This window comes from Rhamphochromis longiceps, linkage group LG6 (genome assembly GCF_057381845.1).
Source record: "Rhamphochromis longiceps isolate RC_006_pf linkage group LG6, R_longiceps_female_GT1.1, whole genome shotgun sequence".
Taxonomy (NCBI): Eukaryota; Metazoa; Chordata; class Actinopteri; order Cichliformes; family Cichlidae; genus Rhamphochromis; species Rhamphochromis longiceps.
The window spans coordinates 29,040,265-29,293,877 of NC_140562.1; the positions used below are offsets into that span (position 1 = coordinate 29,040,265).

General features: G+C 40.5%; 11 protein-coding genes and 1 long non-coding RNA gene across 14 annotated transcripts in view; 8 read left to right on the plus strand and 4 right to left on the minus strand.

The window, feature by feature from the left end:
- Positions 1-9,724, plus strand: part of rnaseh2a (ribonuclease H2, subunit A) — a 14,219-nt gene extending 4,495 nt beyond the window's left edge. The window contains exons 4-9 of the mRNA XM_085410110.1: positions 892-1,018; positions 1,104-1,191; positions 2,490-2,627; positions 3,166-3,253; positions 8,979-9,102; positions 9,414-9,724. Of these exons, the coding sequence (XP_085266236.1) occupies positions 892-1,018; positions 1,104-1,191; positions 2,490-2,627; positions 3,166-3,253; positions 8,979-9,102; positions 9,414-9,576 (728 nt within the window). The 3' untranslated portion in view covers positions 9,577-9,724. The remainder of the gene's footprint in view (positions 1-891; positions 1,019-1,103; positions 1,192-2,489; positions 2,628-3,165; positions 3,254-8,978; positions 9,103-9,413) is intronic.
- Positions 9,725-31,791: 22,067 nt separating this feature from the next.
- On the plus strand, positions 31,792-110,155 carry mast1a (microtubule associated serine/threonine kinase 1a). The gene is made up of 27 exons (XM_085410111.1): positions 31,792-32,876; positions 49,084-49,115; positions 73,739-73,827; positions 74,467-74,542; positions 75,063-75,135; positions 79,968-80,128; positions 82,274-82,349; positions 85,238-85,447; positions 85,537-85,638; positions 88,883-89,015; positions 90,552-90,619; positions 90,722-90,798; positions 94,604-94,812; positions 95,640-95,778; positions 97,034-97,166; positions 98,129-98,294; positions 98,513-98,614; positions 99,078-99,200; positions 99,333-99,442; positions 103,900-104,063; positions 105,319-105,563; positions 105,732-105,989; positions 106,083-106,315; positions 106,724-106,846; positions 106,974-107,110; positions 107,701-107,888; positions 107,977-110,155. Exons 1-27 carry the CDS (start codon positions 32,838-32,840, stop codon positions 109,641-109,643), a joined length of 5,133 nt encoding a protein of 1,710 aa, XP_085266237.1. The 5' UTR covers positions 31,792-32,837; the 3' UTR covers positions 109,644-110,155.
- Positions 110,156-115,302: 5,147 nt separating this feature from the next.
- Positions 115,303-125,564, plus strand: atg4da (autophagy related 4D, cysteine peptidase a). The gene is made up of 11 exons (XM_085410114.1): positions 115,303-115,628; positions 118,191-118,461; positions 118,569-118,652; positions 119,002-119,175; positions 119,847-120,198; positions 120,303-120,367; positions 121,764-121,915; positions 122,004-122,082; positions 122,780-122,856; positions 123,036-123,155; positions 123,920-125,564. Exons 2-11 carry the CDS (start codon positions 118,242-118,244, stop codon positions 124,097-124,099), a joined length of 1,503 nt encoding a protein of 500 aa, XP_085266240.1. The 5' UTR covers positions 115,303-115,628; positions 118,191-118,241; the 3' UTR covers positions 124,100-125,564.
- Positions 125,565-125,764: 200 nt separating this feature from the next.
- smarca4b (SWI/SNF related BAF chromatin remodeling complex subunit ATPase 4b) lies at positions 125,765-144,167 on the plus strand. Its single transcript, XM_085410112.1, has 34 exons — positions 125,765-126,278; positions 126,717-126,973; positions 127,741-127,873; positions 128,403-128,945; positions 129,146-129,244; positions 129,476-129,734; positions 130,710-130,836; positions 131,008-131,181; positions 131,277-131,450; positions 131,545-131,718; positions 131,832-131,879; positions 132,333-132,463; positions 134,617-134,674; positions 134,785-134,894; positions 135,009-135,156; positions 136,301-136,464; positions 136,580-136,646; positions 136,726-136,836; positions 137,404-137,646; positions 137,737-137,850; positions 138,010-138,117; positions 138,330-138,416; positions 138,643-138,689; positions 138,784-138,950; positions 139,076-139,239; positions 139,496-139,723; positions 139,840-139,917; positions 140,018-140,236; positions 140,398-140,660; positions 141,087-141,195; positions 141,345-141,446; positions 141,797-141,929; positions 142,103-142,242; positions 142,461-144,167. Exons 2-34 carry the CDS (start codon positions 126,758-126,760, stop codon positions 142,494-142,496), a joined length of 4,974 nt encoding a protein of 1,657 aa, XP_085266238.1. The 5' UTR covers positions 125,765-126,278; positions 126,717-126,757; the 3' UTR covers positions 142,497-144,167.
- Positions 139,952-152,725, minus strand: LOC146668225 (uncharacterized). Its single transcript, XR_014912137.1, has 3 exons — positions 152,663-152,725; positions 141,315-141,460; positions 139,952-140,139 (listed from the first exon to the last, which is right to left on the minus strand). It is a non-coding gene; the product is annotated as an uncharacterized LOC146668225 (long non-coding RNA).
- On the plus strand, positions 147,528-163,153 carry LOC146668226 (uncharacterized). Its single transcript, XM_085410115.1, has 18 exons — positions 147,528-147,688; positions 150,299-150,424; positions 150,641-150,763; positions 151,238-151,612; positions 152,124-152,492; positions 152,682-152,804; positions 152,927-153,043; positions 153,217-153,339; positions 153,459-153,587; positions 153,699-153,870; positions 154,014-154,209; positions 155,763-155,794; positions 155,910-156,028; positions 156,134-156,273; positions 161,594-161,735; positions 161,824-161,961; positions 162,552-162,674; positions 162,812-163,153. Exons 1-18 carry the CDS (start codon positions 147,607-147,609, stop codon positions 162,943-162,945), a joined length of 2,763 nt encoding a protein of 920 aa, XP_085266241.1. The 5' UTR covers positions 147,528-147,606; the 3' UTR covers positions 162,946-163,153.
- Positions 163,154-171,251: 8,098 nt separating this feature from the next.
- LOC146668227 (low-density lipoprotein receptor-like) lies at positions 171,252-182,730 on the plus strand. The gene is made up of 18 exons (XM_085410116.1): positions 171,252-171,548; positions 175,435-175,560; positions 175,872-175,994; positions 176,309-176,677; positions 176,868-176,990; positions 177,113-177,229; positions 177,403-177,525; positions 177,645-177,773; positions 177,885-178,056; positions 178,200-178,427; positions 179,079-179,197; positions 179,303-179,442; positions 179,761-179,902; positions 179,992-180,129; positions 180,214-180,387; positions 180,825-180,902; positions 181,037-181,197; positions 181,306-182,730. The coding sequence occupies exons 1-18, from the start codon at positions 171,467-171,469 to the stop codon at positions 181,342-181,344; spliced, it is 2,583 nt and encodes an 860-aa protein (XP_085266242.1). The 5' UTR covers positions 171,252-171,466; the 3' UTR covers positions 181,345-182,730.
- A 7,458-nt stretch (positions 182,731-190,188) lies between these two features.
- On the plus strand, positions 190,189-197,596 carry ap1m2 (adaptor related protein complex 1 subunit mu 2). The gene is made up of 12 exons (XM_085410117.1): positions 190,189-190,394; positions 192,803-192,959; positions 193,094-193,161; positions 193,356-193,486; positions 193,650-193,797; positions 194,824-194,950; positions 195,065-195,207; positions 195,555-195,626; positions 196,017-196,175; positions 196,281-196,406; positions 197,291-197,366; positions 197,484-197,596. The coding sequence occupies exons 1-12, from the start codon at positions 190,353-190,355 to the stop codon at positions 197,507-197,509; spliced, it is 1,275 nt and encodes a 424-aa protein (XP_085266243.1). The 5' UTR covers positions 190,189-190,352; the 3' UTR covers positions 197,510-197,596.
- Positions 197,597-198,029: 433 nt separating this feature from the next.
- cdkn2d (cyclin-dependent kinase inhibitor 2D (p19, inhibits CDK4)) lies at positions 198,030-200,729 on the plus strand. 2 transcript variants are annotated; one of them, XM_085410118.1, is made up of 3 exons: positions 198,030-198,316; positions 198,667-198,825; positions 199,772-200,729. In XM_085410118.1, exons 2-3 carry the CDS (start codon positions 198,685-198,687, stop codon positions 200,123-200,125), a joined length of 495 nt encoding a protein of 164 aa, XP_085266244.1. In that variant the 5' UTR covers positions 198,030-198,316; positions 198,667-198,684; the 3' UTR covers positions 200,126-200,729. The 2 variants fall into 2 exon arrangements, with proteins under 2 accessions (XP_085266244.1, XP_085266245.1); XM_085410119.1 differs by lacking the exon at positions 198,030-198,316 and having other exon boundaries at positions 198,328-198,825.
- Positions 200,730-205,698: 4,969 nt separating this feature from the next.
- On the minus strand, positions 205,699-211,800 carry LOC146668230 (volume-regulated anion channel subunit LRRC8C). 2 transcript variants are annotated; one of them, XM_085410120.1, is made up of 4 exons: positions 211,660-211,800; positions 211,127-211,251; positions 210,813-210,971; positions 205,699-208,729 (listed from the first exon to the last, which is right to left on the minus strand). In XM_085410120.1, exons 3-4 carry the CDS (start codon positions 210,951-210,953, stop codon positions 206,447-206,449), a joined length of 2,424 nt encoding a protein of 807 aa, XP_085266246.1. In that variant the 5' UTR covers positions 210,954-210,971; positions 211,127-211,251; positions 211,660-211,800; the 3' UTR covers positions 205,699-206,446. The 2 variants fall into 2 exon arrangements, with proteins under 2 accessions (XP_085266246.1, XP_085266247.1); XM_085410121.1 differs by lacking the exon at positions 211,127-211,251.
- A 2,561-nt stretch (positions 211,801-214,361) lies between these two features.
- keap1b (kelch-like ECH-associated protein 1b) lies at positions 214,362-229,872 on the minus strand. Its single transcript, XM_085410122.1, has 7 exons — positions 229,762-229,872; positions 224,934-226,127; positions 223,615-223,860; positions 221,894-222,570; positions 220,553-220,758; positions 217,467-217,643; positions 214,362-216,637 (listed from the first exon to the last, which is right to left on the minus strand). The coding sequence occupies exons 2-7, from the start codon at positions 225,237-225,239 to the stop codon at positions 216,396-216,398; spliced, it is 1,854 nt and encodes a 617-aa protein (XP_085266248.1). The 5' UTR covers positions 225,240-226,127; positions 229,762-229,872; the 3' UTR covers positions 214,362-216,395.
- A 3,748-nt stretch (positions 229,873-233,620) lies between these two features.
- On the minus strand, positions 233,621-236,650 carry s1pr5b (sphingosine-1-phosphate receptor 5b). Its single transcript, XM_085410123.1, has 2 exons — positions 236,498-236,650; positions 233,621-235,202 (listed from the first exon to the last, which is right to left on the minus strand). The coding sequence occupies exon 2, from the start codon at positions 234,933-234,935 to the stop codon at positions 233,724-233,726; it is 1,212 nt and encodes a 403-aa protein (XP_085266249.1). The 5' UTR covers positions 234,936-235,202; positions 236,498-236,650; the 3' UTR covers positions 233,621-233,723.
- Between the last annotated feature and the right edge of the window lie 16,963 nt (positions 236,651-253,613).

Genomic DNA, 253,613 nt, shown 5'->3' on the forward strand with positions numbered 1-253,613 from the left:
AGCCCTAGCTAATGTTATGCTAACATAGCTGTGTCGCTAGCAGTCACATAGCACAACATTATATACCAGGTAGTCCAACTTCAGTAACCCTGCAAACGCCACTGCTGTTTAGTTTCCTGTCTTCATTTATGTTGGAAGTGGTAGCAGAGCTGTATGTTTTAATTAGTTTCAAAAATCTCTCAGTAAGAACATGGTATGTCATGTTTAGGTGGAAACTAGCGAGTTAACTTCCTGTTAACTTCTAACTCCGTTAAATTTAATAAATTCTGTTTTCATGAATGTAAAACTTAATTGTTACACCCGATAAAGCAGCAACACTGATGATTTAATTAAAGATGAAAGAATTTAGACCGTTTTTAACTCCTAGCGTTCGTTTGACTTTGGGACCTGAAGTGGACGGAGTTTTGGACCCAAATTACTCCGCAAAGCTCCTCACTACGGCAGCCGTAATGCTCTGACAATCCATCAAGCTGTGCGGCTTACCAAAGTTGTACTAAAACATTTTTAACAGATTTCTGCACGCCAAAGTCGGTTCGAGGTCAGTAAGCACAACCAGAATTTATACATAAGGCACACTCTTGATTTTTGAGAAAATTAAAGGATTTTAAGTGTGCCTTATAATGTGGAAAATACGTTATACAGAAGAAAAGAATATATCGTGATATATATCGTTACCGCACGTGCTTCAAATTATACCGCAATATGGATTTTAGGCCATATCGCCCAGCCCTAAAAAGTATGAAGCTTGCTAATCATTATTTACTTTGTTTCAGTAACTAAAAATGTCACCAGAAAATAAATGAGCATGAAAAGCCCCCCAGTGTTTTCCTTTCCACATTTGAAGATACAATTTGTCATTGTGTCTTCAGTGATTATTTGCTTTTCTTTTAGATTCAAAAACCCTGACAGAGGCAGAAAGAGAGAATCTTTTTGAAAAACTGGATGAAGCTAAGAGTTATGTTGGGTGGGCTCTGCAGATTCTGTCGCCAAACACCATCTCTACCTGCATGTTACGGAGGTAATTTGCGCATACAGCGCCATGCACTTGGAGGTTTGTTACCATCATTCATGCAGACTAACATAATGTGTATTTTTCCTTCAAGGACAAAATACAACCTCAACGCCCTTTCACACGATACAGCAATAGACCTTGTACAGTATGCTTTGGACAGTGGAGTACAGCTTAAAGAGGTAGGTAAACAGTTTACATGAAATGTTTAAATATGTGCACATTATTCTTTTAATAGGGTCCGCAATGTCCTGTATAGGTCATATTTCCTCTATGTTCCTAAAAGCTAAATCTGCTTTGAAACTGTCCTTTGAGCCTAAGGGGGCACTTTTGTGTGGGTGGGCAGTTAAAGGGCAGGGGCATTGTGGAGAGCCACACTAATAAGGTGGGTTTAACTGTGCTCAGTATTAATCTCTTTAAACTCTCTTGATGTCTGTATAAACAGTTTCTGGTAAGAGAAGATGCTACAATTAAGCAATGAAAATGTGAAATAGAGCTAGTAAAAACACCATTATTTTATCACTATTTAATCAACATTTCCAAAAATTAAAGAAGAAAAGTTACATGTTTTTGCAAAATTTCAAAGACTTTTCATTTTAAACAAAGCACTTTTGCTGTTTTGGTTATAGTTTTAATTACTTTATCTGCAGTTTTTAAGTTCTTTTTTTCTTTTTCAATGAGAGAATCTTTTTTGGGCTTGAACAAGTAAATTCAAGTTGGGTTTAATACCTGAGATGCATTATGCCTTATGGACCTTAGAGCTCTGGATGTGCTTGCCTTTCTTCTTAAAAAACAATTTTATATTTCTGCTCTCAGGTCCCAAACTCTTGCCCATGAATGAGCCACATGCAGCTGTGTGGTAGCCTCTGTCACCATTCAGACACTTTATCTTGCATCTGCTTCAAAAGTCAGACTTTTTGTTTTGTTATAATACCTGCCATTACACCTGCAATTTATTCCATTACAGCCTATCCAAGCTTGCAGTTTCCTAACTTTCACTGACCTCAAACCTTTTTGTTTTCCAACGTCGAAAAATGTGTTGCAGACTTTATAGCTATTATGGAGCCAAGGAGACAAAGTTCAATCAGAAAACAGAGTTGTCTGCTTTGTTTTTCAATGGAAACTCCATACTTCCTGCAAATTCTATCTGTCTTGTTACTGTTTGCCTTGAGATAGACACATTCCTCAATGCTTCTTTTTTCCCCCTCATGTTAGTGGGCATATTAGTGCAGAACAGTCCACCAATGACCTCCGCTACAGGTGGTCTAGAACCGTACATCCCAGGTCTGATCTACTGTATCGTCAAATAAAAACCAAAATATAATAAATCGCTGTCTTATCGCAGCTTTATTATATTTGAAGTAGTAATTATCCTTTTTGTTTAACTGTTTTAAGTTGTAGCTCCGAGTGATCCAACCTGACTTTTTCATTGTGTATTATTTGCCTCTGTCTTAACTTTTACTATCTCTGTGTTGTGCAGATTTATGTGGACACAGTTGGCCCAGCGGACAAGTATGAGCATAAACTCTCTCAGCGGTTTCCGGGTATTCAAGTGACTGTGAGGCCAAAAGCTGACTCCCTGTTTCCAGTTGTGAGTGCAGCCAGTATCTGTGCAAAGGTTAGTGATCAGTCCTCAGCTGGATTTAAGTCTTTTCTGTTTTTAAATTCCTTGGCTATTAGAGTTGGTTGGTACTTTATTATCTCTAGGGTGTAAAGCTACCTTCAGAGATTTCATTGAAGTATTGAAACAAGTAGTTTTTACAAGCTGTAGTAAATGCAAAACAGTTGTGCATTGGATTTTGCACAACTTTACTATCAGGCTAAAGAGAAGCATTTGAACAATAATACAAAATTATGTCCTTATTCATGTAAGGATTACACACTTTTTATGGTATTTTTTTAGTGATATATCTTATGCGATTATTTAGTGTAGAAAACAGAGTTTTGGTTCTTCAAATATTCAGCATTTTACATTGAGATGTTTTTTTTCTCCACTTAATGGTTTCTGGTTTACTGCAGTAGACAGCAGACCAAAAGGAGCAATTTCCCTTTTGCGATTATTGACCTACCGTTGCTGTTACTAAAGAATATTCATATTTTATATTTCATATTTTCAGCTCTTAAAGAGTTTTCTGGTGCTATTTTTTGGTTTGCAGGTTGCTAGGGATCGTGTCGTGAAAGGCTGGAACTTTACAGAGGACTTGGGAGAGGTGGATACAGACTATGGCTCAGGGTACCCTAATGGTAGGAAACCATGCACATATGTTATTATCCATCCGCAATAACATGTTTTATTTTAAACTAAAAGTTTGTTTTGCTTAAGTAAAAGTATGTAAAGTTAGTGCTGTGGAACAATAAAGTAGAGCAAACTTCTGAAATGTTGCTGTGAGTGTGGGTACAAACATTTTACACTGACCATAAATGATAAGTCATATTAACCTAGTTAACTAGTTAACTTTAAATTAAATGCACTTAATATACCTTAGTGTAGCTGTTAAAGCTGGGGTGGGCCACACAGTGAAAATTTGAACTTAAACATGGCACATAAACAGTGTAGAATTACTTTAACCTCAATGGAAAAAATATGACTTATTACATTATTACATATCACTGCCTTTGTGCCATTTAAAAAAAAACAAAAAAAACCCCAAACATTTCTTTGGAAAATGTTTTGGTTTTTTTTTTTTTGTTTGTTTTTTTTTGTTTGTTTTTTACAATTAATTTCTGCATCAGCTTTATATATTATACAATATATTTAATGCTGACACTTTTTATGAAAAGATACATGGTTGTATTCACTGTTTCACTATGGGATGCGTCTCCCCCAGAAGCTCATTCATCAGAAGTTTTTATCTCATTCCACAAATCCTGATTGGCTGGTGATTGCCACTACCACTTTGGACAGAACCACCCACCCTTAAATAAGATAAGATAACCTTTATTAGTCCCACGCGTGGGAAATTTGTTAAAGAGCTTACAGTATTATGTAACTTGTATTTAAACACCTCTTCTCGCTTTGGAGCATATCTCAACCTGCTTAGGCTAGCTGTGGCGACAAAATCTAGAGTAAAAGTGCACACCAAGTCTGCGGAGTATGTTGCTTGTTGCTACTTCTAAGTCCCACAGGCACACTCAACATGTCCCCCCGCCGTGTCCAGACTCACTGCCGAGGGCACAGTCTAGAGCAGTGGTCCCCAACCTTTTTTGCGCCACGGACTGGTCTAATGTCAGACAATATTTTCACGGACCGTATCGCGGATAAATACAGCAAAATAAAATGATACAACTAAGGCAAAAACGGTGGTATTTTGTAAATATAATAATTAACGCAAATTCACTGTGTAATTGTGTAACTTTATTAGCAGCGTCCTCCTTAAATGCGTCATCAACATTAAGAATAAAATCCTCCTCTCTGCCCCTTAATGTTCTCTGGTCGCTGTGGTGATGCGTAAATATTTCTTTCAAAATAACAAAATAAGACACTCGACTACAACACGGGAAAAAACCCAGGGAAAACGAGTTAACGGTTTTAAAAATCCTGTAAACCATAAATTCTACACCCGAGCCTCAACTCTCGCAGCCCGGTACCAAACGACTCACGGACTGGTACCAATCCGTGGCACTGGGGTTTGTCTAGAGCGCTCAAAAAGTCAATAAACAACACTATGGCACTGCTGCCTCAAGAGGGCACTGCTGCCCACCTCAGTAACCATGCTATAACCCAGGATTTCCCAACCTTTTGGAGCCACAGTACATATTTCATATTATAAAAATCACATGGCACACCACCAAACAAAAATGTCACATAAGACATATTGATCATTTTTCCCCGTGCATCAGGTATAGCGGAATGGGCTCGTTTGTCCCCAGTTTACCTTTTTTGCATGTTAGGGCCTTCATCTGGCTCTGAACAGGACCCAGGTTAAATTGACTACTTTTTCTTTTCAAATGTTTATCGATTGCTGTTACACACTGCATTGTCTCAAAGCATGACTACCGGTATTATGTAATTTTTTCGTTGTCTTCTGTTTCCCTGGCAGTTAGCAACTCATTTAATCAAAGCATGTAGTTGTACTGCCCTCTAGTGGAAGACAATGTAATTGTTCTGCCCGTTACTCATGCCGGTTGCTTAGAGTACTAATCAGGTCGAACCAGATATTCTTCCACGGCACACCTATGTGCTGCAGCACAGTGGTTGGGAAACACTGCTATAGCCGATGCTGTAAGAAGCTTGACACCCTACGCGTGCTAGTGTTATCTAGGTGTTACAACCATATTCTGCAACTAGATGTCCCCATAACACAAGTGTTTAGGACACGCAGGGTGGGCGAGACACCGCTCCTTCTCTCTCTCTGAGAGAGAGAGAGAGAGGCAGCACTCTCAACTTCATCCTGGGAGCTGAAGTTAAGTAGTAAGTAAAATGTATTTATATAGCACTTTTTTAAGACAAGAAGCTATTGCAAAGTGCTTCACATGGGAATATAAAAGCATACTGAACAAAACAATATAACAATATTAAGGAAGTATAAAAGCATATCACATAGTTAGTGCTAGAGCAGGGCGATATGGCCAAAAATATTTATCACGATATATATTTGAAAATTTGCGATAACGATATATCTGACGATATAGTTGATGCGAGACAAAATACAACTCCACAACATTACTAGCGCAAAAAGACAACCTTCCATTTATTTTCACTTAAACAAGAAGCTGGTTTTTATGTACATTAAAGCTTTATAAAAACGTAACAGTGCAAATGCAAATTCCTTGCTGAAAGTTTAACCAAAAGGCATTTCCAGTAGAAATGGGCTGACATATCCTGAGCATAACCATGTATAATATCCACTGAAGTTAAAAAGAGGTGCTTTGTAACATTAAACGTATTAAACGTATTAAACGTATTATTAAACGTAAGTACGTATTTTTCGGACCATAAGGTGCACGGGATTATAAGGCACATTAAGCGAAACAAAGCAGTCAGATAAATCAAACTTTATTAAACTCATTCTTCTTGCTTCCTCCACTTCTGTACCATTGATTCATTAATGTTGAATTCTCTGGCAGCTGCTCTATTCCCATGTTGTTGCAGTATATTAATGACTAACCTGGTATTGTGGATGGATTATCTCAGTTGTTCTCCTGACTGAAGTTTGGTCCGTTTACAGCATCCTGCCATGCGCTTGCATTTGTCTCTAACTATGAGGAACCTTCACGTTAACTTTTATAAGTGGAAAAGTGTTAGCGTTCGTCCTCCAGCTTCACTGTTTATATTATGCTAACATAGCTGTGTCGCTAGCGATCACGTAGCACATCATTATATACCAGCTAGCCCAACTACAGTAACCCTACAAACGTCACTGCTGTTTAGTTTCCTGTCTTCATTTATGTTGGAAGTGATAGCAGAGCTGTACGTTTGAATTTTTTCAGAAATCTCTCAGTCAGAACATGCTATATCATGCTTAGGTAACTAGCGAGCTAACTTCCGCTAGCTTCCTGCTAACTTCTAACTCCGTTAAATGTAATAACTTTTGTTTTCATGGATGCCTGGAAGTTAAACTTCATAGTTACACCTGGTAAAGCCGCAATGCTGATCGTTTTATTAAAGATGAAAGAATTTAGACAGTTTTTAACTCTCAGTGATGCTGCGGTGTTCGTTTGACCTGAAGCGTACGGAGTTTAGGACCCAGATTACTCCCAGATTTAAGAGCATCTTAGTCCGACAAATACGACAATAACGACGGCCGCTTGCATGTTCTGCAAAAAAAATGTGCTTTGTCGTGTATCTGACGGACAAACACCAAATAAGTTCCACATCACTGAAGTTGCACCATTTTTACAAACCAATTCTGGTTCATCTGTTTCACTCAACAATCGGCCATGTGCGTATGAAAACAAAGGTACTGCGCATGCGCGTTTTACTCATATTCTATCGCGATATTTCATTTTCCTATCGTTGCCTAACATTATACCGGTATTACCGTGAACGGTATAATATGGCCCAGCCCTAGTTAGTGCTAGTGCAAGGATTTTAACATGGGAGTGATATAGGAGAATTTATTACTGTGCTGCAGCATTTTTGAAAGTGATTTAAGGAGGCCTTAGACAGACAGGAAAAGAGTGGGTTACAATAGTCTAACCGGGAGGAGATGAAGGCATGGACAAGCATCTCCATTTCACCTTTGGAGACAATAGTCCTAAGTTTAGCAATATTTCTTAACCCTTTACAGCCGATCGGAGCGGGCACGCTCTGTTTTGCGTAACTATTTTTAAATCCCGGTAGCACTGCAACCACGTAAGCTAGCGCAAAAATTTTTTTGCATATGAAACCGGAGGAGTTGTACTTACATCTTATGCCATCAGCTTGTCCTAGGTCACGGTTTCCTTCCACATAAAGCTTTGCAAAAACTGCATAAAAAGCGCTTGCAGGAACAAAAACATAATATTCCAGAAACACGCTTTACCGATCCAATCAGCTGGTCATAACACTTCCTACGTTGGAATAGACGTCAGCGCGAACTTTTGCATTTCCGCCATTACCTGCCCGAAACCGGAAGTGACGTCATTTTCGCGGAAATGTAGTCTTTTTTACTATCAGGGCCTCAGGGCCTATACTCGTCTTTTTAAGAGTTATCTTTGACTTTATGACTTTCTGTGTCGTTTCTGGGATGCTTAGGACTCATATTGCACTGCTGGAAATAGTTTATTTTGATGCATATGCTGCTTTTTTGCAAATTTGCAGTATAATATTTATTTTCGTTTTTCCTGCAGTGTATAAAAATTGGTGTATTTCAAAAATAAAACTATGAAGACACTCAAAATAAATTTCCTGTGGTGGGAAACTATTTTGTGCAACTTTTTTGTATTTACAGTTTTGAGGGATAAGCCTCTTAAATTTCTCTAACTACAAATATATGTTAAAAAAGCAAAAACGATTTTCAATTTTTTTGTAGTTTATTGCACTTTTTTGCAATTTATGTAATTACTATGCACTTAATGAATACATATTATTAAAATCTGGGCTATAATGGTTGTATTGATGTATAGCAACTTGAAATGCTCCCAAAAATGGCTCCACAGCATGTAAAAATATGATATAAGCTCTGGCGGACTTGGTTCTATGGTAGGTCTTAAATGGTTAAATGAAAAAAAGCAGGAGCAGGTCATAGACTTGATCTGATCTCTGTCAAAAGACAGAGAGTGATCAAAAATTATCCCAAGATTCGGAGCAGTAGCTTTAATCAAGGATTAGAAAGAACCCAGACTTTGACTAATTTGGGGCTTGATACTCTCTGGGGCAAGAATTAAATGCTCAGTCTTGTCTGCGTTCAACTGCAAAAAATTGTTTGTCATCCAACCATTAATTTCCTTAGACAGCCCATTAGAGGGATAATTTGTCTAATTCCCAAGGTTTAAAGGAGATGTATCATTGGATATCGTCTGCATACAGATGGTAGGAAAAAAATTTGAAACCGCTGATTATATGGCCTAAAGGAAGAATATATAATGAAAATAACAAGGGGCTTAAAACCGATCCTTGAGGGACTCCACGTGAAAATTTAGCTATATCTGACCAGAAGTTTCCCACTGAAACTAAAAGTGCTCTATCCACAAGAAATAAGGTGAACCACTTTAGGACAGATCCAGATATCCCGACCATATGATTTAAGCGGTGGATTAAGATCTGATGATGAAGTCAGGCCCATCCCATAGTGAGACATCTCACTCATGCTATTCTGAGAACCGGGGTTACACAAGTAACCGGAAGTATATCACATTACAATTTACATCAAAGGGACACTGTTTTCATTAGCGACGGACATTGTTGGGATTAACAGTTTGAAATAACATTTCACTTGTTGAATTTAATGCTGCCTACTTAAGACTGTTATGCTAAAATAATTTTATTTGCATGTAAAAGTTTTGTAGAAAAACTAGCACTGAGTCCCACTCTTTTCTTTGTTTCCAGATCCCAAGACGAAAGCGTGGCTGCTGAAGTACCTCGACCCAGTATTTGGCTACCCTCAGTTTGTTCGATTTAGCTGGAGCACTGCCCAAACCCTAATGGACAGCAAAGCGGTTAATGTGCATTGGTAAAGAGCCTTCAAACTCTATTCTGATCAAAGTCCTACTTTGGTTATGAAATCCTCAATTAAAGGAGCATCTGTCCTTCTGTGATTCTGCTCTTATACTGTTTCTGCTATTTGTGAGCACAGATCTGGCTGATACCAATTTCTCATAGTGTATTTGCAAAATACTTTGTTTTTCAGTGTGTCTGTTAGATAAGAATACTTGCAAGATCACAGGTTACACTTAATCTCTGTGCTAATCGCTTGACCTTAGGAGACCAGTAGTTGGCACTGAGTTTAAAAAACAATCTTTGTCCTCGTAAATCTTTTCTCAGGGACGATGATGAAGAGGATGGCGAGAAGGCAGCGCAGAGGCAGAGCAACAAGTCAATGTTGTCCTACTTCAGTGTATCAGCTGGAGGTAACGACCAAAATGCAACCCACCAGGCACACCGCTTCTTCACTGAGCGGAGGCTGAAGAGCCTCAACACACTCTAAAGACACGTTAGAGGGCCTTCACATACATCCTGGAAGTCATAAATGCATTGTGGGACTTTTTTTGTAACACAGATGCAAACTTCAGTCATCTGTCTGTATTTGTCTTGTTTGTAACTGTTTTTATATATAAAGATGTTGTTTAAATATGTTTTAAAGTGTGTTCTGCATTCTGTACCATACATCAAGAACGAAGGTGGGTTCATTGCTGGATTGCGTTGCAGTCTGTAATGCCAATACTGCCCTCCATTGGTAAAATGAATGAAAAGCATCAACAGAATGCAGCAACTACTATTCGAGTTGGCAACACAAGAAGAACAAATTATTCATCGAAGTCTGACATCAGTGAAATCTTCAGCTTCATCGCAAATCTAAACAACTTATTAATTCTGTATACTTTCAGTAAAAACCGATGGAAGTGGTCCATTGCAGATTTGGAACACACTTCATACTCTGCACAGTTTTCTTCAGATTGTAGCTTTTAGTTGAGAATAAAACACAGCGCTACTTAAAACAAGCGTCTTTAATTTTAACAAAAAAGCAACATAAATATTGTCACAATAAAACAGCCTTTAATTCTGTAAATTAGTAATTTCAAAGAAAAATGTACAGTTCTAAGTATCTTAATACAATCTTTAAATACTTCACAGCAGTTGGTAGTTGTTGTCGTTGCATTTCACGTGATAATACACTGAGTGATTCTGTATCCAGCTCTTGTAGGGAGACGGTATCTTTTGATATATTATGACTAAATAAAAATGACAGTCCAGGTTTTCCTTGAGTCATCAGTCCTAACAGACAGGTTGCCAAGAACAGAAACAACATAAAACAACATGTTACAAAAACTTCTGCTAAGCATCTCAAAAATAAAATGGTACATTTTTATCACAACCGAGGGGTGGATATTTGGAACTTAATCATGTTTAGCTTCTGTTGTCTTCAGTGTTACATGCAACAGATATGAGGTAGAAGTAGGATGAGGTTTGATGGTATTACTGCATATATTTCTCTTCTTTAAAGCCCACTCTGTAATCTGTATCAATACAACAATGTGCATTTAGAGAGCACAGCTGAATTTTGAGATGACCTTCAAATGTTTATATTCCAGAAATCGCAGCCATTCTTTTTCCGGATCTGTCCCACGCTTCATCCTCTTCTAGGCCTTTTCTCCAGGACACGTTATGATGCATCACATTTTACTACAGGATGATGAAAGGCAGCTGGCTAGGAGTTCCAGCTCCCGTCATATGAATATGAAAATAGATTCTGGCTAGGTTAGCCTAGCTGTTGGCTATGGAGGGAAATCCATTTCTCCACCTTGCTAGTTGCTGTTGGGTTTGTTTCTGGACTCCTGGATCCTCTTCCCGCAGTTCATAGCTAAGCTGGAGACGGCAAATGAGGAAAGGATGATGATAGAGCTCCCCACAAAGTGAGATGAGGCTCCTCTGGGGGCTGCTCTCAGAGCTCTCCTGGGGAAAGTTTCTCTGTCAAAGGCTGTCGTGGCAGTCATTGTCTGTGCCACTGGCTCCATGGTTGTGGAAGGTAGTCAGATGTCAGAAAGCTGAATTCCAAGGCAAGTTGGCTGCTGTAGCCTCAGCTGGAGCTGTCTGAATCACTCTGTGCTGCTGATTCCTTTCTTGATCCTTCTTCTATGGTCATTTATAACTTCCCCAGACTCCTCTTAAGTCCTTTGAGGAGCTCAATGTCCTGTTGCGTCAATGGGATTAGTTAGCGGTTGGCCCATGTGTAGATATGACTAATGCAGATCTATTTCAGCTTAGGACTGCGCAATGTAATTCTATTAGATCACCCTGTCTTTGTTCCATAGTGAATAGGCAGCGTTATATATGGAATACAATCTTGCACTTTGTAAACATACAGTTATCGGCCACTTTGTTAGGTATACTTGGTAGAACTACCTTAATTCCTCATGGCACAGATTGAACAAGATGCTGAACGTATCATGGATTGTGATAGCATTACGTGATTGCTACCAATTGGTTTCTCATTCATGATGCAAATCTTTGTGTTTCACAACATGCCAGAGGTGATATCTGGTGACTGAAGTTCAGTTGAGTACAGTGAACTCATTGTGATGTTAAGGAAACCAGTTTGAGATGATGTGAGCTTTGTGACATGGAGTGTCTTCCTGCTGGAAACAGCCATGAGAAGATGGATGCACTGTGGTCATGGACATTGTCAGTAATAGTAGTCAGACAGGCTGTGGCCTTTTTGGCATTTAGGAGCCCAAAGTGTGGCAAGAAAATATCCCCCACACCATTGCACTACCACTTTGAACCTGAACCCCCAATAAGGGAGCAGAATATCAGCCCTAGCAGAATGTTTCGAAATCTTCTGTTGCCCAGTTTCATTGAGACTCTGCGAGTTGTAGTCTAAGTGTCCCGTTCTGTGCTGACGGGAGTGACAGTACGGTCTTCTGCTGCTGTAGCCCATGTATTCGAAGTTTGATGTGTTTTGCATTTAGAGATGCTCTACTGTTGATCTCAGCTGTAACAAGTGGTTATTTGAGCTTTTGTTCCCTGCCTATCAGGTTGCGGCAGTCTGGCCATTTTCTGATCTCTGACATCAGCAAGGCAGAGAACTGCCTCTCTCTTTTTCAGATTATAGCATGTAAACTGGAGATCATTGTGGGACAAAATCCCAGTAGATAAACTGTTTTTGAAATAATCATACCACCCCATTTGGCACCAAAACCAATACAGATACAGAAACATTTGATCAAATTTTTTTCTCCCATTCTGATGCTTAGTTTGAACTTAAGCAAATCATTTTGACCATGTCTGCATGCCAGTGAGTTACTGCCATGTGTTTGGCTGTTTAGATATTTTCATTTACGAGCAGTTGAACAGGTGTGCTTAACATTTTATGACAAAACAAAAAGAAACTATACCACCTTACCCTCCAAATATTTCTTTTGATTTTTAAATCCAACTTTAAATACGTTCCACATTTAATATTTAATTCAAGTCAGAGAAATAAATATGAAAAGCTAAACCTGATAAAGTAAGGCCGATATTCAAAAAGTAAAAAGAAAGAAAAGAAGACATGAGGTGAAGCAGACCAGAACCTACAAACATTTTGTGAGTCACTGAGGACCGTCAAAGAGGACTGTTGTGTTTTGTTTTTTTTCCCGACCACGTAACGTCTGCCCCCTTCGTTAAGAAAGCTGAGCTGTTGACTGAAAAGGATCAGGGGAAGATCCAGGCTGATTTGCAGGCAAGAGTACATCAGCTTAGGAAACTGAGCAGGATACGTACACACATCAACCTAAAAGTTATAATTAACATTCTGTAAATACATTTTCCAAATATTTTATATATTTTATATTAGCTATAAGTATCACTCAATGTTGATACATTTTAAATAATCTGTTCTCATTTAACCCCAGCGTGTTAATGAAATGCTCCATGTTAGAGTTTGTATTGTTGATTGTCATTTATGCTTAGAAATATTTAACCATATATGCTTAGAGGTGTATAATCAATTGTGTAGTGATAAGTTGTGTGATCTTTAACAGGCTACAGAGGCTTGGTGTGTATTCCACACTAGAATGCACACCTACATCCTGGGAGCACGGGAAGAGGTCGCATCTTGTCTTAATTGTTTTATGGTAGGATTAACGTAGCTACGTCTGTTCTAGTCTAAGTGCTTTTCTGTTTAGATGAACTGCTGGACTTCCTCACCGGGGGGGGGGTCTAGTCTACCCTCTTCCTGACCAAGGATGTTTGACCCTTTGATCAGCCACACACACACACACACACACACACACACACACACACACACACACACACACACAGGCAAGGTACTCTTTGTATGTAGACGTCGTATGTTAATGAACCTATGCATATTCATGTAACCTCAATAAAAGGACAGTGTTACGGGAGGACGGACGAAAGCTACTGGGGTCAAGCGAAGGAACGGCGTTTGTCTGGTTCTCTCCCGTGCACGAGTACCATGAAGAAGTTTGCCTACTTGCGTCTTGCTTGCAGTGTAATTATATTGTCTTAACGTTCCAGCGAATAGGTTTATGCTACAAACCTATCATTAATTGGTCCTTCGATGCCGGAGCCCTGGAATCGCATTCACCGAGGGGAGGAGAGGCACGCTGAAAGACTGACGTCAGCCAGGAAGTTCCTGTGGATTCGCTGTATGTCTTTTCTCCTCGATGAATGGCGATTGGCGGGATTCGAGGCTGATATTACACGCTAAGCAACACCGAGTAAGTTTAGAGTCCAACTCTATAACTGTACGTCTTCGCCGCTCAGTGGGGCGTTGTCCGTGGCCGCTTAGTGGGGCTAAAATTACGTCTTCGCCGCTCAGTGGGGCGTTGTCCGTGGCCGCTCAGTGGGGCTAAAATTCGCCGTCTAAGTGGGGCGATGTACAAAGCCGCTCAGTGGGGTTTTTTGTACAGAAGCATTAAGTCGCAGAGTTGCGCAGTTCGAACTTTTTTTTGGTTCGCCGTCTTAGTGGGGCGAAATACAGACCGCTGTGTGGGGTACTGTAGTGAGTTCTCCACCGCTCAGTGGGGTGTTGGGAAGTTCCGCGGGGTCCAGATTGTGCTGGACAGTAGGCCTATTTTGTGTTGTTGTCATTGTCGTCGTCGTCGTCGTCGTCGTTGTTGTTGTTGTTGTGTGTGAGTGTGTGCGGAGCAGAACATGTGGTCTGTGACACCGACTGTTGTTGTTATCATGGGTTTCTAAGCAACCAAGAGTGAGTCGGAGGGAGACAGACGTTTGTGCTGGACTTTGCTCCTGGCAGCACAAAGTATTTATGTAAAAAAGAGAGAGAGCGACGGCTCCACAGCTGCGCGGGTTCACGCGAGCGCGGTCACGCGGACCTGAGCCGTGCGGTTAATCGCAGGCTTATAAATGGAAGAGATTCAAATGTTAGAAGTTTTCAGAAGACACACCAGCCTTGGAGAGCTGTGGAGAAGGCCAGCCCACATCAGTAGCACTTAAGATATGCTCTGGTGAATGGCTTTCCCCCCACCCCTTGCTGACACAATGTTTATTCTTTAGCTTGCCCTGATCGACAGCAGCCTGTGTGCCAGACCATAGATTTAATTGAGGTGGATAGTTGTTAAAAGTAATCTACATTAAGCTTGTGGTTGCTTAAATTCAGTACAATGACATGTGAGGTGAAGTGATATAGGTAAATATTTAAACTAATGAAGTGCATAGAGGCACTTGACCTGTGTGAAAGACTGTCGTCTTGTTATGAGCCATTGTTGAGATATGGAGCACACCTGTGAAAACAACTAATATGCTCAACCCTGTATGAAACATCTAAAAATACATGATGGAGAAGCTGTGTTGAATATGTAAGTGTAAGACTTTGCCACTGTGGGCAGAGCATGCAACTACTGTGTGATGTCGCGTTGCAGTTTTGTTCTTGTTTTTTGAGCTGATGAGCAAGCTACACATTATCAGATCAAGAGCTGTCTGAGAACTACTCAAAGAGAGGGAAACAGAGAGTGTGCAGCGTTTCCATGAGCAGTTTTTCTGCACCTTGACTCGTGTGTGTGTGTAGCATCAGCATCATGTTTTTGTTTATTTGTTTTGTTGGATTAAAAATAATTAAATAAACTGGTGATCATGCTTATGGATCACCATGGCACATATCTCCAGCCATATGGTTTATTTATGCAGATGAAAAAGTGAGTGTGAATGTGTCTGACATCAGTGTTTTTGTGCACTGTGCAAAAGTGATTGCCTCTGATTGTGAGTGAGAGCGGTGATTTTGCAGACCACCAGCTATTGTGAAGAAAAAAAAAAGAGTGAAAAAGAGACAAATTACATTGTAGACGAAGAGAAGAAATCATAGGAAAAAGGTTTTGTGTTGATCAGCCGAAAAACAACTACAATGTCATTTTCTGCTTTTAAGAAAGGATTGTTCACACAAACACAGACAGAGAGAGATTACGGTAATTATGGAATAGTTTATTATGGGCTCATTTGCTGGCCACTTTTGAACCCATAATAATAATAATGTATGAGTGGAGTGACTTTGCTTAAGAGAAGTCACTGATTACATTAATGTTAACAGAGTACATGGGATAATCCATGTCTGAGGTGAATTAGGGTAATAGTTGTAGTTTACTGATTTGAGAAAACCTGCACATGACACTTGTCTTGCTGATGTTGAATGCTTCTTGTTCTTATGATACAATTGTTTACAGGTATGAAGTTTGATTTCACTTCCAGATTTTGCTTTCCAGGCCGTGATGGTGTGTATGCAGGCTCCTGGGAGAGCCAGGTGTTAAGCAAACTTAATATGCAACACACGCTAACATCTTTTATTGCAGGGTTACGGAGCTACTCCAGAGGAGATGCCCTGATGTTGCCTGGGACATGATCTAGCTAATCTTTTTCTTTAAGACAGGGATCCAGGTTTGGTGAGTTGACGCATGGGTGTGTCCATGCGTCAAGAGGAGGGGTCCAGGAATTAACATTAAACAATGTTTACTATTATTGTTGCAGTGATTTGTGTGATTAGCCGTTTATTTACAAGTATTAAACCTATGCAAGTGGTGCATCCATGTTCAGATGAGGCTTTGATGGCCTATAAGTGAAGTTCACTGAACTAAAGAATGTGGTTTGATGATTGTTGACATGCTCTCCAAATAGAAGTTTTTCTTCTTAGCAAGGAAATACAGGTGCAGCAGTAATCTCCTGAGAAATCTTCAGAGGCCCAGTGAGAAGCGTGAACCATTCCAGGCATAGCCGACAGCCAGGCAGTGGTTGAGGTCAAAGGTCAAGCTGGTTGGGGCCCATCATGAGATCAGACCTTGGAGCCACAGCAAGGACCATGAAACTGCCTGCAAAATAGAGGAGAGGATCGTCCACAAGATGGGAGGCCAGGAGAGAGGCTTCAGGAGGATCAGAGATCATCTTCAGCACAGCAGACATCACACAGAGAGCTGTGCTACTGAGTTTCCAGGAGATTTTAAATAAAATGAAAGATTCAATATTGACGCTGAGGAAGACAACTAAGGTGTACGACGTGCTCTGCCTTAAACCTTCAGCAGCGTTGGAACATGAAAACTCGTGGGATGAGGGGAGCGTGCCAAGCTCCATCGACAGCGCAGAGGGAGTTCGAGGATGACATCATGATTCTGTGGAAGCACAGGAACCGGAAGCTATGGTGGTGATGACAGCGGTTTCCTATGAACATCACCTAATGCTGTGCCACTATACTGTGCATACGATGACACTCTGAAGGCTGCTGGGATCATAACAGCAGTAAGACAACAGAACCCTGCACCCTTTCCACAGAGGTGTTTCTCTGCAGAGCGTGGACAATTAAGGAGTCATAAATATCCCCCTCACAGGACGAAGGCTTGAATGAGGTGATGGGGGTTGGTGGAGGCCATAAAACTAGAGTGCTGAGAGGTCTGCAGCTCTGGAAATAGCTGAGACCCATGTTGACAAACAACAAAACTAACTGGTATGTTTGAATGTTTATTCTACATACATTTGGACTCTGGTCCTATGGACAATGAAACAACTGGACGAGACACGTATGACGCCCTGCAGAACTCAAACCACCCTGCAGAGAGACATGTGATGTGCACACCCGGAGGAAGCACCACCAAGCTGAGATGTGTTTGAAAATGTTACTTTCTTAGTTTCACTATTAAATTAACAATTTCTTTGGTTGCTCGTAAGATGCAGTTTGCCATGAGATGAGCTCAATGAGGAATGGGATAACTGCTGATACATTTGTTAAACTGTGTACTTTTGCAATAATTTAGGGTAATTTGACATATGCTGAGTATAAAAATGTTTGCATTGAAACTGTCAGACATGAGGTATTCATAACTGGGAACTTTTCTAGCATAAAGGTCAAAAACGGGGGAATGTTAGAGTTTGTATTGTTGATTGTCATTTATGCTTAGAAATATTTAACCATATATGCTTAGAGGTGTATAATCAATTGTGTAGTGATAAGTTGTGTGATCTTTAACAGGCCACAGAGGCTTGGTGTGTATTCCACACTAGAATGCACACCTACATCCTGGGAGCACGGGAAGAGGTCGCATCTTGTCTTAATTGTTTTATGGTAGGATTAACGTAGCTACGTCTGTTCTAGTCTAAGTGCTTTTCTGTTTAGATGAACTGCTGGACTTCCTCACCGGGGGGGGGGGGGGGGGGGGGGGTCTAGTCTACCCTCTTCCTGACCAAGGATGTTTGACCCTTTGATCAGCCACACACACACACACACACACACACACACACACAGGCAAGGTACTCTTTGTATGTAGACGTCGTATGTTAATGAACCTATGCATATTCATGTAACCTCAATAAAAGGACAGTGTTACGGGAGGACGGACGAGAGCTACTGGGGTCAAGCGAAGGAACGGCGTTTGTCTGGTTCTCTCCCGTGCACGAGTACCATGAAGAAGTTTGCCTACTTGCGTCTTGCTTGCAGTGTAATTATATTGTCTTAACGTTCCAGCGAATAGGTTTATGCTACAAACCTATCACTCCACAGCCAACATAATTTTTCATCTTTCTTCGTTTTCTATATGATTTATATCGCAAATACTCTTACATTTTATTACACTCAGTGACGCTGAAAGGACTTTTGTGGATTTTGTCCTGGACTTTTGCTGAAACAAATCAGGAAAGATTTTTCTGAGGGGATTTTTAAACTATTTTTCAACATTGTATGCATTAAACAGTACACTGATAATTGGGCCCAAATGTATTATTTTACTCCCAATCATTTTTGTTTATGCCACATTACTTGTTTAGAATTCCTAACGCTATTAACATATTTAGTTTGTGATTGAACTGATATCATTGATCATGAGTGAAATATACATATATACAGCATACAGTGAACTGTACGTGTAAAAAAAGTAATTTCTGAATTCACTGAGACGTAAGAAAAAGCTTCCACCAAAGGTCAGACTGTACAGCCAGCTTTAATTTGAGCTGGCTTTTGGCACTGAGGAACATATCCTGTCTTGACCCAGGCACAAGGGGTCAGCAGGTCTCTAAATCTGTCATTACGCGTAGTCCTAGTTTCTTTAGTTCATCTCTTTAATTGTTTAATTGGATTGCACTGTTTTTTTTCCACTACTAGCACAGAAAGCTTTCATGAATTAATCTCTGGTGGTGGAGCTGTTGTAGTTGTGTGAGACAAGAAAATCACGCTGCATAATTTTGTCCAAAAATAGGAATTATTTATGTAACTAATCACAACTCAAACACTCCTCCTGCTGCTCTCTGACCCGTTAAATGTCAGACTGAACTTAACAAGGTCTGTAATAGAGATGCATGACCTAAAGTCATGTGAATAAGAGCACCCTCCTTCAGTCCTAAGGTTTTACATACTAGGGCATAATACCAGGTTCTGAAATTATTTAATGCAACCCCAGATGAACAGCAACACATGACATATTACACTGTGTCATTATTTAACGAAAGCTAAGCCAAAAGGCAGAAACAATGTGAATCACTCCATGATTCGTGATTGGCCCACACTTCTTTACAGTGTTGCTTCATTTCCTTGAGGTTTGTGCTCAGTTGTTCATGCACATTCCTATCATAGCCTTTCAGTCAGGTTGAGGTCTGGACTTTGACTGGGTTCTTGCCATTCTGTTGTATATGTGCTGGATCATTGTCCTGTTGTATGATCCAATTTGGTCCGAGCTTTAATTGACAGATGCCCTCACCCTGCCAAACAAGCCATGCATGTTCGGTGTTTTTCTAATTGTACTTTCATGAAATTTCATATTCTAACTCTTGTTTTATTGCAGTTTATCTGAGTATTGCACAGTCTGACCTTGGAGGACCTCCAGTCATGGGAAGATTTTGCTGCCAAAATTCAAATTAAATAAATAATAACACAGTGTAATATGCTTAGGTTCTGTTCATCTGAGGTTGTGTTTAAATCAGGTGATGTAAGGTGATGGGTGGATGGATGGATATGTAAAGACTTAGTATTGGGCGTACTTTCTTTTCACTGTAAGCATCCAAGCAACATTTACGTAATAAGGTTATCACTTGCAGTATCTTCAGAATGAAAGATCTGTTGCTATGGCATGAAAAACTGTGCTGTAATTAAGAGAAATGTGAAGGAGGCCGTTCACATTGTTGACATTTCCACAAAAATATCAACAATGTGAATTTCAATTTGTGATTAAAAAAGGGTTGCCCTTCAAAACAAATCTCTTTTGTGATTTCACATTTTCAATGTGATGCAAAAAGCTGCTCGATGCAATGTTGTATTTAAACAGTCAAGATAATGTTACTGATTTTGTTTTATTTAATATCAAAGACAGTCTGCACCATCTTATTAAAAAATATCAGATGGCTAAATGTTTCGTAAATACCATCATCTGTGTCAAGTGACCTTTGAGGATTTCTTCATTAAACTGCAGAAACGTCTGCCTGACATTTCATGTTTGCCTTCTTCTGCCTAAAGATTTAAAGACAATTCAGCAGATAAGACACTGCTTTATTTTTAATTTATATTCATATGGGCGTCATTTTGTATTTGCTAAAGGTCACTGGTATGTATTCCCACAGCCTTGAACGTAGTTTGATCTCAAGCTGCTTCTTCTCTGTGGGTCAGCAGTATGAACTCCTGCTGTGCTTTGCTGAACCTCCACAGACACCGCTCGTCTTAAAATTCAGATAAATTATTTTCTGTGGGGCTGTCTCAAGAGGCCTAACATTTCACTTGGCCTTTTCACCATAGGCCAGCTAGTTTTGCTTGAACTAGCCGATCCTGTCCACATGGTGTCTCTGTTGCCCCACACTGGTATCTGGACTGTAAGCTTCTGCACATCTATGAAAGAGAGATGTTTTCTGTGAAGAGAAAGAGGTTATGACCCTGACATCAACTCACCAGTTACTTTATAAGATACACCCGTGAAGTCAATACAACAGATTGGCCATGATAAAATCAAAAAGTGATCTTTTTATTTTCATGTTTATCATTTAGGCCATGCACTAAAGGGAATTAAAAGTGTTCCTAATACTTTGCTGCTATTTTGCAATTTTTAGGGCAACCCAAAATCCAGTAAACCACACTCACCCATTATGGCCTCAATAGCAAACAAGATTTTTACCTTTTTGATGATCTCAGCAACAAGTGAAAAATAAATAGTTCATTAAAGTTATAGCAGAGTTGTATTGAATTGCACTGTATTTCCCAGGTTTACCCAATACGGTAGTTTAAGTGTAATTTCAATTTGCTAAACGGTATTAGATGATTAACAAAAGGATCAACAGGATGTTTTTTCACTTGAACTCTCAGTATGAGGTCCAAAGAAATGTTGATGTAACTGAAAGAGGCCATCGTTAGGCTGAAATAAACAAAATAAATGATTCAGAGAGAGTAAAACCGACAGGAGTGTCCAAATCAGAAAAAGAATGACTTAAAATAAACACTCTGGTCAGCTCAGAAACATGAAAGCACCTCAAAGGGGATGGAAGAAAAATAAAAAGAATTATTAAATTATTATTATCATTATTTCCATAGTTAAGAAAAACGGCTTCACAACAGAATACTCTCAAGGAGGCACATCATGGTCAGAGTCTACATAAACAGAAATACAGAGGGGTTACAGCAAGGTGCAGACCAATCCACCTGGTGCATAACACAATGGTGGAGGCAATAACAATAGTAAAGAAATCTGTACTGCTATTCTTTCAGCTAAACGAGTAAAAGATGACCTGGGGCCCGTTCTTCGTACGTCGCTCACTACATCCAAGATCAAATGACACATCCAAGATCAAACCATCGCGCTAACCGTGAGCTCGCTAATCCGGTTCCCCGAACACACCTGCTGTTGACGATTAGTACAGCTGGACGCAGTAATGTGAGATCACTGGGTGTCGTAAAAGGGGCTACGCATCGATAGTAGAAACATTGATCGGCAACCCTCTGATTGGTCGGCGAAAATGTCGAAGGAGCGCGCTCGGCTCGGTATTTTTCGGCAGCAGAGCAAGAACTCCTGAGTGAGGGATTTCAGGAGTTTCAGAGTTTAATCAGAACGCAAGGGAACACTGCAAAGGCTGCAAAAGCAAGGAGAGAGGGCTGGCAGAAAGTTGCTGACAAATTAAACTCGTAAGTAATTTAATAATAATAATAATAATATATTGGATTTATATAGCGCTTTTCAAGGCACCCAAAGCGCTTTACAATGCCACTATTCATTCACTCTCACATTCACACACTGGTGGAGGCAGCTACAGTTGTAGCCACAGCTGCCCTGGGGCAGACTGACAGAAGCGAGGCTGCCATATTGCGCCATCGGCCCCTCTGGCCAACACCAGTAGGCGGTAGGGTAGATTTATTATATTACACTATATTATCCAATATTATATTACATTATATTATATTGTTATATTATATCCTCTTTCACATTAGAGCCACAACAGGACCCACTAGAACATGGGAACAAGTAAAAGTGAAATATAAGAATATTCTACAGAATGGTAATATTTATCACTTATATTGCTTTTAGTCTCTTGGAAAGAGAGCCTGAAATAATCTGTTTGTTTGTTTATAACAGCAACCAAGAAAAGGGCAGAGCAAAAAAAGACAGGTGGTGGTCCTGCACCCCCTCGTCAACAAGTTGGTTAAGTAAATAATATCCTCACGGGAAAATCGATATCTCTCAATGAGCACACTGTCGCGCTGAGCTAAAGGATCCTGTCTGTCCCGCAATATACGCTGAATTCTGAGGACTCTCCTTATCAATCTTGCACCTTCCGCAATGGGTGGCTCGCGTAAACGGACAGGACATGGCTGCGACAGACTTCCCAAATCCACCTTCGCTTTTATAGCCGTGGTCTCTCATCTTGATTACACGAAGTAATTTACAATTACTACTCTGAAATATGAATTACATCTGTAATAATCACATACATGTAATAGAATGTTAATAGTACATTTCCCTTTTTTAGGAAATGACCTGTATGTATCTGTGTGACATCAATAAAAGGATCAAGTGCTGCATTATCTTCAGTTACATTGATGTTATTTATTTATCGCTGTTGCTTTCGTATAAATGAAGCGGACATACCTGCGTGGCCGCGATCTAATCCTGTTTACATAAAGTAAACCTGCTCCCGAGCAGGTTTACGCTTACGGCTCTGTTGCTATGACAGCAAGTCCCGGATGAGCTTCGGGGAACCGACTGATCCAGGATCACGCGAAATCGTCAACAATCTAATCCAGCTAACTTACTTAGCGAGGTACGAAGAACAGGCCCCTGATTTCCAGTTACAGATGTTAAAGATGACACACTTCATTAACATTTTAAGCAGGATTACTTTTTTATGTCCGTCTTTTGCAGTTTTAAAAAAACTTTGGGAGCCCTGCGTGATCAGTGCTTAGTAGTATCTTCTTTGGAAAATGTCAGGGTAAGTGATGGCTTTTTGAAGCACCCTTCTGTTCCTGTTTAGGAGATATTTCTGCTTTGTTGCTGCTAAACTCTTCCACATGTGAGAGACTGTGTAGTTGTCCTAAAAGCGCTTCTTTTTTGGTGATGTTTATGTCTGAGGACTGTGAAGCAGATCACTAAATCTTAAGATTGTGTTTGTTGAAGTACTCTGTTACGGAGTGTGTTATGGTCTGTTTAGAATTACTTCTCTGTGGTATAAGCCACCCTCTTGTGCTCTTTAGCTTTTTTACAGACTGGGTGACGTTAGAATTTAGAGGTTTAACTAAATCAAGGTTCCCCCACCAGTGAAATGTTCTTGTTTTGGAGACCAAGCTGCTTGATTCGCTCTCTTACTTCCAGCAGGAAGAATTTTGCGTGTCACTGCTAAAAAGCTTGTTCCAAAATGATTTAGGCTTCTTTAGAAGTTGTTTTGCAAGATCTAGGTACTGAATTTTATGGTGAGGACACAGGAGACTCTTCCAGTAAGGTCACAGCTGTGAATGTGTTGTAGACGAGTACGCCAACGCTCCAGTCTGCTGAAGGTTTTCGATTTGCATTTTGTTGCATTCCTAAGGAGGGGTCCTTTTACAAGTCCTTCTTGTTGTAATCTCTCTCACGAAGTTTCATTTGTCTTCCAGGTGTCAACTTGACCTTAACCTGAGCAAACACCTCTCTGAAAACACTTTTCTATCTTCCTTTAGCCTTTGTCTGCTTTGTTGGCTTCAGTTCTTTTACTTCTTAGAGTGCTGGGAAGCTGCTTAGGCATATTAATAAAATATTAATAAGTAGTATTTAAAATGTTTTCAGATTCGCATCACCTCACCCTCCCTAGAGATGATTGTGAACACTAAAGCTCCAGTAAGGTCTTTTTATTAGTTTTATGGGCTATGCGAACGCTCGAATCTCATTGGTTGCCCAAATTATTGCATGGTGCTGCTTTCTAAAATTGTACTAAAACAAAGAATTATTGAAATAATGTTTTATTATTATTAACTTTATACCTTCTTACTTCCTATATCCTTCTGTAATGGGCTGATTTAAGTGCCAATTATTTTATAAATCTGCACATAACTTCAGTTCATCTTCTACCCACCTAGCTCAGTTTTCACAGTAATTTGGTGCACAATATTTGGCGTGGCTCTGAATATTGTTGGAATTGTTCTATTTTTTTAGAGACAGGGTCCACTTTAGGTAACCAAGATGCACACAGTATCTCTTTTCTGTTTTTCTTGAAGTCGTTCCCCCTTCTCTTTATTTTGGTAGGTTTATGTATGTATGATGAGGCACCCCCGAGACTGCAGATCGTATGGTGTTTTATTTAAAGACACTCACTTTCTAGACTAGGCTTTTAGCACAGCTGTAGTCTGTGACCCACTTATACACAGACACTGCTGGCAATGAGGAGAAGGTGGGAGCTGTACGGGCTGTAAGGAAATGAATAAGGAGGTAGATCTGTAGGATAAAAAGAATGAGTAAGTATAAAAAAAGAGAACAATGAGAGGACGTAAAGAGGACTGGGCTGTAAGATGAGTGTTGGGAGATTAAAGATTTTGAGATGTTTGCAAAGTTGATGCAGAAATTTTGTCTATATGCAGTCGTGTAAAATAACATTTACCCAGGACTCTATGAAAAACCTAAAGACACCCGTAGTGCTTCTATATGAACTAAAATTGTGGGTAGTACCGAGGTCCTATTAATGAAATGCACTCTATTAACTGATCATCAACAAGTGTGAGCACCTCTATAAAAGCAGATGTTTTGGCAGTTTGCTGGTCTGGGGCATTCAGAGGTTTGTTAACACAACCCACCAAATTCACCTCAAGGTCATTCTCCACTGCTTAGAGAAATTACAAAATGCATAGGAGCAACATTTCAGACTGTACTGGCCTCTTTTAGCATGTTAAATGTTGAAGTTCAGGACAATAGTATTAGAAAAACATTGAATGAGTATGGCTCATTTGGAAGGGTTGCCAGAACAAAGCCTCTTTGCTCTAAAAAAAATATGGCAACACGGCTAAGGTTTGTAAAGTTAAGTTGCATTTTAACCAGGGGTAGGGAACTCCAGGCCTCAAGGGCCGGTTTCCTGCAGGTTTTCAGATCAACAGACCTGAATCAAATGATTAGTTCATTACCAGGCCTCTGGAGAACTTCAAGTCTTGTTGAGGAGGAAATTTAATCATTTAAATCAGCTGTGTTGTATCAAGGACACATCTAAAATCTGCAGGACCCTGGCCCTTGAGGCCTGGAGTTCCCCCAACCCTGATTTAAACAAACCACAAGACTTCTGCAACAAGTTCGTGAGAGAGATGAGACCAAAATTGAGATCTTTGCACTTAATGCACAGCTCCAAGTTTCATGGAAACCGATCACAGCATATCAGCGCAATGATGGTGGAGGTGGAGGGGTGATGACCTTGCAGTCATTGAGTTGCCTCAGTGAAGCCATCTGTCTGATAGCCAAAGCTTGGCTGAAATTAGGTCATGCAAGAGGACAATGATCCTAAGCACAGCAGCATAATCTACAACAAAAGATGAAAGAATCAAGATGCTGCAACGTCAAGGTCGATACATCAACCTCTTTGAAATGCTGTGGTGGGACCTTAAAAGAGCAATCCATAAAGAAATGTCAGCAAACCTCTGACATGACTGAGCAAGTTACACTTGCTGCATGTAGTTTTTCACAGGACTGCAGAGAGTGCTGTAAATATTTTATGCTTCACATGACTACATGTAAGCGAAAGAACCCACAAACTATTTTTTTTGTATATTGTATGTTCTTTTTAATTAAACAATTAAATGTATCATACCAAGATAACTGCAGGTGTGATTTATAACAGTAATAATTATCACATTATATGTAAGCATTCGTGGTGTACTTGGTGGAAATCAGACTGATTATTTCATCTGTTTTACCTCATTTAGTTTCTAAACTCACATTATAATGCTTTAGCCAACGCTGTCAATGCAACGTCATGTTAGGGATAATATAGGTAATTATTTACCACAGACGGTAAGCACTGCTCATCAATACAAGCATGTATGAATACCGAATGCTACTTAGTAGCAGCCTATCGCTTTAAATAATTTGTGGCTTTTTGCACTTGTATGAACAAACAAACAAGCTCCAGCAACCTTCTTAAAGCCATCATGGCTCAATGTTTAGAGGGTTTTCTCAAAGAATTATATAAACTCTTACTAATTAATTATTTTGCTATGCACTGAGTAAATTGTTTAAGTTGAAAAAGACTAGAGACTCATTGTCGGGGCTGATTTTAAAGTAGCTGTTTTTGCAGGTCAGACCACATCCAACATACACACATTGTGCGATATCAAACAGTTGGCTGCTGAACCAGTTAGAGTTAAGAGTTTAGTGGTTTTATTCTTGCATGTGGGAGTTCTTTGGGGTTTAGTCCGACAGACACAAGCTGCACTTTGAGGAAGTCTCTTTCTGGGATTGTGATTTGTTTTCCTCTGCTTTCATTTTCTTTCTTTTGATTTAGAAAACAATTAGCTGACCAATTACAGATTTACAATGGAGTTAATTGCAGCCTGCGTGTGATAAAACAAGGTACAATATAAAACACCACAAGTTACACAAAACAATGAAAGACAATTACTCTGTTGGTTTTCTGAATGTTGTATTTATTGTGCAGCTTTTTGACTGGACTTCATTATCATTAACACATTTTTCATGTTTTTTTGGTACACTGTGGTGTAATAATGGTTGGAGAAGAAAAAGCGTATAGCTGATTAATTGGTCAAAAGGGATCTCTGATAGTTTGTAAAACATCCTACTGGGGCTCTCTAATTTACTGTATACTCCTTGTATATAAATATGATGTATGACTGCTTGTTCCCAGTAACAGCAGTATGCTACGGTTTGTCTCCACACACACACACATGCACAGAGGATTTGAATGCAGGGGGAACCACTTGCAGTCTATGAAGAGATGTGAGCTGACATGGCTCTTGTGGCAGGCTAACCACGATGGGAAATGGGATCCCAAAAGCGGCAGGCATACTCCAAAACCCAGCCCCGCCGAGCTTTTGGCTGCTGAAAGCTGACCCATTGCGACCTCCCTCAGGGCATCCTTTGAAAAAGTATGACATCATTTTGGGGAGCTTTTGCACAGAGTAACAGAAAAAAAGGTATTTGCCTGTGAAACTTCACAATTTCTGAGCTCTGCCACTGCAACCTCCTCCCCCTGTACAGACCTCGCAGCATTTAATGAACAAAAAGATGTAAAATTCATGTGCCCTCATTCATTATTGAATAATATTACGGAACAAAAAGCAGCATAAGCTGATAACTGGGTCACTACCTAAAACCTATAATTTTTCACCTTCTGACATGCTGATGACCATATTTGTCAGATATGGTTTGTAAGCGCTCCTGCTCATAAGGCCAGTGTCAACTTGATTGGATTTATGGTTAACATGTAGCACTATGTTACATCTCACAGATTTTTAAAGTTAAACCTGAACTTAAACCGTATTTATTAATGAAATCTCATTGATTAATTGAATGAAAATCATTCACTTAAAAACATTGTGGACACACAGAGCAATACTTCAGTAAAAGTGCTATTAGAAACAGAGGCTTTTAAAGGGATGAGTATCTGGGTCTGAGTTGTTGCTCATTTCAGTAAATGTCAGATGCCATTGTGAAAAAGGTTCAACAAGAATAGATTGAAAGCTGTTCTAAAATTATTTCTAAAGCACAGGGCTGCCCTGCACAGCTTAATACTGGTCAAATCCCCTTGAAGAAACATGGTTGCCGCACCCATGTTCTCATTTTTTAAGCTTAAAAACATCAGGAATTATTTTTGCTTGTGTGTACAGTTTTGTTTGTACGATTAAAACAATCAAACAAATATCTCATAGGTTGGTTTTTTTTTGTTTTCAAGTAATACGTGGTTTAAACAGCAGTGTTGTAAAAAGTAGAAGGTTTTGTTCTATATTAGAGGACAACATATTTATCAATAGCCATGGTAAAATAGATTTATTTTTTATTCAATATCCTAACCACTTATCAAACGAGGTATCAGGGATAGAGGTTGGGGCCTGTCCCAGCAGATATAGGACAAAAAGAAAGGTACACTCTGCCACACACACACACACTATACACTCATGTCCATATACTCATCTTCAATACAGAGGCACCAATCAATGTAGTATCGCCTTACACGTGAGTGACCTCTAGTTCAACACTGGGAGAAGCTGTGCTCCTTGTGCCGATCCCCAAGGAAGGGTTGCGTCATGTAACATCTGTGCCAAATCAAACATGCGTGTCCAACCACTGTGGCAACTACTCAGGAAATATGTCTTTGGACTGTGGGCCCATGCAGATTCTTTACAGAAAGCCCCCCTTTAAAGTACCAGGCTTTAGCGAGGTATAACACTGAGCGTCTACAGCCATCTCTAAAACACATAGAGGCTCTGTTATGATTTGGGTCTGCATTGCAGCCAGTGGTGTTGGTCGCACTTGTTGGAATTATGAATACAGATTTTGATCCACCATAGAGGAAATATCACAAGCATTTTCTACATGACGATGTTCCCAAACACAAAGGCAATGCACTAAAAAACATACCTAGATAGAAAAGCGTCAGACATGGATTGGCCTCCCCAGTGCCGGGAGCTCAATGTTATTGAAACAGTGAGATCATCTTGACAGAGAACAAATCAAAAGGCATCCAATGTTCAAAAAAGGGCCAGGGTCCACTGGCGGGCCTCGAAGGTACTGCAGTGGCGCCACAGTAATAACAAAAATTCAGTTTGAAATGAATCAAACATAGCTGGTATAGGCCCCGTGGCCCTAAACCTCATCTTTGGGACTTAAAGAGAACACAAGAAAGCTTCCCTAATAGAGTTCAGGCTGTGTTGAAGAATAAAGATGGACATACCAAATATTGACTTTAAAGCTTGTTAGAACTGTACAAACTCTGGTTTTGCCTTATATTCTGTATTCCCATTTTTATTTGCACAGTCATGTTTGAATAAATCCCAGTAGCCATTTCCCATTTTCCTAGCAAAGCATAAAGAAATAAGGTTGACTTTTGCACAGTACTGTACATTAGAAGAGGGCATTTTTCTCCTTATGTCTTCAAAGTAAGACTGAAGCTTTGGTGGTGGAGTATTTGGGGAGTTGACGTTGAACTCAGAATTATCTGTCAGCACTAAATCCCGCAGTGAGAGGGAGTAAAGCTTGCCAGCTCCGTCTGCTCAGAGAGACAGGGATCATTTAGGCCACAATGCTAAAAACCATTAAAGTCCCCCTCCTGTCTCCCCCTCTCCTGAAGCTGGAGCTAGACCAGCTGCCTGGCCTCCTGTGTGTTTTTCCATCTCCACATTGATCCTTCTCACAAGCCACCTTTGACCAACATTTCTGTCTTTCTTTCTTGTGACAATGTTTAACAGTATAATATCATTCAGAGACATCGTGTGAACACTGTGATGGACTTTGCCCCTAAATGTTACAGTGCAGTCAGTGATTACTACTGTGGAGTGATTTTTCTTTAGCATTGATTGGGATGTGCATTCCTTTTATTGAGTATGTATTCACATCTGTCTTCAGGCTCAGCAGGGAATAACATGGTTCACTTGATTTGGATAATATCAGAACAGACAGACACACAGTTTCCCTTAATATGCCAGCATCCCAAAAGGCCTTTGTCTTTAAAACCACAGCAGTGGAAATTTCTCATGTTCATTCATTAGCATGTGGATCAGGGATGCAAGTAACTCAAGGGTGAGGAGCTGTGAAATGTTATGTGCCAATGAATCCCATGTGTGACAGGTGTGAATGTTGAATAATGCATAATACTTGATGCCATTTTTCATAGGAATACCAATAGAAAGCATGTCAGGAGGCGGCTGGAAGACACCATTTATGAACAACAACGTTAAATCTTAAACTTGGAGGTAACTTAATAACCCTGAATGCAAACATTAAGGGAGGATTTTTTATTTTTAATTTATTTTAGGTAGGAGTTCAGGTTTCAACGAACTGTCATGTAGGGTGTGTCCATAAACATCCACAAAATAAAATCAAACAAATGTCCCTCACCCCCAGGACTGACTGATCTTCATCTTCAACTAGAGTAGAGGCGTCAAATACAAGAAGATTCAAATCTGAACCTCTAGACTCTAGACACATTGGGAAATGTGAAGGCATACATTTTAGACTTTCGAGTATTTTCATAAATGTTAAAGCTTTTCCTGCTGATTAAGACCTTTCCCCACAGTCATTCATACCACACTAAAGTAATGCATTAATCAATAAATATTCAAATGACAGGAAAAAAACTGTTTTTTCATTATCTACTATAGAAATGGGAACACGGTTAATTACACTAGTTAACTTTTTCTGTTATTTTTCCACACATTTGTTTATTACAATTTAAGCTCAAAGAGCCTTAATGATAGCTTTCTTTCACTGGCTGCAGCAGCATTTCTTTATCATGTAAAAAAAAACTGAGGTATACTGTTCAAATTAAACTTATTTTTCTTACAGTGAGATATTGTAGGGATTAAACGGCCAGTTAAACCTCTATACACTGACTGGACAGAAAGGACAGTTTCATTGGTCCAGCGCACTTGAGACCCTACCTACACAGCAAAATCTCCAGTGTTAAATTAACACTGGAGAGTGTCTATATGGGTCCACACCTCTGAGTGTTAAATGCAACACTGTTGAGTGTTAAATTAACACTTTTGACAGTGTTATATGTTTAAAAGTAACCTAGTCAGTTTTGAAGATTAACAATGGCTAACACTGAGCAGTGCTGATTTTCTAACACTGGAAAATAACTCAAAATGTTAGAAATATTCTAGTGTTATAAAATCAGCACTGCTCAGTGTTAGCCATTGTTAATCTTCAAAACTGACTAGGTTACTTTTAAACATATAACACTGTCAAAAGTGTTAATTTAACACTCAACAGTGTTGTATTTAACACTCAGAGGTGTGGACCCATATATACACTCTCTAGTGTTAATTTAACACTGGAGATTTTGCTGTGTACAAAGTGGGCTGTATGTGGCCCCTGGTGTAAAATGACTTTGACATCCTTGCTCTACAGGCCCTTAAAATTATATAGGGGGTTTAATAAGGTGCTTTATACTGTGAGGTCAAGACCCTATGCAAAGAAAACAGCGAAAACTCCCAACAATCCTATTTCCACCTGTGAGCAAACACTTCGGCAATAATGGGAAGGAAAAACTCCCTTTTAACAGGAAGAAATGACATGACCCATGAAATTATTGTAGTTATTGTAAAATAAAAGAAAACAGCTCAGGTGGAAGGTTGGGGTTTTTTTTTCAGATTTACTTTCATTTAGTGATCCTTTGCCAGTTATGGTGCTAAATAGGAGCTGGTAATTGAGATATACAAAAATAAACTCCTCTACCAAAACGACTGCATTTAGTTTAATACTTTTAATATATATGTAAGAGTTGAAATAACAGGTTGAGCACTCAATGAGTTCTTCAGTACATAAAAATATTCTACAGCTATTTATAGAACAACACCAGGGGCCAGTAAATGAAGAAACAGGTACACTATGTCCCCCAGCTTCACTCTACAAGCATCTTTAAAAGAAATCGTGTCTCCACTTTCCTCCTGCTCAGTTCCTACCTGAAACTCCTGCTATTATCAGAATAAGGAACAGAAAATCGCACATCTCAGCCGGTACAGCTAGTCTTTCTCACCGTCTCCGGTCGCTGAGGGGTTAAACGTCGCTTGGTAGTAGGAAGTGGGTGGCTGGAGCCGAGGATGGAGCAAAGACTGTGAAGCAAACACAGATCATTTCTTCACAGGAAAAGCGGTGCTACACCCAAGAAGAACAGACTAAACACATCGAATACCCGAAGACGGACAAATCCGTGTCCCAGGGGACGAAAACGAGAAGCGATCAACCTGCTTTCGATGCCGCTGTGTTTGCATGTTTCACCAGATGGACGGGTAGAGGCGCTTCTCATTCATCGTGCCTTTCCCCCCTTTTTCCTTTTTTTCTTTTTTTTAAATGCACATATTCCCTGACGTGGATGTGTGATAAGATCGAGATCTGTGGTAGTGATGTGCAGAATGCATGCAGTGAACTCTGTGTACATGCACGCAGCACATAGATGTATGTGGCTTGGCTGCTTGAGGACTTCTTTACTGGGTTTTTAAACCAACGGAGCATCATCGCGACAGAAGCATCTAAAATGGTGATCTAATTTAATTTTAGTGAAAATGTTTTTTGTCTTTGGCCGTGGATCACCGGCTGTTCGGGAGTGAAGATGTGCGCAAACTTTGTTTTATCTTCGCCTCGATAAGCCTCGGTGTGAGGGGTTCTTCTCTATCTCCCAGCTGGACTTAAGTTCATGCAGAGCAAGCTGATCCCACCGTGAAGCCTCTTGCTTATTCAGCACTTCGCAGAGGAGCCTAGTCAGTACTCTCTGTCAGTCTCAGCCAGCATGGGATGTCGGCTGCGGTCGAGCACAGGAGCGGCACTTTTTATATTTTGGTCAAACCCCGGTGTAGTTTTTTCCTTGTAGCACGTGACGGTAAACGTTTATATATGCGTATTTATATATAGGATTTGTGGTATTTCTCATACTGACCTTAACAGGGCCACCTAATCTCCGGAACATCATCTGCTTTTCTCTGAAAAGTGATGTTGACACCTACCGACACTCCGTCGGGTATTTCGGCTTATTAGCGTTCAATTATCACGTCTTGCTGGCTCGCTGAAAGCCACGCGAGAGTGGACCCTCTTCTCGCCCCGTCACCTGGAGACCAGGGGGCCACGAGACCAACCGACAGGTGTGACATCCCCTCTGACACGCGCTATGGATGATTCAGGGATCATCCGAAGACGGAGGCTGCAGGTGAGAACTTTTGGGGTGTTACGCAAACGCAGTCATTACTTGGATAAAATGCCGTCATTTCATAATAACAGAAAGTGTTTTCATGAAAGTATGGAAGATTTCTTTGGCCAGAAGCTGCTGCATGGTGGTGATTTGTAGATGTAAGATAGATTCGTGTAACACGCATTCCTCTAAATTCGATGCAGTTTAAGTAGTTTTTGTAGATATCATTGGATGTACAAATTACAGTTATAAGATCAGCATCTTACATTAAATGATTAACAAGAAGATTACCCAGCATACAACCAGTCTTACAGTCATTTAACGTGACAGAAAGATGATTAAGATACAGATCGAATAGAACAGGAGACAATATTCCCTCTTGTCTTACTCCATTATACAGAAAAAGATTCAGATAACTCCATATTCCACTTAACTTGCATAGTTCTATGTGAGTACCAACACTGTAAAATCCTAATTAGATATGCAGGGACCCCTCTGCATTGCAATTTAACAAACTACTTGTGATGTCAAATGTTTTGGAAGCATCTAAAGAGCACATAAAAACTATTGTGTTCTGCCTCTAAAATACAGTTCCTTAAATGTCGGTGTCCTTTTCTTAACCAGCTTACATGTATCACAACTGAGAATATGAATGCAATACTTGGCTAATTTGGCACACAGACACCTGACAAATCATAATGTTGTCATAGTTATTAAAATAGATCATTAATTTCTAGTAGTGGTTACATAAAGTGATAATAAACAGATAAGAATCGCAGACAGTATGAAGCTTTCTTTATATGTTGGACATCCATAGTAATCAGTCGTGTTGGAGACTGAGTAAGTTAAATGGGTTGTACTGTTACATTTGCATTATGTAGGTTAGTCACTTTTATTGTGACTGACATGTCAAGGCGCCGGTAAAAGCTTGCTCTGACGCTCGTGTGGTGGGCGTGTGAAACTAATCAAGTGAGACAGGCAAAGCTCACCATTAGTGCCACTGTTTGCTAGTCTGTCTGAGCTGCCTTTTAAATTAATTTACAGTAAGATTAGTTTGCTGAAAACTCTACCAAAAATATCCTTCTGTAGAAGAGTTCCCATCACTTATAAATAGTAATAATAATAGAAAAAAATAATAGATGTAAACAATTTCCTGCAATGCTATTCCCTAGATTGTAGTTTGCCTGTGTCCCCACTGTAAGGTCAGGAGGAAAACAAGGCAGTCTGTGGGTATCACAGCCATCCCTGCCATTGTTGAGCTGCACTTCTTGAACTCTGTGTTGACATTAAGACCAGGCATTTGATAAAAGTGCAGGAAGCAGTAATGTTTGTGTACTTCCCGAAATGCATTTGTGCGTGATTAACAGGTTGTTATTTACCAGAGTGTCGCCTTTTATTAAAGCTGAACTCCCATCAGCTTTTCCTCCATCTAAATGATTTATGCTGATTACCGTCTAGTTTGACTGCTCAGTCTATAAAACAGAAGAAAATAATGAAATTACATCCAACATTAATCTCTATTGAGAGAGCTTGATTTGTTTGTTTCAGTATCAAATGACTAACCTGGACTGACCTGAAACCATAAAAGTTTGTGAGTTTTACGTCAAATTTTGATCATTAAAATAGTTGCTTCAATTTTGCATTTTGCTGCAAGTAAGTTGTTTTTACTCTGAACTTATGTGTACACTGTATTTTTAGACTGAAAGATTAGACACCATGTTAAAATATACTGAAACATGGCAATCGCAGGTTACCAGCCTTCACCGGTTACGTGTAGTATAAAAAGTAGTAAATCTTGACGGTGTCTTTCCTTATTAAACAGGTGTTATTCTTTCAGCTCTGCTCTGAATGGGCTTCTCTGATGAATCCCTATGTGTTAGAGCTGTTTCTTGCACCTTCTTAACTCTTCACACCAGGAGACTGATCTTGTACATCAAAGAAGTAAAGAGATCTGGATCAGATATGTAATATAGATATTCCTCTCCGCAAATGAGTACCAGAGCTTGTTAGAGTAGAATTTAGTTCACCTCAATGACTGCTCTATGCTATAATGATGGTTTGGCAGATTTCAGTGTGTGAATGAAACACTGAGAAGTCCTTAGTACTGAATTATTTCTTCAGAAGTTAATCATATCGGAATTTCAGCCATGGATCTCAACACTGTCAATAGAAACAGAGAGCGGGTAAACTGGCAGGGGACAAGAGGCAATCTGATGTGCACATTAATGTTATGCACATGCAAATACACAACGAGACAGAGACACACTCGCACACTCTGTAAATTGGACTGTAATGGTAATCAGGAACACATAACCACATAGAAAGACACAGGTACTTGGTTCGTGTACTTTTTAGTCATGTGGTGTTTAATGTGTAGGTGTGTTTTCTAGTTTTTACAGATTATTTTGATTTAAAAATCATGTCTCCACAAATCGTTATGGAGACTAGATTTCCTTATAGGATCATGAAGTTCCCCTAAGGTAGCATAAACCAATGAATTTTAAGGTGAAGACATGTCTTGAAGCCAACGGTTAGTTTTTGTGTGTGCGTGCATAACACACAAATTCTGTATATGTACATACAAAATCGACTCCCACCCTCTGGCCCTATACTCTCCAGTTCCATTGAGAAGTGGTCGATATCCATATCTCAGACAGAGGAGGTCTAAATGCTGAGGATGTGGTGCATTTGTCAGGCCCATTAGTAGGACTAATGGTGGCCTAACAGCCCTGTGTGCCCTGAGGGAGGAAGACCAACCACCAGCAGCAGGATGGCCTGAAAGGGCTCGAGGCTGGGAGGAGGAGGAGGAAGGGTGGCGGCAGCATAGATTAGAAGAAGGCAGCAGCTGTGGGCTGTACTAGACCCCATTTAAGTGCTTGTTACAATATCTGGATCCCTTTACTGCCTAGATCTGCTTTCATACCAGAGGGATGGAGGAGGGAGGAAAAGGACTGAGTGTATATACTGATGACATGTTTGTGTTTAGCACTGATGACTACTTCACTGGTCAACTATGAATGTGGACACTGAACTAATTTGGGGTGAAACAGGTAGCTGAAACACATAAATGTGCAATAATGTTTTAGGTCATCTAATAATGTTTCAAGTCAATATTATATATATATGTTATATAGAACATTTAGGCACAACAGACAGAGACGTGCTGCACAGCATCAAAACTATCATAGGAATAATATTAATGATTTAAGAACAATAAAGAAAAATAGAGTAAATAATAATAAAAATAATAAAATACGAATAGTAAAAAAGAGGAATTAGGAAAAATTAAGCAATAGTCTGAAGATGAGAAAGCTAATGAGAAGATGTTTGTTTTCAGTTGCCGAGGAAGATGACTTAACCTGAGAAACAAGATGATTCCAGGGAGTTTTGGAGCTTTGACTGAGAATGCCTGATCACCTGCACAACCTTATCGGGAATTTGAAATTACAAGAAGTCAACTAAGTGAGCGTCATAGAACAAAGCATTGTAAAGCTGGAAACTGGAGCAAGCCCACAAAAGCACTTACATGTGAGAAGCAACATTTTGAAATTGATCCTGTACGTCACAGGATGCCAGTGCAATGATTTAAGAATGACTGGAATATGATTCCACTTCCATGTAGCAGTCAAGAGTCTAACAGCAGCATTTTGAACCGGCTGCATTCATGATATCAGGTTTTGCTCAGTCCAACAGATGAGGAATTGCAGCATTCTAGTCTAGATGTAATAAAAGCATGAATGACTTCCTCAGGATCATTGATAGAAAGAAATAATTTCTTCTTTTTTTAAATGAAAGACTTTAACGCTTGATTTAATTTGTGAGTCAAATTTAAGAAAGGAAGCAAAGATAACAAGATTTTCTGATGTTTAAGATTTGATGCCAGGGGATTAAGATCTGAAATGTCAGGATGAATGACTAAATCTTTGGCATTCAACAGTTTATTTTCGAATCAATAAAGCATAAACAGAAGATACAAGGTAAAACATGGGACTTTAACAAAAGTACCTGGTGCCAGGTACTACGAGTCGCGCTGAGTAGGTACTAGTGGAAAAGGGCTGCTAGACCTCCTGAATGCCCCATTCCAAACACTTACACATGTCCAGCCATGAGGTCCACTGTATATCAAAACTTTCAGAGATAAGAAATACTTTATTAATCCTAAAAATAGGTAAAATACTGTGTTACAATATCCCAAACAGCTTATATCAATAAAATAAATGCAATGTTACAGACCAAAATAGGTAAGAAAGGTTAAAAAATAAAACTAAAGAAAAAGCTTGGTAAAACTGAAAATAACAGAATATACAAAAAAAGTAAAGGCTTCAAAAAATGTAAATCTTAATATGATTCAATAAGGAGCTAAATGAAAAAAATGATTGCATTGTACTATGAGGTGGAAAATATTTTCTGCTTTTCATCCTAGTACCAGCGACGCTGAAACAGAAGTTAGATGTATTATTGAAAACATGTATTAAATATACATCAATTATACATGGCCTGTCGTAATTATGGTGGTGCCAAAGGAGGAAGTGAGGTGATGTTATGACGGAGTGACAGCGAAGTCTGTAATAACAGGAGATCCAAAAACATCAGAACTCAGGACAGTTTTCCAACCAAAGATGATTTCCTTTATAAATGATCATAAATATTAGCTAACTAGTTATTTGTTAATGATTGCTTTACCTTCACAAAGTCATCATTTAAACTCAAACCCATGAAATTGTATATTTATTTCTGAAGGGCCACAAAACTGATGCTTTCATATCAATAGGTGCATCAGATTTTTTTCTTGTTCTGGAGAGCATGGGCAAATTTTATCTTTTAATTTGGAGGGCTCGTTGGACAGAAAACAAGGCAGCATTGAGAGGTGTGCCAACAGAAATCTGTGGCTGGGACATCGAGATGTATCTTTGACACTCGTGTGCTGCAATTTCAACACCAGTTTATGTGCATAATGGGTGGATATTGATGAAAATATATGCCCAGTAGATGGAGTGTGTATGCTTGACTCTTCTGTGGCTGGCACGCCAGACATATTTAGCTAATAGATTAAACATATAAGCATGTGAATTTTCATGGTCAGTAGTTTGCTGATTGGCTAAACCTGCTGTCATCTATAGTTTAGTAGTCATTTATCTCCACTGGATCCACAGTAATGTTTTATACCACTTCATCTGCGTCACGTGTTTTATCCACCTATCCTTCCTTCTGACTGTATCATTTTCATTCTGCAGTTGTCCAGCTGCCACATCATTATGATGTCACACAGAGAAATAAATCGCTGTAAAACATTGACGTTCAGTAGATGTTTTGATCTAAAGTTTTGGTTTATGTTTTTTCCCCCATATCTCCTGTTGGTCCTTTCTGTGATCTTTGGACATGCGACAACAGCTTTAGGCACGAAACACGGAATCCAAATTACCATCAGGGTGTACACCTCACCCCTGGCGTCGTTGCCCACCTCTCAATTTTGAATACACGTAGACATTGAGGGCTAGCAGGAGGGACCATGCGCTTACCTGCTGCTCTCTGGCAGGTAGCTCCATGCCCTCCTGGGTTTTAAATGCACCTTAGAACACACATGCATCAACACTACAATGAGCGGGTGGAGGGAGGTTTGGAGTCTTCTCTCACCCCCATTCTCTGCGGCCTGCTGGAGCGGGGGGGCTAGGAGGAGGAGTTGGCCGTCCGACTGTGGTCTGGAGTGTGGGGCCTCCCTGCTGCTGCGGAGTCGGGGCGGTCTGCCTCCCCCCACCGCAGGGAAAAGGGTAACACCACCTGGGTCTGGGTGCAGTTCCCCCCTCCAGGAGCAAGGGTACCTAGACCCGGTTTGTAGAGTACGCTTGGGGAGTGTGATCGTGTGTACAGCGTCTCTTTATGTCTGTCTCCACGTTGGTTGAGTGTGGAGTAAGTGCATATGAGAGCATGAGGGTGGGAATGGATGTTTGTGTCTGTGTGTGCCTGTATTTCTGTGTCTATATGTCAGGTTGGGTATCAGGCGCCACCTCTCTGGGGACATCTCAGGCCCTCCAAGGTTTGGAGGCCTATCTCCCCCCACCACCACTTCCCCTGCCAGTGGCGGACTCCCTCAGACATCGGTGCGTTGGTGGTTCTTTGTGTCCGGGGATGGGCGTCCAGGTACACACCAGCTCACTCCTTGGCGGCCGCTTATCGGGGCCTGGAGCCTGGGGCTCGCTCGGGCCACTTCGGAGGTGGGGTGCCCCCGGCCTCTCGGCCTGGGGCTTGGTCAGTCAGGCACAGCTGGCTGCTGGCGGAGCTCACGGGCGCGTCACTGCAACTCCCCCTGGCTTCTGCTCCGCAGCTGCTGAGTGAGCCCTCATCTGGGACTCTCCTCAGCTCTTTCTGGGACAGTGGCGCGGCTGCCCCTCTGTTGGTCTTCCTTGGTCTCTTGTGTTCTGGGGGCCTCTGGATGTCTGGAGTTTTGATCTCCTCCATACCTGCTTCATACCCTGGAGGACGGGGCTGTGGCCCCCCCACACCCTCTAGCAGATCATTACATGAAGGAACCTTTTAAAAAAACAAGGCAAGGCAAGGCAAGTTTATTTGTATAGCACAATTCAACAACAAGGTGATTCAAAGTGCTTTACAGAGACATTAGAAACAAGAACAAATAAAAAGCATGATTTAAAATTGATTAAAACAAGCAAATAAACTAACTAACTAATTAACAAACAAACAAACAAACAAACAAACAAACAAACAAACAAACAAACAAACAAACAAACAAACAAAACAGTATATAAAATCAAAACAGATAAAATCAGAACAGTAGATAAAATCAGTAGTTAAATGTAAGTTTTGAAATTTAAGCTTAAAGTGTGGATTTGGTGCTTTATTCAAATGCAGCTGAGAACAGGTGAGTCTTCAACCTGGATTTAAATAAACTGAGTGTTTCAGCTGATCTGAGGCTTTCTGGGAGTTTGTTCCAGATATAAGGAGCATAAAAGCTGAATGCAGCTTCTCCGTGTCTGGTTCTGACTCTGGGAACTGATAAAAGACCGGATCCAGATGACCTGAGGGATCTGGATGGTTCATACTGGGTCAGGAGGTCATTGATGTATTTTGGTCCTAAACCATTCAGAGCTTTATAGGCCAGCATCAGAACTTTAAAGTCTATCCTCTGACGGACAGGCAGCCAGTGTAAGGACCTCAGAGCTGGACTGATGTGGTCCACTTTTTTGGTCTTAGTGAGGACTCGAGCAGCAGAGTTCTGAATGAGCTGTAGTTGTCTGACTGATTTTTTAGGTAGACCTGTAAAGATGCTGTTACAGTAATCAAGCCTACTAAAGATGAATGCATGGACTAGTTTTTCCAGGTCCTGTTGAGACATCAGATCTTTTATCCTTGATATATTCTTGAGGTGATAGTAAGCTGACTTTGTTATTGTCTTAATGTGTTTTTCTAAGTTTAGGTCTGCATCCATCACTACACCCAAATTTCTCGCCTGGTTTGTGGTTTTTAGATGTATAGATTGAAGTTCTCTGGTGACCTGTAATCGTTTTTCTTTGGCGCCAAAGACTATTACCTCAGTTTTGTTTTTGTTTAGCTGGAGAAAATTGTGGCACAACCAGTCATTGATTTCCTCAATGCATTTACCAAGAGCCTGTACAGGGCCTCGGTCTCCTGGTGACATTGTGATATATATTTGTGTGTCATCTGCATAGCTGTGATAGTTTATTTTGTTGTTGTTTATAATCTGTGCCAGTGGGAGCATGTAGATGTTAAACAGAAGGGGTCCCAAGATGGAACCTTGGGGAACTCCACATGTGATACTTGTCTGCTCAGATGTGAAGTTACCTATTGATACAAAGTATTTCCTGTTTTCTACGTATGTTTTGAACCAGTTTAGTACAGTTCCTGAAAGACCTGTCCAGTTCTCCAGTCGTTTGAGTAATATGTTGTGGTCAACTGTATCAAATGCTGCACTGAGATCCAGTAAAACTAGGACTGACATTTTTCCACTGTCTGTATTCAGACATATGTCATTAAACACTTTGGTCAGAGCGGTTTCAGTGCTGTGGTTCTGTCTAAAACCTGACTGGAAGGCATCGTAGCAATTATTCTGTTTTAAGAAGTAACTGAGCTGTTGAGAAACTGCTTTTTCAATGATCTTACTTAAAAACGGGAGATTTGAGATCGGCCTGTAGTTGTTCAGGCGCGTCCATGCTCACAGGTGTACACACGGGTGATCACACCCACAAACTACACCCTTTTTGGCTCCTACCTCAAAGCACACTGTGTTCTGTTGATCTTATGTTTAGTATTTACTGTCATATTCCCATATATCATTGTGATGTTGTTTATTCTATTACTCTTGTTCTCTTCTGCTTGTTTTCTTTTTTCTTTCTTAGCAGGTGATCCAGGTGATTGATATATGCATTTTTTTTCTTCTTCTTTTTTTTTTCTTTCTTCTGCCCGTTCTGTTGGTTTTTGTCTTTTGCCCTTCCCCCCCATCCCTCTTCTCAGCTGTTTCTCTTTCCCTCTTTCTTTCTCCCCTTCTTTCCCCCAGTCAAGTCTGTCCCGTATTCAGTAAGTGAAAATAAAATAAACAATAAAAGGTGAATCAAATGGACCATTACGGCAAGGCTGGGATGGTCAATTTGGTAAAGTAAATCCGTTGGGCATCTTTCTTTGCCTTTAGACAACAATTCTGATGGCAAAAGAGCCAAATGGGACAGGCAAAAAAAAAAAAAAAAAAAAGACAACAGCTTTAGACTGACTTACACTTTTCATGTGAATTTGATATCATGTTAAATGACAATTACAGACTGTAGTGCTCCAAAGACTTTATATCAGTTACACAAAGTCATGCTGTCATGCAACAGAAGCAGTTGCCTCATTAGTAAACACACAATAATAGAAAGTAGATCACCAGCAATCATGACTAACACCCTGAGTTTAGGCACCTTTCCATCCATTTTATTCAACTGTAACCGTAGTCTCTGCTGTGGGAGAAAGTGTATCAGTCATATGAGTTGTTTTCATCTGAAGAGAAGGTTATCATATTGTCCGAGCAATTGTACATGTGTGGAGTACAATATACTTACACTTAACCCATATGGTCAAACACTCATGCACACACAAACAAACACAAATCATGCTGTGTGTCTCATCCCGCTCTCATGTAGGAGTATGGAGTAAGCCACTTACACACACACACGCATAATTTGTCCAATATTTTGTTCTGGGCAGTGTGCCCATTTCCAATATGCTAAGCACGAGGGATAAGAGTGTGATCACTGCAGAAGATCCAGCTCTGTTTGCCAAGTCCTGTCACTCATTGCCATGCCCACTTCTTTGTTCTGCCTCAACACGTCCTTCTGATGTCAGTATTATTCAGAAAAGGGTAGGTTTTGCACTGGGAGAGCAAAGTGTACATCAAAGCAACAAATCTAGGCCACAATATATTTGGGAATACTTTCAAATATTTGAACTACTTTTTGCAGAGCTAGAATTCCCATGCCAGAAACCTTTAAAGAAATAAAGTTTTTGCCAGGCTTAATTCCCGAAATACATGAAGTAAGAAAAAGATACCAGCTCTTCAGGTTTCAAAATCCGCACATTTCATCGAGATGCTACATTATTTCAGACCCTAGTGTCAAGAGCTCTGAATTGAAGGCTATTAAGAAAAAACTGAAGACTTGCAGACTGTTAAACTGAACAATACACTGTGTGACATTTGCCTTCCAATCTGCTCTGAGTTTTGGCAGTGGAAACAGAACAGAAGTCTCATGACTCTGCCCAGAGGAGCAACATATTAACATTTTTCTTTTCTATGGTTTGCACTTGGCCTTCACTTGGTCCTTGGGTAGATATTAACTGAAAAGCAAAAGCCAAAGAAAAAACATCTGACACCCTGCCTTAACGTCTTTGGCAAACTTGCATAATATTTTAATCTGGGTTGAACTGTCCTGTCTTCGCAAAGCATAGCAACCGAGGAGCATGTGATTAATGGGCTGTTACTTGGCGCACGGAAGCTGTGCATAATACATTAAATGTGCCGGGGAGGTGTTTGTTTGTATGTGCAGATTTCCATGAGTCTGGCTATGTTGAATTAAAGCTGTAAAAAATGCTTAACTAATGCTTTTGCATCTCTGTAGTGCACGCAGGTTACATCAGAACTTTTTTTAAAGTTGATGTTTTTGTTTAAATATTTGTATGGAGGCTTTCTTGTTATGTAATGTAACTGCGGTGCCATGAATGTGAACTGGAATTTGTATGTGTGTCCGAGTTCACACTTCTAAATTGTTGCAGTGTGAACATGGACACATTTTTGCATTAGTATAAGCACAAAGGCAGAAAATGGGTGCTAATAATGAAACGTCCCATAAACACATTGGTCAGTTTATTACGTACATCTTGCTAGTTCCAGGTCGGACCTCAGTTTGTCTTCAGAACTGCCTTAAATCTTCATGGCATAGATTTAACAAGGTGCTGGATTTTGGTCCATATTGGAATGATTTGGAATTCTTACATTGGCCATCTGAATATTGCAGCAGAAATTGTGACTCATCAGACCTGGCAACATTTTTCTAGTTCTTTATTGTCCAATACTGGTGAGCTTGTGTGAGCTGTAGCCTCAGTTTCCTGTTCTTAGCTGACAGAAATGACATCCAGTGTGGTCTTCTGCTGCTGTAGCTCATCTGCTCAGATATGCTGTTCTCCATACCTGAGTTATAACGAGTATTTATTCAAGTTACTTTTGGCTTTCTATCAGCTTGAAGCAGTCAAAACTGCTTTCAACTTTTGGTCCATTTTCTGTAAACATTAGAGATAACTATGTAGAAAAATCCTACAAGATCAAAAGTTTCTGAAATATTCTACACACCCTACCTAGCACCAACAATGATGCTACATTTAAAGTCACTTCAATCACCTTTTGTTCTGTTTTGATGAACTTCAGCAAGTTGTCTTGACCGTGTCTGTATGACCATATGACTGGTCACAAATGGTCATAAATCATATGACTGGTTGATTAAATATTTGTGTTAACACATGTACCTAACAAAGTGGCTTGTGAGTGTATAACCGTGAAGACCGAGAATGAGTTTTAATAATGAGCATCAGTGATGCTAGCACTGTATTGCTTATGCATCTTCTAAAGGATGATCTTTAATCATTTCATATGTGCCCAAGATGTCAGTTGTTTTAGAAAAAGAAATGCATAAAATACATGAAATGTCATAAAAAGTGATTTTATTTTGAACATGATACATTCTTAAGCATGAAAGTGACGGCGCCTGGAGGCAAATACCATAAAGGAGATGAAACAGAGGTCAGATAAACAGAAGCAAACAAGTAACTGTTTTTCTTAAATCAGCTGATCAGTTTTTTGTTTTTTTTTAATTAATGTAATAATTGTTTAGTAATGTGACCTCTTTGTGGCATTACAATCAGTTCAAAATCTCAAAATTTAACTTTTGGTACAACTTTGTATAAAATGGTTTTACATTTACTTGCACACACCTGGAATCGAGGAACATCAGCAAATTGTCAGTTTTTTTGTTGTTCTGTATTAATTCATTTACTAAAAATTAACAAAAACACTTGTTTGTACACATAGATTCAAAAATATGTATTAACTTTTCATTCAGGCTTTTAGAGACTGAAATAGCACTTTGCTACATCATGTGAAGGATGCACAGTGATTTATTTATGAGATTGAAATCCTTATTGATTAATGAAGGATTGCCCTTTTTTTGTCTTCTGGCTTAGGTCTGACGTGTGTCAGGAGATTGTGGCTACTGCTGCTATTGATTAATTTTATTGTATATTAATGTGTAGCTTAAATCTACAATTATTACATTTAATATTTATTTATACAATCTTTTTTAGTCTAAACTAGAAAACACCAGAGAAAAAGGAAAAATGTCCATCGAGGTTTGTGTCATTGTCAGAACTTCTTTTCTCTGAACTCAAAGCAAAGGAGAAACTTTCTGGAATTAAATAATCTCAAATCTCTGATGAATGGCTTTTTAATTATGAAGAGTAATGGATTTTTCAGATAATTACCAATAATCTTTTTAAAATAATGGATCAATTAATCAGTGCAACACTGCGTCAAATGTGTTTCAGATTTACATTACTATCATTTTTTTATATTAAATCATGTAAATACTGAACAGTGGAAAAATCTTGTATTAGAGCTAAAATTCAGAGAATAATAGTAATAATGGCTTGTGCCTATATCTTGCTGTGATACGCTTAGTAATAGCCAGTAACAAGAAAGCAGTACATACAGTAGCTGTCAACTGAAAAGACAGTGAGAGGGAGCAGGTGTTGGGGTTTGGTCCATTAGCCATCCCTATTGCCCCATATCCACACACACACACACACACACACACACACACACACACACACACACACACACACACACACACACACACACACACACACACACACACACAAGACTCCAGTGGGGCGCTCTCTGAGTCACCCTGGCGTAGCTCACTTCCTCTTGATGATGTACCGTATTAGCATCCCTGAAAAAAACTGACCATGATAGATGATGTCACTCCCAGATAAAAACTGTCTGCCCTCCGCTCTACCTGAAATGCTATTATTAAAGTTGCATATTTTAATATTGAATATAAGTTGTAATGAGTAGTTGTCAAGTAGCACTTTCTTGGCAAGAGTTCAGTGAAGACGTCATGTCTGTTCAGCATGTATGAAGCTTCAGTTTGGATATGATAAGTGTCTCTTATTATAAAGACTGAAAACAAGGAAGAACATTGCTCCATACCACCGACGAGAGTGGTAGATTTCCTGTAATGTAATTCTCTGCAAAAAAAGTGATTAACTTTGGTAATTTTTGGTCTTTTAATGATTTCTTTCAGAGTGGAATGATTGTACAGCATACATCTTTAATGACTTAAAAAATAATTGGATGCACAAGCTTAAATCTGTGAGACAGATAGTAAGTTGATTGGCTAAAACAAAAGTTGGGATCATTCTAAAAAAGCAAAAAATGTCTAACCAAGAAACACGAGCAGGGCAGCAGGAAGTTAAGAATAATCTGCAGGCAAATAATAATGATCATGTAATGAACTGATCATCCGATGATTCAATGAGAAAAAACAAATCCTATATGAGATTGAAACTTATAAAACAATACAGAAAACATCCAGAAAGAAAGTGGAAGCTCTTGTACAAAGTTATGGACTCATGGAAAAAAAGATGTGACAAGAACAAAATATGTAGAAAAATGGCTCATGACCCAAAGCACACCACCTCATCTATCAAACATAACGGCTGGTCTGCTATGGCTGGGCCACCTATGGCTGCCAGCTTAACTGGCACACTGCTTTTTATGTATGATTGCACTGCTGACAGAAGAATGAGGAGGTATACAGGAGCAAACTGTATGCTCAAATTCAGCCGCATGCATCAAAACACGCAGCCAAAGCAACCAGAATTATTCAACTCAGTCTGATTTTTTCTTGTTGAAAGCTGGGCTAAAGATATCGACAAGAGCTAAAGGTGGTTGCAGTGTGAGAGCATCACCAAGGCAGATAAGAAGCATCTGCCGAGGGCTGCGAGACAAAGACTTCAGGCAGACAAAAGATTTCTGTCCTTTCATCCAGTTACCTTTGACTTCAGTTTCTAAACATCTGGATCAACTGTTCTGCGTATTAAAACCTTTTATACCTTAACACATGGACCATTCTTGTCGTGCTAAATACTGAATATTGTAATGTAATTTTCTATCAACGGACTGCAAGTGTGTTCATGGCCCACGGTGTTGGAATTGGGCGGGTTTGGGTAGCCAGCTTGTTTTGAGACTGGAGACAAAAGCTCCAGCTGTCAAGTCACGTTTCATCAGTTTGACTTTGTAATGCTGGTTTACTTAAACAAAGGCAACGAGGGAGACGGAGGGACAGAACTCTCAGGATCAAATCAAAACCAGTGAAAACCAGTCGCAGTCCTTTATAATTACCTTATTTCCCTCAACTTATGTGACCCTAGCGTCTCTAGTCACTTATATTCATTTGAATTCACAGACATGGCTGTGTGTGACAAGCCGAGTGGGGGGGAAAAGATGTTATCTTTTTAGCAAAGCCATTGAGAGGTAGAAAATATCCTGATAAGCGACACAGGACAGGCTGACAAGAGAAATTGACAGTAACCTGATCTTAGCTAAACTGAATGTTTAATGGTTTTAAATTGGGACTTGATGGGTAACAAGCAGCATACAGATTCATCCCAGTAGATCGTAATCACATCAGAGTCCTTACAGTTGTGTCCCAGTGTCATAAATATAGCAGCAACAATTTTTAAATTGATTTTGTCTCCCTCCAACCTGGTGTTTCCTGAAGCCCTAAGGTCTCCAAGCACTTATGAGGGATTATTTGTCAAACTGCTTTTCACTGACAGGATACATGAACAATATAATATCACCTTAAAGCCAAGCTGTAAATTAAAACATTGCTCTTTTTTAAAATTTTCATCTAGGGTGTTTTTATTAAGATGACATATTGAACATACCCTGGATCCCTTCTCTAAACACTTAAGCCAGTGTTATACTTTATGCATTTTAAAATCAGCTCGGGGTTTGGCTGTAGTGCCGGGGTCAGCAACCTTTTCTACCAAAATAGTCATTTCAGAAATGATATGCTTATGTTGCATATACAAAATTACATTTAGTTTTGAATAAATGGAAACTAGCCTATTGCAGACCTAAGCAAGTAGTGAGCAAGTAGCATTAGTGGTGAACTCTAAGGAAGAGCAAATTCACAGATTGCGACTTTAGGAAGATTAACCATTTATATATATGTTATTGCTAAACAATTATGGTTCAGATAAATGAGGAGGTGGTACCAGGTGACAGATGTATGCTGTGATGCACATAGGATTTTTTTTTTTTTTAACTGATGGGCAAAAGAAAGAAAAATCTTTCCTTTACCTACAGTAGTTAATATTTATGTTACATGTAACTTTTGCTATCAATTGCAGGAGTAAATCTCATAAACCTTTTCTGCAATATGTGGATGTGATTAATACTTAGGGGGCACAGTCACAGTACAAGAAATACTGTATAAGGCTCATGGGATTTACATTAAATGTACTTTAATCCTAGTTTTGTGGTAATTATTTTCTACCCTTGTGTCATATTTGCATTTATCAGCCTCTTCATTACTGGATTACTGGGCTGGACCATTCAGAACTTCCTTAATTCTTCATGGCATAGATTCAAAAAGGTGCAGGAAGTATCCCTCAGAGATTTTGATGTCATCAAACAGTTTCTGCAGATTTGTTGGCTGCTCTGTTGGATTGAGAGCCATTCTTTCATACCATTTTCAAAGCCACTGACATCTTCCCTGCTCGTTCTGATATTCAATTTGATCTTCAGGAGGTCGTTTTGAGCATGTCTTCATGGCCCCAATGTAAACATAGCTGTTTAGGTATTTGTGTTAACAAGCGCTTAAACAGGTGTACCTAATGTGGCTCGTAACTCGACAAATATCTGTTAGTAACACCCATGATGAAATTTTTTTGAAAGACTTTAGGACAAAATGTGTGCTTTCATTCAGGTTCCTGTATGTTCCAGAACATTTCACATTGAAACAGGCACGTCTAATCCCCACCTGAAACAAGAGGACACAAGCAAGGACAATGACAATTTTATTTATATACCAAGCTTCATTATATGTAAAGTCAGAGTGCTTACACATAAATAAAGGTATAAAAATCTGTGTATGTTCACATTGCCTTAAGGCAGAGAAAACAGCATATTGCGAAATTTTTTTGTGTAACTCAAGATCAGTCTAAGTTTTGACCTTGATTTGAACGTGCTCGTCCTGTTTTCTGAGAAATTATGCTGTGCTTCAAACAAAACTTTAAAAACATCAGTGCAAAATGTGTGAAGGGATACAAAAGGAAAATTCATGCCACATTAAATTGATAATACGACAGAAAATTTGGTAATTGTGTGTCTTTAATAAGTAATTATATCAGTGTGGTTAGATTAATCATAAACTCCTGCTGGTAACAGTCTGTATAATGAGATATTACAAGAGATGTTATGCTAATTCACATTTCATTACCACACTAATAGATAACTAATAGTAACAGTTTTCTGCCTTTTAGAAATGAGTCCTGCAGATTGCATGATGTGTAAAACTCTAACCAGTCTCATTTGTCTGCTCCCCCTCTCCTTCCTTTTCTCCACTTTTCCTTTTCTCTCTTGCCTTCTCTTTCTCACCAGAAGGATCTACCTCTGCCCCGAAAAAGTAGTGGGTAAGTTTTCCTCTGCATTTCTCCTACATAATAATATGTTTTTTTTATTCAGTAGCATCTGTAGTGCACATGTGTGACATCATCAGAACACTTCCTGGAGAGTTTCTTTGTAATGTTGGTTGTATGGCTGTGTGTGATGTGAGTTTTTTTCTTGCCTTGTGGAATATCTGGAATTTTGTGAGATCCTGGTGTGAAAAGTACGATAATTATCTGCAAGGTATTAAGGAAAGAGCATTTAATGTGCTTTGCTACAATATACTGCTATTTTGCAATTCCTTGTATATTGTATGGGCACAGTTGTCTGACTTGAATGGGATACTGTTGAAAAATGAAGAAGGAATCATATTTTTTAAAGACTTGGAACCATTTCAGCTTTATTACAAGAAGTCATGGTCAAATGATGTTATTGTGTAGTGGGAGCCTCATCTACTGACTGCAGCATGTTTCAGCTTTGCAGGAGCTTTTTCACTCATGGAGCTTCTCTGCTGGTTCAATCTGTTGCACCACTGAGCTGTGCAATGAAAGATCAGCAGCAGGAGCACCGTGCTGTGACCTCAATGCCCCGTGTGGATGAGAGGGGTCTGAGGGTTGAGAAAAGAGAGCAGAGCAGCCTAGGACTTAAGCTGTCAAATGTTTAGTTACTTACCTTGTGGTGGGAGAACTGCTTGTTTATTGAATTACCAATATAATATCTGCTGTTGCAAACTTACAGTTGGTGTGTCACCAAAATAAAACAACCCTGCGTGACGACACCATAGCTGGTGTGGCTATCCTAAAACTGTGAGCGTTCAAGCGTAACAATCGGTGAAAACTGTGTCATCTCCTCGTCATCCAAGCATGATTAGTCACTCTGCTACACCTGTGCCCCTTATACGTTTCCCCTGCCAGGCTGTGCTACACTGCCACCCGTGGTGAACCCAGTGCAGACAAACACAAACATAGCAAGAAGCCCTTACAGTTGGTTAAGTAAGGCATCAGACAGTGAAGAGCACCCTGACATAGTTAACGAAGCTCTTAAACATGACTGAAATAAGGACTTACAAAAATCACCTTACACATACAGTAAAGATAAAGGCTGTGCTGAGATTTATTCTCAGAGAAATATTCAGAGCAACAGAATGTCTCTTACCATTTTCTCTTCATAGCCTCAGTCTGGGTGCCCCGGTTGGCTGATTCGTCTCTTAGTGAACGGAGCACAGAAAGGGAGAGAGAGCTGTCTGCAGAGGGAGAGCAAGACCTTAACTGCAAAGCAGAACGTGTCCATAGATTCTGCACAAAGTGCTTTATTGTAGGTTGGCAACAATGAGGTGAAAAGAAAAGAGTCACGTACCTAAGCTGAGGTACGCATATATCCTTTGCCAGTAATGGGTTTGACACCCATTAAACTTCAGAGCTGTCTCTAATTCTTTGTGACAAAGATTCAACAAGGTGCTGGAAACAATCCTCAGAGATTTTGGTCCATCTTGACATGATAGCATCACACATTTGCTGCACATTTGTTGGGAATCTCCCATTCCACCACATCCCAAAGGGGCTCTATTGGGCCATTTGAGTACAGAGAGCTCAAGAAACCAGTTTGAGATGATTTGAGCTTTGCAACTTGATGTGGTATCCTGCTGGAAGAAGCCATCAGAAGATGAGCAACAATTTTCTGGTAGCATCTTAAACGATGCTCAGTTGGTATTTCTGGTTGATTGTGGTTATTTGGTTTACTGTTGCCTTCTTATCAGTTCGAAGCAGTCCGGCCATTATCCCCAGACATCTGACATGAGCAAGGCATTTTCACTCAGACAACTGCCACTCACTGGATATTTTTCTTTGATCTATAAATTCCAGACATGGTCGTGTTGGAAAATCCCTTTAAATCAAATGATATACTCCAACCAGCCGGTCTGGCATCAAAAACCATGTCACGGTCAGTGTCACTTAAATAGCCTTTCTTCCCCATTCTGATGTTTGAATTTCAGCAGGTTGACTGAGTTCCTGCCATGTGATTCGCTGATTCTACATTTGCATTAACAAGCAGTTGAACAGGTGTACCTAATGAAGTGACCATGAGTGTATATTGACTTCCCAATATTAAAAATTAAATGCTTATCCAGTTAATATTTATGCACACCGCTTAATATTTCAGAATTAAATTTACGCCCACTTTTATTTTATTTTGAGGTTTTGTTTTAGTTTAAGTTCGGTTTGTCTTGACTGGCTCCTGGCTGCAGATGAAGAAAAAAAACACGAAGCAGATATTTTTAGAATCAGCATGACTCACACTTCCCTGGGTATGTCCGATGCCCATTGTGAGAGAAAAAAATACAAGAAAGAAACGGCTTATAAATAATAGAAAATAAGAGTCTCTGTATAATTTTAGGTTGCCTGACGCTCATTGTGTTTTAAGTTTAAGTAACATTCATATTGCAAACACAAAAAATGTTGGTTGAGTTGGCTGCAGTGTATGACTCATTTTATACATGACTTCATCAAGATTATAACTTGAAAACTATAAGAAAAAGACCCACTAACACTTTGCTGTAGTTGTGCCTTTGAATGAAATGATTAATGGGAATTCCTTCATAATGTCCCACGTTAAAGCTATCGAATCCAGAGTCAGCTTCACAAAAATATGACTGACTTTTCATACTGAAAGGAAACTCTGCTTAAGTTAGGTGCTTTCTGTGAAGTGTAGGAGTGAATGGGATAGAATGAAGTTTGGAGGTTTGACAGAACCAATTAAAATGGCTCGCGGTGTGGCACAAACGTGTGAAACCCCTTCACATTTGACAGCTATGTTGGTTAAAATATGAAATATATGTATGTATAAAAGAAGCTTAAACGACGTGCGAGTCTCTGTCCATGGTGCTGAAACCAAGTTCCCCACTTTTTGCTGGTTTATCATTGATTCTTTTGTCCTTGGAATGCAACATAAGAATAGAACTAAACGAGTATTTTTATTTTTAAATCTAGATTTATATACTGGAAGCCAATATAATAAAAATTTTGGTGTTCTTAAAAATCAGAAGCATTGTTTTATTCCTCCCATCCGTCTTAATTGCTCTTTACTTTTTGGCTGTGTCCTCTCTTTTGCTGCTGCTCCTGCTGTTAAAAGCCTTCCACAAAATCAGGGAGAATTTGGAAATTTGCCTTCTGCTCAACATGCAGCCGGCAAATACCTTTGAACCTGGAGGACAGTGTAATTTTCCTCTATATGCTAACTCTTTGCTGTCATTGCTTCAAGTGTTGAAATCCTTGAAAATTTTCTGAAATCGATGTAGCCATGCCTTCCTCCCTCCCCTGCTTATTTTCAGCTCGCCCACTTTTGCTGTGCATGAGTTGAATGTGAATCGCCTAGCTCGCTCACATGTCAGTTTGTCATGTAAACTGTTATTGTTGTACTGCCTGTCCTGGTCGTTTAGGGGGTTATAAATATGAAGCATGGTATTAATTCTCCCCATAGAGCTCAGTTTAAAAAAAAATTATTATTAACTTCATTTTTTTTATTGCGTGTACTTCTCTGTTTAGTATTCTGTATACATCTTACTCTGAGCAGAGGTAATGTCTGCTAGCAGTAGTCTGACACTGTTAGCTTATACATGCCAGGGGTAGTTAATGTGCGTCTGTATCCACGTTTATTGCAGTTTACTGTTAGACTCGGTTTGGCCATGCGTGTTTGTGTGCGCTCTTATGTGAATCATGTATGTGTGTCTCCAGCGGCTGTCATTGGATGTATTTTGTCCGTGACCTTTGACCTGTGTGGAAGGGTGGCAGATGTCACAGCATGACATGAAGATGATGCTGGAGAGCTGGAGGCTCACAGCTGGTGCTGCTTTTGGGTTTTCTTTACATGCGTGTCGTGTTGGGCAGTGGGTGTAATGACTGACAGTTTATGCAGAAAATAAATTGAAGGACAGGCGGGTCACCAACAAGAAAACACGGAAACACGGAAACACCCACCTTGTCTTCTATATGATATCATGCCACCCATCCCTCTCTCTGTGACCCCCACTGTGTTTCAATGATATCACCGCCCTCCTCCCACTTCCTCCCCTTCTCTCCTTCTCTTCTCTCCCATGTATATTTTATCCACCCAGACTCCCACATTAGAGACGGCATCCATTATTGAATTACTCCCCTCAGCACTACTGTGCAACTGTCACCCCACGTCAGCTTTAACATTTGGTGGATTTGTTTCAAAGGGAGGGAGGGCGTACATATATGCACACACACACAGAAATGACATCTCTCGTGGTTGGGCATTGCAGAGCAGCTCCTGTGATATCTAGGACAAAGAGACAAGTGCCAGAGCTCATCCAATCTGGCATTTCATATTTTAGAAAAAAAAACATAACTGTGTCAGTGTGTTTCTATATGCATGCATTAAAGTAAAAGGCTGGCATATAGCTGTGGTCAGAAGTTTACACGCTGTCATCATGGGCATGAATATCATGGGGATTTAGGGCTTTTAATGATTTCTTTGAGCTGTTCTTTTTACAGGGTGGAATGACTGAGCCGCATACATCTTTAATGACTTAAAAAGTAAGAACTGGGTGAACAAGCTTATTTTTGATTTTCTTATATTTGGTTAAATTTCCCTTAGCAAATTACATCTTGGTCATCTTGATTGCTTTTGGTAACCATCAAAAACTTCTACCGTTCTATGGCTGGACATTTGACTGCTTTTCTTATCAGAATTGGTAGAATTAATTTAAATTTGTTTGGTTTGCTAGGAAAGACTCAAATTTTAACCATAGTCCACAAAATTTTAACAGGGTTAGAGGAGGTCAGCGCTGTGGAAAGGCCATTCCAAAAGTTCTTTTGATCATTGTCCTGCTGGAACCCCCGAATATGTCCAGGTTTCAGCCTTTTAGATGTTGAATTTGGAGGTAGTCCTTCTTCCAATTCTTCATTATTCCATCCACTTTGTACAATGTATCACTACCACTGGCAGCAACGCTCCAGAGCATTTTGCTAGCACCACTATCCTTGACAGTTGGTACAATGTTCTTAGGTTTTAAAGCCTCACGTTTACTCCTTCAAACATACGTCTTGTTATTGTGGCCAAACAGCTCAGTCTTTGTATCATCTGACCATAAAAGTTTTCTCCAGAAGGCATTTGGCTTGTGCATGTGGGCTGCCGCAAATTTCAGTCAAGCTTGAAGGTCTTGATTTTGGAGCAGAGGCTTATTTTTTAAGTGCCAACCTCCCAGTACATGGTGATGTAAAACTCACTGTGTCACTGTGATACTGGTATTCCTGCAGTTTTCAGTTCATGGCAGGCTTGAGCCTTGCCGGTCCCTGAACATCCTAACCAATCTCCTCCCAACTGACATTTACAGTTAAGGTCCTCTTTCAGACCTCGAAAAAAACCAACTCTACTCAATCATGATCAATAACTATACATTAATAGACCCTGACCTTGATAAGTTAAAAGACCCTGTAAAACATTTAGCACAAATTACTAAAGGATTTAAGTGAGTGTATGGATATATTTGAGCCTGTATGTTTACTTTTGAACCCGTGTGGATTACAGAAAATTCTGCCCACAATGAGTGTATTTAAACTTATGATCACAACTGTTGTTTTTCAGTAATTTCTCACTTCCCCATCTGTATCTGCAGATAAGTACTAATTTCCAGCAGTAGAACAATGCATGTGGGAGTAACTAAAAATAGAAAAAAGGCAACATACCAACCAATAACTGGCTTAAAGAAATATTTTTAAGGGATGAGTTTGCATATATTTTCTGATTATCCCAATAAATCTAACAGAAGATCTAAGGATAAATTTATCCTACTGTTAAATAAGTATTGTAGTGTAGCAAAACGCCTGGTAGGTCCTCTGTGTTATAGAGCTCCCCATACCATTGCATTGCACATGAACACCAGTAATTATTTTGACTTTTTATCACCTGCCTCTGCAAAGCAAGAAAGTACTTAGTGTTTTATTAAAAACCCAGAGTATTGGTGTCAAAATTTTCTGACTAAATGCACGTGTGTATCGTAGGCAGTAAGCAATGATGGCTCCTAGAATATCTAATATTACATTACTGCAAACCTGACCTAGTTTAGTTGTAGTAACAGAGCTTCAGAGGCCATTTTTGATTGACTGAATTAATGAAGCATCACCTTTTGATGATCTATGAGCAGACTGGGAGACAACACATTTGTGGTTAGGGTCAGGCAATGAAAGCAAGTAATAACAATTAGGAAAATATTGTGATTTTAAGATTAAAAAACAAATTGCTTCATAATTTACTGTCAGCTATCTAACCAGCCTGAATGTTACTATAAAAAGCTTTCTTCTAATTCTTGTGTTAATGCAAGTAGATTTTGCACTACAAGGCTTGATAATATTATCAAAAAATAAACATGTTAGTAGTTGTTGTTTATCATGAAACCTACATACATTAATACCATCCATCCATTTGGATCCTATCCCAGCTATCATAATTGTACACATGGCACAGGTTGGCAGTCTATCACAGGGTTAACACATAGAAAACAGACAGTCATTCACTATGGCCAACTAACCTAACATGAATGTCTTTGGACTGTAAAAACTCCACACAGTCAGCCAGTGGATTCAAACCCAGGACCTTCTTGCTGTGAGGCAACAAATCTAACCACTGTGTCACTCTGCTGCCCTTGACGATAATACAATATAATGATAATATAATATTTAAAGCAAACTATACAAACACAGAGGGCAGTTAATGTTGGCATCAGTACATGGGGCAGAAAAGAGAGAAAGAAAAATATAACATCATTGTCCTTGAATGGTCTGTTTTTTAAATGATGTCATTCCCTGTCTGGTGGTGCTCATGTGTAAGCTGTAGCATACACAAAAACACACAAAATAACACATGAAAATCACATTGCAGTGTCCCTCCTCTCTTTCTTTCTCTGCCTCTCTCTGTGTCTCTCTTGTCATTCACATTAGTCTCCAGTTCACTGCCCCCCTCATCTCTCCACCTCTGATTGGCTTTCACTCTGTTATTCTTGCACTCTCACTTGCGTTCCCCCCACATGCTGTTTCTTTCTTTCTCTCATTCATACAGCATATACCCCTTCCCTTTATCTCGTTCTCCTCCTCCCTTTTCTCTCTCTCTCTCACTCTCTTTGGTGCCCCCCCCCCCTCCCCCTTTTGCTCTGTCGCTGTACACTTCCTGGCTTGGCACGATACCCTTGAAAACAGCTCCACAATCCTCTCTCCTTCCGAGAGGGATGCTCGGCAGCCTGTTCCCCCTGTCTCCTCTCTCTCCCCGTCTCTCCTTTTTTTCCAACTTAAATTCTCATTTTCTTCATCTGTAACACAGATGACATTTCCAAATCCCTCTTCTCTCCCTTGCACACACTCCTGTAGGCATGCTCACGTGTACAGACATCAAAGAGAGAATGTGTGTGTGTGTTTTTAACTGGCCAGAGGAAGCTGACATGCCAGCGTGGAGCGTAATCGCTGCTTCTTGACTGAGCGCGAGCCTGTGTGTGTGTGTGAGAGAGTTTATTTCGGTGTGTGTACGTGTGGAGGCTCAGCTGCTCTCATGTTCATCTGCCAACACAGCCTCTGCCGCTACCAACATGTTTCGACGCACAAAAAGGTAAACGCCAGCAATATGTCAACGTGCAGTCTTTGTGACCGGTGTGGTGCCCTGCTGTTGTTAGTATGTGTTGATTCATCGGAGGAGGTTGTTGTGTTTTTCCATGATGTGTCCGTTGTCCCTGCCAACTGTCATGCTGTCTCACAGTTGTCTCCCTGTCTCCATTTAGCTTCAGCAATATGGTGTGTGTACTTGTGTGTTTGTTTTTTGGCATACATATGTGTGCGTATAATGTGCTTCTGTGCACACAGCATGTTTTTATATGTGACAGGTATATGGCAGGAGGGTTTTTATAAATGCATCATTTGTTTGCTTATACACTCCTTATGTGTGCTCATCTCTATTTTACAATACAGTCCAGCATAAGACTTGTTATTTGTATTTTAGAGTTGCACATGCTTTAGATTATGGGTTGTTAGGTGGGCTCTGTCTGGCACACTCACTCTGGAAGGTATGTGTGTGCTTGTTTAGTAGCCTGCGTGTCAGAGATAGCTTTATGAAGTGAAAGCATTTCCAGTGTCCAGGGAGTGCTTGTGTAGCAGAGAGCCAGCAGTGGGCAGTACTAGAGTGCTGGCTGCCTGGCAAAGCTCGTGCCTTCCTCTTCACTTCTCTCCCTCTCCTCCACCTTCTCTCTTTCCTTTATTCTCTGTCCCCAGCATCCTCCATCTATCTTTTTTCATTGTGTCTTTTTTCCTCCCCCATTATCCCCTCCTCGCCGGTCTCCACTGTGATTAATTGTTCTCATCTCATGTCATCTCACGGGCATTAGTCGGACTCTTCACTGTCCCTCTCCATGTGCTGTATGTGAACAGGAGTAAAGCCACCCCACTTACTGTATGTGGCTTAGAGAAAATGTGTTTATTTGGGAGACTGTATATGTCTGTTTGAATTCCCTGTATGATCTGAACTCGTGTCTATATTTACACAGATGACTGTAAAATAGCAATACAGATCCACCGCAGTATGAATTTACATCAATATGAATCCAGTGATCCTGTGCTCGTTTTTGGCTTGTTTTTGTCTTGGCAATTAGTCATTCATGAAAGTTGTTATTGATTAATTTTCTGACCGTTCGAGTTTTTATGTTTGCTGGCACTGACCTGGCACTGTCTGCAGCACTAAATATGGAAAGCTGTCAAGTACTGTTGGCATCAGATGCCTGGTTAGATTCATAATCGTGTTTTCTTATTCTTTGCTAAGATGCAAACAAATAATTTGCCAGTTCTTAAGTTTAATTTCGACAGAGATCTTGCAGAAAACATGTTTATTAAACATAATTTTGCTTTAGGGTTTTTACAGTACTGTATTTTCAAATCCGATGCCAATATCCAGGTAAATGCTGAAAAGGGGAAAAAAAAACAAAAGGCATTTTTAAAAATAAGAGTTAGAACAATGATGTTCCGTGCAAATGTATTCAGCTCCAGCCCTGTTTGTCTCCTGTGCTTCTGGTGAGTTGGCAACACATTTTCATTAGTGATCACAAAGAGTTAAGGCAGACTGCCACTTTTTCTGTGTACTTGTTGGTGAACTTTTACCTGCTTCAGTCTGGGACAATCTCGTTATTGATTAGAATAAAATAATATTTTAGACTAAAATATAAAATGCTGTGTTTTGTAAAAGAAGGTTTTGGTTATGCTAATCAGTGTACGTGGATATGACATTGTCCAGAACAGTGTACTAGCCACATTTGTTTTTAAAAAATGTATTTCATTCCTTCTTTGTAATGACCTGATCTATATTTTTCACTTTGTAAGACACGTATGACTTACCCTCTATTCTAGATCGAAACAACATCAACATCTGTCCATTTACAGTTCAGTTTTTGCCACTTTTGACCAGAGACAGGACGTCTAGGTTTCAGTGATGTTTGCTGGCTGAAACCTGGTGAACAGACTGTCTATTAACCTTACAGATGGTCAGGACTGATAATATTTGCTGCCTAGCCCCAACAGTGACATTATTTTATTATTAGCCATAGCCGCTAGCCGTTAGCCGCTACCTTAACCATAACTTAGCAGACTGCTAATGTGGGTCATTGCTACTAGTTAAACACATAACGTTAGTGTGTGCAACAGCCAGGTTAATATTTATGATAACTGTTTAAATGGGAGCTTTACTGACCTCTCGCCACAGTGTTGTTCTTTAAGACGTTTGTTGTGCTGCTGTTCTGGTGTTCAGCTGCTAGTGATGGGAGGGGCTGTGTGTCTGCCTGTCTACAGTGCTGCTGTTGTGTGATTGCACTGTTGGCATCAATCCTGTTACAAAAAGGAATATATGTATGTGCTACCTGTGATATTTACATCTTAAAAAAATAAAGCTTTATCACATTTTCATAATTTTAATAACAAAGGTATCATAAGTTCTGGTGACATCCCTGTTATGCATACTGATTTTGTAAAAGTGTTGAGACTCAATTATTGTATCAGCACGAGCACTGAAAAACATTCACCCGTCCCAGGTTCTGTGTTATAAATATCATCCCTGCTTCCTCTCTTAATCTGCGTTTTTTAATTATCTTCCTTTCTCTTTCTTTTGTGTGTGTGTTTGTGTGTGGGGTTTCTTGGCCGACTGTGGCAATTAAGAGAGATAATGCTTTGTGTCCACTCCAAACAGATTGAGCTAGAGGAAGACAGTAAAAGTGTGTGAGTAAGAAAGAGAACAGGAGGCACGAGACAGCAGCAGGAAGAAGGAGAGTGGGGTGGGAGGAAAGGCAGAGCCTGAAGCAGAGTCTCAGTGTACGTTTAAGTGCAGCCCCTGACAATAGAGTCTGAGTCCTTGTCTGCTTCATTCTGTCTTACTTGATTTCACCATCTAAAGGTAAACTCTGGAGGTTTGTTGCTCTGGATTTTGAGATCCTGAAAGAAAGGCAGGGAAACGAAAGGAGAATTAAAAGATTCAAACTGGATGACAAACAAGTGAAGGAAGTCTTAATGGCTTTCTTGCCAGAGACCTTACCTCTCTCTCACATACTGTATATATATATATATATATTCATTTTGGACATCATGCAGTGTACCAATGAACCCACTCATGATCAGGTCAACTCATGACGTTTCATCCCACTCACATGCAGGTGTTAATGTTTATTTTTCATTTGCAACGCAAAGGAAAGACTGTGACTCAGAAGGAGCGATCATTAGTATTTAGTTTTCCTGTTAGCTGAATCTTCCTCTTTACTAACTGGGCACCAAACTGCAGGCTTTATTACATGTTGCTACTCTAATCTAACTTCATTAAATATTGTAAATACTAGTTCCATTGTACCAATCTGATATGTGCAGATGTTGTTGTGGTCTCTGCAACAAGAAACTCTCAGCTTCAATAGAGCATACATTATGTTGATGGACCTGATACCCAGACATAAGTAGGTTCCACAATTATCTGCTTGAGCACATACTCAGTGGTGTTATGGCTTTTAGATGCTACAAAATAATGGTCCTTTTTCAGATATTTTTGTCAGCACAGTGTTCATGTATGAGGTTAAAAACAGGAACCTGCTTATCTGCACTTTGCAGCAGCAGATGCATAAAACCTGGGTCTGTCATTTGGTGTTTGAGCAGCTTTATTGCTCTGCTGTTTTTTATTGAAATAGCTGTGCAGAGAAAGGTAGTAAAGAAAATGTTCAGCATCGAACATGGATTCTCTTCTCCGTGCTGTATGCCTGTTGTTTGTACCGTGACAGCACCATCTGTTACTGGCTGGTGTTCAGGCTAGCCTGGACCAAAACACACAGACTGTTTTTGGTTCAACTCTGATATTGCGATGACATTATAACACAACTTATCATATAGACCCCTGAGCTGGATGACAGCCTGGCAAACCTGAACTGCATGATATCAAACCTGAATCTTCTGATAAGACATTTTTAGATAAAGATACATTTTCTTAAGTTCATCTTTATTATTCAGCACAAGGAAAGCTTTGAAATTAACTGAGCAGCTAGTGTCCGTTATTTTATTCAGTATAAATTTCTTACATGCAGAGTTATTGAAAACTCTTATTAGAGTTGACCAAGAACACTGAGCTCATTTTGATCTTGCAAACAGAAAATATTTGTGTCAAATTAGTTTAACACAAAACAAGTTGATGTCTATTTATCAGCAATTTACTGAGATTTCAGACACATATTAGAGTCGCTTTCTCCATGAGGTATGTGAAATAAGGTTTAAAGTGGATGATGTTTTCAGTAAATATGAATAGATATGGCGCACTAGTGCAAAAGTCTGTCTTATTTTGTCAGAGTGATATTGTTTTTGTGTTTGTTTATCATTTACATCCATAAAACATGTTGCAATGCTTGTTACCACAGTCATATATCGTAACCTTAGTTAAATAATTAGTTAAATGTGTTAAAGGCAGTGTTGGTCAAGTTATTTGAAAAAAGTAATCAGTAACTAATTACTGATTACTTCCCCAAAAAAGTAATCCCGTTACTTTACTGATTACTTATTTTCAAAAGTAATTATTACTTAGTTACTTAGTTACTTTTTAAAAACACGATTTACAACCTGAAGAGGTGATAAAGCGATAGATCTTTCAGCCCAATTCTACTTTTTCTACATAATCCATCATACAAAATGTAATCAAATGGAAAAGTCTCTTTTTTTTAACTTGTTTTATTAGTTTTAATCTTTTAACTTTATGCAACATTCTCTGACTTGAATAAATTAGTTTAACATTTAAACCTATTTTCTGCACATTCCAGCACATAAAATAAAATATTTTTTGTGTTTACACTCACTCTTTCAAATAGATGCAAGTAAAACACAGCAGGAAATAAATAAAGTCAAAGACTCAGCGGTCCTGTTGCTCTATTTTCACCTGTAAAGCAGGACTGCGGTAGGCGGAGGTTTACCCTGGTGCAGGTGTGCCGCGGTCAGTTGAAGAATCCGCGAGTTTCTCTGTGAGTTTCCCATTATGTCATTGGGCACTCAGTGCTTGCTTGGAAGTTTAGGGGGTTTTTTCGCTGTAAAAAGAAGTTTTCTTCCCACGCACGATGGACGCTAATGTTTTTGTCACTTTTTATGGAATCAAACTTAAAATAAGGTCAGTACTTCCACGCTTTAAACGCTGCACGCTCATACTCTCTCCTGCACTCCATATATGATCCATTGTTGATCTGCACACAGCTGTTGTCACTAACAGCGCACTCGCTTACGTCACTGTCTTGAGACATTCTGGCAAAAAATCACGGTTTTAGTAACGCAGTAACGCAGCGTTACTACGGGAAAGTAACGGTAATCTAATTACCGTTTTTGCAATAGTAATCCCTTACTTTACTCGTTACTTGAAAAAGTAATCAGATTACAGTAACGCGTGCCCATCTCTGGTTAAAGGTAACATGATCAGCCTGGATTTTCATATAAAATGTTACTTCTGTAACATTTTAAGCATCTTTTGATGACTGCAGCAGTACTTCACTTACGAACTTAACATAACGCCCTCATATTGTACCGAACAGTAGGACTAAGGCGATTGCTTGATTATTCAAATTTTGTCTTAATAATCATAAGATTGTGGGTGGGTTTTATGAATGTGAGAAAGAGAAGTTGTCTCTGCTCTTGACTCGCTTGTGATTACAAAAACTAAATATGTTTGGAAAGATGTGATTGCAGTATGCATGATTTGGTGTATTTATAAAAAAAAACAAACAACAACTTAAAAGTAATAAAAATGTGAATTAATAGATTTTGACAATCAGCTTGTCACATGGCAGACATTCAATACAACATGGTTGAGACGACCTGTTGAAGTTTAAACTGAGCTTCAGAATCGGGGTGAAAGTGACTTTCAACATTGTATGATTGTTGTTGTCAGATGATCTGGTCTGAGTATTTCAGAAACTGCTGATCTACTGGGACTTTCCCACAGAAGCATCTCTAGAGTTTGCAGAAAGGGTCCAAAAAAGGAGATAATATCCAGTGACCTGCAGTTCTCGGGGTGAAAATGCCTTTTTGAGGCCAGAGGTCCATTCTGCCTTGTATTCATGCTGATGGCCACAGTATTTCTTGGTACACTGTGATGCACACTTAACTACAGACAGAGAACAGAGCACTTGATGATCTCTATATGCACAGTAATTTTGACAGTGGTTCAAACTTCGCGACTGTAGAAAGAAATGCAAACTGAGAACAGCTTTGTTTTTGTAAAGGCACATCTATACTTCCTAGCACTAAATCATCTTGTGGTAACAGCGTTGTCACATATCTGATAAGAAAATGTCAAAATGGTTTCATTTATAGTTGAGTCATTTTTCTGTCTTGGAACACTGAGTTAATCTCCCCACTGCTATCTCCAAGAGATGTTGTGCCTTTGCTTTCTTGTGAACTCACATGCATTACCCATAATCACGTGATTTCTAATGTGTGCTAGACATGAGACTCCCTACTAACGCAAACGAGTGCTGCTCACTCATGGAAGGGTTTTATTCTTTATGAGGTGGTGGCTACGGATCATTTGCTGTGAATGAGGTCACGAAGGGAACAAAGTGAAATGCCGTTGTTGCAGTGATTCAGAGCACTTCTCGGGTCTCCACATGCAGTCTCTGCAGACAGCTGACACAGCTATCAACGCAATGTGGAGAGAGTAAAGCAGACAAACAGGAAACCAGCAAATGAAAGGCCTGATAGACACATGCAGAAAGAGCCAGATAGCTCTTCGCACTACCGCAACTTCCTGCTGCATCACTCTGCCTGAGGATACACTTCCACACCTTAACAGGACATCTGACAACACCTTCATCTATAGAGGGAATGATGTGACTGAAATAGATGTCTGGATTTTTATTGTACCCAGTACTTTATTTATTTATTTGTCATATTTATGAGCTCGGCCCTGACTGAGGCACTGCTTTGAGACCAGTGAATCTTTGAATGCCATGTTGTGTCATCATACTTTTTTCATAATACACAGAAAGCTGTGCTGTGCTGCTGCTTCTGTGATAATGTGAGCTGTCTTTTTTAAGTAGTTATAAAAATTAAGTTAAGAAATCTAATCCAACTTGAGTTTTCTCTTGATAGGAAAGAACCTTTCACGAAGGTTCACAAGGTTGTAACCACAATCAATTAGCAGTGTGCGCTGCAGCCTTTAAATTAGTCTTTTATTAGCTGTGATTGGTGTGACATGTCCATGTTGATTTGATTAAACAGACACTTTGATACTTTTTAGCAAACAAACACGTGTGAACTTGGTGAGGCGTCCAGGTTTTGTTCCAAGAACCGGTGAAGATTTCGGTACAGCTTAATATACCGTCATTCCTCAACCAACCTTAATTTATGTTCTTTATGCTAAGCTAAGCTAATTACTGATCTTTGTGTATACTCAGTGCACAACAAAACAAGACTTATAGGCATCTTTCAATTAACACCTAACAATGAATTAAAGCAGTCCAGAACAACTACAGCTAAAAGGAAATTAGTTCCATCCACAGTAACTTATTTTTGGCGTGTAGCTCTCTGCTGGCAACTCTCCATCGTTCCATGGAAAGCCAAAGGCAGAGCAGCAGCAAGACCCCAGCGCAGAGAGGGCATCCATGTTAACAGAAATGACACTGATTAAGTCAGACACATAAAGATGAAGAGGTGGGGTGGAGATCAGCTGATTTGGGTTGGGATTGAGATCAGGGGATCTGTAGATATTGCAGCTGAGCTATTAATCTGAAATCTGAACAGATTTCCCAAAAGATGTTTAACTTTAAAAAAAAAATGCAACCTAGATACCAGGTTTACATGCATACCAGGTTGAATAACCCATCTGTAGAGTACTTGGCTGCTTCTAACCATGTTGTGATACGATCTCCTCTGTGACCTTTTTTGTATCACCTTTATTGCTGCAAACAGTAGGGAAATCAGTGGGATCAGGGTCAAATCTGTTTGTAATAATACAATGTATAACAGTGAAAAATTGGTAAAAATCAAAAGACCTCTGCTGTCTACATACCGTACATAGAAACATTAAACAGAATTTCACATCCAACAAGTCCAACAAGATCCTTTTACATTTCAAACCAAAATAGTGACATAGTTGCTGCAGGACAGTGATCTAACAAAAAAAAGCACAGGTGAAAGGCATGGTTTTATATAGTATACGACCATACACCAGAGTTAAGTCTCTTTTTGCAAAGAGACATGTCGCAGGGAAGTTGCACTTGTCAGCACAGACTCACTCAGATTGATTGCAGCATGTTTACAATCTGCCTGCATTTATCAATTAGACTTCAGTTATTTTCAAACCTTCACCAACTGATCTCAGAGTAATTGCAGTCAGTCTGTGCAATCGCCTTCCAATTGAAAGTGGTCATGCAAATGTTAAAGGTGCTGTACGCTCAATCTGTGGCCAGACATTCATGGGAACTACTTGCAATCATTTACAAAATGCTAAAAATTGAGTCATAAGCTTTTGTAGAGTTCACGATCCCTTCGTTATTCATTGTTAATGCACTCTGTCAGTCTCCTCTATTGGCTACCCACATGGTCAGTCACAAGTTCAACCAGTAAGTCAGTCTGAATGACAAGTTTTCAGCAGACCGGTCACCAAATTAAACAGTCAGCCTCACTGTCTGTTAGCCAACTTTCTTATACAATCAACAGCTGCATAAACAGCTAGGTTTTAAAAAAAAAACACAGCAATGTATTAAGTAATGAATTGGCAGCAACTCCTAGTAACAAGTGAGCATTGTCCCTTTTTCATAAATTTCCAAAATAGTTTTTTGACATGCTGAAATTTTTCCTGTGACCTCTTTTATTCAATCCTCTTCTTCTATTTGTCATTTTTTAAATAGCCTTTTCTTTTCTGCCTTGTACAATGGTGAAGCTATGGGTGTTACTTTTTTGTCCGGCTTTGTCACGCTTTCCCCTCGGTTAGTCTCTCATGAGGAATAACACCAAAAGCCTCTATTTATGTCTCTCTGTGCTACATGGCATAGCAACAAGAAGGCCATGTGACTAACCCCTGCAGCAACTCCTGACATCCAGACAGTCCTGTTGTTGCTCTCCTGTTTTCTTCATCATCATTTATCTTTTCTGCTTTTGTCTTTTTTTTTTTTTTTGCATCACCTGTTTTATTTCATCTGCTGCCTGTCAGAATCACTCATTCATTCTCTCAGTCTCCATCTAGATGTCCAATGCTCAAAAAATCTGCCCACATGGCTTGATTTGGACACTTTCCCAAGTTTGGGATCGATCCAGGTCTCAGTGACCGTTTCACAATGTGCCTGTAAGAACAGAGGATGCACTAACAAGGACCAGTCTCTTAAAGGGGCAACATTTAAAGGGGCAGCATTTTATAAGGTACAGCCCTTTTCCCACAGTTGTAAATATGCACTCTATTTTAAGAGGTCCTGGCAAGAGACAGAGAATGTCACCTGACAGGAAGTGAGACTGGATGGATCGATGGTGTACCCATCGAAAAGGTCTTGTGTCCTGTGTGCCCTGTGAGTCAGCACTTAGAGCAGAAGATGACACCACTGACTGATAGACAACACACACACACACGCACACACAGAGAGAGAGAGAGAGAGAGAGAGAGAGTTAATAATCAGCAAGGTAAAGCACATTAAGCATGCACAGGCGCTCGCTCACACCCATCTGATGGATGGTGAAATGGACGTAGGTAAAAACGTGTGTGTTTCCATTCCATGTGTGTGTGTGTGTGCGTGCGTGTGGGTGTTGTGTGTACGCCGGTGGACCATGACTGATTTTCTATTTGCATGCACATGTTAGCCTATGACAGGTAAACCCCTCATCACGCACTGTTAGGCTGTTCATTCAGAATCTGCTGTCCTTTAATTGATTGTATTTAATACGGAGCTGCTGGGTTTGTATCAGTGACCATTTGTTGTAATTAGTGTGCTCAGCTGTCTGACTATAATGTGGTCAGACAGCTGAAATCTTTTATGATATCAATGAGAAAAGAAACCTAAGTGTTTCATATCTCAAACTAGTACAGTGCTGTCGAAAAGTCATGAGTCACCCTTGAGTTGTTAATGTGTTGCTAGCAAAATGGGACAAAGTTGGAGCGTTTTATTGAAATGTACAAAATAACCCCAAAACAGAGTTTGTACCATTTTAATTTTATGTTCTCAGCTCCCAGTTCTTACTTTAAGGCATACTTCATTATCACATATGAAGATCTGGATTTTAATTAACCCAAATTTGCCTTCGGGGTGAAGCTTACAATATACGTCACATCTGTGCTGATTTAAAAACAGGTTGTTTATCCTTCCAGAGAGAGACTATATCAGCCCCAGCATTGCGTTAAATATCCCAGATTTAATCCCCCACATCCATGTGTTATTGTTTGCATCATTTTTATTTTCAGTTTATTGAATTTTTGGTCGGTGTTATGGGGACTGACCCTGTGTTTTTCTCCATGGTGTGTTTGTGTGTAAGATACTAATGGCCCTATGCCAGCCAGAGGCCTGTAGGGGGATAATTGCTCGTCAAAGCTTCTGCACGAGTCATTACCACAGATTTAACCTTTGACCCCCTCGTAGTGAGCTGACCAGAGCATCATAACCACTTACAGCACTGGGTTTCATCACTGGGAGATTGGGACACAGGCAGGGGTTGTTGGCTGTCTACATGTATATTTGTGGTATGTGGTATTTAACTTCTGTATAATCACATTGTTGAGTTAAGTTTCCCTTAAGTGGCTTATTACCATGTTCTTGTTAGTTAGAAGTACTTGACGGGGACGTGAATGAAGCAGAAGCTTGTCATTGCTGAGGATGTTTGATAGTTTCTGCTACAAACCTGGATGCCGTGTGCTATGTCTCCAGCGTATTGCATATAAATTGCACCTCAGGGCTCCGTTTGTTGACTGTTTAATCTGCACTCAGCATTAATCTCATGTTAAAATTGCTCTTTGTCACTGATTAATATTAACAGCAGATTTTGTAGGAAAATCAGCTAATATTACAAGATGATTGCCTGTATATAAAAGATGGAAGTAGCACAGTGACACTACACGTTATGAATTCTTGAGCTTGGCTTGCTTCCCATGTTTTGATGATGTGGCTAGCTAGCAGTGGCTCTGACTGTAATCAAAGAGTACAGCACGCTCACATTGTAGCTTCTGTAACTTCTCACTCCAGAGGGAACCACACCCTATTTCTTACTCTTTTTAACTTCTGTTTTACTCTAAAGGAAACCATCATTTACAAAACCAATGGAACTTTGTATTAACAAAGACTTCACACTTGTGATCAAGACCATAAAGTCAGTAGTAAAAGTTGGCACCGATGTTATAAACGAAGTAAGAATTGCGATCACTTCGATCGTTTCTTCTACATAGTCAAACTTATTTTTGCAAGCAGAGGAGTCACCCCCTGCTGGCCAGTGGAATCAAGAACATCTCTTATTTAGAAAGTGAATGCTCTGAGATGGTGTACCCTTCCTATGATACCCATATGATAGCTGGGATACATGCCAGCTCCCCAGCCTTAATTTGTTGAGCAGTTAAGAAAAGCCTTAACATTTAACAAGTATGTCCACCTCTTCTTCATGCTCGAGATGTTTCTTTAGACTATACCTAGAAGCAAAAAAACAACAAAAACATGTATGTGCTATGCTTTGACAGAGATGACAATGTCACGCAGACACACTTTACTTCTACCTCCCATATTAAAAGTAGCGTCACACTCGCAGCTTTCTCGTCAGCTCTGGTCGCCGTCCACAGAGGCCCACACAATGGCAGCATGCACCGCTGACCCCAGTGAATTACACGCCGCCTGATTGACACTAACCTCCCGCCTCGCCACTAGCCCTCTGTCACACACAGATTGAGTCTGCATGATGGATTACACAATGGATTATGATGGATTAAAAAACTGGCATTCACGAGAAAAACACACAAACGCTCATTGGCTCTGTTGTGTGAGCAGACTCTGGTTCTCAGTACTGAGGTTCACTGCCGGGTGAAATCTTTTTCCACATTTTTTTGTAGGTTAGAGCTGATTCAGTCTCGTACTCACCTTAATTATTTAATTTAATACAAGCTGTCTCTTTTCTTGCTGCGCGCTCTGGTTAAAACCAAACAGTTGTAGATGACGCCGTTTGCTTCTCATGAGTGTAACTCTAAATCTGTTGCTATGGTAACATTGTACATCCCCCCCCCCCCCCAGTTTCTCTTCGTCTTTCTTCTGTATGGAGAGAATTTTCTCTTGATTGGCCTAATCTGATCTGAAGTGGTTTGAATATTTTAAAAGGAAAGAGTCTTGTTTTTAGTGACGCTTCAGCCTCTTATGTTTAAAATTCATGCATCCATGAGACGGATGACTGAATGAGCCCAAATATCACCGTCAGCCTGAAAACAGAGAAGCTGGCAGATGATGTATTGCAGGACTGTTTGGCTGTAAACTGACAAACTGTAAACTGTTTGTATTTGACTACTAAACTAGAGGCAGATTTATGATCCAAAGACGGCAGTGTACAGCGTATTAACTGCGTCTACGTTTCTCCCACACATACACACAGAGACACACAAACACACACACATACTAACATCTTCTTAACCAGACTGAAAGAAGATGAGCTCAGGCTGCACGGCTATAACCGTGACGGAGTGACTTAAAGTCACATTACCACACACACCAGCTTTCCCAGTTCTCTTATCTCCTTTGCTTTCCCAGTGAAGTGTATCCACGGCGTGTTAGTCAGAAGCCCCAACAGCCGCCTATAGCGCCTATATTCCTCACTGACTGCTACTAATTATCAGGAAGGGATATAGGGTGAACATGATTGGATTTTACAGTTAATGAGCTTTCTTAAATGATCTTATTGGTACTCACTTAGAGAAGGGACAATGGTGTAAATACACAGTTTTTATAGAGTGTGCATACCCATAAAACAGAGCAACTATAGCTACATTAGTGAGCCTTTTTGTACCGATTCACTCCCCACGATGTCACACATAATAACTGGGGCTGCAGCTAATAGGAATTGATTGGTGAATTTATAATTTGACTTTAAAATATCAAGTGAACCACATGAAGTTTTATCAAAGTAACAGTCCAAGATACAAACATATTCATTCTAACACATATAGACAATAAGAGACAGAAATGTGCGCCAGATACAGCAATGAGCAAACTGTAATGTTTTTGGTTCATCGGCTAATTATCCACGAGGACTGATTTTTTTTTCTGTGTTTTGACTGTTTCAGTTTTAATACTGTTTCATGTCTTACCTCATCACATTCCCATTTCCTCTTAAAATTGTAGTTTTAGTAAAAAAGGAACCACAGATATACCTGTTCAAACACACATTAGGGCAGATAAATAATCAGCCAATCACATGGCTTTGTTGATGCCAGAGGTTAAAGGAGAATTGCCGAAATGCTTTGAGCTGATAAAAAGACAGCTCTTACTCAAATAACCAGTTGTTACAGCTAAGGCATGCAGAAGTGCATCTCTGAACACAAAACATGCAGTAAAGTAAGTGGGCCGCAGCAGCAGAAGACCACACCCACCTCTAATAATGGGACTCTGAAACCGCTATTACACATGCGCAACAAAATTGGACAATAGAAGATTAGAAAAGTGTTGCTTGATCTGATGAGTTGCAATTTGTGCTGCAACATTTAGATGAAACGGTCAGAATCTGCGGCAAAACCATCCTAGCTGGAATCAACGGCTCAGGTTGCTCTGGTGGTATAATGAACAGTGTTTAAACAATACATCAAAAATTTAAGGCCAACACATCTGCAGCATCTGAGTAGTATCGTGTCACTATGGCCCGAAATGTCCGAGGAATGTTTCCAGCACTTTCTTGAGTCTGGATCACAACAAATTATCAGTAGGGGTGCAACGATACTCGTATCGATATTGAACTGTTCAATACGGTGCTTTCGGTTCGGTATGCATATGTATCGAACAATACAAATTTTTTTATTTATTTTATCAACTTTTCTTCTGACGATGCTGTCTGTGTTGAGAGCTCAGTGGATCTGCGTTCGACTACTCCGCCTAGGCTGCACTGTCGAGCGCAGATCCACTGAGCGCAGCGCAAGCTAGCAAGACAGAAGCTAAGCTCGTTGCAACATGGCAAATTTAACAAATTAAAAAAGCATGAACATTTTTTTGTATCGAAAAAATATCGAACCGTGAGACCAAAGTATCGAACCGAACCAAACCGTGAATTTTGTGTATCGTCGCACCCCTAATTATCAGAGTCGCTGCTAAAACTGATAAAGTGGCCAGAGAGACAATATAGTAGACATCCAACAAACAGAAACAGACGTTTTGTTAAGAGAACATAAACACGTAAGCTGAGGAAAAATTTACAAATGCTGCTATACAGCTGTTGATGATCAATATATGGTGACCTCTGTGACCTCGACCTCAGGGTCGAGGTTAGAGGTCAAGTTTTCTGAAAATCTTGTGAACAAAATAAATCAAAGATTTCCCCTTTCCAATTTTCACATTTATGCCATAGATTCATCTAGCAGGAGGCTGTGCGGCAGCGCTGGTGACTGCCAGTATTTTCATTCATATGTTGTTTAAACTTAAAATACAAGCACAGGAAAGCTGGAAATCGTGTGTGCACACATAATTATACAAAACAAACAATATTTTTATGAACTGTAAACAAAAAAGGAAAATATATTATGCAATGTTATATATATATATATATATATTAGAACAATGCAATGTAATATACAATATTGCAATGCTATTTAATTTGTGTTATTTCATTTTTTGTATAGTCTTTACTGTTATGTACTCAAATTCCTAATTATGCTGCATCAAGTTTGATGCTAGAATGCGGTTCTTTATGCCGAGGAGCACTAAAGCACTTTATGAGGCTTTCTTTTGATGTGTGACTGATTTGGCCTCTGTATGTAAGTCTGTCTAACAACAGTAACCCAAACAAACCAGGTTGCAGTAGGTTGCAAGGCACTGAGCTAGGTCGATGGTTTCAGTTTTGTAAAAGCTTTTGTAAATGTGTGTTCATGCTGGTTTTGTTAAAAACAGGACTTCTTGGTAAATGTTAGAAAGGTACACTGAAAGAGATCTCAAAAAAAAAAAACAGTGGAATATACAACCACCACGGTAGGATGGTTTTACGACCCGCCCCCCCTTTCCCCCACTGTGTCTGTCATATGTGCTCCACTTAGTTTTAACAGAATTGAAGTAGCAGGGCTCTTACGGTGACCTTTACTGGTGTGACTGGCAGTTGGAGTATAGAATAAAGAGCAGAGCTCCTATTTAACCTGTGCTACAGTACAAATGCTTAGGGCAAGATACCCTTTTGAAGCATTTCATTTAAGATAATGTTGTAATGCAAAGAGGCTCTCAACTCCACAGGAAGATTAGATGGCTTTGCCTTTGTAGGGTTTTCATTCTGCTTTTAATAGTTTAGTCAACCTTGTATTGCCTTAAAGGGGAGTTAGGGGAGAGAATGACTTTTCCTGACGTCACACATTTCAATTATTCATCATTTAGAGAGTTAATTTGGGAGAAGGAGAAAGCAATATGGATCTGGGCATGAATGGAGATATCAGAATATGGTGACACCATTTGTTGTGACTGGGGATAATAGAGAATAGGAGGAAAGTCGCAAAAAGGAGGCAGGTAGAATTAATGCTCCTTCCCAGTATTATGTGGTTTGCAACATTAGGTACTAGACCTGAAAGTGAATCACTCCCATTTAACGAGTCACTGATAGAGTGTTTCTCCTGTAGATACGATGAATCATGAATCAAAAGCTGAGAACGTGTTCTGAAGTGAAGCTTGAGTGGTGTACGCTCCAGCGATTCAGCGTTTTGAGAAAGAGCAGCAGTGAGAATGTGGATTTTTCATGCCTCTAGGAAAAAAGAGGAAGGGAAATGAAAGTGAGTTTCAAACAGGTTCAAGGAAATGTGCACTCGAGTCTTCTGTGCCTTTTTTTTTTTTATTCCTTCCTCTGCTACCCTTCCCCCTTCCTCTGTTCTCGTTTTAAGAGAGTTGAAGCAAAGTATGGTGTTAAGCCACTTCTAGCCCTCTGTCCAAAGCTAATGCATTCCCCTTAAATATTTCAATGTGCTTGTCTTCTGTTCTGCAACACTGAGTACAAGCTCTCCCTCAGCTGGCACCCACAGAGGCGCACTGCCACCAATGAAATCCTGCCAGTTAGACTTCTCAGACTGCTAGAAACAAGCGCTGAAGATTTGCATTTAAAAAGAGGATAGAGATGAGGGAGGTAGGGAGGAACTCTAAGACTGGGATGTAGATTATAGATTACAGGGTTTGTGTGTTGTGTGACCATGTTTGGGTTTTTTTTTCTTTACTCCTGGGTGTAAATGCTGTGATTGTTTTTTACTTTCTGCACAGATGTAGAGCAGCATGCTAGCTGATGCAATAAGAAGCAAACTTGTGTTGTTTGTCAGATTCGGTGCTGCTTTCTAAAATCTGCTCTGACGGGCATTAATGTGACTCACACACAGAGACATTAAAGCCCTGCGAGCAATCCTTACAGGAAAAGAGCACCTGAAAATTCCTCTTCCCTCTTTATGAGCTGTTACATAAAACAATGACCCTTGTGCACTCTCCATCAAACTGCACAGCGGCACCTCTAGTGGCGGCAGCATGTGTAGTCTTTATGGTTCAATAACTTCGTTCCTTCATTATGGTCTATACCTGCCCTCCCTGTTCCTTCTTTTCCTCCCTGTCTTCGTTCCTGCCCTCCATCAATCTAGCCTTTATATTTCACAGCGGCAGCCATCATGCAGCTGGACCTTGAGGAAATTAAAATCTGTCTTGCTTTGTCGCACTCCCCTGTGGACCTGCAGATGTCAATAAAATCCTCTATTATGTTCTGGCACATGCACACACAGAATGACATAGTGTACTCAAGATAAACAGCATGCACACTTGTGCACACAAATATTTAACTGCAGGCTATAGAGTTATTTGGGCTGTCATGTAAGCGCACGGCCAAGCTCGGCGAGTGTATTCATTAACCTGGGGCTCCCTGAGTCGTTTGGGCTGTCAGCTGTTAATTGATCTAATGAAGACAAATACTGAGGTGTTCTTTGTTCTTGTTTACGTTTCTAGTTGCAGAACCAGTAACCGGAAAAGCCTCATCCTGACCAGTACCTCCCCCACCCTGCCACGACCGCACTCACCACTGCCCGGACACATAGGTCAGTATGCCCGATGTATATGTTTTATCACATTCCCAGTTTGATTCCAGCTGCCTTTCCTGAACATCATATCAGTCTGTCCCACCGCTTGTTTCTTAGCATCTCAATTATCTGCTATGAAAGCCAAAATAAATTGTTGAAAATTTGAAATAAAAAGAAAAAAAGAAAAATTATATGAGGTGCAAAGTTTGAAAATAAAACAAAATTTACATTCACTGTTTTTACACCAGCCAAAGGATTGTCATTATATTTTTTCTGTTGACTCTTTCTGCATTTGCATGCAGTCTGCAGCTTGCTTGCATTGGCTGTGTATCCTGTCAGGTTGATCAGTAGAAAGCTGTAAAATATCCCCATGGCTGTCTCATTGCATCTGCATGCAGGAGCAGAAAAACATCCAAGAACCCGCTCATGCAAACATGGACCCATATGTTTATAAGCAGAGGGATTAGAAATGAGATGCACATTTCCTAAAGCTTTTGACACAGTTATTCTGAATATTCTAGGAAGTGAACAAAACCAACTGACTTTTAATGTAAAACAGCCACAAACAGAATGTATTTTAGTTTATTACCCTGCCCGGTAACCCAGAGCGTCTGTTTTTTTTTTTTAACTGTTTTTTCTCCATATGTATCTTATTAGGAAGCAGTCCGTTGGACAGCCCGCGCAACTTCTCACCAAGCGGACCTGCCCACTTCTCCTTTGCCTCTTCTCGAAGGTTGGCATCACTTCTTTTGTGCAAAATATTGGAGCTTGACTGCTGTTAGGATTATTCTGAGACACACGCACACAAACACACAGTGAAATCCTTCAGGGAACACACCCACTCAGTCGCACACACACGTGTAAAATGGAGCTGCAGCTTTGTCCTGGGTCTGTGTGACTGAGGCGTGACAACAGGCCGACATGAATCAGGCGAAGTGCCTGGACTTTGCCCAAACGAGTCCCCCCTCATCACTCACTCAGGGGAAGTGTCAGACTCCGGGACAGCCGGAGGAGGCCTCAGGGAAGAGAGGGATGAAAGGAGTGAAAGTGTAATTGGATAGATTGAAAGGCAGTGAAGGTGGCAGAATTGCTCCGGTATAACAGCCAATTGTCCTGTTTGGAGGAACAAAAATAGAAACTGACATTTCGAATTTTGGCTGTTAAAAGTTGTAGAGAAAAACAGTTTTTGGTTCCCTTTGTGTCTAACATATGCTTTCCTGTTTTTCACTTTTGTTTTTCATTTCTTTTCTCAGGGCCGATGGTCGCAGATGGTCTTTGGCTTCTTTGCCTTCCTCAGGATATGGCACCAACACACCCAGCTCAACGGTAGGTTTCAGCAGAAGATCGAACTCTTTGATTATCATTCCTGCAGTTTAATGTGATCATTGCTGGAATTTTTTTGTCTGGTTAATGTATTTAATGCATTTCCTTTGCCGTAAAACATATGCAAGGCTGATTTCATCATATTTTCATTGTTTATTCTTTACATCCCGTCTGTTTTTCCTGACCTTGTTGGTGCGTTGCTACATTCCTTGCTACCTGAAAGGCAAATACAGATTAATGGAACAAAAAAAGGATATAGCATTTGTCCCATTTCATTTATGCTTAATCCGATTTGTCAGATTTGATCTTCAAAAACATCAGTGTTACTGACTCATTGTTGTAAAGCTTTTGTTGCTAGAAGGCTGACTCGCTAATTTACACTTTCCGTAAGGTGGAAATGAAATTGTTCCTACTTGCCGCAGCTTTTCATATCTTACTCTGGCTGTGGGTAAAGATAAGGAGACTTATCGCATTTCAAAAATCTTCCATGCGTCTCATCCGTCGAGCCCAAGGTTGTTCATTCCGGCACCACTAAATCAGAGGGTGTTTTCTTTGGTGGAAAATAACCTACAGGCCTTGAGGGCTCAAGTCAGAATCACCACTATTAGCTATCAGAGGGCGATAAATGTCTAGTCATCATTTGATTGACATATTTCTACTTGATTATTGCCTGCATGAAGATATTTACAATCACTGAGCACATGGGCATTCAGCCTGGACAGATGATCCATACTATATATAGACAAATCGATCGAGAGGTCGCTCCTGTTAATGATGCTGGGCAGGTGTCTTGCATTGCCATCTCAGCCACCATTTCTGTAAATGTGTGTCTAAATGAGTGAATGAGAGGCAAATTGTAAAGAAATGTGCTGTGCAAAGGTTGAAAATCACTATGTAAGAGCAGTTTATTTGTCCTTCATTATCAACAAAGGCTTCCACCACCATATGTGGCAGCTGGAGCTCAGATGATACAGCGAGTGGACCATTAGTTGCTGAGTAGTTGGTTAGTCCTTGAGTATAAGGACACTTATTCCTATACAAATATTAAAGAAGGAGAATAAATGAAAGCAGGTGTATGAGAGGTTACTAGCATAATTGACCATACAACAGATGTGGCTTCCTTGGCGACAACTTTCCTCCATCTGTTGTGTATCATTAACTGCACAGCCACTGCTGCTGACTAAATGTGTCCTTGTCAGACAAAACATGTCTATCAAACTATGCTGCACAGTGTAGGTGCAATGAGCTTCATATAAACCTTCTGAAGTAAATTGTTGAGCCTCTGTGATCATCGTATTTTTTAGTAGACATTCCCCCCGCGCTCCCTTTCGAAAGTGCAAAACAGAGAAGTATGACCAGATACTACGTACGTTCATTTATAGTTTTAGCAGAGAATCATGAAAAATGACAACAAGAAAATGTGAAATGTGTATTTTGTTTTGTTTTTTTTCCTTTGGCTAATTTGCTGCCTAAGTCATGAAACTGCACCAGAACTTTACTTTCGATTTTTCTTCCATTGCTAAATAGATGAGGTGCATTTTATAGCCTGTGCATGAATATGGATTTCACTCAAAGAATTCATTTGCATATATTTACATGCACAAAATCAGCTCTGGCGCTGCTGAATTCATATTCTAAAGTTGCATGTGCTACGTTTGTTCCGTTTGAAACAATTACAGGCCACAGTCGCGGCTAAATGCCATGCATACACAAACAAGCACAACTCCGCAGTCTTTGACTTTGTAATTCCTCTTGTCAGTCCCAGATGACTGTTAAGAAGCTTTTCAGTGGCAAGAACATGCATCATGTGTAAATCAGAACTAAAAATAAGTAATCAGTTGCTAAGATATGTTCGACCTGATTTATCTGAAACTGATGACTTGGCCTCTCTGGAAAAAGTGGAGCAGAGATAATTGAAATGTAACCAGTCTGTATTCATGCCTGTTCCAGTATGTATTTCTTCATCCATCATTTCTTCACAGAGACAGAGAGAGATGATAAAGAGGGACAACAGAGACAAATAAAAGAGAGTGTAGGTGGAAATGAAACTCGATTTGAAGCAAACAGAGAGCCAAAAACAATGTTCGCTTTCTTCTTGAGTGCAAGATGTTTGCGGCATAAGAGACTACCCGGAGAATTGAACACTGCCAAGGCCCATTTGGTAAAGACTCCATTTGAGAAATGGACTTTAATGTGTTTGATGCTCAGGTGGATGCGTTGACTCATAATCCACTCCCTGTACATTTCTGTGCCGTCCTGAACGCGATTGTTCCCTCAGCCTCTCTTCTGTCTTTCGCACATCATTTCTTTCATTGACTGCCTCCCGGCTTCTCCTCACAGCTGCACGTGCAGAGACACGCACACACTGTAGATAACCCATTGATCTGTTTTTACTGAGATTGAAGGTGGTTGCTCTGTGTCTCCATAATCTTCTCCACCTCCATCACTCCTCCTACCCTGCCTTCCGTCCCATCAATCAGTTTTCAGTGCTCTCCTTGTTCTCCATTACTTGCTTGATTAGATACAGCAGGGCCGCTGTATACTGAACAGAGCAGATCAGAGTACAAGGTGTATGTGTGTGTATACCTATAGGTAGAAATGACATAATATTTTAGAGAAAAGCTACAGAAACAGTTGGAAGTGTATACAGACAGTGGATATGTAACGGTTTAAGCCTTACAGATGACACAAACAATAGATTCCTCATTTCTGCTTAGATCCTGCCTCACACAGCAAAACAGCAATTTTACACCAGGGCAGGTACAGGCTTGTCATATTACTCCCAATGCTCAGATTTATTATTATTTTTTTATATTTTTATTTCTACCTTTAACTTGTTTATAGTTGATAGTGCAGTCATGAGCTGAAAAAGCACTTTGGTCTTTTAAAAATAACATGTTGAATATTTCCCTGAAAACCTTTGTAGTGGGAAGAAACTATGTTTCGCCATATGTCGGATTATACTTTACATTTCTGTCTTGGTTCTTTGTTAGAGATAGGAGTACATTGAAAGGAGTCAGTTGAATTTGTTTGGACATCTAGCTCTTAATCACCTCCGAGGTGAGGTGTTTCGGGCAGGTCCTCCAGGGAGGAAGACCCTGATGCACATGCGGGACAAACTAAAGAGTTTACATCTCTCCAGCTGGAGTTCTGGAGAAAACCACCCTTGTTTTTCTCCAGAAGAGCTGACGGAGGTGATCATTAAGAGGGGGCTTGGGCATCTTTGCTTAGACTGCTGCCCCCGCAACCCAGATGAGCTTTAGAAGATGGATGGATGGATGGATGGATGGATGGATGGATTAAAGAAAATAATTCCAATTTTTTTGTTCAAATGGTGAGACATTCTCATTTATAATTAAAAGTTTCATAGCTTATAAGTGCAGCAGTGTCAATACACAATCCAATGGTAAATGCATTCCGCTCATACAACCTGGTATTTTTGTACCATTATAAGTGCTGTGTGCATTTGGTTCTAAGCATACAACCTATATGTTGCTGAGACTATTTTGTAATTTATTATGTTCGTGCCCTAAACCAGTAGTGACTTTATAACACATTTTATCATGATTCTGAATCTTTAAGCCACACTTTTCAACTCTTTGGAAGGATCTGCTGCTATTCACTTTTTTGAGATTTTTAGTAAATGCAGTGAAAAAGAATCATTTTATATAGAGGCAATGCTTCCAGTAAATATTCCATTCTGGGACTGACTTTATATTCTCCTATAATGCTGTTAAAGCCAAGCATTTTTTATGATCTTCAAAAATTTCCTCCTCAGGCTATTCTCAGCGGCAAATCTTTCTCACTCCATTTATAAGCCCGATGCACCTGAAATGAATCTGCATATTCTTCAAAATATATTTCAGGAAAAACATGCAGAGACTAATTTCGCTTTCTGTTTAGCCTCAAAGCCATTAAAGGTCAGAAGCATTAAGGTTGAATGACCAGTGGTTCAGCTGTGCCACCATAATAACAAAACTAAATGTTGGAGATATTTATCATATTTGTTTTTCTTTAGTAGTAAGTAAGCAGAAGTGAAGAAAGACTGACAAGTTGGAGAAATGCTCCAAATGAAGTAGCAAAACCAAATCATATAAACTTTTATTTATTCATGACATCCATCATGTTCAGTGGCATTTCCCCTCATTCTTCAATCTTGCTCTGTCTTTGGGGAACTTCTTAATTGATCATGTTGCACTCTAAGCATTGCAATTTCTATACTTTTCTTCAGCCTGCGCGAGAGTAAGACCTGAAAAGAGTTTCTAATGGATTTTTATAGCAGAAATCATTGTGTGGCCAAAGCCAACCATTATGTCCCATTGGGAGATGTGTTCATTAAGGCTCCCATTGATCCAGGCTGTTTTTTTCCTTCGGTGCTGTAGAAAAGTCTTTTGTTTAAAACCAGGCAGCGCTGCCATTAATCGCCCAGAGGCATGAGATGCTTAACCAGCAGTCAACTTTTACTCGGGGTGATTTTTTGATTCCCTGCAGTCTTTTTGCTCTGTTTTTCAGTCTGCGTTACTCTGTTTTGCACTCCTACACCAACTCCTTCTGGATATTTTTCTTGTTTCGCCACCTCTCTCCTTGTTCTTTTAACTTGGTTTCTTCTTCATTTCAGTTCTTTGTTACACCCACTCACATTATAGTACACCTTGTTCTTCTCTTCTCCTCTCTTCTCTTCTCTTGTCTTCTCTTGTCTTTGTTTTTGATGTTCTTTTTCATCACTGGATGTCTATTTTTAAACTATTGATCTTGCAGCTCTTACAGAGGCTTAAAAAAAATCAAACGACGGCCAGTTCACTTTTTAACCTTGCCTCCTTTTCATGTCTCTCCAGTCATCCAGCTCATCCCAGGAGCGTCTGCACCAGCTGCCCTTCCAGCCAACCATGGATGAGCTGCACTTCCTGTCCAAGCATTTTGGCAGCACAGAGAGCATCACAGACGACGACGGCGGGCGCCGCTCGCCGCACGTCCGTCCTCGCTCCCGAAGCCTCAGGTGAGAGCGTGACAGGTAATGGGCAAAAGACTGTTTAAGTAAAGGATCCCATCCCTCCTGTGTGACACTGGAGAATAAAGATGTCAACATCAAAGCTTTATTTGTAAATGTTTGAGTATTCTGTGTAAGACATAACAAAACTAGCCAAAATTCAACATGGCAAGCTGTTATCAAAGGACATTTAGCAGCCATTAAAGATGATAAAAGCGATTTTTATTCAGTTACTGTGCAGGACCAACTTCTTTCTGTTATTAAGAGGTGTGGAGTGCTCTCAGTCATTAATTCAGATGAGTCGCCTTTTGTGAATGTGCCAGTGCTTTATTTGGTGCAGCTCGCATTTACAAAGAGGGGACATTAGGTTTGTTAGGCCTTTTCATCAAACACATCATGCTCTGTTTTGAAGATGTGTCTACCTTAATAAACAGTACTTAAGTCCTTGCTGTACCGGCACCAATGCAACACTGTAAAATGTCCCTTTATCATGGTATAGCGATAGGTTTGCAGTAGTACGCAGGACACAGTCGACAGAGGTGGAAAGTAACAAAGTACAAATATGTTACTTGAGTACCTGCACTTTACATGACTAGTTATTCTTCTGACATGTTTCTTTACTTTTCGTAACAGTATCTACTTTACTGTTACCACTCTAGGCTCTAGTTTTAACACATTTTAGGAGAATATTTTGCCTTTCACACATTAAACCCATTTGAACCTAAATAGAGGGAACATGAAAGACAATCCTGTTGGTGGATCCAGCATCAGTGCTTATTGCTTCTGACTGGCGTAAAAGACGCAGAGATGAGATGCAGGGAAGAGAGCAAAGACGGACCTGTGACAGAAAAAAGTACCATTAGCAGCTTCATGACACACAACAAACAAAAACAAAGATATTGATCAGTTAGCTTTTCACAAAACTAGCGGATAGGAATACCCCTCGAAGAGTTACTTTGTACTTTTTTTGTCGTTAAGCTGCCGGGGCGGCGAGCCACGTGGACACCTACGTTTGTGAATGCGATAACTCAACAAAGAGGCAACGTAGGAGCTTCAAACTGATACCATAGGTGTGTCTAATAGGAGGCTGAGGGGTAGCACTAGTTTTCACTTTGACCTAAAAGAAATTAAATTAATATTTCTACCTAAATCTTTCAGAATGCAAGTACTAGCTGTACTTCTACTTAAGTGAATAATCTGTCTACTGTTTCCACCAGTGCAACAAAAAATAACCAGTAATTATCTCTAAGATGTCAGCTGTCATGTGCAGTTTGCTAAGAACGTACATAAACAGTTTAAACTGGTCCCTATTTATAATAAACAGTTTAGAATAATAAACTAACAGTTAAGGATAAATGGTTGAGAACGTTTTTATATTTTCCTCTGAAAAGCAGTGAAGTAGAAGTACAAGTGCCTCAAACTGTAGCACACCATTGATGTCTCTGTACTTAGGGTTAGGGTATTTTCCACCACTGTTATTATATCAGTAGCGAGTCCAGCCTCCAGTGTGTTGAGCATCTCCAGGGTGCAGCAGCTTCTTTAATAGCTGAAGCCTCTGGTGTACACTCCCTGCAACCACACCTATTATAGCCTCCCCTCTGGATGCAACATGTCCTAACTACATCCGACACATCACTACTCATCAGTATTCAGTTTTCATATTAAGCTCCTCAGCAGTTCCTGGCCTAGATAAAATCAGCTCACAGACTTTCCTTATTGTGTATATGTTAAATTATAATGTGTTTTCCCATAAAGGACTTTTTATCAGTTCCTTTTTCTTTACAGATGTGTAGATCAGCTCAGTTCCTGAGAAATAAAATCAACAAAGTAGACTTTTGCTTTTGGTTTAGCTTACATCTTGTGAAAGCATATGCTGAACTTTCATGTTTACATGCTTGTGACATCTTTGCCACGGTCAGGATGGAGGAGATGTAGGAAGGGACTGCGTCCATAATAGAAACGTGGCGTACTGAATTTCTGATCGGTTTATTAGCGTTATATACCAACAGGACAGACATGAGGGAGTGCGGTGAATATTTTCTCCGTTCAGGTGAAAAATACAGAATTGCTTCTCTTTGGGCTGCCTCCTCTCACTCTGTTCTGCTCAGTCGGTGCTGTATATTACACTCCTGCTCTCTGTTTGTCTGTTTTCAGCCCGGGGCGCTCACCATCCTGCTATGACAATGAAATAGTGATGATGAACCATGTCTACAAGGAGCGCTTCCCCAAGGTCAGGCTCGCACAACAAATACGCAAGTGTAAACTGTACCTCCACGCACACCTCAAAATACACACACACACGCGAGCGCACACATACACAATATGCATACTGGCAACAGACATCTCTCAGCTACATTTAAAATATTTGTTATATTTCTTTTATCCAAAGTGAGTCACTATTTGCAAGAATCTGTTGTTTTAAGTAAGCAGCTGATGATCTAAAAGTGCTGGAGGGGCTGAACATGTAAACAAAACAAGAAGTAAAACAAAAAAAGCAGCAAAGCAGCTCCCTGGAATTTCAGACAGTGATAAAAGCTGCGCTTATTTACTGTGATGATGTTAAAATAATTCAAAGGTAAAATGTTAAGTTCTATTTCCAGAGGGAACAAATAACTGAGTTAAGGTCTTGTTGACCTGATGTTGCTTTAAACAGATTTTGAGTATGAATATATAGAAATTATAGGCAGGGAGACGAATGGACACTGCAAGCTTTCTCCCTGAGCACACTTTGGTGACATGATGAAGCTTGCCATCCCTCTTTTGCACTCCTGATGGACTGCAGAGACCAAAACATTGATGGCATATACACCAATTAAACTACTTGCTGCTACACCAACCAGCAGACCAGTGACTACTGACCAGGACCAGTTTGAGGTTCATGGCTGTGTTTAAAAATGCTTCAAAATGAATGACACACACCCTATTTTAAACCATTTCAAAACTAGAATTTAACATGTAATTATTTCAAAGTGTAGTGCACACTCTGTGCCCATTTCTACTCATTTTCAGTTAGTACTGGATTCCACTTTCAGGGTTTTCTGCTGCCACAGATTTCCTAATGCACACTTCTCTTACAACAAGCAGGTATCTGTGTGCTTGGTACTTTAAACAATGCTCACCACTCTTAATTTATTACATGGTTCATGGTAAGCTGTTAAAAGGTCATCCATGTCTAAAGTCCTTTAGCAGATCATAATTAAAAAGTCAATTAGATGTGTTTTAATGACTCTGAGACGTGTAAACATGACTCGGTGTCTCAGGGAGCCAACCATTTTGATGAACAGTGAAGTGTGTGCAAGGAAATCTTTCACATTGCAGGTGTCCTCAAACACCTGCCTACACACACACACACACACACACACACACACACACACACACACACACACACACACACACACACACACACACACACACACACACACACACACATTATAATCCTGCTCATTCACAGTGATGCATTGTGAAGCAGCACGAGTCGTCCCACTCACAAATCCCAAGTTGGTGAATGCAGGTTTAATATTGCTGTATTTTTTTTAATGTTACTGTAGGAGTAGTTATCATTTGCATACTTGAAAAAGACTTGCAACAACTGTATAAAACTCAAGCACTGAGGAGAGGTTCCAGTTAATGAAACCTCTAGATCTCTCCCTGCTCTTTCCCAAGAAATCTGTTTATATTTGGGCGCGTTAACCTGTCAGCTGAATAGAGCAGGGCGATATGACCAAAAATATTTATCACGATATACATTTGAAAATTTGCGATAATGATATAACTCACGATATAATTGACACTAGACAAAATACTTTACAACTCCACAACTTGCAAAAACCCCCCAAAAACATCAATGTATTTTCACTTAAACAAGCAGCTGTTTTTTATGTGCATTAAAGTTATCTAAAAATTTAGCAAAGTCGTACTAAAACATTTGACAGATTTTCGAGCGCCGTGTGCCACATAAAATCGTTTCGAGGTCAGTAAACACAACCAGAATTCATACATAAGGCACACGGGATTATAAGGGGCGCTGTCGATTTTCAGAAAAATGCCGTATTTTCCAAAAAACACGGTAATAACGACAGCCCGCTAGCATGCTCTACCAAAAATAGTGCTTTGTTGTGTATCTGAGGGACGAAAGCTAAACCAGTTCCACACCACTGAAGTTGCAGCATTTTTACAAACCAATTCTGGTTCATCCGTTTCATTCAACGATCCGCTTTTGCCCTTCTCATTCTCCGTCGCCGCCATGATTTTTCCGCCATCTGCGTATGAAAACAAAGGCACTGCGCATGCGCGTTTTACTCATATTCTATCGCGATATTTCATTTTCTTATCGTTGCCCAACATTATACCGGTATTACCGTGAACGGTATGATATGGCCCAGCCCTACAGCTGAATTAATTATAATGACCATTAAATGAGCTTAAGTGTCTTTACTTATTAGAAAATAATAGTAGCATCCTTCCAGATAATTGTTTGCTTCACCATACATGAGTACTGGTAATTTCTGAAAATAAAATAGGCAGAAAAGGCACATTAATTCTCTAAAGTAGCACTTTACTGTGGCATAATTATAGCAAGCTGAAATACATACAGATTGGAAGCACAAAAATGCACTCAATATGAAGGTTGAAAAAGTGACAACAAATCAAGATAAGCCTTTATACACACAAGTTTGCAAAGTCTAATGTGGTTGTCGGTCTCCTCCTGAGGTTTGAGTTTTATGAATATGATGGAAATACTAAAAAGAATAACACAGTCAAAAGAGGTGCAATAGCAACCAAATGAACAAGGACCGAACACAGGGCGCGTCACGTTGTGTTACATCACTTCACACATCACTTTCGTTGAGGTGCCTTAGCTGAGCTGAGTTTCTGCAGCCTGAGAAAGAAACATCCTAAAAAATCTTTTTTTTTCTGCAGGGAATGAACAGTGAAGTGCAAAAAAACATCAAGGCCCTTCCACAAAGGCTTGTTCAGAAAACAATGAGTGTCGTGTCTAAAGTAGCACATTTATATAGAATGTGTGGAGCTGGCTGAGCACCGTATATTGAGATAAAGACAGGTGATCGTATTATCTTACACTCACTGACTATTAACCACTGTTGTGTCTCTAATCAGGCCACAGCTCAGATGGAAGAGAGGTTGGCAGACTTCATCCAGAACTACTCCCCAGAGAGTGTTCTGCCACTGGCTGACGGGGTTCTCAGCTTCATCCACCACCAGATAACCGAGCTAGCCAGAGACTGCCTGACCAAATCACGCGAGGGCGTCATTACCAGCGTTTACTTCTGTGAACTGCAGGAGAATCTGGAGAAGATGCTGCACGACGTGAGTTGTGTAGCAGGAATCTGATGTGATGTGCTTCCAAACCTCGCTAACTGACCCTGTCTCTCCAAATTTCTGTCTTTCTTCATCAGGTCTACAAGCGCTCTGAGAGCTCGGAGCTCACCTTCGTCATCGAGCTTGTCAAAAAGCTCTTCATCATCATATCTCGTCCTGCCAGGCTGCTGGAGTGCTTGGTGAGTTCCGCCCTGCTTATCTGATTGTGGCTAAACTTTCAAACACATCGAGAATCCAGACTTTCTTTGTTTCTGGAGGCATTTTCTACCCCATTGAGCTGCTCGAAGACACTCCCGTCCTCCCACATGGAAACGGAGGGTCGAATATGCTGAACTGGTACTACAGAATCTAAAAGTAGGGCAGAGTGTCGACTGTTCGTTCATTCTGAACAGATGAAACATAAGTGTGTCACTGCAGGAAGCTATGCTGCCACTCCAGTCAGGAAAGGTTCAAGTTTTGTTTAATCTTTTATGTTGCATCTGTTTTACCAGTATGTTATTAACAGAGAAAGACAAGACAGGATGTCTTCTTTATGTGTTTCACTTTTGCAACTTACAAGTATAAACAAGTAGTGTTTGCAGCAATAAAACTGTGGTGGAATAAAACTGTGAAAAAAGAACAGGATAAAGGTCCAAATTTACAGATAAAACTACAGCAACACTGGTGTCTCTACACAGCATTAGGAGGCCAACATTTTGGCTACTAAGCCAGAGAAGATGTCTGTGGTAAGTTATTGCCAAATAGCAACAGACCTCAAACCAACTGACCTCAGACCATCCCCTGGGGTATCCCATTGCTACTGCTTTTTTTCCCCGTTAACCCTGACATTTTTACAGAAGTAAGATTTTTTTTTTTTACACCTAAAAAAGAAAATCTGCATACAATTTCATCAAACATGGCAAACACCTCTGTCTCAGATTTTAGAGAATTCAGAAGCAATTTGGGCCTTTAAATTCCCTGCATTTCCTGTGTTGAATCTTGCATATTTGAAGCTCTAACCAACTCTGCTTGATTTGTTTTTATTCTGTCATAACTTCAGCGCACACATAACACATTTATCACCAGTTGGTAATGAGATACAGGCCCAATCCAGTGGAACATGGAGATGAAATAAGCAAGATTATAAAAGACAAGAAAGGCAATGCACAACACCTCTTAATCTTTGAATTCAGGTAGTTCAACCCCTATTGCCACAGGTGTATAAAATCAAGCCTTCAGGAACAACAGCCACTCTGCCATGAAATGTCTGACTACATAAAGTTAAAGTGCTGAGGTCCATAGTGTGAAAAGTCACAAATGCTCTGCTGCTTAAATAACTGCAGAGGTCCAAACCTCGTCTATCATTAACATCAGCATAAAATACTGTGTATCAGGAGCTTCATTTGCCATAAAACTGCCAAATCAAACATACGCAGCTACAAGCTGTGGTGACCCTTGTGATAAGGGAGCAGTCAAAGGTAGCTAGCTAACACGTTTTTAAAAGAAATACTGACATTGACCATCAGAGTACAAATAACTTCATCACGATGTGATTTAGTAGCATGTCATATTTTTCCCCTGTTAATTATATGTAAAAATTTGAAATTTTAGACATACCAGTTGCCAGATTGCCATGAATTTGTGATATTTTTTAAACCAAGCCAGAAGATGTACCATTATTTGTTTCACACCTGTCTTCTCTTGACATGCCTTTGCTTGCATTTGGAAGTAGCTGCTACAATCCATTCTCTTGCTTCCCGTAAACGTTGCTTTACCTACAGCATTCTTAACACATGGGAGTGTATGAATGTTGAAACACACTGTATTATACATGGAGGTCATGGTTTTGTTCAAGCTGTGTCATTCAGCACATCAGTCATCCTGTGTTGCTGCAAATTGCATGATTATTGCTTTAGGATATTTTTCACTCTCGTTCTTCCCACCTCCTCAACTTGTTCGTTTTCACAACAGAACATCAAATCCAGTCCAAGACGGAGCTGTGTCCTTGACATGCTGATTCATTAATTCAACAAAACTTATTTAGTAATAACAAGCCTCTCTGCATCCACAGGACACACCTGAATATCAGCTCCCTGATTGATGGTGCGGTCCCTCCTCCCAAACCCTCCCGGCTCATCTTTCTGTTACCAAGGCGACCGTCAGAAAAGGTCGATAGGGTCAGGCAGGATGTGGAGGGGACTTTAGATCTTCACGGCCCGTGGGTTAGAGAGGAGAAGGCACACACAGATGAAATTTTGTCCATGTCCGTAGAGTTCATTTAGCATTCAAGTCAGTCACAAGGTCTGATTTGGTGAAAATGTCACACAGTCAGAAGGCTGTTAGCTGCAAGAATATTATCCTCCAGCAGCGCAAACTATCAGAGAGCCAGGTTAATTCCCCATCTCCGTACTCCTTTTTTTTCCCTCTAGTCGAAGGGAGCAGATATGAGAGAGAGCATGGAAAGAAATGATCCTGGCTGCCCCAGGCTTTCTAATCAAAACGTTACTCCACCAACAGCAATGAGACCGAATCCCATAAGACACCACAAAAGGCTGTATCATAGGAAAAAATGAACATTTTCAGAGAAAGCAATTTAAAGTTTGGAAGTGTATTAACACTGATTGTGTTTGTTTGACAGCCCTGTAACAGTGTTCGGTCATGAAATTGCTGCAGGTTGAACTAAAATCTAGTTTTATGATTATAAGTTGGATGTACTCTTAGAATTACTTACTGTTTATGTCACATGGCACAACATAACATCGTTTTCTTTATGCTCGACTAGTGTTAGCTGTTATCACATCCTTTTGTGACTCCACACTAGAGCGTTGTGGTTCAGTAGCCGGCTGTTGAACTGGAAAAACGTAATCTGACACTCACTTTGTTATTGTGTTTTATCAACACACTACAGTTTGGATATTTTAAAGTATATAAAGAAGGATATTGGTTCGTGATTTTAATTGAAATAGAAACTATAGAAGTAGAAATAATACGAGGTAATAATTTAACTTATAGCTTTCACAGTGTAAATATTTGTTGGGTTTATCAGTTTAATCTGAATTAAATGTAGATTTTTGAGTGTTTAGTCTGGTGATTCTCAAAATTATGTGACCTTTCATGAAATATATAATCACTGGCCAGTTTTTAAGGTACACCTTGCTAGTGCCACATTGGGTGTCCTTTTGCCTTCAGGACTGCTTTAATTTTTCACATCACAGATTCAACAAATTGCTGGAAATATTTCACAGATTTTGATGATTGCAAACATAATTCAAATTTTTCCACATGTTCAGAGAGGCTGTGATGATTTCAATTGTCTTGTGTTGCACACGTCACCACTTCAGCAGTGGTCTTTGTATGTGAGATCATGTTAATTTAAGATGCATGTACAGTACAAGTGTTTTGTAGCTTTTCCTGACCCCTCCTTGTTTGTTGTTGGAATTATAGGAGTTCAACCCAGAAGAGTTTTATCACTTACTCGAAGCAGCAGAGGACCACGCCAAGGAGGGACAACTGATGAAGGCAGACATCCCTCGATATATTATCAGTCAGTTGGGACTGACCAGGGATCCACTGGAGGGTAAGAAATGGGAATAATAGGTTTCAGGTTTTATTCCAGAGGTGTATATATAATAGAAAATATGAAAACAAATGAAAGTGTAAAGTTTTTAATTTGCAAGAATGCTTTCCAACAGATGTTTGCTGGTTTCAGTTGTTTACTTTCACTCCCAGAGCTGGATAAGTAGATCAATACCACTTGTGTCTGAGTCCAGATTTGATTAACCTACTTCTCTATAAAAGCCGAATGCTGCTGGAAAGAGCTAGCCTGGTACTGTTCAAGGGGGGAAACTGAGCCACCAATACAACTGACTGTACAGATTAGCATGCTATGCCTGTTAATTTAGCAAGTTAGCATAAATAATGTAAGATTTTGGTGGGAGTTTTGTGCTATAACTCTCCAGTTCAGTGACTTCACATAATCTTAGTATTAAACTGATACAGTAGGAAATAGTGACACACTTTAACAGCTTGATGTTTTTGCTTTAGTATGTTAGTAAGATTTGGCAGCAGTCGTCGTTGCAAAAGTGCATTTCATTTAGCTAACGTGGCTTCTCACTTGTGTCTTTTCCTCTCATCCTATCTGCAAGCATGTGAGAGAAATCCACAGAAAAAATGTTTCATCTCTATTTTGGGTGGTGGCAGTATGAAGCTTTAAAAAGTGCCACTTTGAGATATTGATCAGCTTTTCTTTACGTCCATGATGAGGATATATTGAGATGAAGAGTCTGAGCTGCTTGGATCATTTGCTGTCTGGTGGTGCGGCTGCAGTTCTCTTTTTCATTCATCATCATGGCTCGAAATCAGCCCCCAAACTCACAGTTCACTATTCCCATCTGTTCAGCCACTCCCAGTCTAATCCATCAAGAGCTCGCATTAGCTGATGGGTTAAATGGCTCAGAATGACTCTTCACAATAAGCCACGGTGCTTTTATTTCAGAATTCATGAGAGATGTATCTGGTTATGTCTTTGTGAGTTAATCTCTTCTAACAATGTGCCTGCTGATATCTTGATCTTGCACTTTCTTTAGCACCTACATTGTCATGCATAGGCACACATGCGCACCCACATAGCTGCTTACACTTTCGCACTCACATTTCTTTTCTTGGTTTCTCACACAGAAACAGTGTCAAACAGACACCGACAGAATATACAGTTTCCAGCTCAGTGACTTTTATCTTATATAAAGTTTAGAACCACAAAGGGGCTTTCAAAAGGTAATTATCATTCAATTATTTCAACAAAACAGTTGTGTAATCAGTGTATTCAAGCAGCTGTCACATACAAAAAATGCAAGAACACTGGAAATTAGCTGCCACTCCTCTGCCACTGTTCATGAGGGGAGTAAGAACAAAGTGAAGAGGAGGGAAATCTGAAAGAGAGAAGAAAAATTAATAGAAAGAAGCTGTTTTAATTCTCATATTTTACTTTGTGGGATTTGGTCTGTAGCGGTTGAGAGCTGCAGTTTTTCTAACTGCTCACAGCGGTGTGGGGGGCCTAGTGTCGCTTTTTATTGTCACTTCAGGTTTGTCTGTTAACTAACACGTGTCCCAACAGAAATCGTGGGCTTTGACAGCTACGACAGTGAGGGTCCGCACACTCCAGAGACCGATGACTCAGCAGAGGTGACGAAGAAACACGCATGCACAGACACAGGAAACAAATTACCTGTTTTGTTTTGTTTTTAACTTTGAATTATAATTGTAAAACTCTGGGGATTTCATCAGGGAAAAGGGAGAGCCATCAAGCCACCAACTGAGGAAGACTTTCAGACCATAAAACTGATCAGCAATGGAGCCTATGGGTGAGTAATTGATTAATACGTCACTGATCACACATAGAAACCTAATCGTATCCAATTTTTTCCTTGAGCTTTAAAACTAATCCAGTGGTTAAACTTGGTAAAGCTCATGAATCTAAAAACATTTATATTCGAGCTACAATACAGATATATTGTCTGTCTTTATGTTACACACAGGGCAACAGCATGAAGAATTTGGATCATGAAAACATCCAAGAAAGCTATTTATGAAGAGATTTCTAACAAGCTCTAACACAAACGGCAGAAAGATTGTCAGACTGAACAGCAAAGATCTAGAATTGGACTTGAATGTGTATAAAAAATATTTGTTCAGTCTAAATTGGAACTGGTCAAATCCATCAGGAGCAGTGCAACAAATATTTGAAACATTCTTTCAAAAGTGGATGCTGGTGCTGAGTTTACATGTTTGTCCCTCTGGAGCCATTAATTTGAAAAATTCATTAGCCAGTTAAGCTTTCAAAAACTTTCCACTCTGGTAACTTCCTGTTTTAAGACCGGATGTACATTTCCGGTAGCTTTATTTTGCGGTCAATCGCTATTGTGAAGATGGACTCCAAAATCATGGCCAAAATATGAAAACAGAAAGATTGCGTTAAGTTACAAAGAGCAGAAGGTGGGAACACTCACCATTGCTGTGTCATAAAAAAATCTAATTATCAGTTTTGACGTTTGAAGAGTGTAGATCGATTGGTTGTTTACATCACTCAACACAAGCAGAACTGCATTACAAAATGAGAAGACACATCGTCCACATTCAGAAGCACGTCTCTGTATAGTGACAGTTCTAATGATTTAAACAGGCAAATGTTCAGCATTCAAACTACAGGCGAACATTAGTCAAAGCCAGATGTCTCCCCGTTATGTCGACATCAGCGTGCACAGTCAAGTACACACCTACACAGCACGTCAACAAATCGTGAAAAAAAGTCACAGGATCTAAAAAATGAATGAATGATTGCTGGTAAGGGTCTCGATATATCAGTATTTACGAAGGGTATGTTGTGACTTACCTTCAAAATTCTACAAATACTGAGAAATATCAAATTTGAATCCTTTCTCTCCTTTGCTCTGAGGCGCGGGGGGAAAATATCGACAAGTCGATGAACATCATCCACAGATTTATTCGGTAAATGCCCAAGACGTCTTGAGAAATATAAATCGCCGCTTGATTCATCCATTTGGTTGACTTGTTTTGGAAAACCCGACCGTAAACAAGGCGCGAATATCACGCCGGAAACTAAGCGCTCTACACGAGTTTTCCCACCAGAAGTAGCATATGCTGAGGCGCACATAGCCTATTACAGAATTTCAACCTCTGGCTAAATTTCACCAGTTACACTCTTGACTTAAATGCTCAAGTATGGTGGACCCGAAAGGTCAAATGCACAACTTAAGAAAATACAACAAAAAGAAAACACGCAAAAGCACACAAAATAAAATAGAACATGATTAAAACACGACAGAACTAGAAAAATACAACTGAAGTATTTTTAGAGAGATAATAATGTGACGGACCAGCTGCGGATGTAACAAGCTAACACTACACGGCTAATAGCAAGCGTATCTACAGTGTTATATGAATCATGCGAATAAAAAAAAAAAAACATTATCTTGCATCTTTTTCTTCTTCTCCTCACAAAACTGATGAAGACTTTTAAGCGTGTCTCGGTGCAGTCCTTTACATATTTTACTTTTTGTAACCGCTGCAGTTGGTCCTTCAGATAAATGCCTCATTTCTGTTGTGTTTTGTGTGCTTATACAGCGTTTTTTCTATGCAGTCTTTTTCAAGTTGGAGTGTATTTTGAGCTTTCAGGGCCACCGTACCTTTGACTATAAATAACTGAAATTTATAACTTCAAAGCTTCTCAAGAGCGCATTTGTCTTAAGTAAAGCCGAGCAATTCACATTTGCTACATGTTACTTCAGTAGTCCGATGACAACTGCAGAGTGCTGTGCAGGTGGAGGCACTGCCTTTTCACCCACGTGATAGCGCTATGACACATACAACTCTGTTAGGACATTTAACATTCATCCGGTGACATTTTTTTCCTGTGCAATTTAATGAACTTCATGTATTTGATGCATGAAGTCTCCTTTATCCTTGGCTCAGCTCTGTCATGCTGGCACATCCGTCATCTTTTTTTTAGTCTATTTTTTTTTAGCAGGCTACCACAGAGAGACAGATAACCATTTACTGTCATGCCAACAGCCACTTCAGAATCACCAGCTAACCTAACCTTTTGCTTTCAAGGTATTCAAAGCACTTGTTACACTGCAAGCTGCATCCACAGACACTATTTTGTTCATGTATGTGGGGTTCAGTTTCCTCCCAAATCCCTGACAGCAAGTTTTAAAAAAACAAAAATGTTTCAGATTTCTACAAGTTGACATCTAAATGGTTGAATATGCATGATTTAACGATAAGATCACTCAGAAAGCAAGACTAGTTTACTGTAGAAATTACATGTTCTTGCCTTTGTCAACAGCCATAGTGAAAGTGGCCAAGATCTTGTGTTTTCAAATTGCTAGTTTGCTTTATCAAACAAGTGATCATAAAACAGTTTATGTACCAGTTTTGGTACTTGTGTCCGCCTGTAAACGATTTCCCTATAATGTAATCTGCTGATATGTTGTTACTGCTGCAAAGCTGATAATGGTTTCTGTTCCCAAAAAAAAACAAAATCATAATGCCCTGGGTTCATAAATTGAAGGTTGGTAATCACTAGATTTTCTATTAGCATAATGATCCCAATCATGCATCCAAATGAATCAACATTTAATAGAAAATGTTACTGGGACACGGTAGCAGTCACTGAAGTCCTCAGGATCCTGGGATGTAAAGAAGACAGTGGCACTGTGAATACTAATATAAATACTAATGATAATACCGGAAATGTGAGCAGGAGCCAAAAATACCAACTAAAAGATGATGAAGCTTGGGAAAAACCCCTGAAAACTTGAGTTAGATCACAAAACAACAAAGGTACTTCCATTAGTATTACCAAAAATAGAATTTGGTGGTTGTAAATTTTTGTTTAGATAAAAATTCTTAGCAAGGTTTTATGTATTTTTAGTGTTAAAATATATTATATTGTCTTGTAATGCCATGAGGGATGAAATATAATTGGCACGGCACAGGAAAAAAAAAAAAAGAAATAATAAATACAGACACTAAAAGCAGCGCTTAATCCTTCATTCTGTCACAGAGAATAATTAAAACGCACAGAGAGATTCAGATGGGATGTATTTTAAAATGCACATTTGACATGTTGTCAGGAATCGGGATTGTCGGGGTTCAATGATTTGAAAGAAAATAAAATAATAATACATTTAAAATGCACTTCACAGCAAAGAGACGGCCAGTGGGGATGTAAACACACGAGTAACATATGGTCTCCTCTCCACCTTGACCGGGTCACATGCTGCTGCATGTTAAAGGCTGTCAAAAGCTGAGTAAGGTGGATCAGCGAAGAAAGAGTTGTACTTGGCAGGCCAGCATTATTCTACCATTATCTACCCACGAGAGAAAATGGGTTATTTTTCAGGTGTAGTTCAAAAACTCTGTTCAGGATCAAACATAAAATGAAGATTACGAGCTCGGGGGTTGACATTTTGTGCTGGAGGTTTTCAAGTCTTAATATCCTCCTTGATGTGTCCACACAGCCACACTTTATTGAGCTCGTGTCTGAAAGGAGATGAAATATCCTCTGCAGTTTGTACCACCTGCTGTTTTCCTCAATACCTCATTTCTTCTGTTCTGTACTCTTCTGTCTCCCCTGCGTTGCAGTGCCGTCTACCTGGTGCGACACAGGGAGACACGCCAGCGTTTCGCCATGAAGAAGATCAACAAGCAGAATCTGATCCTGAGGAACCAGATCCAGCAGGCGTTTGTGGAGAGGGACATACTCACATTTGCGGAGAACCCCTTCGTCGTCTCCATGTTCTGCTCCTTCGAAACGCGACGACACCTCTGCATGGTCATGGAGTACGTTGAAGGTAAGGGGGTCGGCTGTGGTTTTTCACTAGATCTGAGTTCAAACTGATAAGATCGCATGAAGCTACTCTAAACACGTGCCTTGATTTCTTTTTTGTTGTGTGTTGGTCAAGTTTGTGCCTTGTGTGTAAAGTAACACATTTCCTCCCTGACTCTTTTACATCTGTGAAATAACCTCCAGCACATCAGGATACGCTTTTCACGCCACCTTTCCTTTGGATGCTGTAGCCATGGCCTTTTCTGTTTTATCTACATTTTTTATTTTAATTTTCATTCAATTCCTGGACTTATTTTTTAAAATTGTGAATAAAAATTGCCACCTGAGCCTCTGGCTTCTAAACCGAAGGTCAAGCATTCAGGAAACGTGCAGTGAAGTATAATGTCTCAGTTACAAAAAAGGGCAGGGGAGTTTTACTGGCTCACGGCTAAAGCTCGACTCAGTTTTCCTTCTATTTGTGCTGAATTCTATTATTTTGTCAAGATCGCTGTTGATTCACAGACACACTGAGCTGTCAACGGTAGGTACGAATTTATGACTCATGTGTGATGGCAGTGCCAAATATGGATGGCACAAAAATTTATTAAAAACCCAAAAAATAGAAACATAAAAAGCAAATCGTTTTACTAATTCAGAAAAGACTTCTAATGTTCTGGTGATAAAAACAATGAGTCATATTTAATGAATTTGTTCTCCCTAATCAGAGCATCAAAATATGTCTTTCTGGGGTTTTGCACCATTTGTTTGAAAGTTTTAACACGTCGAGCATAGATTTATGTTATAACTACAAAATCACATTAACAGTAACGTGTGTTGTTTATGTGATTGCAGGTGGGGACTGTGCCACTTTGCTGAAGAACATCGGGGCTCTGCCTGTTGAGCTTGCGAGGATGTACTTTGCTGAAACTGTATTAGCCCTGGAGTATCTGCACAACTATGGGATCGTCCACAGAGACCTCAAACCCGACAAGTGAGTGTTTAAAATTTATATTATCAATCAATATAATCACTTGTTTAATTACACCTGTTCAAATATATTATTAACCAATCATATGGCAGCAACCCAGTGCATTTTGGGTTGTAGACATAGTCAAGACTGATGGCCTGCACAGGGTGTACCTAGCCTTTTACCCTATGACAGCTCGAGCCCCGTGTGATCCTAAATCATAAAAGTGGATGGAGAGATGACTGAATGGATGATAATAATAGTAATAAAAACGAATAATAATAATAGACATGGACCGAAGCCTAAGATAATGCAAAAACAAAACATCCAAATTTTTCTTTAACAAACAACCCTTGATAAAACTTTAAAAGTCAAAAGCCTGGATCGCTGATCGGGTGCATTCATTAATCGAATTGGCAGCTTACACATCTGGAAAGGCACCATCAGTGCTGAAAGGTATACACAGATGTTAGAGCGGCACACGCTCCCATCCAAAGGTCTTTTTCTGGAACAGCCTTGTATATTTCAACAAGACAATCAAAACTGCAAACTGCATCGAGTGCAACAGCCTATTAAACAAGTCCAGCTGCTGAACTGGTCCGTGTCCAGTGTCCTCTGTCCTTTCACTAACTGGAAACTTAAAAATAATAATGAAACCAAAAATACAACAAAGAAGACCCCAGACTGAATCCTATATGGGAACAGGAGACTTTCCTCTCCCAGAAGTTCAACAACGGATCTCCTCAGTTTCCCGACACGGCTGTGGCCATGGTATTTGTAATGCCTTATGTAATTTGTGTAATATACTGGGGTATTTATAATCAGAGGTATTTATATCTATTAGAACTATTTTGTCATGTTTTGTAACTTTGTAATATACAGTATTGTATCATTTAATTTACTTTAATTGGTTCGGTACTTACTGTGTCGGAGCTTCTCTGACTGCATATTTTCACATAATCAGAGCTTAATAAAGTATTCTGATCATGGCCCAGTCCCAACTTCTTTTTTTTCAACACATTTAATGTATTTAATTTCCTCAGTTTAAGTATTTGATGTGTTTAATGTTTTCTATTGCAGATAAAATATGGGTTTACAAGATTTGCAAATCGCTGCATTCTGTTTTATTCAGATTTTACACAGCTCCTCAATTGCTGAGGGATTGGTTTGGATTGCTTTATGGCTTATAGGTGTATAAAAACTTCTGTTTTTGGTTTTGTTTGGGGGGGCTTTTCATGTGATTTGCCAGAATGAATGCCTGTTTTCTCTCTCCTTGTAGTCTCCTGATTACCTCCATGGGCCACATTAAGCTGACTGACTTTGGCTTGTCGAAGATGGGCCTAATGAGCCTCACCACCAACCTGTATGAGGGACACATTGAGAAAGATGCCAGGGAGTTTCTGGACAAGCAGGTACGGTACCCACGACCTCACACCGGTCGCATTAAACATGTTAAAACACGAAGTACAGCATATCAATGTAACATGGTAATAATTAATTTCACTTTTTAATTAGTAACTTTATGAATGAGGTGCATGTCCACTTAGAGGCTAATTAGCTGAATCCCATTTTAAAAAATCCTTTTTTCAACCACGCATGCAAACCTGCCAAGTCATCTGGCAAAATCAATATTATCCGAACAAAGATGCTGCATTATAATGCTTCCTGTTTAGTCTGAATAAGTGAATCATTAATGCCCTCCATCTCCATAACAATCCTGTTTTGCAATTACAGTAATTGTTTATACTCTGAATTAAACCAGTCATGAGCAGTCAGATTGGGCCGCGTGTCCTTTTCATCTTCTCAGTGGAAGCAAGCATCTGTGTTTCTGCCAGTAATCAGCTCACATCTGCAGAAACAGACTGCAGCTTTGTGGTGGAGATTATGGCGGAGAGAGAATTTCTCAGTCAGTCAGAACTTTTACTATTGGGCTGTCCTGATGTGTCTGATATAATTTGTCCACAACTCTTGTTTTGGATAGTTCCCACTAGGTGTCACTCAGATTTGATGTACTGTTTGTTTATCCAGAACACTTCCATTACATCCACAGTCAGGGGCGTAATTTCCAGGGGGGTTAGGGGGGTTATGACCCCCCCAATAAAATTATTAATTATCTTGCATAGATAGGCTGTTGATTTTCTTTACTAATTTCAGTTATTACCAGCAAAATAGTTGCATGTTTAATCATCTAGGAATTTATCCAGATTTATTTATTTAGACAGAGATCTTGACCCCCCCAATGTTCAGCACAAAGTTATGCCGATGTCCACAGTAGCAGCTTATTTTTATTAAGGATGATTAACTTGTCTTTCTCTCCTTTTCTCATTTTCTTTTTTCTTCCATTCCTCCAAATTGTCTCAATCATTGCTCACAGGTTTGCGGTACTCCAGAGTACATCGCTCCAGAAGTGATTCTCCGCCAAGGCTACGGGAAGCCGGTGGATTGGTGGGCTATGGGGATCATCCTCTATGAGTTCTTAGTGGGTTGTGTGCCTTTCTTTGGAGACACTCCTGAGGAGCTGTTTGGACAGGTCATCACAGGTGAGGAAACTGTGATAAACCTATGTTGCTACTATGTTTTAAACGCCTTTTCAAACTGCAAAGATTATAAGTGGTTAATGATAAGTGTACTAAGACTTAAAGCCTTCTGTAAAGGTTAGAAACCAAAGATTTAAAATTCTGTTCCAGAAACTAAGTATGTTTTTTTTTCTTTATTATTATTCTGACCTTTTTCTCTCTGTTTCTTGTGCCTCTGGTAGATGACATAGTTTGGCCAGATGGTGATGAGGCCCTGCCTGCAGATGCCCAATCCCTCATCTCTGCCCTGTTACAGACCAACCCTCTGGTCAGGCTCGGTACAGGTACTGGTTTGCTCTTTCACTTGATATCTGATTTGACATGTGCAGCTATTTGCAACAAGAATAAGAATGCAAAGTAACATTAAAAGGAACAGGTGCAATATAAAACAAAAGTATTTTGGGTCTTGTTTCTTTTTGTGCACACAGAATATGAAGCTAAAGCTAGCCACTGGCTAGCTTAGCTGAAAGACAGATAAAGCCACCTAAAACAAGCTGTGGCTTTAAGAGAGCATAATAATCCTTCACCTCTTGACACAGACAGGAAAGCTGTTTCTCCCCTGTCCACCTATAACTTTCTGGCACAAGCGTTTATATAATGCATAAAAAAGTATCATAAAAAATCTTATCATATCCACTTGGCATTCTGCAATATATTTTACATTTGTTCTTGAAAGACTATTCATCTCATTCATCTTTATTTTTGGATGAGGGTAACAATTAATGTTGTTTGCACCCCCACCACCAGGGGGCGCATTTGAGGTAAAGCAGCACTCCTTCTTCAGTGAGCTGGACTGGAACAGTTTGCTGAGACAGAAGGCAGAGTTCATCCCTCACCTGGAGTCAGAGGAGGACACAAGCTACTTTGATAGTACGTGTGTCTAGATTTATGTGAAATGACATTAATATTAGGTTCATGGGTTATTTAAAGATGTTCTGACACAACCCCAGCCGGAAAATCACATTTTATCTTCTCTGCCTCTCTCTCTCTCGTGTCTGCCAGCTCGCTCCGATCGTTATCACCACATCAATACGTACGACGAGGATGACACCAATGACGATGAGCCAGTGGAGATCAGACAGTTCTCATCCTGCTCTCCTCGCTTCAGCAAGGTCTGTCTGACTTTGCCTCTCACTTTTTTAAATCTCTGTCTCAGTCACTTTTACTTTTTTTTTCCTCACTCTGTCACATTTTGTCACACAGACATCGGACAGGATTAAATGAGTGAAGAGACAAGATTTTTAGATAAAAGTAGGTCATCCTGTACATAGTGTAGCATCTGGAGGTCGGACCAGGTCTCATGTCTGCTGCTAATAACTCTAATTGGACTCACTCCGCCATCATCACTGATGCTCTTTTCTCTTTCTATTTTAAGACAGTCAGGGTCTTCCACCTGCTATTTTTCTAATTCCTCACACTACATTTTTTGCTGTTCCTATCTACAGATGTGTTATGATCCAGACATCTTTTTAACTATATTTGTTTTCACATTCACACTTTCTGCTTGGCTCCTCCAATTCTGATCTGTGACTCCCTCTTCTGTCACACTTTCTCTCTCTGATGGGATTTTCTCACCTCATGCTGTCTTTTCATATCTCTTTGTCTAACTCGCTCTGCCTTCCCTCCATTTGCTCCGTCCACCCCTGCTTGGAAACAGAAAGTGCCTCAATGAAATCCCAATTTCAGTTAAATTTAAAATAACGTTACAGTTAGCGTTGCAAGGCTGTTTGGCAGATTTTTACAGGTATTGCACGTGAACAGAGACATCTGTCAAGCACCCTGAAACGACAAGATCTGTGGCAAATACACTTATGAATTTAATTCATTTTAATGTACTGCTGTAGAAATATCATTATTAATAATGATAATTTAATCATAAACTACTTTAATTATTAGTTAAGTGGCTTAGATAAGCAAAAGTCTGCTGGTTTGACTTGGTGTGAAGACTGGGTACTTCTCTCTTACTTGTGTAGCCCTAAAGATAAATCTCTGACATTTGGACTGAGAGTGAGACAAACTTTGGTATTTTATTTGAAAGCTTTCTGACATTGTCCACACCAGACTATGAGCACGGGAACAAGGAACCTTACTCGGAGCATGCAGGAGGGAAAGCAGATTGTCAGATAAAGACTAAAAGGAAGACAGGAATGTTTATACACAAGGAAGTGATTACTGATTAGCAAGGTTTCCAAACTCAAAATAAGACAAAACCCAGACACTGTGACACCAAGCTATTAGATCATTATCCAAGAAATTCAAGAACAATTTAATTAGTATTGTAATGTCGTTCTGCAACCAACAAGGGCGTGAATGCAAAACTTAGACCAGCACACTTTTAAAGTAGGTTCGGTGACACTCATTAATCTTTTTTCTGCATGCTATAACAGAATATCATGTGTCACCTCATACATCAGTGTTGCTAGACCCCTTTTTTGGGACAAGTGCCCCAGTAAAATCTCAAGCTTCAATTTTAACAAGCACTTATATTTGGCAGGGGATTTGTCCAGAAGCCGAGGAGCATTTGCAGGTGTGTCCGGGCATGGAGGCTGCAGTGAGCAGCCAGTTATCCATGGATCAGCATTCTGGCTGAAACAAGAATCAAAATGAATGTGCATCAACACAGTTAGGTCACTTGAATAAGGGTCTTAGTTAGGGGAAGTTTAAATAGCATGCTGTATGGCACAAGGTGGTCTTTGGACACCTCTCTCCAAACTTCCTCCTTACATACTGAAAACAGTTTGAATGTAATTTTTAATTCATCACACTGATTTTCAGTCCTCAGCCTTTTCTTCCTGTTTCCCTTCTCTAAAAATGGGCTTGTTGACAGACACTTTTCCACTGAGACCATTTTTGATGAGGCTTCAGCAAACAGTAGGTTGGATAACTGAAGAGCCAGATGCATCTCTCAGGTCCTGTGTCAGATCTTTGCTGGATTTTTTTCCAGTCGCAAAAATGCTATTTTATGCCTATCAAACTCTGCTAGCGCTGTCATTTTTCATATTCAACTAAAGAAATTATCAATTTTTACGACATACTGCTAGTATCGAAGTGCCTGAAGGTACAGCGTAAAATTGATTCTTTGCTAAGTTAAGTTGCCTGTTATTTGTAGACACAACACTGGTTGTTCCCTTGAATTAGGTGTCTTTTAATGTTTGAGTGATTTATAGAGTTAAGGGGATTCATAGAGTTAAATGAAAAAAAGTATCAGGTAGGACTGGACTGAGAGTGAATGACTGTAAATGAGTCTAATGACTTTAAGTACCTTCAGAACACCTGGAGAACTGTTGCTGATGATCACTTTAAAAATACAAGAAAATCTGACTCCTTTGAAGCAAAATTAGGGGTTTTACATAGTGCTGTATTGTCTTGATCATCTTGAACCACTAACAAACAAAGATAAAACTAGGTGATAGAACAGAAGAAACTGCTGCTAAATGACTGTGGTGCATTTAACAAAAGAAGGAATGCATGAAGCTAAGAAATTGTTTGTAGCTGTTAACATTGTTTTTCCTGCTAAGCCGATAGCTCAGTCTTCAGCTGATACTTGTTTCCATGGTGCACTGCAGAATATTCTTCAGGCTTTCCTTAACACAGCTCAGTTCTTTTCCTCCCCCACACAGCTTAGCTTTCCTGTGTTACTCTGCACATAATAAAGGCCTTACAATTGAATTATGCACATGTCTTTGTGGTACGTTAATACTCACTTGCATGCAGAGAAAACATTCATGCTGCTGGGAGTGTCTTTACAGTAGTGCAAAGCTTCTTAACCACTTAATTTGATAATAAAAAAACCCCCCAAAATACTGTACTTAAATTCATAGATTAGTGATATTGTAATATTTCTACAATATCTTCTAAAAACAGGCAGCTGAGAGATCCACTTTATTTTTTTACCCTAGGTGGGCCTTCCTGACACAATGCTCCCAAAGATTTATGCCTCCTTCTACTCTCAAACATATGTTAGGCAAATGAGTTAACTGCATTTTACTTTTAGATGCACAGTGTTCCCACGATTAAAACCCCACTGATTATATAGCACAGTAACCATTTGCCATGATTACATAATGCACACAGACTTGCATCAAAGCAAACTGGTTAATAAATTCCAAATGGACATTTTCTCCAGTCTTGCTCACTCACATATCTGCAAAAGCCAAGGTGGAAATTTGTATTTTTGAATTGAAGCTGCCAATAGTGAAAATTACGACTGCCAGAATGTCCTAAAATTTAACAGCTCATAATGTTCTCCTTATCAGACTCTTAAAGTATTTTGGCCAGACTGTGACACATAATTTTCCACAGAAATTGCAAACCTGAGCTGTTAGAGGCTTCCTAAGGAGGCATATATGCATGTTTTAAAGGCTGAATCATCTAAAAGAGTAAAATCTTTTTTTTAATGGTCTGCACACATTTTGAGCTGGCAGACCACATTGAAAGCTAAAACCTGGACCGAGATGCTCCATTAACAAGTCCTCCATCGATTTGGCATTTCAGACTCATGGCAGGCGGTTTTATCTCCTATAACTGAAATTGCAGTGCGACCACAGTTTGCTTGGGGATTCAGGTGTGTTATACAGCACTGGATGTAGCCTCAGGCAGTGATTATGAGTGAGCTACAGACGTTTGGTGAATATCTGATTATTTTATTTGTTATACTGCTGGCTCTATCCTTTATGCAACTTTCATACATAAGCAGACCTGTAAAAATAAACTGAAGTGCAAAAGCTGGTGAAATTTAAGGAATCTGACATCTTCCCCACTGGTTGGCTGTAGCTCAGGCAATGCAGCGGGTTGCCTTCTAAGCAGAAGTATCACTGGCTCCTCCTGTCCATGTGCTAAAATATTTTGGGGCGAGATACGGAAACTGAAGTTCTTACCAATCCATCGGTCAATGTTAGATAAAAGTGCGTATAGGTGCACTCGGTGGTTGGCCAAATGACACTTGTAGTCTAAAGCACAACGAGACAAAAGGTGTCAATGATAGTACCAGTCCATTTATTTGTGTATTTTATGCCAGGTTGCTACCAGAAACTATAGACTGAAAAGATTGAGTTTCCAGGTCAAATGGGGACGTGGCTCAAAGGAAACTGAAGTGGGATTGCATAGTTTTCTATAGGAAAGCTATGCAAACTATGCACTCGCTTAATCTATAACCTCATAAATACCTTCCTGAAGAGACTTCAGTCTTGACAATCATACTGAATACTGCATGCTACTAATTTTGTAAGTTATGTTACCAATTAGAGTAAAATAGATGATAAAGCAGTGTGCGTTTTAGGCTGGGCAGCTTTGTGAAGTTGCTGGTTTCAGGGAAAAAAAATGACATCAAGCTTTGGTTGATGTCACAGACTTTTATCTACAGTCTATGCCAAAAACACTCTATCTCCACCTGAACTGAATAATAAAAACCATCATATCACCAGTAATTGTTGAAATAAAGGCATGTGTCTGAAACAAATTCACACAGAATGTATATCTGCAACTCCAACTCAAAAGCAACATTTCTCCTGAGCTATTAATCAAAGCCAACAGACCAAATGCTCATCGATCTGACTGTGTCCCGCTGCAGGTGTACAGCAGCATGGAGCATCTTTCTCAGCTGGAACAGAAAGCTACGTGCTCCGTGTCCCGTCGGGAACACAAGGGCCCACGGGAGGACAAGGTAACGAAGAGAGAGAGCATGGGCAGCTTCAGCATGAGGGACAAGAGCTGGAGGACTGGATCCCCTGAGATGTGAGTGGTGGGCAGCACTGAATAAGGTTCAGTTTATTGTAGGTATGACACAGTAAGGAGGGGTGTTCTTTACACCTAAGCAACGTATGAGGATGTTCATGAGGTGATTCCCTGAAGGTTTTTTCCTTTTGGCAGCCTCACCTATTTCAGTTTGTCTGGAGTTTTATTTCCATCTCACTCACACCAGTTCTGACACTCGTTGTATAAAAAGATCTTTGTGTGAGGATTTGCACTCACTTTGAGACAAAAACAGCATCAGATCCACCCAGTCTGAAGGAGGAGAGCCGAGTTTGATTGGTGCCTCATATGTTTCTGTTCAACAGATTCATTAGTTTTATTCCATTTCATTAGTTTGAGTGCAAGTGGTTCAATGATACTTGTACCCTTGATTCTGAAGCTGTTTCAGTTCCTAACAGACACAGCTTATTAGCTCTTCGTCTGTTACAGGAAACGCCTGCCTCAATCTTAATATTGAAAACTAAAGACCTCTAATTAGCTTGCATCAATCATTTTAGTTTGTAGCTCGCATAAATGGAAAATTTACTCTCATTGTGAGATCTAATTCCTTCATACTGTGGTTTGCATACACAGGAAACAGATTTCCATTACTTCTCATGTCTCCATTTCACCTCAGGCTGTTTGTCGGGATTGAAATCACTCTGTATTCACACGTGAAAGGAAATAACTGATAGGTTCTGTCTCCATAATAGAAAATCAAGAGACTCATTATTTATTACCTTACATATTTTCTCCCCAGCCAAAACAAATGGACATTATCTGTATCATCTCTCTCTTCAGCCAAGTGTTTTTTCTTACAGCTCATTATTTAATTATGATTTAATTAGAAAAATAATAAAAATACATGATCTGATTGTGTCCTGTCTTTCTCTGCTAAAAAAAATCACTGGTGTTTAATTACTGCTAATTCAAATGCAAAGTGAAGTGATGTGGTTCATTAACTAGAAAGAAATGTTTTCCTTAGAAATTTTTTAAAAAAGTATCGTCTCAGACTTTTTGTCATATTTCTTAAATTGTGAGTTTTTATTATTCCTAGTCTAGAATCATAGACATTCCCATCGGCTGAATTTTTGTAGAATGGTAATTACCAAAAGCAGGGAAGGAAAAGCAAAACACACCCACACAGGTTCTGTAGGGCTGTAATAGTCATTGCTGCACTGTTAGAGCAGACAGTCACTTGCGTGGTTGCAGAGAAATTTGTGCCATTACCTTCTCTGACTGCATCCTTCTCTTACAGGAAGCGCCTGTCCTGTTCAGAGTCCCTCTACACAGAAGGTGATGCGAGCCCTCCTCTTGGTGCCCGACGACGCTTCTCAGCTCTGATGGACACGCATCGTTTTGCCTCACCTCTAGAGGGCGAGTCCGAATTCCTGTCCCGCCAGAACTACATGAAGGTCCGTGGCACTTCGCTGGACGGGACTACTGTCCCCTCACCGAGCCTGCTGGAGCAAAGGAACAGTCTGAAGGAGATCAATGGGGCAGGTGTGTCAGCAGGCGGGAAAGCCTCAAAGATAGTGAAATGTTTGCAAGGAGAGAAAGTGACAGATTTTAGAGCAGATAGAGAAAGCAAAAGAGGTTTTGCCTATAAGATGGCTACTGTTGAGTCAGCTGAGTCATTTTTAACATTGTTATTAATTTGTGTGCTCACAGACAAATCTCCAAGGCCAGGAGAGACACCGGGCATTACCACAGCCATCACCACATTATCCCCAGGTCCTGCAGCAACCGGCCGGGATGTGATGACTCCTCTGTATGACCCTCTGGGGCCACGAGCAACAAATGACTTGGTCCTCCGGAGGGCACGCCATCAGCATTTGTCTGGTGAGGGAGAGAAGCGAAACTCCAGAGCAGGCAACAAGGTCATTAAATCAGCCTCTGCCACGGCCCTGTCTGTTATCATACCGTCAGGTAAGAAGGGCAAGGAAAGAGACAATGAAACATTTAATAATACTACTGATACGTCATACTTATTTCTCCTCTTTACCGTCTCCTTGCTTTTAGTGGAGCAGCATGGCGGCTTCTCCCCGCTGGCCAGTCCCATGTCGCCCCACTCTTTCTCCTCCAACCCTTCGTCACGCGACTCTTCACCCAGCAGAGACTTTTTCCCAGCAGTCAGTGTGCTGCGCTCCCCCATTACCATCCACCGCTCCGGAAAGAAATATGGCTTTACTCTCAGAGCCATCAGAGTCTACATTGGAGACAGTGATATCTACAGCGTACATCACATTGTTTGGGTAAGAAACTCTCAGACATGTATTAATGTTGTAGCTGAACTCCATAACCTCACGCAAAGAGGGATGGCCTGTGTTTTGATTTGTGAGTGTGCTTTTAGAAGTGGAGCTGCCATTAAATAGGAATCAATAATTTAAAAAAGGGGATTAAACTGAAGGGAAGCACTTAGAATGCAGAGCAGGATTAGGACGGCGGTAAAGCTGGACAATAGGGACATAACAAGATCACTGCTGTTGAACGTTAGAGCCACTTTTCTAATCTCACCATACACAAATATGCTACATAATCTGATCTGAAAATATTTGTCTTGTCTTGAGATTTACCAGTGAGAATCACAACATGAGCATTCTGTTTACATGGAGGTGATTTTCCCCCTTCCGCAAACTTGAATATTTTTTGCGTTTTGGCAGCATGTGGAGGACGGTGGCCCCGCCCAGGAAGCTGGCCTTTGTGCTGGTGACCTCATCACTCATGTCAACGGGGAGCCCGTCCACGGTCTGGTCCACACTGAAGTAGTGGAGCTCATCCTCAAGGTCAGCAGGCTTATTTATTCTCAGTTGTTCCACGCTGGCAATATAAATAACCAGCTTTCAATTTCAAGAGAAGGCTTTATGTAAATGGGCTTGTCAGTGCGGAAATTATTATTGCTCTTCTGTGCAGAGTGGCAACAAGGTGACGGTGACAACCACACCTTTTGAGAACACCTCCATTAAAGTGGGCCCTGCTCGTAAGGCCAGCTACAAGTGCAAGATGGCCCGGCGAAACAAGAGGACGATGGGCAAAGACAGCCAGGACAAGTAGGACAAGTAGCTGCTACACTGCACTTATACAACGACTCAGCTGAACTCTCGCCTCAATAACATATTTTTCATTATTATAATGGCTATAGACCAAAGAAGAGTTAGCCTTACTAACTGAAGAGCTTTACGTGTTTTGCTTTATTGATTATAACAGTTTTGTGGCTGAGGTACACATTATACATTTAAAGCAGAACCTGATTTCTGTTTATTTTAATGTACTACAAAAAAAAAATATCTTCGGAGACTATAACAAGACTTCGAAGTCAGTAACTGCTTAAGGTCAAAGCTATCTTGAATGCAGCAATGACAGGAAATTTGTCAAAACACTGTAGAGCAGCACATCGCCGAGTCTGATATGATTAAAATAATAGAGAATTAATGCAAAATTGTGCAGTGTTTTTGAGAAATGCTTAGCAACAGTTTAAAATACTCAGTGTACTGTATGTAGCTAGTACGCATTACTTGCAAACCCATCAGTACTGTGCTTTTAAACGAAGTTAATAAATACTGTAAATTACTGTCGGTTATCTTTGTTCCCAATTCAGACCTTCCTTCCTTCTTTAATTATTCTCTTCTCTATCCCGCAGTAAGAAGCGTAGCTCCTTGTTCCGCAAGATCACAAAACAGTCCAATCTCCTGCACACCAGCCGCAGCTTGTCCTCCCTGAATCGCTCTCTGTCCTCCAGTGAGAGTCTTCCCGGCTCCCCAACTCACAGCCTGTCTGCACGGTCTCCAACTCAGGGCTATCGCTCCACCCCTGAGCCCTCATACTTGGGTAGGACACTGAAAATAAACAGTGCACAAATTAATTTTACTTCCTTGGGGGTTTTGACAGCTTCACTCATCTTTTCTGCTCTCTGCAGGTGCGTCCTCTCAGAGCAGCTCTGCAGCATCCAGCACTCCAAACTCCCCGGCTCCCTCACAGCACATGAGACCCAGCTCACTGCACGGCCTCTCCCCGAAACTCCATCGCCAGTATCGGTCTGCCCGTTGTAAGTCTGCCGGTAATATTCCACTGTCCCCGTTGGCTCACACGCCCTCCCCCACCCAGTCTTCACCTCCACCTTTACCAGGTCACACTGTAGGGAGCTCCAACACAACCCAGTCTTTCCCTGCCAAGCTCCACTCTTCCCCGCCGGTGGTACGTCCCAGGCCCAAGAGTGCCGAGCCTCCGCGATCACCTCTCCTCAAACGCGTGCAGTCAGCAGAGAAGCTCGGCTCACCTCTAACCCAGTCAAGCTCTACAGGAGGGCTGGGGGGTCCACTGAGGAAACACAGCCTTGAGGTGCAGCACTCTGAGTACCGCAAGGACGCCTTCCTCTGCGAGCTTGGGCTCCAGAGCCTGCTGGAGACAGAAGGGGAAAATTTGCCTCCTAATCCTCCCCCTCTACCCTCATCCTCAACTTCCCCAGAGACTGGTGTGCTGAAGCCAGCGAGGAGACTAGGGAGACAGGAGTCACCACTGAGCAGGGAAACACTACTGGCTGGAAGGGAGAGGGAAGAGAAAGAGAGAGGAGTGGAGAGGGAGAAGGAGGCTGGGACAGGATCGCAGTCATCCTTAGGAAGAAAACCTCATGCAAGTGAGCAGCCTTTGAACTCACAAAGCTCTGTACTAAGTGCAGGAACTACTAAAGCTATAACCCCTAGCACGCCTACCAAAACAACAGGGGGTTTAGGTGCTCACAAGGGGCCTGAGAAGTTCACCCAGAGTCAGGCGGACATGTCTCCAAAACAGCTAGACTCCAAGATAGCCAAAAGTCTGTTTTCTAACAGTAAACATCCACAGGAGCAGCAGCTAGGGGGCAGACCTGAATCAAAGCAGGAAGGAGACAACAAGAGCCGGTGTGGTCTTCCTGGAGCTGCCTACAGCAAAAGCTCTGTTTCTGCTCCAGATAAGTCCGCTGGCATCATCACAACAGTGACAGGAGGTCCTCTGAGCAAAACCTTTAAACCATCAGGAGTTGGAGACGCCCTGAGAAAGATGGGGACTGACAGCAGTGACACAAGGACACCAGACCTTGGCTCCAAAAGCCCCAAACTACCAGCTCGGGTCCTCCCTCCTGTCGTTCCCCCGCATGGGCAGGCGCTGTCACTGGCCAAAGTAAGGCAGGGACTCGGGGCTGTCAACTGCTACCGGGGATCACTCGACTGGGAGGACAAATGTCGTCTGGAGGTGGTGGAGGAGCACTCACCCTCTCCTTCTCCTTCCCCAACCGCGGTAACCCCCTCCCTCTGTGGACCTTCCCTCTGTAAGTCACGGCCTGTCTCCCCTGGTGACAAGACAAGCTTCGTCAGCCAGCTGACCACTGTGGCCAAAAACGTCCTCGGGCCGATCAAGCTCGGCTCTCAAGAGGGGGCCAAGAGCAAAGAGCAGCAGTCTAAAGCAGCAGAGGAAAAACAGGGAGGCACAGTGGGAAAGTCTGACTCTCCAGCTGGAGGTCGAGTGGTTGTTGGGGCTGCAGTGGTGACCCAGAGTCCTGCTGGTTCACCGCTAGAGAAGGCAACAGGTAGCAGCCTGCCGAAAATGTGACCTCATGGAGTCCCTAAATGGGACTTTAGTAAAAAGAAAAAAAAAGAAGATGCCTTTTTTGGACAATGCAACAGAAGACTAGCACTTAAAACCAATGTACATTCCAGTTTAAGAGTATAAAATGTTATTTATTGATTCCAATCACTGACTGAATCTAACCTAAAACCAGGAGTAAAAGATCTACTGTAAAGGTGCATTAACTGTTGATTTTCTATTATAAATACTTTAATAAGAGGACTCTAAATGTAATGTGAAACACTTTATCAGATGTATATGTGAGTCTGTGTGAATGCATGTCACATGGTTTGTACTGTACATGTGTAATAGGTACAAGATGGTCAAAAAGTGCTTTACAGATCAAAACATGCTGAATACTGTGAATACCAAATCCAGTCACTCTATTTTTTCTTTCAGCCAGCCCTTTTTTTGTTTTGGGTTTTTTTTGATTTTGGTTTTTTTTTTTTTTTTACTGCTCGTCAACCAAAGCAGTGAAACAGTCAAATCAAAGTTGACACATCAAACAGTTACTGAGTAAGAAGATAATTGAGCTCTTTATTCATCATCCAGCAGTTTACTTTCCTGAGTTAAACGGTCAGACGAAGCCAAAGCAGGCACTCTGTCAGTGGACGTCACAGCGAGCACAGTCTCGCAATCTCTGTCGTAGGGGATTTTGTGTGTGTGTGTGTTTGTGTGTGCAAGCGCATGTGCGTTTAGCTACCCTGGGACAATTTCTGGTGGTTCTTGAAGGCCACAGAGGAAAGCAAGAACGTCAGACCTCGGCGCTTATCTCTCCTTCGCAGGATGGGCTACCGCAGCCCTTTTCTTCACTCCATCTCTGGCTGCTGCCACATTCGCAAACACACACTCGCACATCGCCACAGGAAGCAGCCGTGTCAGCAGCTGATTTTCATGCATTTAAATCCATACGCCTGTGGTCACACGAATTAGGACACAAGTGTGTTTATGAGTGGATTAAGAAGCGTGTGACCATGTTTGTGTCTGTTCAAAGACTCGGCAGACTCAGCGAGGGTCATTGGCATGAAAATTCTCCTCAAAATGAGCAGTCAGGATCCAGTAACAGTTAAAGTATTATTTTATTTTTTAAGCAGGAAGGAAATCCTTCCCCAACAAATCAAACCGGCACAGTGAAGGTTGCTTGGGAGACTATAGCATGTTAAGGCATAGAAAAATGTATTATGCACATATGCAGTGAACCCCGTGTGTTGTTTTCAGTCAAATCTGAAAAAGCAGGCAGTCAAGGATGTAGCATACTATAATCTACTTGTTAAAGGGCTCTATAGCAAAAGTAGGGTTTGTGCATACATGGAATATCACATCGAGCCCGTTCTCTTTAAACCAGGCTATCTACAGTGTAATCAGAATGACTTTGTATTTAGGTACTTACAAGTTAGCTTGTCCAGACTGATTAATATAATCCTCACATTTTGCTGTGCAACGTACAGATAAAAGTGTTTGTCAGTGATCTCAGCAGGAATGCTGGGAAATGTTCACAGGAGACACACACACACACAAAAAGATGTTCCTCTCTCATTGGTCATAGTCACTTTCTTGTAATTCATGACTATCCAGTGTACATAATCTTATGCAAATCCATGTGTGAGAGTAGGTGGCTAAACAGATTAATCCAGATGTGATTGTTAATTGTCACTTTCTGCCAGTGATTAGATTTTTTGTAGATATTCAAGGTTCTAAAAACATAAAAGGGAAACTGATTCAGCCAACAACAGCATGTAAATCTGACACCAATGCAGAAGTTCACGGATTAAAATGTACTTTTACCTCCAAACCTCAAACAAGTGGTTCATCTGCACAACATATCTAGTGAAAGTTTGTCTCGGTCACTTCCGACTGGGTGTTCAGTGTACAGTTTAACGAAGAGCAGCCGCTTGTTGCTTTACATTGTTGTATCTGCCTGGAAATCCGCAACAATGAGCTTAAGACTGCATAGAGCTACAAACCAGGAGGCTGATCTCTGCTGTGTTGGCAGCAGTTTTTTCACATAACCATTCATGAATATGAAAACATATCCCATGCCTTACATGCTTGGCAGGGATTTCTTTTCCCATTTGACACACTACTCTACTGCCCTCCAGTGGTTAGCATCAATATCAAATATTTGAAATATCATAATCTATTGGAGTGAGTGTTTCCTTGATGAAGTGCAGAGCACTGATTTGATGGTTGTTGTTAGCCATACGGTTACCAAATATGCATTTAAAGTTCTAATGACAAAATATTTGCAGTAATTATAAAATGAACACTTGAAACATGAATTATTAATTTTCCGTTGTGACTGTTAATTATATCTTTGTGAATAGTTACGTTTTTAAATATACTGTCTTATATTCACAGCAAGGAGTTCTTTTATACCTTGATGTAATAAAGGAGTCATCAGGTCATCTCAAATCACCCGATTAAGAAAACAAACTCCTGCAGTTATTGTATCAAAATTCAGGCCTTTTGCTGATCAGTGGTGTCTATAATACATGTTTTAAAATGTCTTTTTCTTTCCGTGGTTGACAGAGAGAGTAGTAGAAATGCACTTTATTTGAAAGAAAAAAAATCTTGAGTTGATGATATTGTTTGTAAGTTACTATCCTGTATACAGTGTGGATTCTACAAATGAACACAAAAGTCTGATAAGTATAAAAACATTCCACATTTCTCTGTTCACTCGAAGTGTATTTAGTTGTACCACTGCGGCATTTTTGTTTGTGATAGGTGTGACCTAAATGCAGACACCTGAAGTGCAGTACGTGGAATAAAATTCAGTTTTTGTTCCAAAACTTGCAGGATCTCACTCTTTTTTGGCTTTAACCTCTAATCCCACAGCAGCATTTATCACAGTAAGCACACCTCTGGCTACAGCGTGCAGGTAATTATTAATAAGTTCTTTACACCTGAAAAAAGATGTTCATGTCATCGTAGCTGTTACTAATAGGAGAGCTTGGTGGGTGTTGTTAATTCTGACTTCAGTGTCCTACTTTATGAAAGGGTGTTACCTAGGGGCAAATATGAATCATTTTTAAAAAATAGACCTTCTTTTAGAGCATTTAGAGCCGTCAAAGACAGGTGTAGCTAATAACCTTTCACAGCTGCTGCAGCGCTATAATCTCTGGAATAAAGTCATAGTTAATGTTATTAGTTATCTCTGTGTTTCTCCAGCTGTGAAAAGGTTTATGAAGCTGATTCCTTTGCAAATGAAAAGGCCTCTGATCCTACCAAGACTATCAAGATTACAGTTAGCTGCATTTATTAACAAAATAAAATGGATTGGAATCTTCTTCTTCTACTGAAAAAAACAAAACAAAACTGTCATTGACTAGTGGAGAAAACATTCACATCCTTTTAAGTGTCTAAGGCCCATCTGTTTTCTCCTACTTTTGGAGTTGCAGGGAGGCTGGAGAATTTCCTAGCTGGTACAGAGCAAGAAAAAAGGCACACCTTGTACAAGCTGTGAGCCACTACAGAGACAGACAACCACACACTGACATCTGAGCCTACAGTCAGTTTGGAATCACCAGTTAACCTTAGGGACCAAGTCTAGGGCATGATGTATGTGTAACCTCCACACGTGAAGCCATGTTAAGACGGAACTAAACAAATACTTGCACTACTTGTGCATATTCGCACTGAATTCTTTTCTTAGAATAAGGATAAATTAAATCAAAATAGTGTGCTTGAACTAGGGCATCATGGTGGTACAGTGGTTAGTCCTGTTGCTTCACAATGAGAAAGCCCTGGGTCTGACTTAACCAGGCCAGCTGGGGCCTTTTCTGTGTAGAGATGCATGTTCTCTGTGGGTAGTCTGACTTTCTCTCATAGTCCAAAGACATGCATGTGAGGTTAAGTGGTCTACCGTTCTGTGATACAGTAAACTGGCAACCTGTCTGCAGTTTGCCCTATAACAGCTGTGCAGCTGTACAGGTGTAATAAATTATTACTTTCATAGCTAATTAATTAAGCAATGTTATAACCATCAGTCTAACCCCTGAAAATCAAATGCTTGGAGGTAATTTATTTTTACATGAAAATGTATCCATATGTATTTGAAGACATATGACAGGTCTGTTAATATATTACTCATTTAAAAGATGGTAGTGGTGTGTGCTATGATGTTTGGTTTGAAGACAGTGATGCTGACAAAAGACAGGAGGCAGAGAAGATTTTCATTAAGAGTTACTGATATGGACAAGATTAGAAATGAGTATGTCAGAGGGACAAATTAGGCTGAGGGGTTTCAAGAGAAAGTTAAAGAGGCAAGACTGAAATGGTTAGATGTACAGCAGAGGGTAAGTGAATATACTGGACAAACAATGTTGAATATTGAGCTTGAGAGCAGGAGAAAAAGACCACAGAAAAGATTGGATGCAGTGATTGAGGACATGCAGAGGATTGGTGTGACACAGGAGGATGCCAGGGATAGGATGACAGGTTAAAAATATATGTTATAAGTATATAGTATAAAGTTACTTACCCTTCTTTATCCTTAAAGCTTGAGTCTTCTACCAAAGCCCTGGGGGCTTGAGAGTCCTGCACAGTGCACTGCTCTGGACGGAGCTCTCGAATATCGTTTATGGGATCTGCTGGAGCCACTTCCCCCGTTTGGCAGTCATCGGATTACCACAGTCACCACTGTTGCCTTCACCCTACACATCTTAGCCCTTGGTATTTCTTGAGCTCCTGATGTTTCTTCTCCCTCATGTTGCTTTCACTTGGTACAGCTGCATCTTCCACTATGACTGTCTTCCTCTGCGTGTCCACCACTACTATGTCCAGTTGGTTAGCCATCACCAGTTTGTCTGTCTGTATTAAGAAGTCCCGCAGGGTTCCCATAATCAGTTGTGACCATCATCCTGGTGTACTCATGGACCTTGCTGTTTCATCCTTGATGGTGGTTCTGACACTCATTAGTGCTCAGACTCATTCCTTCCTTATAGAGGTGGTGGCTAATGTTTGCTCCCTTTTGTAGTCTGTATCCATATCTAGTCTTCTTAATGTTCTGGCTAAAAGGGGGTTCGGGCCTATGCCTATACAGCAGTGGGGACAGAGCATCTCCTTGGTAAATCCCACTCTTGATGGTGACTTTCCTAAAGAAGGCTCTTAAGGTCCTGTCTTGTACAGTTCTAGGCACTCCAGGATCCATGCATGAGGGACTGATTCACAGGCTTTCTTGTAGTCAGTCCAGGCATAACACCTGGACTGTCTACAGTGCTCACCCTGGTCTTACAGCCTCAAGAAACTGCTCTATCTATCAGTAGCTGGCGTTTCTGCCAATTCCTTACTGGGTCCTGCTTGAGATTTTTTTTGTTGGATTTTGGATGTATGATGGTTATTCTGGTTGAAAGCTGCACAAAGGTAACTAATTACACCATAATTATTTACTAATATATAAACCAAAATTGTATGTTACTTATTATTTTAACTTTTTTCAATTGTTGGCATGTTTGTACCTAAATTTATTATTTATGTTTAGTAACGCATACTTTTTAACCAGGTCACTCATTGCATAACTACAGGACTTATTATTAGCCAATGGCACCGTGCACTGCGCATTAGTGCAATATTATCCTATCAGATTTGCTACAGGATTTAATTCAACCAATAGTGGTGCGCCGGAAAAGGACAACAGGAAGTAAATGTTGTCCGGTCAGGGGCTGTCACACGGAGCAGCATAGACGCTATGTAGTAGCTTATTTTCGTAACCGTGTAGATAAATGACTTTCTGTGTTAAATGGGAGGAAGTCTACCATTCGTACATTAACTGTATTTTATTATAAAAGCATTAAGCTCTTCGGGGATTCCGTCTTCAGTGCTAGAGAGCTAACGCCGGGGCTAGCTGCAGAAGTTAGCGTGTTCAGCCAGCTAGTCTCAGGCTGCCGCTGTACGCCAGGAGGGAGGAAATATCCGAAATGAGTGGCTCTATTACGGGGTACCGACCTGCTTAACCGACCTTTACATCAGGTATGTTGTTGCTGGCCTTTGATTCTTTAATAATGGTGAAAGACGCTTTTTAAATTAGGTATGCGCTATAGTGCTGGTGAGTCTTTGTGACCAGAGCAGTAAATGGGAATTGACAGTGAGGCTGCTGGTCAGAATCCGTTCATATACCCTGACACTGGTCGTGTCATGAGAGTGTTTCTATAATAGATTATGGTTAATAAACCGGTTGACTTACAGGTGATGAAAAATGGTAGCCACCATCATCATCAGATGACTTTTACAGACGTTGAAAAGCCCGACATACCGGTTGTCAAATGGTTATCACATGATGAGTGTTTTTTTTCTTCTCTACCATAGAAACGTTTCCATCAGCAGGATCAGTTAGTACTCATCGTAATACTCTCTGTTCCCTGTCGAAAGTGCTACTCATCAGTTTCAGGGCAGGGTGAAAAAGGTCTCTGGTACTTTCCTTAAGTGTTTTTCAAATTGTGAAATCAGAATCAGAATCAGAATGGGGTTTATTGCCAAATGTTGAGCAGGTTTACAACATTAGGAAATTGCTGCGGTGCTTCAAATGGGCAGCTGTGGATGATTACTCGGATTTACTCTGACAGTTTGGGGTTTTTTAATGTTTCTTTGTGCTGTTTGCCCTTGATTCTGACTTACAGATGTTAAAAAACGAAGGATCTTACTTTGTTCTTGTTTTTTTTTCTAGAGTTAAACATCCATAATGAAACAAGGAAACCTGTGAACTGCTCAGGTCCTTAGGCTGTTATCAGATCTCTCAAACGCAAGCATATTGTTTTCAGCAGAAAGTATGAGTGTGGATCATTGACAGACTGTATAATGCAAGAGGACTAAAAAGAAAATTGTGCATATACAAACATGTTTTTATTTTACTTAACCAGACAGACAACTCAGATTAAACATCTCTTTCGCAATAGTATCCTGGCAACAGTTCAATCAGTTATACAAGCTGATGATACAAATACACAAGGGAGGCTTCAAATGCACATGTGATTAAGAAGGTGCAAAAGCAAGCAGCTTCCTCAGTAGTTATTAATAATGACCTTACAGAGTTTTTAGAAAAATATAAATATCTAGGGGCACACATTAAAATGATATTCAAATACCAGTGACATTTACATAAAAGAATACAGCAATTATAGTAAATGTGGAAGTTGGACATAGAATGGGTCTTTTCGTTTCCAGCTCTCTGTCTTAGTCACTGCGGCTCAGGTGGCTCAGTGGGTCATCTGTCAGTCAGCAGGTTCCTTCACCGTTTAAGTCTACCTGCGGAAGTGTCCTTGGGCACTGAATCCAGAGTTGTACGTGCTACTTCAGTTTTATTGTGTGAATGTTAGAAAGTGATTAGCCATGGATAACAATCCTCCTTCTTATAAGAAGTATTATTTAATGAATGACTTTGATGTTTTCAGGGGAAATAAAATTTGTTGCAATTACATACCCGCATACATCAGCTAAAAATTTGACTTCTTCTTTTACCCTAATGGTTTATGTAATTAGTCATTTATCTGCCAAAGTGCAAACTCTGCCTCTTTGGTTGTTACCAATTCCGTTTTAACAATAGAGAAATTGGGTTGAGTTTGTTTGTTTGTTTGTTTGTTTGTTTTTAGCAACATGAAACATGAAAACAAGACAACACTCCCCACAACCACCAACACAGCTGGTCCTCCTATTACATCAAACAGAAAACACACAACCAGGTTTCAGGAGAAAAAAATGTTAGAGCATACAAACCAGAAACAGGTGCTCATCTCTGAAGGCAGTGTTGAAACTGAAAATGTGTACTTTAGTTAGAATCTGCTAAACAATGAAAAGTTTCTCTAAATTTACAGGCTAATAATCAATATATAAAAGGAAAATACCATAGAAAATGATCAGTACAGGATTCATGGAGCCTCTGAATCTTACTTTTTTTTTTTTCCAAATTGCTCTTTACATCAAGGTAGAATGTCAGCATAAACAAAACTATTGAGTGGAAATACACCAGGCACTACAGAGGATTATCAGTATTCTTATACCGCCAGACTTCAAGACCTGTGGGTGGTACTTGACCAGAAGCAAAAGGCATCAGTAAATGTATATTTAGCATTCTGATTACAGAATGGAAACTTATTACTTATTACCATCACATGGATGACAAATGTCACGTCTATCCGTTGATAACTGGATATATGTGACAACGGCAATGTAGAAGATGAAAAACATTCAGCACTCAGAGATAAATATTTCAAGAGGCTTTTCAAACCTACAGTTTAATTTGATGAAACATAAAATCCACTTGTGTTTATAAACTAGAAATAACAGGGAGATTTCAGACTTCTGTTAAACAAGATGGCACAGATAATTAAGAGCCAGGAAAAATCCAGTGTAACTGTGTGCTGTGTATTCAAAGAAGAAAAGCCACTTTTAAAATGAGTTTAAATCCAAATAAATATTTGAGTTAATAAGTATATGAGTGGCAGGATGAGTGTAAAAGCGTTTTGAGTACAAGATGCATCAGTAGTTAATTTTTTACCTAGATTCTTGTGTTGTTCCTCTTTTTCGTTCATTCATCAGTTCTGTGTCGCAATGAGGAGCACAAGAGGTAAGCTCTGAGGTCTCGGAGCCATGAACTCAGTTTCCCCGAGTGCAGCACAATACGTAGGGGGAGTCATGCAAGATGAGCTGGTGGACAGGGGGAGGCAGCAGCAGCCCATGGAGCGGCAGGGCAGCTTTGGAGTCAGGCCTCCACAAACTCAAGGTGCCAGCAGAGAAGCCGCCGGGGAGCTTGACGAGATGGACAAACTCAAGGCCAAACTTATGTCAGCATGGAATAATGTCAAATATGGTTTGTAGTCAGTTTTAAGTAATGAAGACTGAGTGTTGGATTTTTGTTTATATAGAGGAGTACTGAGATTTCTGCTTTGAGAATCTTTTTTGCGCCTCTGTCTGCAGGCTGGACTGTTAAGTCTAAAACCTCCTTCAACAAGATGTCTCCTGTGACTGTCCTGGGTCACTCCTATCTGCTTAACAGTGAAGGTAAGTGCTAAATGTATTCATACATCTTAAAACTATTTCCTCTCTAGAGAAACGTAAAGAAGAATAGACCCCAGGTGTTGTAGTGATGTGTGCTGTGGCTAACCACACTGGTTAACCGTTTCCTATTTAAATGTTTATTTGACATGAGAAAGCTGAGCAGTAGGAACTAAAACAGACAAAACCTGCGCTTTTATTTCCAAAATATTATATGCAGGTATCATAACTGAGCTTTTTCATCATTTAAAATTAGTAATACAAACAGCTTAATGCTTGAACAAAGTGCTAGAGCTCTAAATATGTGTGTGTTTGTGTGTCTCTTGCTCCACCTCTCTATTTCACTCCCTCTCAGATGAGGTGGAGCGGTTCCGCCTAGCGTTTGTGTCCAGGATCTGGTTGACCTATAGGAGAGAGTTCCCTCAGCTGGAGGGCTCCACCTGGACAACAGACTGTGGTTGGGGCTGCATGCTGCGCAGTGGGCAGATGCTGCTGGCACAGGGGCTCCTGGTTCACTTGATGCCCAGAGGTAGAACTCTCCATCTGGTACACACATTTTTACATTTCAACATAAGAAGTGTTCATCCATTAAGAATATAAAATATCATAAAAATTAGGTTGCGGCACTGACCAAGATGTGTCCTCACATATAACTCAAAGCTAAAGATGGTCCGTGTCTCATTTCTGGTTTAGCCAAGAGAGATACCTGAGTAGAGGGTGCAGGAAGCTATGAATTCACCAGGGTATAACCTGTGCTAATCTCAGTGTGACATTTGTCATTCATTGACTTTGTACTCTGGAACTGGCCAGTTAAAGACCATTTAATTTACTATCCCAGTTCGTCGCCCGTCACCCCTCGGTCAGTTACAGAAAAAGTTAGGTGTCATTTCCAGATGAGTGAGCAGTGTCCTCGGTTTCTCAGTCACATCAACCACCACTATGATAGCAAGGAGAAAACCCTCAGGTTTGGGATCTCGCCTACAGGTTCCCACATGGTAGCCATGTCCATCTTTTATATACAGTCTATGGTTGACTCAAAAACTGACAACCCATCCTTTCTCTAACTCCGTTCTTTTGTTTTATACACAGTTTTATACTGTTTTTTTTTCTGTGTGTATACTCATGTCTGTAACATCCTCTGATCGTTTAAAGTCTGAAGAAAAAAAATAAAATAAATACATTTTGTTTCTGTTTTTCTAGACTGGGTTTGGCCAGAGTGTCAGCAGCTTACTGATGTGGACTTTGAGGTATTCCGTCCACGTTCCCCAGCCCGGGCTGGAGGGGTCCCAATACCCTCCTTTGGCTCTCCACGAGGTTCCAGCACCCCTGAGAAATCCCTGCCAAGCAGTCAGGCACCTAGATGCAGCCAGAAGAAAAGGGTCTACGAGTCCACAAAGGACAGGCAAGAGCACATCCACTCCAGGCTTGTTACCTGGTTTGGGGATCAGCCCCCAGCACCTTTTGGCGTTCACCAGCTGGTGGATATTGGCAAAGGTTCGGGGAAGAAGGCTGGTGACTGGTATGGCCCCTCTGTAGTCGCACACATACTACGGTAAGGGCTCGTTTTTGCAAGCAAGGCTTTTCTGTGTTCTGAAATCATTTACACAGCTGTTAAGCATTTCCAGAATTATGGAATTGTTTTCTTGTCCCTTTCAGGAAAGCAGTGGACAAAACATCTGTGGTCACAAACCTGGCTGTATATGTGGCTCAGGATTGTACAGGTGAGATTTATAGAGCAGATATTTGTTTAGCTTAATAATGAGAAAAGAGCAGATTGATATTTGCTTTGCACTAAGAGTGTAAATACACTCACCGGTCAGTGTTTTTGTACATCTAAAGTTAAAAGCATTTATCAGAATTGGGGATTAACAAACTTAAAATGTGGCATGGTTGTTTGCACCAGGCGGGCCGGTCTGAATATTCCAGCTGATCTATTGGGATTTCCCCACACAATCATCTCTGGGTTTTAGAGAACGATCCAAAGTAAAGAAAAATATCCAGTGAGCAGGAGTTATTTGGCCAAAAATGCTTTGTGGATACCAGAAATCAGAGGAGAGTGACCCGACTGCTTCAAACTGATTGGAAGGCAACAGAAACTCAGATAACCACTCATTATAATTTAAGTATTTAGAAGAGCCTCTATGAATGTAGAACACTTTGAACGTTGAAGGTAATGAGCTACAGCAGCAGAATATCATGCCAGGGCCACTCCTACCAGCTAAGAACAGGAAATTGAGGCTAGAAGTCACACAAGCTCAACAAAACAACAGAAGAATGGCTTGATGAGTCTTATTTTTTCCTGTATCATTTGGATCCTAGGGTTAGAGTCTAGCATAAACAACATAAAATCGATCCTGTCAGGTTGTGGTGTAATGGTGTGGGGGATAGTTTCTTAGTACCGACTGATACCTTAGGTTACGGATAGGCTGTATAGATTTGAAAACTGCGTTTTCGTCTGAAAACGCTCCGCCTCCACTGGCGTTTTCAGTCGTTTTCACAGAGTTGTGCGTCCACATTGAAACGACCCAAAACGCTTACGTTCCAGTCCTGCGCATGCACAAAAGCGAGTGAGAATTAAAGAATTTGAAGAAAAGCTATCCGGAGCATGTACAAACTGATATTAATCATTTTTAGGGCTGTCAGAATTGAGAGCAATCAAAACAACTGCTGTATAATGCACTCCGCTATCTTTGTTTAATTGGTCACATGACTGCACCACATGACTAAAATGCGTCATCGAGACGGGAAAACGTCGTCTCAGTGTGGACGGGAGGCCAAAACGGAGAGAAAACAATGCGTTTTCAAACAAAAACACATTAGTGTGGACGTAGCCTTAAATTTCACATGAACCAAGCACCTTTGGGATGTGGTGGAACAGGAGATTTGCATTACAGATGTGCAGCTGTCAAATCTGCAGCAACTCTGTGATGCTGTCACATCAGTATGGACCAAAATCTCTGAATGTTTCCAGTGCTTAGTTCAATTTGTGCCGGAAATAATTAAGACAGTTCTGATTGCAAAAGGGAGTCTAAACCAGTACTAACTAGGTGTACCTAATAAAGTGTCTGCTCTCTACATCATGCCTGTTTTAACCCTCACTGTTTCTGTGCCTTGTAGTGTACAAAGAAGATGTGGTGCATCTGTGTGATCGGTCACTGAATCAGACTTTTTCCGATCCGTCCAGTCAGGACTGGAAGTCTGTTATCATACTGGTCCCTGTCCGGCTGGGAGGGGAGGCCCTCAATCCATCCTACATCGATTGTGTCAAGGTCTGTTAACCATCCAGTGCCTGACCCCACTTCCTAAAGGATTTTAAGTGTCTAAACTCATATTAAAAATATTTGTGTTCATTCTCAGAACTTCCTGAAACTGGAATGCTGTATTGGAATAATCGGAGGCAAACCAAAACATTCGCTGTATTTCATTGGTTTCCAAGGTGAGGATTGCCAAAAACATACTCTGTACATTTTTTTTTTTTTATCTTTTTGCATAAATCCAGCCGAAGCAAGGGCAGCTAGGGAAGAACTGACATTTTTTGCTGTTATGCTCCTCTGCAACCCGTATTATTCTTGCAGTGGCGATGCAGGAGCCACACATTCTCTCAGGTGTGGATAATGACGCGCTGCTTTGGTGCAGAACTGCTACTTCTGCTTATCACGCTCTGCATTACTCTTCACGACACTTTACTCTTAAACTTAGGATATCTAGAAGCATAAGTAAAATGTGCTTTTAAAAACTGTGGTGTCATTTGTCACTTTGTCGCTTATTAGCTGATTGCTAATGTGTTTAACTGCTACCTGACAATGGTTTAAAACCCTTAAGGCAAAAAAGCACATCCCAAATAAATCTTCACACTACAAATGGAAACTTCCTGTATGAACCATCACAAAGCCTCTCTGAAATTAAAAATATAAATTGTGCCTTTTGTATCAATGTCTAATATAATATTATACATATGTTTTGGTGGTTTGTTAAGGAAGTAGAGTTTGTAACTTACAGCTTTGGGCTTCTGTGGTAGTTGTTACAAAGGTCAGCAGGAACAAGCTGTCTGAATTATAAAAAGTATGAGAGACTATTCATCATTTAACTATTTGATTTATTGTTTTATACTTGGATTCCTCTCTGTCTGGCAGATGAGCAGCTGCTGTATCTGGATCCTCACTACTGCCAGCCAGTGGTCGATGTCAGTCAAGTTAACTTCTCACTGGAGGTTTGCTGCCTGCTTCATTACTCTTCTCTTCTGTCTGTCTGGCTTTTATCTCCTTTTTTTTCCTGGGATCATATCATATGACTTCAAACTCATTCACGGGTCATTAAAGATAACATGTCTGCTTAGTTGGCTCTGATCTGTTTATTGTATGACCCATGTCTCCTTTTACCACTCTGCAGTCGTTCCACTGTAGCTCTCCTAAAAAGATGCCCTTCAACCGTATGGATCCGAGCTGCACCATCGGTTTCTACGCCAAGAACAAGAAGGACTTTGAGTCTCTATGTTCTGCTGTCAGTGAGGTGAGTTTTTGCAACCTCCTCACATTTTTGTGGCTCTGATTTAATTTATACAACATACTAGAAATGAGCAGCATTTTTTTTCTTTCTTTCGTAGAGATAAATCTGTCCTGTTTCTGACAGTTAAATATGTTTGAGTTGGTTTGGAGGGAAAAAAAGCAATATTAAGCCATCACTTTCGGCTCCAGAAAGCTGAATAATCATCTTGCTGTTTTCATTTCTGCACAGATACAATTTCAATAGCTCAAGTTACTCAAATTTTTCAAGCAAAGATTTCCGATTTTATTTTTTCTGAGTTGAGGTCAAAACATGAGAATTGGCTGCTTTTCTTTGTAATGCCTAACAGTCAGTTGAATACGAGAGCAAATGTAGAAAGCGAGTGCTACACAATCGAAGCAGGTACTGTATGTAGATCTTCATATTCCATTCAAATAATATATGTGCCAAGGATGTAATTGGTTTGTTTGGGCTTTTGCATTAAAATTATTACATTTTTCACCATTGCTAGAGCTTGGCCCAGTCTTGAAGTGTTCTCAGTAATTCATGCATTAATTTTTAGAAGTATTATTTACCATTGTGGGAGAACAAAATTGGAATATTTTCCCAAAACAAATTTAAATATAATAAATTGGGAGATATCGTTATGATAGTTTGAAGAAGAAAAATGTCAAAAACTGATTTTTTTTTTCCTCTTTTTCTCTGCGTGCGATATATTCTGTTTTGTTTTTAAGATTATCTGCTTTAACTGGACTTTGTTGTCCTTCCAGGCTCTGTCATCGTCGAAGGAGAAGTATCCTGTCTTCACCTTTGTGGAGGGCCACAGTCAGGATTATGGACTTGAGGGTCACAGCAGCAATCACAGTGGACCTCCAGCTCATATCCTGCCTCCAGGGAGACTAGGCAGAAGCAACAACAGAAGAAGCAGTGAAGAGTTTGTCTTCCTGTAAAGCTCTGAGGACGATGCTCTCCCATCTGTAGGGGGCAGAAGTGGACACTCAATTGCCTTTAAAAGACTTGATTCTGTCGATGCTGCGGCTGCAAGGCGGGCACAACTCTTTTGTGCTTTGTCTTCCTCACTGGTCAACACGGCTGCTGTCATCACCTCTGTGTGGGTGGCGTTATAAGCTAACAGGCATTAGTGACTACTGGCTGGAGCACTGCTTTACCTGACGAAGGTGACTTCAAAATGGATAGAAACGTTTTCAAGTACTTGAAATGTTCTTGGTTCATTTTATCAGACGACGTCAAAAAAAGCCTCAGTGGTGTCTGCATCATCTTTAATTGGCTCACTCGTCTGCCCGATATTGTTCATGACTTGTATTATATCACATTCCCTCTGCTGAATATTTTTTTTTAATTTTTATTCTTTAAATTAATTAGATTTAAGAATGTGTGTTTTGTGTGCGAGTGAGTGTTTTGTTAGTGTAATTTATTTGTCTTTTAAATTGTGTTAAGGATTATGCCGTGTCACATCCCAGATAAATTTCAGATTCTTCCACGAGCGTCTTGAACAGCTGTAAATTCATTTTTAGACATCGTGGTCTCAAGCCCATGCACTTTCAGCTCTGACTCTTTATTCATTAAGGATATGAAAATCTGCAAGAAATCTGCTGTTACATTGTTCCTGCTGCTTAAAGAACTAAAGGTCAGGTATAAAGAAAAACAATGCCTAAAGTTGGAGATGACTTTTGTATTTTTGCCTGTCAAACTGTGGCTTAAATCATTCCCGCTATACTATTATATAAACATGTTTGCAAAGTAAAACACCCAGCTCTTACTTATGTACGTGTTCTAGATTTTACCTTGCACAGCCAAGGTAATGAGACAAACCGAAGCTGAATGGAGATCTTTTTTTTTTTTTTCTTTTTTTTAAATTTATTTTGTTGTTTGCTTGATTTTCAGACTTCTGCTGCAGTGTCTCTGTGTTTTTGTTTGTCCCCTTTTTCTGTAAAAGCTACTACTGCAAGTTGCACTACTACTGTTATTGAGTTTATTGTCCTGATTAAACTTCAGACACTGGAATTACAGTACATGTTACTGCGTTTTTTTGTGTAGATTTGAACTGCAGGTATATACGCTGTCAAAGGAACGAGAGCGATGGGAAATGATCAATTCAATGTTCTGTAGTTAGCAGGGTCAGAGCAAATACGCTTGTTGTAAAGTTTATGCAGCAGATGCTGAAGTAACATGTGGCATATAATTTCATTACTCACACCTTGTTAATACCACGTTGGAGCCCTCAACAAGGTGCTGGAAACATTCCTGAGATTGTTGTCCATATCACATGATTGCATCACACAGTTAATGCAGATTTGTAGGTTTTGAATCTCTTGTTCCACCACATCTCAAAGATGTTGGACTTTGAAGGCGATATGAGTACAGTGACTTTATCATCAGTTCAACAACACCAAGGCAGGCTGTGACATTTAAATAATATATGATAAATATCCTCCACATCATTACGCCACCATGACACCACTTATTGTATTTTAAATTGTGGGGGAAAACAAGCATGCAGTATGTATTTTTTTTATTTTTATTTTTTTTTTGTGCTTTACAGAATCGAGACTAAATTAAAAAAACGGGATAACACTGCATATTTAAAAGAAAGCAGGCAATGAATGAAAAGTGCAAAACCTCACAATAAATTCTCAAAATTAAAAATGCCAAATGTGCACTGCAGAAAACGGTGTATTTTGGTTGTGTGTGTTGCTTTTGAAGGTTGCAGTTATTAAGTCGCGTGATTCTAATACCTGTGTTCGCAGCCACCGTTCACGATTTCACTGTTGTGGGTGAAATCTAGCCACAGGTTATCTCGACATTTAATATTCCACGATTATTTTGGATTTTCAAACAAGAATTCAGGGTTGATGCACGCCGAGTACAGGTTTGCGGTCTCTGCGCACGCATGCGCGCTGCCGTGCGGCCGTGACTAGACATTCGGTCATAGGAGCTGTGGAGGGGGGCGCTCGAGCCACGTCGGTGAAAGAAATCAACGCTTGTAGGCAGATTACAAAGAGGGTGAGTAGGCTAATTGCGACAACTGCTGCATCTTCCTTCATCACCCGCAAATATCAGCTCGGGAGCGCAGAAATCCACCCAGGACTGCCAATCCTGTTGATGCGGGTAGGTCTGTCGCACAAGCACAGTCCGCCATTCCCCTTTTTTATATTTAACGAGACACCCTTTCATGCCAGAGTGAAAAGATTCTCAGCAGCACGGGCTCTTGTGCATAATTTACTGTATTTCCCCGTCTTCAGCTCAAGTTCAGTGGTAGACCCGGCAGCTGTAATTGCATATGCGCGCAACGGGTGATTTGGTGCAGCGCAGCTGGCGAGCAGAGAGTCTACATCTGATAGGCTGGACAAAAATTCACCCCTATCCCGCAAAGACTGTGCACCCTCATCATTTATTAGAAATGCAGCTGAAGTCATATGCAGACTTTATTGCCATGATTTTTTAATTGTCCAAACCAAAACCTTATTACTTCCTTCTCAGATAAGTAATTGGTGCATATTTCATTGCCCTCTTACTGAAATTTGTCATTTCTCTTCCTTCTCTCAGGTCCCTCCTGCTCATCCAGGAGCAGGAGATCCCAGGCGATCATGTCAACACCTGATCCCCCCATGGGAGGCACCCCTCGCCCTGGTCCCTCCCCTGGTCCGGGTCCTTCTCCTGGGGCTATGCTTGGCCCCAGCCCCGGACCCTCCCCAGGCTCCTCTCACAGTATGATGGGCCCCAGCCCTGGTCCTCCCTCCTCTGGACACTCCCAGCCAGGGCCCTCTGGATATGGCCCGGACAGCATGCACCCTCTGCACAAAGTAAGGGCATTCAGGCAGCAGTCCCAGTGAGACGCTCTCAGCAGCTGCTCGTGTTGCCGTCCTTTAGGGAACCGCAGTTTGTCAGCAATTACTTTTTAAACCTCATTGCTACATATTTACAGTGACTCTTAAACAGAAAGGATTTAAACATTAATTTCACTTGCTTAAGAATGAAGTGTAGATGATGCACATGTACAGCAAAGCTTTCAAGCATTTTCATCTTCAGATTTCCATCTTCATTTAAATTTGATGTTTTCATCATGCTTAATTTTGCTCTTTGTAGTTATTAGATCTAAATATCAGTATAATGTTAATAGACACACATATTATCTAATATTTATTCACTAAATAAATGATTAACTACTAGCTAAGCTTGAAGGAGAATGTATCAGAAATATTTAACCTAAGAAAACCATTGATTTGTTCCACTAACTACGGGTACGTGATTTATTTCAGTGTTTTTTTCTAAACATTATTATTCACTGAGAGTTGAAAACTTGATATGCACTAAGTAGCACCTGTGCCTGTGAGCAATCAATGCTCCTCTTCCATATTTGACCCAAAAATCGAACATGTTTGACTTGACATTGGTTAACTGCTCTTACTCTACATGTTTTTTTTTTCATATAACTATGCTTCTGCTTACTTAAGTTTTGCCTTTGGTATTTGCTTTTTAACTCAGTGAAACTTCTGCAAATCCTCTGCAATGGCGACTTTTGACAAAACTGATAGTGTTTAACTTCAGTACTGTCTGATTCCTCCCACAGCCCATGGAGGGTTTGCACGAGAAAAGCTTGAGTGAGGAGAGCCGTTTAAGTCAGATGAAGGGACTGTCAGTGAGACAGGGCGGGCACAGTGGTATGGGCCCCCCACCCAGTCCTCTAGACCAACACTCACAAGGTAGGCATGTTACCTAAACCATTCTTAAGCACTTTGCTTAATTCCTACATTGCGTAAGACATGTGACGGCTTTTAAGCATGACTTAATGGCAGTGGTGTGACTATGTGTCCTGACTGGCTCAGAGGGGAGTGTCTCTGTTGTCACCAGCTGTAACATGAACCATGAAAACCGTTTCACTGTTTCATTATTGAAATACTGAATGATATACAACTGTCATGGCTCAGTCTGGCTCAGACAAAGACAGCCTGCTCTGTGCTGTAAGGATGGGATATAGACAGGCTTAACGTGGTGAATCACAGTTAACAATCTCCTGGAAATAATCATAACAATAATAATAATAATCCAGGATTTGATCAAATTTAGACAATAATTTATTGTTTGTTAGAGTTTGCCTCAGGTTTGGTACGATGATAAGTTTTGTGTTTTGTGCTTGGCTTGAAGACTGTAAGATTATTATCAAATTTTCCTTTGAGGACCCGTAGAGAGTGATTCTCTCTACCTGCCTGCCTTTTTCTCTGTGTATTCCAGGCTACCACTCTCCATTAGGTGGCTCTGATCACTCAAGTCCCATCCCTTCAAATGGTCCCCCCTCTGGGCCCCTTATGCCCTCATCATCTTCCTCCTCTTCCTCTGGTGGTCCTGGCTCTGCCTCTACACCATTAGATGGCTCCAGTGGAGATCAGCACATTTTGGGTCCTAATAACCGACCCGTCCCTCCAGGCAGTTCTGGACCAGGTCCAAGCCCTGGACCCAGTCTTGGCCCCAGTGTCCCTAGCCTTGGTCCTGGCCTTGATACCAGCGGCCCTGCGGGACCTGGAGGTCCTGGTGGTCCAACTCCCTTTAACCAGAACCAGCTTCACCAACTTAGAGCCCAGATCATGGCTTATAAGATGCTAGCCCGGGGACAGCCCCTCCCAGACCACCTTCAAATAGCTGTCCAAGGAAAGAGGCCAATGCCAGGGATGCAGCAGCCCATGCCTAGTCTGGCTCCCGGAGCTGGAGGAGGGCCAGGAGGTGGTCCAACAGGACCAGGGCCAGGGCCAATGGGCTCAGGCTACAGCCGAGGTCACGGTGAGCAAGCATGAGGAATGTCCGAAATAGCAGTACTGTTTCTTATAACCTGAGGGTGAATACATAGAAGACTAATTCACACCTCCACTTTAAGTCTTCCTCAGCGTTTCATAAATCTCCCACAGTATTGTTTCTAAAATTTTAACAAGGCCTTGTTATGGATATCAGCCGTATTCAATCTGCATTCTTTGATTTCTTAGGAATGATGGGTCCAAATATGCCTCCCCCCGGCCCATCAGGAACCCCAGTTGGGATGCAGGGTCAAAATACTAATGGACCTCCCAAGTCATGGCCCGAAGGTACGTGGTGCTGCTAACCGACCTTGTGAAAACTGACTGTCTCTTCACTAGGAGCATCTTTGTTGAAACCTAGTTAGGCTGTTAGTGTAAAAACGGCCGACTAAGTGCTGATAGAAGAGATGAACTATGCTGTCGTACAGTGTTAGTTCTGCTGTAATTCCTAATTTTCCTTTAGACGTTCATCATTTTGTGTAGACCACAGTGACTTTTCCTCACTACACTTTCCTCCAGGCCCCATGGTGAATGCAGCAGCCCCCTCCAACGCTCCACAAAAACTCATCCCCCCTCAGCCCACTGGCCGGCCATCTCCTGCTCCCCCTTCAGTTCCGCCGGCTGCCTCCCCGGTGATGCCCCCGCAGACCCAGTCTCCCGGCCAGCCTGCGCAGCCTACTCCCATGATGCCTTACCATGCCAAACAGAACCGCGTTACACCCATTCAGAAACCCTGTGGCCTCGACCCCGTGGAGATACTGCAGGAGAGGGAGTACAGGTAACCAAGTCTTTTGGGGGATGCGCTATCCTCTGTCCCATTTATTTATCTGTTGAACAAAATAGCTAAATTGAGCTTTAGTTATCTGACTCTTAAGGGTTGTATATGTACCATAATCAGTACATATATTTAGAGATGGCCTACTTTACTTTGTGTTAAAACTTTTAAAGCATATAATATTTACCACAAGCTTTTTCTTGTATATTTTCTATCTTATGTTTATAATATAGTACAAAAAAATCAAAAGTACAAAACAATACATCATTTTTTTGCATCGACATTTGGGAAGCAAATCTTCTATCAAACCCAGTTTTGCTGTTTTTTTCCACACCAGAATTGAATCATTTCTTCCTTTTCCACTTGCCTTTCCACCAAATTCCCACAAATTTGGCTCGACTCTTTCTATGTAATCTTTCTGACCAGGAGACAAACAGATGGCAGTGATCACAAACCTCATGACTTTCAAACTTGTTTGCATAAGTCACACCAAAGTTAAAGCTAAAGTTCAAAGCCCATACATGAGTACTCGTGCCTGCACTAAGTTGCCTCTGCGTTGTGTAATATGTCATCAGTTCTTTTATTTAAATGATTGACAGCTCATTGGAGTAAGGACCTAGCATGTCATCTGTAAATCTTTTAAAGATGTCGGCACTCCACTGGCAAAGTTCTCGACTCCAACACCTCAAACACTTCACACAGTTGCAAAGTGATTTTGTTTTTGTCCTGGTTTCAATGCACCCCTCTCTCTGAAGGGAACTTTGGTTTTCTAGTTCTTATTTAGTTGTATGGCACAATGTTAGTGTTAGCATACTTCTACACACCTAGACTAAAGGCTGTTAATATCTCAGTAGTACCTTTTCTCTTCTGTGTGCTATGGTAGTTGTGGTTTTGATGTTTCATAATTCTCACCATCAGCTCCTGCACAAACAACATTTTTTTCTGGGATATAACTACTCGTTGTACCTGCTTCTTCAGGTTACAAGCTCGTATAACCCATCGCATTGCTGAGCTAGAGAATCTACCGGGTTCTCTGGCTGGTGATTTACGAACCAAAGCCACCATAGAGCTCAAAGCCCTGCGACTACTTAACTTCCAGAGACAGGTATGCACTACAGTCACATCCTCACCTCGAACCTTAACAGTAATGCATCGTTGGCAGTTATGGTGAATCAGAGACCATTACGGTTTGTGTGTGTGTTTTCAGTGTGGATGGTTCTGCTGGTGAGTTTACATTTTCTGTGTGTTTTCTATTGTGTCTCTCTCTCTCTAAAAGCTGCGTCAAGAGGTGGTGGTGTGTATGCGCCGTGACACAGCTCTAGAGACCGCCCTTGATGCCAAGGCCTACAAGCGAAGCAAGCGACAGTCTCTCCGCGAAGCCCGCATCACAGAGAAACTGGAGAAACAGCAGAAGATTGAACAAGAACGCAAACGTAGACAAAAACATCAGGTTGAGCCCAAACTTCGAGGTTAACTGTGATATTTTTTTAAAGTTTTGCTTCTCACTGATAATCTCTTTCTGTCCTTCATCCAATCTAAACAAAGGAGTACCTCAACAGCATCCTTCAGCACGCCAAAGACTTCAAGGAGTACCACCGTTCGATCACAGGCAAAATCCAGAAACTGACCAAAGCTGTGGCCACCTACCACGCCAACACCGAGCGGGAGCAGAAGAAGGAGAATGAGCGTATTGAGAAAGAGAGGATGAGGAGGCTCATGGTAAAAAGAAGAAACTATAATATCACTTAATGCCCATCACGAACGTAGCAGTACACAAATCCCTCCTACACATTGTACCATATTTTTTACCCAGGCTGAGGATGAGGAGGGCTACCGCAAACTCATCGACCAGAAGAAGGATAAGCGCTTGGCCTACCTGCTGCAGCAGACCGACGAGTATGTTGCAAACCTCACAGAGCTGGTCCGAGCTCACAAAGCTGCACAGGCCCTCAAGGAGAAGAAAAAGAAGAAAAAGAAAAAGAAGAAGGTACATCGACAAACACAGACACTCCACTGTAAAGTCTGCGTAACACTGATTTTTGTTTCTGATTATGTTCTGTCACGTATAACCTGATTACTTATTTTTCCCTTATGTTGCAGGTGGAGAATGCAGAGGGTCAGACTCCTGCTATGGGTCCTGATGGAGAGGTGAGCAAATGCAGAAGCCTTAATGAAGACTGTAGAGATAAAGACATGGTACAGGAGTAGAAGCTGCAGTTTTAAGTCACTGTTCACTGCGGGGAATCATTTCTTCAGCTCGATTCTCATCAGGCACAAACGGCGCTGACATCACATGACATGGTAACCCGCAACAGGAGACCAAACAAAAGCCTTTTGCTACTCGGAAAACAAGCAAAATATCACCCGCTATTTGACTGAGCACAATGATAAACACCTGGACTTTATCACAACAAGAAAGCAAAGTGGTTTCGCTGTAAAAAATATTTATAGAGCACGTGTTGTACTGAATTACAAATAATTGGGAATTTGCTTGATACTGTGAACTTGTTTGTTTGATCAAATAGCTGCAGCACCAGTGATTAACCATCTGAATCTCTGTCGGCATTTAAAGTCTTAAACAAACCCTCTCTACTCCTGCAGCCTCTAGATGAGACGAGTCAGATGAGTGACCTGCCGGTGAAGGTCATCCACGTGGACAGTGGGAATATCCTGACAGGGGTGGACGCTCCCAAAGCTGGACAGCTGGAAACTTGGCTGGAGATGAACCCTGGGTGAGTCTGGATGCAAAGAGGAAGGAACTTGTGCAAATGTTTATAGAAAAGACATATAAATGTTTTAATGCAATTGCCCAGAGAGATGATGTTTACAGGTTATTAATTTTTCTGCACGTCTTATACTGAACACAGTCTCTTAGGTAGATCTTAACACAAACATTCAGGATCAAGGATAGAGGGATCATTCTTTGATGTTTGAGGGTATGGTGATATCACACAGCCTGTTGGGTGTAATTCATTTCAAATTCATTAAAACTGTAATTACATTACACTTGCAATTATGTCGTTACATTACAAAGGTTCTTCAGTTGACTCCACACTTTTCATAGAAAAAAAACATCAAACTAGCCTGTCTTTTGTTCTTTTCTTTTGTTAACTGATTTCAGTTCATGTGCAGTGATCTACAGCTTTTGAGGAGTATAGATATGCGTATTACTTTTATTTTTAATGCACCAAAGGACAAAAAAATCTGGTGAAAAGCTATGTCTAGGACAGACAAAGCACACAGCACAGACAACACTTTTAGTTAAGGGGTGGAAGAGCGGCGTGTTATCTCGTGGCAACAAGGTCCTGGGTTTGAATTCGCTGGCTGGAGCCTTCCTGTCTAGAGTTTGCATGTTCTCCCTGTTGGTGCTTTCTGGGTGCTCCGGCTTCTTCCACAGTCCAAAGACATGCACGTTAGTTTTACTGGTGGTTCTAAATTGGCCTTAGGTGTTAATTTGAGTATAAATAGTTGTCTGTCTCAGTATATGTCTGTGAAGGTTCTCAGTCATCCAGGTCATCGTAATCAAAGGAGCTTGCAAAGAAAAGCGTCTGGACTTCTTTAAGTTGCTTGAAGACGTTTCACCTCTCATCCGAGAAGCTTCTTCAGTTCTAAGGTCAAATGGTGGGGAGTCCCAGATTTAAAACTAGTGGGAGTTTCCTCCCAAAGAGTGACAAAAGGACCCCCTGATGATCCTCTAATCACATGAGCCAAGGTGTGAAACTGGGCGTGGGTCCCAATCAGCCAGAGTTTCAGGTGAGCTCATTGTGAAACCTGGCCCCACCTTATCATGCGAATTCCTGAGGTCAGATGGCCCAGGATGTGAGTGGGCGTTAAGGCGTCTGGGAAGGGATCTCAAAACTGGATTATAGATGGCAGAGAGTTGGTGTCATAAACCACCGCCTCTGTTCAAAGATGGTCGCTCACAGTGGACATAGATGGCTTCTTTCACTCCTCTTTCAAACCATCTGTCTTCTCTGTCCAAAATGTGAACATTGGCATCCTCGAAAGAGTGTCCTTTATCCTTAAGATGCAGATGGACTCCTGAGTCTTGTCCTGTGGAGGTGGCTCTTCTGTGTTGTGCCATGCGCTTGTGAAGTGGCTGTTTGGTCTCTCCAATGTAGAGGTCTGGGCATTCCTCGCTGCACTGTACAGCATACACCACATTGTTAAGTTTGTGTTTAGGAGTTTTGTCTTTCGGGTGAACCAGTTTCTGTCTGAGCGTGTTGCTGGGTCTGAAATGCTTGGAGAAGACTCTCCTGACACCATCTATAATCCAGTTTTGAGTTCCCTCCCCAGACCCACACCCATTTTCACACCTTAGCTCAGGCGATTAGAGGATCATCAGGGGGTCCTTTTGTCCCTCTGTGGGGGGTCACTCCCACTTGGTTTTAATCTGGGACTCTCCACCATTTGACCTTAGAACTGAAGAAGCTTCTCGGATGAGAGGTGAAACGTCTTCAAGCAACTTAAAGAAGTCCAGACGCTTTTCTTTGCAAGCTCCTTTGACTCTGTCTCAGTATGTTAGCCCTGCGATAGACTGGCGATCTGTCCAATTGTTCAAAATTTCACACAACCACATACTAACTGTACAAGTGATTAGCATTTACTTAAAATGACACAGCTGAGCATAACGACACCCGCAGCACAGATAGAGATTGAGCTTTACGGATGATTAAATCATTTGGAGAAATTTAGTTTTTAACAAAATAGTCTCATATATACATTTCTGCCCCACTTATTCAAAATGTTCAAGAACAGCAACATCTTCTCTTTGTCATTATTTGTCATTCAGCGGTTTTGTCGTTCCCTGACAGCTACTTTCAGCGTTAAAGGACAATATCAAGGGACAAATTTTTTCAAAGTGTATTTATGTAAATTTGTCCAGATATGAGGTGGCTCCCCGCTCAGACAGTGAAGACAGCGAGGAGGAGGAAGAGGAGGAGGTTGGTTTAATTATTTTTTTATTTTTTTGTGAGATGTGTTTGAAGCCACTTCATATTCGTTCATCCAGTGGGAGTTAAAAGCAACTTTTAGTTCACATGCTGTCTCTCAGGAGGAAGAAGAGGAGCCTCAGCCTTCGGCAGCTCCAGTAGAGGACAAGATGAAGATTACAGACCCAGACAGTGAAGATGTGTCAGAGGTGGACGTCCGACACATCATTGAGTGAGTTCATGTAACGTTCATTTTTGTGCAACGTATGTGCTGTTTAAATACAGCGAATTCCACCAAATGTCATTAATTTTGTGACTGATTAAGACTTTACGTGTCATTTTACAGAAATGCTAAACAGGACGTGGACGATGAGTATAGCGGTGCAGCGTTTGCTCGAGGACTCCAGTCGTATTACTCTGTGGCTCACGCTGTCACAGAGAAGGTGGAGAAACAGTCCAGCTTGTTGATAAATGGGCAGCTTAAACAGTATCAGGTGAACAAGCACAAGCAAGTACACGAAGCACTGACAAATCCTGCAGTTCAGACATTTTACATCTTTAGCTGCACGCTGGTCAGGACTGGATATTGTTTATACTTCATCAGAATACTTTAATAATCCCAAAGGAAATTATGCACTTACTCTGCTTCTTCTTCTGGTTGTTGCCATATTAATTAAAGACATAGAGACATTAAAAGGCGAATTAATTTGAAGGTTGCCATAATTCAGTGGTTTTCAGGCTTTTTATTACAAAATGCAGTGGGGGAGATAATTATTTGATCCTCTGCTGAATTTGTAAGTTTGCTGACTTACAAAGAAACGCTCTTTCTTACAAAACAAGGTAGGATTTTCAAATTAATTTGAGGCGGAGGGGTAGTGGGCAGTGGGGATAGGTTAATTGATTAGTCTAAATTGCCCATAGGTGTGAATGTGGGAGTGAATGTGAGTGCGAATGGTTGTTTGTCTCTGTGTGTTAGCCCTGTGACAGACTGGCCACCTGTCCAGGGTGTACCCCGCCTCTCGCCCTATGATAGCTGGGATAGGGTCCAGCGCCCCCTGCAACCCTGAAAAGGATAAGTGGAAGTGAATGGATGGATGGAAGGGGTAGAATTTTTTAATATAGGCTTTTCTATTTTGCATCCGTCTATCTATTCTCTTTAGGGGGGCAGCTGTCATAGGGTCTATTGGGGGGGCTAACGTTTTCTATTTTATTCTTTCATAATTTCTTTTGACTATTTCCACTACTTATCTATTATTTTTGCCTTTTCTGTTAGCCTTTCTCCTCAAATTTGTTCAGACCCAATTAATTCTTTCTTTAATTTATAGTAAATCTTATAGATTTGTTGAGCCGTCTGTCCAGCATGCACTCAAAAACTACTATAGGTGTACCCCCATAGATTCTTATACCATTGCCATCAATATTCTATTTGTTTCAATAAAATAAGTATTTCTTTAATGCCCACATTAATGTTTTCTTATTTTCTTGGGATGTTTTTTTTACGATTTTCTATGTGAGTGCCCTTTTTGGCAGATTTTTAAAAAGTAGGACTTTACATTGAAGTGGGACATCATAGGAAACAGAGTCTCTCAGATTTCAAAGCAGTAATAAATAACCCCCTCCTTTTTTTTTGACTTTCAGATTAAAGGTTTGGAGTGGCTGGTTTCTCTTTACAACAACAACCTGAATGGGATCCTGGCCGATGAGATGGGTCTGGGAAAAACCATCCAGACTATCGCTCTCATCACATACCTCATGGAGCACAAACGGCTCAACGGACCCTACCTCATCATTGTACCTCTTTCGTGAGCTCGCACGCTTTTGCTATGACAGTGTTTCAGTCCTGCACAGCACTTAAATAAAGACGAATGTACCGGTAATAAATTGTTTAACTACACGTAAGCTGTCTCTCATTGACAGAACTCTTTCTAACTGGGTGTATGAGTTTGACAAATGGGCGCCATCAGTCGTTAAAGTGTCTTACAAGGTAACACAAAAATGGGCGTGCCTGTCTTTATCTTAAAATCTTCTAAAGAATTATTGAGATATTGAACCTTTTTTTTTAGGGGTCTCCTGCTGCTAGAAGAGCGTTTGTCCCTCAGCTGCGTAGTGGCAAGTTTAATGTTTTGCTCACCACTTATGAGTACATCATCAAGGACAAACAAGTACTGGCCAAGGTGAGTTTGACTGCACGGACAAACACGGACTCAAGGAAATGAGCGAACACATTGAGGCTGTGATGGCGTAGATTTTCCTTTACAGATTAAAAACATTTTGTTTCTTTTCATACCTTATTTATCATACTTCTGTTTTACTTAAGGTTTTTGTGTCTTTGGCTCCTTAAATCCCCCCAAATCCTCTAAAAGTTTTTGAGTCTGGCCAATCTGACCTCCCCCTGCATCTCAGTGCTCTCTCTCCTAGGTCCTGCAACACACTGACACGACCTGTAAACCACGTCTCCCACTGTCCTCTGTGACCATCATGCTGCTATGCACTCATGTAGTCATATAGGGTTCCTGACTGTGCTCACAGGTGGGTGTTGCGCTTCAGGCAAGGCTTTCCCATGTGATGGTTACAGGTACTAGCCTGGGACTGGGCCAACTTGAGTCATCAGGACAAAGTGGACAAAAAAAAATCCTCCTTTTACGCACTTTCAGTTATTGGTTTGATGTGGCTGGACAGGAGCAGTGATACAGGGTATTGGCACTGTGGTTTCGCCCACGTGATCCTCTTCTTTCCTTCAGATCCGTTGGAAGTACATGATTGTAGACGAAGGCCACCGCATGAAAAACCACCACTGTAAACTGACCCAGGTCCTGAACACCCATTACCTTGCTCCGCGGCGCGTCTTGCTGACGGGGACGCCGCTGCAGAACAAACTTCCTGAGCTGTGGGCGCTGCTCAATTTCCTCTTGCCCACTATCTTCAAGTGCTGCAGCACCTTCGAACAGTGGTTTAACGCCCCTTTCGCTATGACTGGAGAGAAGGTGTGCAGAAATATAGGAAGAGTTTTGAGGTTGCAGCAGGGGTCTGTTTTGCTAAATAAGAGTGTGAAATTTCTCTTTCTTCCGCTTCAGGTGGACCTTAATGAAGAGGAGACAATTCTGATTATTCGTCGTCTCCATAAAGTGCTACGCCCCTTCCTGTTACGGAGGTTGAAGAAGGAGGTGGAGGCACAGCTTCCAGAAAAGGCATGTTTCACACGCACTGTAAAGGCAACATCCCGTTTAAGCAGCTCTTGTTTTCTTTAGCATCATTTCTTGAGGAGACGTATAGAAAATGAAGTTTTTCTGTTCTGATGTTGTGCATTCATGCTTAATGGAAACACATGTTTTTCTCCTATCCCTCAGGTGGAGTATGTGATCAAGTGTGACATGTCTTCTCTTCAGAGAGTCCTCTACAGGCACATGCAGGCCAAGGGAGTCCTGCTCACTGATGGATCAGAGAAAGACAAGAAGGTGAAGGAACACATAATTTGAAGTATTGTATTGTATTATGTCTGTGAAGGTTCTCAGTCATCCAGGTCATCGTAGTCTAAGGAGCTTGGAAAGAAAGTCCAGACGCTTTTCTTTCCATGTTGGATTTTTTTTTTTGCATGTACTTCAAGTCCACGCCCCACACTTCCCAGTTATTAGCAGTAAAAACATTTTTATCATATCACGGTCAATAGGGTAAAGGGGGCACGAAGACACTGATGAACACCATCATGCAGCTGAGGAAGATCTGCAATCACCCTTATATGTTTCAGCAAATAGAGGTAACACTGACGAGCCCGACACATAAATACTTTGTCTGTAGTTATTTGCCTGTGTTTCTCAGTCCTGCTCTTATCATCAGAGGTTCTCTTTGTTATTATAATAAAGAGAATTTCTGAGGATAAGAGCAGCCATTTTTGACTTCTGTTTGATGTGTCAGTGAGCTAACAGTCATCAAAATAAAGCCACCGTTGAACTGAAATGTTCGGTTGTACATTGTGTTTGTAGGAATCCTTCTCTGAACATTTAGGATTCTCTGGTGGGATAGTTCAGGGGTAAGTACTGCTTCCTCTTTAGGTCCTGATCTCAAACACACACAAACAAACTGCAGCCTTTGTAAAAAAAAATATCCTCCTTTCGCTCCCTCAGTCCTGACCTGTATCGGGCATCGGGAAAGTTTGAGGTGCTGGATCGAATTCTGCCAAAGCTGAGAGCCACAAACCACAAAGTGCTGCTTTTCTGTCAGATGACCTCACTCATGACCATCATGGAGGACTACTTTGCCTACCGTAACTTCAAATACCTGCGTCTGGATGGTGAGACACTGATCTGTATGCGTATCAGTTCTTGTTGTCCCCTTTTTATTAGTTTCCCTTTGGTTTATCTTTTTTGTGAATTATTGCCTGCATTTCCTCTTATTTCCCACCTTCATACCTCTCAGGCACAACAAAGGCTGAGGATAGAGGAATGTTACTGAAGACATTCAATGACCCAGAGTCAGAGTACTTTATTTTTCTCCTGAGCACAAGGGCTGGAGGCCTCGGCCTCAATCTGCAGTCTGCCGACACTGTAGTTATTTTTGACTCCGACTGGAACCCACATCAGGTGTGATGCATATTTATATTGATTTTTTTTTTAATCAAATCAGCATTCAAGCTCATATCAGCTTTGATTTGCCTTTTTTTTTTTTGCACTTAGAGGCTGAAGATAAAAGTCCAGGGTCTGTCCTCAGAATACTGGGGAAGATATTTAGGTTTCAGTATTTAATATTGTAGTGTTCACAATTTATTGACAGTGAAAGCAGAAATGGCAAGGTTTGGGCTCCACAGCTTAACTTTCTTTATCTTTCTCTCCTACCCAGGACTTGCAGGCACAGGACAGAGCTCACCGCATTGGTCAGCAAAATGAGGTACGCGTGCTACGTCTCTGTACAGTCAACAGTGTCGAGGAGAAAATCCTGGCAGCGGCCAAATACAAACTAAATGTGGATCAAAAAGTTATCCAGGCCGGCATGTTCGACCAGAAGTCTTCCAGCCACGAGCGCAGGGCCTTTTTGCAGGCCATCCTGGAGCACGAGGAGCAAGACGAGGTCTGGGGTCAAGACGTGTGCCTACACATGAATGTGTGTGCGTGCATCGCCAACACACAATTTAAAGAGTGTGCTTTCCTCTGCTCTACCTGCCATTGTGTGTCTGCTGTATTCAGGAGGAGGATGAGGTGCCAGATGATGAGACGGTCAACCAGATGATTGCTAGGAGTGAAGAGGAGTTCGAGCTGTTCATGGTGAGTTTCTGTGTGTTTGAATGTGAGGTAAAGATTCAACCGCGCAATAATATTGTGTCCCCACATCTTTCCCTGTGTTTTCTTCTTCTTGCTTCCGTAGCGTATGGACCTGGACCGACGCCGCGAGGAGGCTCGTAACCCACGACGAAAACCACGGCTGATGGAGGAGGACGAGCTGCCCACGTGGATCATGAAGGACGATGCTGAGGTTGAGCGACTTACCTGTGAGGAAGAGGAGGAGAAAATGTTTGGCCGAGGTTCCCGACAACGGAAGGAAGTGGACTACAGCGATTCGCTGACTGAGAAGCAGTGGCTCAAGGTGCGCCTGAGACAAAGATTTCAGGATATAAATTGGCTTCTAAACTAACTGGCTTTCTGGAGGAAAAGGCAAATTTGTGTGTGTGTGTGGGGGGGGGGGGGGGGGGGGGTAATTTTAACACTTATATGCTAATCTCTCACTCTGTATCTTTCCCTGTTCAGGCGATAGAGGAAGGCACACTGGAGGAGATGGAGGAAGAGGTGCGGCACAAAAAGACGACCCGCAAGAGGAAGCGAGACCGTGACCTGGATCTCCCTGGTCCCTCCTCTTCCATAGGAGGACGTGGACGGGGGGATAAAGATGATGATGGGAAGAGGCAGAGGAAGAGGGGACGGCCACCTGTCGAAAAACTCTCACCAAATCCTCCCACCCTCACAAAAAAGATGAAGAAAATTGTGGACGCTGTCATCAAATACAAAGACAGGTAGCAGAAATTGTGATTGTGGAAAATCTGAAACTTTTTTTCAGTCATTTTAGTCTATTTAGAAAGAAAGTTCAACCTGCCAGGCTTTCTTTGTGTCATGAGAAAGGGGTAAAAACCCCAGATTGTAGCCCCCATGATGTCACAAAGTGATTTCATGAATGCTGAGACTGAAGATTATGCCAAATGTATATAATGATAAGAGGATCTGATAGCAGTTGTTAGGTTTGGTCTTTAGGAAGACCGGGGTGGCAGTTTATATTTTGACTGGACTAAACACATTCACGTGTCTGGGGTGGCAAAAAACCCTGTAACACTTTTAATAAATAGCCAACAGCAAACTCGCTTTGAGAGCTATGATCAATTGGATTGATATTGCAGACATATTTCAGATATTTGGTCTCGTGATAATAATGTCATGTCCTGCAGCGCCAGTGGGCGTCAGCTGAGCGAGGTGTTCATCCAGCTGCCGTCTCGAAAAGAGCTGCCCGAGTACTACGAACTCATCCGCAAGCCGGTAGACTTCAGGAAGATCAAGGTAAGATTAAATAGTGTTATTTGTAACATGTTTTCATTCCTGCAGCAGAGCACATTAAAAAAAAAACGTGTTTAAAGGTTAACAGACTCGCTTGGTGTGTTATTCTCTCGCTTACATACCCAATGTTTGTGCTGCGTCTTCAATGTTAGGAGAGGATTCGAAGTCATCGCTACCGCAGTCTGGGTGACCTGGAGAGAGACGTCATGCTGCTCTTCCAGAATGCTCAGACCTTCAACCTGGAGGGGTCGCTGGTGAGACAGATGTGCTGTATAGAAAAACACCTGCTGTTTTATTTGTTTTTTACTTGCACAAGACAAATCTGAATCAGAATTTGTGTTATTTAACTGGTACATATTAGTTCCTGTGGATGGATTACAGTTGAAAGTGAAGCCTGATTAAAGCTGACGAAAGCGAGCACTCTGAGGTCGCATTAAGGCATAAAAGACCTCATCGGAAAACTCATCATGCAGGGCAATGTATCAGACATTTAATTACTAGTTGCTGATAAATGATTAGTGTTTAAATGATGTGTTGAGGCTGAATGCTTTACCCTGCAGCCACATGATCATAATCAGCATCTGCCCGCTGTGTTTATGAGCAGATATACGAGGACTCCATCGTTCTACAGTCGGTATTCACCAGCTTGAGGCAGAAGATCGAGAAAGAGGAGGAAAGTGAGGGAGAGGAGAGTGAAGAAGAGGAGGAAGAGCAGGAGGAAGGATCAGAGTCCGAATGTGAGCATGCCTGTGCATGTCGTGCATAAAGAGGAGAAACTGTTCAGTTGTATTTGACTGTGTCCTAACTGATTTAGATTGAGTTTGTCCTTTTATGTCCTCTGGCAAACATCTCAAAATTCTCTGTATGATTACTCTGACAACATGTTCTTTCCATGTGTGTTGATTTCCAGCCCGTTCAGTGAAGGTGAAAATCCGTCTGAGCAGGAAGGATAAAGGTGGAGATCGAGGGAAGGGACGCAGCAGACGGACGGGACGCACCAGAGCAAAGCCGGTCGTCAGTGATGATGACTCTGAGGATGAGCAGGAAGAGGTAACTTTTTTGTCATTTTCCTTTAAACCTTGCAAGCATTTGTGTGGGGAATTTTTATGGGGTTGATAGTTTTTTGCTCAGTGCAGGTAGATGCACAAATATACACGTTTGGTTTTTTTGTTTCTTAGTTTGCAGGATATCTCAGGAAACCTGTAAAATGTGTGAAACTAGAAGTCTTTCCCAGTCAACTAAAACATATCTCTGTTTCCTTTTTTCAGGAGCGCTCCCCAAGTGCCACCGATGAGGAGGCCTGAACTGTACTGTGAATTAGGAGAGAAGGGTGTATAAAGGGATATCCCACCAAATCAATCAACACTTCTAAAGTAATAAAACATGCCTCGGTCCACTCCATCCACCCTCAGTCAAATATGTTCGAGAGAAGTCGAAGAAGAGGAGTTTCTTTCTGTACATTTGCAAAGACATGTGATCATCAGATGGCTCCATATACCATAAAATATATGTTGCACAGGGAGTGTTGAGATATTTGTATACAGATATAATCTAATTACTGCTTCATTGGTGACAACTATGAAGAGAATAGCACACAAAAAACACAACAGCAAAAGATGCTGTGTCAGCAAACCATGAGGCGGTAACATAAAGGTGTATTCTGATAAGTTAAAAGCTGCTGCCCACTACACAGAGCAGGACGTGCATGTTTGTAATAAGCAAAGGTGGGAAAAGTTCCTTATTGTCATCTTTTTTTAAGTAAAATGTGTAATTATAATTAAAAACAGATCTCTTCTTTAATTTTAGTGTACCAATATTTAAGACCTATTTCAGTAATTATCTAGATATTATATGTGATAACAGTGTAGAGATAACATGCTAGGAGTCTTCATCAGCCTGTCTTCAGATAAATGCCCTGAAGCTTTGTGTGAGGCAAATTCTAGTCTAATGGAAACATGTACTGCAATGTCACTTTATTTTAAAAGTTCCACTGTTTGGCATTTATTTAAAGCTATATATAAACATTTAATGTATATTTGTGACCAGTATAGTATGACTCAGCGTACCTATTTTTACTAATTGGTTATAACATCAAGATATTCTATTGATTTAGAGCTACGTTTGACTATACTGCCATGTCACAGTTATTAACAAATACATGAATCCAGCTATGTAACCATTAAATGTTTGCATATGCTTATAAATGCCAAATATGGAGCTTCAAATGTTATCATCAAGACTATTACTATTAGACATTAAGTTTGATTTTTGGACAAACTGTCCTGATGTTTCACCTCTGCCTCACTTTGATGATGTTTTGTGACAACAGTCTCTGGACCTGCTGTGATTCCTGAGGTGTGTGTACATCTCATATTTCTGACTGTTTAGGTTGGAAAGCCAGCCAGCTGTGTACGCAGGGTGTTTCCAGACTTCTCAGAAGCTCTTTAGCAACACACCACAGTTATTTGTCTGAGGTTTGATGGAGCTGAGGCCCAGTCACTCTCCACTACTTTACAGAATAAAAACACCCTACTTTACCTTGCTGCTGCTGCTTACCTGTCACACTTCCAGTATAAGCACTTACAACTGTTGATTGTAGAATTCAAGAATCACAAGGTTGTAATACATGAGTACTGTAACTTGTTCTTCTGTTGTTGTGTGGTGACTTTAGGATTTCAGAACAGTTTCATCTATTTCGGCACTTTTTCTGCTTTTAATTTTTAAGACAAAGGACCAGAGGGACGTCAGCTCCTCTCTGTTTGTGAATGCCTCACGGCCGTATGGTGTTGGATATACTGTATAGAGTATTTTCAGATTATAATGTCAATGCATGTATGTACAGCTTGCAAATTCAGTACTGTACTTATCTCATTACAGTAGGTAACCAGAGTGAACCAAAGCATCGGTGTTTGCATCTGTGTTGTGTTGTTTCATTGTGGCTAAAACTTGGAACAAAACAATAAATTATTGACAGTGTGTGATGTAGTGCTGTGGTTAAACGAATCAAAATTAGTCCGTATGTTGGTAATTGATAGTTTGCGTCACTTTAACTAACATATAAGGGCTTGTTACATGGATTAGTTCAATTTGGTTTTATTTGCATAGCCCCATATAACATATATTAAAGGGGCTTAACAAGCATAAAAAAAAGAAAGCAGGATTAAGTGGTCTTTGCTCACTGGATAGCCCAGTTCTGTGTTCCTTGTAGTCTATGACTAACATTAAGGCATGTGTGGACTGTATTTTGTAAAGGTCAAAGTTCAGAACACTCGAGGCAAAATTCACAAGTAAAACACGAGTTTTTAATGTTGAAATGCCAAATGTCAGCTGCTCGTCAGGCAATCAGCTATATTTATTATTTTTCTTACAACTTGAGCCCAGAAGGATAAACGCCAGTAAGTTCGTCTGAGTTAAAGGTTTTGGGGGTATTTACATGTCTCAGTTGACACTCTTTAAATCCTATGTCTACAAACTAAAAGTGCTACGGCAGTAGTTTTCATTTCAGCAGATTTTTAACTTCAGACCCAAACAAACCTGCTGTTAGGATCAACTGTAAGGTGTAATGACTCCATTTCATCACTAGTAGGAGGTCTCATACAAGTAGAACAGTAAAATCACGCCTATGCCCTTTAGGTCTGTCAGTTGTCTTAAGCCTGATACACCCATTGAGCTTTCTTCAGTGAGTTTTAGATGCAGTTGTTTTTACCATGGCCAAAGCATCAAACATAATGTAAAATTAGCATTGTGTTGTAACAGTCCCACAGGCTTCTTCAGTGATTTTTTTTTCTCTTTTTTAATTCCTAAACTATAAAATCAGGTGTCTTTCTGAGCATTCATAAAATGCTCTTATTCTTACTGCTCAAAGCATCCAGTACAATGTGAAAGTAGAATTGTGCTGCCAAAATCTCACTCTAAGTATGATCCAGCAAATCAAAACAGAAACTCTTCACTGAGATGGCAAACAGCACTGTTTGCAAACAGCACAGAAGTATGCTGAATGTACAGCATGCTTAGAGGAGTCACAGGTTGAGATGTGCGAGTTTTTTGGTTAAAACTAAAGCTCAGTGAGTTTACTGTATGTCAATAAATGGTAAATGGCCTGTATTTGTATAGCGCGTTACTAGTCCCTAAGGACCCCAAAGCGCTTTACACATCCAGTCATCCACCCATTCACACATACATTCACACACTGGTGATGGCAGCTACAGTGTAGCCACAGCCTTAAGGGGAAGAGGGGAAAGTATGAGGATGAGTCAATATTCCTGATTTCCAGGAACCCTTACACAACCCTTACCCCTTAAGCAACTTAAAATTAGCTGTTACATGTAACATCTGCTGAGAGGGGAGCTGAGCTGTTTTTCACCTGGCTCTGCTTTGATGACCCAAACTGTTTATGTGTGTATTTTGCTTCATTTTTGTATTTTTATCTTGTATAATTTCATTACATTGTGAGTTTTTGTCTAAATTCATTAGTTTTTACGCTGTTTAAAAAAATGAAAAAACAACATTAGGCCAGGTTTATTTATATAACGCTATTTCATAACAGCAGATACCTCAATGCTCTTCATACTGTGAGGTAAAGACACTACAGAATTGGGCGAAACCCCAACAATCAAGCCAGCCAGTGTGAGCATGCACTTTGTGACAGTGGGAAGGAAAAAAAACTCCCGTTTCTCTGGTACAACCAGGCTCAAGGAAGGGCCAGCTGCGACCAGTGCGGGGAAAAGAAGAAAGACAAGAGAAAAGTAGACAGAACAAAACACTGATGAAGGGAAACAGACAGAAAAGAAAGATGTAATGAAATGCTGGAGTGAAGAAGTGCCGAGTGCAACCCTCAGCAGAATGAGTGAGAGGAAGCTCGATTTATGAGCTCAAAGGTCAACCGGAGAGGCAGTCTGTCTCTCAAACTCAAACAAAACAAACTTGTGAAACTCTGTGTTTTACCAGCGTGTTGTAATAGTGAGTGTAGCAGAATCTCTAATCCAGCTGCCAGGAGGAGTGATTGAGGGAGCAGTGCCAGCTGAGGAAAGTGACGTGAGTGTTGTTACTCCATGTGGGAAACAGTTAATAAATCATCAGTTGTTTCCTAAATGCATCAAATGTCTGTAAATCATGCGAAGCAAGAGTGGCTAATCAATGGCACCCGGAACTGCTCCCCGAGTGGTGCAGGGAGGGTATGATGGTGTCGTCTGTGCTGTTGTCACCAATTTCCAGCTTCATCTGCATAAAATGATAGAAGCAGATGACCCGCCCAGTCATTCATGTAGATGCATCTACAGACAGTGTGTTGATGCATCTGTCTATCAGGGGACAGAGAGAAACAAATCTACCACCTCGGTCTCCTAAAAGCAAGTAAGGATGTGGAGCCTGTTTCTCTGGTGAGCCCTGTGAATGACAGAGATGAGTTGGGGCTGCAGGTTCCAAATCTCAGCCATCTCCTTTCTGAGGACCATCTCTCGCTGGTCCAGAGGCCAGATGATACCAAGTTGTAGGTTTGTCATTGGGTGTTGTTCCTTAGCTAGGAAACACAAATCTCATACAACGTTACAATGACTGTGAGATGGTACGATCTTACTCACACGAGAAAAAGGTGACTCTGAAAGGACTGAACGCAATGGTAGAGATGGAGCTAACGGAAGAGTCGCAGAGTGCCTGGTGTTGCCCTGTTGTTATTATTGTGAACTAGCGTGTGTGTATATGTTGAAGCCAGTGTCACTCACATCTAGTCTCCTGTACTTGTTGTCCACTCCGTGTTTTTTAATGACACTGGATTTAACAAATGACTACTGGTAGATTCCCTTATCTTCAAAGTTAATGACAAAGACCTCTTTCAGCACTCCACATGGTGTTTACCAATTTGACACATTTCCTTTTGGCTTACTTAGTGCCCCAGCCACCTTCCAACACCTCCCGGAGAAGATACCCTGTCTCCATAGTACTGCCTGAATAATGTGATCGTCCATATCATCACCTGAGTGGATACTCTGAAAGAGTGAATGTTTACCTCTGATTAAAAAAGAAAAAGTGATTTTTACTCTCGGGGGTGTTGTTGCTAATGTAGAAAAACATTCTTTTATATTTTGCCTATTAGCCTGTGTTACAGCAATAACTCTTCTTGCCAATAAAAAAAACCTGTTTCCAAAAACGCCTTTAAAATCTGTGCACAACATTATAAAACATACAGGTATATTCATTGGTATTTGTCAGTTTACACAGAAAGAGAGAGAGAGAGAGAGGAAAACCCACTGGTTGGGACGAAGATAAGCACATTGAGTGGGCTCAGCGCTGCTTGCTCCCAATTTCAAACACCCCAGCTGGGATTGGTGCAACACTCATGTGACTGAGGCTCTCTATATAGTTTTGCTCACAGTCATCTTTTTATTCTTGTCAAAGAAAAAGAAGATAAAAGACGACATGTCTAAGATTTGGAAGGGACTCGTAGGACTGTCTGCTTGCTGGTGTCTTTTGACACTTGTTCATTGTTCGTCTGAAACTGGTAAGAAGTTGAACTTTTCACCAACTCTTTCTTTCCTCCTGTGTTGTAATAGATTTGATGTGCTTCATTAAAACTTATGAAGAAAGGAGAAGTGTGATCAGGGGCGGAGCGTGGGGGTGGCTTACGGGGCTTAAGCCCGGGTTGTTTTGTCAGAAGCCCGGGGTATTTTGGAGTGTAATTTTTTCATAGTTAGATGCCTGGCTGACAACTGTATAAAACAAAAAGTACACACAATATTCGAAGCACATAGTGCACACTGTGGGAATTTACGACTGTGCGTGAATCCCCCCCTGATATTGGTATGATCCAAGCTCAGGCACTAAGCGACTGAGCGAGGGGGCGGGGGGAGCTGCTGCCCGTGAGTGCGCTGTTGGAGAGACGGAGCCAGCCATACTAAGGAGAGCTTAAGTTTGAGCAGGTACCAAAGCAAATCATTCGTACCGTACAAATAATGTAAATATGACGGTGCATCACGAAAGATTGATATCAAACTGATCACTTGACCAATATTACGTTACTTGCTCTTCAAGTGAATCAACAAATGGCAAAATGAAAAGCCGAACAAATGCTATTTTTTTAGAGAGTCTTAGCTTACGTGTGTTTATTTCATATTTTCAGTTCTTACCCTCCCCGACTAATTCGGTTTCAGTTATGTACTGAAATATAAGAATGGACATTAGAGGGTTCTTTCAAAGAAAAAACTCAGGTAAATGTTATTTTATATATTGTGCTTTGTATGTTGTTCAGTATATTTCTATGCAAAACAAGAGGGATTTCAGTACACAGCAGGATATTCACATTTGTAACCAGATATTTACATACACTTTAGGGAGAAAACATAAAACATTTTTACTGTACAACATCAATTTAGAGTAAACTTTTGTTTTAGATAAATATTGAAATATCTTTTGAATTAGTTAAATGTCAGAATAAAGAGAGACAGAGCTGTCTATTTTTTATCACTTTCATTAAATTTAGGAGTACATATACACTAAGTTTATTGTTAATTAATAAGAAAACTCCAGACGATTCCATTCTGAGCTGAAGAAGCTTCTGATAGGTTAGTAGAGTCCATGTGAGTAAATTGGTGGCACAGCTGTGGATGCATATAAGGCAAAACACAAAGCCTGTTTCTGTGACATGGGAAAATCAAGAGATGTCAACCAAAACACCAGGAAAAGAACTGTGGAGCTCCATAAGTGTGGCTCAGTTTGAATACAATTTGGTGCCATTTGCAATTAAAAAACACAGACAGTTTCTCTCTTTACTCTTAAAGTTAACAAATATGTTTTTATATTTATCAATCTAAAAAAATAAACATTTAGTCTGATTTGATGTTACAATTAAAAAAGTGTTTTGATCTGAAGAGTTTGTAAATATCTGGTTTCAACTGTATATTTGATGATTGTCAGCACAAAGAGAGAGAGAGAGGAACAGAGAGAGAGGAGCAGAGATTGAGATGGAGAATGAGGACAGAACAGAGATGAACAAGAGCAGGTGAGACACACATGTTAGTCAAATGGTTGCTTACCAAAAGTATCACTGTATCATAGGTACTCATGTATCTCGTACCTAGTGTTTCTTTTTAGGTTTGTTATTTTTCAAATTCTATATTTATTAAGTTCTGCAGGCTTGTTTGCACAACAAGGCTAAATAATTATATAAACTTTTCTCAATCTAAATATTGTACTTTGGTAGAATTAAATAAATAAGTGTAGTGCAGGTCTATGATGATTTTTAGTGCTACTATCATCTAGTTCTGATTGTGGTTATGTCTTGGTTAAGTCCTCAGTAGTCCTGCTTTTGAACTGTTGTAGTCCTGTTTTAATTCTGGATCAGTTCTGCGTCTGGTTGAATTGGGGTTTAGTCCCTGTGTCTTGATACAGCCCCGACTTCGTTCTGTCTTGCTGCTTAATTAAAAAACTAGTTTAAGGTGTCCTGCATGTGTGATATATATATTTCCCTATATGAAGTCATTCTTTTTTGAACAAAACTCAAAACAGAGCCTATTAATCTTTCAGTCATTTCTACACCCCCCCCCCCCCCTCAAAAAAAAAATAAAAAAATCCCACATGCATACTACCCTTTAGGGCTAAGCCCCGGGTGTTTCAAATGTCTGGCTCCTCCTCTGAGTGTGATAAAACCAAGAGTACATCTGTTTACATGCAAAAAAGAAAAAAAAACTTTCCCTCTAGGACAGATGTTTGTTTGTTAGTCAGAAACACTTTGCTTGGCTTATAGTGTCAAATAGTTTTATGGTGAACGGTTATATTTGGCACAGTTTAGCTTCATAACCCCACACACTGTTGTCTTCTTCTTTCGGCTGCTTCTTTTATCAGCCCCCCCCCCAGCAGATCATCAGCCTTCACCTTATCCTACCTCCTCTATCACACCAACCCTCTGCACATCTTCCTTTACTACTTCCATGAATATTCTCTGTGGTCTTCCTCTTTTCCTCCTGCTTGGCAGCTGTACTTTCAACATCCTTTGTCCAGTATATCCGCTATGCCTCTTCTGCACATGTCCGACACGTTACTACAAATGCCCAGCAAGGTATGAATGGACTCCCACGGCACATTGGACTCCAGTTGTGATTTTTGTCTTTCACAGATGCAGCCTACATATGCAACGCCAATCAGTTTAAGTGCGGAAATGGGAGGTGCATCACCCGCAGGTGGATTTGTGATGGAAGTGATGATTGTGGTGATGGAACTGATGAGCTGCCCGCTAGCTGCCGTATGTTATCACATATCAGCTACACCTTACACAAAACTAAAAATATTTCGTTTTGGATGATGTGCATGATGAAGGAAATGATCAGACTGTCACCACAGTGAACCAGAAACACATTAACAAAGTCAAATGATTGTTAAGCTTTACGACATAATAGCAAAAAGCTGTGTCTCTCTGTGGTCACGTGAAATGAGTCACGCTTCATGTTTCTCTCCTCAGGAGTCAAAATCTGTCGGGATTCGCAGTTCAACTGTGGCGATCCCACGAGCCAGTGCATATCAAAAGACTGGCAATGTGACGGCAAAGCCGACTGTACTAACGGCGCTGATGAGAAAAACTGCAGTAAGTTTTCTACCAGAGCCGAGTTTTTCTACACCTCAAAGTTCATGCTAAAGCATCCACAAACAAGACACGACTAACTGAAAGTGTTTTTGGCAAGAATGAATTTTGTTCAATGTATAATAATAATATCTCAAAAGGGATTTGAAGAACAGACTTAAAGTCAAGTAATCTTTAAAAAAAAAGAAGCTAATACTAGTAGTGTATTTATAATCCTGAAGTCTAGTTAATACATATAAATATATAAGTGTTGTTATTGTGTGGAGATCATGAGTTTCGTCGCGATAGTGACCGGTGCATACCTAAAATCTTTGTTTGTGACAGTGACAACGATTGCTCAGATGGCTCAGACGAGGCTTCCTGTCCCAAACCCAACTATAACCCTCACTCCTTCCATTGCAATGACTCAAGGTGTTGTTATTGATATCATAATTGATCGATTTCTAATTCCTATCCTCCCCTCTTGTTTTACCACAGCGGCCAAATATTGTGACGATCATGAGTTTCGTTGTGCCAATGGCCAGTGCATATCCAAGAGCTTTGTTTGCGACAGCAACGAAACCTGCTCAGATGGCTCAGATGAGGTTTCCTGTTCCAACACCACCTGTAGCCCTCACTCCTTCCAGTGCAACAACTCAGTGTGCGTGCCGGCGGTGTGGCGCTGCGATGGAGACATTGACTGCCCCGATGGGTCTGACGAGTGGCCCCAGAACTGTGAGGGAAGGGAACCAGAGAAGAAAACACACTGCCAAACTCATGAGTTCCAGTGTGTGAATGGGGGTTGTATCAAAGACAACTGGAAGTGTGATGGAATGTTTGACTGCCAGGATGGTTCAGATGAGACTAACTGCAGTGAGCTTTTTTACTTTTTATACAATTCCCACTGTATCTTTGAGCACCTTGTTACCTGCATTTTGAGACAAAAAACGATAATTTCTTCTTTTTAATCAGAGATCAGCATCAAGTCATTTAAACTTCTGGGAAATTGATCTGGTCAGTTAAGTAGCAGAGGGGCTGTTTTATCCGCTTCAGCTGCTTTGGTACTAATGAAAGCTACAACATGTTGGGAAATGGTTTAGCAGTTCATAACTATGTGAACCATTGTGTCGCAGAGAAATGGCACTGTGGTCGAAAAGCTGACTATAACAGCAGTGCATTGCAATATAATTACCAGAAAGAAAGCTTAATAACTGATGCGAAAAACTAGACTTGACTGGGATTGTGTGCTTTTTACCTGTAGATTACAGTAGGAAAAAATTTGTTAATATAAGTTAAAAAATGTATTTTAAAAGTTTTATTGTTGATGTGTTTTCCACCTTTATACCCATATTAACTCCTATTTCCCTCTCTTATCACATTACAGCGGCCGAGCCGTGTGGAGATCATGAGTTTCGTTGTGCCAATGGCCAGTGCATATCCAAGAGCTTTCTTTGTGACATCGACAACGACTGCTTAGATGGCTCAGATGAGGCTTCCTGTTCCAAAACCAACTGTAACCCTCACTTCTTCCAGTGTAACAGCTCAATGTGTGTGCCTGCGGTGTGGCGCTGCAATGGAGACATTAACTGCGACGATGGGTCTGACGAGTGGCCCCAGAACTGTGAAGGAAGGAAGCCAGAGAAGACGTGCAGACCTGACGAGTTCCAGTGTGCGAATGGGGACTGTATCCCTGGCAACTGGAAGTGTGACGGAGGGTTCGACTGCCTCGATCATTCGGACGAGGCTAATTGCAGTGAGTTTTTAAAAATTTCTTATTGTTAAAGCCAACCTGCACATTACATTTTTAATGGAGACTGACAGTAAATATTTTCTGGAGGTACTGGTATTATGTTTCTTCTTATTCTAATCTCTATTCCATTACTCTCTCTCTCCATCTCTCTTTTTGTGTTTTCGTTCATTTACCTTCTTCCTTCTCTTCCAGCTCATTCCACTTGCCGCTCAGATGAGTTCCAGTGTAAGGACGGCACCTGCATTAACAAAAGCCTCCAATGTAATGGACGTGCTGACTGCAGGGACCTCACTGATGAGATTGAATGTGATACAGGTAAAAAGATTTCATTCAGTTTCACCCACAAACTGTAATCAAAAGCTTCTTTCTTGAAAAGAAAGAAAGTCCCACATGATTACATTGCGGTCTCATTCATACTCCCCTGGTCTCTTCCACAGTATGTGAAGGCCCAAACAAGTTCCAGTGTCGCAGTGGGGAGTGCATCGACACGGAGAAAGTGTGCAACAAGCAGAACGACTGCAAGGACGGGTCTGATGAACCAGCGAAAGAGTGTGGTAAGTGAAGTCATCTTGTACACATTCATGGCTGCCAGCCTGTAGGGAAATATGACTAGAATACCTGACTTGACCTACATAGCTTGTGGTTTGAATGAGTAAATTCCCGGTCAGCTAAGGATTTGGTTGTCGTGAATATTATTTGAAAGCTTTTTGCCTGTTTGTCTCTGCAGACAACAATGAGTGTCTGACCGGAAATGGCGGCTGCTCTCACTACTGCAACGATCTGAAGATTGGCTACAACTGCTCCTGCCCTGCTGGATACAGGCTGAAGGCGGACAACAAAACCTGTGAAGGTGAGCGGACGGAGACATTTAAAATTCTGCCTCTTAAGAACCAGACAGATCGTAAACATGTCATTTAACAATGTGCACAATAGAAACAAACAAATGAGCCAACTTCTTCAATTCTGCAGACATTGACGAATGTGCTGAGCCAGACACTTGCACTCAGATCTGCATCAACTTGCCAGGCAGCTACAAGTGTGATTGTGAAGAGGGCTATATGATTGACCCTGCGACCAAAACTTGCAAGGCTGAATCAGGTAATGTTAGAAAGAAAGCCCACTTAAACCCACTTAACGCTTGATCCTGTGACGCAACCTTCAGACAAGACAAGCAAGTTTAACCGAACTGTCCTCCTCTGCCTCCACCAGGCTCAGTGCCCACCTTGTACTTCACCATCAAACACGAGGTGAGGAAGCTGACAGTGGACCGCAGCGAGTACGTGCGTGTGATCCCACAGCTGAAGAACGCAGTGGCTCTCGACATGGATATGCCAAACAAGATGATCTTCTGGTCTGACCTGTCTCTGAAGAAAATCTACAGGTAAGAATCTTTATCTGTGTCCTTTCTTTTTTACATTTCTTTATGAGTTTCTTGCTTCATTTTGCATAGTATGGAGTGGCTCTCATTCAAGAACCATGATGAAGATGAAATTAATCTCTCCACTCTTGCCTTCCTCCAAACAGCTCTATGATAGATGTGGCTGGCAATTCCTCTCACCACAATGTGGTGGTTGAAAGTGGGATAGAGGCCCCAGAGGGCATTGCGGTGGACTGGATCCATGGCAACATCTACTGGACTGACAGTGTTTTGAAGACTATTTCTGTAGCAACAACGGATGGCGGTATGAGGAAGACCCTGATCGCAACGGACCTGGGGCCCGTTCTTCGTACGTCGCTTACTACATCCAAGATCAAATGACACATCCAAGATCAAATCATCGCGCTAACCGTGAGCTCGCTAATCCGGTTCCCCGAACACACCTGCTGTTGACGATTAGTACAGCTGGACGCAGTAATGTGACATCACTGGGTGTCGTAAAAGGGGCCACGCATCGATAGTAGAAACATTGATCGGCAACCCTCTGATTGGTCGGCGAAAATGTCGACGGAGCGCGCTCGGCTCGGTATTTTTCGGCAGCAGAGCAAGAACTCTTGAGTGAGGGATTTCAGGAGTTTCAGAGTTTAATCAGAACGCAAGGGAACACTGCAAAGGCTGCAAAAGCAAGGAGAGAGGGCTGGCAGGAAGTTGCTGACAAATTAAACTCGTAAGTAATTTAATAATAACAATAATAATGGAGTGGATTGATATAGCGCTTTTCAAGTCACCCAAAGCGCTTTACAATGCCACTATTCATTCACTCTCACATTCACACACTGGTGGAGGCAGCTACAGTTGTAGCCACAGCTGCCCTGGGGCAGACTGACAGAAGCCAGGCTGCCATATCGCGCCATCGGCCCCTCTGGCCAACACCAGTAGGCGGTAGGGTAGATTTATTATATTACACTATATTATCCAATATTATATTACGTTATATTATAATATGTTATATTTTATCCTCTTTCACATTAGAGCCACGACAGGACCCACTAGAACATGGGAACAGGTAAAAGTGAAATATAAGAATATCCTACAGAATGGTAATATTTATCACTTATATTGCTTTTAGTCTCTTGGAAAGAGACCCTGGAATAATCTGTTTGTTTATAACAGCAACCAAGAAAAGGGCAGAGGGAAAAAAAGACAGGTGGTGGTCCTGCACCCCCTCGTCAACAAGTTGGTTAAGTGAATAATACCCTCACGGGAAAATCGATATCTCTCTATGAGCACACTGTCGCGCTGAGCTAAAGGATCCTGTCTATCCCGCAATATACGCTGAATTCTGAGGACTCTCCTTATCAATCTTGCACCTTCCGCAATGGGTGGCTCGCGTATACAGACAGGACATGGCTGCGACAGGCTTCCCAAATCCACCTTCGCTTTTATAGCCGTGGTCTCTCATCTTGATTACACGAAGTAATTTACAATTGCTACTCTGAAATATGAATTACATCTGTAATAATCACATACATGTAATAGAATGTTAATAGTACATTTCCCTTTTTTAGGAAATGACCTGTGTGAAATCAATAAATGGATCAGGTGCTGCATTGTCTTTAGTTACATTGATGTTATTTATTTATGGTGAAACAGTGGTGGAATATCGCTGTTGCTTTCGTATGATGACGCGGACATACCTGCGTGGCCACGATCTAATCCTGTTTACATAAAGTAAACCTGCTCCCGAGCAGGTTTACGCTTACGGCTCTGTTGCTATGACAGCAAGTCCCGGATGAGCTTCGGGGAACCGACTGATCCAGGATCACGCGAAATCGTCAACAATCTAATCCGGCTAACCTACTTAGCGAGGTACGAAGAACGGGCCCCTGGACAAGCCACGAGCCATCACAGTCGATCCAGTAAACAAGTAAGTGTTTAAACAGACATCACAGCGAGTACGTTTCCTTAGATTAGTGTCAGTTTGACATGAACTGGTGCGTTTTGTCTTTAGCCTCATGATTTCTTTACTGTGTCCTCTTTAGTTTGATGTACTGGACAGACTGGGGTGAAGAAGCTAAGATTGAGAAGAGTGGGCTGAACGGTGCAGATCGCACTACTTTAGTAAAAGACAACATTGTGTGGCCGAATGGCATCACCCTGGGTAAGCACAGCTTCCTGAATGCATTTTTAGCAGTGATTTTTATTTACTGTGTAATGAAAATATCGTAGTCAAAACTATTATTTGTGTGTTTCATTTTCTTACCAGACATGGTCAACCAACGTCTATACTGGGTGGACTCCAAGCTGCACTCTCTCTCCAGCATCGATGTGAATGGAGGGGCCCGACACAGTCTCATTATTAATGAGGAAAAACTCTTCCACCCACTCTCCCTGACAGTCTTTGAGGTTAGTGATGAAGGCAGTGTATTCCCAGATTAACTTTGACTCAGTGAAGGTCAAAGGGATTGTTGTTATTGTTAGGAAAAGGACAGGACCCAAAAATCTACCTGATTTATTAACAATACTAGTTGCTTTCTTAAATGGTTAAAACCAGCCAGTCCAAGTCTAACGAAGTTCATGGAGGGTTTTTATCTGAAATGGTTTAACATATAAAGCCAGAGCTTCAATTGTTGAGCACCGCACTAATTGTTAATAGAATACAATAGAATTGAATTCAGTTTTTTTGTCAAACGCAATAAAATTGCATTTGCATCCATCCATAAAGTGCTTTAGCAATAGATATATTACAAAATATATATTAGCAATAAGATATATAGATATGTTACAAAAATGGGTCTATTATAGGTATGTTACAATGTACACAGTATGAAGGTATGTTATGAACAGAGATGGGCTGTAACGCGTTACTTGTAACGCGTTACTGTAATCCGATTACTTTTTTCAAGTAACGAGTAAAGTAAGGGATTACTATTGCAAAAACGGTAATTAGATTACCGTTACTTTCCCGTAGGAACGCTGCGTTACTGCGTTACTAAAACCGTGATTTTTTTGCGAGAATGTCTCACGACAGTGACGTAAGCGAGTGCGCTGTTAGTGACAACAGCTGTGTGCAGATCAACAGTGGATCATATATCGATTGTGGGAGAGAGTATGAGCGTGCAGCGTTTAAAGCGTGGAAGTACTGACCTTACTTTGAGTTTGATTCCATAAAAAGTGACAAAAACATTAGCGTCCGTTGTGCGTGGGAAGAAAACTTCTTTTTACAGCGAAAAAAAACCCTAAACTTCCAAGCAAGCACCGAGTGCGCAACGACGTAATGGGAAACTCACAGAGAAACTCGCGGATTCTTCAACTGACCGCGGCACACCTGCACCAGGGTAAACCTCCGCCTATGCCACTCCTGCTTTACAGGTGAAAATAGAGCAACAGGACCGCTGAGTCTTTGACTTTATTTATTTTCTGCTGTGTTTTACTTTCATCTATTTGAAAGACTGAGTGTAAACACAAAAAATATTTTATTTTATGTGCTGGAATGTGCAGAAAATAGGTTTAAATGTTAAACTAATTTATTCAAGTCAGAGAATGTTGCATATGTTACGGGCCCCAGGAATGGTGCCACAATAACAAAGAAGAAATCCCTGCAAACACAGGTAAAGTTCAGGAGCAATGAAGACAGTGCACTCGGTTTGCCTCTCAGATTGCATCTCTTATTCAAGTTTCAATAAACATGAACAGCATTAACAATATCCACGTGTGCATGACTTTTTCAGTCCCAGTGTCCATATCTGTCCATTTCCCCAAAGTCACAAGTAGAAAAATAAATGAATTCACACTCTACACGTTCCACTATTTTACATGTACTTCATGCGATCGCTCAGTCTAAGCAAAACAAAAGTACACACCTGCTCTTACTTAAGCAGTTGGAAGCCACTGTAATCTACAATGAATTTACAGCAATATACGACTGTACAGATTCTGAATACTGAAATTGAGCAGAATTAGACACACATTTACAGCACACTGAGGATGAAATTCACTTTTGCATAACATGGACAACTTCTTTCTACTTCACATGTCATTAACACTCACATATTAAACAGCTATATACTTTTCAAACCTCAATGACACTTAACAATAAAACATCTTTGTATCATAAGCTTTATATAAAATAGTAAAGTGTGCGGGAGTACCAACCTTCATAATGAAAAGAAAATAAATCGATATGAATGACCTTCCTACAAGACAATGCTCTGGGCGCTAACGACCCACAATACAAAACATTACCGCGCCGTTTCTGCTAGCGGCCTGCGCAGCCTGACGCCGCTGTCTCACACTGATGCGAGTCGACCGCGCGGCAGTGCCCATAAGTGTTACAGGTACTGTTCTACTTCTTCACAAGTTAACATGGAGATAAAACATTGTTATGTACAAACAGTGGTAGTATTTCTTTACCAGGTACCAACCTGCAAACACAGGTAAAGTTCAGGAGCAATGAAGACAGTGCACTCGGTTTGCCTCTCAGATTGCATCTGACTCGTGGGCGGAAGTCCATCCCCCTAAAGCAACCGGGTTGCACCTGTCTTGGAATAATAGTTCCGCCTGGGGTGTTGCTCCATTTCTTTGTACCTTCTATACAGTTTATGTGACAAAATAATGCACTGGTTAGGTTGGTCATGTTGTCAAAGTCATTTTGGATATTAATAGCCACAGAAAATAACTGATAAACAAATTAAATAAATTAAATTAAATGATTAACACAAAAGTGGCCATGCATTTTGGGTGTGCCACACATATAATTCAATTTTTGCTTGATGCATAAAGTTTAAAGATTAAAACTAATAAAACAAGTTTTAAAAAGAGACTTTTCCATTTGATTACATTTTGTATGATGGATTATGCAGTAAAAGTAGAATTGGGCTGAAAGATCTATCGCTTTATCACCTCTTCAGGTTGTAAATCGTGTTTTTAAAGAGTAACTAAGTAACTAAGTAATTAATTACTTTTGAAAATAAGTAGTCAGTAAAGTAACGGGATTACTTTTAGTTATGTGTTATGTAATTAATTACAGCAATTACAAAAACAATTTTTTAAAGTTCATTATTTAAAATATTAAGTTGCTGATTTTCATCATTATTAACATCATTTTAGCTTTCTCTTATTTTTTATTGTAATAGCTTTTAAGAAAGGAATTCATTCAACATTTTTTTTTATCAAAAAACTTTATTTTTTAACTGTAGGCATTTCAACACTTTGTATTTAAAAAGTGAAAATAAACCAGAAATTTAGATTTATACCATCTCAGCCAAGTTATAGTATATGCCTTTATGTATTTAACACCACAGAAACAAATGTGTTCAATTGGTTAAAAAAACTTAGAAAACATTTTGTTACAGTAATACTTCCATGCAAGTGTTCAGTAAATGTTAACTTTCAATGCCTACCAAACTTTACAAGATCTTGCATCTTTCTATGACACAATGCAGCAAACACCTTTAAGATCAATGTTACACATACAGGATTCAAAACAGTTAACAATTTTTGAAACAGAGTCAACATCTTTAACATAATGATGGTTCCATCAAGGTCAAGGAACAGCTTCTGAACAACTTCAAAAGTATATTTCAGATCCTTGCATTAGCTCAGATTGAGAGCATATATTATGCCCATGAGCAAAACACAGCGCCTTGGGAAATTCTGGCCCTCCATGATTTTTGTTTCCTCCACCACAATGGTTGCAGTCTTATGGTTAGATCCAGGGGTGTACCGGTCACTGATGATGGCAGTTTTCATCACCTGCCTTTCAAGGTTGGCCTTAAGTTCTTCGGTGTTAACTTAAGGCCAACCTTAAGTTAAGGAATTAATAGGTTAGTGAATTATAGATTAGACTTTTATACTTACTGAAACTTAATGAATTCAGATGATCAATGGAACACACACACACACACACACACACACACACACACACACACACACACACACACACACACACACACACACACACACACAATGCTGAATTACTTAAACCGAACTCCATGAAAAGGTCCTCTTCCTTCTCTCCAAGGAAAGTGATAAGGCAGCAGATGGCTACTTCTCTGCGTGTTTCAATTGTATTGTGCTATTTAAGAAAAAATAAAGTATGAGTATAAAATACATGGGTGACTGCCAACAAAGTGCATTTCAAAGCTACCCAAAGTCTAAATAGTTGTCCTACCTCAAGAAGCATGTCCTTGATCTGCCTGATTCTCACTCCCTTAGCTCCTCCCCTTGATAAAATGACATCCATCAGTTTTGGGGTGCAATGGTCAAGTGTAGCTATTCAAGGCTTACAGTGGTTATTCTCTTGAACTCCTCCTTTATCTGTAGACCACAGAAAGAGAAGAATTAAACCTTGCAGACTATTAGCTATACTGCATTAATGAATGCTCTAATACATTATTTAAAGAGGATAGATGTGATCTAAGGCTACCCCAAGTTTTGAGGGAACAAAAACAATCTTGGTGAAGACAAGGGAGACTTCCCCACCATAACCGTGGTGTAATCTCTAATGCTTTAGCAACCCTGTTTTTGCAGAGGTTTCGAATTTGCACATTGTTCACTCCCAGCCCATTTTGTAAAAAATGTGTCCCAACTTAACAAAGCACTAATGACCCTAGATTATCACACTATACTAACTGCTTACATAAAGTCTTAATGTTAAGTAGATTCACATAGCCCATGCCAGAATAATGCTATTGGAATGACATTAACAATATTTCACACAGTCTGATTAAAAAAAAACAAAAAACAAAAAAAACAAAACAAAGATAGCTACAGCTCTTAAGATCAAGAACAATACTTACTTTAAGCTGTATCACAATACTAACCAAAATCAATGTAATATTACGTATGGGTCATGCAAGTTTTATAAAGATATAAAATAGGTGAGCCAGATGGAAAAAAGAAGCCTCTAGGTTATCCCTCTGAAAGAACTATTCACAGTTTAAAGGCTTCTAATTTTGGTAAAAAGAAAAACAAAATCAGCCTATGATCGAAATTAGATTGCACTGTGTAGCAAAACTTTAATCATGCTTTTCCTAGCCACAGTTGCACTCTCTAGCTGAAGACTTTTGTCAAATGAAACTTTATAAGTCTTATCCTCTGCTGTGCTAAAGTTTAGAATGGCTAGCATTAGCTACATGTGGTAGTGCAAAGTATTTCCTTATCTGTATGAGCATCACATCATACACAAATCCACTACAGGTGACTAGCACAAATGCTTTGCTTTGGTAGAACTGTTATTTGTAAATGAAATGTTACTTACCTTGAAATGTTTTTTACAAAAGCTTGCACCATGCAACGCAACATGTGTGAATTTGCCCGGGCTAGTTAAGTCAGTAGGGGAGGGAATTTGAAATCAGAAGTTACAGGGAAAAAAATAAGTTATGTATTAAATTTCTTTAAGTAATTACAACTTGAATTTTATTTTGAACCCACTAACATTGGGATTTAATTTCAAATTACATATAAAATTAATTTAATGTAATTACCAACATTATTAATTCAACACAACCCAAAAAAATAAAGTTTGCAACTTAGAAGGTCTATCTTAATCAATAAATTAGAATTTTTATGTTGCAGCCATGGATTTAATCAAGTGGTGGTAAAAGGCCTGATGAATTACTTTTTAGAGTGTATAAACAGTTGTAGAACTATAATAATTGTATTGTAAAGAATGATTGTCTATAGTTAATCAGTTTAACTCAAGTTGTATTTCTTTCTAAAACAGGAGAAAGTATTTTGGACAGATATGAGGAAAGCTGCTGTGTTTAGTGCCAACCGCTTGACAGGAAGCGACATCACTGAGCTGGCAAAGGACCTGGGCCAGCTAAAAGACATCGTACTGCACCACAACCTCAAGCAGCCAGCCAGTAAGGAAACATTTGTACATTCGAGATATTAAAAAGAATCTGTGAAAATAGAATATTTTTTTCTTATGCCTTCCCTGTTTTATTTTAGGTGCAAACTGGTGCACGAATGGAGGTTGTGAGTTCCTGTGCCTACCTGCCCCTCAGAACGACCCACAGTCTCCCAGATACACCTGTGCCTGTCCTGATGGCATGGTCCTGAGACCTGACATGAAGAAATGCGTGGCAGGTAAACATCTGCACCTCTTGTTACTAAAAAAGATGGAATTAAAATCAAATCTTGAAATTCAGCCAGCTGCACCTCCCCTTAAAGATAAAACTGCTGCTCCACTCCCACCACAAGGTCCCACAAATCCTGCTGCACCCAGGCAGCCAGACCCGACCACCACAACTACAACCACCAACAAACACACAACTACCTCTGCTGTGCAGCCTAATCCTAAAGAACAGCTCTGGAGATATTATGATTCAGTTCATCCAACACAGCCATACTGCACCTCTGACTGACCAGGAGCTGAGTGATGCCCTGGTCCAGATCTGTGAGGAGATACCCGATGACATCAGTCGTTAATAGCATGTCCCGATGTTGTCAGGCACCATACAAGAAGTGGGGGCCATATTCATTGCTAAAGAGCAGACTTACTAAAGATGCGGTGTTAGATTAAATAAGTGTTTTTTATGTGTCACCTATCTGAATATTACTGATCATTGATTGTTATGTTCAGAAACACATTAGCAAAGCTTCTGCATGTGAGTTTTCAGTTGGCTAATCATCTTTTGTTCATGAATATTATTTAAAATATTTCTTTGTCTCTGCAGACAACAACAAGTGTTTGACCGGAAATGGCGGATGCTCTCACCACTGCAACGATCTAAAGATTGGATACAACTGCTCATGCCCTGCTGGATACAGGTTAAAAGCAGACAACAAAACCTGTGAAGGTGAGCTAACAGACACATTTCTGCACCCTAACAAGCAGGCCATGGGTCATAAACGTGATTTAAGAAAGTTTATTAGAAACTACTTTTTTTAAGAATCCAAAGATGCCAAGTTCTTTCTTCTATTTGTTTGTTTGCAGACATTGATGAATGCACTGAGCCGGACACTTGCATTCAGATCTGCATCAACCTGCCAGGCAGCTACAAGTGTGATTGTGAAGAGGGCTATGAGATTGAACCTGCCACCAAGACCTGTATAAAAAGTTATATATAAAAAGTTAATGCATTGGTATTGATGACCAATATTAATACTACATTTTACTATACTGCCACCAATTGTCTGTTTTGTCGTATCCACTTATGGATGCCAACAGGAGGACAAATGACCAAATCTTGGAATAAACATAACCATGTAACACTCACTGAGTTACAGAAAATGTTTGAAATGTCAAACATGGGTCTTAAGGTCAAATATTGCCATCATAAGTTTCACTATTAAAACATTAGCTTCCTTTAAATCAGTTACCTGTATTTTCTAATTCTTGGACAAACTGTAAATAATTCCTTATATAACCTGAAGTCTGTGCTTTACTCAGTATTGTTTCACACCTTTAAGGAAATAAACACTGAAGGCCAACTGAGCTGTGTTTTAACACAGTCTTAAGCTGCTGCCTGACCTTCCGTATATCCTCTGGATATGAACAGAGCTGATGTTTCACCTCTGCCTCACTTTGATGATGTTTTGTGACAACAGTCTCTGGACCTGCTGTGATTCCTGAGGTGTGTGTACATCACATGTTTCTGACTGTTTAGGTTGGAAAGCCAGCCAGCTGTGTACGCAGGGTGTTTCCAGACTTCTCAGAAGCTCTTATTTGTCTGAGGTTCGATGGAGCTGAGGCCCAGTCACTCTCCACTACTTTACAGAATAAAAACCTTGCTGCTGCGGCTTACCTGTTACACTTCCAGTATGAGCACTTACAACTGCTGATTGTAGAATTCAGGAATCACAAGGTTGTAATACATGAGTACTGTAACTTGTTCTTCTGCTGATGTGTGGTGACTTTGGGACTTCAGAACAGTTTCATTATTTCTGCACTTTTTCTGCTTTGGATTTTGGACACTGGCTCCTCTCTGTGGCTGTGTGGTGTTGGATATACTGCATAGAGTATTTTCAGATTATAATTTCAATGCACGGATGTACCGCTTGCAAAATCATTATAATTTATGGACACATAGCTAGTTACCTCTTCTACCACACATGTAGCGTAGTTTACATACACTCATCATGGGCATTAATGTCATGCTTGGACCCCTTTTGCTTCCAGAAATGCTTCAATTCTTTATGGCATAAAGTCAACAAGATGCTGGAAGCATTCCTCTGAGATCTTGCTCCATGCGGATATCACTGTTTGGGGTTTCTAACCTAAACCGTGGCAGTGTCACACCGTTGATGCAGATTTGTCAGCTGCCCATCCATCCTGCAAATCTACCATGTCACCACATCCCACTGGTGCCTCATTGGATGATCTGGTAGCTGTGGAGACCATTTGAGTACTGTTAATGTAATAGAGGATTAACGGGTGATAAGTTTAAAACAGAAGGGAAACGCTTCTGACGGGAAGAGCAGTGGAGCAGCCAAGGGAAGTAGTAAATATAAACTCAAGTTGTTAAAACTATAATTTATTTACAAAAATAAAGCACTAAAATACTCTGGCCAGGCAGAAAAATGAAGTTAAAAACATTAAAAGCAGTTAAAACAATACAGCTAAAATGCACTAGCCTCAGCCATGAAGATCAAGTCCCATAAGAGTCCAAACGTGTCATGGTCCTGGGCCATGTGGGCCCAGTATTCTTAGTTTCTTGTATTTTTGTATTTCGTTCCTTATTTAGGTCATGTTTCCTGAGTTGTCCTGTTATGTTGTTCCTTATTTGACTTCCCCTTGTGACTTTTATCCCCTGTGTGCCCCTCTATGTATCTGTGAGCCCTCATCTCCCCTCCTTGTGTTTCATTCCATGTTTCCCCAGCCCACTATGCCCGTGCTCTCTCTCTCCTCCTGTTTGCACCTCTGTGTACTTCCTGTTTTACTTTGACAGTCTCCCGTCAGTGTTGTTTACTCCTGCCATGTCTTGTTATGTTTATCTGTGTCAGCTGTGTTCCCATGTGTGGCCACTTCCCCTGATCATCCCTCTTGTGTATTTAGTCTCTGTGTTTCATGTAGTCTGTGTCGCGTCGTCTGTGTTCTCACCCCCATGTTTTCACGATCAGTCTTTTGTGATCATCTTCGTCTCAGAGTTCTCTTAGTTTGTCACAGTATTAGTTTTCCCCGTTTAGTTATAGTTTAGCCACGCTATCCCTGCTGTGTTTGTATTCCTGGTCTTCAGTCATATTAAAGGCTCGCTTTCTGTTAAACTCACTCCTGTCTACTCACTTGTGTACGCTCCTGGGTCCATTACACACACCACCGCACGGCCTGCCTCTGCAGACCGTGACAAAACGGCGCAGAAACCAACAGGATTGTTGTCGTCCTGTCTGACTCTTCGTTCTGGTGTGCCAGGTTAATGATCAGGGCCCTGTTTCAGGAAGCCGGTTTGGAAAACTCAGAGTGAAAAACGACACTCACGGTTGAGTAACCCCGAACTGTCCAACTCGGAATATTCCGTTTCAGAAAGGCTGATAACAATTAGTTCAGTCAACGCGGAGTTGCTTTAACCCCAAGTGAAGCGCGCGGACGAGGATACATAAAGCCCTGATAAGCGGAGCACAGATTAAGCGAGTCACCATGGAGACGGAGGGAAAGAAGGCGCGGTCAATGTATTTCACAGCGCTTGAGGCCGAAATTCTGATGGCAGCATATGCCGATAACATGCAAATTCCGCGGAAAAAAGTAACACAGCCACAGCTGCAAAAGAAAGGGAGCATGCATGGCAAAACATAGCCGACAGAGTCAATGCATGAGTGTTAATATAAACATTGATCTAGGGATTTCCACCCATTTAACACGTTATTTTATCATATGTTATTTTATTTGTTATTTTATACATTTTATTTTGTGATGTGATGTGAGCGCAGGTGCAACCCAACAGGCCCCAAACGTGCCTGGCAGCAAGTAAAAATGAAATATAAAAATATAGTCCAAACAGGTAAGGTGTAATTGTATTATGAGCCACAGTGCTTGGTCTGTTTGTAAATCAATTGCAGTTAGAGGCTACATTAATTTTCTTTCTGTAAGCACTTATTGAAATTATCTGAGCACATTACAAGTACATATTTGCTTACTCTGTATGCTCAAATGTGGCCCGTTATAGCCAACAGAAAAAAAGCGGAGGCCCGAAAAACAGGTGGGGGTCCTCCACCACCACCACTCACAGAGGCTGAGCAGTTGGCCCTCAGCCAAAACAGTGGGCGCCCTGTGGCCGAAGGCATCTCTGCGGGGACATCCTCTGAGTCAATAACCCCGCAAGACACAAGTGCCTACATAAGGGGTAAATTCAAAATAATACATGATGTGCATACATCCTTTCTTCACAGTCACCTTTGCAGTGCGACACATTCATTTGATAAACTCTTTACCATAATGAATTATTTTGTAGTGAAGTTATTTTCCGACTGATTTTGCCTTCCCTCAGCCTTGGTTGTCTTTGAGAGCATAATGACAATGAAGTGTAAGGTGATTGGTATGTTTGTTAATTGCCATTTGGTCCCTTGTAAGTTATAAGTGACCTGTATAAACCTCATATTCTATCAGTTGATGGTGGTGGTGTACTGCATCTGGTGCAGCCTCCTGTTGAGCCAGACCAACATGCAGTTGTGAGTAATACTCCACAGATTATATGAGTTTACAGTAGAACAGCAATGTTGTCTATTTCTTTACTACAGGAAAATAATGAAGAAACATTGACAGCTGTTACAGAGGAGGAAGCAACAGAGACACTTTATGAGGTTTACATCTTTTAATACTTTGTGTACAGGAAATACAGGCGACCAATAAAGCCAGTTGAACAAAAAATCTGTTTATTCTTCTTTCAACATGTTGAGGTGATGGGTCAAAAGAAATGATTGTGACATATGGTGTCTCTGACTGCTCTTCCATCTTGTATGTCCGTGGGAGGGTCAGGATGTTCATGGTTTGGATCACTGCTGATGTTTGGTTCAGAAGGACAGTGTTCTCCTCTAATTGTGGCAATGTTGTGAAGAATCACACATGCCACAATAATGTCACATGCCCTTTCTGGGGTGACCCTGAGTCTTTGCAGGCACTGGAACCGGGCCTTAAGCATTCCGATAGTCATTTCAACTCTGGCTCTTGTCCTGCAATTAGCCAGATTATATCGCTGCTGTGGGCCCGGTTCAGGGTCAGGGTAAGGGGTAAGCAAATAGGGTAAACATGGATACCCCCTATCACCAAGCAAGTAGCCAGTGAACTCTCCTAAGACAGAAGGATACACTTCAGTTCAAATGTCCCTGAAGCAATTGGTCTTTATATATTTTAAAGTATTCTCAACTCACCATGTCCAAATTTTGTGCTCAGTGTACATTCACGGAATATTTGTGAGTCATGGACAGAGCCTGGCCACTTGGCTTCCACATTTGTGATAATGTTGGCAGCATCACATATGATCTTCACAGTGCAGAGAACACAAATTAGCATCCATTACTATGATGAAATAATTTGTTAGTTTGAAATGCTACAGGGAACTATGTACCTGTACATTAATGCTGTGGAAAGACTTCCTGTTCACATAGTCTCCTTCATTTACTGAAGGAGCAATGATTGGAATGTGAGTGCCATCTGTACAGCCAATCACGCCTGGGAACCCTGAAAATAAATGTGCAATTTAAGTAGTAGTCCAAGTATCACCACATCATACATTAAGTTTTGGTCATCCTGATACCTGCAATTTTGTGGCATCCCTCTTTGATAAATCTTGTGGGTCTATGACCGGGGAACACCACAGACGAGTACAGGAGACGTTTCAGTGCAACTGTAACATTCCTGACTGCCCGACAGACGGTAGCCTTGGAAACGTGCTCAGCGTCACCAATATTATACAGAAAGCTCCCGTTTGCAAGAAACCGAAGTGCAATACAAATAATATGCAATGAACTGAGAGCATGTCCGCGATGTGTCACATGCGTAATATATGGCCTGAGGATGTTATCCAAATAAATTATAGATTGTGCTGAGAAACGGTAACGTTCGCACAGAAAATCATCAGGAAATGATAAAATGTCCAAACGCGCTCTGATCACTCTCTCCCGGCGGAGAGCTCTGCGGAGAATTTGGGCTTCACGATCTACTGGCTCTTCAAGGAAGTGGCACGCCATGTCCGACACTTCCTACTGTCAGGTTTCCGACAAAGGGGCGGAGACAGTCAGGGTTAGTTGTAGTAAACCTGCTAGGGGGCAGGTTAGCTTCACGGAGTGTGTCGTCATAGTGACTCACTCAGGCTGCAGCTGAACTCGCTTTGTGAAACCGAAAACCCAGAGTTTTCGTTAACTCAGGGTATACTTACTCAGTTTTTCCACTAAACCGGCTTCCTGAAACAGGGCCCAGGAGGGCATCTCCCCGGAACAAATCACATAACAAAACAAAAACATGCAAAAACCCAACAAAATAAAACACTACATGTTAAAAATAAATAAAAATCAAAGAATAAAACAAAACACTACATGCAAGGAAATAAAAATACTAAGTTAAACTTTGTCCATTCCACCCTGTGACATGAACTCATTGTCATGTTCAGGAAACCAGTTTGAAATGATCTAAACTGACACTCAGTTGATACTAAGGGGCCGATAATATGGTGAGACATAGATTAGGCATACTTTTAGATTAAAGGCATTTTTTCATTTGAGCTTTTAAACGGCTTTGTTTTTATTTTAGTGTGAGACTGTGTGAAGTTTAGATTATGCTGGGCAAAGAACTTTAAAGAATTATTTTCAGTATAAACAACTACTCAGCATTATTGGCACATTTATCAGAACTGAAAAGTTAGTTGCTGATGATGTTACTCCATTAGATTGTATTCCTAACAGCTGGAGGCCAACAAGAAGAAATCACAATAAGTGAGTTTTGGAAGTATTTATAAGTTTTAGTCTTCTAAGTAAGAAACATCTCAGGGGAAACTATTTATTTCTTCCCTCCATGAAACACGTGGGAAGGTGTAATTATCCAATTTCACCACTAGGAGGAAGTCTCATACAAATAGAAGAAATATTTTAGGCTTGACCCAGTGAACTCACACTCATGCTCTTTAGATCTGGCTGTGATTTTAAGCCCATACACCCAAAGAGCTTTCTTCAGTGAGTTAAAAAAAAAATATCCCAGAAGTACAAAATCAGGAGTCCTTCAGTTCATTTATACCTTTAATCCTCTTATTAATAATACCATGGTCAAAGCATCCAAGAGAATCTAAAAGTAGATGTTGTAACAGTCTCACTCCAAGTATGGTGATACCAGCAAATCAAAACAGAAACTCTTCTTGCAGATGACAAACGGCACTGCTATTCCCCTAAAATGTTTGCTCCTGAATGTACAGTATGCCTAAGGAGATGTACACATCGCAGACTCCAGAAGGTCCACATTGTTGATTCATAAGGATGAGAGGAGGAAGGGGACAAACTAGTTTTCCTTATTTCTAGAAACCCTTGGACTGCCCCTGCAGCAACTTAAAAGCAGCTGTTAACATCTGCGGAGGGAGGAGGGGCAGCAGCAGCAGTAGCAGTGGAAAAGTAATTCACACTAATTTTGGGCTTCTTTGCCACGACAAAGCAGTGAACATACACGTCACACAAACAGCACACATATCTGGTAACATGGACATATGTGTGTAATTTTATTTATTTACTTTTCCTTGTATAATTTTAAATTATAATAAGAGCTTTTTGTCAGAAGAAGCTTGAAGTCCAAGTCCATGAAGAGTTCCCTTTAATGGCTTCACAATAACTTTTATACTTCTGCGTTTCTGTCAGCAATAAAATAATTTATTGCTCTAAAGGAAGTTCCACTGTGTTCACAGGCAGCACAGAGAAGTGCTGATTTTAAGTAGAAAAATGATTTGGCTGACAATGTTATATGATTTCAGAACCACAAATGTTCAGAGACAGACCTGAATTAGGGGAAGACTGTGAGTTGCAAAAATTTCACGCAACACTGAGATAAAGACACACCCGTGCTCTTGGAAAAAGTTGTGTAAGTGTGTGAGCGTGTGTGTCTGTACTCTTCCGATTTCTGATTTGTTAGTTGTATTTTAACTGGAACCTGTTAGACATTAGCTGCTTTGCCATCATATCTGGCCTTCGGGCATCAGAGTGTGCACACGAATTACGTATGCATGTGCACACTTATCAGCTTTGTTGGCCCTGAGACACTCGTAATTTTCACAACTCAAGGCATTTAATGATGTGGTGTGTTTCTGACTGAGTCCAGTTCTCTCTTTAGTAGAAGAGCGTCAATAAGAATTCAAGGCTGCCTGAATTCACAGAGCAGGGAAGATTTATAGGAACTAGTCTACTATTTATTCCATCTCTGGTATCTTCAACTATTAATATGTTTGCTAATGGAGGGAAGCAAAATATCAATTCAGGGTACGAATCAGTGATTGGCAATCAGGGTGTGAACACAGAATACCAACACTGTAGATAGGGAGACTTGGAGACACAGTAGTCATCAGGATAAGATGGAGAATGTTGGCAATAATTCAGAAAGCTGCTGATTAATTAGGACTGAGTGATGCTGGATAACATTCCCACTCTTATGTCAAAGAACAAGATCATGTTAATGGCAACAAGCAACGAGAAACAGCATATGGTTTATTTGCACCCATGCTCCCCCCAGTCATGGTACCACTGTATGTTCCAAATCTACAACAACTGTATATAATGATAATATGTATATGCTAGAAAAAAATGTTTTCACTGACATTGTTCTGAAATAAAATAAAATAATGGCTTACTTCCATTTAGCAGTTTGAGGTCCAGGTGGCCCAGTGTCACACTAGAGTGGAACAGGTCCAACCTGTTAACAGCAGTGGTGATACTGTGTTTGTATTAGGGGACAAAATGGGGTTTGTAAGTCATTATTAAGGAGCCTTTCTAATGACTCACAGGCCTCTACGGAAGTAAGTAGAGTTGATGTTTGACTAAAGGTACCGGCCATGATGTAGGCACTATTTAAAGTGTACACATGGTTTAAGAGCTGCACCTCTGTGTGTGTTAGCAGTGTGTGTGGGGATGCCGGGAACCAGAATATGTAATCCAGCTGCTTTTTTTACATTCCAGGAATGCCTCCCACAGATTATTCCCTGCCCCTACAAGGAGCCAAGCCCAGCTCCTCCTCCCTCTTTCTTACTCTGGGAGCACTCACACACAGCACTTTAAAAACACTAAAACACACACACACACACACACACACACACACACACACACACACACACACACACACACACACACACACACACAGGAGGAAGCTATGCTTTTTCATGGTGGAGTGATGGAACCAGCAGGCTCCACCCCCAAGCAATGCTCAAGGCCAAATTCAAACATCACACCACTGGTTTGGCACCGCCCTCGTGCCAGCCTCATAGAAAGTGGTGAGATGTGACACGGGCTCCTTAATATATTTTGCTCACACTCGACATTCACGGACCAGCACTGGGTGACTCTCCTCTGTGATTCTGTCTCCTCCGGATTCTTTTTACGCACAGATACAACCGCGAACTCTTCCTTCTTTTTTCACATCTGTGCGCGCAGCTGACTTCTATTTTGTAGCTGACAATATAAGAAGAAACGGGACATGTTTGGGATTTGGAAGGGACTCGCCGGGCTGTCCGCTTGCTGGTGTCTGTTGATGCTTATTCATTGTTTGCCTCAAACAGGTAAGGAAATAGATTTCACGGTAACTGCATTTCCTTTCTCGTGTTTTTTTCTTTTCTTTTTTCTTTTTTTTTTTTAATGAAAGGTGTAATAACCTGATTCTTTGTATCGGTACATAAAGATATACAAGTCAATCATTTTGACGATAATTCCACAACGTGGTTTACGATTTCTGCATATATGAATGAATGTACGCACGGCGTTTTGATTGGTTCGTTTCGCTGTAAAATGAAACAGAACATCCAACCATGCTCGACTTGCCGGCCGGCTTTGAGTTTCGGGTGGGCGTGGCCCAAAAAGGCCGTTGTCAACGAATGGAGCTGGGAGGGGTGGAGGGTGCGGCTGAAAGGCGAGGCTTCCTCCTTCAAGCGGGATGCAGGAAATTGGATGCAAGAAAGTCTGCATTTTTACTGTAGCTGCGCACATTTGTTGAAAAGTATCCGAGGAAATAGCTTCGAAGTACTTTTACTGACTGCATAAAGAATGAGTTAATGTACATGTTAATGGACAGTTTGGACACTCAGAGGTTTCCAGGCCTCACAGAAGACAGGATGTAGCCTACGTTTTCCACTGTGACGCAAAATGGGGGAAACTGAGCCAGAAGAGACGCAGAAACCTTTGAATACAAATATGAACTAAAGAGAATTAACTGAACAAAGCAGATAATAAAAAGGCGGATATATCCCATAACTGGCTTAAATTGAATATTTAACACGAGGAAACATTAACATTCATTAAAAAGGGAATGAAACATTCATTTAATGAAGATTCAGTATTTAAAACGTGTTTAATTGTTCCCTCATATCATTAGCATTCAGGCTTTTGTGCCATGTTAAGTCTCGGGCTGATCCTTACATCGTACCATTGTCGTCCTCAAACATGGTCACTGAATGAGTGAACTCCCTCGGAGGAATCAATGTTCTGCAGCACAATTTTGCCCCCTGCTCCATTAACCCTCCCTAAAATCTGTACTCTCCAACAAGAGCTTTTCAGATTTCCGCTTCCATTCATCATATTTGCTAGTGTATGTATAGCTGTGCATGTCTGTGTGTGTGTGTGTGTGTGTGTAATAAAAGCCTTCGTTTTCCTACATGGGAGAAGAAACCTTTACAATGCAGTGACTCACAAATAGAGACACTTTATAGTCTTGCCTATTTATCATTTAGAAATACCTCCAGCTTTAGAGTATAGGAATCATTCACGCATTAACATAGTCTTTTCATAGGCTTAAAATACTAAAATTATTTGAAGGTTACAAAGTAAAGCATTGCAAGTTTTGCTCTTCTGCAGATGGCCACCTCACTATCAAGTCTTGCACTTGTTCAAAGCATGTTTCAATCTAACGTCATTCGAGCACATTACTGTCTTCATTTATCAGGCAATGACTCCACTGGACTCAATAAAGTGCAGCTACATGACCGGACTAATCATCATAAATCCAGACCTAATGCACAAGTGAGTGCTGCCGGTCCTCGTGATGGATATCCATCCTGGTTATTAATTAACTGCTGGGTATATGATTGAATAAATAAAACCTTCTCTTTATGAAGGCTTCTGGTGTGTGTATATTGCAGACACGTACCACAGAAAGACAGCAATGCATTGTTAGAGAACAAAGTCTCATGTAGTCACAAGGGATGATTGTTGTCACTCAGCATTGTGACTGATTCTGTAAAGCCAGTTTCTGCTGTCAGACAAGCTTCAGCTTTACTACATTTTGAACTGAACCATAGCGGCCGGGCATGTGTTTAAGGTAGTGCCTGAATAGCCTTGTATGGTAGTGTTGTATGTGTGAGGTCTGGTGGCTTTGAAGGTTTATACTGTGGGTATAAATAGAAACTGGAGGGTGCACTTTCTCTTGCAGAAACAAAGTACGCTCTACCTGAGCTGTCTGACATCCTGTTCAAACTAGTAAACATACTGGCAGTTTGTGGTCTTAGGTTTTAAGGCTCTAGCTGACTAGATAGACTAGAGGTAGTTTTTGATGCAGTAGTGATACTTATGAACTTAGTTTTCAGATTATAAACTGACTAAAAGTGATAAAGATCAGTTTCTATTTAAACTGCAGTGTTCACAAATTTGCTTTATGACATGTTATGAACAAAGTGGCAAACGAGGCCACGAACCGTTGGGGAATTTTTGAACATTGAGGTCTAAAAATGTCAAACACAAAACAGAGAGAACTTACCAGTATATCACTGTCATCAGCCAGGTGCAAACTTTAATTTTGTCTCTGAGAAAGACTTACGGTAAAGAGTTCATGGAAACCTCATTTTACTTAGCAGTCTTAATGAGAGACTAAAGAGACTTGTGGGAAACATTAGCAGTGGAAAATGAAAACATAGGCTTGGGAAGTTTATATTTTCCACCCATGGGGACGAGGTTGAAAGTTTAAAGATCGGGAAGAAGCAGCTTTTAACCTGCTTTGGTTCCTCCTTTTTTTTCAGTGGATTCAATTTAAATGGCTGCTTCATAAAGGGGAAATGAGTGCGAGTTCTTTAAAGTTTGCTGTAGATGTAAAATGAGCACTGAATAACGTGCTCTATGTGCGTTAGTTCTTTAGTATGTTTTGGAAAGTCTGTTCCTGGAACCTCTGCTGGCTGTTTGCCAGGCTTCATCCTACGTTTGTGTCAGAAGTGGACATGCAGAGCGTTTTTTTCCCCCCTTTAAGGGAAACTGAGACTCAACTAAATGTTGCTAAAATAGCAAGACAAGAAATACAGTACATTTCTCAATTCAGTGTTACTTTTCACAGTGCCAGAAAAGCAGGGAGGCAACCCTTGGCCACATATCAAGTGTTGAGAAAGCATCCTCTCTTTGTGCTATAACCATCCGCACCAACTTATCGTAATCAGTCAGACCTGTTCTGTTTCTTTTGTAACGCGTCATCACTCATTTACACTTCTGGGATGACAGAATTTCTTCTGTTTAGAGCCTCCGCCTCCATCTGCGGGTCACTGTGGTGATGCTGTTATGAGGAATGCCACTTTGGGACCAATCAGCAACTGGTGGTGTGATGGTTCAACTCCTCCCATGCTATTGTCTTAAAGGGATAGCCTGACAATAAGCTAAGCCTCCAGGTCACAGGAGGGACAGGCACTCAGGAGGGGATGGAGGATGACGCATATTTGGGGCAGTGTCCGGCTTTTTTTAATGGCTATTTCACTGAGGTGACCGCCGCGACCTGTGAGCCTGAAAGAAACCATGGTCAGTTTAAGGTTGCAAAGCTTTAAACTTTTAAACACAGTAGTGAAACGTTTGTCTCCTACATGAAACGATGCTTTGCCATGGTCCATCTGTACACATCTGATGTGGCACACGTTTAAGCCACATAAACCAGGGTATTTACCCAGATAAACAACTCTTTGCTGAAGAGAGAAACGAGACTGAATACATTTTCTGTTTTTGTCTATATCTTTTGACTAAGTTTGTAAAAACTGGGCCTTGCATGTGAATGACTTCGGGGGAATAATTCTTTGTCCAAATACTTTATATTGAAGTCACTTTGATTAGTTCTAACATGAGACACAGTGTCAATAACTTAATTTGTTAATTTCCTGAGTGAAGCAATAAGAAAAACCTGTTTTTTCTCTCCCTTTTTTTACAGCATCACTTATCCGTACTTCACTGACTTTGACTCTGAGTAACACATTAACAAATTTCCTTTGTTAGCACATTTGGATTTGTTTTCTTTTTTACACCGTTGTTTGTCTGAACTTCAGTGGCCTTCAGTTGTAATTTTTTCCCTCCGTGTGTATTTTTCAGTCATTCAACAGCACAGTAATAACATTTTTTAGGGCCAATAAGCTGTGAGCTAATTGATGAGTGAGGGTGGCAGTTTGTCCTCACGTCACACTGAACTCCAGTTGTGATTTTTGTCTTTCACAGATGCAGCCTACATATGCAAAGCCAATCAGTTTAAGTGCGGAAATGGGAGGTGCATCACCCGCAGGTGGATTTGTGATGGAACTGATGATTGTGGTGATGGAAGTGATGAGCTGCCCGCTAGCTGCGGTATGTTATCACATATCAGCTACACCTTACACTTGGGATTCTTGAGGTTTTTTTATGCTTGACTGACCAATTTCCTGATAATTTTTTAATATTTAGAAAATATTTAAAAAAACAGAAAGTTCACTAACTTATAATTCAAATTAAAAAAAAGTTTTGGATCAAACTGTCACCACAGGGAATCAGAAACACATTAACAAAGTCACTGCAGCTTCTACAAGTAAATGATTGTTAAGCTTTACGACATAATAGCAAAAAGCTGTGTCTCTCTGTGGTCACGTGAAATGAGTCACGCTTCATGTTTCTCTCCTCAGGAGTCAAAATCTGTCGGGATTCGCAGTTCAGCTGTGGCGATCCCATGAGCCAGTGCATACCAAAAGACTGGCAATGTGACGGCAAAGCCGACTGTACTAACGGCGCTGATGAGAAAAACTGCAGTAAGTTTTCTACCAGAGCCGAGTTTTTCTACACCTCAAAGTTCATGCTAAAGCATCCACAAACAAGACACGACTAACTGAAAGTGTTTTTGGCAAGAATGAATTTTGTTCAATGTATAATAATAATATCTCAAAAGGGATTTGAAGAACAGACTTAAAGTCAAGTAATCTTTAAAAAAAAAGCTAATACTAGTAGTGTATTTATAATCCTGAAGTCTAGTTAATACATATAAATAAATATGTAATAAGTGTTGTTATTGATATCATAATTGATCGATTTCTAACTCCTATCCTCCTCTCATGTTTCACCACAGCGGCCAAGCAGTGTGACGACCGTGAGTTTCGTTGTGCCAATGGCCAGTGCATATCCAAGAGCTTTGTTTGCGACAGCGACAACGACTGCTCAGATGGCTCAGATGAGGCGTCCTGTCCCAAACCCACCTGTAACTCTCGCTCCTTCCAATGCAACAACTCAATGTGTGTGCCTGCGATATGGCGCTGCGATGGAGACAGAGACTGCTCCGATGGGTCTGACGAGTGGCCCCAGAACTGTGAAGGAAGGAAGCCAGAGAAGACGTGCAGACCTCACGAGTTCCAGTGTGCGAATGGGGACTGTATCCCTGGCAACTGGAAGTGTGACGGAGGGTTCGACTGCCAGGATCGTTCGGACGAGGCTAATTGCAGTGAGTTTTTAAAAATTTCTTTATTGTTAAAGCCAACCTGCACATTACATTTTTAATGGAGACTGACAGTAAATATTTTCTGGAGGTACTGGTATTATGTTTCTTCTTATTCTAATCTCTATTCCATTACTCTCTCTCTCCATCTCTCTTTTTGTGTTTTCGTTCATTTACCTTCTTCCTTCTCTTCCAGCTCATTCCACTTGCCGCTCAGATGAGTTCCAGTGTAAGGACGGCACCTGCATTAACAAAAGCCTCCAATGTAATGGACGTGCTGACTGCGGGGACCTCACTGATGAGATTGAATGTGATACAGGTAAAAAGATTTCATTCAGTTTCACCCACAAACTGTAATCAAAAGCTTCTTTCTTGAAAAGAAAGAAAGTCCCACATGATTACATTGCGGTCTCATTCATACTCCCCTGGTCTCTTCCACAGTATGTGAAGGCCCAAACAAGTTCCAGTGTCGCAGTGGGGAGTGCATCGACACGGAGAAAGTGTGCAACAAGCAGAACGACTGCAAGGACGGGTCTGATGAACCAGCGAAAGAGTGTGGTAAGTGAAGTCATCTTGTACACATTCATGGCTGCCAGCCTGTAGGGAAATATGACTAGAATACCTGACTTGACCTACATAGCTTGTGGTTTGAATGAGTAAATTCCCGGTCAGCTAAGGATTTGGTTGTCGTGAATATTATTTGAAAGCTTTTTGCCTGTTTGTCTCTGCAGACAACAATGAGTGTCTGACCGGAAATGGCGGCTGCTCTCACTACTGCAACGATCTGAAGATTGGCTACAACTGCTCCTGCCCTGCTGGATACAGGCTGAAGGCGGACAACAAAACCTGTGAAGGTGAGCGGACGGAGACATTTAAAATTCTGCCTCTTAAGAACCAGACAGATCGTAAACATGTCATTTAACAATGTGCACAATAGAAACAAACAAATGAGCCAACTTCTTCAATTCTGCAGACATTGACGAATGTGCTGAGCCAGACACTTGCACTCAGATCTGCATCAACTTGCCAGGCAGCTACAAGTGTGATTGTGAAGAGGGCTATATGATTGACCCTGCGACCAAAACTTGCAAGGCTGAATCAGGTAATGTTAGAAAGAAAGCCCACTTAAACCCACTTAACGCTTGATCCTGTGACGCAACCTTCAGACAAGACAAGCAAGTTTAACCGAACTGTCCTCCTCTGCCTCCACCAGGCTCAGTGCCCACCTTGTACTTCACCATCAAACACGAGGTGAGGAAGCTGACAGTGGACCGCAGCGAGTACGTGCGTGTGATCCCACAGCTGAAGAACGCAGTGGCTCTCGACATGGATATGCCAAACAAGATGATCTTCTGGTCTGACCTGTCTCTGAAGAAAATCTACAGGTAAGAATCTTTATCTGTGTCCTTTCTTTTTTACATTTCTTTATGAGTTTCTTGCTTCATTTTGCATAGTATGGAGTGGCTCTCATTCAAGACCCATGATGCAGATGAAATTAATCTCTCCACTCTTGCCTTCCTCCAAACAGTTCTATGATAGATGTGGCTGGCAATTCCTCTCACCACAATGTGGTGGTTGAAAGTGGGATAGAGGCCCCAGAGGGCATTGCGGTGGACTGGATCCATGGCAACATCTACTGGACTGACAGTGTTTTGAAGACTATTTCTGTAGCAACAACGGATGGCGGTATGAGGAAGACCCTGATCGCAACGGACCTGGACAAGCCACGAGCCATCACAGTCGATCCAGTAAACAAGTAAGTGTTTAAACAGACATCACAGCGAGTACGTTTCCTTAGATTAATGTCACTAGATCCACTGAACATATAACACCTGTTCTTAAACAGCTCCATTGGCTTCCAATTTACCTCGGTGTCAATTTCAAGATCCTGCTTCTCACTTTCAAAGCGCTTCATAACCTTGCTCCTCCATATCTATCCGATCTTCTCCATACATACTCACCCCTCCGTACACTCCGCTCTTCTTCAGCTTCCCTTCTGTCAGTTCCACCTGCTCGCCTGACTACCATTAGACTCAGAGCCTTTAGTTGTTCTGCCCCGAGACTTTGGAATGCACTTCCACTTGCTCTCCGGACCACACACTGTCTCACCACTTTTCAATCACGTCTCAAGACTCATCTATTTAGAATTGCATACACCTGATCTGTCTGAGTCCATTTTTACCTTGCCCAGTTTTTATATTTGCCTTTATACTTTTATGACTGTTTATGTCTAAATTTTATTTTACCATATTTAATATATATTTTTTGCTGCTATTGCTCATGTGTTTTTGTAAGGTGACCTTGAGGGTCTGAAAGGCGCCTATAAATAAAATGTATTATTATAGTTTGACATGAACTGGTGCGTTTTGTCTTTAGCCTCATGATTTCTTTACTGTGTCCTCTTTAGTTTGATGTACTGGACAGACTGGGGTGAAGAAGCTAAGATTGAGAAGAGTGGGCTGAACGGTGCAGATCGCACTACTTTAGTAAAAGACAACATTGTGTGGCCGAATGGCATCACCCTGGGTAAGCACAGCTTCCTGAATGCATTTTTAGCAGTGATTTTTATTTACTGTGTAATGAAAATATCGTAGTCAAAACTATTATTTGTGTGTTTCATTTTCTTACCAGACATGGTCAACCAACGTCTATACTGGGTGGACTCCAAGCTGCACTCTCTCTCCAGCATCGATGTGAATGGAGGGGCCCGACACAGTCTCATTATTAATGAGGAAAAACTCTCCCACCCACTCTCCCTGACAGTCTTTGAGGTTAGTGATGAAGGCAGTGTATTCCCAGATTAACTATGACTCAGTAAGGTCAAAGGGATTGTTGTTATTTGATTAAACTGCCACTAAGGATGAATCCTTTTGGTAATGATTGCAGGACGGGAACCACAAATCTGCCTGACTTATTGGCAACACTAGTTGTTTTCTTAAATTGCTAAAACCAGCCAGTCCAAGTCTAACAAAGTTCACGGAGGGTTTTTATCTGAAATGGTTTAACATACAAAGCCAGAGCTTCAATTGTTGAGCACCGCACTAATTCTTAATCGGTTTAACTCAAGTTGTATTTCTTTCTAAAAACAGGAGAAAGTATTTTGGACAGACATGAACAACGCTGCTGTGTTTAGTGCCAACCGCTTGACAGGAAGCGACATCACTGAGCTGGCAAACGACCTGGGCCAGCCAGAAGACATCATACTGCACCACAACCTCAAGCAGCCAGCCAGTAAGGAAACATTTGTACATTAGAGATATTAAAAAATAATCTGTGAAATTAGAATCTTTTTTTCTAATGCCTTCCCTGTTTTATTTTAGGTTCGAACTGGTGCACGAATGGAGGTTGTGAGTTCCTGTGCCTACCTGCCCCTCAGAACGACCCACAGTCTCCCAGATACACCTGTGCCTGTCCTGATGGCATGGTCCTGGGACCTGACATGAAGAAATGCGTGGCAGGTAAACGTCCGCTCCTCTTGTTACTAAAAAAGATAGAATTTGACATCAAATCCTGAAATTAAACCCTTTATTTTTATTTTGCAGAAAGCACAGCTGCGCCTCCCAAAACTGCTGCTCCGCTCCCACCAAAAGGGCCCACAGATCCTGCTACACCCAGGCAGCCAGACCCGACCACAACTACAACCACCAAGAAACCCACAACTACCTCTGCTGTGCAGCCTAATCAGAAAACAGAGAAGCCTGCCGTCACTGCTCAAGGTACAGAAACTTTCTTTACATTTTTAGACACTCAGATTATTGTTCTCATCCTATTTATGATTTTTTTTTTAATTGTGGCCAAAAACACTGATGCTGCTTTTGGTATCATATTGTATGTATGTATTTTTCTAACTTTTGCCAAAATAGAATTTATTATTTTGACATTTACTGTATACTGGCACTGTTACAACAACAGAAAGCTAACTACTTACTTACTGCCTGGTTGAAATGACCAGTAGTAGTTTTATTGAATGATATTTATTTATTGGGTGATATGATGTTGAGTTATATCTTTATGGGTAATTTTATGGCTAACTTCCTAGACTCACTCCACTGGGTGTGACGCTAAGCTAACTGTCTTCTGGCTCATGTCAAATAAGATGTTATCGTTTTTTAAGAGACTGTATGAAGAAAACATTTATTTTCTGCTTTTGCAGGTGACAGACAAGCAGCCGTGCAGCCTGAAGAAGCCCCACCCTCCCACCCTGTTGCTCTCTACGTTGTGTTGCCACTGAGTAAGTCCTACTTTTTAGCTCTTCACAGCTCTCTGTGAAACAAAACATGATATCTTAAACTTGCTCACTTACTCAAGGATACTTAATCTGCTCTCTTTTTCATTGAATGGCATTGTAACTCTTCTCTTCTGCAGTGATTTTGGCTCTTCTGGTATTTGGAGCAATGTACCTCTGGAGACACTGGCATAGGAAGAACACCAACACCATTCACTTTGACAACCCCGTGTACCAGAAAACCACCGAGGATGAGTTACACATCTGCAGGAATGGCTCTGACGGCTACGTGTATCCTGAGGTATCTTAACCTAAAACCATTTTAGAAATATTGTTTCTAAAAAAAAAAAAAGATTAATTAATCAGTTTGAAAGCTTTGCTCATACGATGTTGCTCCTTTTTTTTCCAGCGGCAAATGCTGAGCATGGATGACACGGATATGGCTTGACCTGCCAATGAAGAAAAAACTCGTTTTATTTGAAGTGCTGGAAACAAGAACCGCTGCTTAACAACATCATTCCCTTTCTCCGTTGACCTCATTGTGTGGCTTATGTCTCTGACCTCAGCACTGTGCCGTCCAAGCCTGCAAAAGGGTTGAAAGAAAAGGAAACAATCTTTGAAACTTAGGAAAATAGGGCATAAAGCAGTCCGACCACTAAATTATTACTAAATGAAGGACTATTGGATAGTTTCAGTAGATGATGTTCTTAGTCCTGGAGCCGTGATTCTTTTGATGCTATCTATGTTTTTTATGCCTAAAAAACATAGATAAAAAAAAGATACAGATTGTTACAACACCTTTAGGTGCCGATTTACGAGCTTAACTTGAAAAGCCTAAACCATGTTGTCTTAACACTCCCGTAAGCCTTCCAGTCACACTCTTTTAGGTTAGTGAAGTTTATGGATGCACATACAGTAAATGCCTTAGTAATCGCACTCCACTGATAGTCTTCACAGCATCATATATAGCCTTCTGTTATCCTGCATACAGAGTTTGACAGTCAGTCATTTATATTGCCGTCATCTCTAATGTTTTCTGTTTGAATCCATAAGATATGAGTGTGGTGGATTACATATGGTTTACACTGTAAATCACCAAAGCTGCTACGTTTTCTGAAGTTAACCAAAATGAAGAAAATGCTTGAAAATCCTTTTTTCTTCTTTTTTTTCTGTTTCTTGCTATGAAGATAATTAAGGTAAAAGTGATTGTAGATGATTTCTTACACAGCTCTATGAACTGTTTCTGTATATATTTTCTGTAAATATATCTTGGTGTCGTCTTTTTACGTTTGTAAATTTTAATCGAGAAACACTGTAAATAGGTAATAGATTATTTTATTTATTTATGGAAATATGAGAGCTACGGTTTTTGATTGTTGTCTGCTGGCTGTGAATGTGGTACTTACTACATGTTAAGTGAGGTGTTTTAATAGAGGTGGGCTAACCTCTACGTCGTGCAGCTGTTATTTAAGTTATGTCAGTCAAACCTTTGCGTACGCTGCTCAGTTTCCCGGACAAGTCACCACACCTGAGAACTCTTATTAGCATTTTAAGGTTTACACAGCAGCACTGAAGAAACTTATTATTCCTTACTCCTTTGCTTTTTCAATACAGCCGTGAATCAGATAACTTATTTTTCTTTTTCTTTTACTGTGATGTTTTGTTTTGATTGTGGGATTGAGGCACATACAGCACGACTGTACACAAAGCATAATGTTCTCATTCAACTCAGAATGTATGTATATCTTCTTCTCTTTGTTAAATGCACATATCTTTTTTTTTTTCCTTTTCGGTTGTGTTGGTATTTTTTTAATAAAATACAAAAAAGGAAATATTTCTAATGTCTCCCTTGGCTCATTTTTAAAAAAGAGATAGCATGTATGAATGTGGTGCTGAAGTACTCTAGTCTCAGGAAATGCAGTGCAATAAACTCCATAAACTTCTCACAGGTGAAAAAATAGTGTAACCATTACATTGAGAGCCTCTGTAGTGTAATGGTTTACACATTTCAAGGGAAATATCCCTGGTTCAATTCTGGGATGACGACATCTGCATTGGTCAAGTAATAAAGTTGTTGCTGTAGCTTCAACCAACCTCTTCTGCTCTTCTCCACAAACTTAGCAATAGGTGAAGTTGTGCCAGAAATTTCCATTGTGTTTCAATCTCAGGAGGAGACACAAGTCCCTCGGGGGTTGCATCAGAAACAGTATCCATCTGTGAATAAGAAGAAGCTGACAGTAGGTTTGTAAGTACTACACAGCCCTAGTGTGATGATTAAAATTATATCATACACAACATACCTCATAACACAAGCACCTTCAACCCTGGGGACACTTGTACTTAGACCAAAGAACAACCTGAGCTATTTTTGAAGGTTTCTGAGTGAGGTGTATTAATTAAAGAGGATCCACAATGGACGTATTCACTAATACCATTTTTATAAGGTTGTAATTTGAAGAAAAACCCCTGATGATGAACATAGGGAGACTTATAATAGTCGGGAAAAAAAATCTTTCATCCTCGAGCCCAATTCTTTTTTCAAGTGGACGTTTAAAGCATTTAAATGTGAAGCTGATCACCTGGCTGAATGTTTGCCCTTCACTGCCAGGGCTAATTATTTAACACAACATACAATGGATGTCTGTTGACCCTGTTTTTCTTTTGTTGCCTAGAAATGCTGCCATTACTTTCCAAACACAATAAAATAAGCACACACAGTGTATAATAGTGCTGCAGCTAATAACCATTAAACTCTCATCCAGCAATTCTATTCTTTGTATTTTTCCAGAGAACAATGGGGAACTTTGTGTCCTTAAGCAAACATAAACAAATCATTTTTATCACATTCAAATAAGCGTCATTTCACCTGTTGTTGGGTTTTGTTTTGTTTTTTTACAGAGAGACATGTGGTTTAAAACACTTAAATAAAGAAAAGCCAATACCCTCTATTCATTACAACAGACAGGGGCAGCTTTTTGATTCGGTTACAGCGCAGCAGAGAATAATGCATCCATGTACTCTAATGCTTATTTTTCACCGGGAATTTAATGGCTGTCCTAATTCTGCAAAGAGTTTACTAATGGGACTTGAGTTGGTGGTTTATATTCTTGTCTTGTCATCTTAATGGACAAAAATTAAGTTTGAAAATAAACTCTTTTTTTTTCATCTCTGTACTGAGAATTTCCGAGTGGAATTGCTCTCTATTTACCCATATGCATATGGATATCCATTAAAGATAAATGGCCAAACACATTATCCTTAATGCCCTGTGGTCAAGCAGTACACATGCATAATTCAGCCTAAGTCATTAAAGAAAAGGAAAGAAAGTGCAGCACTGTTTGAAGAGTCCAAGATGGCCCGACACACTAATAAACAAGAACAACCAAAACACATCCCCTCATAAATCTAATAACCCTCCTACATAACTCTGGTTCTCCTCTGTGTATTAAAAGGGTGCAGAGAACACTAGTGCTGGTCACTAAGGAAGAGGTGCTGTATCTTTAATAGCAACTAGAATAATTCATCCAACTGATATAGTCCACTTCATGGAAAAATTAAGACACACTGCAAGTATATAAACCAATGACAGAGACCATGAAGACTTGTTAAGTAACAGCCTGATGAAGCCTGCGCCTCTTTCGGCATCTAATTCTATAGTCGGGGAGGAGATGAAAACTGAAAATGACAAAAAGAAATAAAAGATGCAAACTGGAAATATTTAGGAAAACACCATCAGTTTATGACACTATTTGTTCTGTGGTATGAGACTTATTTTTCATTTGTTTTTATCTTATTTAGTTTTTATTTTTGTGTTCAGTTGGCTTAATTTCCAGAGTGTTGTTGGTATTGTTGTGTTGTAAATTTATCGTAAAGAGTTTGTTGATCAGATTAATGAGTGGCTGTGGCACAGTTTGCTGGTAGTGACAGGATAGGCAGGACTTGTCAATACTCAAGAACACCAGGGAAAGACAGAAGCTGGGTGGTCCAGGCAGTGATCCAAGCAGGTGTTGAGGGAACCCACTTGAGCAGAACGGCTGAGATGCGACAGGGTGTGGAGGGGAGCAGACAATGAACCAGGTGATAGGTGTGACTGTCATCAGGCCTAACATTCTTCTAATGACAGAGCCATCGAGGCAGGTAGTCCTCCTGGAGTTGACTGCTCGCTGGGAAGATGGGATGTCAGTGGCATTTGAGAGGAAGAGGGAAGCTTACATTCCTCCCCGAATGAGGTCAGCAGCCAACAGTTTTCCAGAGAGCCACTCTACAGGTCTATCAAGCTACTGGGGATCAGGGAACTGCACAGCAAGATAGCCATCAGGCACATCACTGATGCAGCTGAAAAGACACCAAGATTGTTGTGGACCAAAAGGGTGAACCCACAAGCTACCTTTATACAAGTTGGGACTGGTTACCCCTGACTGAGTTGTCTAGACAAGGGCGGATCATATTGAAAGACCTGAAAAACCAGAGGTTACACCACTAATGATGTGTCTAGGTTGCAGCATAGGGTGTGAGTCAAAACTCAAGTTTCACATCATTGTTACTCTAAGTTTTTAAAACAAGAGGTGCAGTGATCAGCACTGCTGCCTCACAGCAAAAAGATTGTTTAGCGAAAGTTGTGGGGGCTGATAAACTCAGATAAACAGTTTTGTATTTTGTTGCAAAGTGTTGAAGTTAGTAAAAAGGGCCCGTTATCTAATCTAGACTGTAAATTACAGCAAGTCATATACACTCACTCACTTCCTTACTGTATCATTGTGTTGTGAAAGCACTACTCTAAGGTATGCTGAGTAAAAGAGAGTAACAGTCATGCTAACCCATAAGTTCCAATTCATATATGTGGTATACTTCTGTGTTCTGCACAATAAACAATAAAAAAGGTCTTTCTATAAAAGCTAAAAGGTAACATCATGATAGGACAGAAGGAAGTTAAGTGAGTTTTCCTCATAATACTCGGCTGATTTTAACAGAGAAGTAAAGACATGATTAAAACGAAGTCATAAAGGTTTAATTTTATGGACTGTGCATGCAGCACAAGTATTACTCGTGTGATGGTTACCTACTGTACTATCTATCTGTTTGCATATTAGAGGGATGTCTCTTTGCCAGGACACAAAGTAAGCCATCAAAAGATAAATAACATAAATAATTATTGGACTTATTTTAGGACTGTGTTTATGGCATATCATAAAGAGAACTAAAGTGTGATTTGACGTCACGTTTGGGCCCTGCTCGTACGATGGTACATGCTGCATCATCGTCACGTTGACTCACTGGAAAGCTGTGGTATGTTGTCTGTCAAGAACTGGGATCCACATTCCACTTGAAAATTTCCACACCCAACAGTCTCACATCTGCTCGAGGCCAAATGTCATCTCTATATTTTGCACAATTGCTTTTCAGTCAGCTTGTGGTTGCATATTTAAATCAAACGATTTGGCCTGATTGCATGTACGGTAAAACAGCATATCCAGAAAACTAAGCCTTATTTTTCCCTCGCCACCAGCATCACTGTTGACACTCGGATAGTTTGCTTGAGAACCATTGTCTGTATACCCAGGAGACAATAGATACCCTTGGGGCTCAGGTGACTAGTGACACCTGTTCCCCGCTATGCTGGCTTTCATCTGCATCTTCTAATCGCCTCACCATTTACATATGTTTGTTGTCTTACGATTGGCCTAGTGGCAAAAAAAGGGTGGAGCTCAATCTCACACCACTGATTCGTAAGCAAAGGGGAGTGTTTACGAAAACCGGCTGTGGGAGGAGATGGGTGACAGATGGAGGACAGATATTCCCCTGTCAGGTTACCAAACAGAGTACCAAATGTCCCGATGGCAAGGTAACAGCAACAACCTGTTTTGCTTTTGTTTGACGTTGTAGAGGCCAAACGGGTTTGCTATCTCTCGGCTGATACGTGTGCTGTAAAATGGAAAGCTGTTTGTTTTAACACACTGTAAAATGAAGAGGCTCCATTGGATGAGGAGAAAAGTGCAAAGTCAGGTACATCTCTGCTGGACAGTCGACATCCGGTCCAAAGCTAGCACTCACAGCCTTTATTTTCAATGATATTAGTTTCACCCCCCGAGCCACCATGCTGAGTTCAACCGCCCTGATCCCAGCAGCCTCCGTTTGCTTTCGCATAGTGTTGACAGTCAAAGTTTTGGTGTTTCCCATAGAATCATGATTTTGTATTACACTTTATCTCACACATCCAAGCTCACTAATGTTTCTAGCACCTGTGGAGAGATAAGGATACAAATCTCGAGTCATTATAAGTAAGAAATTAACTCTTATGCTTAGCTAATGCCTAAATATGGTGAATTATTATTGCTGTGCTGTATATTTACCATGTTCAGGTGAGTTTTACTGGTATCTTGCATAGTACAAAATACTACCCTACTGTATCTGGAGATATCATGGGAGCATCAGTTAAGAAAATTAATTAATATTAATTTTACATTAACATTAATCACAATGATTAAGTGGTTTAATTTGAGTGGTGTTTTGCTGAAATGTCTTACATTTGCTCCTGATTTTAAGTCACATTAAGACAGGTATGATCAAGACCGTTTCTATTTTATATATAAATGAATGGATTTAAAATAATTGAGACTTTAGATATACGCAACAGATATATTTCCAGTGTCATAGTAAGACAAATGTATCAACCCTGTTAAAATTGACGATGACCATTTTCTACTGATGGCACTGTGGAAAACTCTGCACAGCAAATCATGTTAATAACATTAGGGCATTGTGAGTGATTGTTTTGCCATCAAAATGCAGAAAAGGTAGGTGAAAGAGAAGAAAAAAAAATTCTATCCAAATCAAAGAAAACCATTTTTAAGTTTTAATTATTTATTTATTTATTTGTTTGTTTGTTTTGTACTCAAAGATAAAAAGCTAGGATCTAAGATTAAATCCCACTTTGGCTACAACATTGCAAATAATATTTAATGCTCTGCTGAATTTTAGATTCTGCAGACATTTCAGGTCAAAACCAACCCTCAGTCATGCTCACTTCCTTAAGCTGACATGGACACAATTTCCAATGGATGCAGATTAAAACATCTGAAGTATTTTAATACAATTAGGAGTGGGAATACTATTGTTTTGTTGTCAAGTGTGTAAGCAGCAGGAAATTATTTTTCTTCTCGTCTGACTATTGCTTCCCTATTTTTGCAGCCGTTTCTGTTCTGCCATTGTCATTTCTGTATAGTTCAGATAACATCAACTAATAAGGGAGAGCCAAACACATACTCTACTCTGCTCATTGCTAAATGTTAAATGAAGACGCAGAGACGCTGTTACCTAAAACGAAAAACATTTCTAGATCTCGAATGGAAAAAGCTGCACAGTGCTAAGAAACTGTAGCGGCACACAATTTTAATTAAAATGCATCATATAAAATGACTAATATCGGCGCACCAGCCTATTCTGAGTCACTTCTACTGTATCTTATATCCTGTGTGAATGCAACATGTCTAAGGTGTGCCTTTCTTTTTTATAGCTAAGATAAAGTAATTTATCATTAGGAAAAAAAAGTGACGAGATAAGAGGAACCAACCCTATATTTTCAAAAGGAGTGGGATACTGGAAACGACTGATCTCCATCTGGTGTCCTGATGCAAATGTTCACACGCGCATGTTATTCTAAGGCAAGCCTCTTTACACACAGATGATAAGTGGAGGCTGAGATCTGAGGCATAATACCATACGGAGAGGCCGAGCTCCCGAAGCATGTGAGCAGAAAAATGTTTGTACAGCCCTGAAGCTAAAGACAGCATGCCACACTCGCAGATCAACGTAGAACAGGATTTAATCTTCGGGGGATTAATAACACCCAACGTGTTGTTTGTCTGCAACACTGCAACTATTTGTTTCTATTGTTCATTTAAAACATAGCTTGATCATTGAAGAAGTACTGACAGGTGTCATTTAAGAGAAGAAATGTCATATTATAAATGTCAATAGTGAATACAGAATGATCAAGCTTAAACAATGAAAGAAATACTGCAAACAAATCAAAGAAGAATAATCTTTAAAAAAGCAACAAGCATAAGCCGAGGTCACCACGTGTCTCAGATATGTTTATATTGGATTTCTGTCTTCATGGGGTTCTTAATAGGGCTCATAAATTTGTGCAATACCTGTCATTCCAAGTATAAGTGCATGTACTACACTAAAAGTAGAGCCAAGGTGTGCTGGAGAATATTTCATCTGATAGGGGGTGAACTGGACTTATGGAGGAATCCAAAAAAGATTTCAACTTGGGCAGGACAAACACTCTAGGCAGAAAGCCCAAGAAGGGTCGAAACAGGTGACAGCGCCGAGCACTGCATCACCAATAAGCTAATAACCAACTAACTAACGAAGTCTAAAATCCCCAGTGTGTAATACATACTTAGATAGGTGCTGCTTAGATTTTTAGCAAAAAGAAAACAAAAAGTCGTACAACAGGTTTGGCAGCTTTTCTGTTTGTGCTGCTGTAAAAATTTGTATTTACATGTAATATTTATAGACATGGATAGATGTTTTGCATGACTTTTGAATTTTGAGTCTAAAAATTGATCTGTATACTTTTAATTTTATTTTTGGTCTTCTGTTTGAATTTTTCAACTTTCAAAGTACTTTTATTAATATTATCATTATCATTATGAGAAGAAGAAGAAGTATAATAATTTCAGTCTTTATTCTTTCTTTATTCAGATTCCCATGAGTTGTTACCGCAGCGATAACTATTCTTCCTGGGGTCCACAGATAAAAACAACACAACACATCCAACCATCGATCTACAGACAATCAACCGATAACTTAAAAACCACAATTACATCAATAAAATACAATAAAATACAATAACAAGTATTTCTTTTAACTTGTACAACAGTCACACAGCAACAAGAAAATGCTTAAAATAAGAAAATGTTACTTGCGACTTAAGATTTAAGCTAACATCATACCTACCCACAATCTTCACAGGTGAATAATCAGGTGTGCTTAAGAAGTGCTGCTTTTACTGCTTCTGAAAACCCAATTCCAGATATAAGTTTATGACATTATTTTTTAACTTGTAATATGAAGCAGCATTTGGAGGGGGTGATGGGGTGGATCAACGCTGAAAAACCTCTCGATCAACAGAGGTCACGAGGTCACACACTTGTCGCGGTGCCTGCTATGATTTGTCGGTTTGTGGCGCACTCTGGCGGCTAAAGCGGGGAGCACACCCTTCCTGGACTTCATTTACTCAGGTGAGCTAGTTAATGTTTCACCTGCATGCTGTGACGTCACTGGACCTTCAGGAAAAAGACACCGTGGACTCCGCGATCAGCCCGGCCTAAACGGTTCCTGACATTTTCAGGACAAAGCTGCAGCAAAAAGTCTCGAGTTAGGCTTTAAACTCAGTTTCGGCGCTTCGTGAAATCTCACGCTGTTGGTCCTCCGGGTTCAGACACGATGTCCGCCTCCGCTATCTTTGTGCTGGATCTGAAGGGAAAGGTAAGAGCAAAGCTCGAGCTAAGTTTAGACAACTGATAATTACTTATTCCTGCCACGCGCGCAGGAATAAGTAACAACCCAGCAACCAGTTTTGGTTGCTGGGTTGAATTTTTTTGGTGCTCTTTTAATTGTTAAACATTAAACGCGTTGTTAAAAATTTATAACAGACCGTGCGACACACTCTTTCTTATATTTCTTATTTTATTTTATTTACTTTTAGTTTTCTACTTCCGGATACATGGCAATGCAAATTAAGCTTTAAACAATGGAAGCGAAAGCGTGTTGCAGCACATGTAGCCTTCAGGTAGATAGTTTGTGTCACCGTCACGTTTATGTTTACACAGGAGCCTGCATGACTCTGGCATGACAGACAGAACATGTAACTTTACCCTCGAGTTAATGTTTCTCGTGGCTTCATGTTGCGTGTGCGATGCGGTGACATTACTATTTATCTACTCCAACCCAAGCTCAATCCATACATTCTTTTATTTATTTTTTCACCAGCAAGTTTCAAGGTTGGTTGGTTTTGCATGTGTCGTTTCCAAGGCCAGTCGACACTGAGATGGAGAGGGGATGTACCAAATATAGCTCTGTTTTTGGAGGGGTCTGGGTTCTGATTGGTTAAACAAATCATCATCAAAAACTTTTATTTACATTTTTATTCCCCTACACCTAAGGTTCCATCACCAGATAATAATATGTCCTTCTCATGTATGACCTGGGTGAATTAGACTGTTGTTATACATGTCATGACACAATCGGTCCCATCAACAACTAAAAGAAAAATATTTATGGATCCTAACTTTATACAGAGCTATCAAAAATACTATTCTCTTCGAGCTTTCCATTTTTTTTAATACTTTTAAAATGAAGGGGCAAAAAAAGGATGATTATTTCCATTTAGAGTAGATTAGCAACCACTTCAGAATTAGAATCGGAATACTTTACATAATTTCCTTAGAGAGTATTAAAGGACCAAGAAATAAGTAACTAGAAAAAAATTAAAAAAGAAAAGAAAAGCAGGAGCAACTGAAACAGGCTGCATGCTGGTGAATTTTTGTCTACTTTATAGCTAGAACTAATAATAATAATAATGATGATGATGATGATGATGATGATAATAATAGTCACATTGTAACTAATCATTGTAATTATTGTCTCAGCATCTGTTGTAAAGTGCTGCCATATTGGTGATTAAAAGCATTAATTTTCTGCTATTATTTTACTAATGACTGGTATTTTCTTATATTTAGTGGTTTTGTCTTTTGAAAATGCAGTTTGCCTGTTTGATTTTATTTATCTCATAATCTGATCATTAAAATTTCTTTTCCTGTCTGATCAGTTAAGGGAGGAATATGCAGGTGTCAGGGTTCAAAAGTTTCGACGATATGCTTTTCCCCAGGTGCTTACTTCCATGAAGAATCTTCAATATTTTTGGCTGCTTCCTTTGGAGTCTGCCACAGTGGATCATCTGCCTCTATCTCACCCTATCCAGTAGCATCCTCATCTGTCACACCAACCCTCACCATGTCTCCTTTTGCTACATCTATGAACCTTCTCTATTGTCTTCTTTCTGTCTGACAACTGCATATTGAACATCCTTTGCCCTCCAAACCATCTCAGCCTCACCTCTCTAACTTTGCTTCCAAAGTGCTCAGCTTGTCCTGTCCCTCTGATGTTCACATTTCTGCCCATCTTGGTTGTTTGTGTATTTTAACGTATATTAAATGTACATATCATTCCTAAACAGGAATGTGAACGCTGAGTAAGGCCATGTTCCAATTTCTTGTTTACTTTTATTCACACATCAGAATTTTTAGGTTTAAATGTCTAAATGAAGCCATGTTTAATTAAAGATGGATTAATTTGTGTAAATTTCTGGTAGATAAAGGCTTGGTTTGTTTTGTTTTTTTTAAAGGATATTTATGGATATTTTGGTGTTTTAACAGATTACATGTTTGTATGAGAAATATTATGAATAAGACTCGGAACCTTAAAAAAAGGTCGATGTCTGAGTCTTGTCTTAATGTCTGTGACAAATTTTTATCACTTTGTCCCACTATTAGGGACAAAATGATAATTAATCTGAGAAATTTTTAATTAAAGAGAAAGAAGAGTATTTCTTAAAAATAAAGACAATTTTAATATTTTTCCTCATCAGTGTTGTTTAAAATCTGTGAGCTTAGTTCTTTTTACTGAGAATCACAAGATCAGTTGTTATTATTGTGATTATATCCGATCATTCTCTAATTGCTTTTCCAGTTGAGGGTCTGTTTGAAACTCTGCTATTTTGATATCCATTGTCCTCCAATCATTTAACAGAATGACACTAGAAGCCATTCCATAAGTAGTAATTTCTATATTAACAGTTGTCTCGTAACCACGTGCTGGTATGCTTCCTTCTTCAGGTGCTGATTTGTCGGAACTACAAAGGTGATGTGGACATGTCAGAGATAGACCACTTCATGCCTTTGCTCATGCAGCATGAAGAGGAAGGTCTTCTCTGTCCCGTAATGTCACACGGCAACGTTCACTTCATGTGGATCAAACACAGCAACCTCTACCGTATCCCTGTCCTAAGTGTTTAATGACATCCTTTGCAGGCAATGACCGTTAGCAATCATATGAAAAGATGAGTCCTTGATTTTTACAGCAGTGTTTTTAACTTCATAACATTCCTTGACCTGATCTCGATACAGTTGTTGCTACAACAAACAAGAACTCCAACGCTTCCTTGGTGTATGCCTTTCTCTACAAACTAGTTGAGGTGAGTGATGCCTGGTGTGGTGAATAATGTAAATATTTCCTGTTGCCTGTGCATCCTGGTTCCAAAGAAATGGTTTTGTTGTTTTGGGACATCAGTGAAACATGACAGTCAAAGATGGCTGTAATCCAGAGTAAATTCTGGCAGTTACTCAAATCCTGTCCAGATAATGACGGTGTTTGCATGTCCGTACACAGGTGTTCACAGAGTACTTTAAAGAACTGGAAGAGGAGAGCATTCAGGATAATTTTGTGGTTGTCTATGAGCTGCTGGATGAACTTATGGACTTTGGATTCCCTCAGACTACTGACAGCAAGATACTACAAGAGTGAGAATCTTCAACATGCACGCGCACACACACACACACACACACACACACACACACACACACACACACACACACACACACACACACACACACATTTTTTAAATATATCTTTAAAAGCTAGTCTGGTGTTGCATGACAGCAAATCTTCACCTCTCTGCTGTAGGTACATTACTCAGGAAGGTGCCAAGCTTGAAGTAGCAAAGAGCAAGGTGCCGACAACTGTGACCAATGCTGTGTCCTGGAGGTCAGAGGGTATCAAGTACAAAAAGAACGAGGTCTTCATTGATGTCATCGAGTCCATCAATGTATTGGTAAGATGAAAGGAAGGATTCCTCAATCCATTGGACTTGCATACTAACTATTGGTTTGGTTATGTAACGACTACATTATTGATTCATTTCTGAAGTCTTGTTCAATTCAGTTCTATAGTTAGTCCTATAACTAAGTTAGTTTTAGGACTAACTGCTTATTTACATTTTTGTAAAGGGAGCACTTTAATTACACATTGGATCTGGATGAATGCAATATTCAAATTAAAAAAATCTTTGCTGACATACACATTTCAGGGGTGGATTCAAAGTCACCCCAAAAATTAAGGTTAAAGATTGAAATCACGGGCTGATATAGCTCCCACATTTTGGTACTGTGTCCAGTGGTATCTCCTCCCAGAACTCGAGTAGTCCATGAATTAGCTTTTGGACAGTCTGTAGTGCTGTCAGATGCTCTGATTGGGTTCAGGTCTGGCTTTGATATTCCAGGAAATCATGTCTCATGAGATGAGGCAATGTCCTGCACTACGAGTAACCCAGGGCCCACTGCACCAGTGTAAGGTCTCGCAGGGGGTCTGAGGATTTGGCCAAGTTTGTCCACACAAACAAGGAATTTGACTTGTTCACTTTACTCTTCTACATGCAAAAAAAGTTATGTTTTTTAAATAGGCAGTATATATAAAAAGCAAGAAAAAAAAACAAGTCTTAGAGAGTCTTAAAGTCTTAGAAACTATACAAACTGTAAGTGCAAAACGTAGTAGTGCATGTGACCTGAATTTCAACCTGGCACCTAGCAGCATTCAGCATGATGAAGTCTGTTTAGTCCTCCGAGGCTATGGTGTGTAACTGTTACTGATATGTGTAACTGATATTATACTGTGATGTACCCTTAAATTTTAGCAGTGTGTTAGTGAAGCCATTGATGTATTTTGTCAGTTTAAGTGACAAAATACTTTTTGTGACAAAGTCAAAATCCTTTATTTAAATCCGTTTCTTCTCCTTAATAATTGTTCAAATATTTGTCAAAATAACTCATTTTTAAATGATTTAATAATGTCATTTGTTTAGGTGAATGCTAATGGCAGTGTGATGAGCAGTGACATTGTGGGCAGCATCAAGCTAAAAACCATGCTGTCGGGGATGCCCGAACTGCGCCTGGGCCTCAATGATCGAGTGCTTTTTGGCCTCACTGGACGTACGTATGCGACCTCTGTGTACCCATTATCACTGTGTTACCCCAGTCTTAGAGGAAAAACAAGTTGGTGCTGTTTATTTGTACTTTAAGTACTCTGTGTTGATTTATGCTCAGGTGACAAAGGAAAGACGGTGATGATGGAGGACGTGAAGTTCCATCAGTGTGTCCGTCTCTCACGTTTTGAGAGCGATCGAACAATCTCCTTCATTCCTCCAGATGGGGAGTCTGAACTCATGTCCTACCGCATCAATACTCATGTATTGTCCAGCTCACTACTTTATACTCATATGAAATTCAGATATTTGTTGCATTTATTAATCTTTATGTTTTGTGCACTGTAGAAGTTGCTAATAGAATTACTTCCTTGTACTAGTTACATAAATAAATACATAAAAATGACTGAGAAATTCACATGATAAGGAAAAGAAACAGTGTAAAGACTTAAACAGAGTAAGTGAATGAAAGAAAGCAAACTTATGTGAGCGTTACAGCACTATACATTAACACGTGGATTAAATTAATATTTAAACAGAATTATTTGCATGTTAAGTAGATAAAATGTTAAACTTGTGTGTAACTAAACTCTACCTTTTGTCTTTTAAAGGTGAAGCCTTTGATATGGATCGAATCTGTCATAGAGAAATTTTCTCACAGTCGAGTGGAAATTATGGTTAAGGTACTCTACTCAATTATATTTGGGTTTTTTTTTAACCACAATTACATTTATATCTATGGTTTAACTGTTTAGCCCCAAACCTGCTAGAGACAAACTGTTAGAGCAAAAAGTGATTTCCATTGTTCCATTGTATTTATAGCCTGATTTTCACAGAAACAGTTGCTTCAAAGTGCTCCATATCGTAAGGTAAAGACCCTACAGTATTAGAAAAAAACAAACCAACAATCACACGACTTCCTGTTAACCATCAGTAACTAACTGTCTTTGTTCGGTTTCAAAAACCAATGACGTCCTTACGCTGCCTGTCCAGTGACGGGGCAGTCTCCCTTAAACAACAGGAAAAAGGTGACTTTCATAAGATATCCTACTATAACATTCCTGTATTTGCAGGCAAAGGGACAGTTTAAAAAGCAGTCGGTGGCAAATAACGTAGAAGTGAGGGTCCCTGTCCCCAGTGATGCAGACTCGCCAAAGTTCAAAACCAGCACAGGAAATGCCAAATATGTGCCTGAGAAGAACCTGGTTGTGTGGACCATCAAGTCTTTTCCTGTAAGAAATTCACAACATGTTGTAACTATTGCAGACTGGATTGCAGACTAAAGTTATGCTTTCTTGTGTCTTACACATTTTTACTGTGTGTGTCCATCCATGCAGGGAGGTAAAGAGTTTCTCATGAGAGCTCATTTTGGTTTGCCCAGCGTGGAGAATGAAGAGGCGGAGAGCAAACCTCCCATAACTGTGAAATTTGAAATCCCATACTTCACAGTCTCAGGAATACAGGTGTGTTGGTTTCCTTTAACATCAAAAAAACTAAGTAGAATGACTAAACTACAATCAAAGCATCTTTATGGAAAGTCTTGTATACTGTTTTTATTATTTATGCATTATAAAGTTCTAAGTGGTACCCGGGAAGCTTCCTATTCTGCTTATTATACTATGAATAAAGTTCAACACAGCCAGGCTTTCTTTGTCTTACTTGACTTAACAAAACCTAAAACCCCAGTTGGAGATAATGGGTATCATGTTGGCAGTTATCAGCTCTGTTAAGCCGGGCTTTCTGCCTCAACGTCTGTGCTCGCTCTTACAAAAAGGTGTGTTTCATGGGTCATGTGACTTTTCTTCCACACAAAATGACTACTATCCTACTCCAATCAGAGACGTTATCACAATCATACGATAATTACATGGCAATTACAAATCTAAATATAATAATAAAATGCAATATTGCAGGCAATTGTTAATCTAGCAATTACAGAGAAGGTTAAAATAAGCATTTAATTGATTTATCCGTAAGTTTCTTTTGCGATCCTCTTCATTTCTAAGGTGATGACTGGACATTAAACTGGATACATTTAGACTCTAAAGTATTAAATATTAAATGTAAATGGTTCCCCAGCAGAGAATCTATGACGCACTTAAAACATGCTGTAGATAAAAGATCGCACTTTCATCCGGTTTTAAGCAAAACCTCTGAACACGTGATTTAGCCAGGCATAAAGTGAGCCACTTTCCTGGCACAGAAGGCTCTTTAAGCTCAGCATAGCTCACTAACCCATTAATCTCACTTCGTAGTTCACCCCTTTGGTCCAGTATCAATTGGTGTAATGATTGTGGGAAGCTGGACTTTAACTACGCAAATGTGTCTTGCTGCTTTTTTCCACCAGGTGCGGTATATGAAGATTATAGAAAAAAGTGGGTACCAGGCTTTACCGTGGGTCCGCTACATAACACAAAGTGGAGGTATATTAGTAGTCTGTTGGACTTTGGTTCTACCAAGCAGGAAGTGACCTACCCAGATGCAATAACTGAGTCCAATTTTAACCTTTCTAACTCTCTTTATTTATTTTATTTTTTTAGATTACCAGCTGAGGACTAATGTGTAACACCTGTGGAGAAACTTGAATACATTTTCCTCACTTCAAGGACTTCCTAAGGAGCATAAATGATCACTTTAACTAGACTGAAAGAATGTCTTTAAATTTTCACCTGCTCTGTGTAACATTGATCCTTGTGTGTGTTGTTTTGTGTTTTTTAAATCCATGAGCAATTTGATTGTGATGTTCTATTGTGTGAGCACTGCAAATTATTTAATTATTAAATTAATAAAATGATTCACTTAGAACAGTTTGTAATCATTAACCTTGGTGTTAATGAAAAACGTTGTCTTTCTCTTGAGTTTAAAACACCACACAAGGTGGATTTTGCCATCGTATTGTAGTAAGGCTTTGTGCAATCACAGTCGCTAAATTCCGCCCAAAATTAAATGCTTACACCCGCCTTTTTCCACACTTGCCTCTGGAGAAATACACTCGAAGGTTAGAAATCTGAATGAACTGCCTTTGAAGACCTCAACGTATACGAATCGCCCGCTTTCTTAGCCGTGTGCGCCGATTGGTCAAATGCTCCTGTTACCACAGTGACAGCGTAGTAACAGAGTTGTAACTCCTCCCGATTTACCATATATGGAAGCGCAACACCCTCTTGGCGAGCTGCGATTGGCCAGCGTATGTTCTCCCCAATGTTTGTAAATTGTAGTCTGGAGACACCGCTGTATAGCGCTCAGCGCGCAAATGTATTTTGTAATGTTGATAAACGTATGTTGTTTTAATTACTTTTAAAAATTACTGGTTCGTGGAGACAGCGGGGTCGAAAATCTTGGCGACGCGTTGGATATTGTGGAAGTAAACCAGGTAGCTTGAATGCGCTTTCGTTTTGTTTTTTTAGCTCTCTTTTTAACGTTAGCTGTTAGCCGGGAGGCTAGTTGTTTGTGTCTTTCAGTTGACTTGCCTCTGGCGGTAGAGCTTATATTTGTGTTGTTCAGCAGTACGCTTTGTTAAAGCGGCCGGCAGAACTCCGAATAGTAAGCACGGAGTCATATAACATGGCGTCAGCGGGGAACTACGGCTTACGTTAGCCGGATGCTGTAGTAACGTTAGCTGTAGGCGACAATAACCTGCCAGCCTCAGTTTGGGTTTTTTTCTCCCTCTTATCGTGTTTGTTTTGCGTTCCTCGTAACTGTGGTACGTCTCTCTCCGAGCAGGCAGGAAGGCAGACTATAATGGTCCTTAGTCAGATGGATGCCGGCAAAGCTCTGACGGCGGCAGCAGCCAAAGGGAACACCAGCGAGGTGCAGAGGATCCTGGAGGAATGCAGAGTGCATCCTGATACTCCAAATGAGTTTAGCAGGACTGCCCTACAGGTGAGGATCAATTCAAGTGTTCACGTGAGATCTATAAACATATACAGAAGTATTAACAGCCCACATTTCATTTGGTGGACAAACATAGTTCGTCCTACGGTCTGAGAATAATCTCCTTCTCTTTTGTAACGATGGCCTGCGGAAAAATTACCAGCCGCTTCTCTCGAATATGCTTGTAGCGCCATGTTTTTAATGTTAGAATAAAGCGTGTCAATAAAGGTGTCTGTAAAGACAGTAAAATTATAAATTAGTTAAGTTAAAGCGAAAGCTTCTGCCCTCACAGCCCGTTTAGTTATATGGCCTGTATTTAGCGTTATAGTCATGTTATAAACAGCAGTGAATAGGAGTGATACCTCACACTGGAGTCCACCTAATATGTCCTCAACATTTATAGAGCGACCCCGAACAGGGATGTCGCCTGCAGTTATTGTGTTTATTATTTAATTCACTGTTCAAATTTAGTGAAAACAAAGTGTCCCTCAAAATTTCTCTAAACTCAGGGTGACGAAACTTTGAGTTTGAGATGTTTCATATGTAATAAAATATATTAAAAATCCCTCAAAATTTCAGAAGTGGAACTAAAAAGCTGTTTGATATTTATGCTTTATAACTGACTTCAAGTATTATTTAAGTGCAATAGTTAACATTAACTCATTTTCTTCTAAACCCCCCCCCAAACAAAAACAAAAAAAAAAAACAGAAACACTAGATGAATGCAACACACTGGTGTAAAATTTAATGTAGGGCTGCTGTATTGGCATGATTTGTTTTTCCTGCATAGATGTACTAAAGGCCTAACTCTTCCTACTTTGTTTGCTTGTGTTTATTACATTGAAAAAGAATCCGGCTTGATGCAAGACTGTTAAAAAAAAAACTCTCAGGGTTGCACACTGGTGTTGAATTTGAGAGTGCACCCTCCTCACCTCTCCTCTAATGTCTTCAACAGGTGATGATGATGGGGAACTCCAAGATTGCCAGCCTGTTGTTAGAAAAAGGAGCCAACCCCAACGTCCAGGACAGGCACGGGATAATGCCTGTCCACGACGCAGCTCGAACAGGCTTCCTTGACACCGTGGAGGTTCTGGTGGAGTACGGCGCCTCAGTAAACATCCCGGACAGGAGTGGCGCGCTTCCTATTCACATCGCCATCCGGGAAGGCCACCGGGATGTTGTGAAGTATTTGGCGCCACGGTCCAACCTTAAACACGCCAACGTCAGCGGTCAGACAGCGGTAGACGTGGCCCGAGCTTCAGGCGTGCCGGATATGATTGACTTGCTTTTTTCGCACATTCATAGTTAGCCTGAAAAGTGGGTGTATTTTGCCTAACCCTAACCTCACACTTTGTTTCGCTTCAGTCCTGGTAACTTGATTTTTGTTGCTGTGTAAAGGATTTTTCTTTTCTTTTGTTAACAGTGGCTCAGCATTATTATGTGACAGGACATATTGTCTTGGCAGCTTATTTTCAGTGGATGGGTGGCTATATACTGTAGACACCTCTTTTGCACAGTGCAATTTAGGCACCTTATATGAACATATACATATATATCTGTTTTCCCTATGAATTGGGAGTGCACATTTGTAGATAGTCCCCCCCCGCCCCCAGTGTTTTCTAATTATTTCCTTTGTGTAAGAATTGTAACAGTTGTATGTTGTTGTTTTTTTAATTTACAAAACTTGACATTGTGCACCCTGATTGCTTTGCATAGTTGTGTTTCTATTAATTAGATGTACTTAGAGTTTGAATTTACTCCTATTTATTGTTAAAATAGGATTGAATATTCCTCTTTGTAAATAGCAACCCTTATTGTGATTTGTTGAAATGTTATTTATATAAATACTTTTAAAATCTAAGTGAGATTATTCACTTCACTATTTGAAGAAGAAAGCACAAAATAAAGTGTTGAACTTGAAGTTTTGCTGTCTTTTCATTTTGATTTGGATTCTGTAATTGGCTAGTAAGAGCTACTGCTCTTCGGTTTCTGCTCACTGGGATCACTCAGGTCATCTCAGCTTTTTGTGTGTGTGGGTGTGTGTGAATTTAGGGTGTCATAACAAAAGGCTAAAAAGGAAGTGATTTACTTTTATTTTAATTTCTGAGCTTTAGTGGCCATTGGTCAGAACTGGCCTGGTGGGGTACAATCTGGACCACTGGATGCTGGGTAAATTGGTGAAAACTCCTACTCTGTAATTTTTAACAAAGAGCCATGCTGACCTGGTTCATTGAGTTTGATTGAAACATTTTTTTAATGATAGAAAGTTGAAAAACAGAAATTTTGCTGTAAGTAAATTTATTTTTTGTTCTTATGGTAGATTTATTTCAGGTTTAATGTTTTAAGGAAGTACTTATTTACACTTAGTTTTTTTTAAAATAGGTTACGGTGCAATGATTTTACTGTTAAAATGAGATTGAACTGCATGTGACCTATAAGTTTGACACTCCTGATGTAGAGAACGAAGGGGGATGGGGTGAGTAAATTATCACGGTTGCAAGAGGATTAAAATGAATATTTTTACTTTTGTTCAGTAAAATAGGAATAAAAAAAACACTTGGAAGTGGACTGGCATTTACATAGTGCATTTCCCACACCAAATGCTTTACACTATAAAGACACATTTATCAGCATATTCATATCAAACGTTTATTCTACCCACTATCGGGGCGATTGTGGCTCAAGAGTTGGGTGCTCGTCTTGTAATCGGAAGGTTGCCGGTCGGTCGCTGTGTCCTTGGGCAAGACACTTCACCTACCGCCTACTGGTGATGGCCAGAGGGGCCGATGGCACAATATGGCAGCCTCGCTTCTGTCAGTCTGCCCCAGGGCAGCTGTGGCTACAACTGTAGCTTACCTTCACCAGTGTATGAATGTGAGAGTGAATGAATAGTGGTATTGTAAAGCGCTTTGAGGGGTCCTGAAAAGCGCTATATAAAATGCAATCCATTCTTATTATTTATTATCTATTGCACATCCACATGAACGTAAAATCAACAGTTATAATCACCAAGATATGTGTGTTTTCGGACTGTAGAAGAAAACTGGAGCGCCGGGGGAAAACCCACACAGGCACAGAAAAAACATGCAAACTACGCATCAGGCCTCAGGAAGGTTCACGTGCAGAAGTTTGTTTGTTTTTTCTCCTGTGAGCCAAAACTGCTAACCGCTGCATCACCACACCACCTACTTATCGCTGGAACATAAGAGTCCACAGATAATCTTTTCTTCACTATCTCAAAATTCCCGGCTCTGTCCGTGACTCCCGATGCTTCTCATGTTTTTAAAAATCCTCCAAAAACCCCCAAAACAAAATAGATTAACACAACTGAAAGAGGAATTTAATCAATCATTGTGTGCTTTTCTTTGCATCTTTTCATGCAGTCTTAACCGCTCAGACGTCCTTATGGTGATCCACCAAGGACATTTGCAATAACTCCACACTGGAATGTACAGCGCAGTGAAAAGTCTCACAAAGGTCACAAAGATAGCTGAACTGAAGTAGAAATGAATGAGAGCCCTGTTTTGTTGGAGCTTGTAGGTAACAGTGGCACAGTTTGCTGATGTTTGTGCTCGGGGCTCTCGTGGTACAATGGGCATTTTGTTTGCTTGTGTGCTGCTGGCCAACTTTACTTGCCAAGAAAGGAGATACAGTTGAACTTCTGCGCTCACAGCTCACTATGCAGACATCTATGATGTCACAGAACGATCACATAAATCAAAATTTTTTCAATAGAAAACACACAAATTTCCATTTGAATGAAATAAAAAACAAACCAAGTGCTGTGCTTTAGAACAGCTGATAATATCTGCCTACTTTTAAATGCTGATCTTTTCATCTTCAAGGAATATTTTAACATTAAATGAATGTGATGTTTATTCAGCAGCGCTAATCCAGACTCAGACTCTGATGTTTGAGTAAAGTCTACTGGAGCAATTCTGCTCAAAATGCTGTCTTTCACCACCCATATTTTCCCAGATAGTTTAGCAACTTTCCGCTCAGAGGTCTGCTTCGTCACCACGCCCTTAAATTGTGTAATAGATATTTAAGTATATTTTCTCACCCTAACATATAAATCAGTTACAAAACCAGGATGGTTAAATATACAGCCCAGCCACTAGGTAGAGCTCAGCAACTTCACTGACTGGGTGGGTGGCTGTTACATTCAAGCACTTCCTGAATGTGGCTGGGTTAATCCACAGATTGGGAGAAATATGCAGGTTTACAAGCAGCAGTAACAATAGTGGGAGTAAACAAGAAAACCCTGAATCAGCGTACTGGTGCAGTCACACGCAGATGTGTGTAAATTAAGATGACACAAGGAAAACTATCCAAATGTCTGACCGAACTAACGTAATAACTAAGATTTCACACTTCTTGTTTTTCTATTTTGCTTGGATTAAAGTGTATTTATTGTTAATACTTGTGTCTTTTTATATTATATTTATATGTCTGTTAATATCTATTTATATCTAAATACATGCACAGTGGATGCATCGGGGTAAGTATCTTGCCAAAGGATATTTGGTATGCAGACTGGAGCAGATGGGGATCGGTCTCTGTTTCTACACTTCATTTCATGCAGTTGTATGTATACTCAATTTTCCTCTGGGATTAATAAAGTTTCTCTGATTTTGATTAAAGAGCGGAGAGGAGCAGTGAGGGGTGACAGACATTAGGGGTGACACAGCTTCACGGATTCATAAACCACTTCTCCACAAATGCCCTTCACTAAAGGTGGGCAGATCAATCCAAATTTCAACAGTATCAATACCAACACTGGTATTTTTATCGGATCGATATTTGCGATTTGCCCACTGAATTGTTTTAAATCAATATACCTCAAACATGCACTATGAAAAATGAATCTTTTTTGTGCTGACTGTCGTGTTTTACTTGGGTTTTACTTGGTATTGAATCGATACCAAACGACTGCCCCTGACCTCTGTTACAGCTGTGGTGATTATGTTGCCAAGAAAATAAATCTGCATAATTAACTAGCAGTTTGATCATTTGTTTAAAACATAAAACATCTGAATTTACTCTTTGCATTTTAGAATTTTGGTCCAACAAAACAAGATATTTGGTGAAATGAACTGGAGCACTTTGGTTTTGTAACACCGCTTTATTCAGATCTAGACCAAACTGTTTATTAGAATAATATGTCAAATAATCAGTAATTAAGATTATTAGTTGGTTTCAGATCTCTAATCTCTTTCATTTACGAAATGTAATAGAGCTTAAAAGGATTTAGGGATTAGTTTCATATTTAAAAAATGCTCTCGTGCTCATGAAAGGAGGAGCTTCCCATGTGTGCAATTTTTACTAGACTGTAAGATGTAGAGAACTGCAAATCAAGTGCTTCCTTCATTTTTTTTCATTTGAAACTGTTATTGTTTGGCCTTTGGCATTTGGTGAGATTCCAAACGATGAGTCACTGGAAGCTGTTACACGCTCTGCTGTGCTTCTCACTTCATCAAGCTGCACAAAATCACAGCCTGCAGGAACTGAATGTGAACCTTTACCAGAAACACACATAGCTGAGACACCCAATAATCCGATTTTACAAAAGTAAACACCAAGCCCAACCGGTGGCTCTCTGCAGACTCCTCACAACCCAAAGCAACAACCGTCTTGGAGACATTGTATTGCTATTTTTTCCAGTCAATTATTAGTCACATTTAGACTGCTACTTGACTGCAACTTTAACTGAGACTTAACCCTTTCATGAATGAATTATGAAAATCCTCATTCAGAATTTTTTTTCTTAAGTATTTCTATTCATCTTTAGGCATGAAAAAAAGATTTTTGAACTTCAATCTTTTAAACATGTACTTTTCAAAGAGTTTTTTACATGTCCACTTAGGCGGACAACAGATGTGTATGGACTGACACATCATTGTCCAATGTAGTGGTTTATGTGTATACCATCAACACTGACACAAATACAAGAAAACAGCCTTTGAATAGCTGTCCACTGTAGTGACCACTATGTGTGAAAGGGTTAAAGAAATAGAGAAATTATTGACAAATCACTTACTTCCTACTGTGCAACTTATTTCCCTTCATAACATAAGTGCTAAATTCTCCCTAAAACATCTCAATTCCTTAATGTGACAGAAAATAGCACACACAGTAATCCTTGAATCAAGGGCAAGTGAGTGTGCTGATCGACACGAACATATTAAGAAGTCACACAAGCCAGAACATGACCGACTGCAGTTCGTTTGAGCAGTGGAAGCTGTTTCCAGGAAGCACCGGTTTTATGTGCGTCTGAACATGAGATGTGAATGGAGGAAACAATGGTGAAGGAAAAGTGCAGAATCCATTCATCTAAAGTTTTGCATAAAGGATGTTTGAAATTTTTTAAAAAGAAAGAAAAACAAGATTTGAAGTAAAAATATATCCAGTTTAAAGCATTTAAACAGATCAGCCTAGTCATCCAAGTTAGCAAGTTTCCATAGTTGCATGTTACGTGCCACAGCTTTTTAAAATTCTGCTGCCTGGACATCACCTCCAATTATCACCTGTATTATGCTGAAACGTTAGTGGAAACAGCAGCCATTACCACTGGCACTCACATCATGCACAGTCATTGTTGTAGAGAGTGAACCTTTACCTTATATACCTCATACCACCCCAGTATGAGTTCACTCACTTCTCCATTTGACTGAATGTGTAAACAGAGATATGAACACCTTTTATCCAGCTACTGAAAGGCTTTTTCTCCCTCCACGTGTTTTGGAACTGAAACGGAGCAACATGAACCACCACACTGTAAGAAATGCATATTCACGCTGTGTAAACCCGTCAAGCAGGATACGGTTCAAAGGTCTTTAGTAAACAAACGGAGGTGCAGTCCCAAAACATTTGAAGGTTAAGGCTTGTTCACTGTTTTATTTCTGTAAAATACTTATAGCTCTTATTTCATCCCCACATACAGTATTAATCTGATCTTGAATTACAACACTTTTTTTGTTCCACTTTACATTTCTGTGTCATCTACTGAAGTAAAAATCAAGTTTTGTAAAAATTAAATGTAGATGTGTTTTTACACATTTTAACTTAATAAAAAAAGATTCTATTTTCAGGACAACACATAAAAAACATTTTCAAAATGTGAAAATCAAAAAATATGAATCATTTCATTATGACTGCTTTTAAATAGAGTCTTTAAATCTTTTTTTAATGGATATGCAAAACTGGGACAATTAGGATTTCCACATTTGTCCACAGATGTGTTTTCCCTACTAGAAATACACAGTGTGGTTTAAGCTGCCTGGAGAAAGCGTGCGGGAGGCAGCCTTCATGATGTCCACTTAATGCAGTTTGCGGTTTGCATATGGCACAATTTGACATCACATGGACTTTGTGCTAGGCACCTGATAGATTAAAGACCGTCTGATCCAACTGTGTTAGACCTTTGTGTTCTCACAAGCACCTCTTTAGGTCAGTCCTATGAAAGTCTTCAGCTTTAGAGTTACTGGTTCTCTTTTAGTGGTCAGCTGTGGTTTGGGTTTTCCTTTTGCTTCTCTCTGAAAAATATTTGGATCAAAAATGTTTTTTCAAGCTCACCCACCACTCTTTAATTAGAAAACACAAGTATGTGACGAACCTTAGCTCCACACACTCAGCTTTTATTTAACTTGCTTCTTACATCTGATGGCAGTTGATCCAGCAGGTTATCTTCTACTATCAGCCCACTCAGCAGGGGACAGTCCCCTATCTCCTGAGGTAAGTACTCCAGACGGTTTCCTTTAATATCCAGCCGGACCAGCTGGGCAAGGTTGGCTACTTTTGAGCTGAGGTGTGAAAGGCGGTTGTTACCAAGAATCAGCGTTTTTAGCCTTTTACAGGAGAACAGCTCTTCTGGCACTGTCTCTAAGGAGTTGAAAGCTGCGGAGAAGAACTGCAGGCTCTGCAGGATGTTCACTTCAGAAGGGAGCGAAGTGAGTTGATTGTGAGAGATGTCAAGGTGCCGGAGTTTGGTGCAGTAGAAGAGCCGAGAGGGAAGCTTTCCTAGCTTGTTCCAGCTAATGTCCAGTGTCTCCAAGGTATGCAGCTTAGATATATGTTCAGGGATGTATGAGATTTTATTGTGCCATAGCCGAAGTGTCACTAAATGCCTGCAGTGCTGTAAGCTCAGGATCTCCTCCACAGTAGTGAGTTTGTTTTCCTTCAGGTCCAGCTCCTGCAGATTGCTCAGGCTGAAGACAGCACTTGGGATGCGCTCCAACTCACAGCCCACTAATTCCAGTGAAACTAAGTTGGTTAACTTCTTCAGGATGCTTAAAGCCTGGACCCTGACACTTTCATTGTAGATACGCAAGCGCTGCAACTGGAACGCAACATCTCCTATGCTGGAGGGGATCTTTGTAAGTTTGGAGCGAAAAGTGAGGACCCTCAAAGCTCTAAGCTCTTTAAAGGAATCCAGAATGGGACTTTTGGACACCTCGTTGGTTAAAGGACCTTCCAGGTGGAGCTCTTCCAGGCAGTGTAAGGTGTACATCCACACAGGAACCTCTTCTAAATGCTCAAAGGTTAGATATAGAATCTTTAAATGTTCTCTCAGGTGGTTTAGGGCAGCAACTTGGAGCTTTGCGGGGCAGTAGACCATTGATAACTCCTGGAGAGACTCTAGCTTTGCTATACTAGCCGGTATGGTGACATTCTTCATCTGCTCGAGTTTGAGTGATTCCAGTTCGGGAATTTCAAAAACGGTTTCTGGAAGCCCTGGTAACATTAACAGGTGTAGCTCTAGACGGTTTCTGGTGTTCCTGGCTAGACGCGTGCGCAACTTTTTGTCAGTCCACTCGTAGTTTAGATTAAGCTGATGGAGGCGGCTCTCGCTGACTTCGGAAAGAAAGACAGCAAACCTTTTAGAATAAAGAGCATCATATTGGTCCACAAGATGCAGGAGGAAGGCAAAATCATTCTTCACATCAGGTATGTCATTAATTCCGGTCTCCAGTCTGACCTGCTCAAAGTAGTACTCCTTTAGAGGTCGATGGAAAAGCCAGTAGAGGGTATAGATACGCAGAAGTCCAAATACGGCCACAAAGCAGATATAGCAGTAGGCAAGCTTGGAGAAAAGATGTGCTTTGTTGTGGTTACAGCAATAGATATCAAAACCAGTCAGCTCAGGCGGAACCAAACACTGCACAACTATCTCAATGTTAGGTACCAGCAATGCGGTGTAAATAATAATCAAAAGAAAATGGATGACCTTTACTGACGTTTGCAGAACGTACATGTGGTACAAAATGTCTTTTTCCTCCACATGAGTTCGGAGCTTCTTCACCTTTTCAAATAGAGCTTTGGCTTGCTCTCCTTCCTTCTTATCCAACAAAGAGAGGGTAGACTTCGGTTCTGCACTTTTCTTTTCTTGATTAGACTTAACAGAGCAGGAGCGAAGAAGGCCCACAGTCTCCTCCTCATCGATTTGTCCTTCTGTGGAGCCTTTAGTCATAGTGTTCCTCCTCCAGTTGACTAGCTTCTCCTCACCTCTTTCCTCAGAAACTTCACTCAGGGCTCTTGTGGTCCAGGGTGAGTCAAAGCACTTGTCAAGAATGTTGACAAAGAGATCAATTTTAGAAGATGTCCCAGGAAACTTGAACCAGAAGCTGCTTGTTACCATGAAGATTATGGTGTGGATAACCACGAGGTACGGAAAGTACTTTGCATACCAGTGAACAGACCTCTCATAGCAATAGTTGTTGACGAACACGTATTGATGAATGTCCAGATTGTTCTTCCGCCCAAACACCTCCACTATGATGGGGCTCGCCGGGGTCACCAGTGTGTTCTGCAACTTCTCATTGTCCCCATAACTGCTGATGTTGCTGCAGTCAATTGCTTTTGGTGTTGGACTGGTGAAGTGGCTTGGCAGGCATGCAATCTTGTCTTGGGTGAGCTATAAAAAAAAAAGAACATAATAATATCGTGATAAAAACAAAGCCCGGTTCACTTGTTGGTACTCAAGTATTTCTGACTTGAGAACAGCAAGGCCTAAACTAATCCGCTCGTTCTCACTCTCAGGCGTAACATAGTCACGATTTGTCAAATCCCGAGGAGTTCCTGAGGAAGGCGAAAGGTGACCTTCCGCATTCTTATGCTACGTGCCAGGTCATGGATGAAATCTAGCAGAATGATGCTCCCGCGGTAATACACGTTCCAGCCATGTATTCCAGCCCTAACCCTAACTCTATCCCTAACCTCAACCAGCATGTTAGATAGTGTTTTCCAAAGTGATTTAAGTAAAACAAACCCACACTTGTAGATTCATTCCAAACGGTTCTCATGTTTCCTCATTTTTCTGATCTTGTAATATAGGGACGTGATGGGTTCCCGGAAGTGTAATATACTGACAATTTATCACCTAGTGTATAATGCTACGCTTTGGGAGTGATGAACTAACAGGTTTCACCTTGCGCGTAAAGCCTAAATGCACAAGCTAAAAACTGCAGATGATAAAATCAGATAGGGGTTTAAAAATACACGAAATCCTCCGCCCTTTGATGCGTCATCAAACAGACGAGCAACAATCAGAAACTGGCTTATACTTTCCAAGCCATGACATCAGACACGACACTACTTGGAGGGATGATCCATTCCACCTCTTCATTTCAGAGTAAAAGTCACTATTAACATGCTGCTGTAGGAAAGCAAGAAAAATCCATCACCAAAGCAGAAGATTCCACTGTAGTGGAATATTTTCTTTATTGTCTTTTAATTAACGAGATTTTGTGCTGCTGCAGAGGTTAATGAGCACAGCGTGTCTAACAGCACTAAGTGAAAGGGAGATTTAATTCTGCCATTTCTATTTTTACATTTAATTGGATTACCTATGTCTGAAGAAGAAATCACAACACTAAAATCCACAATTAGAAAGTGCTTCGCAGTCTGGATAAAAACAGATGAAAGAATAAAAGTATATATTTATACTTACAAACACACAGTCTTTCATTCATTCCTACATACACACTTATGTATACACATATGAGAAGAACAAAAGGCCAAAAATAATTAATGGCTTTATTTATGGCCTTTTGTTATGAGTATTGACTAGTTTTTTGTTAGCAGCCTAGCTGCTGTATTCTAGGCCAATGGTAGACGGGCTAAAGCAGACTGAGAAATGCATGTGAAAAGTGAGTTAGTTATAACTAACTACAAACTACTATGTACTATGTACAAAAATTTCTTCATTACTGGTAGATTTTTAAGATATTTCGTAAATGAAAGAAACCAGACTGGATAAACTTTGAGTTGTGAAAATTTTGGTCGAAAATAGCAGATGATTTAATATTTTTAATTTAAAATTAATTGTAAAGGTGGTGGTTATATGTTTAATTGCTTGGTTGAAATCCATAATTACTTTATAAATGTTACACTGACAGAAGTAATAAATAATAAATATTCTAATGAGTGTCAGACTATAGAGAACCCCTTTGGTTGCTGAATTATTTTCACACATTCAGTTTCGCCAAACAGACTGTGTAGATGGTGCAGCAATTCAGACAGCTTTGTGACCAATTCTTTTCATGAATGCGTCCCCTGTAATGCCCCTTTGTTGTTGGTGTCTACGCTTAAACAACAATTTAGTACAATTAGAGGAATAAACTGATGCTTCTGCTCTGAAAAACACAACAGTTAGAAAATCTGCAGTAAACAAGTTGTGATATTTGTATGTTATTATATCTGATTAGCGCTGACTACACTGTAGTCCCTTTGCTTTACTTTGGTGCTATTTTAATGTGACACAGAAATGATATTCATGTGATGAGAGACACACATTAAGCAGCCAGTTTGTGATCTGAATGTGCACAAAGTGGGTCAGGAGAAACAAGTTCTTTCAGCTGTAGTGCATGCATTTTTGCGTGACTGGGTGGCCAGATAATGCAGGAATTATCATGGCATCTACAATGAGACAGACAAGGTCAGCGATGACTTGGTTTTACTTTTTGAAAACTTATGGACACAAAGTGTAGACACCTTACCTGCAAAGTGCATCCAAAGACTCCAATCATGAGCATAGCAATGCACAGATACTCTGTGAAAACATCCCACCATGGCTTCAGGACCCTATACTTCGAGCTGGGCTCTGTGCCGAGGGATCTGAATTCACCCACTGGGATCATCCTGGCTGCTGCTCCACACTGATGAAAGGAGACGAAAGGAAAGGAACGAGTGGATTTGAGCAATGAAGCTGGAACAGGCTTTCAATGCAGAGAAGTCTCCAGAGAAAATCTTGTCAAAGGTTTTAAAGTTACATGACACAAAGAACACACATGAGCTTTGGCTGTTTATTGACCTTGAATGAATGGACGCTCCTCCTGCGCTCAAAGGGGGATTCAAACAGGATGAACTAGTCTGACAACAAAGAGAGTCTCTCTCTCTCTGGAAAGAATGGAAACAATTTTGTGTCCTGAAGCCCACCTTAATAGATAAACAGAGAAAGAAGGACAGAAGCTCCACTGTTTTATAACAATACTACTGCATCAAGACGAGATAAATAGCCTGTTCATTTGTGATGTGAGCTGTGCGCATTTGTGCACACACAGGTAACCAAATACAAATCATTGCAGCAGACTTCTGTCTGGCTAATTTCTTCTTAACATCGCTGCTTGTGTTAAATTTGAGGTAAAAGTGGCGTTTCTTGCGGCGTTGTCTTCATTTAACAGCGCAGGTAATTCGTGAACTTCCAAAGCTACTTCCTAAATCAAACGAGTATAACCTCGAGAACTTATCTCCCATTAAGTTTCCACTGAAGTTTGAAATTATCTCAGAAGTTTCGCCCAACAGAGTAAAACAGAAGCAAGCGTCAGCAAGATTAATTTTACATACCTGCGCGCACACAGGATCCTCTGGTGTCCGGTGGCAGTGGCCAGAGTTTTTTCATCACTTTCAGAGGCGCTCACCGGTGTGAAGCTCGCGAGAAATCACGCGGCACAAACAAGCGAGGCTTTCAAAATAAAACCACTGTCAGCGAGCATGTTCAACGCATGTGAGCGCTGACTTTACAGAGGCACACTTCAAGTAATCTATACGTAGTTAATGTGATTACTGCAATTAGTGTATATTTGCGCCCCTAGCAATAATTTAAAATGAGGCTTTATATGAAATTAACCCATAAGACTCCAGACCCATTTTTACTTTCAGGAAAACTAGGAGAGAGTGAATGCTAAAACTTGAACAGAAGATTTCTTCAATGTGTAGAAGATGAGTTAATAGATCAAAGTGTATAAGCGGACATTTCTTCACCTATCACAATACAAGATACCGGTCCTAACAATCAACAACCCATAAACCCATTAGAATGCAAGCACGTGGTCTGTTATCGTATGACTTTCAAATGATAAGAAGGCATGGTTATTAAATAATGCTCCTGGTCTCACGCAAGACAAAGCAGGAACAGCCTCCTTATTTTTCAGCCACACCTCGATTAGTGTTGCGTAACCTTGACATTTTTGTAAACTCATGCTGTGGTAATATTCGGGAGAAGAAGGGAAGAGAGGAAGTTACCGCAGTGACTTTCTTTCCGCCCAAACTGAATCACAAAGTTATCATCCTCCTGTGTTTGACGTGCATTTCTTATTACAATCTGACGTCGGGTGTTAAGCAGAAAAGTTTAGAGGCCTATTAACTGCTTAAATTTCCATCTGCAATATTTGAAAGATATTTTCTTCCAACGAGAAACTGATGACGCAACTGTATATCTTCAAAGATTCTTTTTTAAGTCTGTGTTTTTTAGGCCTGTGTTTGCCAAGTCTTAATACTCTTGTAAGCCCACACAATACTTCTCGGTAGTGTAAACAGTGGTCTACCTTATCCACCTGCTGGGTTTAGCCAGGAAATTAGATGTGTTGGGAGGTATCATGGGTGGTCGGTAAATGACATACCTGCTTTTGACTCACTGAAAAACACACTAGAAAGATCATAAAAATGAGACTTTGCACACTAGTATCTACATGCACACTTTATTAGGTGCATCTTGCTCATACTGGGCTGAAGCTCTTTTTGCCATGTCCTAATCCTTCATGGCATAGATTCAAAAACATTACTCAGGCATTTGGGTCCTTATTGATCACACCTTCACTGTCAGCTGCACGTCCATGATATGAATCTCCGGTTCCACCACATTCCAAAGATGCCTTATTAGATTGAGGTCTGGTGACTGCCGAGGCCATCAGAGAATTGCAAACTCATTGTCATTTTCAGGAAACTGGTTTGAGACTATTTAAGCTCAACATCCTACAGGTTATTCCACTAAAATCAGGATAATGTCGAAAATGGGTACACTTTGGTCATTAAGAGATGGACATGGTCAGAAAGAACGCATGGGTAGGATGTGGAGTTTAAATGATGCTCAGTTGGGGCTCAAAGTATACACTTCACCATCACGAGCAGCCTGAACATAAATAGAAAGCAGGATTGCTTGCTTACATGAGATTCTGACCCCACCACACAAATTTTGCAGCAGAAATTAAGAATCATCAGAGCAAGAGAGGAGAAATGATGTGGGTTTCTGCTCTTGTTCCCATCTGCTTCAACATTTCGCCTCTACTAAAGATACTCTTCTGCATATCTTGGTTGTAACAAGTGCTAAATTAGTTACTGCATCAAAAAGTGTTTTTTCCTGCTAATTTGACATTTCCTCTTTTTTGCTGTATTCCGTGTAAACGCTAAAGGTGGTTGTGTTGGGGGATATCCCAGCACATCTGCAGTTTCTAAAAAAAAACTCGCCTGGCCCCAACAGCCACACCACATTCAGAGTCACTTAGAATCATCTTGATGACATTCACTTTGAACTTCAATAGGCCACGCAGACCATGTGTTCATGCCCGAATGTAGTGGGACGCTGACACGTGATCGTATGATTAGATAGTTGCATTAATAAGTAGTTAATCAGATGTACCTATCAAAGTGGGCAGGGAGCATCCATCTTTAGCAAAAAGCGTAAATTGGTAACTTTATTTTAGGGTAAATGTAGAAATAAAATACAAGAAGATATGAAGGCGCATTAGCTCCCTCTAGTGGCCACTAGTGATTTGAAAACAGCACAAATGAACGTAACATCAAGAATAAAAAACAGGAAAAAAAAACAAACAAAACACACACAACCCAGCAACTATCAGAACTAAAATTATTACATGACTACAGCAGTGCAATAAACACATTTTAATTAACAGTGCATTACTGTACAGGGTAGGTCTTGCTTGGGGGGAGAAATGTACAAAGCAGATGCTTTTAAATATTTTCATCTCTAATCCAAACACTGGACAGGGGGGGAAAGGTCCCTTTCAAGGTGAAGCGTCGGTTTCTCTTTTTTTGTTTTATTTTTTTTGCGTTTTTTTTAAACAAACATCCAAAATCTGCATTAACAGGCATTCCTAGTTTGTTACAATGCATGCTAGTTATTAAAACACTACACCAGAGTCCAATTTAATACAAAGCTGATGTCAGTTTAGAGGAAGAAGAAAAATCACAAAGGACCTGAACAAATAAATAAAAAAGTGAGCTCTGAATTCCTGTACAAGACTTTGTAGAATATCAATGTACAAAACATCACTTAAAAACATTTGTAGCTTAAACCGCTGTTACAAATACATTTTTTAAGCAAGTTTCCCCCCCCCCCCCCCCTTTTTTTTTTTAATCATTAGTATACAATATTTGAACACGAATGCACAAACATGGTCATTTGTGTCTGAGGTCTCAAGGATGTGAAAATCCCAAAAAATTGTTTACTGCGCGCGGGAGGGTCTCATTTCTGTCTGCAAATAGTGAGATGTTTCAATTCAGGCCGTTTAAATGCTACAGTATTGATTCCTCTAAACACAGCCTAAACTAATTTCTTCATTCTGTTGGCGCTTTGCACACCGATCCCACTGGACGACAATCGTGGAGCCCGAGAAGAAGCATCGCTCAGTATTTTACTAAAGTTTCACATTTTATGCAATCAGTTAAAGAACACATTTGTTACTATGCAGACTCTTGTATCAACACTTGAATTTGTCACAGTGGGCCTCATGCAAGAACCACTTGCTTAAAGCAGATCCTTTCTACCATAATCTGAGATGACAATTTATACAATTTGGCAGGTGCATGCACATTTTCCCCCACACCCGTACAGCTGCATAATGACTGCAGTTGAAGGAACAGAAACTCAGCTGCCAGTTTATGATTATACACACTTAACTAGATGTAATGCTCTATAATATGACATCCTGCAATAAATCCTACCTTCATGAAGGTTGTAATTTCTGATTAAGTGGTTCCATAAAAAGGTGGTGATTCTGTGGAAGTGTTATGCACCAAAGTGACAGGCGTTTATTATTTTGCCCCAGTAAGATCACTAAAAGGCAACAAAACAGTAGAAACCCACTGTGAAAGCTGGATTTACTGCAGGACTGCTAGTTTTAGCCGTGCCTACCAAAATAAACCTGCAGCAGAGCCTCAGGTAGTCATGTAAGAAAGGCCAAAGTATTTCTTCTTGGAATCTAATAGCACACGTCATGGTTGGTGTTGCAGGCGAGGGATCACACCAACACCAAATGCCTCGCACAGGCCGTTTGTTCTTGGATTTAAAACTGGAACCACCTTGCCAGCTTGCTTGAAAACCCTCTTTTATATCACAGGTATATTCTTGTGTGTGATCCAGTAATCCAAAATGTTCTTGAAAATATTTAAGGTGGGATAAGAGCTCTGGAGCTGCAGAATCTGTCTTCAGCTTAGATCAACAACAACCGATTTAAATATCTTCCGCGTGCCTTCACAGGCGTCATACAGGATGTCCACTTTAAATAAAAATAGATTATTTGCAAAAAAATGAGTTCTAAACAGATGGTGAGTTTAAACATGTACATTACTACTAAAAATAACAGCAAATAACTGTCATATACAATAAACAGGAGGGAAATAATGGTTCCTGTGCTATATCAAAAACCTGTTACTACACAGTTTTTTTGGACTGCTAGTACTGGATATATCCAACATCAGGAGCTTAAATTCTTCTTCTTTATTTATTTATGTATTCTTTTTTAATGTGCAGATTGTGATTTTGTAAAGAACTATTGGACTGAATTAAGATGGTCTGTATAAGCACGTCAAACAAGCTCTTGCATGAGGCCCACTGTACGATCTTCATCTTGTGGCTCTCTGGGTTAACACTAATTTCCACACAGTGACTCAGCCTGTGCCTTCCCACACAAGCACCTCAGGAGAATATACCGACATAGTGATAATGCCCACAGGCATTGTAATGGCACTTTGATTGCTACGCACACACACACACACACACACACACACACACGCTACGTTTTGTTTACATAATCGATCGCTTGAAGTATTTCCTTCACCTATCAGATTTAGTTTGCTCTTTAAATGCAATAAAGAGCCCCTGATGACTCATCGGGCCAGTAAAGTGGCCTTTTTACTATGGAGCCCTTTACTTGAACTTTACAAATGATGATCTAGCTGAGGGCTTCAAATGCCGCGTTGGAGCACAAAGCTAGACTGTCTGGATCTTATAACGATACTCAATTTAAAGGACCAGTTTTCACAGGTCAGTTTTGAGATGCGTGTCAGTGTGTGGATCGGGTCCTGCTCAGATCTTCGCGTGCATTTGCCGAAGGGTCCGCCTTGCCACTGGTTCTTCCACCGTCACATGCCTGACACTGCAATAAATCCTTTTGGCAGGGCTCCATGGTGACAGCCACTCCCACGCCGCTGCGGCCTGAAGTCATGTGGGTCACCTCTGACCAAGTGTCCTGCTCTGGGTCGTAACACTCCACACTGTCGAGGAAAGTGCTGCCATCGTAACCTCCTGTAAGCACAGCACAGATCTGAGCTATGGATAACAAACACTAAGTGGAGTGAGTAAATAGGAGTTAGTTATTGCTACTGTGACTCATAAAAACTTAAATATTTACATTTTATAGTCACAAAAACTGAACAAGTTACCCAAGGTTAATCATGCCTTGCAAAATACATCTAAACACTTAACGGTTACACTACAAAGAGTTTTAATACGCAGACACATTAAAAAGAAAGCACACCCTGTTTCTAATTTTGACTTCCTAGGTAAACACAACATCACATGACATATTACACACTCTGGCATTATTTATTTAACACAAACTGAAACGCAGAAGCAGTGTGTGAAAACCAAAAAAACTAAATAAAAACAAACAAACAAACCTGCAAAGACGCAATTGAACAAACCACAAGACAACCGTCCATGGTGGTGAAGGCGTTATGATATGGGCATGTTTTACAGCCACAAGACCAAAGTACTGTTTACCAAAGTATTCTAGAGTCAAGTGTGAGGCCATCTGCCTGACAGCTGAAATTTGGCCAAAACGAGGTCATGCAACAGGCCAATGATCGCGAGAACAGTAGCAAAGCTACTAAAGAATGGCTGAAAAAGTAAACAATGAAGGTGTTGTAATATCCCAAAGTCCAAACCTCAACCTGAATGAAATGCTGTGGTGTGGTGCTCGTGACCTAAATGAGTACTGGCTCACACCCAATGATTGTAAATGTGGGAGGTGAACAAAATAATTGCATTGATATCGGTATAATAATTAAAACATATTTTGTAAATCAAATCGTTGCTTTTTTCTCAGCAGGCTTCTACGAGCTACATTACTCACCCAACACATAGATGCGTCCATGCAGCGCAGTGACTCCCAGAGCACTGCGTCTGTGCCTCATGGAGGCAGCAAAGCTCCACGTATCGGTTTCTACATCATAGCGCTCCACCGTGTTCAGCTGGTTGGTGCCGTCGTATCCGCCCATCACAAAGATCTGATTGCCAAGTGCACACACGCCTAAAAGAAAAGGTCAACTGTTTCATTTATTCAAACTAAATGTGGGCAGACACATGTAAGCACATGCCAGAACTGGCTGAAGAAAAGAGTAACGTCTACGCTACGGTCACAGGTAGCTTTGTTTTGACTGCCATCATAAAAAAAAGAAAAAAAAAAGGAAAATACAATTAAAACTCCAGGCCAACCATGTATTTAAGGACACACAAAGAAAGGCATACACACTCCCCACATAAGTGTTTTGTTTTTTCTTTAATGCGTTTCTTGATTAAGAAAAATCATTGCCTCTGCCAAGGAGGTTGTGTTTATTTTAACACTTGTGTGAGGGTTGTAAAATGTTACCAATCCATTCAAATTTGGCTTACATCCACCATGATCTTAAAAGGTCAACATAATGATTTATTTGCTTAAAAAAAAAAAAAAAAAAAAAAAAAAAAAAAAGAAGAGAAAAAAAGAAAAAGAAAAGAAAGAATCCTTATAACTTAGAAACTATGATCCTTACAAATAGGGCTGCACGATTAATCGTTAGAAAATCGCAATCTCAATTTATACTTATGTGCGATCTTATTTCCAAATGACAACAATTAAAAAAAAAAAGAAAAAAAAAAGACGATGACTGTACCGCATTTTGATCCGGGACGTAATCTGCATGAAAACAAGCGCTCACTCTTCCTGCTCAACAAATGACAAGGGCGGAGCCTTATACCACGTGACACAGAAGCTGGCTGCTAAAATTGGCAGGGAAAAAACAACGGAGAGCACGTCAGGGATGACGAGAAAGTGACTGGAGAAAATCCGTCCCGGTCAACCACCCAAACATCAATAATGGGAACCTTATACAGCGCTTCCCTATACCCGTCGAACTCCCGCAGGCACAAAGAAATTACGGAGGCTATCACTTATCACCTGACCAAAGATATGGCTCCCATCAACACTGTGCAAAACGAGGGATTTAGGAAAATGATCAACACCCTAGACAAACGAGTGCCGTCCCGCAACTATTTTTCTATTGTTGCACTACCTGCTCTATACACGCAGTGTCGAGGAACGGTGGAGATGGAATTTCAAGCAGTACAACATTTTGTGGCAACAACAAAATGTGAGACATTTGTTGTTTTTATGTTTATTTATTGTTTTTATGTTCAGTCTCAACTGTTACGAAGTTGATGTGCAGTTAATAAGTGCAATAAATATTTATACTGGAAAAGAAAATCGTGAGAGAATCGTGATCTCAATTCTAAGCAAAAAAAAAAAAAAAAAAAAAAAAAAAAAAAAATCGTGATTCTCATTTTATGCAAAATCGTGCAGCCCTACTTACAAATGTGGTGTGTCAACATATATGAAGTACCAGCATAAAGATTTTAATTATCATGTCAAATTTGACCTCTTCAAGGTCAACACACAGATCTGGAGGTCATAGAGCTATTTAAAACATTTAATCATATAAGGTATGATCAATGGAGATTTTAAAGATAAAATTTTCTTTGGACTTCTGACCTATGTTTTTATTGTCAACATTTAATTTCTACTGCACTACAAACATTATTTTTTTTAAGCAAATTGAAAACTAACGAAATCCAAAAAAAAAAATTAAAAATGAATGAATACAAAACACAATACTAATCCCTTAAAATTTAAATAGTGCCCAAATGGTGAGGTGCTTGGGTGGGGGGGATTGTGCTCGGAGTGCTTCTTGTTTATTGACTCTGTGCAGAGACTGACAACATAGCAGATTTTGCCCACTGTAGCAAAGCCAAAATATCTCATGGACACCTTTATCCTATCACACACAGTTTAGAAGATGGATGCTGCCAGAGCAATGACACTCATTGGTTTGGGAAGTCCAGTTTCAAAACCTCAACCTGAGCATTTTTACCGTCTCCATCGGTATGTTTTGAAACCAGAAGTGAGGAGTTATCTCTGGATCTCTGTATGTTTGATTTAGTCTGAGCTGAAACTAGCGATTGAGCCCTAATAAGTCATGAGGAAAGTTCACTGAGATCACAGAAAAAAGTCGCTTAGGGCCATTTTCACTTAGATTTCTATTCAAATGGAAGTCTTTTTACAAACAGATACATGATTTACATGATATCGAAGTTTGACTGACCCACACAATCACTGAATTTCACACAGGTTTCAAGTAACAGCATTTGATTGTTAAAATATGAGAGTTTTTTGGTCACGGTTGACAGGACACGCTGTTCAAAACTGTGGACAGAGCGATAACCAGTGTTGACATGGTCAGACCTGTTACCAGTCGTTAACCCCAGATGCACGTTACAAAACACACCTTCTTCCTTTTATAACTTATCGCAGAAGTTAAAAAAGTAACACAAAACTAAGCTTACCAATTTGACAAAAGGGGCCACAGTCACGCTTCTGTTTATTTTACACCAAAATATGGAAAGTAGTAACAATAAGAGTACTAATAAGCATCCATACATAAAGACTTCCTGCCAAAGTCTTGGGTCTGTTCTCTAGATATGAGTAATAACTGCTGAGGTAACTAGTTTCTTCCCAGAGTCCAGTTGGATTTCACATCTCAAAGCTTGCCAAAAGACGTCAATAAAATGCCTAGATATTTTGGCTTCACTTTTTCCATATACACTCTACTGCAAGATTATTATAGGTTCTGTCTAATTTCTCAATTGTTTTTTCTTTTTTTTTGAGAAATGTTGCTTTTTACCTGAAATCTTTGTTTATTTGCTTTGCCTCACTATTAAGCTGCCCTTGCTGTCTGGTTTAAGTACTGCTTGGGTCTACCTAGCAAAAACAGGAAGGTCTGCAGGGGCAGGAAGTCTTGCAAATCTTTACAAATCACAGGTGGAAAACTGCACGGGCAGTTGTGTAAATTGATTGTTTTTCAGAAACGTTTTTCATCATTAGGAGGCAGCTTTACAATTCCTTCTTACCAGCTCCGGAGCGGACCGTGTTCATCGGAGCCATGGTCTTCCACTCATCCTTCTCAGGGTTGTAGCACTCACAGGAACTGAGCCGGTTGGTCCCGTCGAACCCCCCCACAGCGTAGAGCAGCCGGTTGATGACCGCCACACCCACACCGATACGTCGTGTTAACATCGGGGCTACCAGCTGCCACTGATCCTGTTCTGGATCATACCTGTGGAGAACCAACACAAACTAAGAAGGCTACATAGTTTGAAAAGAAAGTAATTATCGCTATATTTCCGAGCTTTAAATTCCCGTTTTCTTTTTGCCAACTAATAACATTAGTCAGTTTACTTATCGGGTTTCTAAATCGCAAATGTAACTAACTCTTGTAACTAATCATCCCAATGAATGAACCACTGCCAGGAGTCTGCTCCACAGATTCATTAGTTTCATTCCTCAGTATCTGTGGTTAGCCGTTGTGCTACAGTGCGTCATATGTGCTTTCGGATGTTACATGATTGTTCAGACTGGCTGGACATGTTCCTCTTTCACCGAGACTGTGGGCTACCTGCGTAAGATCTTCTATTTTAGGAACAAAGCCAACTTTTGGGTAAAGTTTCTGCCTTGAATTAAAATGTACGTAATCCCAGTTTTAAATGGGTAGCAGTGAAAAATCTGGGGCAGGTTTATGTCAAGGTTAGTCAGAGCAAGGCCAATACGGCACCTCGGATATTTCTCATGGGACTTGATGGGCTCTCCGCTTCCCTTTTTGTTATTATTTATTAAAATGTATGTTGTTAAGTCACTGTTCATACCCAACACCAGAAAGCACCTAAACAAAGCTGCCGTTTCACAGGTGTGGATTAAAAGCTGCATCCGGCAGGATTATCTCAAGATGTTAAGCAATCTGAGAAAGAATGAGTATTAGTTCTTCTTGATCTGGTCATATAACAATGTTCGTACAAGCATTTCGTGCCAATCTTAGATTGAGAGAGAAACAAAAGGTGTCTTGTTTCTCTTTTCAATTGTCACTAAGTTTAATATTACAAAAATATTTCCCTGTAGACTCAAACACCCTCACAGCAGCTTTGTGTGATCTAAAAATAAATTGCAGGAAGTAAAATGTTTCCAGGAAGTTACCCGATTACTTCTCTTGACAGACACAACCATAAGCCTTTCATTAAAATGACCTGTGCTGACCACATACTGTAATTGTTACTTAACTATTCAACCAGTAAAAGACTGCTGGTTTTCTTTCTACATTCAAACACACATAATTGATAAAAGAATAAATTCAAAATAGGCAGAATTGGTCTGTGTAATAAAAGTAATACCATCTTCCATTATTAGCCAACTTGACTTACCTTTCCACACTATTATGATGAATGCACCCATGTGATCCACCAACTGCATATACCATGCCATCGATGACCCCGACTCCGATTCGGTTCCTGGGCACGCTCATGGGTGCACACGGCAGCCAGCAGTTGTTCATAGGATTGTAACAGTCTAAAGCGTTTGAGTCCATGTTACCATCAGGCGCGTTGTTTCTTCCACCAACAGCATAGAAAAGCCCACTGATCACACAGGCGGCCAGGCCGCTTCGGGGTACCTGCAGGTCGGCAAGCCTCAGCCAGGTTCCCGTGCAAGGGTTGTAAGCCTCCAGGTAGCTGAGCGACTGACGGAAATAACCCCCTGCTGTGTAGATGAGCTGCGGCACCTTGGGAGTTCTGCAAGAAATCACTTTGGTGGGTTTGTGGAGGGTGAGGTCCTGGAAGATCTGAGCCAGGTAGTCTTTACACTGTGGGTCCCAGTCCAGAGACTGAAGTTGGGTCTGCAGGAAGTTGGGGGTGAGGGAATGGCAGCGGACAGCCTGGAGTAAGGCTTGGACATACGGTCGCCTGTTCTCCCGGTCATATCGCACCCAGGCCACGCATGCCTGGAAGACTTCGGACTCACAGCGCACGTTGAGCTCGTCGCGGCTGATCAGGTTGACCAGCTGGCAGTGGGACAAGTTGAAGAATTCCTCTTGGGTTGCTACCTGGAAAGCAGGAGTACAGATTTAAAGTAACTTTTTATGATACACGTGTTGTTAAAGAATAAAGTACCTGGTGTGAGTAATTACAACAACTGGAAAGATTTTTCAAACAACTGATTAATATTTCTGAGCTAAAAGTTTCCAGACAGCTAATGACAGCTGCATAAGTCCAAAATCCAGACATATATGACTGAATGGAATCTAGACCAGCAGCAAATTCTCATCTAATTTTCTTACCTAAAGTAACTGCTGGATCAATTAAACTGTGCACAGTCTGTTCCAAATACAAACAGATTTATTTTAAATTATGGATCAATCATGTAATCTTTATCAGTTGGTTTTTGCTTATTTTGATCAATTATAACATAACGGTGAGGACAAAACAAACTCTTGCAACAAATAATCTCTTTCTAACAAAGGAAAACTGGTTTCCTACCCTGACAGCCACAATATATTTAAAAAGTCAAATCTCTGGTGAGCAGGCATGTATTGAATATTATACCATTTATAGGTTTTAACCTCACAGACAGACATGTGACACGTCTTTGTCATAAGCTGGACCTACCCTTGATCTTATCTCCTTATGAGGGAGAAATATTAACTGTCCTTTCATTTCTTGTACTGTGTTGTATCATCATCTTTTGCAGTCAGTTATGCTTCAGCCACCAGTAAACCCACATAGATACTCACAAGTCATCGTGACTCATAGCTTGAATTCTCTTGGCCTTCTTGTGAAGAGAATTCAAGCTATGAGTCTGCCAGTGGACTCATAGCTTGAACCCACCAGAAGAAACCACAATGCAGCAAGTGAAACATTGTTTACTCAGACCTCAAAACACTTTACACACAGATTTCCTGCCCCAAAAACTTGAACAGATTTGTAGAATGTTTAATTCTTGATATCTAAGTTACAAAATCATTACTTAAGCGCCACAAATTAGGAAAAAACAATTACAAGGAGTGGCTCCAACTTCATGTGCAGCCCAACAATGCAGTTCAGTGATTCTAACGAAAATGCTTTCATTCGAGATGCTATTTAAGCCTTACCTGGCTGAAGTTCATGTAGATGTATTCTCTGGCCTTCTGGTGGAGCTCTGTGCAACCGATCTGCTCTGCAAAGCTGGCAATGCCAATAGCATTGCTGGGGTCAAGCTGCTGGACGAGGAAATCACAGCAGGCCTTGACCACGCTGTCTATCTGGTACATGACAGCACCATTCATCACATGGATGACACACTTCTCACCCACAGAGATGCTGGCTGTGTAGGCAAACTCTATCAGTCTGTCCATTACCTGAAATGGTGAAAAGACACAACGTAAGGGGTTGGACTGTGGGAGGTCAGTGCACAGATGAGAAAATTAGAGCGAGAGAAGCTGGAGAGAAAAATTATTTAATGCTATGCTAAATTCTGGAAGGAAGGAACCCAGATTAGCATCTCACAAGCTATCACGTCATAGATATTGTTTCGATCACACTCTATGTGAGCTCAGTAAACACCCAACGCAAGTAAAGGAAGTCAAGATAAAACTGTTTAGCCACTGTGCATACCTGTTTTACAGAGAGAGAGCTTACTTTTTAAAAAGGTGGAACTTCAGTCCTGAGTACCATAGAAAAATATTTATGCACTTTTACATATGACTCATAATTACTTTGAACATATTATTTGCTCATGGAAAAAAAGATTAAAAAAAAAAAAGAAAAGAGAGAAATGCACTCAATCCATGGGTACACACATTTTCCGAATATAAATTACATGTATTGTAAAAATGTTTTAAGCACTTCAGATAAAGACATTAACAATCATAAAGTGTGATGTAGAAAATGTAAAATCCAAATATGCAGTCATATAGCAACAAGGAGGAGTCCTACAGAGCAACTAAAAAGGGCAGGCATCGTAGCAAACCCTCCAAGATGCTTGGAATAACCCATTTGGTTAATAATCAGTGTGATGTAAGGCTGATATTCATTTAGTTTTGACTTTTAATTGCACTTGTACAAAGATAAATGATAAAGAAAAACAGTGGATGGTGTTATCTATAAAGGTATGATCATCTGAGTATGGTTTTAAAGCAATTCTGACTTTCTGTTTCACTTTAAAGCAGTGCAGGATTTTTGTGGGAGTGGAGCCATTTTTTTCTAACAATGCTGGAAAAGCCCATTGTGGTATACAGCTTGGTTTTAAAGTTACAATTCCCATACATACTGGATTTTCCTTGTAATAATGTGAGGCCGGTTTATGCTGAAAGAGGAGTAACTCGATTCCCATTTAGTTATTCGGAAGTCAACAAATAAACACAATACTACAGCTACATTTAAATGAGTACAAATCAAACAAAACATTCAGGCAAGGATAAAACAGACTAACCTTGGGGTGAATTCCTTCGATGGGCACCAACTCCATACCGCACTCCTTCAGGCCGTTGGTGAACATGGCCCTGAAGACCGGGGACGAGGAGGCCAACACCACCTTGTGAGCCACAAAGTCCACCGCCTCCAGGTCCTTGTAGCGCACGCGTAGCGTGACGTCGCACAGCTGCCGCTCCAGCCGCAGCTCGTTCATGATGGCGAAGGCGGCTGACGTGTGGCTCTCGAGCGTGTAGCTGAAGACGCGGTGACCATTGCGCGTGGACGGAGTCACCAGCGCTTTGTATTCTGTCAAACACTCCGTCATTTCCTACCCTTTCTCCTCCTCTTTGGTCGCCTTCTCAAGAACAGTGGACGGCGTTATGGGGCATCCTTGCACCACATGCAGGCATGGGTCGAAATAAAAGAATTTAATTTGAGGAATTTGGTAGACAGCCAAACAGAAAGCTCCAGGCCCTCCTGACTTTTCTATGAGTAAAAGAGTTATGTCTGGTTTATAAAAACAAGGGGATTTCCTTGCTATGTTCAGTACTTCAGTCCAGCCATTCGCCCCATTATGGCATTACTAGAGCGTTGAATGCAAGGCTGCCACTCATGGCTGCATGTACTAATATATGCTGCAGTTCCAACATAATTAAAATGCCTTGAATTAAGGGTCCCTCTGGTTTTGTTTGAAGGTTAACTTTTCAGAGAAAGAGTTAGAGAATAGCAGGCAAAGTAAGAACTGCTCCAGACTCAGATCAGTTGTTTGTGTTGGCAACACAGTTGCTTTCCTTTCCACTTCTCTATTATTTCAGCAGAAACGTATTAATCATACCCAGCAATATAAACAGTCAGTTTGCAGTACGTCTCTGTTATCTTGTCTTCCTCTGAGCCTTCTAATCAAATATATTTTGACTGCTCAAAAAGTCTTCAATCAAACAACTCAAGAGCTGTGCCAGATTCACAAACTGTGCAGATCAATCTTGCACAGTGATAAAAAAATAAAATAAAATCTATTGCTTTGTTACAAAAAGTAATAATCAAAGCTGTCTTCAAAAGAGCTATTCAGAGTCCGAGACTCTAGGTGAGGCAGTTGAGCCTTTAGGAATGAAGTGGTAGCGGTGTTTCGTTGTTTTCTCTGGAGAAGCCTTCCTTGAGGATGCCCACCTATTTGTTTGTTTACTTACTAAGAAGCAGTTGGTTCAGCTGACAGCTGGGGAGAGAAAGAGAGAGAGCATGTGTTTGTTTCATACTGATAAACTCTGCTTCTCTGCTCGGTCTACATACGTACATCAATGCCTTGCATAGCGAGTGATTCAGCACTATTCTTTACCTATGAACTCATACAACAAAACTTTATCAATGCAGTGACACATAATTCTCTGTCATTCTTCCTCATGCACTCCACTTACAGTCAAGGCTTTGTCTTTGTAACGATGACTATGCAGCTCATTAAAAAAAACAAAAAACAAAAACCATCTTCTGCTTTTATGAGTCCCAAACTCTAGTTCTCTCTATCAGTCGCCAATACTGATGCACGGATCCAGTTTTGTTTTGTTTTTTACCCCAGTTCTGATACGACACGATTACCTCAACTCAACATACAATAATAAGGTATGTGTTGGTACTGGGTACCAATCCAGGAACAGTGTTTATTTAATACACTGTATTTGAGTAACGAAAAATACTTATCAGGCTTGATTTAAAACATTGCTTTACTAATTCTGTTTGCAATCCAAGACAATTTAAAAAACAAAGGGAGTACTACAATAGCTGTAAGGGCTTATCCAACAGGTGCTCTTAAGTAGGGCAGATGCAAAGTCAGGCTACGTCCACACTAATGTGTTTTGAAAACGCAGCGTTTTCTCTCCGCTTTGACCTCCCGTCCACACTGAGACGGCGTTTTCCTCAAGAAAAAACGCAGCATTTTGAAAACGCTCTCGAAAACACATACATTTCAAAACGGAGCTGTCCCGTCGCAGTGTGGACACTCGAAAACGCAGACTTTCTAAAACGATGACGCATTTTAGTCATGTGATGCAGTCATGTGAGCAATTAAACAAAGATAGCCGAGTGCATTATACAGCAGTTGTTTTGATTGCTCTCAACTTTGACAGCCCTAAAAAAGATTAATATCAGTTTGTACATGCTCCGGATAGCTTTTCTTCAAATTCTTTAGTTCTCACTTGCTTTTGCGTGAAAATGACTGAAAATGCTAGTGTGGACGCCGTTTTCAAATCTATCCGGGCTAGTGTGGACGTAGCCTAATGCGTTTTCATTTGTCATGATAGTTTCTCCTTATCTGGCATCGCTTCACACACAGGTAGTGTGCACAGCTGATAAAAGACAGGGTGAAGTGAAACACGCAAAAGAAAAACTGTTGGTGAGGAACTCAAGTGCCTGGAATCCTACCTATTACTTTCAGTACTTTTAAAAGTAAAAAACGTCCACATAGAGAGGCTAACAATATAAGCAAAACAGCAAGTAAGTGTAAGTGAGTGTGTAAGCAGCAGCTAGGGAGTGCTGCTCATTTTGAAGGACAATGCCGTGACTTAAATTAGGCTTTAATTTAACAGGCCAGCATGAGTAAGTGTGCTCTTGCTCTGCCCTGTTGCCAATCCACTGGGGGTTTGAACAGAGGGAACAGTTTGTTCAAACCAACAGCAGAATCCAAGTACATCCATTGCAGCATCTTCCAGACATGTTTAAACCAAATTAGGCTAAGAAAACAAAACAATCTTTTAATCAGAGTCAAGAGGTACTTTTATCGGAGTAATCCAGGAGGAGGAGAGGGCTCTGGCTCTGCAGACTGGCTTACAAACAAATACTTCTACAGGTAATATGTGGGATCAGATCCACTACGTTGAACCCATTAAGTTGAAAATTTAATGCCTTCATTTTTATTCCAATCCCACTTCTTCTTTTCAGAATATGAACTGCCTGCAACATTGACGTACAATACAAGAAACATGTGGTTAATGTCTGTTTGGAGCCCTCTGATCAGGAAGAGTCTGAATTACTCAGCAACAATGCTGCTGTGAGGGTTTGGTTATATAACAAAGCACCCGTGAGTTGTGTATACACACCAACACAAACACACACGCACACTGATCGTTACGTGAAGCATTGATAAAAGGACGCAAAACAAAAGGCCAGGTTCTATGACCTAGTAGCTTTCCAATCTGCAAATAGGTTACCGTGTTCTTTGCAATCATTAAAGATTAAGGGGGGAAAAAAACCCAAACTCAGTTTGAGAGTTTTTCATCTTACCAACAAATGGGAACACGTCAGTGACCATGATGGAACTCGTCATGAGGAAGTCAGCCAGTTAAGCTCGCTGTAATATGAAACACACCGCGATTCACATTTACTGCTGTGCCTCCCCCCTTCCAGGATTCTGGGTGAAATAGTTTCACAGGAGAACATATTGCTCAACTCGCCCACTTTCCACAGCAGACAGAAACGACTCACTGACAAACAAGCTCTCCAAGTCCCACACTATACCTGCTGCATTTCTCTGACATTTCATCAATAATAAAAACACGTTTTTGGGTATGATGAATGCGACAGGTATAACTGGGTCCAAGCCACTCTAAAGACAGTATCTGTTGTTGAATCAATCAATTGATGAATCAGCTGACAAACACTGCACGTATTATGATAACATTTATTGTTAAGACATTTTATAACCTACACATGTGGGAAATCCTGAAATTTCACATGCCATAAGCCAAATGACTCCTAGCAAACATCTGGAGGGTTTTACTCCTCTAACATGAAAAAACTTGTTCATTACAGGTTCTAGAAGTGCAATTAAACTGTCACTCGACGGTGACACTAAACAAGGAAGTTTCAAGGAGTTGGCAGCAGTAAATCCTTACTAAAGGACGAACTCAAACAGAAACTGAAAATGTCCAGTATACATCTTTAAAAGACGAACGTGAACGATAAACCAGCGATTTATGCTGATGCTGCTAAAAATCTTCCACTGCAACCCTAATCTTGACAAGAAAGTTGGCTCATCAACAGCACAGTAATAAAGATGCACACTCACCCCTGACAGAGACCCCGCACGTCGGTTTGCGTGCCACCCTTCAGGCCTACAGGTCTTGGGTGTCTTACAACAACTGGAGGGACTCTACAAGTTTAACAGTTTGATCTGAGCTACACCTACAGCTGTGTCAGCGATTTTTATTTTATTTTGTGCTACAAAGCCAGCAAACGCAATCGAGCCAGAAGTGAAACAAACACAAGTACAGAGTCCAGCGCGTTTCTCGGGCATTTTGGCAACCAGCTCTCTTCGGTGACTCATCGTGAACTCTTCACCGAGCAAACAGTGGAACTGGATGTACCAAAACATGACCCAGAAGTGAAGCCAGTCCTTTACATAAACCCTGATGGACTTGGATTTCCGCGCCATTTACCTGACATGAAGAGCACACAAAAAGCCACCGTGTGTCCTCTACGAGGATCATTTCTGAGCTTGCGTTTGTAAAACAAAAATAATCCACAGACCTGGCATGCAAAGGTAGAGGAGAGCAAGAAAAATCGGCTGCAGGTTTCTGGTGGGTTTGCAACGACGGTGAACTCAGAAGGTCTCACGATGAAAGAGCCGTAATCCCCATCAAAACAACAAGTCAAACGTTTCGGAAACAGAGCTGACAGCAAAATAGGCTCCTAATAATAGACAGTAGAGTAATGGCTGTGAGCCGAGCTCGTAACAAACGTGCTAACAAAGCGGTATCAAAATATATTCTTGCTAACCCGCCCGCACAAAATCCAGATATGTCCAAACAACTGACATTAATCACTAATGGCTCCTTAAATTTGGAATAACAGAGAATTACCGTAGTCTAGAACAATTCCTCCATCGCGGTCTGCCGAGCCCCGAGCCACACAGAAAGGAGGGGAAAGCTGTAACTCAGCGTGACTAAGCATTGTACCGGCCTCATCTCGCCTTCACAATAAGAGCTCGCCACCAAAGCGTTGGCCCGCCTCTGTTTATTACTAATGGCAGACAAACGCTCCCCGTGGGAGGGGGCTTTTATTGAGAAGGAATTCTTAAAACGAAGGAAAAGCTGGGCAAATTTTTGGCAGGGAGCCAAAAACTGCAGCATTAACGTCAATCAAAATCTGTTATAAATACCATATAGAGGATAAAACTGCAAAACAGGTACTTATTTTAGCAACTTAAAAAGGGATCTCATTATGAGAAAATAACTAGAATAATGCAGTAACACTGCTTTAAAACTGTATGAGTAATTGTTGAAACCCCAGCAGGAAATTACTAAACTGGCATTGTTTAACGATCACTATGTTGCTCAGACATAATGGTGTGTGCTCTAGAGACATGGTTATAATGTTCCTGCAGTTCTGCTTTAAAACATGAATGACTCCTACATAGCACAGGAGCTTGGGAGGAATCTGTTTGCAGTGCTGACACACCACTAAGGTTTTTTTCCCCTCCTTCCAAAACACGTAATTCAGGTCACAGAATTTGATGTTCTGCCTAAAAGCCAAAAGGTGGCACCAAAAGCTAACTGTGAGACTGCAAGCATAAACATTCACTTTTGAGTTTACTCCCGTGGAACGAGCTGCCATAATATAACCAAGACATTTAAGCCCTGTTGCTCTGCAACCACAGTTCACCAGTCATCACATCAAGCAGTCCATGATAACATTCCATCTATACACCTTAACGCTGAAAGGACTGGCAAATCCTAGATATGAAATGACAAGTCATGATTCATACACCACTTAGAGTTCCCCCAAGACTCTGTTGTGTGTCTGCGTAAAGATCCAATCAGAGGAAAAAGCTGAAGTAAGCCTTGAGGCACCAAACTGCTCTTCTAGATGGATGCTTCCTATACACCGATAGTCCAAGTGTTGGTTAAGAGTGCACTCACACTTGGACTATCAGTTCCCCAGCTCTGTAATTTCCCAAATTCTGCTAGAGCAAGGAAAAGTACAGGTTTTTCATTTGTGCCTGTGGCATCAAGGGACTATCAAGGGTCTTAACTTATAACAGCTGAGTTTGTTGCAGCAGAATGGAAGCCAGAGTACAGGAAAGATTCTCTGACTTGTTGACCTCTGCCAGGAGGCACAGTTCTCATGGATAGAGCAAACATCTGGAGGAACACCTGCACTGTACAAATCATATCAGAGTTATTCTAGCACCATCAGGAAGGGCTTATGTCTATAGGCCACAGAAAGTAAAAATCACAAGAACATATCTGCTATCTATCACACTAGGCATGCTTTGCATTGTTGACATTTTTTAACAGTGGCCTGACAAAAAAAAAACAACAACTGAAAAACAAGTGAAGAACTTAACAGCTTCTTTTAGCTTCATGCAAATCAACCAACAGTCTTTACCAGATTTGCATGTTAGCATTAAAAACCATGTCTTCATAACTGTAACTTTGGCAGTATTATAAGACAAATGTAGACATAAATGCAGGCACTAAACAGTTTTCTTGCTATAGGAGCTAAATTAGCTGGATACATAACAGCTGTGTAATTTTTCCTTATTTTAACTATAGTCGATGTGAAGGGCCAGTGAGAGTGAGGCGATAGTCATTCTTAATCACTGGTTGACAGGAAAACAAACAAACAAACAAAACAAAAACTTACTGTTCAGTGTTTATTAAAGGTTACATTGGGTGCACTATTACACTTGGTGTGCTGGGCGTTATTGACAGCTTATTTCTAACAGTGGTGTGACATTTAAAAAAAACCCTGAAAAACCACATACCAACTTCTTTTATTTATAAATCACTGGTGGTCATGACTTCGAACAGTTGAGTCTGCTGCAGTAAAAATCAAGCTGGAGGACAGGAAAGATTCCCTGACTTGATGACCTCTGCCAGCAGGCACAGTGGATACAGCAAACCCCTGGAAGACGGGTTTATGGTTGACTGCAGAATGCCTTTAGGGCAAAGACAGTTAAAATCACATGAAAAAAATCTGCTGTCTGTCACACTAGACGTGCTTTGCATTATTGACTTTTTTTTTTAACAGTGGCCTGACAAAACAACAACAACAACAACTGAAAAACCATTTAGCAGCTTCTTTTAGTTTTCTGCAAATCAATCAGTATCTTTCCATTGTAGCTTAACTGGATACATAACATGTAGAGAGATTACACGGCTGTTAACTATGACTGGCAATGTGGAGGCCAGATTAGTGTGAGGTGATAGTAACTCTTAACCACTGGTTAAGAAGTATTTATTTAAAAGAGGCATTGTGTGGAGGTTAAGCCATACTGAGACGGGCTAAAGTTGAAGTATATAGGTCAATGCCATTACCAGATGTGAAATGAGGGAGGCTGACTTCCTGCGATACTTCTTCGCTTAACCACAGCTACACTAACACAGTAATACACACTGATGCACTTAAGAATGCTGCAGGGTACTAACAGTGAAAATAAATTGAAAACCCATTGGAATGTTTTAGAGAAACACTTTATTTCTTTTATGAAAAGAAACACAAATTTTGCTAACGTTTTCTTGTTACAAAATATATATATAATTTACAATAGAGATATATAAAATATGCTCACAAATACATCAAGTTCACTACATACATTTTAGTACAAAAAACCCACAACCTCATTTAATCAAAGTCTTGAATGACGTAAGAAAAAAAATCATTCAGTACCTTTAACTGAAATGTTCTGTTAACTTGATGAACGATGAAAGGAAGCACTGAAACAATTGCTCGGTAAATTTATACCAGATTAGAATGATCTGTAACTTACAAAGGCAGAAATATTTTAATCCATAAAAATTGTGATGCAGCTGAATGAACGTTTTCCTAAGGTTGTCTTCTTCACAAGCTGCAATGTAAAGCCTTGACATGATGCAACTGCAGCTGATTTGGTTTCAGTTGGAGTTAAGCTGTCAGCCAGTGGAAAGTAAACATTACTTGTAACATTATCTTTCAGTTAATCCCATGCTAAGTATGCTGACATTTTGTAAATGCAGCAGTTTTTACTGCAGATGTCAGGCTGACATTTCAAAAAAACTGGACACGACCCCAACAACTTTCCACGTCTACCGCAGATAGGTTAACCATCTGTCATTTCAAAACTGTCAGGGGGTTTTAATTCCGCACCTCCTCTCCCACATACTTTATTTGCATTCAGCATTCAGTAATTTCAAGAAGGGTGCCACCTCTTTCCTGTCAACTTAATTCCTTTGCATCACATACACAGATATGTGTAACCAAACATCTACGCGTGCAAATCTAGCACACGATCAGTCTTCGAACCAGCGAAATCCAGGTGTCTGCAGATTACACACTGTAACTGTTAGGAGTTTTAATTCTGACTTTAAGGCACTTAAGAAACTGCAAGAGGAGAAACGTTAGCCTCCATATTATTCCAGCAAGTACATAGTTTTCAGTCTTTCACTCTTTGAGTTTACAGAAGCATCCTTCTAAGCTTCACACAAAATACAGAAGCCCAGGAAAATAATTGAGTCCAAGGTTGCATATGTCAGTGCAAATTAATAAAGGAGACATATTGCTAGCATCATATACATAAAAACCATTGCGTGTTCACATTTGAAATACATCCTTTGCTCTCTGGTTTGGTATGCTTCATCAAAATGAAATTCGGTGATTCAGTTATATTGCCATAACTGCGCCACACTGTCAAAGGTGAGTCATCGTCTTTCATACGCCCCCCTTTCTTTGTCTCTTTGAAAAAAAAAAACCACAGAACTGTTTCTCAATAGTGTATGTGCTACATATCCTCTATTGAGCGGGAAACCCATTTACACATTTTGGACACAGTCAGTCAAAGTCTTTATGACTTGAAAAGTTTGGGGTATAGGGCTTTAATTGTAGATGGAGTGGTGATGACATTTCCAGACGAAATGGTGGTCTCCAGACCCGGTTCTAACTTCTGGGAGGCCACCTCAGTTTTACTGAAACTGCACTCCAGGAATGGCATCCCAATCTTCTTCACCTGCCCATCCGACGTCATTAGACACGGCCGACAGAGGAGCCTCAGAATGGCCCTCCTCATGTCCTTACTGGTCAGTGTGTAGATGATGGGGTTGAGGAGCGAGTTGATAATGGCTACTCCCAGGAAGTACTCAGCCTTGTAGAGCACAGAGCATCCACGGATGGGGCAGGAAAAATCTATCAGGAGGAGAATGAAAAGGGGCAGCCAACAAGCGATGAAGACTCCCAAGACAATGGTGACTGTCTTGAGGAGAGCAATGTACTTCTCTGACTTCCTGGCTAAGCCCTTCCTTATGCTGCCTGACAAGCCGAGCCGCTGGCGCTGTGTGTTGGTGCGGACGATGCGGAAAACACGCACATAAAGCACCACGATGGCCAAGAGCACAGCGCTGAAAACAGACACACAGCACAGAATGTAGCTTTTGGCATAAAGCGGGAGCACCGTTGAACACTGGTCCAGTCTGCGGATGCAGTTCCATCCCAATATTGGGAGGATTCCCAAAAACCCTGCCACGGCCCAGCTCGCACCAATTAGTGCCAACATGCGTCCCCGCTTTGCCCCATGATACGGCCTCATGGTCACCATAGTGACATGGCGTTCAATCGCAATGGCTAGTAGACTAATTATAGAGGCAGCCAGAGTGATAAAGACCCCTCCCTCCCGGAGGAACCACATCACTGGTGTCAGTTTTAAAGTATTTTTTCCCGATAGGAGGATATTGACCATGTAGGCAATACCAGCCAGCAAGTCTGACAGAGTCAGGTTTCCCAGCAGGTAATACATGGGCAGGTGGAACTTTTTATTCCTCCAAATGGCAAGCAGAACCACAGTGTTCTCCAGGATGATGAGGACACACACCACCAGTAAGGCAATGCTTTCAGGTTTGAGCCTATCACGGTTGCTCAGCTTCTCAGTGTAGTTGTAATGCTTTTCAATGACAGATTTGTCCTGGTATTCACAGAAGAACTGCAGGTAGCATGAACATGAGGGAGTAGTGGAGGTGGGGGGTGAAGCTGAAGTCACTCTACTGGAAGAATTTAAAGCCTCCATGCCTGATGTTGCTTTTCTTCTATTCTGTGTGCACTCAGTAGCTACAAAGTCATCTTTGATGATATGCTTTCAGTAGTAGGAGCGGTGAAGAATTTATCAAATGGATACCCACTCTCACAGAAAATGCCAGAGCCCTTTCAATACATAGAGGGATTACATGCAGCATATACAGTGTAATCCTCCAGGATCCTCAGATGTTTTCTTTGCCCCTTTTTGCCAGCAGAGGGTGGTTTTGAGCTCTGCCTGGTTAGAGAGCTTAGACATGCACTGCAAAAAGACATGAGAATAGAGCATAAAAATGATGGCAAGATGAAATGCAGAATCAGTGAAATTGAAAATAACTGCTTAAAATTGTCACAGTTTTAAATGTACATATTAAAGTGGATATTTACTGGTTCCATAATCTGACATTTGGCCCAAAAAGATTGAGCGCATCAAATCTGATGAATCCAAAGAAACCAAAGTGTAGGCTGAACATATGAAATCTATTGCTGCATCGTCTGACAGATACATGTACAGGCAAGTATGAATGCATATTCAATTTCATTTAACTTAGGCTTGACCTCTTGTTATTCACTAAAACAGATGAGAGAAAGTAACTATTGCTGTTTGTGTGTGCTGGGCTGAATAAGATGCAGAGAGCAGAGGGGTAAATTTAATGTCAGACGGACATTTAGGTTTTGCAGCTGTGTATAAACTAAATGCCAGTTACTCTAAGGTTGTTAGACAAGAACCATCACACTGTGTGCGTTTGATTTGACACACATGCAGCTCATTTTCATTGTGTACATGACGTGTGTTTGAAGCTAACTTCACATATGCAAATCTACTTTAAACCCTCAAAGTTTAATACAGAAACAGCACGTCTGAAGTTTACGCCATTGGCCAATTCCAATATAAATACACTGATGGATTTAGCCATTAGGCTGGATACAGTCAGGGGTGATTAAGTTTACATTCTTTTCAGTCTCTTTTTGTGTGAAGGATTTTTCCCCCCTTTTTCTTGAGTCATGTGTTAACATTTAACAAATGTTCTGGAGGCTTGAACTCATTTAGCTCACTGGCAAGAATTTGGGAAATGAATGCAACATGAGCATAGTGTCTGTGTGTCGGCTCTCTCCATTGTACAGTCATGATTTACATAATGTAGAAAAGTATGAATGAAGATTATAAAAGCATACCAGGATTTCTGTGTCAAATGATGTCACTATGAGCATTTGTATGCGATAACTAAAGCACTTTTTTTCTTTCAAAGATTTCAAACTTCCTGGAAAAATGTTTTTTTCCCCCCTGTATATCACTTAGAGAGAAATATCTATAAATGTTAGTTAAGATATTTTGGCAAAAAAAAAAATACAAAAAAAAAAAAAAAAGCAAGGTTAAGATGTTACAAATACATTTTTACGCAAATCAGGAAAATATAAAGCCTGTGTTCTAAACTGTATAAACAAGCCTTAACTTCAACTTCAACTAAAACAAAGTGTCTAAAGAAAAAATGGTAACAATATTGTCAAATTTTGAATCAGACATGGGAAACACAAAGAAAGAACGAAAGAAATTACCTGGGAAATGTTGTAGTATTACTTTTATCCTGCACTTCATTTGCTGTTCAGTCATCAGAATCCAGACAAGCACACCAAGTAAGTCACAGTCAAACTGACGAGGCAGAGGGAGTGAAGTGCGACCTTAGCTGAAACATGCATCAGCTTCGGGGGTTGGTCTTAGCCTGAACTGTCTCTCCCCCTTACATTCCCTCTCTCTTCTTCTCTCTTGCTCACTCTTGCACATTTGCACAGATAGTGTGTGCGCGTGAACACATACAGAATACATGCAGATGTGTGCCGCTTCAGATGAGCTGGTGCAGAGATCTTTATCACATTTCATTGTATTCTGTGAATCTCAATATACGACATCGGTAGTCGTGATTATAGTTCAAGGTTCATGTTGTGTTAGTGATGAACCAACAAATATAAACGGATGATATCAACTGAATTTTTCTTATTTCATCACAAAGCCTTGCCCTCTCATTAAATATAGAAAACATAATGACAACATAGGAAATGTTTCTGGGTCTCTGATTAAAATCTAAACTGCCCTCATTTCCCTTTAAGTGTTACCGCTATTATTACAGGTGCTGTTAAATAAAGGGAAAAAAATCCAAAACTAGGGAGAACACTGACTTAACACATACATAATCATAATTAGAATCATTTTTAAGTATTTATGTGTTCCCATGAATAACTGCTATGCTACAACTCTTCAGATACATTTCGTACACTGAAACTTTGCAACTACTTGGAAAAAAACTGGAAGAACCAGTTTTGAACACTGCAGCAACAGTCCCACTCTGGGCCAAGTGAAATAAGGACATCGAGCTTTTTTTTCTGTCAAGTTCCACAGAAATTCGATTTAGCTGTCTCATGTTATCTGTTCTAAAAACTCTACTTTTACAGTGAGGGAAGTGAAAGGAATCTAATTCACATGGTTCAAGCCCACAGTGACATCCCAGTTCTCAGAACCTGATTGTAGCATGCTTTGACACGCTTCAGCAGGTTACCTGTGAAACCTCCCCTGCAGGGCTTGCAGACCGTTTATCAGAGCTAAACAAAGCAGGGGAGAGGTAAGTGTGAAGCAATGCAAGTTAAACAAAACTTTTGTTGGTTTGTTGTGGGTTTCAAAGCTGACACTTGGAGTTGTGCAAATGCACACACTGCTCTGTAGAAGGAGAAACACTGAAAGTGATTGAATGCATGTGAAAAAGCTGTGTAACTCAAATAACTTTCTCTGCCCACAGGTTCTGACAGTTCAGATTCCTGCTCTTTATCCGTCTGTTCCTCTGATTCGTTACACCACTGTATTCAAACAGAGGCTACCTTCTACCGAACCTGTTTGGTGTGGCAAATATAACTGGTTTAGCTAAAGGATTTGCAAGCTTCTTTGTGTATATCTGTGTCAGCATGTGGGCAGTGCATAACACAACAATATGTGTTTGTGTACTGATAGCATTAAGGGTTGCCTCACCTGATAAAGGCCGTTAAATGTGACTGCTCACACGCTGACATGCATTAATGAACCAGTGGTCACTCAAATGCAGCCGTTAAAAAAGGGGGCAGCATACTCAGCAGTAGAAACATGACTTTATTCCAGGTATAGCATAAACTTCTTTCTTCTTCACAAAGATGACTGTGAGCTATCTGAGTTACTGCAAAATCAGCAGGTTTCCATTCCTCTGTTCCATCCAGTTAATGTTGATATTATTTCCAGTGTGTTTGCACCTTTTATCTATTTGTAGGGCAAGTAACACACAAAACTTTATCTGGTCTTAATGTTTTTATGCGTTGGTGTATAAGTTACATGCTTTACTCACACTTCCTGCTGTCTGCACCGCTGCATGTAGGGGGGGATTCCTATCAGGAGATCATTAAGGGTAATATCCTATGTGGGTGAAAACACATCAAAGAGAGGTGTGGGTGTAGGACACTTATGCTCATGTCTCATTTCGTTTTGAATGCTGACACACATATTTTTTGAGATCTTTTATTTTATATATGCTGTGGTTTTTAAACAACTGAAACATACACTGCATGCCTCTTCCTCTTGACATGTATTTTTGACATATATGTCTGGCCACACACACACACACACACACACACACACACACACACACACACACACACACACACACACACACACACACACACACACACACACACACACACACACACACACACACACACTTTCAGCTAAACCAGGTCTACTTGGGTGTGGATTTAATGTTGACTTATGTGACCACAAGGATCTGTAAAGGAGGTTTATTTCACTGGGCCGCAGCCAACCGGCTGATTTGATTCATCGAAGGAGTAATGGCTTCTCTAAGCTGTCTGCATGATGTTTCAGCTGTAGTGTTAATATTCTAAAATCCCTGATGTTTTGCAGCCTGTGTGGACAGACATCTCTGTCAAAAGTTAATGAACACTTGGAAAATCGAGGAAACAAGGACCACCTACAGTCTGAGAGCTAGGAAAATACTGTAACTCTTATGGCACCATAGTACATATTTCACTTTGTAAAGGTGAAATTTGGCCTACACATGAACCTAAGCCCTACTTCTTTGCAGTGCAATAAAACTTTAAAATATCCCAGACGTTATTTCACTGCTTCAGCTTTTGCTTGTCAGGCATTCAGAACGGCTGGGGTTTTGATTACCTAAGAGGAAAAGATATGAGCATGGCATACTGGGCTTTAGAGGACTATCTAAATGGTCTTTGCCTGCCAAGAAGCTAGGGTCTCTCTGAGGCTATCGCACAACTGACCCTCCTGCAATCTATCACCACTCAGGCCTCAGTCCTAATCGACTGATAAGTTTTTCAAATCAGGCAAACCAGATCAGGTCTGTAATCCTAGGAAAACATTCCTCATTAGTTGCTATTGTGCCCCTTTCTCTTTTATGTCCCTGCAATACTGATGTACACAGCAGCACTCTGTCTCTCTTCTTTCCCCATTTCCAGTTCAATATATTTTCCAATACACTTCCATACCCAGTCAAAAGATGCCCTCATTGCATGACATAAGACAGTTCAGCTTTCTCATCACTGCATTGTTTATTTGGATTTTCCAGCCAACTTGCTGTGGTTAAGGGGCCAGTGAAGGGTGAGGAAGATCTCTGCTCTTTTGAAGTGGCAGCAGGGCCCAGTTGCTTAAGAAGGAGGGATTTGTTGAGGAATGGGGGAGGCTGTGGGAAAGACAGTGCAAGCGATCTGGTCATCTTCTGACAGCAGCAGTGAGGAACAATGAGTCATCACAATTACGATCCTGTCTTGCAGGAAATGACCACCTAGTGCTCCAATTACAGTGATAACACCAGATAACATCTCAAAGACAAAAAGAAACCAGTGCAGATCCCTGCACGTGTTTGTGAATGCATGCAAGTAAACTTCTGTTTTCAGAAACAGACATCCAAACCAATCTGCAGGTTTTATACAGCAGTTTCCATCCTCGACTACAGGGGTGGTTCAGGTCACTGAGCGCTCTTTTGGTGATCCATTATTTTTTCTCTCGGCTTGGCTGTGTTTCAGTGCTGAAGTTTTGTTGGGTGAGTGTGGCTGCTTTCTGGTTGCATTCAGTCCAGCACCAGCCGACTACAGGCCTAATGAGATCCAGATTTGAGAGCTTTCCGGGTTTAGAGTGAGATACTGACACCCTTTTGGCTCCAAAGGGTTGCAACCATACCACTCAACCATCAAGATGCTTTGTTAATTCCTGCAATGCCAGAGTTAATGTTCAAACTGTGGTTTGTTTCCCGACATGGAAATGTTTCAGCCTTGTGTCAGTTAGACTTTGCATGATCACACTTTCACGCATTCATTCGCCCATGTCTTATTTGACGAAAATAAAATAAAAGGTTTTGTGGTAACTGTCAAACCCTCAGTTAAATTATAAACTTGGCTTATTCACAGTTTTTACTCATATATATATATATTTATACATCGATCGATCGATCGATCAATAGATAGATATACATAAAACCTTAAACTTCAGGTGGCAATAATCATAAATTATGATTACAACATGTAATGTAAAAAAAGGTGCTCACCATGACAAAACCAGTCAAGTCATCCACCTATGCAGTTTGACTAAGCACTGGGAGTGTGTTATCATCAGCTTTTGTTTGGGTTCACTGTCACTCCTCGGATCAGCTCTATTTCCCTTAAGCAGCTGTTCTCAGTGGAATAGTTTAGAAATCCCTTTGGACCATCTGCCCTGCATCAAAGCAGACATACTAAAGACCCTGTGTTATTTGTTTGCGTAGCGTTCTGGTATTATGTGTATTCAACCAAAGCGGAAACTACCGAGATACATTTGTGTGAAATCTTTTAACAAGCTCAGATTATGATAAGTGATAGAGACCAAAAAGAGGAAGAAAAGTGTAACAAACAAGTTAATACCTAAGATCATTGTACAATGTGATTTTTTTAAATGAAGATAAATAGCCAACATTTTCCAGTTGTTTCAAATATTTTTCACACTGCCTAAGTGGTAGTTACAATACAGCTATGTGTGTAGTTCCCATTAAATGCAACTATGACCTTAATGCTTATTTACTGTATAGTTCAAGTGACTCATGCTGTTTCTGTTATTGATTTGATTTCCATACAGACAATTCAGTAAACAAGGAGGCTAGAGGAGGACTATATCAGCTTTGAGAGCTTCTTGGATTCATTGCACACTTATGAAACTGAGGAGCTGCTGGACCTGCTCAAGATGCATGAAGGCATAGTCATAGTAGAGCATTTAGCTGATAAAAAAAACGGAAATTTCCCTTCAGAGTTGGTAGAGACTAAAGCAAAGTTGGAAAGATACTGAATTTTGGATTTACATACACTATGTGATAAAAAATTTAAATACTACAAATATTCAGTTTCCTGAAAAATGTGGAAATAAAGTACTGCTGTGTGCTAACTATATCAGCCTTTCTGGTCATCATTTAACACCTTGTATTTCACAGAAAGTTTTTAAAGTTCATACTGAATTTGCAAAATGTATCCTGACATATTGAAACTGCAGCGGAATTATCTTCCAAACATTTTTTTGAAACACGCTCAAACTCATCTTTCCAAACACACATGAATGCACACGAATTCTGCCCTCATGGATATCTCCAGAGACTTGATGGTAATCAGAGGAGATGGGCGGACAAAGACATTACAACCGCACGGCAGCCATACGGATCCCTGTGGGACGCTCACGCTTAGGTTTTTTTTGCTTGAATGATTCCTGCTCTGTTTCTTTTAGGCCCCTTGAAATTCCATCTTCTTGGAAAAAAAGAAAGAAAGCAGGGAAAGCACAAACCAGTAAGAATGTAAATGAATCCCAGATATCCAAGCTTTGGCCTCTCTCTGTATCCTGAAATCATTTGTAAGAATGCCGAGCCAAGGCGCAGATAAGGTGAGAACAAGAAGGGCTCAGAGACAAGCTCGGACCTGAAAGCTTTTCCTTTTTATTTCTTTCTTCCTCTTTTAATCTGCTTTTTTATTTAGTGATCTTGACTTCAACACACATTCTTTTCACACCAGTTCTCTTTCTGCTCTTTTAAAATCTCCATTCAAAAAGTGTTTTACAAAGAGAAGGACTCAGGCAAAATGGGCACAGTACCAACTAAGTCAACCAGATGTAAAGTTAGTGTGACTGGAAGTGATTTAAAATTAAATTTCCCTTCCTCTTCTTTTTTTCCCCCTCCTGTGTTTATTCCTAAAGTACATACTATTCAGCTCACCTAAAGAACTAGCTCCTCATATGTTCATAAAACCAAACTAAACCCTAACTCTAAACCAAACTAAAGTTATGGTGACGGCATTAATAGTGTTAAATATTTGTTTTTGATTAAGTTCAGTGCAGGCAATGACAGTAACTTTCAACCAGGCTTCAAACAAATGAAATTCACTAATAAGAAATGTTTTATGGTTTTAGCAGCAGGCAATTTCAATAAAATAACTTAACCCTTGTGTGGTGTTCGTATTTTTGTTACTCAGCCAGTGTTCATGGGTCTGGTGGACCCGCTAGAGTTTTGGCTTTCCAAATTAACACTATCAAACAATTTTATGTTAAATTACTCAACAGATGTTTACTTCATCCCAATTACAAGACATATGAACAGCAAACATGGTTAATTTTTTCCCTTTACCTTTGTTAGATCACATTTATGAATTAATGTGCTTCTCGTTTTTCTTTTATATAAAATATTATAAATAAATCAGTTATAATCAAGTGGAGTGAGTGGAAAGACACAACACATTTACACGTGAAAAAATAATTAATTGTTTAATTTTTCTTTTGAAAAAAACTGAACACGGGTCTCACAGACCCGAACACCATACAAGGGTTAAAAATCTGTGTTAAATTCTCAAAATTTCTACTTACTCGGAAGTAATTTAAAATTTGGGGAACTAAAAATTTCAACTTACCTCTGCTGGATATTTTTTTTCATCATCAGAAAGAAGCTTGTGATAAATGTGATGACAATCCATGCACTAAAACTAAGCTAGAACCAGGTAGTCATTAGCTTAGCTTACCAATAAGGCCGGAAGGCCTGCTTTTACTAGGCACTAAGAAATAATTTTTAAAAATAACATATTTTCATTTAAATAGTAAACATACAATATGTAATTTTTATTCTTTTATGTAAAGCACTTTGGCATGCCCTTGGCTTTTAAATGTGCTCTATAAATAAAGATTGTTGTTGTTGTTGTTGTTGTTGTAATAAAGAAAAAGATCAATATGATTTTAAACTTTTAACAGGGATTGAGCCACACTAATAGATTTCTCCTGTTTAGCATTAGCTATGCTAATCTAATCATAGCCTAGCCACATTTATGTGCCATGAAACAACTTTGAGAACTTTTGCATCTGCATTTTCATAACTTTGCACTTTGTGAAGTCTGCGTTCTCTGTTCTGGATACCTAATATGAAGCGTCAGTATATAATTCTTTGGACTAAATGAAGACATGGATAGGCTCAATACAGCGGGAACTCAGCGTAATTGGCAGTCCACAAATATAATCAAACAGTATATGAGCGACTTTGGTCTTTGCGATGCATGGCGCTCCCTTCACCCCACCAGTAAGGAATATACTTTTTTCTCACATGTCCATCACTCCTACTCTCGTCTGGATTATTTTTTGGTCAGCAGCTCACTGCTGAACGACATTTCAGACACTGAGATTCACCCTATAGCTGTCAGCGATCATGGTCCTGTATCTTTAACACTAATGCACAAGAATAATACTACACCAAGAAAAAACTGGAGATTTAATATATCACTACTTAAAGATGAAGACTTTATTAAATATTTTAAAAAAGAGTGGACTTCATATTTGGACTATAATGACACTCCCGAAACATCAGCTTCTGTTCTATGGGAAGCAGGGAAAGCTGTGATGAGAGGTAAAATAATTTCTTTCTCATCACATAAAAAGAAAAAAGAAAACAAAAATATTCAGGAATTAGAAAAAAACATCAAATCACTAGAAGAAGCCTACGCGTCCCACCAAGATCAGGAAACATTGAACAAAATACGCAAAACAAAACTAGAATTAAATGAGATAATTGATAAAAAAAACAAAATTCTTAGTACAAAGACTACGCCTACAAAATTATGAACATGGTAATAAATCCGGTCAATTTCTAGCAAACCAGCTAAAAATAAATAAAGAAAAAACAACTATATGTGCTGTTCAAGATTCATCTGGGAACACAATATATGATCCGATACAAATAAACAACATTTTCAGGGATTTCTATAAAACGTTGTATTCACCACAAATAAACCCATCTAAAAAAGAAATTGATCAGTTTTTGGACAACATAACTCTTCCAAAATTATTGGACACTCAAGCAATGGCACTGGATTCACCACTGACACCAGGTGAACTCCAGGAAGCCCTGATAAGTATGCCCAATAATAAGGCTCCAGGTCCAGACGGCTTTCCTGCAGAATTCTACAAAGAATTCTGGTCGATTCTAGCACCAGTTTTCTACAGAACGTTGTTGGAAATTAAAGAAAAGGGCAGACTTCCATCAAATATGAATTCTGCAAACATTAATCTCCTGCTAAAACCAGGCAAAGACCCTGTATATCCCTCAAGCTATCGTCCAATATCCCTTATAAACGTAGACCTTAAAATAATCTGCAAAGCTCTCTCAAAGAGACTGGAGAAAATAACCCCCCTCTTAATTCATCCTGACCAAACTGGTTTCATAAAAGGTAGGCACTCATCAACAAATACACGTAGATTACTTAATTTGATAGACTACTCATACAGTAAAAACCTAGAAACTACAATATTCTCTTTAGACGCAGAAAAAGCATTCAACAGAGTTAACTGGAAATTTCTATTTGCAACTTTACACAAATTTGGTTTTGGATCCTCTTTCATAAACTGGTTAAAAATATTATATAATTCCCCAACAGCTTGTGTTAGAACAAATAACCAGACATCCTCCAGCTTCTGTCTCTTGAGGGGCACCAGGCAGGGATGCCCACTCTCCCCTTCACTATTTGCAATTTTTATTGAACCACTAGCAGCAGCAATTAGACAGAATTCAGTAATTAAGGGCATAAAATGCAAGAACGTGGAACATAAAATCAGCCTTTATGCGGATGATGTGTTACTCTTTCTCCAAAATTCACAAACCAATATCTCTGGGGTGATTGAATTGATAAACTCTTTTGCAAGAATATCAGATTACTCAATTAACTGGTCAAAATCTACAGTCCTACCGATTAATTGCTCCTTCCATAATTCCTCTTCTACACCACTGCAATCGGGAAATATAAAATATTTAGGTATTAATGTTTCTCCCAAGCTTGCAGATCTAACTAAATTAAACCATATCCCACTTTTAAAGAAGGTAGAAGATGATCTGGCTAGATGGAAATGTCTACCCATATCACTCATGGGAAGGGTTGCCGCTATAAAAATGATGGTCTTACCAAAAATAAATTATTTATTCTCAATGATCCCAACTAAACCGCCACAAGATTGGTTCAGATCTCTAGATTCATGTATGTCCAAATTCCTTTGGAAAAATAAACCCCCACGTATAAGCTTAAAAACACTACAAAAGACCAAGGATAAAGGAGGACTAGAACTGCCTAACTTTCAGCACTACTTCTTAGCCAACAGGCTTCAGTTTATCTCAGGATGGCTAAAACACACCCTCTTAGATGAACCTTGGCTAGATGTAGAACAAGCACTCTGCAATAATCTAGAGATCTCAGACCTACCATTTATCAGCTCAGACATCCAACGACATGAATGCTTTAAAAGCATCAACATCAGCTCTTCTCTGACAGCATGGTGGGAGTTTCTAAAATTGATGGCGTCTTCATTAATCCCATGCAAACGTACACCTATCTGGAACAACCCTGACATATTACAAAACAATAATATGATAAACTTTTCAGATTGGAGTGGTAAAGGAATCAAATATTTAGAACATATACTAGAAGGAACAGAATTTATTTCATTTGATGGACAAGTTACACAATATGGGATCAACAAGAAAAGATTTTTAGAATATCAACAAATTAAATCCATAGTAAAAAAGAAATTTAAACCGGGTCAAGTTGAACTACAAACACCACCAAGTGTGGTTCAATTTCTTACTCTTAAACCCCCCAAATTACTATCCAAAATATACAGAATGCTTTCTAAAACAGATGAATCAATATCACTTCCTATTTCAAAATGGGAAGCGGATTTATCAGTTAACTTAGACCTAAACTTCTGGTCTCAGATTTGCTTAAAAACCTTTCATCTAATTAGAAATCCCAGTCTTCAATTAATTCAATACAAAATATTACATAGAGTGCACTATACAGGTCATCGGATGTTCAAGATGGGCTTTACGTCTACCAACAACTGCTCACACTGCCAAACAAATTCACCGGACAATTATATCCACGCTCTTTGGTTCTGTCCACCAGTTCAGAAGTTTTGGCGCGAGATATGTGAAGACTTATCGAAGTGTCTGAAATGTAACATTCCAACTTCCCCCTTAGTGTGTTTGTTGGGCAGCTTAGATAATGTCACTTCAGAAAAGAATATCGCCCATATGATTTTCACTGCCCTATGCATAGCCAAGAAAACAGTCCTCATGAACTGGAAAAATAAAAATAATCTTAATTCTAACCAATATAGAAATTATCTATTAGATTACATTAGTCTTGATACAGCCTCTGCCACCACATCAGATCAATTGCTCTGGGCTCCTTTGATCAGCTCCATCACCTAGTGGGGGTGGGGGGTCATAGTTTGGTCCCGCCTTCACTGTTGTGATTGGTGTGGGGGTAGGGACAGGCTTAGGGCGTCGGGGGGTTCCCCGGAGGCATCTTCCTTGGGGGGCTCAACCCGGGGTAGCGGTCATGTCCGGTTAGGGGCTCTGTTGGCTCTCAGGTGACTGTTTCCTCGCGGCTGCGTGCAGCGGGGCTAGGGGAGGGTCTGTGCTGACGGACGTGGGTTACTGACCTGGTAGCCTGGCTGCCCCTGGGTGGGTCCGGGATGGGCGTGAGGTTCTGGGGGCGCTCCGTCTCTGGGCTGGGACCCGGACCGGGCCTTGGGGGCTTGGGTCCTGGTTGGTGTGTTGCCGGGGTTGTGGGCGGGTGGGTGCATGGGGGCCCAGCCCTGGAGCAGGGTGCCGCCGGTGCGTCGAGCCACCTGGGGGGCTCTTCAACTGGTGGGGGAGATTGTCACATCTTGCAGGAGCTTTCCTCTCCTCAGGAGCTCTCTCTGCAGGAGGGGGAGATACAGGAGAGGTGGAGGAAGATCTCAGCCTGGGTGTTTATTGTCTTATGTAGTCTGGAAGATGAGTGGATGGTGGGGTGGGTGCAGTTTTCTCTGTGGTGGGGTTGGGTGGACTGTCCCGGGCTCTGTGGGGCCGGGCGGCGCTGCTGCACTGGGCCCCGGTCTGGATGGGCCTGGGCCCCCTTTCCCTGGCGGGTCGCGGAGTATGGGGGTGCCTACTGGGGTCAGCGGGGGAGCTGGCCCCAGGGAGGGGTCACTTGCCCCTCCCTTCCTTCCCTCCCCATCTCCAGCTGCCTCCCTCTTCCCGCTCCACCACAACCACCCACACATGCAGGGCCTTGGAGTAGGGGTATGTCACCAGGGTGCAGAGGAGGCTACCCCCCCCCTGTCCCCTTCTGGCTGCCTCTGCCTCAATTTTATCCCACAACTTAGACATTCACATTACTCACACTCTCATTACACATACATATAGGATCTTGGGGGTGGGCACGATACACGGAGTCCAAAGTACCATCAGGGTGTACACCCCACCCCTGGCATCGTTGCCCACCTCTCAATTTTAAATACATGTAGACATTGAGGGCTAGCAGGAGGGACCATGCGCTTACCTGCTGCTCTCTGGCAGGTAGCTCCAAGCCCTCCTGGGTTTTAAATGCACCTTAGAACACACATGCATCAACACTACAATGAGCGGGTGGAGGGAGGTTTGGAGTCTTCTCTCACCCCCATTCTCTGCGACCTGCTGGAGCAGGGGGGCTAGGACTAGGAGGAGGAGTTGGCCGTCCGACTGCAGTCTGGAGTGTGGAGCCTTCCTGCTGCTGCGGAGTCGGGGCGGTCTGCCTCCCCCCACCGCAGGGAAAAGGGAAACACCACCTGGGTCTGGGTGCAGTTCCCCCCTCCAGGGGCGGGGGCACCTAGACCCGGTTTGTAGAGTACGCTTGGGGAGTGTGATCGTGTGTACAACGTCTCTTTATGTCTGTCTCCACGTTGGTTGAGTGTGGAGTAAGTGCATATGAGAGCATGAGGGTGGGAATGGATGTTTGTATCTGTGTGTGCCTGTATGTCTGTGTCTATATGTCAGGTTGGGTGTCAGACGCCACCTCTCTGGGGACATCTCAGGCCCTCCAAGGTTTGGAGGCCTATCTCCCCCTACCACCACTTCCCCTGCCAGTGGCGGACCCCCTCAGACATCGGTGCGTTGGTGGTTCTTTGTGTCCGGGGATGGGCGTCCAGGTACACACCGGCTCACTCCTTGGCGGCCGCTTATCGGGGCCTGGAGCCTGGGGCTCGCTCGGGCCACTTCGGAGGTGGGGTGCCCCCGGCCTCTCGGCCTGGGGCTCGGTCACTCAGGCACGGCTGGCTGCCGGCGGAGCTCACGGGCGCGTCACTGCAACTCCCCCTGGCTTCTGCTCCGCGGCTGCTGAGTGAGCCCTCATCTGGGACTCTCCTCAGCTCTTTCCGGGACAGTGGCGCAGCTGCCCCTCTGTTGGTCTTCCTTGGTCTCTTGTGTTCTGGGGGCCTCTGGATGTCTGGAGTTTTGATCTCCTCCACACCTGCTTCATGCCCTGGAGGACGGGGCTGTGGCCCCCCCACACCCTCTAGCAGATCATTACATGAAGGAACCTTTTAAAAAAACAAGCGCGTCCATGCTCACAGGTGTACACACGGGTGATCACACCCACAAACTACACCCTTTTTGGCTCCTACCTCAAAGCACACTGTGTTCTGTTGATCTTATGTGCTGCACAATAATGTTTAATATTTAGTATTTACTGTCATATTCCCATATATCATTGTGATTTTGTTTATTCTATTACTCTTGTTCTCTTCTGCTTGTTTTCTTTTTTCTTTCTCAGCAGGTGATCCAGGTGATTGATATATGCATTTTTTTTTCTCTGCCCGTTCTGTTGGTTTTTGTCTTTTGCCCTTCTCCCCCGTCCCTCTTCTCAGCTGTTTCTCTTTCCCTCTTTCTTTATCCCCTTCTTTCCCCCAGTCAAGTCTGTCCCGTATTCAGTAAGTGAAAATAAAATAAACAATAAAAGGTGAATCAAATGGACCATTACGGCAAGGCTGGGATGGTCAGTTTGGTAAAGTAAATCCGTTGGGCATCTTTCTTTGCCTTTAGACAACAATTCTGATGGTAAAAGAGCCAAACGGGACAGGCCAAAAAAAAAAAAAAGTATATAATTCATTATTATTAATGAATTTAATTTATGCTTCAACAAGAATTCTATGCTGTCGGTACGGAATAACTGCAAACTTCTCTGAAACCCGTCAATGTTGTATCCATTCCTCCTCTGTATTTCTGGTTAATTGTTTGGCACAGGTTTTGAATATATCAGTGAGAGAATAACAATAACCGCCTAAATAGAAAGATGAATAATCATAACTTCAATACAAGGATGTTATGATTATTAATACATTTCTTGGAATGGACATGATGAAACGCACAAAGAAGTGGAAAAAATGCATTATTATAATTCACCCTGCATCTTTTAATGACTGAAAAATATTAGCTAATAGTGAAACTAATGATGACGGTTGTGCTTTAAGTTCAAGAGGATCTTTGTTTAAATATCTACTTAAATTTCTGCTAGTCTATCACATCCCACACTGCTAAGCTTACTTTTTGTGTCATCTCTCTGGCTAATCCATTTTCAACTTCTGCTAAACAATCCGCCTCTGTTCTGTGTGTTTAAATCTTAGTGCTTATCTGTCATTTTGCTTTCTACACTCACCTCCTTCACATTTTCACTTTATCCAAGTCTCCTGCTGCTTCATTTCTACCACCATCAGTGTCTAGCCTTAGCCTTAGCCCTCTAAGGCTAGTCCTGTCTTATTTCCTACTATTGTTATTCTTTACTTTGCTCTGTAACATCATTTGTGTCTAACTGCCAGAAAATGACTGCTCAAATTCTTTACTTTTGAAAGAACTGAACACAATTGATGTGTTCAGTTCTTTCAAATCATATCCCTACTTTAAGAAAAATAACTGTGCAGTGCATTGTAGCTGACACATTATTGTTAACAGATCATTCAGGCTCCTATACGTAACAACCTTTTCCTTTCCACCCTGTCAAATATCAGTCACTACTCTTTATTTTTTTTGGTAGTTCTATGAATCATCCCCCTCAAAGTTTGACCCTCTTCTTAACTGCTAAATGTCATTCTCTGTCATTATATCTGTGGACTCTCCTTAAGAGGGCAACTTACAACATGTCCATTGGCCCAGTTGTTTTTTCACTAACAAATTTAAGTTGCTGATGGGATTTGTATAAGAGTTTGATTCCCGGTTATTCACACGGTCATGTTTCTGTTTAAAACAGAACAACAGTTACACGTTATGTAACTTTGAACTTAAAACAAAAAAAAACCAAAAAAACCCAAACAAAAACAAAAAACGCGTCCGCATCTTGAAGTGCTTGTGCCAAAATGTTCATTCAAAGCATTGTTGTATGACATATTTGCTGGAAGCAAAACATCAAAAAGCAGTAGCAAGCCTAAGGCTTGTCCCAGGCCTGATGCTGTTAATGTATTTGGCATTTTGCCCTCTGATTGTGTTGTTTTGCACACACACAACAGTTTGGCTTGTTCAGATATATAGCGGGAGGTGTTATCAGAGGAGCAGCACACATTTCCCCCTCTGATATATCTGTCACATCTTACACTCGTGACTTTTAGTCAGATAAAAGTGTGAAGGGAAAATAATAATAAAAGAACTCAAATTCATATTCATGCACATGAAGGCTGTATTGCATCGTACGTAAAGCTTCATGTGAGCTCTCTTATTGCCTGGCATCTTTTAAAAGACATCACGGCTCTTTCAGTAAGCCCATTAGTAAAATTCGATGTTCTGATGTCGTTCGGCTCCTGCAAACAATTACCTGCGGTTTAGATCAATTCAAATACTAAAACTTGTTCGGTTTCTGAGCCTCCACGTCTATGTGCCAGTCATTTGTGTCCTTACCCCCTTTAAACCACTCTCACTCCCCCCCCCCCCCCAGAAACCACATTTCCAAGCTGCTTGTTCCATTGCAACCAATTAGATGTCAGGTGACAAGCACACTAGCAGCTGGGTCCTGTTTCAGTGCAGTGCAAGTTCAGTACAGCTTTCAGTAAATGGGGTGCCATGAGTAAAACCCCAGATTGCACACGAATACAAACCAGCTGGCCTCTGCAGCTAAATTGCTCTACGGTGAAAAGTGAGGGAATTTGAATTTATTAGAAAAGCTCTAAATGTGAACTGCAGTTTTTCCTTTTTCACTTTGAGTGATTGCAACAACACAACCATACCTACTCTGGCCAGCACATTCACATATATAGCCATGCACATACATAATTTCTTCTTCTATAGCCATGTTTGACTTTGCATCTTTTAGGCAACTCATCTCCTTTGCTTATGTTTTAGTAGATCAGAAATAGACTCCGCTGACATTCAGAGGGGACAGAAGAAATCTCTAGAGAAAAAAGTTTCCTGTCCAACTTCCTTCTGCTGAGAATTCATTGTGGATTTAACTGCTTTTAACCCATAAATACTTCTTATTCTGACTTCTTATTGAACTGTTTTTTATTTATTTCTGAACCCTATCAAGTTACTTGCTGCTTTGTCTCCAGATAAATCAGTTTCTTGCAGTTCGTCAGCTGCAATCAAAGTTGTCAAGCTGGGTCAGAGCAGGGGTTTCAAATCAAGCATCAGTCCTGGGGTTCACATGCCTGAACTAAACATTGCTGGCTTTGAAAAGATGACTCAAACACTTTGGCAAGACTGTCAAAAGTTTTGCTCAAACCCACAGAACGTATAAATTCCTGTCAGGATTCCAAAGTTTCCAAACCTATGAAATAAGCCATGGTGAATTACAGAGGAATGAGTAGAACATGATCCAGAAGATGCAAAAAAAAAAAAAAAAAATCTGTCTTATCTCACTTGCAACCAGTTCAAGGGAGATTTTGACAGTTATGTTGGGAACAATACCGTTGAAATCCCGTATTTATTATTTTGTCTGCACATAGTTGGGCTTCAGTACCAGTCAGCTCTGTGGGACTGCAGAGATCAGAGGGTCACTGTGAGTTTCAGACCCATGTCTTATTTTGGTGTTTTGTTTGGGTGCTTTACAGGAGGGAGGGTATTTTAGTTTTCCCAGTGACTGATAGGCCTTGCTGTTTAGAGAAGCATAATTATTCGAGTCACTGCCCAACATGCTGTTCCCAAATAGGTCCCTATGGTCCCCATATAACTGCTCGAGGCTTGGTGAAAAGGAAGTTGCTAGCTGCTATAAACCATTTTACTGTTTAGTGCTAAGTCTGCCATTGCAAAGTCCTCCGTGTTTAATGTGTGCATCGAAAAGGATTCATAGAGCCAGAGGTATTTTAGCATTTTAGCTGCAAAACCTGCCAGTTGAGATGGATTTCACAAGTTTCCTGATGGGCCTCTGACATTCCCACTGGGATTTGTCATGAGGGACCTTCCTCCTAAAAGTAGGATGTCAGGAGGCATTTACGGGGTTACGAGGGCAAGGGGGGGGGGGGGGGGATAATTAAAAAGAAAGTCACTTTGAAGAAGAGAGGGAGACAAATCTGGAAAAAGAAAGAAAAGGTAAACACATACAGAGATGAAGGCATAAAAATTTAAACATAAGCCAGAAGCACATTACTTTTTTTCCCCGAGTCACCCATAAAGCGGCTTTAATGAAAACATGGGAAAGAGCTGTGATCGTGTCTCTCGGTGAAAAGCCAGGAATATGCCAGTGCCTGAAGAGAAATGGCACTCTTCTTTAAAGCTTGTTTAGACTGGAGAGCAAAAAGATCGTCCATAATTTCTCATGCTGTCATCTGGTGTCTCCCTCTACAACCTGAACCTTTCTGATCATCCTCTTCTCTGACTGCTGCTCTCTACAGAGTTTAGGAGCGAATTGTGTGTTTTTTCACATGTGCGCCTGTTTAATCTGGAAAACACAAAATCCCCTGCAACACTGAGGCGACAAAGACTGTGTGCAGAGCAGGCTCTTACAAGAGCTTTTTGTTTGATTTAAATCAGGAGATTTAGTCTGTATTTACTTGTTCTGCAGCAGTTTGTTTTGCTGCTAGTTCAGAGGGACATTATCGTTGAAACTTTGAGGAGGAGGAGGAGCATACAAGATGGAGATGCGGTATGAAATACAAATTGTGTGCGTCCCTTCGGTTGTACATGCCGGAGGGCTATTTCCCCACCAGGAGTGGGGGATGTTTATTTACTGTAGAGTCCACTATTTTGTGCTTCCGTTCTCACTAAACCTTTCCTCCCACTTTCTCTCTCACTTTACCCAATTCGCCCCCTTCTCTCCTGCGTCTCCTTCCCCTCAGCCCACTCTTTCCTGCAGCTTCCCCTTTCCTTTCAGA

What these genes read in the sequence shown, in the direction of transcription:
- mast1a (XM_085410111.1), top strand. Translation starts at nt 32,838, where the DNA reads ATGGATGATTCAGGGATCATCCGAAGACGGAGGCTGCAG. An exon ending in CTGCCCCGAAAAAGTAGTGG is followed by an intron (nt 49,116 to 73,738) that starts GTAAGTTTTCCT and finishes TTACGTTTCTAG; the next exon opens with TTGCAGAACCAGTAACCGGA. An exon ending in TAGTGGAGCTCATCCTCAAG is followed by an intron (nt 106,847 to 106,973) that starts GTCAGCAGGCTT and finishes TCTTCTGTGCAG; the next exon opens with AGTGGCAACAAGGTGACGGT.
- atg4da (XM_085410114.1), top strand. Translation starts at nt 118,242, where the DNA reads ATGAACTCAGTTTCCCCGAGTGCAGCACAATACGTAGGGGGAGTCATG. An exon ending in ATGGAATAATGTCAAATATG is followed by an intron (nt 118,462 to 118,568) that starts GTTTGTAGTCAG and finishes CTCTGTCTGCAG; the next exon opens with GCTGGACTGTTAAGTCTAAA. An exon ending in GTATTTCATTGGTTTCCAAG is followed by an intron (nt 122,083 to 122,779) that starts GTGAGGATTGCC and finishes TCTGTCTGGCAG; the next exon opens with ATGAGCAGCTGCTGTATCTG.
- smarca4b (XM_085410112.1), top strand. Translation starts at nt 126,758, where the DNA reads ATGTCAACACCTGATCCCCCCATGGGAGGCACCCCTCGCCCTGGTCCC. An exon ending in AGAAAAAGAAAAAGAAGAAG is followed by an intron (nt 131,719 to 131,831) that starts GTACATCGACAA and finishes CTTATGTTGCAG; the next exon opens with GTGGAGAATGCAGAGGGTCA. An exon ending in GATCAGAGAAAGACAAGAAG is followed by an intron (nt 138,118 to 138,329) that starts GTGAAGGAACAC and finishes CACGGTCAATAG; the next exon opens with GGTAAAGGGGGCACGAAGAC.
- LOC146668226 (XM_085410115.1), top strand. Translation starts at nt 147,607, where the DNA reads ATGTCTAAGATTTGGAAGGGACTCGTAGGACTGTCTGCTTGCTGGTGT. An exon ending in GCCGAATGGCATCACCCTGG is followed by an intron (nt 156,029 to 156,133) that starts GTAAGCACAGCT and finishes TTTTCTTACCAG; the next exon opens with ACATGGTCAACCAACGTCTA. An exon ending in TCTCCCTGACAGTCTTTGAG is followed by an intron (nt 156,274 to 161,593) that starts GTTAGTGATGAA and finishes TTTCTAAAACAG; the next exon opens with GAGAAAGTATTTTGGACAGA.
- LOC146668227 (XM_085410116.1), top strand. Translation starts at nt 171,467, where the DNA reads ATGTTTGGGATTTGGAAGGGACTCGCCGGGCTGTCCGCTTGCTGGTGT. An exon ending in TGAGCTGCCCGCTAGCTGCG is followed by an intron (nt 175,561 to 175,871) that starts GTATGTTATCAC and finishes TTCTCTCCTCAG; the next exon opens with GAGTCAAAATCTGTCGGGAT. An exon ending in GCCTGCCGTCACTGCTCAAG is followed by an intron (nt 180,388 to 180,824) that starts GTACAGAAACTT and finishes CTGCTTTTGCAG; the next exon opens with GTGACAGACAAGCAGCCGTG.
- ap1m2 (XM_085410117.1), top strand. Translation starts at nt 190,353, where the DNA reads ATGTCCGCCTCCGCTATCTTTGTGCTGGATCTGAAGGGAAAG. An exon ending in TTCTCTACAAACTAGTTGAG is followed by an intron (nt 193,162 to 193,355) that starts GTGAGTGATGCC and finishes GTCCGTACACAG; the next exon opens with GTGTTCACAGAGTACTTTAA. An exon ending in GCTTTTTGGCCTCACTGGAC is followed by an intron (nt 194,951 to 195,064) that starts GTACGTATGCGA and finishes ATTTATGCTCAG; the next exon opens with GTGACAAAGGAAAGACGGTG.
- cdkn2d (XM_085410118.1), top strand. Translation starts at nt 198,685, where the DNA reads ATGGTCCTTAGTCAGATGGATGCCGGCAAAGCTCTGACGGCGGCAGCA. An exon ending in TTAGCAGGACTGCCCTACAG is followed by an intron (nt 198,826 to 199,771) that starts GTGAGGATCAAT and finishes TGTCTTCAACAG; the next exon opens with GTGATGATGATGGGGAACTC.
- LOC146668230 (XM_085410121.1), bottom strand. Translation starts at nt 210,953, where the DNA reads ATGATCCCAGTGGGTGAATTCAGATCCCTCGGCACAGAGCCCAGCTCG. An exon ending in TCTTTGGATGCACTTTGCAG is followed by an intron (nt 208,730 to 210,812) that starts GTAAGGTGTCTA and finishes TTTTTTTTATAG; the next exon opens with CTCACCCAAGACAAGATTGC.
- keap1b (XM_085410122.1), bottom strand. Translation starts at nt 225,239, where the DNA reads ATGACGGAGTGTTTGACAGAATACAAAGCGCTGGTGACTCCGTCCACG. An exon ending in TCGAAGGAATTCACCCCAAG is followed by an intron (nt 223,861 to 224,933) that starts GTTAGTCTGTTT and finishes TCACCATTTCAG; the next exon opens with GTAATGGACAGACTGATAGA. An exon ending in TCTACATGAACTTCAGCCAG is followed by an intron (nt 222,571 to 223,614) that starts GTAAGGCTTAAA and finishes CCTGCTTTCCAG; the next exon opens with GTAGCAACCCAAGAGGAATT.
- s1pr5b (XM_085410123.1), bottom strand. Translation starts at nt 234,935, where the DNA reads ATGGAGGCTTTAAATTCTTCCAGTAGAGTGACTTCAGCTTCACCCCCC.